At 34.7% G+C, this 288,358-nt stretch overlaps 3 protein-coding genes and 1 long non-coding RNA gene across 8 annotated transcripts; 3 read left to right on the plus strand and 1 right to left on the minus strand.

Annotated features, from left to right (window-relative positions):
• Window positions 1–13,170: 13,170 nt before the first annotated feature.
• Window positions 13,171–56,675, plus strand: LOC136038896 (cystathionine beta-synthase-like). Its single transcript, XM_065722372.1, has 8 exons — window positions 13,171–13,427; window positions 21,561–21,667; window positions 25,805–25,939; window positions 28,773–28,987; window positions 44,994–45,264; window positions 47,619–47,749; window positions 51,593–51,867; window positions 55,912–56,675. Exons 1-8 carry the CDS (start codon window positions 13,306–13,308, stop codon window positions 56,192–56,194), a joined length of 1,539 nt encoding a protein of 512 aa, XP_065578444.1. The 5' UTR covers window positions 13,171–13,305; the 3' UTR covers window positions 56,195–56,675.
• A 5,867-nt stretch (window positions 56,676–62,542) lies between these two features.
• On the plus strand, window positions 62,543–94,077 carry LOC136038899 (selenoprotein K-like). Its single transcript, XM_065722379.1, has 5 exons — window positions 62,543–62,691; window positions 69,354–69,435; window positions 79,514–79,585; window positions 87,840–87,963; window positions 93,859–94,077. Exons 1-4 carry the CDS (start codon window positions 62,670–62,672, stop codon window positions 87,928–87,930), a joined length of 267 nt encoding a protein of 88 aa, XP_065578451.1. The 5' UTR covers window positions 62,543–62,669; the 3' UTR covers window positions 87,931–87,963; window positions 93,859–94,077.
• Window positions 94,078–96,011: 1,934 nt separating this feature from the next.
• LOC136038898 (diacylglycerol lipase-alpha-like) lies at window positions 96,012–223,539 on the plus strand. Of its 5 annotated transcripts, XM_065722376.1 has the most exons (17): window positions 109,513–109,763; window positions 130,100–130,209; window positions 140,726–140,893; window positions 149,752–149,850; window positions 156,086–156,275; window positions 160,682–160,772; window positions 164,718–164,852; window positions 175,952–176,154; window positions 178,967–179,177; window positions 181,873–181,950; window positions 188,073–188,296; window positions 194,895–195,036; window positions 196,096–196,283; window positions 200,278–200,301; window positions 206,194–206,326; window positions 210,943–210,997; window positions 222,687–223,539. In XM_065722376.1, the coding sequence occupies exons 1-16, from the start codon at window positions 109,669–109,671 to the stop codon at window positions 210,994–210,996; spliced, it is 2,145 nt and encodes a 714-aa protein (XP_065578448.1). In that variant the 5' UTR covers window positions 109,513–109,668; the 3' UTR covers window position 210,997; window positions 222,687–223,539. The 5 variants fall into 5 exon arrangements, with proteins under 5 accessions (XP_065578447.1, XP_065578448.1, XP_065578445.1 ...); XM_065722375.1 differs by lacking the exons at window positions 109,513–109,763; window positions 210,943–210,997 and adding an exon at window positions 96,012–96,775; XM_065722373.1 differs by lacking the exon at window positions 210,943–210,997.
• Window positions 223,540–242,386: 18,847 nt separating this feature from the next.
• Window positions 242,387–268,922, minus strand: LOC136038900 (uncharacterized). The gene is made up of 2 exons (XR_010620340.1): window positions 268,844–268,922; window positions 242,387–243,395 (listed from the first exon to the last, which is right to left on the minus strand). It is a non-coding gene; the product is annotated as an uncharacterized LOC136038900 (long non-coding RNA).
• Window positions 268,923–288,358: the final 19,436 nt, after the last annotated feature.

A 288,358-nucleotide genomic window follows, 5' to 3' on the forward strand; every position in this document is an offset into this window, starting at 1 on the left:
TTCAATCATCAAGAAAAGAAATATAAGGTAAGAAAAGAAAAGAAGAAGGAAAAAGAAAAAAAAACGTAAAAAAATAAAACATAACATATAGAACTATCGGTAACAGAAATTAGGATCTAATTCAACATTTTCCAATAAGAAGCTTTTAATCTTACTTTTGAACTCTGGTAGGCTATTAGCATTTCTCAAAGTATTGGGCAAATAATTCCGTATTTTCGGTCCGGTAGATTTGATTGAAAAACCAGATGACGTGAGACGTCTCGTTTCTGTAACTAGTTGTGATACATGTCGAGTATCATGTTGGTGAATTTCATCATTCCTTCGAAAAGCCGACATAAACGACTCAGGTGCGGTATTTGTGCCTACTTTATATAAAGTTTCGGCAATCTTTTTTTCTCGAAGTCGAGAGTCTTAGTTTCAACTATTAAAAAAGGCAATAGACCTTTCAATTTTCAATCGAATGAGTCCTTTAAAAGTTTCTATGACAACTACTCACTATGCGAAGCGCCCTGGTCTAAAACAAAAAAAAATAAATAAATAAATAACACATTGTGCCTATATCACTCTTAACTTAGGCAGGGCTATTGCTTTGCCTATGATTCCATTGACTTTATAGGTTTTTTCTTATATTGTCATCTTGAATTTTGTTTTATTTTTATTTTTTAATTCCTTTAGCTTAGTTTTTCTTTTAAGGTTTGTCTTTTTATATTGTCACGAGGACTTTAATCTGTATCTTTTATATTCTTTTTACATATTTTATCTTAGTACTTGTTTAAAGTTTTATCGTTTTATATTATAACTTTAAACCATAAGTTTTATTTTTTACTCTTAATTCTACGCTGATGACAGTTGTGCAGAGGTTTGGATCAAAGTATTTGCATCATATTCTTTTTTTCACTGACTATGATTAACCTTGTTTATTTTTATTTATTACAATTGATTGTTTATGATAATTAGCTAAGGTGGTCTCAATATTGGCAGTAATCCACAAGCAACTCTTTCTATGTTGAATTTTTTTATTTAAGTACTTGAGCACTTAAGCACTAGTTTACAACACTCATTTGCATATTGTGTTGATTTGTAATATATTTTAAGACTATGATCCTCTTGACATTCTATTATTCCATTTCCTTTTGCAATTTATTGCAATTGCTATTTAGAATAACTTTTATTTTTATGTAAAGACATGGGTAGTGCAGTTAAATCAATTTCCATTATGTTTTTTTCTTTTTTTTCGAGAGCTGCTTCTTTGAAAGAGCCGCATTTCTAGTAAGCCACAATTGGGTCATGTGTGATACATCTGGATGTATACGTTCCCACACAACCAATTCAAACAATCAGATTTCATTTTCATGGTCCTTGGTACTTAAGAGGTATTGACCAAAAATTGATGACTTCTCTTCGCTGAAAGTTTTGCTTATCAACTCCTCCATTAGAGTAAAAAATACTGTGGGAGGATCAGTGCCGTGTTTAAAGTTTGAACGCTTCTAGGCGCAAATGTTTTTGCCACTTTATTTTTTGCGAGATTTTTGGGATTATTCCCTGGGGAATAACCCCATAACCCCAAAAATAAAAAAGGGGGGAGTTATATCTGCAAGGAAATAACCCCCGAAACTTCGAGGATAGTGGAAGCAATGAACAAAACGCAACTGAAGAGCCAAAAGTAATGAAAGAGAGGGATTATATCGAACTTTCGGCTGCCATTCTCGGGAGATATCTGACAGTTTATAAGTTGTTTTTGTTAGGAAAAAAATCACTCAGTAGATCTATTGCGCCCCCCGGAATTGTGCGCCCCTAGGCAAATCTATTGCCTATTGCGCCCCTATTGGAAAATCCAGGCCTCGGAAGAACTAGGACGAATTCTAGTAAGAAAATGTCTCGAATCAACTTTGGAATGTCATGTGATTAAGATTTTTTGAAGTCTGAAGCATTTGATTAAAATCTGAAATTAATATCAGCAATTTTATTATCAATTTTTATATCTATGGTCTTTTAAAATATGTGTCAATGTTTTTAATCCCTTGTTTTCAACAGATTGATCTTCAAACCGTGTACCTAAATGCAAATCAAAATCGTAGAGAATATGAAAGCGATTCGTTTTGTTTTGCAATCCCGTAGAAAATGATACTGACAAATGATATTAGTATTTTTTTTTTAACAGAGTCAAAAAAGAAATTGATCAACGTCAATATTTTCCAAAATCACACGGGCTAAAGGTTTAAAGACCCCACTGGCTTTTCATCCATCCTGTAGCTTCTAAGCTAAATTAATTTAAAAAAAAAAACAAAGTTTTCTGTGGGAAGTAAAGAGTGAAGTTGAAACTTAAAACAGACAAAAATTATTTCTTCAAAGCCTATCTAATACATATCAGTAAAACTAGTACATGTAAACCAACTAATTAAGTTTCCTATGTTTCTAGGATTGAAAACATGTTTCTTTATTGAAAACACAAAAGCCAACTATAAAAAAACAGGAATAGTGATTTGAGAGTCAAAAGTGTGTACGTAACCTGACAACAATAAACTAATCTATAAAGTTTTTCATAGTCTTATACCAGTTGTGACATCAGTAACTTTAATTGTACAATTAAAATTATCTTAAAAACATAAGCGTAAAATTTAATATTTGTTTAATAGCCGCGAAGTCATTGAACAGCATGCAGAAATATTGGATTGATTTATCAGGTAGTATTTTGGTACAGCCTGCTATAGTAGCACAGCTTAGATACCAATATATAGTTATGAAAACTCTTACCTTGCCCATGAGAAGCTTTTGGTACAGAGCTCTGAACTTGGCGCCTCCTCCAAGCCCGCGCTCCGACGCCTAGATCATACTACAACAACATAGGCGGGAACGCAATTTTGTTTTGTTGCATACACAGCTTAGATAACAATATTGGTATCTAAGTTCTGCTACCAGTTTCCTGTGTCCAGCCGCTAGCATCACTACCGCGCTGTGCAGGGTTGCCAACAGCGGTACAATTGTACCATTTTGGTACATTTCACCTCTAAAGGAACATTCTGGTACAATCACAAATTTTTTGGTACATTTTACAAAATGTGGTACAACATGGTACAATAAGACTTGACTGGGCGTCAGGACGCAGAGAGCGGAGGGAATCGTAGTTTTTATTTTATTTTCTCTTCTAGAGTTTTAAGTTTTCCTTTACATATTTATTTAAGTGCCTGTTGTTGGACTTTTGCTGTCATAATGTAGCGTGAAGCAGCACCGCCATCTGTACGTTAAGTACAAAATAGGTAAGCAGCTATTTGGAGGAGTGACACCAAAATGGTCTCTGCAGGGGAAAGGAGGTCTTCCATATATCTTTGAGAGAAGATATGTGATACTTTGTTCTCTTTATTGTGACATAATTTTCCGATCATCCACGTGTTGCGCGTAGCGCCAAAAAATTTTTCGTCTTGCCCATAGCACAACATGCAAAAAAATAGATATGGTACAATTTTTTTATCAGTGGTACAATTTTAGGGCGTTTTACGGTACTTTTTCTTCCGAAGCGTTGACAACACTGGCGCTGTGTCCCAAAAATAAATCGAGTTTTCATAACTGTATTGGTATCTAAGCTGTGTATAGTACCAATAGTGAGTAATATACAATCTTAAATTGTAGGAAGTATGCTTTAGTAGTACTTGAAATGAAGATCAAATCGAAAATAATACAAACTCTGGAAATCCGGTTATTTCTCTCTATACAACATTGAATTTCAAGTTATGATACAACTTCCAAAGCTAATCTATAGTCCTGAAACTATCAAGATGGTTTTGCTTCGAACTTGTCTACAAACTAATCATGACATGTCCTTTTCAGGACCAAAACGCGAGCCAGTCATTGAACTGAGCCATTCTGCAGAAGCGATACCAAATTAAATGAAAAAAAAAATAGATAAAGCGAAAATCCTAAAATGCTTTATTTTATTCTATAAAAAGTGCCCTTAATTGGTTTGCTTTGAATATACCAAAACTACTATATTATATATAACTATATATATATATATATATATATATATATATATATATATAACTATGTATATAACTATATAATAATGCCTAACTATTTTATTTTGTGTTTCAGTAAACCGCTAGTTTTCTTTAATCCTAGAAACACAGGGTAACTTAATTATTTGGTTTATTTGTACTAGCTTTGTTAATATTTTTTTTAGATAGGCTGTGAAGTAATACTTTTTGCCCGTTTTAAACTTCGTTTTTGCCCGTTCAACTTCGCTCTTTACTCGATCAGGAAATCTTGTTTTTTTAAAGTAATCTATACACGTTTTTGATTAATATTTGATTTAGAAATGACGCCGCCTTGTCATTTTAAGTTTTAGTGTCACTCCTTACTTTCAGCGAACAACTTATTTTTTAATATAATGTCTATTCATCACAGATCTAGGGGAGATTAAATAAAAAAGAAAACAAGTTTTTTTTTTACTGAAAGGAGCGACATTAAAACTTAAAACGAACAGAAATTATTCCGTACATGAAAGGGACTGTCCCCTCCTCAATACCCTGCTCTTTACGCTAAAGTTTTTCTTGTTTAAAAAGTAGAGTTGTGAGAAAGAGACAAAGAGAAAGAGAAAGAGTCCTTTGATCTATTAATTGTTATCAAAATTCATTTTTTTTTTAGATTTCCAGTTACTATTGGGCCAAACCGCTTCATACTTAAAGTTTGTAACCAGGAACTGTTTGATCTTGGTTTTTAATTTTTTTTTTTGTTTTCGCTTTTTTGGTATTACAAATAATCACACAGTCCTTAAAACAGTTTTTTTTTTTTTTTTAGTATAGTGGGAATGAAGCTCTGCCTGTAAAAGGCTTAGAGGGCGTTAGCCATTTTTCTTTTCGTGGTAATTTCTCTTCCTTTTAAGTGTGATTTCACTATTCATTATAATTTCTATTCCTCTTGGGTCTCATTTATTTATTGATAATGATTTTTTTTTATTCAAGTTTGAATTATTATTTAACTGCGTATTTTCCTCTTGGTTTAATGTAGCACTTTCCTTTTCTTTGAAAGCTTCTCTGTTTGGCTTTTACTTTATAATTAATTGGCTTATAAGGCTTGAGACATAGATCTTCTAGAGTCTTCTATCTGTTGTCCCCTTAAAATTTATTATGGTTGAGATAAGGCTGTTTAATTTGACTTATCTTTAGTAAAATAGTCTTTTGCTTTTACTACTTTGCTTTTATTTTCCCTGTTTTCTCTTTTCCTATTGTTTCTCTTTTTTCGAATTCTTTTCTAACTGATATATATATATATATATATATATATATATATATATATATATATATATATATATATATATATATATATATATATCTTATTGTTTTTAAAATTGTTTTCAGGAATATTCTTAACTTTTAATGTCCTTATCTATTTATCTCTCTTTTTTTATGTTCTAATGTCAACTTTGTCTTTCTTGTTTCTCTACTGTCTTGGTTTCTACTTATTTCTATCATTATAATTACTATCAGTTTTTTTACTGTATTCTAGTGTTGGCCATACTAGTATGGCCCAGAAGAAGCAAAGCTTCTTGGCCCGAATATCTTTTTTACGTTTGTAATAGTGTTTTAGTATTAATAAAATGATGGATTGATTGATTACTACTATTAGCAACGCATTTCAACACCTAGCCACCTGTGGCCAAAGCCACGCACGCTCATCCTTCGCCCCAATTTATTCAAGCTTAGCACTTAACTACATCTAATGAGGTTCTAATTTCCTTCATATTCATCCTTATGAGTTCTCCTCACTCCATTCGGGGATAAACTACTTTTCGTTTCATCCGAGATGGATGGCCAGAACCTCCTTCCTTTGATAATCTGTCGTCCTTTTCTTGTATATTTAATTTCATTTACGAGAGAAGTTCTATTGTTTACAAATTGCCCAGAGAATGTTTATTTATATGCATTAAGAAATTACTTTCCTTTTATTTCTATGAAAGAAAAAACCACGGATAAAACTGTTTACGTTATACTAAACTAATATTTAAGCCCTATCAACTGGTCTTTACCGATGTTTATCAACACAATAATTAAGTTTTTGGGATATTTTATATTTTTATGATACCAAACGTATTAACTATTAGGATAATTACATTCACGTCTTGGCATTGTGATCTTTTTTCAGTGTTGCCACAACTACGGATAAACTGCAAAATTTATGAAATTCTAAATGACAGGCTTTTTTACTATCTTTGAGATAGGGTGGAAGTTACTTCCAGGAATTGACCCTAAGCCAAGATCCTCTGACCTATTATGTCTCTTCTTCCTAAGAGCAAAAAGAAAAACAAGGATTGTTGTTCACTAAAAGAACTTCACTTTGATTCCATTATTTATTTTTGTGTCCTTTTGTTGCAAGCCATTCACATTTTTTCTAAAGTATTGTTTGAAAGAGAAATCTTGATTGACCTTGTTCATTTATGCAATTTATTAGTGTTGAATTTACCGCATTAAGTTCACATTCAAAGCAGGGACCTAAAAGGGAGGAGTCAGATTCACCCAAGATCCTAAATTTCAACAAATTCCTGGACATTTCTTGTTCCGATTATCAATATTTCTTATTTCTTGTGTTTCTAGTATTTAAAAGTTATTTTATGGCACTCAAAAGTTTAAGGTCACAAGGTCAGCTTGACTTTACCTCCCAAAATTATACTGAATTGATTTATTCCCTTTTTAACATCCACCAGAGTACCTTTTTTAAACTTATCTATTCAACTGTAAATCAGAATTTCTATTCCAGGACGAATCTCAAATCAAGTCTTAAGGCCCATCAGGGGGGATGTGGCTTAACAATTAAGATTACTGACCTTATTAGCCCACTTTGAACCAATCAGGGCTCTAGAACCAAACCAGAAAAATTTGGCAATTTCTAAACTTATCGTTGTTTGGGGGGGGGGCAATGTTGGGGGGCGGTTGCCCCAAATAATGTGTAGAAAAAATATTATATATCCAATGCCCCTTGACTATCTGGATATGGACCCCTCCCCCCTCTCCAATAAAATGCTGGAGATTCACCCCGGTACTTTTGGATAAAGTTTTGCTCTTTGAATTTTTTTTATTGGTTCTTTTTAAAATACCTCGTGGTAATTGGAGCAAAATATATTTTTCAAAATCTGCTGAAGAGGTAATTTTCTTTTTTTCAATTTTTCCAACGAAAACACCGAAAAAGGGTACTTTTTATTGAAACTAAGATGTATAAATAAAATAAGATATAAAATTACATCTCAAAACATTTTGAAGAGTAGATTTTTTGAAGATTAAAAGAATTTTTAGGAATTTTCTGTGAAATTGGGCTTTTATGTCTTTTTTGGACGAAACGGAAGCCTAAAACAATTTTCCAGCTGATAATCTTTCTCAGCAGGTTTAAATACACAGTAAAACGTCCTTTAGACCTCATTCAGAGCCAAGACATTTGTTTTTTACTTTTGGGGTACAATTAAGGCCTTTAAATGATTTTGGGCCATTTCCTGGTTTTGGAATTTAGTTTATTATTTTCAAGATTCCTCTGAACAAAGTAGCGCAAAAAAAGTTTGTGTTGCAATATGACTTACTTGACGTAAGTCCCGTCCGGCTTTTGTGGCTGCATTGGGACTTCTTCTCTTCTGAACAAATAATGAATGTGGCGACGGTAGTTCAATCTATCTGGCACTAGACGAAGTAGCTGGGGGAGGCTATTGGCCGGGAAGTTGTCGGTCCATCTCTTACAAGGTCGGCCTCTAGGGCGCGTGCCTTGAGCCCGTCCTTCGAATATGATTTTTGGGAGCTGGTTGGCCGACATTCGCTGGATATGGCCAAGCCAGCGGAGTTGTTGGCTTCTGACCTGGTCCATGATCGTGCAGGGACAACGAAGTAGTTTTCGGAGGTCTTCATTTGAGACTCGGTCAATGTAGCTGATCCCTGCAATACCTCTAAGGCATTTAGTTTCAAATGCTGAGATTCTTCGCTCATCATCAGCCTTTATTGACCAAGTTTAGCTTGAGTATAAAGCAATTGGGATTATGAGAGAGTTCAAGAGTCGCACCATCAGAGAAGTTGACAGTCTTGTTTGAAGCTGGAGTTTCTTGAGCAGAGTTTCTTGAAGCTGGCGCCTGCCAGGCTAAGTCTTCGTTTGAAGGATTTCGAGCAGTCGTTATCAGAAGTTAGGAGGCTCCCTAGGTAGACGAAGGAGTCAACATTTCTGGCTCTCCTTTTATTATTAGCTGCACGCTTCTTGAAGCAGGGTCTCAAGACACCCGTATAACCTTTGTTTTGGCTGTGTGAACGACCATTCCAAAGGCCTTCCCATCTGTCATGACTGGCACGAGTTCACCATTTTGAAGGAGCCAGGGTCCAGAATGGAAGGATTTCAATTCCACTCAGCCAGTGGCGCAATTTTGTCAAATCCTAGAGGGGGGGCGAAGTTGTTTTCAATTCTCTCAAATCGAGTGAAAATGACAGTGATAGCTAAAAATTAACCATATAGTACCATAAAATTTAAGATATACTAAAAAAATTTACCCATTTTTGTGGATGCTTGAATTATGCAGGCTTTTCTCAATTTTGAAGCAATTTATGAAAAAACTAAATTTTATATGGGGAGGGAAACTGGGTCTTTTGAACAAGGTCTGAGAGGGGCACTTATGGCTAGTTTCAGGTTTTGAACTAAATTTCTAATAGCTCGATAGTCCTCAATAAGCCGGGAGGAGGGAGGAACTCTATGTAACAATATTTGAGGTAAGTATAGGCGAGCCCAACAGAACTTTCTTTCAAAAGTTCGGCTGTGGCTTCGTCGACTTGTCTCACACATTGTTACATTATTAACAAAAGCTTAGATTTCATTTGATTTGGTAGTAGGTTCATATAACTGTCTGAACCGTGACGAAGTTTAAAGCATCGGTTTGACCTTCTATTTCATGAAGGTGATGCCGTCTAGGCGTAGTCTCCGAAGACCAGCCAGCAGAACTCGTTATAACAGCAAGTGGTACAGATTTTAATAGCGCCCGAGACACCGCCATGGATCTTATGTCGTTTGCTTTCCCTTTTTTACGATCTTCTTTGGCTGTATCATATGCTATAGTTCTGACCCCTTCTATCCAGGAAAATATAGTTCCCGCTGCCACTCTTCGTGGTGCTAACTTAGAAAAGGGAATGAAGAATCTCTTTCTCTTGTTTTTGATCGCCACATTAGCCGTTTGTTTTGCATATTTCGATAATATCCTCACTGGACACAGGGTAGGATCTACATTTAGCGCGGTTACAAAGATAGGAGAGTGTATCTTATGAGGCTTTAAGGTCTTGCGTCTAGATGAAGGAAGAAATCTGAGAGTTGTTAAACTATCTGAAAATTATGCTGCACTGAAGGACAAGCCGTGAATTTCACTCCTTCGATGACCAGATGCTATAGCAGTAATGAATACTGTCTTGAGAGTAAGGTCTTTCACACTGATACTCGACAAGTTAAGAAATTGTGGAGATTTTAGCTACTGCAGGACACGGCCCAGATCCGAGGCAGGAACACTGTGTTGAATTTGCGGTGACTCGTGCCAAGAATTCTGTAACATTTTTGTCAAACAAGTATCATTAATGATATATGTTCCAGTAGCTAGAGCTAGACTTTCGCAAAGTGCTGCTTTATAACCTTCTATTGCTTATGGTATAAGGTTTCGACTAGTCTATAGGTGTATCATGAATTTTGTAAATGCCTGAGCATTGGCTTCGAACGGATTAATATTCCTTTTAATACACCGACCCACGAACACTTGCCACTTTCTATTATGCAGTTCGATGGTAGAACGTTGCTGGGGTCGGGCAATTGTACGGCTGATTACTGAGAAGATCATCTATTTTCGAGCTCACGCTCAATAACTTCCAGCCGTGTAAATTTAGATTTCTTAGCGTTAGGTAGCGCCGTCAACCTTACTGGAGGAGATCTGCTTGATCTCCGAGGAGGTATAGGCAAGCCTAGTAGCAGGTTGAGACAATTTGTGTGCCATGCTTGGCGAGGTCATTTTTGAGTAATTAGCGTTATTTGGAAATTCACGGGATTCTAAACCTTCTCTAGAAACTTTGGGATCAGGGTAAATGGAGGATAGGCATAGCTGTGTTTTTTCGACCAATTCTGGACTAAGGCATCTGTGCCAATCGCAAGAGAATCTGGTGAGAAATGGGTGTCAATCATCCAGTTCAATTGAGTAGCGAATTGATCGACTTCTGGCAATGCGTAATCTTTTGACAGTGCTCTGAAGACACTCTTGTCGAGACTCCATTCCGCGCTCGTGACCGTGAGAAGTGGGATATAGTCTTAAAAAATTGCCCGACCATATCGAAAAAACACAAAAATGGTGTCTGTTGGCGATCAGAAATTAGTAGTGGGGTGGTCCCAACGCGTCTATATTACAAGAAACCGTTACAATACGAGATTTCCAGGGTAGTACAGGGGCCCCTGTCCCCAAGCATGCTTCCGCACTTCATAATTAAGCATAACCGAAAAGCAGCGAGTAAACGTTTCTTTTGTATATGATAAGGTGTTAAATGTAAACAGAGCCATGATATGTGATAGAATTAAATAAAAATAACAAGTTTTTTTTAACTGAAAGTAAGGATGACATTAAAACTTAAAACGAACAGAAATTACTCCGTGTATGAAAAGGGCTGTTCCCCCTCAACGCCCCACTCTTCACGCTAAAGTTTGACTCTTTCTCTTAGTTCTACTTTTTAATACAGCGAGAAACTTTAGCGTAAATAACGGGGAATTGAGAAGGGGACAGCCCCTTTCATACACAGGATAATTTCTGTTCGTTTTAAGTTTTAACGTCGCTCCTTACTTTCAGTTGAAAAAAACTTGTTTTTTATTTAATTTCTGAACGTTTTTGAATGAATGCATGTTTGATTTTGGCTCTCCGCACATGAATAATTAAAACGAAATTTGCATATTAATTTTTTTGGCTAAATGGTTTTCTCTTAGTTTTGATTGGACGATTTTGAGAAAAAAGAGTTGGGGGAGGAGGCCTAGTTGCCCTCCAATTTCTTTAAAAAGGCAACTAGAGCTTCTTATTTTTTACGAACGTTTTTATTAGTAAAAAATATATGTAACTTACGAATTAACTTACGCAACGGACTTCTATATTCGAATATTTCTATTTCGTATATGAGTTGGTATGCCCCCTTGTTAATACCTCGCTCTTTGCACTGAAGGTTAAATTTTGTCTCAATTCTTTAGGAATGACCCCCGAATCACAAAGATCGTAGAATAAATGGTTGAAATTATTAAAAATACTTTAGCGTAAAAAGCGAGGTGTTTAGGAGGAGATGAACCCCTCACATGCATAATAATTTCTGTTCGTTTTAAGTTTTAATGCTGCTCTTACCTTCAGTTGAAAAAAAAAACTTTTTTTATATTTATGTTTTCATTGTTTTTTAAAAGTAATGCTAGAAAATCCAGCGCCCCCTTCACGGAATTTTTCTTCCCCCATGAAAAATTCCTCAAAGGAAAGATCCTTCAAAGTAGCCCCCTCCCCTCAGCCCCAACCCCAAAAAAATCCCCTTGAAAACGTCTGTAAAGTTCCCAACAACCATTACTGTATGTTAACACTTGCAAGTGTTAACATACATTGCATTAACACTTAATACTTGTATGTTAACACCTGCGTCAAAGTTTGTGACTTGCAACCCCTGCCCCGGGGACTCTGGGGGAGTAAGTCATTCCCAAAGACATAGTTATTATGGTTTTTAACTATGCTCAACAGGATGGCTATCTCAAAGTTTAGATCCGTTGAATTTGGGGAAAATAATGAGTGTTGCAGGTGCCCTGCAATTCTTTTGGTCACTTAAAAAGTACACTAAAACTTTTAATTTCCGATATAATGAGCCCTCTTTCGACATTCTAGGACCACTGGGTTGATACTATCACCCCTGGAAAAAAACACCAAAAAACAAACAAACTACAAGCACCCTTGATAGGTCTTCTGGCAAAAAATACCAGGTCTTTCTGGCAAAAGTTCCAAAATTTTGTATATAGCAGCTTGAAACTTCTATAGTAGGGTTCTCTGATACGCTGAATGGGATGGTGTGATTTTTCGTTAAGATTCTAGGACTTGTAAGGTGTGTTTCCCTCTATTTTCCAAAATGAGTCAAGACTCAAAATGAGTCTTAACTTTTGATGAGTAAGAATTTGATGAAACTTATATATTTGAAATCAGCATAAAAATCTGATTCTTTTGATGCATCTATAGTAGGCCTACCAAAAATTCTGTTTTTTAGAGTTTCATTTACTATTGAGCCGGGTCGCTCCTTACTAAAGTTCGTCACCATGAACTGCTTGATATAGGGTAACAGTCTAGAAATACCATTCTTCTGAAGGGAACGTTTGAATAAAATATAAGCAGCACAGTTAGATTCTTCATTTCATGCTCTCTTCAAGTATTATCACTACTTTTCTGGCAATGCACCCCCCACCCCCGTATTGGTCCCAGATATAGCCCTAGGACATATAAAAAAACTAAAAGAAAACACTAAAACAATGAAATTCTTACTTATAATATACTGCTTGTTTCTGCTAATCTGATAATACTGTTTCTTTCCATTTTTATCCACTTTTTAAAATCATTTCTCGAATTGTAAGTAATCTTATTATGGTAAAGTATGCATTCAATCATAGAAGAAAATAACTTCTAGAATACAAAAAAAAAATGTTGTTTTTTTTTTTTACAAAGGAGCAATGGCAACCAACGTATAATTACATCATTAGGGCTATTGCGGGACCACCATAGGGGGGTGGGGTGGGGCATTGTCATGGGAACGAGTATCATATTGAAAGGGAGTATAAAATAAGCAGTCTATTGGTACTACCTTAATGTTATTCCTATGTTTCCTTCAGAAGATTGGTATTTCTAGACTGCTATAGACAAGGGCATATCCAGAATTGTTGATCAGGGGGGGTTTTACGAGTCGGGAAAAAATCGGGGGAATCAAAAATGATAACCCCCTGAATACGACGTTTGTTACTGAACACAGTCCTTGTTCGTAATCCAAACACTAAAAAAAAAGAAAAAAAATACTTCCTCATGCTCATTTGAAAGCCTCAATCAGCTGGCCCGCTCATTGGAGGAAGTACAGACGCAGACAAATATTAGCATAATTATCTCTTATCTCTGTCAAAATTGACAAAAGGGTACGGTATTCCCTTACAGCTGTTTGTATGGATTTTGCAAATAGTGTTTAAACATAATTCAGGTATCATTGCGTCGGGAAGTCACGGTTAAACAATCTTCGTGTATAAAGAAAATCGTTAGCTCTGAAGACGGATTTATTTGTCAAAATGGCTTCAAAGAAAGAAGACGTTCTGTTGGATCCGGATTACAAGCCTCCAAGTCTGCCGAGTAAGTGTACTTGGCACTTAGGAGTCAATCCAAATGACTCTCCGCATACGAAGGAGGAATTGTAAGTAATTTTCTTTTCCTTTTTTTTTAGCATAATTCTTTGGTAAATTTTCGGATTAAGGCAATTTCGAGGTAGCCAAGAAATAGACACAACCTTAAAAGTAGAGTTTCGTCCGAATATAAAATTCCTTTGCATCGCAAATAAACATTAACCCCCAACCCCTAATCTATAAATATATACCCTGAATTGAATGTATGTGGAGTGAATTGTCCGTAAGTCGTTTTTTTCAAATTGATTTAACAATTTATCAAAATAATAGCAAATTTGTTGTGTAGCATATATACAATTCAGGGTATAGGCTATATTTGAACATTAGTGGGGAAGGGGGGGTGAAGCTCATTTCCAACTCAGAGAAAAAGCAACTAGTAACTGAAAATTAAGGTAAAATGTTGTTTTGTCAAAATTTCAATAAGTAATAGACATGTCATGTAGGCAAATCTAGAGGGCCCTCTAGAGGGAGAAGGAGTGGGGGTGGGTACTTTGAAATACCTTCCCGGGACATACCTTAGCCTATAGACCCATCCCTGAAGTTTTCATTTTCCTAACCTAAACCCTTTCCGAGATAGCAAGAAGTCAATCAACTAGAATTTTACCCCAACTCAAGCCAGTGTCAAATTTAGAATCAGGATGAAATTCTTTTTTCCAATGATTTGTGTATTTCTTAGTTATCTCGTTAATAGAAGATCAATCTCGATAATGAGATAGTTATCCCGTTAATAGTATTGCGTTAATAGAAAAATTAACCGGCAATTTGAATACAAGACCAAGTTTTAGGAAGCCGAGATTTTGAGGGTGCAAAGGCGTGAAGCTCCTTGCTGGGGACGTACGCGTTTCCAATATAAGAGGATAATATTTCCAATAGTCCCCTAATTGTATTGCCATTCTTGTCCACCACCATCATTATGATCGTCAATAGAAAGCTCTGGTCGTAGAATTGACCATCAACTTGAGGGGTATTTCGGCTTGTTCTGGGGCATTGATTTCACAAGTCAACAGAGTGACCTTGCAAAATCAAAACCCACACTTAACTACATAGTTTATATGCAGATTCCCCATCTTAATTTTGCATGCCAAAATGCCCTGGGCGCACCATGCGAAGCTTTAAGTTAGGCTAGTAGTTGAATTTTAAAAATATAACCTTTCGAAAATAATGACTTGGTTAATAGGTGAAAAATTAAGAGGCTTTGGGGTGCATGTCTGGATCAAATGACTGGGTTGCACCCCCCCCTACTCTCCCCTTACAATATTGTCTTATTGGATTCATTTTACCGTTCTATAAACTCATCGGGCACCCTGAACCTTTTATAACTTAGGTGTTAGTGTAATCATCTTTTTATTGCAAAATTTCTGCAGTTGCAAAATCAACCAGTTTAAGCATTATGCAATCCTCTATGAGTAAACAATATTGAAGATTCACAATAGGCCATTTATAAACAACCTTGGTATGGCTCCTGGCTTCTAAATCTGTCAACATGTATTAGCGTAAGCAAGTTTGTATAATTTCCGAAATACCCCTCCCCAATGAATACTGCACCACCAGTCTAGTACATCCGAGAAACTCAAAAAGGGTAAATAAAACCAATGCAATAGAAACTGAGGAATTAAAGTACATTTATAGGATTTAGATGTAAATTATGTAGAAGTTTTAGCAACAAAACTAAAGAACTTTCAACAAATGCGTAACTGGGGAGCAGAACCAATACCAAAAACCATTGTTGCGGCTAAATAATAATTTTGCTTTTGGTATAGGCCTAAGCAAACTTGTGGTACAAATAATCTGCCTTTGCTCAATTTTTTGTAATTTTTTTTTGGCGCAATTTTCCACGAAAGAAAGATTTTTAAAAAAACGATTCGAACTAACAATATGTTCTTATGTTCCGCTGTGTTTTGAAAATAGTTTTTTTTTTAAGGGTGTTTGAACATAAATCGTAATTGGTGATATTCTTTAATACCCGGGAGTCATTGAAGAGCAAAAATATCTCCTCATACTATTTTTTGCTCCTAAACCAATTCAAATAAAAAATGGGTTAAGCTAATTGTGTACAGTCATGTCTGTCCAGAGAATACACATGGCAGACGATAAATCTTCAGACAATTAATGCTTATCTGGTTAGAAAAAGAAAACTCTGAACAAATATTTATGTAATTATCAAGGTCTTACGCTTTAAAGATTAGAGCGAAGGGAAGAATTAACTGTCATTTAAAAATTCAAGAAAATTGATTTTTGTGTACCTCAGAAGTTCAGAATTTGGGGTTATTTTGAATTCCCTCCCTCCCATTTTATTAAATAACCTAATTCCAACCTTTTTTTTGGTACTTACGTGTTATAGCGACCACACCAAAGAAGTAGAGTTAGGTTGATCCTAATGAAATATACCAAAATATGATGAAAATAAAATACTTTAGTAACAAAATTATGGAGATTAAAACAGAGAATTATGGAGATTAAAACAGAGAATTATGGAAAGCAGGCCGCCCAGAACGCAATATATATTAAATTCCTAGCCTAACCACACCCATATATTAAACATTTTATTAAAATATACCTGCATAGATACCATTCATCTCGCTCAGACTAAGTTGATTATCTACGAACTGAAAGAAAATTTTCGGAAAAAAATTCCAGAATTTTTTTTTATAATTTTGCTGTTTCTCGCTCCATGCCTTTTTAATTAGTTATTAAGAGCAGTTTGCCATCTTGTGTAATTATGCATGCACCATAGATGCTTCCCAAAGTCGTGACCTGTCTAAATCGTTTTTTTTTTTCGGCCAGAAAACCCCAGAGTGCCAATTTTCGAGAAAAAAGAATGTGGACCCATTTTCCAACAACAAAAAAATTATAAATACGTATATCCACAATTATTGTATATATATATATATATATATATATATATATATATATATATATATATATATATATATATATAGGCTATATGTATCCTACATACATATATATATATACCTTCGCCGCCGGGCCCCGGCATGGCATGCGGTAGGCTTCTATACATGGATTCTCATTGTCCCTCGTGTTCTAACCGCAGAGAGTGCTGGGTCCCGGCGGCTTTGCCACTGGGCCCAAGCATGACACGCGGCAGGCTTCTATATATGGATTCTCATTGTCCCTTGTGTTCTAACCACAGACAGTGCTGGGTCCCGGCGGCTTTGCCACCATTCCTCGCGAGCCCCAGCAAGGCACGCGGCAGGCTTCTATATTTGGATTCTCATTGTCCCTTGTTTTCTAACCACAGACAGTACTGGGTTCAACCGGCTTTGCCACCGGTCCTCGTTGATCCCAGCATGGTACGCGGCAGGCTTCTATATATGGATTCTCATTGTCCCTTGTGTTCTGGGTCTCGGCAACGCTATGTCATTTTTGGATCGAATTGATGACGTAATTGGCTTTGGTTTTCTGTTTTAAGGTTTTCGAATTGCTTTAATCCATTGTCAAAATATATTGAAATATTTGTGCAATCGCCAGTTTTTTACATTTTAAGCAATTTAATAAAATTTAAAAAGAGCCTCAATTTTTTAAGCACGTGTAACGGTAATAACGGTCATGTAACAGACGGACACTTCATTTTATATATATATATATATATATATATATATATATATATATATATATATATATATATATATATATATATATATATATATATATATATAATTATTAATTTTTTCTCGAAAACGGCTCGTATTTTTTCGGAAAAATTAGTATTTTGGGATATTCTCAAATAAAATTTTTTTTAGATAGGTCAGAAGTCCGAGAAAATTCGTTAAGAGCATTAATTTTGGAAAAATTAGCTTCAATAATCAAACATCTTTGGACAGATCTGTGTGAAAAGACATTAATTTGCGGAAAAGCAAAAAAAACGGTAATTGCAAAAATAGTTGTATATATATCAATATTAACAAGGGATTACAACAATTCAAAAACCTTAATAAATAAAACCGAAAGTTCGAAGCTTAGTTGAAATCACTGTTAGAAGTTTGACGGTTTAATAATCAAATATCTTGGAAAATGTTATGAAGACATTAAATTGCGTGAAGAGCAAGAAAACTGGTAATTGCAAAAGTAAAGTTATTATATAAACTGCAAAAACATTTTACGGTAAAATTCTAGTTAATTGACTTCTTGTTGTCTCGGAAAGGGTTTAGGTTAGGAAAATGAAACTTTCAGGGGTGGGTCTACAGGCTAAAGTATGTCCCGGGAAGGTATTTTGAAGTACCCATCTCCACTCCTTCTCCCTCTGGAGGGCTCTGAAATTCACCTGCATGACAGGTCTCTATACCTATTGAAATTTTGACAAAACAACATTTTACCTTAATTTTCAGTTACCAGTTGCATTTTCTCTGCCTTTAGTTTTGAAAATGTAATTCCTGTTATTTGAGTAGAATTCTGAGCCATATCAATGTTGTTTTTTTCAAAATTTAGGAAATGTGTTTGCATATCTTTAAAACCTTGTAAAATGGAATTGAGTGAAGTTAAGAAGCTGAAAATAATTTGTTGTACTTCAATTAAGCAGAAGATCTATTTTGAAGGTTTCACTTTTATAACACACATATTTTTAAAGGTCATCAAAGGTCAGGGCCCTCTAGAGGGAGAAGGAGTGAGATAGTTGCTTCCAAATTCCTTATCAGGACATACTTTAGTCTGTAGATTCATCCCTGAAAGTTTCATTTTTCCTAACCTAACCCCTTCCCAAGATAGCAAGAAGTCAATTAACTAGAATTTTACCCATTTTTCGGTGCCTGAGCAATAATTTCGATGTTTTAATTGAAATTAGAAAAATGCCTGAAAATTTTAAAATTAGCTTTATTTTATCTATCTACACCCCCCCCCCCCCACCACAAAAGTGAATGTATCGTTTTATTTCTATGACGCATACAACATTTCAGATCGAAATTATTTAAAAAATGAAAAAAAAGTTGAAACTTTTTTTAAGTTCAGTTCAGAATCGCTAAGTTAATATGTTAATGGAACCCGCCTTATTGCTACTGAATTATGTAACAACATAATTAAGGTGAATATAATTACTGGGGGAAAATCAGGAACAGAAGCTCACATATCCCGATTTACGCTGGACTCTAGTAAAGGACAACTTGGATGTACTGTTCAACGACATCAATTTCCACTTACCCTTATTTGCCATGACTATAAATAAGTCACAAGGGCAAACTTTTGAATTTGTTGGCGTCGACCTTAGTACTCCAGTTTTTATGGCACTTGGTATTAACCAAGTGAAATATAGCGATCGCAAATTCTGTCGGTCTGTCTGTCCCGGTTTTGCTAGTTTAGGCACTTACGGATAAGCTAAGACGATGAAATTTTGCGGGCGTATCAGGGACCAGACCAGATTAAATTAGAAATAGTCTTTTCCCCGATTCGACCATCTGGGGGGGGGGAGTGGAGGGACGGTTAATTCGGGAAAATTAGAAAAAAGAGGTATTTTTAACTTACGAACGGATGATCAGATCTTAATAAAATTTAATATTTAGAGGGATATCGTGTCCCAGAGCTTTTATTTTAAATCCCGACCAAACCTGATGGCATTGGGGGGAGTTGGAGGGGGAAACCGAAAATCTTGGAAAACGCTTAGAATGGAGGGATCGGGATGAAACTTTGTGGGAAAAATAAACACAAGTCCTAGATACGTGATTGACATAACCGGAACGGATCCGCTCTCTTTGGGGGAGTTGAGGAGGGGGGGGGGTTAATTCGGAAAAATTAGAAAAATGAGGTATTTTTAACTTACGAAGCAGTGTTCGGATCTTAATGAAATTTCATATTTAAAAGGACATCGTAACTCACATCTCTTATTTTAAATCTGACCGGATCCAGTGTGATTGGGGGGAGTTGGGGTGGGGGGAACCGGAAATCTTGGAAAATGCTCAGAGTGGAGAGATCAGGATGAAACGTGTTGGGAAGAATAAGTACAAGTCCAAGATACGTGGCTGAAATGACTGGACCAGATCCGCTCTTTGTGGGGGAGTTGGGGAGGGGGTAATTCGAAAAAATTAGACAAATGAGGTATTTGTAACTTACGAACGGGTGATCAGATCTTAATGAAATTTGATGCTTAGAAGGATATTGTGCTTCAGAGCTCTTATTCTAAATCCAGACCAGACCCGGTGACATCGGGGGAGTTGGAGGGGGAAACCGGAAATCTTGGAAAACGTGAAAATTGAGGTATCTTTATCTTACGAATGGGCGATCGGATCTTAATGAAACTTGATACATAGAAAGATTTTATGTCTCAGATGATCCATTTCCAATTTGAATTGGATCCAGGGACACAGGGGTTTGGAGGGGGGAAACAGAAATCTTGGAAAACGGAAATCTTGGAAACTGGAAATCTTGGAAAACGCTTAGAGTGGAGAGATCGGGATTTAACTCGGTGGGAAGAATAAGCACACGTTCTAGATACGTGATTGACATAATTGGAGCGGATCCGATCTCTTTGGGGTAGTTGGGGGGGGGGTTAATTAAAAAAAATTAGAAAAATTGAGGTATTTCTAACTTAAGAACGGGTGATCGGATCTTAGTGAAATTTGATATTTAGAAGTAAATCATGTCTCAGAGCTTTTATTTTAAATCCCGACCAGATCTGGTGACATTGGGGGAAGTTGACGGGAGAAACCGGAAATCTTGGAAAACGCTTAGAGCGGAGAGATCGGGATGAAACTTGGTGGTTAGAATAAGCAAATAACGTAGATACGTCATTGATGTAAACGGAATGGGTCCGCTCTCTTTGGGGGAGTTAGGGGGTTCCAGTGCTTTGACGAGTTTGGTGCTTCTGGACGTTCTGGGACGATGAAAATTGGTAGGTGTTTCAGGGACCTGCACAAATTGACTTGATAAAGTCGTTTTCCTCGATTTGACCACCTGGGGGGCTGAAGGGAGAGGAAAAATTGAAAAAAATGTGGTATTTTTAACTTACGAGTGGGTGATCGGATCTTAATGAATTTTGATGTTTAGAAGGACCTCGTGTCTCAGAGCTTTTACTTTAAATCTCGACCGGCATTAAGCCTCTGATTTTCCTTTTAAATCAATCTATTGATTCTTATAATTTTGCTAGACCTCATGCCATATGAGCTCTTGGCTCTTCCGGCCTCGTCACAAGTGCCAACAAAGCATGGACAATTGCCAACTACGAACTGTAGACAAAAGGAAGCCCTGACAACTACTAACGAAATGTCTTATTGTTAGAGTGATATTTTTTTAAATTAATTAAACGATTAATAATTGTAATATATATTACATCATTGAAATTTCAGGTCATAAGAACGAAAATAGGTCAATGACCTAATAATAATAATAGGTCCTGACCTGAATAGGCCAGAACTTAAAACAAAATTCATATTTTTCCCAGGATTGTCGTAGTGAACCTGTGTTGCCGTCATGACCTATAGAAGAGACTCACGTCTGTGGTTAGAAGACAAGCGACAATGACAGTCCATATATACAAGCCATCCGCTTGCCAAGTGCTGGCGCCAAGTTGATATTTGAATATTTTTAACGATACATTTTTATATTTATGCAAGTATATATATATATATATATATATATATATATATATATATATATATATATATATATATATATATATATATATATATATATTGTATATATATATATATATATATATATATATATATATATATATATATATATACATATATATATATATACGTATACATATATATATATATATATATATATATATATATATATATATATATATATATATATATATATATATATATATATATATACATATATATATATATATATATATATATATATATATATATATATATATATATATATACTTGCATAAATATATAAATCTAAAAATGTATTGTTAAAAATATCTAAATATCTACATTAAAATACTAAAAAGGTAAAAACAATATCAGTCCAAGTCCAAAATGTTATCATTGGTTTAATTTGAGCTACCCGTGATCTGCATCTGTTCCTTCTAGATTTTAGTATAATGTAGAGCTATTTAGTTTACGAAATATATTTTCAGCTCAGCTCCTGGACTTATTTCTTCCTTGTTTTCATGTTTTACATTTACTCTTTAATCTATTTTCATTCTGAAATTAATTGACCTTATCCTTTATGTTTAGAAAACCGAAGCCCAAAATACTACCAGACATTTTACATGGAATAAATGAGACACCTCTAGTACGACTGAATCGTATTCCAAAGTCTTATGGAGTAAAATGTGAAGTTTGTAAGTTATATTCTAGTCAAGTAATTTATTTACAGTAATTTGTTTAACCGCTTTAATACGGAGGCTAAGCTGATAATCAAATTTTTGATTTCGAATTATTGTACCTTATAAATAAAGCCTAGACAGAAAATTTTCCTTTTTTATGACAACCATGCAGTGTCGGTACTGATCCCAAAATGTATAACATAGGTTGTAGTTATGCTTTCGACCTGCAAAAACCTAATAGTATCTATTGAATCTTGCGTGGTAAAAATTCCTTAAAATAACTAAAAACTGGCTAAATTGATACGAAGAATTTTTGCATTAAATGTGTTTGAATGTTTGAACTTGAATATATTGCATTTTACGAGTTGAATATTTTATTGTATTTGTTTCACTGGTTTGCGTACCAGGGTACCAAGTTGATCATTTAATTTTTGAGTTGAAAGTGTTACGCCTCTTTTGGATTTTAATTAAGGCTTAGATAGTAAATTAAATAAAAAAAAAATTAATTTTTTTAGCTGAAAGTAAGGAGCGACATTAAAACTTAAAACGAACAGAGATCACTCCGTATATGAAATGGGTTGTCCTCTCCGCAATCCCTCGCTCTTTACGCTAAAGCTTTTAATTGTTCTAAAAAGTAGAATTGCGGCAAAGAGTCAAACTTTAGCGTAAAGAGCGAGGGATTGCGGAGGGGAAAACCCATTTCATATACGGAGTAATCTCTGTTCGTTTTAAGTATTAATGTCGCTCCTTACTTTCAGCTAAAAAAATTAGTTTTTTTATTTAATTTCTGAACGTTTTTGAATTAATGTATGTTTGGTTTTGGCTCTCCGCACATAAATTATTAAAATGAAATTTGTATATTAATTCTTTTTTTGGCTAAATGGCTTTCTCTTAGTTTTGATCAGACGATTTTGAGAAAGAAGGGGTGGAGAAGGAGGCCTAGTTGCCCTCCAATTTTTCGGTTACTTAAAAAGGCAACTAGAACTTTTAATTTTTAACGAACGTTTTTATTAGTAAAAAATATACGTAACTTAAGAATTAACTTACGTAACAAACTTTCATAATCTTATGTTTTTATTATGTATACGAGGGGGTTTGTACCCTCGTTAATACCTCGCTCTTTACACTAAATCGTAAGTTTTGTCCCAATTCTTTAAGAATGACCCCTGAATCAGAAAGGCCGTAGAATAAATAGTAGATATTACTAAAAATACTTTAGCATAAAGAGCGAGGTATTTATCTCCTCCTAAATACCTCGCTCTTTATGCTAAAATATTTTTAGAACCCCTCATATGCGTAATAATCTCTGTTCGTTTTAAGTTTCAATGCTACTCTTTCCTTTCATTCGAAAAAACATTTTCATGTTTATTTTTCATTGTTTTCTTATAGTAATGCTAGAAAATCCTGCGCCCTTTTCATTGAATTTTTCTTCCCCCATGACAGATTCCTCCAAGGAAACATCCTCCGACATAGCTCCCTCCCCTCAGCCCCACCCCCAAATAAAATAAAATCCCCCTGAAAACGTCTGTACACTTCCCAATAACCATTACTATATGGAATACTGGTCGAAGTTTGTAACTTGCAGCCCCTCCCCCAGGGATTGTGGGGGAGTAAGTCATCCCCAAAGACATAGTTATTATAGTTTTCGACTATGCTGAATAAAATGGCTATCTAAAAATTTTGATCCGTTGACTTTGGAAAAAAATGAGCGTGGGAGGGGGCCTAGATGCCCTCCGATTTTTTGGTCACTTAAAAAGGGCACTAGAACTTTTCATTTCCGTTAGAATGAGCCCTCTTGTGACATTCTAGGGCCACTTGGTCGATACGATGACCCCTGGGAAAAAGAAAAAAAAAAAAAAAAATAAATAAACACGCACCCGTGATTTGTCTTCTGGCAAAAAATACAAAATTCAACATTTTTGTAGATAGGAGCTTGAAACCTCTACAGTAGAGTTCTCTGATACGCTGAATCTGATGGTGTCATTTTCGTTAAGATTCTACGACTTTCAGGGGGTGTTCCCCCCTATTTTCTTAAATAAGGCAAATTTTCTCAGGTTCGTAACTTTTGATGGATAAGACTAAACTTGATGAAACTTATATATTTAAAAATCAGCATTAAAATGCGATTCCCTCGATGTAGCTATTGATATCAAAATTCAATTTTTTAGAGTTTTGGTTACCAATGAGCCGGGTCGCTCCTTACTACAGTTCGTTACCACGAACTGTTTGATTTTGCTCTTTTTTTTTATGACTGCCATGCAGATTTGGCAAAGGTAACTGACCTTAGAATATATTACATAAAAAAACTAATTTTTTTAGCTGAAAGTAAGGAGCGACATTAAAACTTAAAACGAACAGAAATTACTCCGTATATGAAATGGGTTGTCCCCTCCGCAATCCCTCGCTCTTTACGCTAAAGCTTTTAATTGTTTTAAAAAGTAGAATTTTGGCAAAGAGTCAAAGATGCTAAAAGATAAATCAAAAGAATCGTATTTTCACGCTGATTTTAAATATATAAGTTTCATCAAATTTAATCTTTGTCATCAAAAGTTACGAGCCTGAGAAAATTTACCTTATTTTGGAAAATAGGGGGAAACACCCCCTAAAAGTCATAGAATCTTAACGAAAATCACACCATCGCATTCAGCGTATAAGAGAACCCTATAGCAAAAACTCCAAGCTCCTATCTACAAAAATGTGGAATTTCGTATTTTTTGCCAGAAGACATCACGGGTGCGTGTTTTTTTTTTTTTTTTTTTTTTTTTTTCTTTTTCCCAGGGGTCATCGTATCGACCAAATGGTCCTAGCATGTCGCAAGAGGGCTCATTCTAATGGAAATGAAAAGTTCTAGTGCCCTTTATAAGTGACCAAAAAAATTGGAGGGCACCTAGGCCCCCTCCCACGCTCATTTTTTTCCAAAAGTCAACAAATCAAAATTTTGAGATAGCCATTTTTCCACATAGTCGAAAACTATAATAACTATGTCTTTGGTGATGACTTACTCCCCCACAGTCCCTGGGGGAGGGGCTGCAAGTTACAAACTTTGACCGGTGTTTACATATAGTAATGGTTATTGGGAAGTGTACAGACGTTTGCAGGGGGATTCTTATGGTTTGGGGGTTAGGTTGAGGGGAGGGAGCTATGTGGGAGTATTTTTCGGGTCTCTTCGTTCCAGTACTTTAAGGATAGGGATACCTTTCTCCCTCTCCAAAAACACAAAACACATGTAAATTGTGGAATTTGGGGAATTTAAAGCAACATCAATTTGAAAATTTCAAAAAAAGGCGACATCTAGCAGGATTATCGCCGCTTCTCTGGAAGCGTCCCCTCCCATAACAAAATTTCCTGATGGCCTCCATGGAGACAGGCCACGTTTAGGTTCCGGGACACACGAACGGGGGGGGTCTCGGTGTGTTGGACCCCTAAAACTCAAAAATTTCCTTAATTTCTCAGCACTCATTATTAAATTTACACAAGAATTTTTTCTTTATTGCTCCCCCCGAAAAAAAATTTTCGTACGTGCCTGATGTATTTCTATGTCTTATAGTAGATTGAAACCCCATCACTAGGTTAATAACCCCCTATCAAGGTTAATTGGACGGACTAGTGCGTAGACAATTTTTTATTTTAGCCATAAATTTATTTCATGGGCTTGGTAGCATCTTAAAAAAAATATCAGGCGAATCATATAAAAGACATGGGGACTTGTGGGGAAAATAATACAAATGTATAGAATTTTCTCAAGAAGGCAGGGGGGGGGTAAGCCGCTCTGAATAGGTTTTTGCTAGTGACAGACTTTCAACCTAGTCCCGTGCATTTATGCAACCAAGTGGGTGGGAGTTTATTTGGGGCAAAGCCCTCTTTATAGTATTAGATTCCTCCAAGAAATGGTTGAAGGGCCATATTAAAATAGAAAATTCAGCTTGGATGAGCTTCTCTGTGATTTCTCTGTAGCTACACCAATGGTTGGTTGATTTTCTTATAAATTCTTAAGTTGTTTAAGTCGTATAATGTTAAGGTGGTTTTACTGGAAGAAAAGAATTTGTGAAAAAGTTCCGAGCGACTTTTCTTGGTCTTTCATCTTATTTACTACATTGAAGGTGTATTGATTTACTAGTAATGCTACGCAATAATGATATTCATTACCTTCAGTGGCCAAATGTGAGTTCTTAAATCCGGGGGGAAGCCTGAAGGACCGAATATGTCCAAGAATGATCAGTGACATGGAAAAAATGGGACAGATCAAACCTGGTTGCACGATTATTGCTCCGACATCTGGAAACACAGGTGAGTTCACAATGCTATACTGCTCAAACTATTAGCTAAGGATCTGAACCTCTCCATCCTTAAAAACATTTCCCCCTCCCTTGCAAAAAACTGTAATTGTCATGATTCTGTGTCTCAATACTCACTGTTTCATATGTCTGCCTTTGAATATAGGTCCACGTGAGTCTCAAGGTATCGCAACTCAGTTTCAGATCCATGACTTTCTGATGGGGGGGGATTCCTAGAATTTTAATGCTTTTTTACTCAAAAAATTGAAGGCTAGAATGTACATTACCTTTTGGGTTTACAGATTCATGTAAATGTAAGTGAAAGCAGCGTAAAAGCAAACTGAACCCACGTCAGGAAACGTGGCAAATTGCCTTCGGAGTGGTAATTTGATTATTTCTATAAGTGTACTAATAATTAAATTTAAAATTTCTTATGACAAGCCCATGACTTAATACACTTTTTTATTAATAAATAAATGGAAAACCTAAAAAGGTGATGTACTGCAATAAAAACAATTCTAAATAAAATTCACAGTAAAATTTCTCACCAGGGTTGGATTTGTGTGAATGTATGGATGTAAAAATATGCGAAGGGGTCCCTTTCCCTGGAAAAATCAATTTTTTTTGTGTAACTACTCCCATAATTCCTTATATGTTTAAATGATTTACTATTTTTTTTATATTTGATGTAAATTTATATGTTTATTTAAAATATTTACATTTAATTGTATCCTCATACTATTTTCTGCAGCTCTTTTTCTGTTTACCATCCATCCCTTTGTATTGAGCAAAAATAAAATTTTCTTGTAAAAGTTTTGAAAGAAAATCTCACAAGCTTCTAACAAGGTCTAACAGGTCTAAGAATGGTCAAAGGGTAATAAGTATAAGGAAAGATTAATAAATTAAAAGAAAAGGAAAAAAAGATGATAAAAAGGTTAGGAAAAAGATGAAATAAAATTTAAGCTTAAAAAAGTGGCACTTTGTGTACTTATAGGACATTTGTTCCCATTTTCCTTTTGAAATTGACTTCGAAACTCTATATTTTCAGATTTCCTTGTCTATTATTTCCTCTTCTTAAAGCACACGCATATATTTCGTCGAGGAAAAGTTATTTATAATTAAGCCCATTTATTCTAATGAGAAAAGTATACCGATTATTTGCACACAAACCATCGATTATAAGCTTTAGAACTTTGAAGCTCTTCAGTTTTATCCCCCTTGCTTGGGGGAATTCTTGAACCTTATTGCCCCCTTCTTCCTCATGTAAAACTGAGATATATGAGTGGGGTTAACAACTTTTAAGGATGATTACGCAGTACTGCTATCCCAACCTGTCTCTTAAAAGATGAAGGATACATATTAATTGCTAAATGCGTTTGTGTTCAAAGTAATAATTGCGTATTTTTCGTGTAGAATGGTATATCTTTTTCATATCAAAACAATCGTACTGAGAGATCGGTAGAGGGCTCATTTGAATGGAAATTCAGTTATTGCCTTTTTAAGTGACTGAAAAAAGCTGGATGTCATCTGGTCCCCTCCCACGCCCCATTTTTTCTAGAAACATCAGAGCAAAATTCTGAGATAGTTGTTCAGTTCAGCATAGTTGAAAGGTCCAATAAATATGCCTCTGGGGATAACATAATGTCACTGGTCCTGGGCAAAGGGTTCCAAGATATTAAATTTGCCCTTTATTCATATTTACTATTTTTTATTAGGAAATATACAGGATTTCTTCTGGGGTGAGAGTATTTTTGTCACGGATAATTTTCCTTGGGGAGGAAAGTCTCCTGGGAGAATTCTACAGGGAAAATATTACTCGGGGGCGGGGAGGGTTCCTGGCAATATTTGAAAAACAGCCAGAAATTAAATTAAAGTAACAGTTTTTTTTTATTAAAGAGCAGCACTAAAACTTGAAACGAGCAAAAAAAATTTCTGTGTATGAGGGGGCTGCCACTTCCTTATGCCTCACTCTTTACGCTAAAGTTTTACTTTTTATCCCAATTCTCTGTGAACGACTCCTGAAACACAAAGTTGCTTTAATTTGAATGATAAGTATTTTTAAAGAGCTTTAAGACTTTAGCGTAAAGAGTGAGGGATAAGGAAGGGGCAGCCCTCCTCATGTACGGAATAATGTCTATTATTGTTAGTTTTATTGTTGCTCCTTACTTTCAGTTGATAAAAACTTGTTTCGTTAATTTAATCGTTGCAGAAATAGGTAAATCTTATGGAAGGGAAATCATGTAACATGGGCTAGACTTATCCACAGGGGATTTTGTGACTCAATCCCTAGATGATGTGTGGTTGTTTTTTCTTTTACTTTTTCTCTTATTTTTGTTTAGTTCACCATTTACCGTTTGATCTAATAGGAATTTTCAAGTGAAACTGTTATTCAAGCATAAACTATTTTCTTTTTTTTACTATTTTCTTTTATTTTCGTTTGATTTACCATTTGCTGTTTGATCTAAACGGGGGCCTTGCGTCTCAATCTTGATATTCTCCGTGATTTATCTTTTGTCTTTCCTTTCATTTTTGTTTAGTTCGTCATTTATAGTTAGATCTGTTAGTTCTAGCATGATTTTTCAAGTGAAAATGTTATTCACTCACAAATATGTTTGCTTCAGGAATTGGGGTTTGTATTTCAAGGATCGTTTATTGCAGGAATCCGTAATTCTTGTGGAAGTGAAATCAAAATAAATGGGATTATTCACATAGGGCCTTTTGACTCTATCCCACATGTTTGATGTTTGTTTTACTATTTCTCTTCATTGTTGTTTGGCTTGTCCTTATTTTACTGTCTGATTTTCAAGTGAAATTCATGTTCATATTTAAATATATATATATTTCAGGAATTGGCATTTGCATGTTCGCTGCCGTCAGAGGTTACAGATGTATTATTGTGATGCCAGAAAAAATGTCTGCCGAAAAAGAAGATACCATGAGAGCACTCGGAGCTGAAATAATCAGGACTCCTACTGCAGCCTCGTGGGATTCACCACTTTCATCATATTACATTGCTCAAAAGCTACAAAAAGAGATTCCCAATTCTGTTGTAGTTGATCAGGTATTTATCTGTTAATTTAACGTTTTTTAGAGAAGAATAAAATATAGTAAAAGAGGATTAACAATCATTAAAAAATTATACTATTCCACAAAAGAAAGTCTAAGATAAAAGGGCCTATAGTGGAGTCTTTCTTCATGTTATAACCAAGGCTTCTTCTCTTAGATTTTTCTCTCCTTTTCTTCCTGTTTCTCTTTCTTATTTATTGTTTTTCATCTTTTTATTTGTATTGGAAACAACTTCCCCCCCCCAAAAAAAAATACCTTCCTGTAGCTTTTTTACATACAAAGGATGCCAAGATCTCATCAGATTTTGGGGTTCACATTGGGTGTTTGGCCTTGGGACCAGACTTACATATAGTACGGCCCAGGTGTTAGGATTTAGTAACGAACAAAAGAAATAAAAACTGTTTTTACACTTTGCTTATTTCTATTTTCACTTGGGGGATGATGTTAAAACTCTTATTTTTGGTGAATTTTGGATTGTTTGTTCAGTTTTATTTTATGATCATTTTAAATTCTACTCATTTCAAGTTTGACCATTTGTATTCATTGTAATATTTTTGGTAATTTTCGGTCGTTTTAACCTTGAATTCGTATTTGAATTACTTCTGTTTGTTTTAAATTTTAATGTAAATTTTAACATTAAATTATTATATTATTATATAAATTTAAGATAAATTTCGATACAAAAATTTTCGTTAAGAAATTATGAACTCATCTCCTAGTTTTCCCAGCCAAAGAGCCTTGCGGGAAGTATATGATGCTGTATCTGCTTTTTGTTAATTGTGTGAATAAGTATTTATTTTTATGTTTGTCGATTTAATTGCAACCCACAAATTGAGAATAATACGATTTTGCAGTTCGAATTCGTTAATCGGACTATTTTTTCTGATTTTGAAGATAATGTCTTTTTAATTCTACGAAGGGGCTTTGTATTAGTGCTCTTACCTGAAAGGAAACTGAGAGTTTCTGTAATTTCTTATATATTCCGTTTATTTTACCTATTTTTATGGCACTCCGTATTTACCAAGTGACATAGCGATCGCAAATTTTGTCGGTCTGTCTTTCTGTCTGTCGGTGTATCGGTCCTGGTTTTGCTAGTTTAAGCACTTACAGATAAGCTAGGACGATGAAATTTGGCAGGCGTATCAGGGACCAGACCAGATTAAATTAGAAATAGTCGTTTCCCCGATTCGACCACCTAGGGGGAGTGGGAGGACGGTTAATTTGAAAAAATTAGAAAAAATGAGGTATTTTTAACTTACGAACGGCTGATCGGATCTTAATAAAATTTGATATTTAGAGGATATTGTGTCTCAGAGCTCTTATTTCAAATCCCGACCAGATTTGGTGACATTGGGAAGAGTTGGAGGGGGAAACCTAAAATCTCTGAAAACGCTTAGAGTGGAGGGATCGGATGAAATTTGGTGGTAAAAGTGATTGACATAACCGGAACGGATCCGCTCTCTTTGGGGGAGTTCGGGGAGAGGGTTAATTCTGAAAAATTAGAAAAATAAGGTATTTTTAACTTACGAAGGAGTGATCAGATCTTAATGAAGTTTTATATTTAGAAGGACCTCGTAACTCTGATCTCTTATTTCAAATCCCGGATCCAGTGTCATTGGGGAGAGTTGGGGGGACCGGAACTCTTGGAAAATGCTTAGAGTGGAGATATCAGGATGAAACTTGGTGGGAAGAATGAGCACAAGTACAAGGTACATGACTGACATAACCGGACCGGATCTTCTCTCTTTGGGAGAGTTTGGAGGGGGGGGTAATTTGGAAAAATTAGAAAAAATGAAGTATTTCTGGCTTACTAACGGGTGATCAGATCTTAATGAAATTTGAAATTTAGAAAGATCTTATGTCTCACATGCTCCGTTTTCAATTTGAATCGGATGCAGGGACGTAGGGGGCTGGAGGGGAATGGACGGAAATCTTGGAAAAAACTTAGAGTGGAGAGATCGGGATGAAACTTGATGGGAAGAATAAGCACAAGTTTTATATACGCGATTGACATAATTAGAATGGGTCCGCTCTCTTTGGGGGAGTTGGGGGGATTTCTAGTGCTTTGGCGAGTTCGGTCCTTCTGGATGTGCCAGGAAGATGAAAATTGGTAGGCGTGTCAGGGACGTGCACAAAATGACTTGATAACAGTCGTTTCCCCGATTTGACCATCTGGGGGGCTGGAGGGAAAGAAAAAATTGAAAAAATTAGGTATATTTAACTTGCGAATAGGTGATCGGATCTTAATGAAATTTGATATTTAGAAGGATCTCGTGTCTCAGAGCTCTTATTTTAAATCCCGTATTCGGTGATATTGAGGGAGTTGGAGGAGGAAACGGAAAATCTTGGAAAACGCTTTGAGTGGAGATATCAGGATGAAACTTGGAAGAATAAGGACAAGTCACAGATACGTGATTGACATAACCGGAATGAATCCAATCTCTTTGGGGAAGCTGGGGGGGGGGGGGTTAATTCGGTAATTTTTTTAAAATTGAGGCATGTTTAAATTAAAAACAGGTTACCAGATCTTAATGAAATTTGATATGCACAAGGAAGTCATGTCTCAGAGCTCTTATTTTAAGTCCCGACCAGATCTGGAGACATTGGGGGGAGTTGGAGGGGGAAACCAGAAATCTTGCGAAACGCTTAGAGTGGAGAGATCAGGATGAAACTTGGTGGATAGAATAAGCAAATGTCTTAGATACGTGATTGACGTAACCGGACTGGATCTGCTTTCTTTGAGGGAGTTAGGGGGGTCAAGTGCTTTGGCGAGTTCGGTGCTTCTGGGCGTATAAGGACGATGACAATTGGCAGGCGGGTCAGGGACCTGCACAAATTGACTTGATAAAGTCTTTTTCCCGATTCGACCGTCTGGGGAGCTGAAGGGAGAGGAAAAATTAGAAAAAAATGAGGTATTTTTGGCTTACGAATGGGTGATCGGATCTTAATGAATTTTGATGTTTAGAAGGACCTCATGTCTCAGAGCTCTTATTTTTAATCCCGACCGGTATTAAGCCTCTGATTTTTCCTTCTAAATCAGTCTACTGATTCTTAGAATTTTGCTAGAGCTCATACCATATGAGCTCTTGGCTCTTAGCTCTTCTGACCCCGTCACAAGTGCCATATGAGCTCTTAGCTCTTGTTGACACTTTTGGAGCTAACCCCCAAAAGCCCCCCCCCCGCTAATAGAATGCTCCGTATGTATCTGCTCTGATATATCTTGATCGTCAGAAAATATGAAATAAATAAAAGTTTCTTTTGAGGTTGAACGTAGTTTCAAAAATGCGGACATATTGGCTATAGCACTTCATCACTTAGATTCCTTTTTCCTTTGAAATACCAAAAAAACGAAAATCCTATAGCAAAAATTCCCCGTTGAAATCAAACTAAAATGAAGTTAATCCGATCAACTAAGATGTTTTTATGTTTTTTCTTATTTCTTTTGTTCGTTTTGAAATACTAAAAGGGTTTTTGGTGAATAATGTTATTCTTGAATTAAAATTTCTTACTAAGTGTATTAGAATTTGAATTCAAGTGCAAGCCAACTACCTTGTACAATCGGGGGGCTGCCTATTCGCCACCATTTGGTATACATCTCTGAGTACTTCTTGTTTCTCTGTTGGCGACAGATTTCTGCCACGCCGTATCTGTTTGTGCCATGTATGAGATGCGTCTTACCCTGCATGGCATACTTTTACTGCACGCATTGTGCACTCCCTCGCGTATATAACTGTTGAAAGTGGAAAGCTTTTAGCCCCATAAATTCAAGTTTAATCATTTTTTTAGATTGCCTAAATCTAAAACAAAAGATTTAATCTTTCAAATTAGCTCCTTTAATTGAGTTTGAGCTCAACGCAAAATGAGACGATGGTCGGATTACAGTTTATCGTAAATTATTAGAAAGCTGCAAAGCGCCGAAATATCGTCTAGGCTATTGTATAAATGTCTAGATTTATCTGTCTTCGTTCCCGCGTAAAAAATAAAATACCGTTGATGCTATACTGTTTATATTTTTTATGTTTCTTGGTTCTGAAGGAAAAATTAAATTCTTTATTTGATTACTTAATTATGATATCTAAGCCACAGAACAATGTATAAACTAATTTGACTGTCCATAGACCATCAGAACAAGATTTCCCTTATCAAAACAAACTAAAATACTATATTTAAGGAGAATAACGAAATATGAATGATACGGGACTACTTTAATTTGACTTAAAAAAATTGATCAAAACTAATAACTTAACAAAATAACATAAAAAGCTTAACAAAACTTAACAAACCTTATCAAAACAAACTAAAACCATATCTAAGGAGAGTACGAAATATAAATGATACGGTGCTACTTCTTTGACTTAAAAATTTAAGTAATTGAACACGGCTTATTGAATTTACTGGTTTTTTCGGAGGCGAATGCTAGAAAAGTAAAATTCTGTATTTGAATTCTGCTTGATTACATGGTTCTTAATTTTTAAAATCAATGGTACCCACTGGGCAGGATGGGGTTGTTTTAGTTTTCCCTTCCGAAACTAGAACATCAAGAGTAATGAAGTTCAAATTTGAAACATTTGGAGGAGGGTGGCGGTACCCATTGGGGAAGACAGGGTTGTTTCAGTTCTCCCTTCCGAACCTAGAATATCAAGATTAAAGAACAATTTAAAATTCGAAAAATTTGGGAGGCGGGGGAGTGAGGTCTGTAAATAAAGTAATGAGACTTGTGGATCCGAAAAGTTCTGAAAACGATGTTTCCGTTATTCGTAGCAGCTCTGGAGCTCAGATACTCTAGTAAGCCCTATTAAGCTCAATTTTGAGCGCTTGGAATATTTTCTCGTGTTCCGAATGTCATTTTTCAGGCTGAACCTCAACTCCTGGTAGAAGAAAAAAGTTACAGGGTCCAAGAAATTATTTGTCAGGAAAAATAAGGAAGCCGAAGAGTCACGGGAATATATTTCCAAAACTTAATACTTGAAATCGCTGTGCTCTAAGGACTATTGGGGTGATACAACTCCTTTGTATTCTAGAAGTCCTCGATTACTTTTGATTGACTGCTGACCTTAAAGGACACCCTCTCCGTGGACAATTTCTTGGCTTTCAAAGAAGCAAATAAGAATATTTTTATTTTTTTGCTGCCTCAATCTTTTCCTTTGGCCTTGGTGAGGCCAAAGTGTTCCATTTTCGGCTCTGGCGTTTCGGTTCTGGCTTGTAATTGAAAATCCTGGACTCAAAATACTGGTGTCACGTTCCAAGATAAAAACTTGACAAAACTAAACCTTTACAAAATTCAGTGAAAAATAATCTTTTTCAACTAAAAGCAAGGGGAAAAATGAACGCTTAAAGTGAACAGAAATTATTCCGTAAATGGGTATGGGGCTACCCCTTCGTACCCTCGTTTTTTATGCTGTTAGATAAAAAAAACACGTTTTTTTCAACTAAAAGCAAGGAACAAAACTAAAACTTAAAACGAACAGAAATTATTGTGCATATGAGTGTGGTTGCCCCCTCCGCAACACCTCGCTCTTTACGCTATGGTTTGTTATTATCTTTAAAAAGCTTCTTATTGTTCTAAGTAAACGACCCATGTGTACTAGAAATCGTTCTTAGAGAATTGGGACAAAATTCAAACTTTAGTGTGAAGAGCGAGGTGTCGAGAAAAAGCGACCCCCCTTATATACGTAATAGTTTCTATTCGTTTTAAGTTTTAATATTGCTCCTTACTTTCAGTTGAAAAAATTGTTTTTATCTAATTTCTGATCGTTTTTTTATATAATAACACGAAATCTGGCTACACATCCGCGGAAAAATCGCTCCTTCTCATGGATTTATTCTCTAGACAATTCAATCCTGTTGAAAATTTACCCTGGACAAAGAGAAAGCAAGACATAAGACGAATTTGTTACAGAAATTCTGGCAAATTCCCCCATTGTAAAATTTCCCCTGAAAAAGTCACTCCCCGCAAACTTCCCTCCCCGTAGAAAATCCCACCACCAGAAAATCCTCCCCCCACCTGAAGAATGTATGCATACTTCTCGATATTAAATGCTATACGTAAACAAATTTTTTTAACTTAAAGACCTTTCCCCAGGGTCTGTGAGGGGGGGGGGTCATGATATCTCCAAAGGCATAGTTATTCATGTTTTCAAATATGTTGAACAAAATGGCTGTCTCAAAATTTTGACCGGACCATTTATAGGAAATAATGGGCGTGGAAGGGGGCCTAGTCGCTTTCCAATATTTTCGGTCACTTAAAAAGGATACAAAAACTTTTAATTTTCATTTTTATGGGACCTCTCCCGATATTCTAGGTCCACTGGGTCGATACGATCACCCCTGAGGAAAAAACGAAAAGAATAAACAAAGAAACACGAATCCGAGATCTTTTTTGGCAAAAAAAAAATCCAAAATTCTAATTTTTTTAGATAGGATCCTGAAACCTTTACAATAGGTTTCTCTGATACGTTGAATCTGATGGGACTGATTTTATTGAGATTACTACATTTTTGAGGGGTGCTTCCTCCTTCTTGAAAATCAAGTTAATTCTCTCAGGCTCGTAGCTTTTGATGGGTAACATTAAATTCAATTAATTGTATATTCCGAATCAGCATTTTTTAGATGTAATAACCGTTATTGGAATTCCTTTTTTCGAGTTTTGGTTGCTATTGGGCCGAGTTGCTCCTTAATTACAGTTTGTTACCACGAACTGTTCAATTCATTTTTATATAAATCCTCAGTAAAACGCTATTCCTACTAAAAGCTTAAAATCTTAATTTTGCTCTATGTACAGGTGTGATTATGAAAATGAGAGATAAGTCCTTTGGTTTTGGGAACAACTGTTTCTTTTGTGCATTTTATGCACATTTTAATAACATTTTTTGTCCTTCTTCTAAGCATGTTGCTATGGCCCAAATGTACAGGCATAAATAATTTCCACCGGTACATGTGGAAAGGCTACACGTGGCACCTGTTCAGAAATCATAAGACGAGGAATAATATCATTTTTTGACTGTCAAAAATCATGCCTTATTCAAAAAAATCTTACTTAGATCGAAACATTTTTGTTTGTCCATGTTTTTTTTTAAACTTTCGTTCTTTATTTCCAGCTATCGGAATGTTTTGGAATTTACTAAGATTCTTCGAATTTTTTTTTCAATATGATTGAAAAGCCTTTTTACCAAAATTATGGGGAACGTTACACAACAGGAGGTGTTTTCTATATCCCTTTAAAATTTGTAACCCCTCCCCCTGAAACATATCCTTACTTATGTGTCCATACGGGTAATCCACCTGTTGCTAGAAATATTCTTGCGTAATAATTTGTCCTGTGTTGCAAGAAAATTGAAATTCTGCCCTATGATTATGATATTCCCTATCTTATAAGGAGCAAAGTTCTGGCAACAAAATTTGTCGTCGGATCATAAAAAGAAGATAAATTTCAAATACAAACAAGCGTCAGATTTATGTCTGTTTTTATAATTCTTAACACGAATACGGGCCGTGAACATTAATTTATAGACCAATTTATTTGGTTCAATGATAACCAAATACATTTAGAAAGAAAACAAGAAATTCTACCCACTAAAGGTTTTAATAAAATGAAAAATGCCTATGCATATGTCAAGAAAATTTTGTTGTAGATTGACATTTATTTTTTCAGTCCTTTATAATTTATTGAGATTATTGGATTCTTGGAAATTATTAAAAATAATAAAAATTATTTTAATATATTGAAAATTATAAAACAGCTTGGATATAAATATTCGATAATTATTCAATAGCTGAAATAGTCAACAATCATTGGATAATTGGAAATGATTTTTGGAATTAAAAACAATTACAAATTATTGTCAAAAAATTATTGAATAATTTGAAATTATGATCATGCTTGCAGATTAATCAAACTTATGTACAACTACAGTGACAATAATGCATCTCGGGCAAAATTTTTGGCAAGTTGAGCAATGTTAAACTTTCAAGCGTAAAAATTATCACTGGCCAATATATATTTATTTATAACCCACTTACATAAAAATATAAATAATGGAATAAACAGTAAACACAAGCGAAAATTAACGATAATATTATACAAAAAAACAATAACAACAATAATCACCGAAAATAATTAAACGACAATAACATTAAATAAATAATTTTAATGAAAAAAACGAATTAAGCCATGATGAGGCGACAATCGCAGATGCGCTGTTTCCGAAATCTTTTTGTGCAAACCAGTCAGCTTTTCAGTAATATTCGGGAGGTGAAACTTATTTATTGTGTTGCGAGAGCAACACTTTGGTTTTGTCCCGCTTTTTTTTTCCTATGCCGCCGATCTCGGCTTATTCCTGGAAACTGGTAAGGGTCTAACCTGTGCGGTTTTTACGGAAAGTGCGGACCTCAGGCCGGATTGATGAATATGACATTACATTTTGGAAAGCTCCGCATAACTCTTGCCTGGGGCCAAAAAGGATGGTTTTTGCTTGTCCACGAGCCAGAGCCTACGGTGTGCGAAGTGAAGTGGAGTTATATAGCCTATGTCAGAGAGGAGTATTTGAAGTTGTGCAGCCAAGCTTTCGTTTATCAAACCGTGTTTCTGCTTTCGAGTGGAAAGCTCCGTTCTAGCAGGCAAGCAGGCAGGCACCACTTTCAAATTGAAGATGGACTAAAATCTACAAGTGTTAAATATATGCGGCAGTTACCCGGCCCCACAGCCAATATATCTTCTTTGAGTGATAAATAGAAAAAAATTACAGAAGTAAAAAAACTGCATTTTCCCATGGGTCCGAAAGTGCTGCCGTGATTTCTGCTGGGTTTATCATTTGTTTTTTCGGACTTGGAATTGAGGTAGAGAAATGTTATCAGATGTACCTCTTAAACTTAAAAGTTCTGTCATTGCTAAAGAAACTGGAGCTTATCCTTTGCTCCTTTCTAAGTGGTGACGTTAAAAAGTTTGCCTACGGCAAAAAAATCAACTTTTGAACTAAGACAGATAGAATTTTTTTTGACGGCAATAGATAGCTCTTGATAAGCTGATCAAAGTGTATGTCATCCATTTTTTGGTACAAAAATTCCTTCATGAGATATACTAGTTTGAAAGTTTGAAGGGGTTGACAACTTCAATAGTAGGGTACATAGTGAAACCAAAAATAGGACGATACCAATTGTGAGACAAGTAGAGGACTTGTAAGCAACAGTCGGCTGTTAGACCATAATCATCTTCGGCAATAAGGGGTTTGCAACTTTTGCTAGCTGGTGTACCTATTATTTGTTTCCGGTGTATTTGATGGTAAGACCAATTTGGTTCCAGTGGTAAGACATGCAGGGGACTTGTAAGGAGTAATCGTCTGTTAGGCTACAATCAACTTCAGTGAAAAGGGGTTTGTAACTTTTGCTAGTTGGTGTAGCCTACCCATGCTCACTGTAACCTAGAAATAAGCGTTTACGCAACGGGTACAAACGATAACGTGAAACAATGAGCTAGTTTCGTAATAATTAGGTATTTATTTAATAATTAGTAATATTTAGTAATAATTAAGCTATGGTATTTTAATTCTGAAAAGTTACGGATGGCCTTTTAATACCAACTAGATTATATAAGATATTGTTCCAAGTTTTCCTCCGTCACGATGTCTACGATTGAAAAGGATAAAGTTCAACTGGCTGCAAATTCAATTTAGTCCCTTCTTTCGATATTCTTTTGTTATTGTTGTTTTTTGATTGCTGATCGCGTTCTTCTTTGAACATAACGTTTGAAAAGTTTCGATAGGCTGCCAACTTCAGCGTTTAACCGATAGCAAAGAAACAAAACCAAAGTGTTGCACTCGCAACACTTTATTCGGCGAAGCCGGAGAAAGGTTGGCGCAACACTTCACGTTGCTCAGGCAACGTAGGTCTAGTTAATTTTCTATTCCTATACCAAATAGGAAGATAAAGAAGATATTTACAATAACGGAAAAAGGCCACCCGAATATCACTAAAATCCTTATTCCTAAGTATAGGATAGAGCCCAGAAAGGTAAAGAACAGAATGATCTGAAAAAGTAGAATACAGCTTTCCAAGGGCAATGCGATCATATTTGCCTCGATTAGCTACAATTTTAGAGTAACCAACGTGGATCTTCGTTTTAGCATCCCGGACGGCACATTCACGAAAAGTTTTTAAATTCTTGGCAAGTGTAATACCCAACCACTGCATCGAATCTACAAGAGGGATGGAAAAAAGCTTAGAGCTTAGAGGTTTAAGAGGGGATGGAGAATTGAAAGAAAGATACTCACATTTACCAACGTTAAGCGAAAGACCGATTTTAATAAAAGAATAAGAATTCATGTATTCTTCATGTATGAAATATCAGTTAATCCAACAAAACACACAGAAGATATATTATCAAGAATACTAGAAATACAAAATTTAAAAATACTTTGAGATAATACTCCGCCCTGCCGTACACCCCGACGAGCAGGGACAATAAAAGAAGAAAGGGTACCGTTAGTTTTAATTCAAAGATAGGATTTACCGTACCAGAACTTCTGAAAAAAAAATCAGCGAAATGTTAATGCCGTGACTATAAAGAGAATAAAGAGCCTGACAGTGAGAATAAAGAGCAATACAATGCTACCGAAAGCCTTAGAAAGATCAAGGGTACAAATGTAAAGACCCTACCCAATCAGAATATAGATTCAAGATTTAATTTTTGTGATTAGAACATATGGAAGTTCAGAACAGGAGTTTTCTTCTTGAACAGGAGAACAGAAGTATGATAGATCTGGCAGAATATACAAAGATAAGATATTAGTAAATAATACCTGGAAACAAATTAAAGGCTTTTCAAACCAATATGAGTCTCAAGCAAAAACACTTGTGTCTTTTTCATCGTTTGCCAAGTGAATATAAGGGTTTCAGTGACTATGCATGCATCAATAAACAGAAAAGGCTTTAATTTACTATGTCAATACATTGCTAAGTTCTACTAGGTCATTCTTAAGATTTTTCGATATGGTAGAGCTTGAGTAAATACTGGTATAGTGAATGAAAACTTTCTTTCCATTTATTGACAGTTCTTTAGTTACCTAGCAAATCACCTAAAAAGCATTGTGAATTATGATACAGGATTTTGTTAGATTATTCTAAATCTTGGTGTTTTCATATCAACAGGTGTGACAATGATGTTTATCGGGCATAAAAATTGCCACATTCTTTTATTCAGCGTATTTTTATTGCAGTTTGAACATAAATTTTACTACTGATTTTATTCCAACTAATTCCCACATCAATATATACCAGTCGGTCATTATAGTTAGGATTTCTGTAGGACCAATGCTTAAGCATGTCAGGGGTACTTCTTTATTGCCAGTAGAAAACAGCAAAGAATTAAACTAAGGCTTACTTCACCTCATCGTTAACCTCATGGATATAATGAAGATGTTTGCTTTTTTCAATTTTTTTGGGTTTCACTGAGGGGCCGATTTAGTGTATTGCAGTAATGTGAAAACCAAGCACATGCTCAGATGTCTAGGTCAGGTATTTGATCAAATTACTGCATTTGCCATCCTTTTTGCGACATATACACGGCGTAAAATCGGTTAAGTCGATTCGTTAAATCGTCAAAGTGATTTCGTTAAAGCGGGTGACAACCTAAACATCACAACTCTTTAAAAGAGGTCGAGGGGGGGGGGAATCTGAAAGATTTGACTCAAAAAAATGTCCTTTTACGTCTTCTTCTGCCATTTTCTTACCAGAGAACTTAGTTCAAGCTAGGTATTTTTCTTTCATTTTTCATAGTTTCACCTTAATAACTTTAGCCTTGGTAATAGTAGCAGCAGTAGCAGTGGTAGCAGTAAAACTGGGTGTTCTAAACAACCAGAGTAATTAACAATTTTTCGATTCACCAGTTTTCAGTTGTATTTCAAATGAAAGAAAATAAAAAATAAAAAAACAGAAAAGAAAGCAGCTCGACACTATAATTTTGAATAGAGATAATTTGCCTCAAATTGCGATCCTAAAAAAGGTCAAGACTTTTTCCCGAACGGCTTGAAACTTACAATAAAGAAAAAAACAGAAAGCAGTACTGTATAATTTTGAATCGACATAATCTGCCTTAACCTGCTACCCTAAAAAAGGCCAAGTGGGTCCTGATGCCAAAAAAAGGAAAGATGAATAAAGAAATAATGTACGATTGCCGAAAATGGGCCCAAAAGAAGATCCGAAACTTTGTCTTTCACAGATTCAAATTTAAAACCGTGAATGGTTCTGTCATTTGGATCCCAGTGTATGTAAATATCTGTTCCAAAGAATGAGGAACAAAACAGTCAATTCTTGTTTCAATCCGCTTGAAACATTTAGCTCTGATCCTTGGTCAGACAGTCCTTGGGACAAGAGAATCCTAATATGGTAAAAATTAGGCTGTGGAGCATGGCCCAAAAAAGGCCAACAAACTTCTGCTGTTTGATTGAACCAAATTTTGGAAGGTCTTTGAGGCAATTAGAATTTTATTTCCCTGACAAATCGAACAAATGACTGGCTAACCTGAAAATGGTGCCCGAAAAATGGCTAATTGTTTTTTTTTTCAAATTGCTTAATCCGAATATTCGTAATTCCTTGGGAGAAGGGGCTTTGATTTGAAAGCATACTTTAGTCCACAAAAAAGAACCAGGAGAACTTTTCTATCGGGTTGAAACTTTTATAATTCTATAGATTACCCTTTTCATAAACAACAGTTTAGCCCTGCTGCTGAACGTGCAGACTCGCTTGTAGAAATTGTAGATTTTAAATATGTTGATATTAACTGGCTTTTCACCATAGCATAGCCGTTCAAGACCAAAAACAATACCCCCCTCCATCCCGGAAAAATTGATTCTCTGATGGAACCTACTATCTGTGGTCTGTAATCCTGGGTGAAATCAGGAACTAGACATATTTTTGTCCTTGTTTGAAGCACGATACTTGCTATCATTTTCCAGTTATTTTATATTGGTTAAAAGTCGTTAATTTATAGCAGAGAATTCGGTGTTGTTTTTTATTCATCCATGAAAAACACTTTATTGAACAACCAGCTGGTTGGTAACACTTGAAAGCCTGAATCGTATTTCCAGTTTTTCTGCTCTCCTAGAAACTAGAAACACAACGCCTCTTGAATTTTGTAGTCATTGAAAAGCCTTGAAAATCCGTTGAAGAACACTTGAAAATCCTGAATCGTATTTCCAGTTTCTCTGCTCTCCTAGAAACTAGAAACACAACGCCTCTTGAATTTTGTAGTCATTGAAAAGCCTTGAAAATCCGTTGAAGAACACTTGAAAATCCTGAATCGTATTTCCAGTTTCTCTGCTCTCCTAGAAACTAGAAACACAACGCCTCTTGAATTTTGTAGTCATTAAAAAGCCTTGAAAATCCGTTGAAGAATACTTGAAAATCCTAAATCGTATTTCCAGTTTTTTTGCTCTCCTAGAAACTAGAAACACAACGCCTCTTGAATTTTGTAGTCATTAAAAAGCCTTGAAAATCCGTTGAAGAACACTTGAAAATCCTGAATCGTATTTCCAGTTTTTCTGGTCACCTAGAAACTAGAAGCACAACGCCTCTGAATTTTGTTGTAATTGAAAAGCCTGAATCGTATTTCCAGTTTTTTTTGCTCTCCTAGAAACTAGAAACACAACGCCTCTTGAATTTTGTAGTCATTGAAAAGCCTTGAAAATCCGTTGAAGAACACTTGAAAATCCTGAATCGTATTTCCAGTTTCTCTGCTCACCTAGAAACTAGAAGTACAACGCCTCTTGAATTTTGTTGTAACTGAAAAGCCTGAATCGTATTTCCAGTTTTTCTGCTCATCTAGAAACTAGAAACACAACGCCTCTTGAATTTTGTAGTCATTAAAAAGCCTTGAAAATCCGTTGAAGAACACTTGAAAATCCTGAATCGTATTTCCAGTTTCTTTGCTCTCCTAGAAACTAGAAACACAACGCCTCTTGAATTTTGTAGTCATTAAAAAGCCTTGAAAATCCGTTGAAGAACACTTGAAAGTCCTGAATCGTATTTCCAGTTTTTCTGGTCACCGAGAAACTAGAAGCACAACGCCTCTTGAATTTTGTAGTCATTGAAAAGCCTTGAAAATCCGTTGAAGAACACTTGAAAATCCTGAATCGTATTTCCAGTTTTTCTGGTCACCTAGAAACTAGACGCACAACGCCTCTTGAATTTTGTTGGAATTGAAAAGCATGAATCGTATTTCCAGTTTTTTTGCTCATCTAGAAACTAGAAACACAACGCCTCTTGAATTTTGTAGTCATTAAAAAGCCTTGAAAATCCGTTGAAGAACACTTGAAAATCCTGAATCGTATTTCCAGTTTCTCTGGTCACCTAGAAACTAGAAGCACAACGCCTCTTGAATTTTGTTGTAATTGAAAAGCCTGAATCGTATTTCCAGTTTTTCTGTTCTCCTAGAAACTAGAAACACAACGCCTCTTGAATTTTGTAGTCATTAAAAAGCCTTGAAAATCCGTTGAAGAACACTTGAAAATCCTGAATCGTATTTCCAGTTTCTTTGCTCTCCTAGAAACTAGAAACACAACGCCTCATGAATTTTGTAGTCATTAAAAAGCCTTGAAAATCCGTTGAAGAACACTTGAAAATCCTGAATCGTATTTCCAGTTTCTTTGCTCTCCTAGAAACTAGAAACACAACGCCTCTTGAATTTTGTAGTCATTAAAAAGCCTTGAAAATCCGTTGAAGAACACTTGAAAGTCCTGAATCGTATTTCCAGTTTTTCTGGTCACCTAGAAACTAGAAGCACAACGCCTCTTGAATTTTGTTGTAATTGAAAAGCCTGAATCGTATTTCCAGTTTTTTTGCTCATCTAGAAACTAGAAACACAACGCCTCTTGAATTTTGTAGTCATTAAAAAGCCTTGAAAATCCGTTGAAGTACACTTGAAAATCCTGAATCGTATTTCCAGTTTCTTTGCTCTCCTAGAAACTGGAAACACAACGCCTCTTGAATTTTGTAGTCATTAAAAAGCCTTGAAAATCCGTTGAAGAACACTTGAAAGTCCTGAATCGTATTTCCAGTTTTTCTGGTCACCGAGAAACTAGAAGCACAACGCCTCTTGAATTTTGTAGTCATTGAAAAGCCTTGAAAATCCGTTGAAGAACACTTGAAAATCCTGAATCGTATTTCCAGTTTTTCTGGTCACCTAGAAACTAGAAGCACAACGCCTCTTGAATTTTGTTGGAATTGAAAAGCATGAATCGTATTTCCAGTTTTTTTGCTCATCTAGAAACTAGAAACACAACGCCTCTTGAATTTTGTAGTCATTAAAAAGCCTTGAAAATCCGTTGAAGAACACTTGAAAATCCTGAATCGTATTTCCAGTTTCTCTGCTCTCCTAGAACCTAGAAACACAACGCCTCTTGAATTTTGTAGTCATTGAAAAGCCTTGAAAATTCGCTGAAGAACACTTGAAAATCCTGAATCGTATCTCCAGTTTTTCTGCTCATCTAGAAACTAGAAACACAACGCCTCTTGAATTTTGTAGTCATTAAAAAGCCTTGAAAATCCGTTGAAGAACACTTGAAAATCCTGAATCGTATTTCCAGTTTTTCTGCTCATCTAGAAACTAGAAACACAACGCCTCTTAAATCTTGTAGCCAATGTGTCTGAGTAGAACCTTATTCCAACCAGATGGGAAAGGCCCATGCAATCTTGGGGAATTGTCAAAACTACAAACGTTTAAGGGAAGATTTGGGGGCTTGTAGACACTCCATCCCTCTTTCTTCAGCAGACATCTGTTAAGCCACTTCATGGATAAATAAGTTGTAATTGTCTATTCATATTTAAAATGCATTATTTGTGATGGGGGCGGACTCCTAACCCTACCGAACATCCAGACTTGCCATTTTTCAAAATATTTTCTTTCTGCAATTCCCCTGACTAGGGGGTTTTTGATAATGTTGCCCTCCCTCCTTGTCTAACATTAATTCATATTCACTTGTCTTGATTAAAAGTAATAAATGTCTTTTCAGTATAGAAGTGCCAGCAATCCACTTGCCCATTACGACTTGACTGCAGAGGAAATCATTGAACAATGTGATGGAAAACTAGACATGGTGGTCATTGGAGCTGGTACTGGTGGAACCCTTACTGGAATTGGAAGGAAATTAAAGGAAAAAATGCCCAACTGCATTATCGTTGGGGTTGAACCAGAAGGCTCTATTATGAGCGACGAAGATAGATCTAAAAAAAAGTTTTTTGAAGTTGAAGGGATTGGCCATGATTTTACCCCTACAGTGCTTGGTGCGTATATCTAAATGTCATGAATTTTTGTCCTCTTTAAATTCACCTTTCAAATTTCTATTGTTCATTATAAGCTTATATCTCTTTATCCAATTGGAACTTATTTCTTAAGTCTATACTTCCAAAAAAATGTTCTAAAGGGGTAGGGGCATGTTATTTTTACAATTTCTCTTCTTTCAAGTTTTAACTTCGCTCTTTAGTATCATTAAAACATATATGAAGGTGTTGATTTTAAATCTGAGGCAAAAATTTGGAAATAAGGGTTCAAAATTAAAACACGGTAAGCACGCACTTTGTATAATAAGGCGTTTGTGTAATAAGAATTCTGAAAATCTAGGGGACAATACCCCCCCCTATACGCTCACCCCAATTGACAGCCCTGGGGAAGGTTAATATTCCTTCTTTGTGTTTGGTACCTTGATGATTCAAAAGTCTGGTTCCATCATTGTTTATTGTGTTCCGAAAGCAACACTTTGGTTTTGTCGTGTTTTTTTTTTTTGTTCCTAGCACCCCGATTTTAGCTTATTCCTAGAAAGTGGTAAGGGTACAACCTCTGCGTTTTTATGGAAAGTGTGGACCTTAGGCCGGATTGATGAATATGAAATTGCATTTTGGAAACCTTCTTAGAGCTCTTGCCTGTGGCCAAAAAGGATGGTTTTGCTTGTCCTTGAGCCAGAGCCTATAGTGTGTGAAGTGACTTGTAGTTTTATAGCCTATGTGAGAGAGAACTATCTGAAGCTATGCAATGAAGTTTTCGTTTCATCAAACCATGTTTCTGCTTTCGAGTGGAAAGCTCCGTTCTAGCAGGCAAGGAGGCAGGCACCAGTTTCAAATTGAAGGTGGACTAAAATCTATAAGTGTTAAATATATGTGGCAGTTACCCGGCCCCACAGCCAATATATCTTCTTTGAGTGATAAATAGAAAAAATTATAGAAATAAAAAGGTGAGGACCGAAAGTGCCGCCATCTATTGCTTCTGCCCATTTTTGTTCGTTATTTCAGCTGAGTTTATCATACGGTTTTTCGCACTTGGGATTGCGGTAGAGAAATGGTACCTGATGTACCTCTTAAACTTCAAAAGTTTTATCATTCTAAAGAAATTAGAGTTTATCCTTTACTCCTTTCTAAGTGGTGACGTTAGAAACTTGGCCTACGGCAAAAAATTCAACTTTTGAGCTAAAACAGATAGATTTGTTTTTTTCGACGGCAGTCGATAGTTCTTGATGAGTTGACCAAAGTATATGTCATCCATTTTTTGGTAGTAAAATTCCTTCATGAGATGTACAAGTTTGAAAGTTTAAAGGGGCTGAGCGCTTCAGTAGTAAGGTACACATTGAAGCCAAAAATTGGCTGATACCAATTGTGAGACGTTTAAGGGATTTTTAAGCAACAGTCGGCTGTGAGCTCATAATCATCTTCTGCAATGAAGGGTTCACAACTTTTGGTAGTTGGTGTACCTGTTATTTGTTTTTGGTGTATTTGATGGTAAGACCAATTTGGTACCAGCGGTAAGACATGTAGGGAACTTGTAAGTAATAATCAGCTGTTAGGCTACAATCTTTTTTAGCGATGAGGGGCTTGCAACTTTTGCTAGCTGCAATGAGGGGTTTCCAACTTTTGTGAGTTGGTGTAACTAGTATTTATTTTAAGATCCTTACAAATTAACAACTTCAGCTTTTAATCGAAGCGAGGTTAGGTTAGGTTTCGAACAAATTCGAACAAAGGCTGCTGCAACACCTCACGTTGCCCATCCAACGTAGATCTAGTTATAATTTCTGTTCGTCGTAAGTTTCATTTTTCTTCGGTTGGCTATCGCTTCTACTCTTTTTGGTGTGAAATCTTGTCTATATTTATTCATCAGCTAATTTCCAACATCAATGCAATACCATTTAATTAGTAAAGTACAATGTGTATTAATACATAGGGAGCTCTAGGTATGTCAAAAGAGGTGGGCTTATGGGGTGTCAGAACAACCCTTATCTGTAGTGATTAATGTCCGTTTCAAGTTTGAATTTTTTTTATTTTCTTTGTTTTTTTCTTTTATTTCTTTATTCAAAGTCGTTTCTACCCAGGTTTTAGTTTGACATCTCATATAAAAAGATTTTTGTTTCTTTGAAGTTTTAATTTTGCTCTTCACTGTTTTCGGGAAAAAATTCTTTGGTGTATTTGTAATTTTAAAAAAGACAAAAGGAACTGCGGTGATAGATTCCTTAACTGTCTTATTTGAAAGGAAATAGCTAAATCTGAAAGAACCGTACTGATTTTTTCCGAAATTGGAATAAATAATTTTTCAAATTTCATATCACTGTATGACTTTTGAATGTTTTTTTTTTTTTTTTGTTTTTTTTTTGCAGACGGCCAAGTTGCGGATGAATGGTATAAACCAAGTGATCACGAATCTTTTAACATGTGCAGAGAAATAATGAAGGAGGAGGGCCTTTTGGTTGGAGGATCCTGTGGAACAGTCTTAGTGGGAGCGTTAAAGGCAAGTTAGAAGCTGTTGAATTTATATTCATTAATATCCTGTAAAGCAGCACCTTTGCTTACGTAGCCTCTTATAATTAGTTGTTTGAGACTAAAATTTGCTCTGAATTTTTGAATATATCTTATAGCTTTTTCGAAAAAACTAATCTTTTTTCTAGCCATTTCAAATTGCAACACCTTTAACATAACAGAAATGTATCAGCTCCTTTAGAAAATTGTGTTTACAAATTAAACAAATGAGAAAATAGAAAAACTGGCGTGATATTTAAAATAAGGCAACGGAAAAAGACTTCCGGCCCGGAAGCTTTTATAAGAAAAACTAAACCAAATTAAACAAGAAATATAAGAAAAGGCGAAAAACAAGAAATATAAAACACAAACGAAAAATAAAATATATATTTTAATAATTTCCAATTTGTTTGAATATATCCAATATGTTTTTCTGTGTTTCTTCTGTGTTTTTCAGCTTGTGTTCTTTGCCCGGATATGACAAGCCAGTGCACATGCTTGGTGGCATACTTTAGTACTGAGAATGTTACAATGTTACACTACAAAAATAAAAAATAAAAGGAGGTAATAATATAGTTTAGATGTATATATATATATATATATATATATATATATATATATATATATATATATATATATATATATATATATATATATATATATATATATATATATATATATATATATAATATATATATATATATATATATATGAGCAATGATTGTGTATGTACGTTTGTTCTCGAAAACGGCTCTATGTTGAACTGGGAAATGGAAATCTTCCTAAAAATCTTCTTAGTAAGATTAAATTACCGGAAGACCTAATTTACGGAGGCAATTTAATACAGAAAGTTTTAGGAGAATGTTTGTCTAAACAAAGTTTCAATTTGATGAAGGATCGAGTAATTTTAGGATCAGTCATCAAAGAAGCTAATAAAGTAAGAGCGAAAATTGTCGATTGCCTTCCAGGAGATTACAAATCACATAAAAGTTACGATTCTGTAAAAGATAAAGAAAAAGGAGGAATTGAAGTTACTCCAGAATCCCTCACTTCAATTGAAACTGCAGAATTACCACCACATGACTTAGAAATTAAGAAAAATACGATAGTTATGCTTTTGCGTAACTTAGATCAAACAGTTCGTGGTAACGAACTGTAGTAAAGAGCGACCCAGCTCAATAGTAACCAAAACTCTAAAAAATTGAATTTTCGTATTAATAGCTATATCAAAAGAATCGCATTTTAATGGTGATTTTAAATATATAAGTTTCATCAGGTTTAGTTTTACCCATCAAAAGTTACGAGCCTGAGAAAATTTGCCTTATTTAGGAAAATAGGATCTTAACGAAAATGACACCATCAGATTCAGCGTATCAGAGAACCCTACTGTAGAAGTTTCAAGCTCCTATCTACAAAAATGTGGAATTTTGTATTTTTTGCCAGAAGACAAATCACGGGTGCGTGTTTATTTGTTTGTTTGTTGTTTTTTTGTTTTTTTTCCCCAGGGGTCATCGTATCGACCAAGTGGTCCTAGAATGTCGCAAGAGGGCTCATTCTAACGGAAATGAAAAGTTCTAGTGCCCTTTTTAAATTACCAAAGAAATTGGAGGGCATCTAGGCCCCCTCCCACGCTCATTTTTTTCCCAAAGTCAACGAATTAAAATTTTTAGATAGCCATTTTGTTCAGCATAGTCGAAAACCATAAAAAAAAAAAAAAAAAAAAACTACGAAAGCAGTAGTTTTTTTTTTCACCGTGATCAGTGACCTGTAGCTCCGAAGTGGTAAGAGTTAAAAATTTGAGATTTTTCAGAGGGAAGGGAAACGTGAAACAGAGTAAAAAAGTTCCAGAGAAGTTCCTAAAATTTCTAACAGTTTTCCATAAAAAAAAATAAAACCGTTTTTTTTCTTAGAAACTCTGCGTTCGATTTTTGGCGTCAAGTTAAGACGACCCTAGCTTCGGAAATAAACTTGTTAGAAATACAGTTATGCTGAACTCATGTAGAACTTTCATTTGTCTCTTCGAGGACCGGAGCACAAAATTCCGTAGCTCTTACAGATTTCCCGGAAATAATTCCGGAAAAGTCCATCTCGTTCCGGTTTTTTTTGGAATTTTCTCAAATTTTCAATTTTGATGTTTCTTATATTTTTATCGAGTAGTGCTATGAAAAGTATGCAAGAAGAAGTAAAGTGTTCTATATACCAAGTTGCTTCGTTCTCTAAGAAATAATTTCCGAAGTTTGGACGTTCTGGAGGTAACTTCTGTTCAGGACCAGCTAGAATTTTTTTTCCAACGCGGTTCGACAGGTCTCGATCTCCTAACAACTGGAGCTTACAATAGTTTCTCCGAAATAAAATTCCTTCTTTGGGTTTTTCTATTTGGAAGTTTTGTCATGCCCTCGGGGCAATTTAAATTTTTTGGTGAATTTGGTTTGTTTTATATTTTCCTAGCTTAGACCATCAAAACTTAAGCAGAAAACTATAAGACGTTATTTCCGTATCTCTTTCAGATTTCCCGGAAATAATTCCCGAAATGTGCGTCTCGAAACATAATACTTCGAATTGGTGTCACTGTTGCTCCGCAACTGTGTCCCGTAGGGCACAGTTGCACGTGTTGCTCCGCAAATGTGCCCTAAGGAACAGGGCACAGTTGCTGCAACACTTCCCGTTGCACAGGCAACGGAGGTCTAGTTGTTACTGAATTATGTAACAACATAATACTGTTCAACGACATCAGTTTCCACTTCGATCGGCATTTGCCATGACTATACATAAGTCGCAAGGGCAAACTTTTGAATTTGTTGGTGTCGACCTTAGCACTCCAGTTTTTAATCATGGAATGTTATGCGTGGCGTTTTCTCGTGTGAAAAGACAACGTAGCTTAGAAGTTCTGCTACCACCTGAAAATGAACGAAGAACATATAACGAAGTGTGGAAGGAAGCCTTGACAATTACCAACAGAACGTCTTATTGCTGAAGTCATATTTCTTATTTTGAATCAATTAAACGATTATTATGCATAACATCATTGACATTTCTAGTCACAAGAACGACTTAAATAGGTCAGGACTTCAAGGAAGAATTAAAATTTTTCCCTGGGTGGTTGTAACGAACCTGTGGTGCCGTTCTGACATGAAGAAGAGGCTCACGTCTGCGGTTAAAAGACAAGTGACGATGATAATCCGTATAATATATATATATATATATATATATATATATATATATATATATATATATATATATATATATATATATATATATATATATATCCCTGTCTTATACCACCATAAGCGAAAATAATCATGAACAAACTAACTATGCCAAAAGCTGAATAGAAAACAGTTGAAAATGTATTCCGGTCATTCCGTTTTCTTGTTATTTCACACAATAAAAACATTATTGAAGGTATTGAACATGATTAGAATAAAGGAATAAATGTATGCAGGCTTACTAGGAATACACAATTGGTATTGTACTTATCTAATGAATTCTTTGGGGGCCGTTGGTAAATCAACACCTTTCTCTTTGTTTTATGTAAAACACTAACTATGCAAGATTTAAACACTAATAATAATGCAAATACGGAATACAAAAAATATTATTGAAGGTTTTGAATATAATTGGAATGAAGAAATGAGTGTACGGAGGCTTACTAGTATAGGGATAAGAGGTAAACTATAGTTAAAACACAATTAGTATACTGTGTACCTACTGTGTTCTTTGGGGGCTGTGGGTAAGTCAGTTCCTTTCTCTTTGTTTTATGTTAAACACTAACTTATTAAGATTTAAACACTAATATTAATACAAACATCGAATAACCACTAAGCCTTCTTTCCAGGCTGCAGCAAAGCTTAAGGAGAATCAGCGATGTCTAGTAATATTCGCAGACAGCGTTAGAAATTATATGACAAAGTTCTTGTCAGATAATTGGATGATTGAGAGAGGATTCTTAGAAGACACAAAAGTTAACAAACAATGGTTTGCTGGACACCCTCTTTCAAACTTGAATAAGGAGAAAGTGCCAATTCTTCCTGCTGAATCTAATGTTGATAGTGTAGCAGAAGCTATGACTCATAACAAGGTGGAATACTGCCTGTTAGAACGAGATGGAAAGTGAGTTTCATTTTATGGTACTGAATTTTTTGTTGGTTAAATAGAGGAGAACGCAAGTTTCGGATGAAATTTTAAGTCAAAATATCTGTTTTTTAAATCTTAAAGGGGGAAAAGATATGGGCCTGGTTAGCATCCAATAGTGTTTGGTAAATTGTGGTGGGAGAATATTGGTGATGTGAGGCAACATATTCTCTTTTGCGAGTTATCTTTAAATATGAGAGCGTAAGTAGTAAGCGTGAGAAAAGAAGGCTGTGTGCTTACTCATACCGGGAAAGCAATCAGGAAAATATCTTCTTTTGGCTTTGTTAATGTTCTTTCGGGCATTATTTAGCTAGCAGTGAGGTATAATCAAGCTTTTAGCTAAAGTCAGGCCCATTCATAATAAAATTTGCCTGATTAGCTAGTTCACACTATCTAGAAGAGAAAATTTTGACCTTGTGATTGAATCACTTTGAAGTTTTTATTTCTATAAGGGTAAGGACTGATGATAACGCTCTTTCATTGGCTTCCTGAATTTAAATTTCAAAAAAGTACAAATAAACTGGACATCGATGCTTACTCTGAAAACCTTGAAAATTTAATTAAATCCTATTATGAATGGGTCTGGCATTTGCTAAAATTTCCGCACTGGCAAATTTTGGTCTTAGTTAAATCTAATCCTGAATGCTTGAGCCTGCCAGCTCCACTGACCAGTATTAGGAGGGGGTATTATGTGCATCCTGGAAGGATTGAACACCTTAACAGACAAGTTTTATGCCTACAAATAACAAACATTTTAAAATCTTTATTTATGAAAAGTAATTTCAAAATATGTCCTAATCCGTTTATAGTGGCAGGATAATGCTTCAAGACCTAAGACCCCTGAGGCTCTAAAGATTGAACAATCCAATTTGGATCATTGACCTACTTATATATGTCTTATTTGGATACCCAGGAATACATCACAGGTATATCTTATTATACAAATGCACAGAGTCATACACCAATCGCACTCGTTTTTGTTGTTGTGTGTTTGGGGGTCCCAATCTTTGTGTTTGTGTTGCTCGCTTCCACGTCCCTGTCTTTGTGTGTCTGAATCTGTGTGTTTGTATGTGTTTTTCTCTCTTCTCTCTCTCTCTCTTCTCTCTCTCTCTCTCTCTCTCTCTCTCTCTCTCTCTCTCTCTCTCTCTCTCTCTCTCTCTCTCTCTCTCTCTCTCTCTCTCTCTCTCTCTCTCTCTCTCTCTCTCTCTCTCTCTCTCTCTCTCTCTCTCTCTCTCTCTCTCTCTCTCTCTCTCTCTCTCTCTCTCCTCTCTCCTTTCTCTCTCTTGTGTCATATTTATTAATCATGTGCTTACAGTAATATGTAGATTAATCACCCAAATGGTTACATTGATAATAACCGGCTATGCAAATGATGTATTCCTGTGATGTAATCCTGGGTGTCTGAATAAAAATATGTAAGAAAGTCAATGACCCAATTTGGATTGTCCAATTTTTAGAGCTTCAGAGGTCTTAGGTCTGGACGTATTATCCCACCACTGCTTCCGTTTGGGCATTTTTTCTTCAATTGAAATAGAATTAAAATCTAATTAAAATAAATTATACTTAAATAATGGTTCCTTGATAAAAATGATAGGAAATAGTTGTACAATTATTTCTTTTAAATTGATAAGTTTAATTTCTAACATGGTCAGTTGCTACAAGTCTTACGCATATATCAGGTATGGAGAATTGGAAGCTAAATTATTGTATGGACTTGGTCAGATTGGCCTCTTAAAGTCATTTAATTCGTATCTAGTGACATTTTTGTCATTCTTAAGCATCAATTATTATTTTTATGGACGTCTAAAATGCAGTCAATTAAAGATTTTGGAATATTAGTTTTAAAATTATAGTGATAAATCATTTGATATATAGTGGCTTTTTTTCCTTTTCAAGCATCAATTTTTATTTTTAGGGAATAGGCATTTTAATGGAATTACAAAATTTAGTCAGTCAAAAGTTCTGAAAATTCATTGAGGAACATCAGATAATTGAAAAAACCAAAACCTCTCTTTCACCCCGTTGGAAAAATGAAACACTTTTTGCTTAATTTAGTTTAGATATAGCATAGTATTTAATGGTGGATTGAAGTAGTTTACTCCAATTGTCTATTGGCAGGATTATTAATTATCTATTAGCAGATTTACTAATTTTATTTATAATATTAATTGTATATTCATATTCATTTAGCAACTATTAAATCCTTGATAAAAATGCTAGAAAGGATATCTTTTCTCAGGGTCCTTAAAAGATAGGTTTATTAAAGCCGTGACGGTCGAAGCTTAAGACGCTGTTTGAGAAACCAAAAATGAAAACTAGTGAAAATTATTTTACACTTATTCAGCAAGATATGGTTTTTAGGTAGCCTTGTTGGAGAATTATCCTGCCAAACTAGCAACAGTAACAGAAAAATCCTTGCTTCATTCTTGTCAGTATAACTTTACTTAATACTTTTTTATAGCTACATTGTACTACATTTTATTTCGTCCAAAATTCAGTGTTCTTATATTCTAAGTGTTCTGACCTTATATATTTTTACATCCCTTTTTGAATTGATTTTTTGAAAAGGCAATTCTTTTTAAAAAGATGACAGATTTTTTTTTGATTTTTTTTTTTGCACAAGCTTTTAAAAGTTTGCCCTGGATAATATTATTGAAATATTTTTTTTTAAATCAAATTAAACGAAATCCAGTTTCAAAAATATTCCATAGTGACGTTAAAAAGAGTTGTCTCATTAATACAAAGTAATAATTTTTGCTGTTACTGCAGCTTGTTTGAAAGGGGAATGCTCAAACAAAATTAACATTTATACAATAATGAGAATCTTTAACCAAAAATTGAGCTTGCCCTTGCGTTACTAAAAGGTTTTAGTGACTTTGTTGAACACATTTTGAAAGATTGTGTACCACGGACTTAAATTACATGCTTCTTTAGACTCCTCGGCAATTTCCCCCTCTTCTGAAATTTTCAGATGTTTCAAATATAATGTGTTAGCCAAAATATAAATATACCATTCGATGCGTCTTTAATGTAAACGTCCCTTCCCATGTATACTAATAGCTACGATCGAAAATTCCATTTTATGCCCTTAAAGGGCAGGGGCGTAATTTCCTATGGGTAAGGGGGAGGGGAGGGGGGGTTGACTTACTCTACACACCTAATTTTGTCCCCTAGACATCAATTTGACATCAAAAAAATCTTGTCAAAACTGAGATAAACTTGCATAATTCAAGTATCCTGAGAAACAGGTCAGTTTTCCTTAGTATATCTTTGTAGATAATTTTTCAGTTTTCATTGTCATTTTCTCTTAAATTTGGAAAATTGGCTCCAACTCCCCTCCCAGTATTTTGACGAAATTATGCCAGTGTTAAAGGGGTCCTCATAGTAAAACCTTGTTCCTTACATTTAATCTCATAGAACTAAGATAAAAATATACAATTCAGCTCAAAATTCATTACTGATTTTATATAATATTATTTCTTTCTTATAAGTATTTCTTTTTAATTTTATTCATCTCGTCTATATTTTGAACAAAAATAAATTTTTAATTTATATCATTTGCGGTGAAAGAAAAAAAAACCCATCCGTGATCTACTGGAAGCGTTGGAAATTGTGGAATTAAGAGGTTTATATAAGTTTACTTGATTTGACCTTATTAATTTTCTTGTATTTCATTTCATATATTTGGAATAGACGACTGTGAAGCACCAAAGTAGTATTGAATTTTGAATCAAATAGCAACTTTTAGCCGTTGTTCTACAGGCGAAAAACAAGGAATAATGGGCGACTTTAAAGGCCTATTTAAGGGCTCAAAAGAAGAATTTGCAATGTTAGTGATTAGTATATTTGGAGAAGCGTATAAAGGCGCGTCAAAAGTTATATTCATCGTTTAGCTATCAAATTAATCTGAAAATTTATTAATTCAACGCTGAAAATTTGCCGAAACTTAAAACTGAAAATTCTCAAGGTTCATTTGAAAATTTACCCCATCTATTCCACCTACGAATTCTTTTCTTCTTTCAGGGTTGTTGGAGCTTTCAATCAAGACCTTTTATTGAGCAAAATATTAGACTGCAAAGTTGAGAAGAATCATGCAGCTAACAGAATCATGATTACCAACATGAAAGTCACAGATGAAAGCGCCTCAATTGGCTCAGTAGCTCGATTCTTTGAGCGTGATGGATTTGTCGTTTTAGGCAGAGAAATTATAACAAAAACTGAGTTTTTCCGATATATTTCTTCTAATAAACCTTTCCCTAACGGACAAACTGTCCTTAATGGTGAGGCCACCCTTAACGGACATTAAATACTTGATTGCGTCTCATTGCTGCTAATTCTGATACCAAAATGTTCATTATATTTGTTCAGTCTATCTCTTCTAATAAAATAGCCTTATATTTTGTTTTTCATAGGCTGGATTATGTTCTTACAACAGTATTTGCCAAAATCTAGATTAGAATCCAAACAAATTAGCTACTTAATTGATTACAAATTAAATACTCTCTCAGTATCCAATCTTTTATTGTATTCCTTTAAGAAAATTCAAAGTTCACAATGAAAAAGAGGAATATAGCCTGGAAAAAAAAGTAAAGTTAAAACAAAATATAAATTTCAAAATTCCAAATACCTGATATATTTGGATCCTATTTGATCACATAATCTTTTAACAAACTTCCTATAGAGGTTAGAATTGAAATTGAGACAAAGCAATAAAAACCTGAAAATCTGTCTTGTTTTCTAATTCTTCATTGTACTTCAATATGCAAATAAAAACTTGTTGTGATTTATATTTTCATGTTTTGTTTCACAAATACCCAAGAAGAAAGGGAAACAATATATTATTATTTCCAACCTTTCAGATTTTTGAATTAAAGGTCATTGAGTCATAAAGGTCAATCCAGGAGGTAATAAATACTTATTCTGATGTATGTTTTTTTTTATTTTTTTTTTTTTTATAAAAACCCAAGAGGGGAGGAAATAAATACATTATTATTTCCAGCCTTTGAGAGCTTTGAATTAAAGGTCAATGTGTCGTAAAGGTCAGCCCAGGAGAAAATAAATACTTATTCTGATGTATGTATTTATGTTTTTTTTTTTTCACAAAAACACAAGAGGGGAGGAAATAAATACATTATTACTTCCAGCCTTTCAGAACTTTGAATTAAAGGTCAACGTATCAAAAAAGTCAACCCAGGAGGAAATAAATACTTATTCTGATGTATATTTTAGTTTTTTTTTCACAAAAACCCAGTATATTCGTGAAATTTTTGAAGATTTGACTTTTACTCAGTACTATGTAAGACACTTCTTAGGAGTTAGTTACTCCTTTTGTCACCTAAGTCTCGTTCTCAGGATTGATGTCTTCCAGTGTGGTTTTGACACGTGTAGTGCGTGAACACGGTTTTCACAAGTTTTCGAGCCAAAACAAATGACATTTTTAAAAGTCAACTCTGAATTGTGGCTAATTTTTGAATCTTAACGTCAGAAATAGTTTAGCTCAGAGTTTGAACTCTATATTTCATCTTCTTCTGGATTCAGCAAATCTGGTTTGAACACAAGTGAGAACACAGTGGCTGAAAACTTCTTGTATAATCGATCCAGGGCCCTGAAAAAGCAGGATGCAGACCTGGGTTTAATCACGTATTGGAATCCGTTGGTTAAGAACGAGACTCTGTTTTCATTCAAAAAAAGGTTCGTCAAAGCTGTCTGCAGGCATTAATTTGAAAAGTGTCATGTGCTTATTTGTGGAACGAGTATATAGCATTGTTCATAAGCATGCTTCCAAAGCAGATATTTCTGTTTTTTTTTTTAAATGGTCTTATTTTGAGACTACAATCAACTATCCGAAAATAACATCTTCCTATATGTTTAATATCATGCCATTTTTTCATAAGGCATCCCTTTTACGCTGACATCCTACTTGCAAATGTTTTAACAAAAATACATTTTTTTTGCTCCAAAATTTCTCACTTTGTTTTCTTCCTCCTAATCTCCTAACCAGTACCACCAACTTACCCAAATAAAAAAATCTTGTCTGTGCATCATCTTCCACAACAATTTACTCAAATATTACTCAAGGTTTTTCATTCCCAATTCAAATCACCTATACGAAACCACAATCCATCTTTTTAACTTATTATTTTTTACAAATTCAAAACACCGCTGTATTATTTCTTCTATACTTTTTATTTAATTTCAACTTACCAACAATGTGTCATTTAAGACACGGCAGCCTAATTTCCTTTCTTTTTTTCGTTTTCCAACCATCTTCTCTTTCCCGACTCCCGTTTTATATTACAATTGTTTCATGTTTTTCTTATACATTGTGAATTTACTTTTTCATCATTCTTTTTTTACTAAATTCTGTTTTGTGATTTCTTTTTAGTCACAACACTGAATTGTCTTTCTAATTTTACTTAGTTCAATCCCTTAGCAAGTTGCTTTTTCTTGTTTTCTAACTATTCAACCGACACGGTGTCAGCTGTGTAATACCCGTTTACTCCACAGAAGTTTTTCAAACGAAAAAAAAAAAATTGTTAGTCTATCCTGTCTCGTTTAAGTCTGGATACCGGGACCTTAGACCTTTTTAGCTAAAGTTAGCTAGGTTCATAATGTCTCATCAAATCACTGCTGACCATGCACTGGGTCTTCTTTAATTCCCCCCCCCCCCCAGTCTTATCAGTGCTCCTCTTGTTGTATTTGAAATTTTTATGTCTATACTTTCGCTGTTTTGTAATTGTGTATTAGTCTAATTATAACATATGCAGTATTTTTTCATGAAATAGCCCATAAGTTAACATGGTATTCATATGATGGTAGGACAGCTAACCTTGTTGATTACGTTATTGTAAACTGAAGACTGACAAGATCAATACAAGATACTAGGATAAATAGGAATACTGTTATTGATGTTAACAGTTAAGATCACTATCTAGTACCGTCTAGGATTAACCTACAGCTGAAATATAGGAAGGGTAACTGCCTTCTGAGAAGCTGTGACGTCAGTTGCTATCAATATTTGAATATTAAACTAGGGAGTCCGAAGTTTGACAATGTAGAAAACAGATGGAATAATTTGAGAAAAATAATTTTTAAAGTTGCTGATAGTGTCTTAAGGAAGAAAGTTAATATATAGCGTCTTAAGATAGTGTCTTAAGGACGCAAATGGGAAAATTAGTAAAGTGCTTTATACTTAAAAGAAAATTGGGATGGGCTTGTACAAAACTTATTTAAGCAATAAATTGTATGAAAATAAGAGAAATGTAAAGAAAGTGGAGAAACTACCAAAATATGAATTAAGGAGGTGTGAAGTGGAAGCCATGGATGAAATTGCCGAATATCTCAAGGATGCAACCAGAAAGCACAAAATATTGTACCGCCAGGCTAATAAATTGAGATGGAATAGTCAGTCTGGACTTGCATAAAGCTAAAGATAGGAACGAGGCAAAAAATAGTGATAAGAAAAGAGTTGAAGAGGGATGGGCAGAACATTTTGAATGTGCTAAACTGTGATAGATCTACAAGAAAAAACGGTTTATTATGCGCGGAAGACTAAGGGACAGTACTAAAAGGATTAAAAGATAATAATGCACCAGGTGCTGATAGTGTGATAAATGAATTTTCAATATGGTGGTTAAAAAGTTAAAAGTACTGACGATTATGAATATGATTTTAAAAAGGGGGAAGTTTATTAGCGATTTTAGAAAAGCTCTAATTAATCCCCTCTTTAAGAAACGTGATATTAGTGAGTGCTGTAATTATAGAGGCATTGCCTTGTTTTTTAGGAATCAAATAACTAGTATGCTGATACTTTTAAACTTAGAAATGCTGTAGATACTTGGAGATACTTTTAAGTCACGAGTAGTGTAGTTTTAGGAAAGGGAGAGGATGCATCGACCGCATTTTTGCTCTTAAGTTAATAATTCAAAAAGTGCCTGAGTCGTCAAATCCATCTAGTCCTCAGTTTCATAGATTATCAGCAAGCGAGTGATTCAACAGATAGCAGCAAAGGTCCTATCCTTGTGTGGTACGCCAGATAAATTTTATATTAAAGTTTGTTAGGGCTATTTATGAGAAAAGCATTGCTGCGGATAATGATCAATTTGATGGATTTTGACATAAGCAGCACAGCAAAGGCATTGGGAGAACACGGAAACAGTTGAGGAAGTAAAACTCTCCTAGACTTAGATTATGCTGACGAGCTAAGCATCTTAGATGAAAATGTGAGCAAAATGATGAATTTTCAAAGTTTTTGAGAATTTAAGGTGGAAGAATAGGTTGAAAATTCATGTTAAGAAGACTATGCCGCTATGAATAAGTGAAGCTGAATTGGTGATGTTGGTTAACGAAAAGATCAATCATGTCGACAGTTTCACTTACGCTGTTAGTGTTATTAGTAAAGATGGCGGGTGTTTTCACAACCTCTTAACTGTTAAAAAGTTTGAAAAAATAGGAAAATAAGTTTTTAACCCAAGATAGGAATGCTGGAAGCCTCAGTGATGACAGCGGTCAAGTATGGTTCTGAAGTGCTAGCACTCCAAAACAGAAAAAGATTTAATGAATCTTTTCCAGACAAATTGTCTACAAATGGTTTTGGGTGCCTAACTGACCGTGTTTCAGAAGGTAAGGAGAAAAAAAGCATGGTTCAATCCCACGGGGGCTATAGTGAGAGAAAGATTGTGATGGCTAGGACACGCTCTGTGGATACAAAAGGACGGGTTGTCAAAGATTGTACTTTTTGGCCAACCACCAAGGGCCAAAGGAAAAGCAGGTCGTCCTGGAATATGAAGAAGATGTTGTAAGGAAAGATTTAAGGAAAGTAGAAACTTATTGGGAGGGTGTATACAGGGAGGCCTTAAATAGATTGGGATGAAGGAGGAGCATCGATAGCTGCATTGGCTTCAGGCGGGTTGGTGCTACAGTAGTAGTAGCAATAGCAGTAGTATGTTTACAGCGGAATAAATGTGATTAATACCGTTCTAGTTTTCCATACTGTTTTAGCTAAAAAAAATTATTGGAAAAGTACTTGTTGTCATATTTTACACCGGGGAAAGTTGGTGTTAAGTTGATAAGTTTGATTACGAATACCCGAACGCTCAATGGGATGCCCTGACGGCAATATGCTGGGTATAGAAGGTCGCAGCTGTTTCTATGCTATGAGATGGTTTGGAGTCTCCACTCTGTAACCTTTCATGATTTTTCCTAACGAAAACCATGACTACTAACAATGCTGCACGGTCATCTTGAGGAATGGCGTCCCTCGACAAAACTGTAGCATAGTAAACGACACGGCACTTGCACTCTATTCTGATAAACAAATAATTTTTATGGGTTTGGTGTTTGACGTTGATGGTTTTTTGATGGTTTGATGTTTTTTGGGGGGCTAAGAAACCTCTTCCTAGCTAATTTATCTATTATGAGTTGGCTCCCTTTAGTAGCAAATGTTTTTGCCATGTATTTGTAACAAATCAGAGGTGAACCAGATGAATCAGGACAAATCAGATTGTCTTGGCAGGATTTTACTGCGGTAAAAATAGGAAATGAGGCTAGTAGCTTGTTTTGTAGTGAATCGGGAGCTAAGCAGGGTTGCTTCCTATTCCCATTATCATATGGATCATTTCGGTAAAAGTCGTCCTAAACAGTACAATAAAAGCAATGGGAGAATACGAAATCAATTGGGAAAGCCAAACTCTCCTGGATTTAGATTATGCTGATGATTTAAACAAAATGACTGAATTATTTCAGCTTTTGAGAATTCAAGGCTCAAGAATTGTTGTCAAAATTAATATTAAGAAGGTTATGTTTAAGACTAGCAACAAGTAAAGAGGAGGTGATTTTGGGTAACGATAACGTTGATGAAGTGGATAGGTTCGCATACCTAGGTAAAATTATTAGTAAAGACGATGGGTAGAGTGAAAAAGTTATAGTAGAATATCAGAGGCTCAAAGTGTTTTTTCAGGGTTGATAAAAGTTTGGAAGAATATGAAGACAAGTCTACTAACTAATATTAGAATTAAGCATGTTAAAGTAATGATAGTCAAGCGTGGGGCTCCGAAAGACAGAGGAGGAATATTTAAATTTCTTCCAGAAATAATTTTATAACGATATTTTTGGTTACCTGACTGTAACTCAGAGTAAGCTTTTCAAAAAAATCTTTTCTAATCCCAATTTCTTGGGCTATATTGAGAGAAAGGTTGTGTTGGCTAGTAATGATAGTCAAGCGTAGGGCTCCGAAAGACAGAGGAGGAATATTTAGATTTCTTCCAGAAATAATTTTATAGGGATTTTTTTGGTTTCCTTACAGTAATTCAGAGTAAGCTTTTCAAGAAAATGTTTTCTAATCCCAATTTCTTGGGCTATATTGAGAGAAAGGTTGTGTTGGCTAGGACAAGTTCTTTGGATGAAAGATGATAGATTACCAGTGAGAGTTCTTTTCGGCAAACCGTTTAGGGCGAAACGAATAGTAGCTCATCCCTGAATGGGCTGTGAGGATGTGGTAAGGAACGCATTGAGGGAAATGGAAGCCTTTTGGGAGGATTTAAAGAGGGGGGCTTTGAAAAAACTGGAATGGAGGAGTAGTGCACGTGGCTGTGTTGGCCTCAGGTGGTTGGGTGCTGCAGTGATTTTTTATATGGGATACTGTGCCAGCCAAAGATGGCAGCGACATCTAGGTTCGCATTTAAATCATTCTTAGTTTCTAGCTCAATAGACTATTTTGATTTTCATTCTTCTATATTACTGATGTGGCAAAAGATTTCCTAGGGTAGGCTATTCTTGCAAGAATGTCTTACATTAATTCTTCTGGTGAGTAGATTTACTTTGCCTCTTGTAGGTATTTATGTCAATGAATATGGAGGCTTGAGTTTAATGTTGAAAAGGGTAATGCTCTCCACTTTAGAAGAAAAACCCACAATGTCATCAAATGCTGGGGTGAGATAAACAATTTCCAAGAGTAGGCTACCTAATAAAGAGATTTGGAGTCATTGTAGATAAAGGCCTTAAATTTAACTGTCAAACCCAAGCTGCAGTAATTGGGACTGGTAAAATTTTACTTCGGCTACTTTTGGCTATCTTGGAAAGAGCTTAGGTTAGGAAAATGAAAGTTTCAGGAATATGTCTACAGGCAAGGCCTGGCACAGGCAAGGAATATGTCCTGGGAAGGTACTTTGAAGTACCTATTTTCACTCTTTCTCCCTTTAGAGGGTCCTGAACTTTGATGAATTTAAAAAATCTGTGTGCTATGAAAGTGAAACAGGTAAAATTCTAGTTAATTGACTTCTTGCTATCTCAGAAAGGGTTTAGGTTAGGAAAATGAAACTTTCAGGGATGAATCTACAGACTAAAGTATGTCCTGGGAAGGTATTTTGAAGCAACTACATCTTCTCCTTCTCCCTCTAGAGGGCCCTGACCTTTAATGACCATTAAAAATATGTGTGTTATAGAAGTGAAACCTTGCAAAATAGATCTTCTGCTTAATTGAAGTACAACAAAATTGTTTTCAGCTTCATAGCTTTGATCAATTCAGTTTTATGAAGTTTTAAAGATATGTAAATGCATTTCCTAAATTTTGAAAAAATGGCTCAAAATTCTACTCAAATAACAGGAATTGCATTTTCAGAACTAAAGGCAGAGAAAAAGCAATTAGGCTAGTAACTGAAAATTAAGGTAAAATGTTGTTTTGTCAAAATTTCAATAGGTATAGACCTGTCTTGTAGGCAAATTTTGGGACCCTGAAATTTCATTGGAAATAGTTACAACTATCATGATCCAGTCTTTCAAAAGTAGTTTTTACGGTAAAATTCTAGTTAATTGACTTCTTGCTATCTTGGAAAGGGTTTAGGTTAGGAAAATGAAACTTTCAGGGATGGGTCTACAGGATAAGTATGTCCTGGGAAGATATTTTAAAGTACCCACCTCCACTCCTTCTCCCTCTAGAAGGCCCTGAATCTTGCCTGCATGACAGGTCTATTACCTATTGAAATTTTGACAAAACAACATTTTACCTTAATTTTCAGTTACTAGTTGCTTTTTCTCTGCCTTTAGTTCTGAGGATGCAATTCCTGTTATTTGAGTAGAATTTTGAGCCATATCAATGTTTATTTTTGCAAAATTTTGGAAATGTATTTGCATATCTTTAAAATCTTATAAAATAGAATTTAGCAAAGTTATGAATATGAAAACAATTTTGTTGTACTTCAATTAAGCAGAAGATCTATTTTACAAGGTTTCAATTTTATAACACGCATATTTTTAAAGGTCATCAAAGATCAGGGCCCTCTAGAGGGAGAAGGAGTGGAGGTAGTTGCTTTAAAATACCTTCCCAGGACATACTTTAGTCTGTAGATTCATCCTTAAAAGTTTCATTGTCCTAACCTAAACCCTTTCTGAGATAGCAAGAAGTCAATTAACTAAAATTTTACCATAGTTTTTACCTCTATATATTTCTGGACTAGGTCTTATCACCATCTGTTTTGATTATTATTTTAATCTGTTTTGTATTTTTTTGATTATTATTTTCATATTATTTTGTGTTTGTTGTTTTTTTTTACCTTTATGTCAGCATGGTGTGTTATTTTCATAGATCTGTATGTGTGTATTATGTTTTCAGCATTTTTAGAAAAAATGTATTTTGTGACAAGCTTGATAAAACTTACTGCTTTTGGATTTATTAAATAAATAGATAAGACTTGTCATATAGACAAATTTTAGGATCCTCTAGAGGGAGAAGGGATGGAAGTAGGTGCTTCAAAATACCTTCTTAGGGCATATTTTAGCCTTGAGACCCATCCCTGAAAGTTTCATTTTCCTAACCTAACCCTTTCCAAGATAGCCAAAAGTAACTAAAGTAGGATATTATTGCTAAGCCTTACTAAATTATTGGTATCAGCAAATGCACAATCACAAGTAGGCTAGATTCTCAGCAATAGTTACTGAACTCTATAAGAGCTTGGTGAGGCTAAGATTGGAGCTTAGCTTGGGTTTCAACACAGCAATAAATAAAACATATGCAGATGGCTCTCAAACCTATCCAAAGACAATGCACCCTCCAATGCTGCTTGTGCCCCAAAATCATATATTTTTTTAGATTGTCATTTTGTTCAGCATAGTTCAGAGACCAAAAAACTATAGTTCATAGTTCAGAGACCATAGACCATAGTTCAGAGACCAAAAGGCATAAACTATGCCTTTGGAGATAACATGACCCCCACAGCCCCTAGGGAAAGGTCTTTAAGTTATAAAATTTGCCCATTGCTTATGTATAGCATTTGTTATTGAGAAGAATGCATACATTTTTTTTAGTGTGAGGGGACATATTTTCTGCTGGGGGATTTTCCATGGTGATGGAAATTATCAGGGAGAATTTGCCAGAATTCTTATACAAAATTCTTTTTATATGTCTTGCTTTCTCTTTGCTGATTCAATTTTATGCATGGAGCTTTTAAGGGTAATTGTCTGGAGGTAAATTTCCACCAGGATTGGATCATCTAGAGGATATATCCATGGGGAGGGGGATTTTTCCATGGATGTTGAGCCAGATTTCCTGGGACTGTTTAAAATAAAGATAAGAAAAAAAATCATCTTATAATGAGAAGCAACATTAACACTTAAAAAGAACATACATTCTTATGTATATGAGGGGAGTTGTCCACTCCTCAATACCTTGATCTTTATGCTAAAGTTTGAATTCTGTTCTAATACTTTAAAAAGAACTCCTGAAATACAAGGGCCATCTAATTAGAATAATAAGCTTAATAAGAATAATAAGAATAATTAGTATTCATAATTAAAAAATTAATAATTAATATTAATAAGAATAATAAGAAGGGAAGGGTAACCCTCTCATATATGTAATGATTTCTGTTGGTTTTAAGTTTAAAAGTTGCTCCTTATTTTCAGTTGAAAAAATTTGTTTTTTTTTATTTAATTTTTTAGACAGTTGAAGAAGAGGTGTCTTATATTTAATCAAATATATAAATTTTAAATATATTATTTTATACTTATATTTAATCAATTGTCTTTAATATGTAATCAAATTCTAATTTAATCAAACTTGTATCACAAGTCAAAAGAAAAGAATAACCCACCCTTAGTACTACAGCCTCTTTTATTCATTAAATGATCTCATATACCACACTGCCTTTCTATCTGTAATTGTGATGAAATGACAAAAGATACTAGCAGGTAAAACTTTAGCCAAGATATTAAATTAGTTTGAATATTTTAGATTGATATCCAGAAGCCACTATCACTGAAAAAGAAACCAAAAACTAGACTCAACATTAACACATATAAGAACATTACATAAAGCAATGAAAAAATGCTGTAAAACCAAAGGAAATAAAATAAATAGAAGAAACTCACATCTGATAAACTATGTTGTTTAGTAAGACCTAGAAATAAAATTCAATATCATGTCAAAAATATTACACTGATCAAGATAAGCTATAGCATAAAATTATGCAAGTCCTTAAAATTGATTTTTATCTTCTCATGACATTCTAACAAAAGCTTTTCATTAAAAAAAAAAAAAAAAGAAATATTTGCAATCTAGGTTGATACATTTAAAATTAATGGAAATAAGAATAAATAAAAGAGTTTACAGCCATAATATATGGCTAAGCTCTGATAAGTGCATGGCTGAATAAAGGGTGATTGGGCCTAATCAGACCCTGCATTTGAAGGGACCTCGCGTTACCATAAAACTGAACAAAAAAGGTTCAAATTTAAAGTAAATTGTTTTTGATGACAAGGGATAAATTTTGAGTTATTCAAATCATTAAAATGTGTTTGTTTTGAATTTGCATTGCTGCATGAGGTTTATTAATATGCTTATTATAAGGCTATATAAAATTTATCTTATAATATAAAAAACTGATACCTGTAAAAGTTAATGTTCATTTTGTTGAATCTAATCAGGATAGTCCTATATTCGCATGACGTAAGTGAACTACTTTATGTTCATAAATTACTATGTATACATACTTTATTTAAATATGGAATACATAGAGAGGGTCCCCCCAAAAAAATCAATCAGGCCATGCACCTTTTCAATCCAGTCCTGGATAAGAGTCAACTTGCTCTTTTGCATTCTGTTCAAATTGTTTTGCAAAGTGTAAATTGTTTTTGTAATTGTAATTTGCAAATTGTTTTGTAAATGTTTTTTGTGCAACTTCCTCTTTTGCATTTTGTGTAAATTGTGTAATTCTCTGAAGTTTACCAAATGCAAGGCAAATTGCTATTTCGAAAATAATCCTGAAAGCCAAATTACACTGTTAAGTTCATTGTTGGATATAAGTTGGTAAGAGCCAAAGGGAGATCATTTAATGCAAAATTGCTCTACTCTGTATATCTTAACTTGTGTGTAAAGAAAAAATAAGAAAGAAGCACAAAACAGAATGTTATTTCCTAGCGTTGGAGACTCTTCTGCAAAATTACCTCCTCATCTTTTTACTCAAAGCATAAAATGTATGTTTAGTAATTCTTAAACTTGTAGGGCACTCAACTTTTCATTTTATGTCAATGAAGTAAATGTCTTCATATGTGTGTATATTTTGCTTGCTTAAGTTTTGAGTACAAGTTGAAAAATTTGTTTCACAGTTAGCCAAATTGTAATTAAAATAATTAAAGGTACCTGTATGTACCTTAAAAGATTCCTGTAAATTATAATTGAAATAATTAAAGGTTCGTGTGTACTGGTATTTTTTTATATACTGGTTATCTGTTAGGTATTATCAGTATTCTTTTTGTACAGGTATTCAAAGAATAGGGTTTTTTCTAAAAAAGATTATTGTAAGATACTTCAGAAAAATGTCACTTTATTCGGACATTAAAGCCAAATTTACATAGGCATTGATTTGTTGTTTTTGTTTCCCTATTCTTTCCATTTTCTTTATGCAGGGATAAGCTCCTTTACATCAAGCAGAGTTTGGATTCAGTTAAAAGTCAGATTTGACTCCAACTCTAAGCTGTTATGCTCCCCTATTTGTAAGGACCCCTTATTTTCTCTTTTCATAAAAAGTTCCTAGCTTTATCAAATTCTTCTCTAAATATAATTTTGGAAGCTAATATTTATTTTATAATTTTATATTCTGCATTTCCAGAATTGTTCTAGAGTGTAAAAGAGGTATTTCTTTAAACCTCTTGAGCACTTTTCTACCTTTTTGTATTATATATGTAATGTATTGGGGAATATTATATGTATATCTTTCAATACTGGTACAACTAATTGAATTAAGCGTTTCTTTAGTATTACTTAGGTGCAAAAATTCTATTTATTATAATAAGTCTACAATATTAATTTGGGGTATTATTGCCATTTTTGAGTAGTATCTAAGAGTATTTGGCTGGACTCCAGCCTTTATGTATTTCCATAACTCTGACTCTAACTCCGCCTCCAAAGGTGGAGTTATTCTACATTATCTCTGTTACTCCAACTCCATTCAGCAAAAATCTACTAAAGCATTCAACTCCAAAGTCCTGGTCTCGAGAGGTCTCAACAAGTTGGGATCAAGTAAGACACAAGTATTCTGAGAAAAGGACACAAAAAGAAGCTTGTATTTATAAGGAAAAGATTTTTTTTTACTATGTACATTTGAAACCTGTACTTTTAAGCAATAATCCTTATTAATCGCATTTGGAATTTGGATACTTATCAAAGCAGTACATATGCATGTTGATAGCATCTTCATAAAGTTTGACCACCTGAGGCATTTTATGGCATGGAGGTTGGCCCTCCCATTTCATAATACATATTTTTTATCTTTTTTTTGCAGTTTTGAGTCAACAAGAAGCACAGTTTAATCCTGATTTCTAGGGTTATAATAAGAGAAAGGTTGAGATGGCTAAGGCATGCTCTGTGGATAAAAAATCACAGATTGGCAAAGATTGTCCTTTGTGGCCAATCATCTTGGTCTAATTTGAAAGCAGGTCGTCTGGGGTTGGGAGGATGCTGTAAAGAAAGATTTGAGGGAGATGAGAACTTCCTGGGAATGTGTAAAGAGGGAGGCTTTGGATAGATTGGAATGCAGGAGAAGCGTGCATAGCTGTGTTGGCCTCAGGCGGTTTGGTGCTGTGGTGAGTTGTTAGCAGTAATAGTATACAATGTATGAGTATTTATCTGATCCTGCTGGAACAATTAGTAAAGACCATCAAACAATTTGGTATCCCTTTTTGCATTCATCCTTGTTCAAAACCTGGTAGATGTCATCAATTACCATGCTACCTTAAAATTTTAAACTTCATTTGTTATTTACTTGTTTATTACAGAGAACGGATTATGAAATTGGAGAGCTGGGTGCATAAGTGCCCCCCCATCATTCAGCATAAACTCAGCTATGGTATCAATATAATATAAATTTAGCAAAACTGGGATTGATCCATATTTTTTTGGACCAAAAGAAGCTATTTTATTCTCTTCAACCATATTTGTTTTGGTTAATATTCATCACCTATGTTTTGAATTTCAGGTCAAATCCAGAATAGGAGACCTTGGTCTTTAGCTCGAGTTACAGACACATTTTGGGGTTTTGTGGACGCAGTACTCCTGTTGTAAGTAACTCCAAATTTCAATATATATATATATATATATATATATATATATATATATATATATATATATATATATATATATATATATATATATATATATATATATATATATATATATATATATATATATATATATATATATATATATATATATATATATATATATATATATATATATATATATATATATATATATATATATATATATATATATAATATATAATGATGAAAAAAGAAATCACCAATGCAACACCACAAACAATGAAATAAACATACACCATAAAAACAAAAGAAAAAAAGACAGAAGGAGAAAGGAAGACTGTTTTTCTCCTTTAGTAATTAATATAGATCAGTACTTGAATGAGGCCTTGACCCTACTCATCCATATAATTACATAGGTCAAACAGCATAGCCATACACAATCAACCATAAAGAATAATCCATGGACAGGCAGTCGTGTCGTAAGTAAGCATAAGTTGTCATTTACCAAATATTAAAAACAATGAAAAAGACAAATAATTCAGTGGCGACAACCCAATACAAGGGGGTTCTCTCAGGAGAATACACACTTCCCTATAGGGTTTGGCACTTTATATTCCCTACCCAGGCAAGTGTAATCCCTACCATAAATTTCCTATGGTATCCCCGTGCTAGGTATCACCCCCCCCCCAAATATATGCCTGTGAAAAAAAGTGAAGGAGCTAACCTGCCAAGGAAGTCTATAAAAAAGCAGATTTGAAAAGCTTTAGCCCAGTATTATTGTAATGGAATAAGTGAATTCTTTAAAGCACAACCGAAGGAGTGGTAAAATACAGTCAAGAAAATCAGTGGCAAAACAATCAAAAATGTTTAGTCTTGATGTTCCCCCTGAAACTACAGCTAATATACTAAATAAACACCTTGCCGCTATTGTATAGGCCCTCCCTTCTCTCTCATGCAATATTCCCTGCCCCCCAGCACCAGAATAGGATATCCCTGTAGTACAACCTGTTGATGCTGAGGCGAAATTACGTAAACTAAAGAGAACTTCAATATACCCCCTTGATAATCCAATTTATTTAGTAAAAGAATTTCCTGATAATTTATCCAAGCCTTTCTCAAATATTTTTAATACAACATATAGAAGTGGTTCATTCCCTAAGTGCTGGAAAAAGGATACATTACCGCAACACAGAAGAAAGGTGTTAGTTTGGATTTTTATGGAGTGCGACCAATTACCTTAACACCAATATTTTCTAAACTGTACGAGAGTTTCGCGGCAGATTGGCTGAAAAAGACGATCCTTGAACTTTTTGATGAACAACAACTCTGTTGTTTTTTTCAAGTTGGTTTTTCATGGTGAGAATGATATTGACTTATGCAGTTTTTTTCGCTCTATTTTTGAGTACCAGAATCACTCCTGTTGAAGCCGTCGCTGTGCCAAAAAATGACTTAATAAAGTTGCGTTTCCATTCTACCTTTTTGGCGCCATCTATCTTGACTAGGCTAACTGCATTGCACTTACTGCGAGAAGTCACAGGTGGCGCATCGTCCACCAATGGAAACAATCCGACAGGAAAGAAACGTGGATGTCGGGCAGGGAAAAATGAAAGGAGAAGGCGTACGGGGTGTGCTATTTCGGTACTAGTGACAAGCCGTGACTATTGTTCTTCGCCAAAACAAGTGTTTGAGCGAAACCTGGTGAAAATCAAGATATCCAGAGCACCTAAAATACCGAGTCTGAAGAGATTTGACGAAACTCCCGTGTGCCCCTTCCAGGATAGCCCGCCGGTTCTTAAGCCTGAACGTCCTTTAGCTAAAAGTAAGTTGTCAAATATACTTGTGTGTAACGCTAGATCTTTGAACAACAAAACTGATGCACTTGAAGTTATTGCCAGGCAGAACAACGCCTCAATAATAATAATAAGCGAATGTTGGGACACTTCTGACGAATCGGCGCGCATCAAAGGTTACGCAAGCTACTTTAATACGCGTCACGATCGTGGCTTGAATCGTCAAGGAGGAGGCGTTGGACTTTATGTTCGTAATGACCTATCCTCAAGGCTGTTAAGTGAGCCTTTTGACTCCGACCACGAAATATTATGGACCGAATGCAAACCTGCACGTTTATCAAAAAGATTTTCATGTTTAATTGTTGCTTCGGTCTATTATCCTGAAAGTGCTAAAAACAGGAAAGACTTGATTGAACACATTCAGTTTTTCGTAGACAAAATGCGCCGCAAGCATGTCTCTCCTGGCTTTGTTATTGCCGGAGACTTCAATCAAACTAATAGGCAATGGGTTTCAAATATTTTAGATTTGCGACAAGCCGTTACAATACCTACCCATCAAAGTGGCAGCATACTGGACTTGATTTTTACCAACTTGACAGACTTTTATTACGCACCGAGATCCCTAGGACCCCTTCTGAATTCTGATCACTTTATCATCTTCTGGGAAGCCAGTTCGGCAATTCCGAAGCCAAAACGAGTCAAGTATACGGTGCGACCATTTACTGAGGACTCGATATCTACATTTGGTCGCTGGATCGGTAATTATCAGTTTGAGGACATTTGCTCTGAACAGGATATTAATATTAAAGTCAATAAGCTGAATACTCTGCTTCAGGAGCAATTTAAGACTTGTTTTCCCGTAAAAGTCATTACTGTGAGTGACACTGATAAACCGTGGATAACCAATGATCTAAAGAATTTAATAAAAACCCGTTGTCGCCTTCATATCGCTGGTGATACCGTAGCTTCAGCCAAGTTGCGTAATCATATTGTTAAACTAAACAAGCGTGCCAAGAGGCAGTATGTGAGGGATAAAATTACTCCCTTACTCACAATAGACCCCCACAAATGGCATTCCTCAGTAAAAAGACTTACCGGTAAGACAACACTAAGAGATCTAAGGCTCCTCAAAGAGGACGGTACCTTAACCTCAGCTAATGAAGTCAATTCTTTTTTTGCTGACATTTGTACCTCATTTCCATCAATCACCAAATCAGAAATTGATACTATCATTGCTGGTGCAGAGATTGAGGACGTATGTGAGGTCTCTGAATTCACTGTTTATAAGGAACTCCTAAGACTGAAAGCGAACTGTGCGTCCTACCCAGGTGAGCTTCCAGTAAAGCTGTTACGTGAATTCGCCATTTTTCTTGCTAAGCCACTCTCTTCTATAATCAACCAATGTTTCCTTCAGCAAGTATTCCCTAGTGCTTGGAAAAGAGCATATGTCCGCGTTATTCCAAAAGTAAGGTGTCCAAAATCTTGTGATCAACTCCGGCCTATATCAATAACTCCGAACCTTTCTAAAGTTGCAGAAACGTTTATTTACCGCAAACTTATGTCACAGGTCTCTGCACATCTAGACCCGTATCAGTATGGATGCTTAAGAGGCAGCAGCACAACTGTTTATTTAGTACGGATGTTCCATCTCATTGTCGACTGGCTCGACCGAGGAAGTGCCATAGTCGACCTTCTCCTCGTAGACTACCGAAAGGCTTTTGATCTTATTCGCCATTCCGTTGCTATCACAAATCTACGCACCATGGGTGCGCAAAAACATATTCTCCTTTTAGTGATCAATTTTTTACAAGCCCGCTATCAGTGCGTTTACAGTCTTTTCCCAGGAGATACCGACTCCGAATGGGTCGAGCTTACATGCGGAGCCCCACAAGGTACTAAGCTCGCTAGTCTACTGTTTTTGGCAGTGATAAATTTCATCCTTTCCGGCTATGAAGAAAGATTTAAGTATGTAGACGACTTGTCAGTTCTACTGAAGTACAATGTTGAGAAGTCTGAGGCTGTCCCCCAATTCTGTAACGAAATAATCAAAAACTTCAAAGATGAATGTACTGCGAACAGCCTCCAAATCAACGAAGGAAAGACTAAAATCCTTCGCTTTAATCCCCTGAAGAGAGACTTTGTGTGCCCTCCTCCTCCTTATCCTAGTGAATCTTCGGCAGTAGTGCTTGCTGTCAAGTTTAGCATCGACTGCTCTTTCAGCCTCCATGTCGATACAATTATCAAAAAGGCAAATAGTGCGATGCGGACACTTATACTAATGCGTCGATTTGGTTTTTCAGTGACACAACTAAGGATAGCCTATCTTACTTACATTCGACCGATTTTAGAGTATGCATGTCCCGTATGGGGCCCACAAGTCAATAACACTATTTACCTAAGTGACCAGCTTGAATCAATACAAAAAAGAGCAGTCAAAGTAATATTGTGCGATGCTTTTACCGAATATAAGTTAGCATTATCCACTTTACAAATTCCCTCTCTTCAAGAGCGTCGTCTCAGTTTGATCCTTGAATTTGGCCAATATCTTCTCAGAAGTGATAAATACAGATCGATACTACCACCAGTTTTAGTGAAACATCGAAGTACTAGGTTGAAGAAATTTGACAGATTAGCAGCACCTCCTTCACGCACAAATCGTTTTTCCAACTCATTCATCCCTTTCTTTGTATCAAAGTATAACAATTGTTGATTTTAAACTATTTGCCTTCTGATTTTTTTTTGTCGTTTGATTTAATCCTTTTTTCTTTTTTGTAAGCACAACCGCCATTTAGTTTTATGACTACGAAAGATTGTGCAAATAAAACCTATTCTATTCTATTCTAATTACCTCCAAAAGGCTTTTGTTCTCGTTAGTCATAATGTTTTAGTTGGAAAATTGCTGAATGACCCCATTTACGTCATTTTATAGTCAATATTATTGCATCTTTTCTGTCAAATAGGAGTCAAGTTGTTAAGTACAAATATGTTTATTTTGATTCACTCCTTATTTCTTGCGGAGTTCCGCTGGGTACGCTTTTAGGTCCTTTACTATTTTTGGTAATGATTAACAAGCTTACTAATGAATCAGCCGATCGATGGAAGTTTGTGGATGATATGTCATTGCTCGAAAAGTGCAGAAGAAATATTAAGAGCAGTGCAATGGAAATTCTTGAAGACGTTGCAAGTGAGGCAGTCAGTCAAAAATGAAAGTGAATTCCCATAAATTTAATATTATGACCTTTAGTTTTCCTAAATCAAAGACATCATTTGCAACCCCAATACCTAATGAAATAATTACAACAAAAACTAAACTCTTAAGGGTCACATTGACTAGCTATTTGAAATGGGAGGAACACATTTATTCTGTTGTTAACCAGGCTAGTGCATCTCTGTCTCTCCTTAAGCTATTTGCTAAATTTTCGTGTCCAAAAGCACATATTCTCCTCTTTTATATATCTTTTATCCGTCTACAGCTTGAATATGCTTGCCTAGTGTGGAATTTTGGCCTTACGGTGGATTTGTCCGATTGGCTAGAAATTATCCAGAAGAGAGCCCTGAGAATTATTTACGGTCAGGGAAAAGTAATTTACATTCTCCTACTCAAGGAATTCTGCCTACCTACATTGGCAAACCAACGTGTTACTCTTTGTACTAATTTTGGAAATAATTTGCGTCGTAACCAACGCTTTCAATGTATTCTCCCAGCCCGTCATTGCCCTCCAAAGCCCCGTTTACCCCGATTAAAAGCACAAAGAATCCCGATTCGAAATCCTATTAGTGCAAGCACTGAGCGTTACAGAAAGAGCTTTGTGCCAGCGTTCGTTGAAACCATAAAAAAAATAAAAATTGCAATCAATCATGCTAATGTGTCATGTGTATTGTTAATTTGTTAGTTTATTTGTTTCATTTTTATTTTATAGGCCAGTTGGGTTCATCGCTGTATGTTTTTATAATGTACTTATGTACTCATTTTTATTCATTTTGCTTATGTTACTTACTTTTGATTTATGCTTATGTTACATTTTACTTATGCACTTCTCTTTTGATTAGGAAGCTAAGTCTAGCTTGATTAGGTTTTGTGATTAGGAAACTAAGTCTTTGATCCAAGATTATAAGCTACAGTGATTACAGTTGTCAAATATGGTTCTGAAGCATGGGCGCTCCAAAAAACGAAGGAGGATTTGATAGATTTTTTTCCAGAGAAATTGCCTCAGATTTTGTTGAGTTGAGTACCCGACTAGATGACCGTGTTTTCAAACAGTAAGCAGTAAGAAGAACGTTGTTCAGCCCCGCTTTCTAGAACAATAGTGAGAGAAAGATTGAGATGGCTAGGATGCATTTTGCGGATGAAGGATGAAAGATTGTCCTTGTCGGCCAAACGTCAACAGGTCTTCCCCGGATGAGGTGGGAGGGTATCGTAAGGAAAGTTTTAAGTGAAATGGGAACTTCTTGACAGAGTGTAAAGAGGGAGGCTTTAAATAGATTAGGATGCAGGAGGTGCTTGCGTAGCTGTGCTGGCCTGAGGTGGCTCGGTGCTCGACTAAATTGTTGAATTGTTTGAATTGCTCTTCGTTTTTTTTCCTACTGGCCTAAGCAGTATTTTTATTAACGATAGTAGATGCAGTGGAGATGTAAAAAGGAGAATAGCCAAGGTTCAGGATTTTTTTTTCACAGTTGAAATTGTTTGGAGGAATAGGAAGGCGAGTCTGCAGACTAAGATTATCTTGTTGGAAGCCAAAATAATGATGGTGGTCTAATATGGTTTTGAAGCATAGACGTTTGAAAGGGCTATTTGCTAGATGCTTTTCGGAGAATTTTTCTAAGAATAATCTTAGGCAATCCTTTGACTTGCCATATATCAAACAAGAAGCGATATGGAGAATTGTGGCTTGATCCTACTTACCAGGACTAAAATAAAATAAAGGACTTGATGGCCTGGCCACTTTTTAGGGACTAAGTATGACAGAATTGCCAAAAATTGGGCTTTTCTGGCATTCCGTCTGGGACCAAACGGAAATTAATTTGTCCTTGAATGGGATGGGAGAAGGTCAAAAGGAAGGATCTAAAGCAAATATGAATGTAACAGGGGAGTAGTAAATAAAGCTTTGAATATATTAGGGCAAAGGAGGAGCTTGTGTGGCTGTATTGGCTATTGGTGGTTTGATGCAAAATTTTTAGCTTTGTTTAAAAAACGCTTTCTTATCTCTTTTTTTTTCGTTTTGTTGAAGAGTCTTCCCTGGTGGTGTTGAGATGATGACCATTGTTTTCCCCGTCCAAGAAATCTAACCATCCACTTCAGACCAAATTTAACAGGGAACATTCGTCACTCAAAAAATAGGGGGAAGTCACCCATTACTCTCCCGCCATCATTGGCAAGCGGCACTTCATCCTCAAAACCGGTTCTATCAAGAGAACATTTTTCTTCCTTCTCGGATTGCCGTCAAAGAACCTTTTTTTGTGTCGCAGTCGATGCTTTATATATTCAGAGGGTTGACCCCCTCCCGGGCATCATTTTCTGTTAAAGACTAAAATCAGCAAAGTGAATGCAGAATGCGACAAAAAGCTATATAAATTTTGTGGCGACTCAAATATAAAAAAAAATAATAAAAATAGAAGATGAAATATATGAAATTCCCTATTGCATCAATTAATTATCATATAAAAAGCTATAGCGACAAAAAGCCGAGATATGACATAAATATATGCGGTATAATTCTTAAATAGTTGTTTTTTTTTAAACAGAAATTCAGAAGAAAATTTCTTAAATTTTAAGCACTGTGAATTTTCAAGCTGTGGAGATTAAGGAGAAGGGGAGCCTCAGCAAAGGCATTTTGACTATTTTTAATACCTTACAGGCCTAAAAGCTGGGAGCTTTTTAAAGAGAATTGTTTACAGCATAAGAGTTTTGTTCTTTTTATGGTCCAACGACTATATACTTTAAAATTTTATTTTTGACAACTATGGATCGTGGGTTGCTTCACACAAGGTTTTAGCCATCAATCAATAGTGATGAATGTCATTCATACCCTGGTCAAAATAGCCTTCATCCATGTGATGCTGAGTTGTTTTTTTTTTACCAGATTACTCATTTGTCATGTATGATTTACAGCAATCTACCTTATTACGATAATTTACCGTTGTCTTTGGAATGAAAATTTAAATAAAAAAAACTAAGTTTTTTAGCTGAAAGTAAGGAGCGACATTAAAACTTAAAACGAACAGAAATTACTCCGTATATGAAATGAGTTGTCCTCTCCGCAATCCCTCGCTCTTTACGCTAAATCTTTTAATTGTTTTAAAAAGTAGAATTGTGGCAAAGAGTCAAACTTTAGCGTAAAGAGCGAGAGATTGTGGAGGGGACAACCCATTTTATATACGGAGTAATTTCTGTTCGTTTTAAGTTTTAATGTCGCTCCTTACTTTCAGCTAAAAAACTTAGTTTTTTTATTTAAATTTCTGAACGTTTTTGAATTAATGCATGTTTGGTTTTGGCTCTCCGCACATAAATTGTTAAAATAAAATTTGTATGTTAATTCTTTTTTTGGCTAAATGGCTGTCTCTTAGTTTTGATCAGACGATTTTGAGAAATAAGGGGTGGAGAAGAAGGCCTAGTTGCCCTCCAATTTTTTGGTCACTTAAAAAGGCAACTAGAACTTTTAATTTTTAATGAACATTTTTATTAGTAAAAAATATACGTAACTTAAGAATTAACTTACTTAACAAACTTTCATAACCTTATATTTTTATTATGTGTACGAGGGTGTTTGTACCCTCGTTAATACCTCGCTCTTTACTCTAAATCGTAAGTTTTGTCCCAATTCTTTAAGAATGACCCCTGAATCAGAAAGGCCGTAGAATAAATAGTTGAAATTAATAAAAATACTTTAGCATAAAGAGCAAGATATTTATCTCCTCCTAAATACCTCGCTCTTTATGCTAAAGTATTTTTAGAACCCCTCATATGCGTAATAATCTCTGTTCGTTTTAAGTTCCAATGCTACTTCTTCCTTTCATTTGAAAAAACGTTTTCATGTTTATTTTTCATTGTTTTCTTATAGTAATGCTAGAGAATCCTGCGCCCTTGTCATTGAATTTTTCTTCCCCCATGACAGATTCCTCCAATGAAAGATCCTCCAACATATCCCCCCCCCAGCCCCACCCCCAAACAAAATAAAATCCCCCTGAAAACGTCTGTACACTTCTCAATAACCATTACTATATGTAAACACTGGTCAAAGTTTGTAACTTGCAGCCCCTTTCCCAGGGATTGTGGGGGAGTAAGTCATCCCCAAAGACATAGTTAATATGGTTTTCGACTATGCTGAACAAAATGGCTATCTCAAAATTTTGATCCGTTGACTTTGGGAAAAAAATGAGCGTGGGAGGGGGCCTAGATGCCCTCCAATTTTTTTGGTCACTTAAAAAGGGCACTAGAACTTTTCATTTCCGTTAGAATGAGCCCTCTTGCGACACTCTAGGACCACTTGGTCGATACGATGACCCCTGGGGAAAAGAAAAAAAAAAAAAAAAAAAAAACAAACCAATAGACACGCACCCGTGGTTTGTCTTCTGGCAAAAAATACAAAATTCCACATTTTTGTAGATAGGAGCTTGAAACTTCTACAGTAGTGTTCTCTGATACGCTGAATCTGATGGTGTCATTTTCGTTAAGATCCTACGACTTTTAGGGGGTGTTTCCCTCTATTTTCCTAAATAAGGCAAATTTTCTCAGGCTCGTAACTTTTGATGGGTAAGACTAAACTTGATGAAACTTATATATTTAAAATCAGCATTAAAATGCGATTCTTTTGATGTAGCTATTGATATCAAAGTTCAATTTTTTAGAGTTTTGGTTACTATTGAGCCGGGTCGCTCCTTACTACAGTTCGTTACCACGAACTGTTTGAAAAGATAGAGAGAAAAAAAAATACAAGGGAATGCACAATGTCTCTGTCGGTTCCTGCCTAATGTATTGTTGTTATCTCTGGAGCATTTCTGCATTTTATCTATTAACTACGAGACACGTGGTTTTTATTTTTGTAGTATATCCATGTTGCTTATGTTCACTCAGTCTTTAACCCTCCATACTTTTGTTATTAATTTTGTTCATTGTTTGTTGTTTTTTTCCAGTTTCCAGATGTAAAAATCATTAATAGACCCGAAATCCTTAAGACTATATTAGTCAACGATTAATTTTCTTACGACTCCCCTTTGTTTATATAGTAAGTTTTGTAGTATGTTTATAGAGTAATTATATAGTAATTAATATATTAATCAATTTTGTTCATTGTTGTTGTTTTTTCTAGTTTCCAGACGTTATTTAATCCTGGGTTATCCAAGCGAGGAAGTCAATATGCAAGTGATTACCGAAGACCAGGGTAAGGATTATTGTCTTTTCTTGCTACTTTTATTGTAATTAATCTGGCCTTGTGGCAAGTAATCAAGAAAAGTAGCGAGTAATCTTGATAATTGTCTTGTAAATAATCTGGCCATGAATAACTTTGGGCCTATATTTCCCACTTGGCGTTTGAGACTTTTTAGCTGCAAGGATCGGGAATGCTGACTATGTATGATAATATAACATGCCAAGAGAAGAAAGTAAAGATGTTTTTCAGGCACCATTGAAAAAGTGAAAACAAATATTTAAACAGGGATCTTGTGCCTCTACTAAACTGTCTTTAGTGAAAGAAAAACAAAGCAAAAAACGACAAGACAAAGGGCCACAATGGATTCATTTGTGGATATTCTTTTATTATATATTTGTCTAAATTTTCTAAAATAAGGCAATATTTTGCAAAATAATCTAGTTCAAACCATTTCATAAGCAAGAGAAACAGTTGAAAAACTTAACGGATTATCTACTTCAAGAATTTCCAGCCTGTATTCAAAGAGACTTGTTCTTAAATCAAACTCAAATTTTAATAAACATATTTTAAAACAAGTCAAGCTTTTGAACTTTTCCAGTTCCACTGAGTAATGCTGTAGTATCAATGGCGCTACTACTTTTTATTTACTTCTGTCATTACACTCATATCTCGAAAAAATCAACACCCATATCAATCCGAAACAAGGTAAGGAGATGGACAAAGCACTGTTTGAAAAGCAAAAATCGTAAACAAAAATGGAAAGTAAAACGATGCGATCAAACCTGAATAAAAATTGAAGAAACGCATAAATGTTGAAAAACAAAACAAGCTACAATAAATAAAAAAGAATATTGCACTGGAAATAGAGGGAACGTCCCTTTTAAATAATAAATAAAAAGTCGGCTGAATCGGAGTAAAATGGAACTTTCGATTATTACGAAAAGTGCGTAGCTTTTTTCTGGGAAGGGGAGTGGGTCATCTTTTTATTTCACTTCTTTTTAGTTTTGTTTTAAAGTGAATTGATGGTTTTAAGCTTTAGTTTTCAAGCTTATTACTTTCTCGGATTTCTGCCTTAATTTTTATCTTTTGCACTGAAAAACGACCTTGGTTTTTGCTGAGACATCTATTCTTGTTTCATTAGCTAAGAAATGGTCTCATTTCCGTATACTGTCTTGTTGCATCGTTTTGCTGTCATTGCGAATCTTTGGTTTTCGTTCGATGAGAAACTTAAAATTTATCCTGCTTTATTTTCATTAATGTTTCGTTTGGCAAAATTCCAAATTGAAAGGATCAAAACAAAACAAATTTCAAGAATATAAACAATTAACATTATTCCTACCATTATTTTGTAGATATTCCTACCAATATTATATTGTATTTTATTATATTATACATATTATATTATATATTATAAACACAATATACCAGATTAAAAACACAATTATATTATCTTCTGTCGATTCTGCAAAAAAAACTCAATTGCTGCTATGACACAAGGTACAGCTTAAATGACTTAGAGCAAGTGTGGTGAAGTTCGGTGAAACTTGGGAATTCGATGTCTTTTTCTTTTGATATTTTGTTTGATATAAATCAAGCGGCATAATGGTTATTCGTATTATAGCGACATAATGAGTAGGCTATGAAGCCTAAAAGCGATTTGTAATTTTTCGCTGACTAAAAATGTGCACTGAAATACCCAGTATTTCTAACGCTTCATTTGTCACATCAGCATTTCTAATCATATTAGCTAAGTCCCTTGCAGGGGCGTAATTCGCTATGGGGCAGGGGGTCAACTGCCCCTCCCAGACATGGGTTCACATCCCCCAACACTCAGATCCATGTTTGCTCCCCCAGCTAAAATTTAGTTTCTTCCAAAATCTTGTCAAAACTAAGATAAACATGCGTAATTCAAGCATCAACAGAAGTAGATCGGTTTTTTAGTACATACGCCTTTATAGTATTATAAAGTACCTTCGTAGTACTTTTATAGTACCAAAAATTACCTTTATGGTACCAAATGGCTTTCCTGCTGGTCCTTCAGTGACGAAATTGACCCCCTGAAAACACAGAAAATCACCAACAATTGACGCCGACCTATCAATAACTGATGATAAAAACACCAATTAGGTACTACTAGCAGAGAGGTAGCCTGCTAGTAATAGCTAAATTACTTCATGGTACTGCAGAGTTGAGTTAAAAAGTAAAGGGCAGCTGCAGTAATGCCAGTGGAAATTGGAAATTAGTGGCCTAATTTCTAACTCCTCTCCCCTACGTCCCCAGGAAACTTGATTTGTTTAGACTGTATATAAATAATGACAAAGACCACACTGCCTTTCAAAAGGACAAAAAAGAGAGAAAATAATGAGAGATTTGTGAAGCAAGTGTATAATGAAGCTGCACATATATTCTAATATTTCGGCTATATATTCAACAGCCGTTATCAGCGAAATACAGTATGAAACAAATCAAAAGAAAGCAAATTTATTCGAAAAGTCACATCGATAGAACAAATTTTTAAACTACAATTATAAAAAAAAATCCTGTAAAAGAGTCCTGGCTTCTCACCTTACGTAATATATGCTGCATTTAAAATATGTACACGTCATTACACGTAACATATGTACGTTTAATGACTCGAATATTCATAGAATGTATACCAACAAAAGCTATCAGTAGATGCTTGTTGTCCCATATAACAATTTAGTAACTACTTAGTTGTCACGGATAAAGATAAAACTTAGTAAGGGAATTTCCGCAAAAAAGCTAATAAAATAGAAAAGGTAAATAACTAAAAATAAAGCTAATGTCCATTTAAGGTGTGCATCGTTGGAAGGCTAGACAGCCCTAGGGGATCTAGGGGATCTATGTCTAGGAAATAATATCAGCATTGCTTGTTTAAAAAAAAAAATTCGAAAAGTGACTAATATAAATGAGGAGCGGCTGTATAAGGACTGAGTAGAAAATAACTTGTGCTTCCAAGAAGTCAAGGAAACTTTTTTTTTGTATTCAATTAAAGTATTAATTAATTACATTTAAAGCTACTTTCTCACACTGTATTTCAACATAGTTGCTGTTGAGGTTTTGACGCTTATCGTAAAACACAATAAGCTTATTGATACCCTTTCGGTGAACACAGGCGTGACTCTTTGGGGGAGGGGGAGGTTTACAGCTAATATATTATAGGATCTGAATGGAGGAGGGGGCACGGTAAAGTACATTTTAAACTCAAACTAATGTTATAGGTAAGGTATTAGTAACCTACCAGTATAGTGCTCAGTCTCTATATGAACTATGTTAGAAGGTAGTTTAGGTGTACAGTTTCCACTAATTATACTAAAAATGTTTCGTATTTCAGTTCCAAAAGGCAAGCTACTTTCTGGATCACCATCATATATCATAGCAGTATTTAACTGTTGAAGTACCAAGGATACGTAAAATAAAATTTGACCAGTCAAATTGGTTCAGTGAACACCTACACAACCAGAGCTGTCCATGGGATTGGTTGTACCCGGGGAATACATAAGTATATCCCCCCCTCCCGACTCAAATATAAACAAAAAAAAAGCCGGGTTAAAGTGAAAAATTGATCAAAGTGGACAGTTCCCTAGCCACTAATAATAATAATAATAATTTATTTCTTACCCACAATAACACTATAAAAGTATTAAAATATGGAGTACAAACAATTAAATACACACAAAAAAAGCAAAACATACAAAAAATGAAAAGTAATGACAATAGAAATTTTTTACGTTAATACAAAAAATTAAATAAACACACAAAATAACGAACTATGAAAAAAAAATGAACATTAGATACACACAAAAAATGAAATTCAAAAAACACAAAGAGAAAAACAAATACATACACAAAGTCAACGAAAAAAACGGATAAGACGGTGGTGAGGGGATAGGCGCGCAGAAGCTGTACTGGAGAGTTGTCTGTGAAGAATCTCCAACTTTAAAGTTATGTCAGGAACTGAGAATTTTTTAACAAGAGTCCGGTTTTTTGTCCAAGGTGGAAGATACAGAAGAAATTTGCAAAATTTGAAATAATTTATCCGAATTCTTTTTAAATTACCATTATTAAGAAGGGGGAAAAGACCTGAAGCATAAAGGACAGAATGATCACAGAAAGTAGAATAAAGTTTAGCCAGCGCACGTCTATTATACATCCCTCTATTTGCAACAATTTTTGCATAACCAATCTGAATCTTTTTACTTATATCACAAACAGTACGCTGACGTAAGCTCGAAAGATTGTTAGTAATAGAGATACCAAGCCAACGAATACAATCAACAAGCGGGATAGTGAAGTTATTGCAGTGAAGGGGAGTAGCAGTAATACAGTTATAGGGAAGAAACTCACATTTATCTATATTAATTGAAAGGCCAATATCAGAGAAAGCATCAGAAACTATAGAGACCATATTGGAAAGACCCTTTTTGGAACGGCTAATCAGAAGCAAGTCGTCAGCATACGCAAGATAAGAAACATCCGCAAGACCAGAAAGGTATGTCGATCCAGCTACGTTGAACAAAATGACTATCTCTAAGTTTTAATCGGATGTCTGTGAGGAAACGATGGGCGTGGGAGGGGGGTTAGTTGCCCTCCAATCCTTTTTGACTATTAGAAAGAGCACTAGCCCTTTCAAGTCGTCAGCATACGCAAGATAAGAAACATCCGCAAGACCAGAAAGGTATGTACCTGAAATCTTAGCCAGCACACTAGAAATACAAATCTTAAAAAGCGTAGGGGACAGAACACCACCCTGCCTAACACCTCTTCGCATTCTTATAATAGTGTCTGGTGCAGATCCTAATTGAAGAAACGAATTTGAATACCAAAACCTAAGAAGCATTATAATAGAGAGATTGACCCCGGAATTATACAAGGAAAAAATGAGCTGACTATGGACCACACTCAAACGCTTTCGAAAGATCCAAAACACAAATATAAAGACCATTTCCCTTGGGTGAATTATCAGCCAATAGAGAAGACAGAATCTTATGCGCATGCTGACAACCCACCCCACTCCGAAAACCAAATTAGTTCTCATCCTCAATAATATTTTTAGTCAAAAATGGTAGAAGGATATACTCAAAAACCTTACTAATATTACAAGATACAGTAATAGGTCGATAGCAAGAACAATCAATCGGTGACTTTCCCCTTTTTAAAATTGACGAAACAGTGCTTCACAGAAAACTCTCAGTTACGTATGAAGTACATAGACACATTTGAAAAAGAAGCTGAAAGTGAGATATAAGGGGGGTGCATTCAATCGGCATATGTATCTTAGAAATACCATCCTTATCTATTGAATTAGATTTTAAACTTTTAACAGCATTAATTACGGAAGAAAAAGATATGGGCATTATATGGCGTTGCGAAAACGTTGTACTAAAGAGGGGGGTAAGAAGGCGAGTATACACAGAATGCACTGAATAATTAATCACTGAAAAAATCGAAGAATAATGTTTATACCAAGCTGAAGTTGGAAGGCAATTACTTGTCATAGTTTCATCATTTATCTTGTCAGAATTAATCACTTTTCGCCAATCCTCCCTACTTACAGGGAAATCCATACCGCGGTAGCGTGCCGACCTAAGATAACGTTTATAATTGGTTTTAGTTTTACGTTTGATATCAGCGACACACCCAGAACTTGGCCGACCACATTCATTCCATATCTGGAGCCATAATTTTGCTTTATTTTTTATCGACTTTAAACAAGGGTCCATTGACCATATAGGTTTTTGTGTTCTTTTACGAATATGTTGTCGAGGTACGGCAGCTTCTTCTGCCCTTTTCATACACATCACAAGTTGGTTATTATAACAGTCAATATCGGCTTTACCATTCGTAGGTACCTGGCGCTGAAGAAGATGATATGAAACACGTATGGTAGAAAGAAGGGTTGTCAAGGTAGAGATGTAGTGCGGTATATTGGCTTTGCTCCAATTACTTTTTTCAAACCACTTCGATTTTTCTCGCGAGCAATTGGTTTCCGATAGATCAATATCCATCGTAAATGTCGCTGAAATTGGCATGTGGTCAGCATCTTGCTCGTTAACATGAACAGAAGCAGAAGAAGAGATAATACCAGGCGAGCAAATAATATGGTCAATATCACTTGTGCTTCCAGAATGATGAACATATGAAAAATTGTGGGATTTGGGCACAACGCGGTATGAAGGAAGACAGTCAAAAAGTAGTTCCCTTCTCACAGAAGATAGATTAATATCAGTATTTAGGTCCCCAATTATTATATACTGTAGAGAGTTTAACAGTACCTGATTCACAAGATTCTTAAGCAGACCACACGCCTTTCCGAATTTAGTTAAGGATCTGATCGAGTATCCTTCATTTGGGAGATAAGAGTTTATAAATACAATACTGCCGACACGCACAGCCAAAAAAAATTCGTCGGAGTAGAAGAGTACTGGGGAGGGTAGATGAATGTCCCGTTTAAAGACACAGGCTAGTCCACCGGAAGGGCGACCGCCAGTAGCTTTTGCTGGACTCAGGAACGCAGTATGATGCTGACTTCGACGCAAAAAATTCAAACTTGAAGCAGTGAGAAGATGCTCCTGGAAACATACCAAATCGTAGGAACCGTAAAACTCATCAATAACAAAATCCTTATCTTTGGTGCCATTTATATTGAACGAAATAACTGAGATTGATACACTCATGGTTGAAAGGTGGATTTGCACTTTATTCGATTCTTAATAACGGGGCAGGAAAAGCTATAGGAAGGGTGTTTTTGGCCGCAATTTGCGCAATTGGGATCAGCAGTGCATGGCTCATCTTTTGTTGATATGTGTGGCCCTCCACAACGAGCACATTTCGGGAGAACGCTGGGACAGGAGTACTGTAGATGGTCTAGTGATCGGCATTTAAAACAGCATTTGGGTAGGTCCTTAAACTCGTAAACAGGAAAAATTTCATAGCCCACTCTGAGGCCATGCTGGAAAAACGTAGATTGCGCAAAAGAATCCAAAAACTCGATTTTCACAGACTTAGATAGGCCCAATCTCTTAGCATCTATGATACCGTGTTGGCTTCCGAGTACCGTAATGTCAACGTCGGTAGGAATATTACGTGATATACCAAAAAACCGCTTGGAAACCACTTTTGTTGTAGTACCGGAGATTATGTTCTGGATTGACGAGCAGAAGTCCTCCGTAGCAGACTTGTCCATATTAATATACCACTTGTCATTGATGGGCTTTACGCTACGTACTAATTCATGTCCAGTAATTTGGTCTATAGCAGCTTTTCGCTTAAGAGGGTTAGATAAGGTGTCCGGAACCTTTGAGACGATAACTGTTGCATGCGAATCTAGCACTGAGATACAATGTAACAAAAATGAATATAAGCAAATTTTTGATGCATTTTTAAAGTTTGTTATGTAACCCCTTTCGAAAAACATCTTTTTGTATCCCCCCTAAAAAGCAAAATCCTAGATTCGACCCTGTTTATGGGTCACTGGATTAGGATTACTGAACTTTTAGGTTCCTTTCAAATTAAGAATAAAAGGAATAAGCCAAAGAGCAGTATGTAAAAAATGATGAAATAATAAATGTATTTTAGTCTAAAAAAGGATTTTTGATTTGAATACAAATGCCACCCAGGTGGGTTAAGTAAAGACTTATAAGGTTCGAGATTTTTTTTTCTATCGTGAAAAAGCAGAATGGTGTAATTGCGTTGTCCAACTGCAAAAAGGATTTTTGTGCAATTTTATTCTAAAATTTGATTTAGAGGAACACCCTCCAGTCCAGGACCCAATAGAAGAATGGCGTGGAGTAATCATAATTAAGGTCCTCGTTGTCCTCCAATGGAGGAGGATGAAGTCAGTTAACCTTGTCTGTATTGCCTGAACGAGTATCTTTCTTTCATATCGCAATCAGTCCATGATATACATTTTTATTTTTTGCTTTATGGATTTCCAAACTTTTACCATCCACTAGGAAATGAAAGGGTGGTTTTAAGCCAAAAGGGCAATGCATGAAAAAATGAATATCTTGTAATATATAAAAAAGGAAAAAAATATTGTTTTGATTTAAAGACCAATGTCATCCTGAAAAGGTTAAATAAAGACGTCAAAATAATTTTTTAAATTGGGTTTATATTGATTAATATAAATATTTTTTGAATTATATACCAGTATAGTGCGGCAAATATTTGCTGCTTAATTTGCAATTTGGATTCTTTGTGTTATAATTTTGATTTTGTCAAATTATTCTAAAATTTTTTTTAGAGGAAGACCACCTGGTCCAGGACCCAATAGAAGAATGGGCGGAGTAAATCATAATCAAGGCCCTCCTTGTCCACCAATGGGAGGAGGATGAGGCTAATGAAGCTTGGCTTTATTGACTGAACGGGTAAATATATATTAATTTTAAGATATAATTTTTGAGTCACGTGGTGAAATTTTTGCAAAACTGCTTTGGTCATTCCAAAGGTGTTTTGTCACGGTAACTGTGATGACATTTTAACATTCTATAATCTATTTTTTATCGAGGACTTATATTGAGTTCTGGAAACTCGATACAAAGATAGGCAAAAAAGTGACAGCGTCGTAAAATATGTGCTTGCGGTGCATATTAATCTTCGGCCGACGACAAGAACTCTATACCGTGGAGATCCATTTAAGTTGAGGCCATTTGCTAATTTCTAAAGTGGTGAGAAAAATGTAGTTATTTTGGTCATGTCCTTCAGGTGAACAATGCATTTCGAATCAAGTGCAGCAATAGCAGCCATATGGGCGTCAATGCAGAGGGAGGCTGAGAAAGACACATTAAAATACTGTAAAAATGGCGAGTTTGCCATGGGCCTGGTCAAACATAATGGCGCGGGTGTGTTGGATAAACTCAATTTGTTTCATTCCTTCTTTGGTTTTGGTATGCTTATTCGTATATTTGGCTACAGTCAGGAGATGCCTTTTTGGTAATATCCCATTTCGGTCTGGCGTTCTTCAAGGGTGGGGTAGGGCAGAGGTGGTTTTGGGGGGACAGAGGTGGCCCTTGCCCAGAGTGCAGACATTTTACGGGCGCAAAATTTCAAATAAATAATCTAACGGTTCTAACCATGTTGTAATTTGTGGAATTTTATTATTTTAAACAAAGAATTTATTCTATTATTTTTAAAAAAATTGTCATTATTTTTAATTATTTTTATTATTTTAAACAAAAACATTGTGGAATTTTATTATTTTAAACAATTATTATTTTAAAATTTTATTATTTTCAGACAAAGTAAAGGACGCAGCTGGCACTAAGTATAAGCATATTGAATCTAAAATTTTAATTTTTCTCATATCTTCATCACCATTCTTTGAAAATAAACAAATCCTCAGTACTGTAAATTCAATTTATAAGCGCTGGGATTTGAATTTCAGATCAATTCTGAACACTAGTTGTTAACGTTAAAACTGAAATTCGGTTATGAAAGGAAAACCTTATCTCCTAATTAAGATTCTGAGAATGTCGATCTTTAACTGAGCACACACGGAAACGAGAGTTTTGCTTTCAGCCTGAACCTCAGTTGTAAAAAAAAGATAAAGAATACGGCATTTGATTTTTCAGTCCCTACCGGCAGTACTGATTCCCGTTTCTCGGCCCTTCAGCCAAGAAGTGTAATGGTGGGCAGGGGGCCAACCATCCTGTGCTTTCGCACACCGTTCCTGTTTACCTTCCCCAGATTTCTCCAGGTACCCATTTTGAGGTGGGTCAACTCTGACTGAGCTTACAGAGCCACGCCACTGACCTCCTTACCAAACCGAATAATTGGGTACACTAGGATTCAAACCCTCGCCCTCTCAGATAAAGGATCCTAAATCTAGTGTACCAATCCGCTCGGCTAGGACGGCCCTCTCACTTGTGAAAGGAAAAATTTTGTCTCCTAATTAACATTCTTAGAATGTCGATTTTTAACTGACCACACACGGAAATAAGAGTTTTACTGTGAAGCTCAGTTTTGCTTTGAACCTGAGCCTTCGTTTTGAACCTCAAATTCAGTCTCAGTTGCGAAAGAGAAAACCTTGTCTCCTAATTAGTATTCTTAGAATGTTGATTTTTAACTGAGCACACACGGAAATAAGAGTTTTACTGTGAAGCTCAGTTTTGCTTTGAACCTGAGCCTCCGTTTTGAACCTCAAATTCAGTCTCAGTTGCGAAAGAGAAAACCTTGTCTCCTAATTAGTATTCTTAGAATGTTGATTTTTAACTGAGTACACACGGAAATAAGAGTTTTACTGTGAAGCTCAGTTTTGCTTTGAACCTGAGCCTCCGTTTTGAACCTCAAATTCAGTCTCAGTTGCGAAAGAGAAAACCTTGTCTCCTAATTAGTATTCTTAGAATGTTGATTTTTAACTGAGCACACACGGAAATAAGAGTTTTACTGTGAAGCTCAGTTTTGCTTTGAACCTGAGCTTCCGTTTTGAACCTCAGAATTCAGTCTCAGTTGCGAAAGAGAAAACCTTGCCTCCTAATTAGTATTCTTAGAATGTTGATTTTTAACTGAGTACACACGAAAATGAGAGATGTGATTTTTATCATTTTTTATCTTAGTCATGATGTGGACGCACTGTTGCAATCAATGAGATTCAAAAATAACCAAGAAAATCCCTTGATGCATTAAAAATAACTAAATGCAGATTGAAGAATTTGTTACCTTAATGATAATTTTATGACAATTTTACTTGCTATTCAACTTTGCATAACAAAGCTGATTCTGAGTCTTTTTTTTATCTTTTTTTACGTTTTTTTTTTAATTCTATTAGAACCTATAGCTGGATCTTGACCGGGTTTCTGAATAAAAGGCTGCTTCTTAGTTTCAGCAGGTTTGTTGCTTTCCTGACAGAGGGCTTCTTAGCTATTGGCTCAGCAGGTTTTCACCTTCTCAAACCTTGTAAAATTAGAAGACTCTGTTACACCATTTCCTTTATTTTATACTACTACCGCTACTGCTAACAGTTAATTAATTTGTTGTTTGTTATGTAAATTTCCTATGGCTCACGGGCTTTTTATGGAATAAATTATTATTAATTTTTATTATTATTATAGCAAAGTGAGACCAACACAGATATGGACATTTCTCCTCTATCAATGTATTCAGAACTTCTCTCGTTCCCCCTCGCAAAAAGTACCAATTTTATTTAAATCCTTTCTGGTGACCTTTTCCCAGAGCTTTCGGGAAGGACCTGTTCTTCGTTTAGCCATAAGACTGATAGACCTATGGTCTGATTTTTACCATCACGTTCTTTCTCCTTACCGACAGCGTGGCAACTATATAAAATGCTTGACTAACTAGGAAGAATGCTAGCAGACTTCCGCTTCATCTTCTATCTTTGACTTAATGTCTGTGGACTTTATTTCAGGAAGCTTATACCAGTAGTCTTACTGCAAGAAAATTTCACTTCGGCAGTAGGAAGATATCGTAGTTTGTAATTTTAAATATTGATCTTATAGCTTGGCTTTTTTATATTGCGTTCTTATTACGTTGACCTTGACCTAGAACATATCATTTTTTTCGGAGGGAGTGGGGGGGGCTCTGTAAAAAACAAAAATTTGCTTATATTCATTTTTGTAATGTTTTTACGAGTCGGACAAACATTTCAGGGGGAGGGGGTTAAAACACCTCGGGTACGGCCTTAGCCTTGACATAACACTGCTTTGAATCTTCGATTTTTCATTTTTTTTTTAGCTCTTTGTATTATTTCACTCATTGTTTTACTGACACGCTCAAGTTATTCTAAAGCAATTGAAGTTAATAAACGTTTTCTGTTCCGTGATGAAACACTGGGCAACAAGGCAAAGCTAATAGCTGAGTTTTTATTTTCGTCTGTTTTTCTCGTTTTCTTTCATAGATAACTTACACATAATCTTTTTTTTTTATTTGCTTAGTCAGAAACAAACCAGCTTTCTAATCCAAAAATAATATACGGTAACATTAATGTAATATTATATTTATCATACTTTTTGGTTAAGAGTGTTTCTTTTCTTCTTAGACGTGGAATTGCACTTGCCACCAACCCCAAGAAGAAATCAACAGAAAATCCGCTAATACAGTAATAATAGTAATAGTACCAAACTTTTTTAAATTTAGTTTTATTCGCTTTCCTTAATTCTGATTAATCAAAGTCAAACCTCCAATGATTCTTTTCTGTTCAATTTCCCTGTTGTTGTTTTTTTACAAAATCATTGACACAACACTATGGCACTAGGGTAAGACATTTCTGTAGCATAGCGCTCTGGCACTAGGGAAACCTCAGTTCTGGTTTATAAAGTTTTTATGTTTAATGTACCAACCCCAACCCCAAGAAGAAATCAACAGAAAATCTGCTAATACAGTAATAATAGCAATAGTACCACCCGTTTTTTAATTTAGTTTTATTCGCTTTCCTTAATTCTTATTAATCAAAGTCAAACTTAATGACTCATTTCTGTTCAATTTCCCTATTTTCTTTGACAAAATCATTAACACAGCACTGTGGCACTAGGGTAAGACACCTCTGTAGCACAGCGCTGTGGCACTAGGGCAAAACGTTTATCTGCGTCAGCACAAATTATCAGTTAGCCCGCAATACACAGAACGAGAAATGTTGGCGCGAACCCAACTAAAAATTGAGATGGATAAAATGAAAAATGATGGTCAATCAGACGTGAAGCTACGCGGTTTGAAATTGATTGCAAGAAATAAATGCTGTCATTATAATTTTGAAACAAGCAGAACTGAAGAACTAAAGAACCGTGAGATTGTGGGAGAAAAAAGAAGTAATGGGCAACAGCAAGAAGGTAATTTAGAATGTGGAGTGGCAAATAATGCAGCTAGATAGAGAAGGGCTTTCAAGTGTCTCTGGAATGCGCTAATTCGCAAATCTCGCTTAGTAGTGCACATAACATTTTCGACGGTAGAAATGAGTCCACCGTTTTTTTCAGTCCGGGTTCTTTAAGTGTTTGTGTTTAATGCGATTATGTCAAAGAGTTAGTTAAGCCAAGCTGTGCATTTTGATCTCTTGTGATATCTCTTTCTTCAAGAAAGGGCTAAAAAGACGCTGTTTTTTTTCTTGTGTTTTTAAAGCCCTCGTGCTTAGGCTAGATAGTTATTTCACAGGAAAGGCAGTGTATTCTTTGCGAATATTTGAAAGTTTTAAAACATGGACACTCAGCTAAACTAATTGTTCGGACTAGACATTAAATAGCATATTAAGGGACATTTGATTAGCTTAAACCTCTCTTTTCAAAGTAACTCCACCCAATTGGAAGATGTTCATGCTTATTGAGACTAACTGTCTACATTGACCAAATGAGCGTAAAAACGCCAGCTAGGAAACGCTGCGTCTTTAGAGTCTCGAATGGGCAAAATTATTAAAGGGCAATGATTATTTAAAAGGCAAGTCTTTAGAGTAGACATAGCGCTTTCTTTCAGTTGTGAATTTTGTTTCAAGGACTAGGTTTGCCAGATGAAAGGTCTGTAGTTCAATAGCCACATCCTTTCTTAGACAACGCTGCCTTTCCAATAAAAACCAATGCAAAGAAAAAAATAACAAAAAAAACGGTAAAACTTTCAATAAGCATAAAAAAGAAATAAGTAAAATAAAACTTTATAAAACAAAACAGTAAAAAGAAACAACAATGATTGTTTAAAGGGTGAATCGTCTTTCTCTCAAATTAGGATTTTTTTTTTCAAGGACCAGGTTTGCCAGATGAAAGACCTCTAGTTTATTAGCCACATCCTTTCCTAGACAAAATTGCCTTTCCAATAAAAACAAATGCAAAGGAAAAAATGTCAAAAACGGGTAAAACTTTCAATAAGCTTAAAAAAGAAATAAGTAAAATAAACTTTATAAAACACAATAGTAAAAAGAAACAAGAATGACAATTTAAAGGGCAAATCATTTAAAGTAGACGTAGCGCTTTCTTTCAATTGTGAATGTTGTTTCAAGGACGAGGTTTGCCAGATGAAAGGCCTCTAGTTCAATAGCCACATCCTTTTCTAGACAAAGTTGCCTTTCGAATAAAAAAAAACAAATACAAACGAAAAAATATCAAAAACAGGAAAAAATTTCAATAAGCTTGAAAAAGAAATCAGTGAAATAAAACTTTATAAAACACAATAGTAAATAGGAAACAACTAGTGCCAAAATTAGTAAGTTAAAATAAGTTGAGCAAGTTCAGTCTGCAACACGGACACATACAGCATGATTTTTGACGCACTAGTATACAACGCTAGTTGTGACTTCTCAAATAATTTTTCAATTATTTATTCTTTTTTAGAATTCATTTTCTGAAAAAGTCATGAAGCCAAGCTGTGTGTTTTGAGATATTGTGGTTTCACGTTCTTGATGAAGTGATTGTGTTGAAGCCGAATAGGAAGCATAATCGCTGATGTGTATGTGAAATCCAAGTTCTCCTCGTTTTTTCTCAGTTTTGTTTTAGCATTTTAGTTATGGAGCTAAATTTCTTAAGTTGATATTAAAAATTTAATCTATCAGACCATCTTTGTAGAAAATTTTATGCTGTACGAATGGATTAAATGTACAGAATATGCAAAGAACAGAAAGACCGTTTCTGTTTCTGTTCTTATGAACAGAAATCAAAGATTGGCGTTAGCAATCGCAATGATAAAAAATATCTAGCAATTGAGGGGGCTGCTCCCCAGGTTTCCCGCTATTTGCATCAAAGTTTTAGCATATTTAGATACTAATTATGGCCTCAACAAAGTGTCAATATCACGATTTAGCATAAAGAGTGAGAGGCTTAGGGTAATTCTAGTGCCCATCATGCTTAGGATAATTACCGTTCGTTTTAAGTTTTTACATCGCTTTTATTTTTCGTTAGAATTTGAACTTCGTTTTTTATGTAATTTTTAGCTATCTTTAATAGCAGATTCAGGATTATTCTAAATTTGACGCAGAGGGAAATATGCTCCTCATTCCATGGTAGTTCATGTATTGGTTTAAGTTTTCAGTTTAAGTTGGTTTAAGTTTTCTTTACGCTAACGTTTGACTCTTTGCCACAATTCTACTTTTTAAAAGAATTAAAAACTTTAGCATAAAGAGCGAGACGTTGAGGACGGGACAACCCATTTCATATGCGGAGTGATTTCTGTTCGTTTTAAGTTTTAATGTCGCTCCTTACTTTCAGTTAAAAAAAAACTGTTTTTTTATTTAATTTCTGAACGTTTTTGAATTAATGCATGTTTGATTTTGGCTCTCCGCACATAAATTATTAAAATGAAATTTGCATATTAATTCTTTTTTTTTGGCTAAATGGCTTTCTCTTAGTTTTGATTAGACGATTTTGAGAAATAAGGGGTGGGGAAGGAGGCCTAGTTGCCCTCCAATTTTTCGGTTACTTAAAAGGCAACTAGAACTTTTAATTTTTTACGAACGTTTTTATTAGAAAAATATACGTAACTTAAGAATTAACTTACTTAACAAACTTTAATATTCTTATATTTTTATTATATATATATAAGGGGGGTTTGTTCCCTCGTTAATACCTCGCTCTTTACACTCAATCTTAAGTTTTTCCCAATTCTTTAAGAACGACCCCTGAATCAGAAAGGCCGTAGAATAAATAGTTGAAGTTACTAAAAAAACTTTAGCATAAAGAGCAAGGTATTTATCTCCTCCGAAATACCTCGCTTTTATGCTAAAGTATTTTTAGAACCCCGTCATATCCGTCTTCTGGCAAAAAATACGAAATTCCACATTTCTGCAGATAGGAGCTTGGAATTTTCGCTAAAGGGTTCTCTGATACGTTGAATGCGATTGTGTGATTTTCGTTAAAATTATATGACTTTTAGGGGGTGTTTCCCCCTATTTTCCAAAATAAGGCAAATTTGCTCAGGCTAATAACTTTTGATGACAAAGACTAAATTTGATGAAACTTATATATTTAAAATCAGCATGAAAATTTGATTCTTTTGATGTATATTTTAGCATCAAAATTCTGTTTTTTAGAGTTTCGTTTACTATTGAGCCGGGTCGCTCCTTACTACAGTTCCATTACCACGAACTGTTTGATAATTTCGTACAAGGAAATGGTAGTATATTTCCAAAAGGTTCTAGCAGACGAGCGGAACAAATTGAAAGTTTCAACGTAGATAACAATAGAAAGCTGGAGCTATCAAAAGTCGAAAATGAATGGAATGCAGTGTTGCACAATGTATCCGTGTTTCAGAAAAATTTCGTATATGGAAATGATGGGGAATTTCCCAAAATATCCTATTAGGTGAGCAAAATAAATTTAATGCTTCGCCCTAGATGACAAATGAAAAATCGAAGAATAAAGACCTGACGAATGAAATGTGTTGTTGTACAAAATGTGTGTGCTTTAGAATAATGTTTGATCACACCCTTGGAAGATGCTGGCAGACGAGCACATTAAATTGAATATTTGTGCACTTTACTAAATCTTAGTTTGTGAAAAATAAATTTTGACAACACCAGATAGCTGGAGAAATAACGCGCTGGAAAGTGAATGAATTTTGTCATTGTACGACTTGTCTGTCTTTTAGAATAGAATCATACAAGGGTTTCTTCTCCCAAATTATTGTAAAAACGAGGAAAGGGCATTTTAAATTTCCGCCCCTTTTGTGCTCTTTACTAAATCTTAATTTGTAAAAAATAAATTTTGACAATACCAGATAGCTGGACAAATGACGCGCTGGAAAGTGAATGAATTTTGTCATTGTAGGACTCGTCTGTCTTTTAGAATAGAATCATACAAGGGTTTCTTCTCCCAAATTATTGTAAAAACGAGGAAAGGGCATTTTAAATTTCCGCCCCGGTAACATGGTAACAAAAAGTAGCATGTGAAGGCCAGGCCCACCACTGAACAACAGTACCTTTTTCGGGCCAAAAAAATGTTCGTTCAATGTGTATCCACATAATCATCAGCTATTGCTCGTATGTTTCTGATTTTATAAAAAAAAAAAAAAAAAAAAAAATTGTAAAGCAGCAACAAAACAAAAGTACTTACAGGCTTTTTTTGTGACTTGGGTTGGTGCTTAAATAGATGTTGGTGCCACCAATCGTTTACATTGCTAATCAACGTTTCTTTGAGATTCATGTTTGTGATGATTTTTTCAGTACAAAGGAGAAATTAGAATTAGTACAAAGGATGGCAAATGCCATACCAACAACCTTTTGCTCTGGAATAATTGATTTCAAGTAATAAGATAGAGGTAAGAATTTTTGGTTTAAGTTTTTTTCTATTTGGGTATACGAAATACGTTTTTGGCCTCCACCACCCGCTAATAAGTTTCTCCCCTTTTTACATATGTTTCAATCTCTTTTTAAATTTTCAAGCGACTATAGCGTATAACTGTAGAGTTTGTACCAATCATCTAATCTTGTATAGATTTTAGTCTTGTATAGTGGCTGAAGAATTGAAAACCCACACTCTTTTTATTTACACATTAGGGGTTGGGGATAAGGTAGAGCGAGTCTGCATGCCTAATGTGTTAAGTACAATTATTCTGCATATTATGAAGCAAGAACTATTTTATAACTTCAAACTGTTCAAATACTTTACCCTTTCCCCCTAATGTGCAAATATATAGCCCAAATTATATATTTCCCATCTGTTCTGTCACTTCTCTTTGTCTTGTCTCACGGGAGCAGAAATTTTGATTTGAGCAAATAACCACATAGAAGGCACAACTTTACACTGGCTACAGATACATTTTAGTCGATGGCACAATTTATTTGAAAATGGGGATCCAATTATACTAATTTTGGCGCAAGATATCCGTTTTAAACGAACTCGATAACTAAATAATTCTTACTTCATTCTTATAAGGGAAAATGACCCCCTTTAAGTTCAGATTGTTTCCACTTTTAATTTAAGTCTTTTTTAAATTATCGACTGACTTTTGACTTTTGCTTTGCGACTGTTGCTTTGATGTTATCATTGAAGTAACTCTAATATCTTCTTTTCCCTACGTGGATCAGTAGCGACAATTGTATTTATTATTATTGGTGGTGGTTTTATTTGTTCTTAGTTTAGTGTTTTTCTTTTTTTCTTGTGCTGAGGATGCCTAGTTTAGATACAGGCGAAATATCCGCGTTATTTTAGTTTTTCATCTCTTTTCTCTCTACTGGCCGCAGTCTCATTTGAGGTTTTTTGATGTTGTCGAGTTTTGTCTCTCTTTGTTGTTTTTTTACTTTAGATATATAGATAGATATTTAATATTTTAAATATTGGCCACAGGTGCCATGGCTAAAAAAAGGAACAAAAAAAAACCTATTCAAATACATTCAATATTACTTCTATTACTCGTATCCTCACTTTCAAAATCTCTCTATGTGGCATTTTCAACTTAATATACTTTCCTACCTTTTTTTATTGCTCCATAAATGAAATAAATCATTCGTTTGACATCTCGTTACTAGAAAGCTATTCTCTCCTATTCTTTTCCAAATGCTAGAAAACTACCCTCCCTTACATATACCCCTTAATGTATCGACCGAATGCCAAAACTATATTTATTTAGCCAAATAATTGGAAAATTCTTGCTCGCCTGTAGCAAGATCCTACCGAGGAACTTTTTTCGAGAACGGGGCCAATAAAAACAAATAACTTGATAATTAGATGTTCAGGAAAACTTAGCATTTCCCCTCCCCTCTTCACGCGGGCCTCTGGTCTGTACCGAGGATTCAAACCTAATTCCTGTATTTTATAAAAGAAGATTGATAAAAAGAAAGTTCTCATTTAGTGTTTTAATTAGGAGATGATATTTTTTTCTAAATAACTTATACAGAAATGTAAAATTAATACAGGAATCATATAATGTCAAAAGAGTGGACATTGCCAAACAATTGCCAATAAGAAATTCAACTTCATGTAGCACCTTCACGTAAGATAAAGTAACAAAAATATATAAGATCTTTAAAAAAAACTACAAGAAAATCAATGCAAAGACTATGAAGCTGATAAGATATAATTGGAATAGGGATATAAAAAGAAACTTCATAAGATATAATTGGAATATAAAAAGAAACTTCAGAAACAAATTAGTTCTATGATTTTTAATAGATATAATTGGAACGGGGATATAAAAAGAAACTTCATAAGATATAATTGGGATATAAAAAGAAACTTCAGAAACAAATTATTTCTATGATTTTTAATAGATATAATTGGAATAGGGATATAAAAGGAAACTTCATAAGATATAATTGGAATATAAAAAGAAACTTCAGAAACAAATTAGTTCTATGATTTTTAATAGATATAATTAGAATAGGGATATAAAAAGAAACTTCGTAAGATATAATTGGAATATAAAAAGAAACTTCAGAAGCAAATTAGTTCTATGATTTTTAATTGATACAATTGGAATAGGGATATAAAAAGAAACTTCATATGATACAATGGGAATATAAAAAAAACTTCAGAAACAAATTAGTTCTATGATTCTTAACAGATATAATTGGAATAGGGATATAAAAAGAAACTTCATAAGATATAATTGGAGTATAAAAAGAAACTTCAGTAACAAATTTGTTCTATGATTTTTATCTTGTCGTTAGTCACTTTTCTCATTTTGATCAGTGTCGTTACAAACATAATGTAAATATTGACGAGCAAGTTACGGCAGAAATGTAGCTCAGCTGTTCACTGTCAAAAACAAACATCTGTATTTTTCCAGTTAATTGGATATCGTCAACTTTTAGAAAACCAAATCATCTGATAGGATAGCTTTTGGGGTTTACAAAAATAATAAAGTGAGAAATCTGCGTAAGTATCAATAATTTGTGACTGAAACCTTAAACAAAGGTTCAAATTTCTAACATTAATAATAGCATAGACAATTTTCATGAATACAATAAATGCCAAGAGGCCTTGGCATGCTACAAAGAAAAGAAATTTTTTATTTTATTTAAATGAATATTGATATTGAAAGTCAGCTGTCCTCTTGCAAAACCCAGTAGACCTGTATACAGAAAAATTTGATAAGAGAAGATTAAAAAAGCTAGATCTACGTAGACTGGCCGATGATCTCTCTAAGTAGCATGGTCGATGGTAATTCCATTTTTTAGTATGTTTGCTTAGATTTTGTTCTGTTTTTCTTCTCTGTCTGCATTAAAAAAAAAAAAAAAAAAAAAAAAAAAAAAAAAAAAAAAAAAAAAAAAAAAAAAAAAAAAATCATAGTAGGATATTTGACCCCCTCCATCCCATATTTTACATACAGTTCGAAAACAAGAGGCTTTTACTGTATTTTTAATTCATTACTCACTATTTGCTTTGTTATTTATTTAAAAAGTAATTTTGCTTTGTGGAGAACTGAATATTTTCGACACTAATTCGAAACAGGTGCGAACCAAACAATTTGTTAGATTAAGACACTTTCACCAGGAGCGACTTTGAAAATTACTATACTGTATGGATTTTGTCCAGCAAATGCAATCTCTTAAGTATCCTTCTCCTTCAACAAACTCCCTGTCCACGGCCTTCTTTTTTGCTTCCTCTTGCCAGATAGGGTCACATACACTATAAATTCTTTTAACAAAGTGCAACATATTACTACCTCCTCTCAAAACCCATCCAGTTAGGATAGTTCCAGAAAGTTAGGGGTTCTATAACCTCACATTTCTGTTTAAAGAATGTTCACTTGCGTGGGTGAAAGATCAAATGTTCAATCGGATAAAACCGTGACATCCAGTCAGGGGCGTAGCTAAGGGAGAACAGGTGTCATAAAGGGGGAGAGGGTGAGATTCAAGGTGTCGCCGCCGCGTGTCAACACCTTTGAAAATATCGGTTCATTCATGTCCTCAAATATCCGTTCACTCCTGTTTTCAGTCAAAGATGAAAAATTTTCAATTCTTCTTAAAAAAAAGGAATAAGATCACGGCTGCGTCTATTTTGATTGTTTTCTTTTTATCTTAAGTTAAATCTTACACCATCTAATGGAAAAAGGAAAAGTAGATTCATTTGTTCGAACATTTAGTTTTCTTTTGAGTTTTTTACTGTTTTAAAAATTAGAGTTGAGAGAAAGAGTCAAACTTCAGACTAAAGAGCGGGGCGTTGATGAGGGAGCAACCCCTTTCATATACGAAATAATTTCTGTTCGTTTTAAGTTTTAATCTCGCTCCTTACTTTCACTTAAAAAAAACTTGGTTTTTATTTAATTTCTGATCAAATAAAAGTAATGGCTCATGTTAAAACGTATAACGAGTAGAAATAAAGTCTTACAATAATTCAAGCTTAAAACAAACAGACATTACTATGAACGAATTAATGAAACTAAAAACACACTCAAATTAAAATGAATAGTGACACCAAACAGAAAGATAAAGGCTGCGAAAGATAAAAGAAAGTTACAAAGATAACTGTTAGATGAATCCTAAAACGAAAGAAATTAAAATGAATAAATCACTTCAATTATATCTTTTTTTCTTTGCTGTCTTCTTTTATTCGTCCTAATATGACCAGTTATGTAATATGTAAGGCTAATCAAAGTTAAACCTAGACTGATTAAACTTTAAAACAAGACTTTTAAACTTTCTAAACAGCTTGAGTGTGATTTGCACTTTACTCATAACCACATGTTTTTGAACAGCGTTGTTTCTACTTGTCAAAACAAGAACAACAACAAAAATTACGATCACGATCAAGATTGTTAGAAAGATACTTTTAAATATTTACATTTTTGACTTCTTGCTCAATTTTGCTATTTTAAAAGGACACTATCTATCAAAACTTTGCCTTTCGATCCTATTTTATTTAACCATATAGAAATTTGATGCCTGAATGAAACTCTTAAATTAAACATTGGTAATAATAAAGGACAAATAATGGTAATACACATTGGTACATAATGGTAATACACAAAGAATTGGTAATAATAAAGGACGAACAATAAAGGGCAAATCAAAACTTTGCCTTTTGATCCTATTTTATTAAACATATAAAAATTTGATGCCTAAATAAAACTCTCAAATTAGATATTGGTAATAATAAAGGACGAATAATGGTAATACATGGTAATACACATTGGTAAACAATGGTAAAACACAAAATATTGGTAATAATAAGGGACGAATAATGAAGGACAAATCAAACTTTGCCTTTCGATCCTATTTCACTCAAACATGTAGAAATTTGTGAAATAAAACATAAATTAAACTTTCGTAATTTTGGAAGCAGTATGTTTATCAACAATTTTTTGAATTATTGAATCGATAAATGATTGAACATTTAATTTTCTCTGTAAAGAAATGTGTTTCAAAAGGCTAAAAGGCTTTCGTAATTTTGGAAGCAGTATGTTTATCAACAATTTTTTGAATTATTGAATCGATAAATGATTGAACATTTAATTTTCTCTGTAAAGAAACGTGTTTCAAAAGGCTAAAAGGCTTTCGTAATTTTGGAAGCAGTATGTTTATCAACAATTTTTTGAATTATTGAATCGATAAATGATTGAACATTTAATTTTCTCTGTAAAGAAATGTGTTTCAAAAGGCTAAAAGGCTTTCGTAATTTTGAAGCAGTATGTTTATCAACAATTTTTTGAATTATTGAATCGATAAATGATTGAACATTTAATTTCTCTGTAAAGAAATGTGTTTCAAAAGGCTAAAAGGCTTTCGTAATTTTGTAAGCAGTATGTTTATCAACAATTTTTTGAATTATTGAATCGATAAATGATTGAACATTAATTTTCTCTGTAAAGAAATGTGTTTCAAAAGGCTAAAAGGCTTTCGTAATTTTGGAAGCAGTATGTTTATCAACAATTTTTTGAATTATTGAATCGATAAATGATTGAACATTTAATTTTCTCTGTAAAGAAATGTGTTTCAAAAGGCTAAAAGGCTTTCGTAATTTTGGAAGCAGTATGTTTATCAACAATTTTTTGAATTATTGAATCGATAAATGATTGAACATTAATTTTCTCTGTAAAGAAATGTGTTTCAAAAGGCTAAAAGGCTTTCGTAATTTTGGAAGCAGTATGTTTATCAACAATTTTTTGAATTATTGAATCGATAAATGATTGAACATTTAATTTTCTCTGTAAAGAAATGTGTTTCAAAAGGCTAAAAGGCTTTCGTAATTTTGGAAGCAGTATGTTTATCAACAATTTTTTGAATTATTGAATCGATAAATGATTGAACATTTAATTTTCTCTGTAAAGAAATGTGTTTCAAAAGGCTAAAAGGCTTTCGTAATTTTGGAAGCAGTATGTTTATCAACAATTTTTTGAATTATTGAATCGATAAATGATTGAACATTTAATTTTCTCTGTAAAGAAATGTGTTTCAAAAGGCTAAAAGGCTTTCGTAATTTTGGAAGCAGTATGTTTATCAACAATTTTTTGAATTATTGAATCGATAAATGATTGAACATTTAATTTTCTCTGTAAAGAAATGTGTTTCAAAAGGCTAAAAGGCTTTCGTAATTTTGGAAGCAGTATGTTTATCAACAATTTTTTGAATTATTGAATCGATAAATGATTGAACATTAATTTTCTCTGTAAAGAAATGTGTTTCAAAAGGCTAAAAGGCTTTCGTAATTTTGGAAGCAGTATGTTTATCAACAATTTTTTGAATTATTGAATCGATAAATGATTGAACATTTAATTTTCTCTGTAAAGAAATGTGTTTCAAAAGGCTAAAAGGCTTTCGTAATTTTGGAAGCAGTATGTTTATCAACAATTTTTTGAATTATTGAATCGATAAATGATTGAACATTAATTTTCTCTGTAAAGAATTGTGTTTCAAAAGGCTAAAAGTATGAATACAAATTTACTGTATATCATGCTGCTAAAACTAGATTGATTGCTTAAAGTAATTAAATAAAAAAAAAATTAACTGAAAGTAAGGAGTGACATTAAAACTTAAAAAGAACAGAAATTACTCCGTTTTGTCTGTTGGGCCTCCCTGGCCCAGGGACTTATGGTCCTAATGTTCAAGGTCTTCAAAAAAAAAAAATTGTGCCTCTCTTAGGTCCTTCGTCAGGCCCGTTTTTCGGTTGAGCCGTTTTTTTTTCTTATATTCCTTCTGTAGTTGGATTTTCTGTACTTGTATAATGTAGCCCCGACCAAATACTCTTCATCAAACAGTTCGTGGTAACGAACTGTATTAAGGAGCGACCCGGCTCAATAGTAACCGGAACTCTAAAAAATGGAATTTTGATACCAATAGCTACATCTAAAGAATTGTATTTTCATGCTGATTTTGAATATATAAGTTTCATCAAGTTTAGTCTTACCCATCAAAAGTTATGAGCCTGAAAAAATTTGCCTTATTTTAGAAAACAGGGGGACGCCCCCTAAAAGTCATAGAACTTTAACAAAATTCACACCATCGAATTCAGCGTATCAGAGAACCCCACTGTAGAAGTTTCAAGCTCCTGTCTGCAAAAATACGGATATTGGTATTTTTTGCCAGAAGACCGATCACGGGTGCGTGTTTATTTGTTTGTTTGTTTTGTTTTCTTTTCTTTTTCCCAGGGGTGATCTTATCGACCCAGTGGTCCTAGTATGTTGCAAGAGGGCTCATTCTAACGGTAATTAAAAGTTCTAGTGTCCTTTTTAAGTGACAAATAAATTGGAGGGCATCTAGGCCCCTTTCCTCGCTCATTTTTTTCCAAATATCACCGGATCAAAATTCTGAGATAGCCATTGTATTCACCTTAGTCGAAATACCTAATAACTATGTCTTTGGGGACGACTTACCCCTCCCCACAGTCTCCATGGGAGAGGCTACAAGTTACAAAACTTTGACCAGTGTTTGCATATAGTAATGGTTATTGGGAAGTGTATAGACGTTTTCAGGGGGATTTTTTTTGGTGTGGGGGGGAAGAAGTTGAGGGGGGGTACGTGGGAGGATCTTTCCATGGATGAATTTGCCATGGGGGAAGAGAATTTCAATGAAGGGAGCGCAGGATTTTCTAGGATTATCTAAAATAAGCAATGAAAAAAAAATATGAAATCTTTTTTCAACTGAAAATAAGAAGTAGCATTTAAACTTAAAACGAATAGACACTATTACGCATACGAGGGGTTCACCTCCTCGTAATACCTCGCTCTTTACGCTAAGGTGTTTTTAGTAATTTCAACTATCTATTCTACGGCCTTTGTAATTCAGGGGTCATTCTTAAGGAATTGGGACAAAATTTAAGCTTTAGTGTAAAGAGCGAGGTATTGACGAGGGGGTGAACCCCCTCATATACGTAATAAAAAGATACGAGTACAGAAGTTCGTTACGTAAATTAAGTCGTAAGTTACGTATATTTTTTACTAATGAAAATGTTCGTAAAAAATATAAAGTTTTAGTTACCGTTTTAAGTAATCAAAAAAATTGGAGGCTAACTAGGCCTCCTCCCCCGCTCCTTTTTTCTCAAAATCTTCCTATTAAAGCTATGAGAAAGCCATTTAGCCAAAAAAAAATTAATATAAAAATTTCGTTTTAATTATTTATGTGCGGAGAGCCAAAATCAAAATATGCATTAATTCAAAAACGTTCAGAAATTAAATAAAAAAACAAGTTTTGTTTTAACTGAAAGTAAGGAGCGACATTAAAACTTAAAACGAACAGAACTTTCAGCAAAAAAAAGAACTTGTTTTTTTTTTATTTAATCTAGATAGAAGCTGTGTCTCTGACCTTCAGCTCTAATGAAATATACCTAAGTATGATAGAAATATACTACTTTAGAAACAGATTTAGGCTATTTATTTACACATTAAGGGTGGGTGTAAATAGGTACATTTATTCTGTATATTATGAAGTATGAACTGTTTTCTATCTTCACACTATCCAAATACTTTACCCCCCCTCCCCTAATTTTCAAATATATAGCCCAAATTATATATTTCCCATCTATTCTGTCACTTTTCTTTGTCTTGTCTCGTGCTAAGCTGAAAGAAACTAACGAAAAAAAAGAACGGTTCTAAAATGCGTCAATGGATGAACAACATAGGTGATTGGGGCTATACCATACAAGTATCAGCTTTGTTTAGCCAGAGGACTTAGCGCAAAGACTTCAGGTTCGGGCCGATCGAAACAAAGACTTTGATCCTTTAAGGGGAACTTTCTCTTAAGCAATCTTTTGTACATTAGGTTTTTCTTGGTCCAAGCTGTAAGTTTAAAACTCATCAGACATGAAAAATTTAGCCCATTTCCAGGCCCTCCAATACCCTTCCGCTCCCCCGACTTGGTGCCACCCTCTTAGCGCAGAGAATTTCCAAAGCCATTTTCAGAGGCAACGCTATAGCGTTGCCTATAGTAAAGGCCATTCGGCTCCAGTGTTTTATTATTATTGTTTATTTTTTTATTTCCTGTAACAAAGAATTTCATATAATAAAATATCCGGTGTCGACATAACCCCCCGGGGCGGGGGGGGCAGGCGTTGTAAGTTATTTCCATGGAGCACACATTGTTCCTATGAAAGGGATGCTCGTATAAACTTCAGAGTGGGCTCATTTGATTGGAAACTGAAAGTTCTAGTTCACTTTTTAAGCGTAAAATAAGGTCCGAGTGCAGATAGCCCCCCCCCCCTCCTAGCTTTTTTCCTAAATCCATCTGACACAAACTTTGAGCTAGCCATTTTTTTTAATATTTCAACAAACTCCGGGGTCAACAGAACCCCCCAGAGACCAGGGGAAGTGTTTTAAATTATGCCGTGGAGCAGTATAAGCCTAAGGCTTTTTATGTAAGGAGTGGTCGTATAAACTTCCTACCTGTTGTATGTTTTTTTTTTGCTATGATTGTTTAGTTAATTTCTGTTCGTTTTGGGTTTCATTTTTTCTTTATTAGTACATTCTGGTTGTTTTGTGTTACAGTTATTATAGGTTTCTATTTCTTGAAATCTTAAATTTAATATGGCCTTTACTTTTCTTTAGAAAACTTCTTTTTGGGAAAATTTTTTTTAATTAATTTTCAAATAAAACCATACAACTTCGTTTTTCTGTTAAATTCCAAATATATAGCAATTCATGGAGTTTGCGGGTACACTCCGTAATATATGACGAAAACTTCGAAGTAACTCCTGAAAGTGTATGAAAACCCTTGGAGGCATGCTAGTATCTTTCTCGTAACGGTAGATAAATATTAGCAAGGTGCTTAAAAAATAATTTCTTTAATCGAATAGTTTATATTTTAGATCAAAGCTTTTCAAGGTATTTTTATATATAGTGACCGCCTATGTAGCCGATGGCTTAAATTATTTTGAGAAACTGATAAAAAAAAAAAAAAAAACACGCTCATTTAGAAAAGAAACAGAAGGTAAAATTATGAGGGATCAGGGGAAGTATGTTTTTTGTTTAAATAAACGAAGATACAAAAAGTGTTTTCCAAAATCGAGGGGGGTGGGACGATTGCATTTTTGCCCATCTTTTAAAGGAAACGCAAAAAGCAAAGATTTTTCAAAACCTAGGGGTGGCCCTTAATTGATATTCTTAGTAAAATCCTAATGAAAATAAAAAGGCATTACAAAAAACAATAATAAAATGGATAAAGCCCCAAGAATACAAAAGAAAACCAATTATAAAAGTTCAAATATACAGTTACGAGTTACTTTTCTATGAATAATAATATATTAGATATAACTGTTTTCTTATTTTTTAAGTCTGCAATGTATTCGTTCATCGTTGCTTGAATACAACGATAAACAGTTTATTGTATGTTTTTTTTTCAGCTTTTTTTTCCTTGCTGGCGCCTTGTTAGCGAAATATTTGCGGTGTTTTTTATTGACCAAAAGCCTCGTTTTATAGATGTTTTTCACAATCTATTGTTTTGTTTTCATAATTAGCGACAAAGATCACATAATCTTTCCATTGTACGAAAAACAAAGAGTCATTTGGAATGACTACCTTTTCCGAAGTTGGTCATTAAAATAGAATGTGGGCGAATATTTCCGCCCCATGACTTATAGTAATCCTCAGCGAAATGGATGAAAAAACTAAAACAAAGAATCCAATAAAAAAATCTTATTTACGGTCAAAAGCTCCTCGATAAAATTAAGACGGACTAAAAAGCAATTATTTTTTTTAGTTATTAAAGCAATACTAATTTTGTAATTTTATAATAAATAGATTTTTCGGCTGTCCTTTGCCAAAATCAAGAATCTCTGCAAAACGCTGATCTTGAATTAAGGATGATTCATTCCTAATTTTAATACGACAAGTTTAATTGCGCTATCAGAATTTTTGATCTTCTGTAAGCCTGTTTTTGCAGGTTGCACCAGCTGCATACAGGAGTAAAACAAGTTTTACCAGTTTTCCGTATCTTAATATCAGACACGGTACTTGTTTCGTTTGATAAACGCCCTATCGCTCAAGTTGTTCATTCATTGACGCATTATAGAACCGGTATTTTCGTTAGTTTCTTTTAGCTTTGCTTGAGACAAGACAGAGAAGTGACAGAATAGGTGGAAAATATATAATTGGGGCATATATTTGCACATTAGGGGGGGGGATAAAGTATTTGGGCGATGTGAAGTTAGAAAACAAGTCTTACTACATAATATGCAGAATAATTTTGAACTTACCAGATTAGGTATGCAGACCCGCTTTATTTTACTCCCCTCCTCTTAACGTCAAAATATATAGCCCAAACTTGTTTCTAAAATATGATATTTTTATCTTACTTTGGTATATTTCATTATAATTGATTGTCAGAGAAACATATTAGAAGAATATTAGGTAGGGCATATATCAGCACATACACAATATTTCTTTTTCTTTTTTTTGGGGGGGGGAGGGGGAGGAGAGATATAATGCAAAAAAATTTGATAATTTGATTAAGAAGTGCCAAAATATTTGGAATAATTTACGATAGGAGGGTGTTGTGTTGTTAGACCCTTTGTCTCTATATGTGCCTACTAGAAACTAGTACGGAGATACTGGGAATATAAACCCAGTCAAAAAGAGTACGGAAGATGGAAAGAAAATGGAACTTGAGGAACTTATTAATGAAACAGTATTTTCGTTTACTTCTCTGTTCCAAAAATGAAAATGAAGTGATTACTTTAAGACTTCCTCGGAATTTGAAAAATACAGACACTCCGTCTTGGCAAAGGACAACTGTTTAATCCTGAGTTTGAATATTTTTTTTTCTATTAATTCTTTCTTCTATTTCAACGAGGAAGGCTGTTTGGTCAGGTATAATTTATTCATAAAGAATTAAACACGCAATGAATATACAGTATTAATCCCAGCGTTGCCTTTAAAGGAGGGGGATACATACAAGTCAACTTAACATTAATCTGAAGGAGAAAAAGAATAGAAAAAAAGGATTATAAAATAACTAAAAGGATTGATAGAATAAAAACAAACAGTAATAACAATTAAATAAAAAAAAATAGACTCCAATCAATCCATTACAAAAACACATTCAACTCAAGTTTTATTTTAGTGTTCGGAAAAAGTCCACATTCCACATTAGTTCTCGTTTTTCTTCTTCTGATAATGATTTATAAATAAAAATTAAAATTGACAACATATATATATATATATATATATATATATATATATATATATATATATATATATATATATATATATATATATATATATATATATAAACACGTAATGAATATACAGTATTAATCCTAGCGTTGCCTTTAAACGAGGGGGATACACACGAGTCTACTTAACATTAATTTGAAGAAGAAAAAGAATAGAAAAAAAAGATTATAACATAACTAAAAGAATTGGTAGAATATAAACAAATAGCAATAACAATTAAATAATAAAAAATAATAAGACTCCAATCAATCCTTTACAAAACATATTTAAATAGATATAACCAGAAATTTGCTCAAGTCGTTATGTCCGGAAAAAGTCCGCATTCCACATTAGTTCTTGTTTTTCTTCTTCTGATAATGATTTATAAATAAATATTAAAATTGACAAGAATATCAAGAGATAAGAGGTATCTTCTTAGAGAAGTTAAATTTATATCGTTTTCTGTCTCCGAGGAAATAACGAGATTGCGCGCAAAGAACTTAAAAAATTTGTAGATGCCTCAAGTATTGAGCGGTTTTGTAGAGCTTGTGAGACCGCATGCTTTTTGGCAGGTTTTTTCGAAATCTCAGTGTAATCTGTGGTCTCACAAAAAGTGAAAGTGAACAGCTATGCCAGGGTTAGTGATTTTTGGAACAAGATGGAATATTGGAAGCGATGATTTAATTGTCCCTGGATTGACTTTATTCCTGCTAAACACAGTATCGTAAGAGACTTAATGAATTGATTAATTAGTTTGTTTATTTAAAACCCACCTACATGGTCATAATTAGGTGAGATAACAATAAAAAAATAATATAAGGGAATTTTACTAAAGACTTTATAAAAACTTATGGTTATATAAACACTATATATATATATATATATATATATATATATATATATATATATATATATATATATATATATATATATATATATATATATATATATATATATATATATATATATATATATATATATATTACTCAGAACACACTCAATAAGTGAAGTTAGGTTCTTTCGTGAAACAAACTACGATGCAGGTACATTTTAATTGTATATTTTGTTTTTGTTCATTATTCAATTGATTCAATTCGATTCAGAACACACTCAAGAATTTTGCTGAGAAAATCCGGTTTCATAGCCATAAAGACAAAACTCAATTTAGTTTGCTGCGCGTAGTGATAGAAGATAGTGTCTGAACATGGATTTGAAATGGAGAATGGGATTGAATAAAGACTGAATAAGACTAAAAGTTTGACAATTTTCCTAATAAAGTATTATATTTTCATTATATTTTGTTTATTTCATTAGCTTTACACGAAAGAACCGAACTTCATTTATTGAGTGTGTTCTGAATAATGCACAAGTACCATATATTCCCGAAATGCCGGTACTCACGGGTTGGCCTTGGACATTTTTCCTGTCCATGCGGCACCTCCCACTTTGTGCACGCGAGAAACGTTTTGCGAGGGTATAATTTGTGATTCACATCTGTTTTTCCTTCTAAAACTCCAGGGGGATCTTTGACTCACTGAATTACCATTAGTGTCGTCGTATCTTACGAATACGAGTTTCGAAAGAAATATATGATATATATGCGAATCCATGTACGCATGTGTGAATTAATTTTGTGTTGATCCTAGGCAAGTTAACGATCATCTATCACGTGTAGTCTGAGAAGGCATAGATACTAATTACGCCGTAATAAAGTTTCACTTTTTTCTCGGTACAATGTCGTTTCGAATTCTATTTGTTGCTTATTTTCAAAGACCTTGGGTCTTATTTTGAGGAACATAGTAATATTCACACCGCTGAATCTCTGGCCGTGTTTGTGAGGAGCTTATAAAGATCCCACGTATCTGAACTTCAGGTGCCAGGTGAGGGGAAAACGCGTGGTCCTGCTCCAAGCAGGGAACTGAATATTTTACCCCTAGAAGCCAGCTAGCTATTCAATTACAGTCAAAAGTTTCTTTTCTTCAAAAGTCTGGGGGGTTTTCCCACTTTCAAAGAATGTGTACAAAAGGTGCCATTTGTGTCTGAATTGATTCCCGGGAAGTGACTGTGCCTTACGTGGCACGAAGAAGCGTGGTGTAGCGGACATGTGAAATCCTCAGCGTAACAAGTGGCATTTCAAGATATACACTTGGGAGGGGGGTTGTGTTTGTCTGAGGACAGACACTTGTCTTCACCTCTCCATGGCGAAAATGGTCTGGAAGATTATTGAATGCTATTCTGCTCGGTCTTCAGTTTGTAGGGTAGTGCTAGGACAACAGTTTAAAGGGAGGGGTTGAGTCCAATTTCTTCTCTAGATTCTCCCTCCCTTCTTAGATTTTGAAAGCACCCTTTTCTCGTATCTTCATTGAAAAACTGAAAAACAACAACAGTTACTTATGTCTTATAGCCACCACACTCAAGATCTTGAATCGTGAACATGAGACAATAACCGGTTTTCATGGTCTTTGCACCAGACAATATTAGCTTCGGCTCGGTGATAAACTGCATTTTAGCTATATTATAGTTAAATATTTAGTTGGTATTTTGGTTAGGTTAGTTTAGGTTACGTATTTAATATAACACTGTCTGGGTGCCCCCCCCCATCCATAATTCTTTGTTTTAGTTTTTATAATTTTTTTATAAAGTATTATATTTTCATCTTATTTTGTATTTCTTTAGCATTAACCAAACTTCACTTCGCGACAGAACTTGAGTGTGGTGGTTATAAGACACAAGTAACCAACAATATTACCAACCTAAATTAAAAAAATACGTTTGTTTATATACGTTTGTTCATTAGAAAAAAAAATAAAAAAAAGGTCTCTTCCCTCTTTTCTACAGTTTTGTCTATTGGGGCCCCTGATGTAGTGGTTTCCAACCATTGTTTACGTGGAGCTTTGTTTTTACCAAGACTTAAATAGGAATGATTCTAAACTTGCCATTTTTATGTACTTTTTAATTTGTTTTCTGTTTCCCTCGGAGGCTGTTGTTCCCCTCTTTCCGAAATCCATGACCTCCTCTCGCTCCATTTGCGGACGTCCTGCCTTCTCTTTCACACTGGCTTGATTACAGTCCGAAGCATCGAAATATTCTTTTTTGCTTGATTGATTCATCGCTTTAAAACCGAATAGTTCCACTTTTCTTTTGTGTTTAAATATACAAAACATATTTAAATGGATCATTTATATCGATGTTGTCAATAATGTTTTGTGTTTTCATATTATCGTAATCTTTTTAAGATTTAAGACCACAAGAATGAATAAAAATGTGATACAAAATGTTAAAAAATGTGAACACACAAAATGTTAAAAAATGTGAACACACAAAATGTTAAAAAAACATTAAATTCTCAAAAAAGCATAACTACTGTTCCTTCTGAACCCAGTGTGTCCATCTTTTCCTTGTTTGACATTAACATGAAACTATTGTTAATAGATGCATTTTGACTTTCTGAACATATTTTCTTTCTTGCAAAACTACCGCAAACTCACCGTTATGGAGTTATTCTGGCCCAAATATCCTGTATTTACACATAGAATTGCAATCATTTCCGTTTTCGTTGATCGGATATTTGAAATCGCGAATCTGTAATAGTTTAGAAACAAATTTGGGCTATATATTTGCACATCAGGGGGGGGGGGGGTAAAGTATAGCATATATTAAATACGAAAACTAACCATTGCTGTATTTAATAAATGCTATGCTTCCTCTCCCCTAATGTGCAAATATATAATAACTCCATAACGGTGAGTTTGCGGTAATTTTGCAAGAGAGAAAAGATGTTCAAAAAGTCAAAATGGATCTATTAAGAATAGTTTCATGACCCAAAACAATTGTTCAGGTAATATGAACATAGACATTTTTTTATTTATTATTATTTATTCTTTATAAGACCGAGTCTTTGTTAGGTTCTAAACTTCTGAACAGAAAATGTTTCTACTTCAAGACGGTGATAGGATATAACCTTGGTGTGCAAATGGTCTTTTCACATAAACAAGTAAATCCGATGATGGATTTAGAATAGTTTCAGCTAAACAGCTAGAATGCTGAAGCAGTATTTTTATAACCTTTAAATGTAATGTTGGTAGATTTAGTAGTATTGATAGCATACAAATTTTGACTTTTTTATCATCTCCCTTATCATTCCTGAATTTTCCAAAATAATATACTCAGTTATTCCTGTGTTGCACCCTTATTACAATCCGCATAGACATACCGTTTTTTGCTTTAATTCAGTACTTCCCCCAACATTCTCTGAAAGGCTTACCTGAACACCCTTCGTCTTTTTGGAAAGTAAAGTTCAAAAATGCATACCTTTCTCAATAACATATACTATGTGTAAACAATGAACAAATTACCTAATTACAGCGTTTGTCCTGAGGGCTGTTGGGAGGTTGACATCCCCAATACTGGAACTTTCGACAATGCTTAACAAAATGGCCCTCTTAAAATTTCAATCGGATATGTTTTGGGGAAGGATCGGCTTGTGGGGGGGGGCTGACGTCCCTCCATTCATTTTTGACTCTTAAAAATTGACGTTTTTTAAAAATTTTTAGCTTTTTAACTTTAATAAGTAAAAAAAAAATCATTAAAACTTTAAGGAATAAATATCAGTATATAAAGTACAAATTATTTTCTGGTCTCGAGAAGGTATGGGGACTGTCAAAGACATAATTTTCAGACCTTTCAACTACGCTGAACAAAATGGCAATCTCAAAATCTTGATTTGTTGTGTTTTGGGAATTGATGGGCGGGGGAGGGCTTGTTGCCCTCCAATCACTTTTGATCAATAAAAAGGGCACTATGTCTTTCATTTTCCAATCGAATGTCCCTTTCTTGAAGTTTCTACGACAACATATGACCATCTCAAATTTTCAATCAGATACATTTCGGGAAAATTTGAGGTTGTAGGGGGGGTATCCACCCTTCAATCACTTTCTATCTTAAAAAGAACGCTAGAACTTCTGATTACCAGTCCAATGAGCCCCCTCCGAAGTTTATGCGATCATGCTTTCCATATAAACCTTATATGTCCCAAGGGAATAACTTACAACCATTGCCCTGAGGGCTTTAAATGGTGGGTGTGGGAGGGGGTTAGTTGCCCTCCAATCACTTTTGACTATTAAAAGGGCACTAGCCTTTTCAATTTTTAGTCGAATGAGGCCTTTTTGAAGTTTCTACAACAACTCCTTTGATACGAAGTACCAAAAATAAGTTGTGCCCACATCGCTCTTTACTTAGGCAGTGCTATTGCGCTGCCTATGATCGTAAGTCTACCTCTTTCTTAGAACATCAGATGTATTCTTGGAAATGCAGTCGACGAGATCAACTTCAGGAGTCTTCAGCTGCTATCCAAGAATCAAATTCGGTGTTGTATCGAAGCCAGCTAACCACTAACTGATTCTCACCTCCCTGCTTTCGAGTTTTCAACACATTTTTAATTTGATTAAAGCCAATGTCTTCAGCTTTTTGCCATTAATTGCCATAGAACCCCCCCCCCCCCAAAAAAAAAAAAAACCTCATCGTTTTTTGTGTCTCGCAGTCGACAGGTCATCAGTGCAGTCTCCTCCAGAATTTTTGATACAGTAAAAAGTTCAATGGACCACATATTTCGTGGACCATCCTTTTCAAAATTATTTCTAGTACAATTGATTGAACCTGTATCTCCCACAGTAGTATTTTAGCGCCATTTCCTAATTACTAGAGCATTGGTTGGGAAAATGTCAAGTGAATATTTTCCATTATGATTAACTTCCATGGACGACCACTCCAACACGGATCGATGAGGACGTTTATTTTATATTTTCAAAATATTATCCAAGTCAAGAAAAAAGTAGCAGATGTTTTTGAGGGTACAATATCTGGAAATGAGAAGGCGAATGTTTCTGACCAATTGCTCCAGCCTTGATTGGGCTATGATTATGATACATTTCTGCACCATATTCTAGCAGAATTATCTTTGCAGGTGGATTCATAAGTTCACTTTCTCTATTTGTCTGAATTTTAATGTAGGAATCTTGGTCAAAGATTGTTTCTAAAGCAATTCATCACGCTTAGATTTTAATGGAATGTCAGAGGAATAGCAACTAAAGACACATTACAGATAAATGTATTTATAGGGCTTATTGTGTTGTCGTGTCATCTCATACGAAATCATATGATCAACTTGCATAATATTGAGGCAGTAGAAGGCCTTAGTTTTTTTATATAGACTACCGCGAAGTCTGAATGAAAGAACAGTAATCAATGAACAGTGTAACTAGGTTCATTTTCTAGGTTGTCTCTTGCTGTACTTTGTGGGACAATTGAGTCAATCATTCTGTGTGTACTTAGACTCCCACTTTAAAGTTTCAAGCCAATCGAAAAAAAAATTTTTAACCATTTTCTGGCCCTATATTTCGGGTGTCCATGCTCTGACCACAAAGGATTTTGAGGCCTTAAGTTTTACTTTTGATTCGTTTTGTGTGTTGGGGTTCTCATGACCAAAAGACTTAAGAATATAAGGTACAAGCCGATCAGGGAAAAAATTTGGATTGTTTTAGGGCCCCAATTTTAGAGGGCTAAGGTCTCCAAAAACTTTTTGAGCATTTTCGTTGTTTGGTTCAGGGACTTGAACTTTCATGCTTTAATCCGTTCAGAAAAAAAAATTAATGTCCCATTTTGGCCCTATTTTCCGGGAGCCAATTTTTATCCCAAGATCACTTTCCATTATCCTAAGGAGATAAATATTAGCTTTGATTCTATGGGACAAAACAGTTTTTGGTCCTTTTTTATCCCAATTTCTGGGCCCGTCCCCTAATATTTTTTTCGTATATTAGAATCCTTCTGGCCCAAAAACTTGAGGCTGCAAATTTCAAACTGATCGGAACCAGAAATTTTTGGTCCATTTCAGGGCCCCCTAAAACCCACTCTCCTTGCCACAAAATATGCTTCTTTTGGTAGAGGGAAGGATCCTTGAAAGTTCTGAGCCAAATTTCCGAAATCAAACATACACCCCTTTCCCCATAATAAAACCTATTTGTAAACAACTGAAAATTTGGACAATTTACAATCATCAAACCGTTCGTGGTAACGAGCTGTAAGTAAGGAGCGATGCGGCTCAATAGTAACTGGAACACTAAGAAACAGAGTCTAGATAACAATAGATACATCCGAAGAATCAAATTTCGATGTAAAATTCATCAAATTTAATGTTACTCGTCAAAAGTTACGAACCTGAAAAAATCGCCTAATTTTTGAAAAAAGGGGGAAACACTTCCAAAGGGTTAAGCGCTCTTAATGAAAATGACACCATCAGATTCAACATACCAGAGCACCCTACTGTAGAGGTTTCAAGCTGTTATGTATAAAAATGTGGAATTTTTTTTTCTTTGCCAGAAGAAAGATCACGGATGCCTGTTTATTTGTTTGTTTTTTGTTTTTTTGGTTTGTTTGTTTTCCTCAGGGGCGATCGTATCAAACCAGCAATCGTAGGGAATCTATAGAGGGCTCATTTGATCGGAAATCAAAAGTTCTAGTACCCTTTTTAAGTGACCAAAAATATTGGAGGGCAGCTAGCCCCCCTCCCATACTCAAATTTTCCCAAAGTCACCTGATCAAAATTTTGAGATGCCATTTTTCAAGCACAGTCGAAAAATCTCATAGCTATGTCTTTGAGAATGACTTGACCCCCCACAGTCCCTGAGCGAAAGGCTACAAGCTATAAACTTTCAGGGGAATGTTTTTCAGGGGGTATGTGGGAGGATCTTTTCATGGTGGAACTTTTCGTGGGGGAAGGGAATTTTCCATGGAGGGGGAGCCGGATTTCTTACCATTATTTTAAAAAGGATCAGAAATTAAGTAAAAAACGAGTTTTTCAACTGAAATTAAGGAGCAACATTAAAACTTAAAACGAACAGAAACTATTACGTTTATGAGGGAGTAGGGTCTCCTTCTCCTCAATACCCTACTCTTTTCGCTTAATTTCTTTTATAACTTTTAAAAGAGCTTATTATTCTAATTAAACGGCCTTTGTGATTCAGGAGTCATTCTTAAATAACTGGAACAAAAATCAAACTAAAGCGTAAAGAGCTAGGTACTGAGAAGAGGGTGGCCCCCTCATATACGGAATAATTTCTGTTCGTTATTAAGTTTTACTGTTGCTCCTTACTCTCAGTTGAAAAAACTAGTTTTTTTTTATTTAATTGCTCCAGAAGCTGAGGTATTCTTGTCGTCCCAGAAGCAATAATTACTGAATCTTTTCAAAATTTTAAGCAAAGTTACTTTTACACAAATATGATCTGATATCAAGAGGGTTATGGGACGAAATGATGGGTACCATTAAAATGGGCTATAGGGATTTCAGTTTCCAAACGAATGAGCGCCTTCTGAATTCTCCGTGACCACAATTCCCACGCGAATTGATCCGGAATGAAAAACAAAATACATTAGGCCGGGACGCGTGTGATAAACGGGCCTAAAACAGGGCTACCACTTTCTTATCCCTATCCCCCCCCTCATAGTCGTAGAAAAGTCAGAGGATACTCATGCGATTGGAAAGTGAGAGTTCTAGTCCCATTTTTATAAGTCAAAAGTGATTGGAGACTAACCAGCCCCTGTCCTAAAACTAGTTTTGATAGCTGGTCCTTTTAATACTCTTTAGGACATCTGATCGATATTTTGAAGTGTCAATTTTTTAATTTCTCTGTGGCTGCTCAATTTCACGTGTGGGGAAATTTCCCAGTGGGGAATTGGGGTTAATTTTCCACGGAGGGGGGTTATGCGGGGAGAATTTTCTGGAGGAAACGTGGGTACTCCCATGTAGTCTAGGAAGGGGACGGTTTTGCCCGGAACAAATTGCAAGATAAATGCTTCTTTGACTATCCGACTCAGAAAAATACGCTGATTCCAAATATGCAAAGTTTGCGCATCTAGCTGTATCACAAATATGTTTTTTTTTGGTTGTCTTGAGGATGTAAATTCGTGTTTCCTTATAAAGGTGCACAACAACAAAATTGATGTCTAGAACAGGGTAATTGATCAAGGTGATTATGAAAATCACTTTTATTTGGACGTAAAATTTAAACTTAAATTTTATTAATGTTGAAGTTGATTTTAAGGAGATGAAATTCATGTTTCCATATGAAGGCGTACAGCAACAAAACTGATGTCTACAATGGGGTACTAGTTGGCACTAGTAGAAATGGGGTACTAGTAGGAACAAAAGGGAAAATTTTCAAGACAGTGGAATTCAATTCAGGGAACATTTCGGCCCTATGTCTAAGGGCCATCTTCAGCACAACCAATATATATATATATATATATATATATATATATATATATATATATATATATCGACATTTTAACTGACGAATTCAGACGGTTTGAACTGGATTTATTAGGAGTTTCAGAAACTCATATCCCAGGGGTAGGAAGCATGAAATTAGGTGACATAGAATTTATTTACTCAGGCAGGAAGGATGGGGTACATAGACAGCGAGTGCGGCTCATGATGAATAAGGAAGCTGCTAAGTCTTGTTTAGGCGGGGAAGGTATTAATAATAGAATACTAATTGCTCATTTTATGACTAAAAAGTTTAGGGTATCAGTTATAGTAGTATATGCCCCCATTGAACCAACTGATGGAGATACTAGTGACTCAGATGAATTTTACTTACAGTTACAGGAGCAAATAGACAGGGTACCAGGTAGAAATATGGTGTTTTTGCTAGGAGATTTTAATGCCCAGGTTGGTAGAAATAGGGATAGATGGTATCCTAGCCTAGGTAAATTTGGTGTAGGAAAAGAAGACAGTAATGGCTATTGGCTTTTGTAATTTTGTAGGTATAACAACCTAGTTATAACCAATACGGTGTTTGGTCACAAAATGGTCCATGAGTTGACATGGTATTCACGTGATGGTAAGACAGTAAACCTTATTGATTATGTTATTGTAAACAGAAGACTAGCAGGATCAATACAAGATACTAGGGTGTATAGGAGTGCCGTTATTGATGTTAAAAGTAAAGATCACCATCTTGTAGTGTCTAAGGTTAATTTAAAGCTGAAATTTCGGAAGGGTAACTACCTCCCGGAAAGTTATGATGTTGGTAGACTTCAGGATGAAAATTTGAGAAAAAAATTCCAGGAACAGTTGAGTACTAAACTTGAGGGTTTAAAATTTGACAACGTGGACGATGGATGGAATAATTTCAGAAAAACAATTTGTGAAGTTGCTGATGGTGTCCTAGGGAAGAGTGCTAAGACTGCAACTAGGAATATTAGTGAAAAAGCTTTAGGTTTAATAGAGAGTAGAAGGGGTTTGTATAAGAATTATCTGAGTGATATGTCGTATGAAAACAAAAGGAATGTAAAGAAAGTGGAGAAAGCATTAAAATATGAACTAAGGAGATGTGAAGTGGAGGCGATGGATAAAATTGCTGAGGATCTGGAAGATGTGGCTAGACGGCATAATAGTAAAATATTATGCTGGCATGTTAATAAATTGAAAGGGAGTAGCCAATCCGGACTAGTCCCAGTTAAAGATAGAAATGGGGCCACAATTAGTGATAAGGAAAAAGTTAAAGAAAGATGGGTGGAACATTTTGAGAATGTTCTAAACCGAGATACAGTTGCAGGAAAAGATATAGATGAAAATGAAAATGTTTGTGATACCTTGGATGTGAAGGAAGATTTGTTTAGTGAGGAAGAATTAGCGACAGTACTAGAAGGATTAAAAAATAATAAGTCCCCAGGTGCTTATAGTATGATTAATGAGTTCCTTAAATATGGTGGCTCTGAGGTTAGGAATAAGCTACTGAAGATTATGAACATGATTTTTGAAAAAGGGGAAGTACCCAATGATTTTAGGAAAACCTTAATTAAACCACTGTATAAGAAAGGTGACAAGAGTGAGTGTCGTAATTATCGAGGCATTAGTCTGGTCTCTGTAGGTAGCAAATTACTGAGTAATATGATACTTTTTAGACTGAGACATGCTGTAGACAAAGTTTTAAGAGAAGAACAATGCGGTTTTAGAAAAGGTAGAGGATGTGTCTACCATGTTTTCACTCTTAGGTTAATAATTGAGAAGTCCCTTTCGTTGTCAAACACCTTTGGTCCTTAGTTTCATCGATTATGAGCAAGCTTTCGATTCTGTTGATAGGACAGCGTTAACAAAGGTCTTATCGTTATATGGTATACCAGAAAAATACATTAAAGTGATTTGCGCTATGTACGAGAATAATACTGCTGCGGTTAAGGTAGGAAATGAGGTTAGCTACTGGTTTTGTATTAAATCAGGAGTTAAGCAGGGTTGTGTTCTATCCCCCTTTATATGGATCATTTTGATGGACTTCGTCTTAAGGAGCACAGGAAAGGCAATTGGAGACCATGGAATCAAATGGGGAGGAAGAACGCTCCTGGACTTAGATTATGCTGATGATTTAAGCATATTAAATGAAAGTGTGAGCAAAATGAATGAATTTTTAGAGGTTTTACGAGTTCAGGGTGCTAAAATAGGCTTGAAAATTAATGTTAAGAAGACTAAGTCACTAAGGCCAGGAATAAGTGAAGATGAACAGGTGACATTAGGTAACGAAAAGATTGATCAGGTTGGGAGCTTCAGTTACCTTGGTAGTATTATTAGTAAAGATGGTGGGAGCAGTGAAGATGTTAAAAGTAGAATAGCTAAAGCTCAGGGTGTTTTTTCACAGCTAAAAAAAAGTTTGGAAGAATAGAAAGATAAGTCTACAAACCAAGATTAGAATATTGGAAGCTACAGTGATGACAGTGGTCAAATATGGCTCTGAAGCATGGGCACTCCGAAAAGCAGATGAAAATTTACTAGATGTTTTCCAGAGAAATTGCCTACGGATTGTTCTGGGTACCCGGCTGACTGACCGTAATTCAAACAGTAGGTTGTACGAAAAGTGTGGTTCAATCCCGCTTTCTGGGGCTATAATGAAAGAAAGGTTGAGATGGCTAGGCCACGTTCTACGGATGAAGGATGACAGATTACCGAAGATTGTCCTTTTTGGCCAACCATCTGGGGCTACACGGAAAGCAGGTCGTCCTTGTCTTGGTTGGGAGGATGTCATAAATAAAGATTTAAAGGAAATGGGAACTTCCTGGGAGGGTGTAAAGAGGGAGGCTTTAAATAGATTAGGTTGGAGGAGGAGCGTGCGTAGCTGTGTTGGCCTCAGGTGGCTTGGTGCTGCAGTGAGTTATTATTATTAGTAGTAGTAGTAGTATATATATATATATATATATATATATATATATATATATATATATATATATATATATATATATATAACATATGTTTTTTTAAAAACTTTTTAAAACAGCCCTAGCATTGTTGAGCTTTGTTGAAGTAAGGATGATAGGGCTGTTTCAAAAAGTTTTTAAAAGCATTTTCAGTTTTAATTTTCACTATTCAATGTAAGGTTTTATATAAATATAGTTTTCTGGTGTTGTGCTGAAGACGGTCCTTGCACATAGGGCCGAAATATTCACTGAATTGAATTCCACTGCCTTGAAAATAAAGTTTCCCTATTGTTTCTAAGTTGTGTTCTTTTGATATGGAAAGGTAGTGTGGTCTTCGTCGCTATTTACATCACGGTGATTATAAAAATCACCTTTATTTGAACGTGAAATTAAAACTTTCAATTTTCTTTCTATGTTGAACGATGAATATATAGCAAACCATTATTAAACTTTGAATTGCCGATATGAACTATGTCATTTGCACAGAAGAAATGCTGGAAGAGTCCGGAGAAGTTTTGGGAGAGAAAGGTGTATGCCCTCTATTCTCCATTAATTAGAAAAACTTTCTCCACAGAAAAAGTTATTCAAAGAAAAATAAAGAACTCCATTAAACCAAAAATGGGTTTCTGCGGAAGAGGATTTCCTGTTTGGGTGAATTTTCTCGGGGAAATTTTCAGGGGAAAATTTTTCGCAGGTAAGAATTTTTCTCAGGGAAAAATTTTCCTCAGGGGGGAGATTTTCCGTAGGGGGAATTTTCCGCGGAGGAATTTTCCTGGGGAGTTTCCAGGGGGAATTTTGTGGGAGGGGAGTAACCCCTGGCACAATCTTTACCACAGTTAGCGTTAGAGCGTTGCCTCTGATGTGTCTAACTGGGTGAAAGGGGAAAAAAGCTACACAGACTTGTAAGGATTCAGCGACTCGAAAATGTTCCTTCTTTTATTGATCTAATATTTATCACAAAAAAATAGAGCAGATTTTAAAAGGTGGAGTTATTTGTCCTCTTAGAAATCTTGCTTCTTTGTCCATCTATATGTGTCGCCCTCCATTAGTTCACCTGAAGAATTAATTAAAGTGGTTTATATTCAGATTCATTTATTCAAAAATTCTTATTAATCAAAATCTTCAACTTGCCCAAATGGAAAGACAAGCTCGACTACTGGGCAAGACATATAAACAAAATTTAACAATCCTCATTGATACAGAACAAACAAAAAATGAACCACTATTTCATCAATAAAAAAAACAACAGCATCTTTAATGAGGGTATTTCAGGTGGAGTAAGTGGAGTGAGGCCAAAATAAAATATAAAATAAATTTTTTTTACCAACTTTAGGAATTGACTTTTATAGGGGAGAGATTATCTTTCTCTCCAGAAATAATGGGTCTGGCCTGCAAAAATGCGTCACAAGAATTAAATAAATGAAATAAAAGCATGCATTTTTTTTTTTAAGAATTGCAGGTCAGTAATTTCTTCTTTACAGCCCATGTAGCCTTTGTGTTGCATATTTGTTGCATATCTGCGCAAGGCTGAACCGTTTAGGATGGTATGGGAGACAACTCACCCCCAGTGTTTACAGCTGGGGGGGGTGTAGATAACTTCGAAGACCACACTGCCTTTCCATGACGAAAGTAAAACAGTTCAAAATAGGGATGATACCTTTTTATTGACAGTGAAATATAAAATTATTTAGCTGGATATTTCGAACACATATACAGTGTTCATCATCAGCAGTAAAACTTTTACTGCTTTACTGCTGATGATGAACACTGTATATGTGTTCGAAATATCCAGTTAAATAATTTTATATTTCACTGTCAATAAAAAGGTATCATCCCTATTTTGAACTGTTTTACTTTCGCTGGGGGGGTGGTTGAAATACAAATGTGTGTAAAGTTGTGACGCCGCGAAGCATCGCTGTTTTAGTGGCTATTTTTTGGGAAAAAAGACTGATGGAAATAAATAATGTAAAATCAATCAATGAAGATTTGTCTCGGTTAATAAAAAGGAAGTAATTTTAACAGCAATATCCCCCATAACAGTCAGCAAAAATGGCTAGCACCTTTCCAAAATCTATTAGCCCCTCTCAAACGTTTTGACTAGTGACGCCCCTGCATCAACGTCGTTATTTTGCTGTACGCTTTCGTTTTTTCGATTATGTCTCTATTTTTGTTTGGTAGAACCTCTGGATTCACGTAAGAACTCTTGCGACAAATTTGACAGGAACCCAAAACGTACAGTTCTGTCTTTAGTTTTTCATCTCATTCTAAATTACCTCTCTCTCCCAGTCGTAAAAAAGGTTTATTTCTATATCTTGAAGTGGTTCAACTGACGGGAAAGAACAGTTTTCCCAATCATAAATTTGTAGTCGGACCGCCTCTTGTTTAAGTTCCCTGAGGAACAAATAGTAAGTGATAGGAAATGGAAAAATGCCAACAAATGCAAGGAAGCATAACAAAGATTAACTATTATCGATTTTAAGGTCCTGTCAACCTATTAAAAGGAAATTATCAGAAGTAAAAGATCATGAAAAAAACATAAACAAAAGGAACGAAGCCTATTTGAAACACTGTTATTATATAAATTTTATTGTTATATGTTATTGTTATTGTTATGTTATTGCAATATAAATATAAAATGTTATTGTGAGATCACAAAAAAGCGACTATTTAGTAATGGTCACTTTCCTGGACTTTTTCCAGGATTTGCAGGATTATGCAGATGATTTCAGCATCCTAGATGGGAGTGTGAGCAAAATGAGTGAAGTTTTAGAGGTTTTGCGAGTTCATGGTGCTTAGAATAGGTTTGAAATTAGTGTTAAGAAGACCAAGTCTCTATGGCTAGGCATAAGTGAAGATTAAAAGGTGACTTTTGGTAGCGAAAATATCAATCAGGTGGACAGCTTCACTTGTCTAGGTAGTAATCAAACGGTTCGTGGTAACGAACTGTAGGAAGGAGCGACCCGACTCAATAGTAACCGAAACTCTAAAAAAACAGAATTTTACTACCAATAGTTGCATCAAAAGAATTGTATTTTAATGCTGATTTTAAATATATAAGTTTCATCAAGCTTAGTTTTACCCATCAAAAGTTATGAGCCTGAGAGAATTTGCCTTATTTTAGAAAATAGGGGGAAACACCCCCTAAAAGTCACAGAATCTTAAAGAATCACACCATTAGATTCAGCGCATCAGAGAACCCTACTGTAGAAGTTTCAAGCTCCTATTTACAGAAATGTGGAATTTGTATTTTTTGCCAGAAGACATCACGGATTTTTGTTTGTTTTTATGTTTTTTTTGTTTTTTTCCCAGGGTTGACCGTATCGACCCTATGATCCTAGAATGTCGCAAGAGGGTTCATCCTAACGAAAATTAAAATTTTTAGTGCCCTTTTTAAGTGACCAAAAAACTGGAAGGCATCTAGGCCCCCTGCCACGCACATTTTTTCTCCAAAGTCACCAGATAAAAATTTTGAGATAGCCATTCTGTTCAGCTTAGTCGAAAACCTAATAACTTTGTCTTTGGGGACGACTTCATCCCCCAAAGTCGCCGGGGGAGGGGCTGCAAGTTAGAAACTTTGACCATTGTTTATATACAGTAATGGTTATTATGAAGTGTACAGACGTTTTCAGGGGGACTTCTTTGCGTTTGAGGTGGAGGGGGTTACATGGGAGGATCTTGCCATGGAGGAATTTATCATGAGGGAAGAGAATTTCCATGGAGGGGGCGCAGGATTTTTTATCATTATTTTAAAAAAACAATGGGAAACTAAATAATTTTTTTTTCAACTGGAAGTAATGAGCAGCATTAAAACTTAAAACGAATAGAAAATATAACGTATATAAGGGGGCTCGTCTTCTCCACAATGCATTGCTGTTTACGCTAAAGTATTTTTACTAATTTCAACTATTTATTCTACGGCCTTTGTGATTCAGGGCTCATTCTTAAAGCATTGGGACAAAATTCAAGCTCTAGTGTAAAGAAAGATATATTGATGAGGGGGCGGGCCCCCTCATATACGTAATAAAAATACAAAAATATAGAAGTTCATTACGTAAGTTAATTTGTAAGTTACGGATATTTATTACTAACAAAAACGTTCGTTAAAAATTAAAAATTCTAGTTGCATTTTTAAGTAACCGAAAATTGGAGGGCTACCAGGCCTCCTCCCTCACCCCTTCGTTTTATCAAAATCGTCCCATCAAAACTATGAGAAAGCTGTTTGGCAAAAAAAAATTAACGTGCAAATTTCGTTTTGATTATTCATGTCCGCTGAGCCAAAATCGAAACAAGCATTAATTCAAAAACGTTCAGAAATCAAATAAAAAACAAGTTTCTTAACATCAAGTAAGGAGCGACATCAAGTAAGGAGCGATATATGTAATAAAAACATGAGAATAAAAAGTTCTTTACGTAAGCTAATTTATAAGTACGTATATCTTTTACTAATAAAAAGATTCGTAAAAAATTAAAAGTTCTAGTTGCCTTTTTAATAAACCAAAAATTGGAGGGCAACTAGGCTTCCTCCCCCGCTCTTTTTTTCTCAAAATCATTCGATCAAAATTATGAGAAAGCCATTTAGCCAAAAAACAATAAATATGCAAATTTTGTTTTAATTATTCCTCTGCGGAGAGCCAAAATCAAAACATGCATTGATTCAAAAACGTTCAGAAATTAAATAAAAAAACAAGTTTTTTCAACTGAAAGTACGGAGCGACATTAAAACTTAAAACGAACAGAAATTAATTCTTTTCTGAAAGGGGCTGCTTCCTCATCAACACCCCGCTCTTTACGCTAAAGTTTTTAAAGGAACAGCTTTTACTGTTTTAAAAGGAAGAGTTTATAGAAAGAATCAAACTTTAGCGTAAAGAGCGGGGCGTTGATGAGGAAGCAGCCCCTTTCATATACGAAGTAATTTCTGTTCATTTTAAGTTTGAATGTCGCTCCTTACTTTAAGTTGAAAAAAAACTTGTTTTTTTATTTAATTACATACAGAGGTGAGATGGCTATCAAAGGGGAATTGTCTTAAGCGTTTCATTGCACTTTGGGATTCTATTGTTTCCTTTCTTGCTGATACACGACTTGTAGCAAAACTGCTTGCAAATAAATGTGATGTGTTTTACTTATCAGATATATTTGAAAAATCTAATTCACTTAATAAACAGCTCTAAGAAAACAATTCTTATCTGATATCTAGTAAAAGTGCTATTGCTGCTTTTCCTAAGAAAACTACAGCTGTATAAGAATAATATGAGGCGTTGTGCATTTGAACAGTTTCCTTGTTTGGCCTGTGTTAACAGCGATTGGCAAGATGAAGATCTTGCATTATATGTTGAATATTTGTAAAATATACATGAAGATATGCAAACTCGGGTTTGCGACCTACTTCGGATGGATATACATTTGGGTTTCAATTCCTTTCGAAGTTAATGTTGTCGAAATAGACATATCTTTGTAAGAGCCCCTCAACGAAATACAAAGTGATGAAATAATGCATGCAAAATTCAAAGATCGCCAAGTACAATATATGGAACATAAATGATGCTGCTACAAAGTACCCTTTGCTCTGGGATAAAGCACAGTTCTACGTTATTGCTTTTCCTACATCTTATCTTGTTGAAGCTGGATTTAGTTGTGTTTCTCAAATTTTATCAAAAAATCGCAATAGACTTGACATTGTGAAAAGGGGTGATCTTCGACTATCATTAACATCGATAGAACCAAATACAAATAAGCTCGCCGAGAAGAATTAACCACAGGTATCTCATTGAATAAACATGCCTATTCCTTTTTTTAATCACACACTTAATTTCAACTCCTTTTTTTATCCAGTTTACATAATGTTGGAGTGAATTAAACTACCTGTGTTGCTTGCCCATGGAAGAAACATTTTAATATCGTAGTTATTATCACAATAATAGTAATAATAATAATAATAATAATAATAATAATAATAATAATAATAATAATAATAATAATAATAATAATAATTATTATTATTATTATTATAGTAAAATATTTATTTGAATTAAATTAGTTTTCATTTAAAAATAAAGCTTTATTGTATACTATTTCTTTGATAACTAAAACTAAAGTTTTACTTTGATAACTAAAGTTTTTTATTGTTTTAAAAAGTAGAGTTGCGAGAAAGAATCAAACTTTAGCGCAAGGAGCGGGGTGTCGAGGAGGAAAAGCCCCTTTCATATGCGGAGTAATTTCTGTTCGTTTTAAATTTTAATGTCGCTCCTTACTTTCATTTAAAAAAACTTGTTTTTTTTTATTTAATTTCTGAAAGTTTTTGAATTAATGCTTGTCTGATTTTGGCTCTCCGTACATAAATTACTAAAATGAAATTTGCATATTAATTCTTTTTTTGGCTAAATGGCTTTCTCTTAGTTTTGATCAGACGATTTTGAGAAATAAGGGGTGGGGAAGGAGGTCTAGTTGCCCTCCAATTTTTCCGTTACTCAAAAAGGCAACTAGATCTTTTAATTTTTAACGAACGTTTTTATTAGTAAAAAAAACAACGTAACTTAAGAATTAACTTACGTAACAAACGTACATAACTTACGTAACTTACGTTACGTTTTATCCCAATTCTTTAAGAATGACCCCTGAATCAGAAAGGCCGTAGAATAAATAGTTGAAATTATTTAAAAAAATTTTAGCATAAAGAGCGAAGTATTTATCTTCTCCTAAATACCTCGCTCTTTATGCTAAAGTATTTTTAGAACCCTTCATATGCGTAATAATCTCTGTTCGTTTTAAGTTTTAATGCTTCTCCTTACTTTCAATTGAAAAAACTTTTTCATGTTTATATTTTCATTGTTTTTTTTATAGCAATGCTAGAAAGTCCTGCGCCCTTTTCATTGAATTTCTCTTCCCCCATGAAATACTCCTCCAAGGAAAGATCCTCCCATAAAGCCCCCTCCCCTGAACCCCACACCCAAACCAAAAAAATCCCCCTGATAACGTCGGTACACTTCCCAGTAACCATTACTGTATGTAAACATTGGTCAAAGTTTGTAACTTGCAGCCCCTCCTCCAGGGACTGTGGGGGGTAAGTCATCCCCAGAACATAGTTATTATGGTTTTCGACTATGCGGAACAAAATGGCTATCTCAAAATTTTGATCCGTTGACTTTGGGAAAAAAATGAGCGTGGGAGGGGGGCTAGGTGCCCTCCAATTTTTTTGGTCACTTAAAAAGGGCACTAGAACTTTTCATTTCCGTTAGAATGAGCCCTCTTGCAACACTCTAGGACCACTTGGTCGATACGATGACCCCTGGGAAAAAAAAATTAAATAAACACGCACCCGTGATTTGTCTTCTGGCAAAAAATACGAAATTCCACATTTTTGTAGATTGGACCTTGGAATTTTTTCTATAGGGTTTTCTGATACGCTGAATGCGATGGTGTAATTTTCGTTCCTATGACTTTTAGGGGGTGTTACCCCCTATTTTCCAAAATAAGGCAAATTTTCTCAGGCTCGTAACTTTTGGTGACAAAGACTAAATTTGATAAAATTTATATATTTGAAATCAGCATAAAAATCTGATTCTTTTGATATATCTTTTAGTATCGAAATTCCGTTTTTTAGAGTTTCGTTTACTATTGAGCCGGGTCGCTCCTTACTACAGTTCGTTATCACGAACTGTTTGATTTACCCTGGACCATTACCATTAACAACTCCAAGTGTGAAATTAAGACGGAAAAGAGAAAGCAAGACATATAAAAAGAATCTTGTATAGGAATTCAGGCGAATACCCTTAGTGTAAAACTTCCCCTGACAAGTTCACGCCATGGAAACCAACCTCTCAATGGATAATTCCCCTGTGGAAACAATTCCAGCGAAAAATTCGTTCCCTAGCCCACCCGAAAATGTACGCATACTTCCCAATAACAAATACTATGTGTAAATAATGGGCAAATTTTATAACTTAAAACCTTTCCTCTGGGTCTGTGGGGGTTCATGTTATATCCAAAGGTGTAGTTATTAGGCTTTTCAATTATGATGAACAAATTGCTATCTCAAAATTTCTATCGGACCTTTTTGGGGAAAAGAGTGGGAAGGGGGCCTAGTTGCCCTCCAATGTTTTTGGTCGCTTAATAAGAGCACTAGAACGTTCGATTTCTGCTCGATTGAGTCCTGGGTCGATATGATCGCCTCTGGGGAGAAAAAAACAAGCAAATAAACACGCATCTATGAGATTTCTTCCAGCAAAACTAGAAAATTCCACATTTTTGCAGATAGGAGGCTGAAACCTCTGAAATAAGGTTCTTTGGTACGCTGAATCTGATGATTTGAATTTTATTGAAGCTTCTCAACTCTTAGGGGTGTCTCCCCCCTTTTTCGAAAATCAGGCAAATTTTGTTCAGGCAGATTCATAGCCTTTGATTCCGTTTTTTAGAGTTTCGGTTACTATTGAGCCGCACCGCTCCTTACTTACAGCTCGTTACCGCGAACTATATGATTTATTCTTGTTTTTTCAAAGACACTTTGTATGGAAGGGGTGGCAGTAGACACTTTGAAATATCTCTTGCTTACACAAATGTATACACTTATATAATGTAAAAAAAATCAAATTTTTAAGCGTAAGAATTTGATGGTCCAATAAATGTTACTGATACACTGCTATGCAACGATTTACATGTGGCACCTTTCAAAGTCCTTAGTTTAAAAGACCGTAGATCTCCTCTTCCATTGCCAGTATCCCCTCTGGGGATGATAATTTAATCCCTTCTGGGGATGATAATTTAATTGAAATTATATCTATTGAAAGGCTAACCAGTAATAAATGGCCATTATTTTTGTTTCAGCATCATTGTATGTTCTGCTACATATCCATGGGACCTGGAATATGCTGATATCCGTAATGTTTCCAAAAACTCAACACCTGGCATCAGACTACGGAATTCCAGTGACTTGGGTCTGTCTTTTTGTTGTACTTATTACCAAAACATAAAATAATCTGCCACGAAATAGAAGTTGTAAAAAAAGATAAATAAAAATCTGGTTTTATGCTGCCTCTAGGATGGGCTTTTCATGTCCATGAAGAGGGCTTTTTTTCATTTTACCTTCTTATAAATAATTACATGACATCCAAAATGTCATTTAAAAAATTTAGGATTCTTCCTCTAATAATTTATTTAAATGTCAATCGATAAGCAAGAACAACATTTTACTCCTACAAAAAAAAGAAAAAAAATCTGGCCATCTGTTGTAGAATATTGGATTCTTTGATTATTTTTCCGCCTAAAGAAAAAAAATTTTTAATTAACTGGATCTACTGTCTAATTTGTCATGGCATGGGGGATCTCCAAAAAAAAAATTGACTTTAAAATGGACTTAAAATAGCATCTTAGAAATGAGGCTTTGGTGAGTGTTCTTAGAAAAACTCAATTCAGAGACCAACTGAATTTAAAAACAGGTAAACCACAGTAGGGAAAGCTTTAGGTTATTGTAAATAAAATAAGCTTTCTATAAACTTCCTCAAATACAATAGCCTTAAAACAGGCTTTAAAATAGCATGCTATAAATCAGGTTTTAGTAAGCGTTTCAGTCAAACTCAATTCTGAGATCAACCGAATTTCAAAGCATGTTACCATTGAAAAGCTTTATTTCAGGATATATAGAATAAGCTTTCTTTATAACTTCCCAGTGGTGTCGTTGAGGAGGGAAGGGGGGCAGTTGTACTCCTCCCAATAATTTGGAAAAACCTGTAATTTAATAAGTAGATTTAAAACTGTTTTAAGTAGCTTTAAAATTTTACAGGTTGTTTTGAGTGTCAAATTTGCTCTTTAGTTTGAGCAGATAATTTTTTTTTAATCAATCCATGCTTTTTTTTAACATAAGGAAAATGAGAAAAGTAGGGGTCCATTAAACTTTGTAATATGTTCCACATTAATATTTTTTCAAATATACTGCCTTTGAAACAAGTGAAAATGTAAGCCTAGTTAATGGCAAAATTGAAAAATGTTCCATGCTTCCTGATTTGCCGCATTTACTTAGGTCAATTTTTTCTAAGATACTTAATGTGCTTTTACTTCCTAAAATCTATCAGTTTAAGATTAGATTCTCTTATTTTAAAACTTTCAAAAGTTGAAATGAATACACCCTTTACATCTACAAATAGGACAGAAATGGAATCATTGAAGAACAAGAAGATAGATCTACAGTGAATATAATTTCGTGAATGAAAATGAAATCATTGAAAAAGAAAATAAGACTTGGTGCTTTTTATAATGATATTCGTGCTATAGCCAGATAGGTCAAATTGGTTGTAGTTTGGTCATGGAATTTGGTAGAGCAACTTCCGCTCCAAGTATCTTTTAATTGTTTTTATTTTTATTTTCAGTGTTTAATTGAAACTCCGATGCTATTGTTTGTCATTGAAATGCCTAATAAGCGCTGATAACGATCTATTCCTTACGTTTCGAATCACATAAACCCATAAATGTAGAACTGTCTCCATCTATAGTAACACTGAGTTCTTACTTTTTTGTTTTTCTAAATATTTCTTTTAATCAGTGCAAAAAAGAAAATTGACATAAGTGTTCTAAGAATTATGCCAAGAATTAGTTGCATTCCACACAACACCAGTGCTACTTGTGGAACAACACAACACAACAACAGCGCTATCTGTGCATCAACACCCTGTACGAAATGTCTGCAGAGAATACAATAAAGTGAATTTAAACAAAATATGTATATTTTTCTCATAATGTGAAACTTTGTGTGCACGTATAAGCGGTACCGACCCACTCTCTTTTTCTATTGTTATCAGTTTTATCATGCAGCATTAAGAGACCAAGCTTTGCTTGTGATGGGAATTATAAACATAAAAACGATATTCAATGTACCCCCTCTGGAAATGCATGCTCCCATGCCCTGATTTACACGATACAACTTTTGTGTTTTTTTTGATTCTGTTTTTTAAGAAATATGCAAAGACGAAGGTAATTTTCAAACTCTAGGAGTAATTTTTCCCTTTCAATTGGTTTCCCTTGCAATTTTTAATTTATTTAGGTTTTCTGCCGCAATGATGGCAAGAATTGTTTAGATTTTCTGAATATTCTCGACCAAACAATACCCAACAGATAAGTTGATATTTCAACTTTACTTTTCGAATAATTTCAAATTTGATATGCGGTCACTATTTAAATGTGGGAAATATGTCAAAATATAATGTTGCACAATCTGTGGTAATACTTTAATTTATCATATATCTTTGCTTAGATAGTGCTATTGTTCTTCCTATGATTTTTCTTTTGGCTCTATATGGCCTGCTGATATCAATGTTATTTATTAATATAAATCGGCAAACCCACAACAAATCAATTTAGTACAATATCATAAATAATATTTCAATATTTCACATATACTAAAAGTTGAGCAGAACAACTTAAATTTTACAGAGTGAAATTCCACTCAAAATTACAAGCAAATGAACAGCGCAATACCCTGGATATTAGGCTAGAGCTTGTTTCAATTATGAGGTTGAGCATCCTGTGCTGGGCGTATGGATTAAGGCAAGTGGAGGAGGGGTATGTACTGCAGCATTAGTGGTGAATCTGCCTGAATAAAGCTGAGTGTATATGACGTACCCGAGAACTTTGCCCACCCGTTGCCCACCCGAGAACTTTTTTTATGCTATACTACTGATGTCTGCAGCAGTCATTGCTAACAATTTTAGTAAAAGCCAAGCACCAGCACTTATATTTGTGATTGTTTAATGTGCTTTTATTGTTTATAATGTATTGTGTAATGTTTTTAAATTCACCAAGTAGCGTGTTTGTTAAATAGTTACCTTTTTTCACTACTGCTTGAATAGCACCTATTTCAATTGCACCACCTCTTGCCCGCCCAATAGAAATAATCTAGTTACACCCCTGTACCTTACAAAATATTGTGGCCCTAAAATAGACTTTGAAATAGCATCTTAGAAGTGAAGTTTCTACTATCGTTTGGTCAAACTTAATTCTGAGACCAACTGAATTTTAAAACAAAAGCTTTATTTCAAGATTAAACGAAAAAAGTAAGTTTTTTCGACCGAAAGTAAGGCTTAACACTAAAACTCAAAACAAACATAAATTTTCACGTATATGAGGTGTTTTCCCCTCTTCAATACCTGGCTCTTTACACTAAAGATTTTCCGAGAACTTTTAAAAAAGCTTATTATTCTAAGTAAACAGCCCCTGTGTTTCAGGAGTCGTTCTGAATAAATTGCCGTCCTAGCCAAGTAATTACCGCTCCAGACTTGAAATGCTGATGTCAGGGGGTTGGAGTACTAGCGAGGCTGGTTATTTGATATGGAACGGGGGTCAATGGTGTGACTATGTAAGCTCAGCCAGAGTTGGTCCATTTTTAAATGGGTACCAGAAGAAATTTGGGGAAAAAACGGGAAGCCTCGAATGACTTGTCCCCAACCAGACATTTCACTCCCAGCGAAAGGCATTGAATCAGGAGATGGTACTTGCACAATGCAGACCATGGTCAGCATCTGAAAAAGTTTTTTCAAATTTCATTAAAGAATTATGACAAAAAGTCAAACTTTAGCGTAAAGACCGAGGCTTTGAAGAGGGGGCAAACCTTTTCATACATGTAATAATTTGTGTTCGTTTTGAGGGTACTTGTTAATTAAATGAAAGACACCTAAGCAGTTAAGTTAGGTTAATCCTAATGAAATATAACATCCATAGTATAACCTTAAGTTGGTACAATAATATAATACAGGATATATATTTGCAAATTAAGAGGGTAGGAGTAAATTATTTGGACAGCATCCCTAATCTAACCTTCAATTTCCCTTCAATCGGAAAATTATCCCCATGGAAACCCACCCGAAGGAACCCCCCCCCGTAAAATATGTGTATACTTTCCAGTAACAAATACTACACGTAAACAATGGGCAAATTTTATTACTTAAAGACCTATCACCAAGGGTGGGGGGAGTAGAGTCATGTTATCTCCAAAGGCATAGTTTTGGAACTTTTCAACCATACTGAAAAAATAGATATCTCAAAATTTTTATCGGACGACTTTGAGGAGGAAAGGGTTCATGAGGGGGGCTACTTGCCATCCAAACTTTTTGGTCACTTACAAAGCGCGCTAGAACTTCTAGTTTGTGAAAACGAGTTCTTTCCCGATGTTCTAGAAACATTTGTTTGATATCATCACCCTTGGGGAAAAACAAACAAACAAAAAACAATAACACGCATCCATGATCTTTCTTCTGGCAAAGAAAAAAAAACCCACATTTTGCAGATTGGAGCTTGAAACCTCTTCAGTATAATTCTCTGATACACTGGATCTGACGGTGCGATTTTCATTTAGATTATTTGATTTTTAGGGAGGGTTCCCTCCCTTTTTCAAAATTCAGGCAAATTTCTCAGGCTCTTAGCGTTTTATGGGCAACTCAAAGCCTAATAAATGTTATATATTTGCAATAAGCATAATAAGTCGATTCTTTTGATATATTTATTGGTATCAAAATACTAAATTTCAGAGTTTCTTTTACTATTGAGCCGTGTCACTCCTTGCTTACAGTTCGTTACGACGAACCGTATGATAAATAAAAGAAGCTTTCTTTAAGCTTCATTAAATATTGTGTTCCTAAAACTTTACAACCTGAGGGTATTTTCTTCTACCCCTTCCCATTCTAAACGGCACCCACGATACTGTCTCAATATTCCGACAAAGCAAACATGCTTTATTGCTGACGGAAATATACGAACTTGGCTCTGTACTATAACGTAAAATTTAAACATTTTATTCTCCCTGCGTAACGAATTTTCTTATCCATAACGAAATAAATTATGCCGCATCGTAGGTGACTATAGCAAAAACTTTTACATTTTTTTAGGAGTGGTTTTCGATAATTAAAAGCTACAGATTTGCTACATTAAAATTGTTCGGTCCTGTAAATTTACGGCCTTTTTTATTTGTAGAAAAGCAAAACAAGGACAAGTGACACCCCCTCCCTCAATATATATTCTGATTACAAAATACTTTTCAGAGCGAATTTGTGAGTGAAATCGTGGCAGCATTAAACCATTTATTTGTTGTAACAATAATATGCTTTTATTTGGATTGCCATACCGTCATTTGTTTTTCTGTTTTTGTTTCTCCAATTTTCAAACGGTTCGTGGTAACGAACTGTAGTAAGGAGCGACCCGGCTCAATAGTAACCAAAACTCTAAAAAATTGAATTTTGTTATCAATAGCTACATCAAAAGAATCGCATTTTAATGCTGATTTTAAATATATAAATTTCATCAAGTTTAGTCTTACCCATCAAAAGTTACGAACCTGAGAAAATTTGCCTTATTTAAGAAAATAGGGGGAAACACCCCCTAAAAGTCATAGAATCTTAACGAAAATCACACCATCAGATTCAGCGTATCAGAGAACCCTACTGTAGAAGTTTCAAGCTCCTATCTCTTGCAAAGATGTTCTATGTCTACATAACTATAATAATAATAAAAAAAAAAAATTAAAGTAAACTGAAGACAAATCGCTGCAATAATTTTGCAGGGCCAAATAAAGCAGTGCAAAATATAATGCGAAATAATGCAATACAAAAATATATAAAGCATTATTTCTGCCACCAAATTTGCTCCAAATGATTTATTCAAATTTAAATACGGTGATCTATATTCAGATGATTTTGTTACCTTGGAATAATTATGCAGTGTCAAATAATGCAGCGCAAAATAATGCGAAATAACACACCAAATATCAAATAAACTATTGTTTTGCCATCAGTAAGCATCATTTGTAAGCTAAAAAGAATCTTTTACCTGTTTTTATGAGGTGCCCCTTTGCTTATTTTCAATAAATACAACATCCTATTGTCTGGGCGTAGCAAATTTTTGATTTTTTCTTAGTTTGACATTATCAGTTACGATTTGAGCCTACCGTCAACTACTACCCTCGTCAAAATTGCTTGCCTTATTATTGAAATTAAAAAAAAACTAGTTTTTTTTTAACTGAAAGTAAGGAGCGACATTAAAACTTAAAACGAACAGAAATTACTTCGCATATGAAATGGGTTGTCATCTCCGCAATCTCTCGCTCTTTACGCTAAAGTTTTTAATTGTTTTAAAAAGTAGAATTGTGGCAAAGAGTCAAACTTTAGCGTGAAGAGAGAGGGATTGCAGAGGTGACAACCCATTTCATAAACGGAGTAATTTCTGTTCGTTTTAAGTTTTAATGTCGCTCCTTACTTTCAGTTAAAAAAGACTAGTTTTTTATTTAATTTCTGGACGTTTTTAGATTAATGCATGTTTGATTTTGGCTCTACGCACACAAGTTATTAATTATAAATTAAGTGCGAGGTATTTATCTCCTCCTAAATACCTCGCTCTTTATGCTAAAGTATTTCTAGAATCCCTCATATGTGTAATAATCTCTGTTCGTTTTAAGTTTTAATGCTACTCCTTACTTTCAATTGAAAAAAACTTTTCATGTTTATATTTTCATTGTTTTTTTTTCATAGTAATGCTAGAAAATCCCGCGCCCTTTTCATTGAATTTCTCTTCCCCCATGGCATATTACTCCAAGGAGAAGGGCTAGGTGCCCTCCAATTTTTTCGGTCACTTAAAAAGGGCACTAGAACTTTTCATTTCCGTTAGAATGAGCCCTTTTGCGTTATTCTAGGACCACTTGTTCGATACGATTACCCCTGGAAAAAAAACAACAAATAAACACGCACCCGTGATTTGTCTTCTGGCAAAAAATACGAAATTCCACATTTTTGTAGATAGGAGCTTGAAATTTTTGCTGTAGGGTTCTCTGATATGCTGAATGCGATGGTGTGATTTTTGTTAAGATGCTATGACTTTTAAGGGGAGTTTCCCCCTATTTTCCAAAATAAGGCAAATTTTCTCAGGCTCGCAACTTTTGATGACAAAGACTAAATTTGATGAAACTTGTATATTTAAAATCAGCATAAGAATTCGATTCTTTTGATGTATCTTTTAGCATCAAAATTCTGTGTTTTAGAGTTTCGTTTACTTTTGACCGGCTCGCTCCTTACTACAGTTCGTTACCACGAACTGTTTGATACTCTTTGTAACTGATAGATCTGTGCTGTTAGATGTTATTTTGTCTTACAGTTTATGTCAGTCAATATTAATTCCATCTAATGGTGGGTTAACTTTCTTGTTGTTGTTGTTGTTGTTTTTTTTTACTTTTTTCTACAGTGACAATTACTAAACTCTTTTTAATTTGTCTTTTGATTTCAAGAGTGTCTAACACTCTTTCCGTTCATCATTTTTTTTCCGATTATATTACAAAATGGATATTCTGTATTGCCCATGTGCCTAATATGGGCAATATATACCATATGCCTAAGGTTGCCTAATGGTTATGCTTAAATTACAGACTGAGATACGCTTATTTATAATTGTATTATTATATTAATTATACTAATTATATTATTGAAGTAACAAAGCGCACTACTCCCCACATTTTAGTATTAAAATTTTATTCTAAGCTTTTTTAAAATTTATTTTCTTAATTTCCTGTAAAGTAGCCTACTTTTGGAAAATAGCTGAACCGGTGGTTTTGAGATCTCCACTGACTTTTGACCAGCATTCCTGGATATTTGCAACATCCACACAGCTAAGCCCAGTGACTTCAAGGTCAATCTGACGTTTCAAGAGTTCAGCGTCAAGAAAATTTTTAATGTTGTCCCAACCCCTTCTTCAAGCCACAAGGTCAGCAGATTCAACCCCTCTTTGCTTTATTTCGTCAATGAAGGCCTAAGAAAACGCCTAGAAAAAGAATTGGCATTAGAGGAATTAAGAAATAAGAGGAGTAATGTGACTCTTTGCGGTACTGGGAGAAAATTATAAGCTTAGTCAATGTCAGGCTTAATCTATAAACAGTGAAAGAGTGGGTTGGTCAGAGGGAAGTTTTGCATCAGAATTATCTTACAGATCATTACTCCTTATCATTACACGTATGCCATTGGACTGTAACGGTGTTGTCAATTAGCCAAAATTAGAGAACAGTTTAAGATAAAGTTGTAGCTGAAGTGTTTGACTGTAAATAATATAAATAATATAATATAATAATCTAATGTAATGTAAATAATAATAGTCATGAAATTCGTCGTTTTAGATTCAGTCGTAATTTTCAAAACAGTATTTTCTTGTTGAAAAACTCTTGGTAAAAAAAAACACGATTCCCTGATTTTCTCCGAAAGACGATTCCACACCTTCACGCCAAACTTTCAAACGGAGCGAAACTTTTAAGGAGCGACCCGGCTCAATAGTAACCAAAACTCTAAAAAATTGAATTTCGATATCAATAGCTACAGCAAAAGAATCGCATTTTAATGCTGATTTTAAATATATAAGTTTCATCAAGTTTAGTCTTACCCATCAAAAGTTACGAGCCTGAGAAAATTTGCCTTATTTAGAAAAATAGGGGCAAACACCCCCTAAAAGTCGTAGGATCTTAACGTAAATGACACCATCAGATTCAGCGTATCAGAGAACCATACTGTAGAAGTTTCAAGCTCCTATCTACAAAAATGTGGAATTTTGTATTTTTTGCCAGAAGACAAATCACGGGTGCGTGTTTATTTGTTTGTTTGTTTGTTTTTTTGTTTTTTTTTCCCCAGGGGTCATCGTATAGACCAAGTGGTCCTAGAATGTCGCAAGATGGCTCATTCTAACCGAAATGAAAAGTTCTAGTGCTCTTTTTAAGTGACCAAAAAAATTGGAGGGCATCTAGGCCCCCTCCCACGCTCATTTTTTCCCCAAAGTCAACGGATCAAAATTTTGAGATAGCCATTATGTTCAGCATAGTCGAAAACCATAATAACTATGTCTTTGGGGATGATTTACTCCCCCGCAATCCCTGGGGGAGGGGCTGCAAGTTACAAACTTTGACCATTGTATTTTTTGCCAGTAGACAAATCACGGGTGCGTGTTTATTTGTTTGTTTGTTTGTTTTTGTTTTTTTTTTTTTCTTTTTCCCAGGGGTCATCGTATCAACCAAGTGGTCCTAGAATGTCGCAAGAGGGCTCATTCTAACGGAAATGAAAAGTTCTAGTGCCCTTTTTGAGTGACCAAAAAAATTGGAGGGCATCTAGGCCCCCTCCCACGCTCATTTTTTATACCAAAGTCGACGGATACAAATTTTGAGATAGCCATTTTGTTCAGCATAGTCGAAAACCATAATACCCATGTATTTGGGGATGATTTAATCCCCCACAATCCCTGGGGGAGGGGCTGCAAGTTACAAACTTTGACCAGTGTTTACATATAGTAATGGTTATTGGGAAGTGTACAGACGTTTTCAGGGGGATTTTATTTTGTTTGGGGGGTGGGGCTGAGGTGAGGGGGCTATGTTGGAGGATCTTTCCTTGAGGAATCTGTCATTGGGGAAGAAAAATTCAAGGAAAAGGGCGCATGATTTTTTAGCATTACTATAAGAAAACAATGAAAAATAAATATGAAAACGTTTTTTCAAATGAAAGGAAGGAGTAGCATTGAAACTTAAAACGAACAGAAATTATTACGCATATGAGGGGTTCTAAAAATACTTTAGCATAAAGAACGAGGTATTTAGGAGGAGATAAATACCTCGCTCTTTATGCTAAAGTATTTTTAGTAATTTCAGCTATCTATTCTACGGCCTTTCAGATTCAGGGGTCATTCTTAAAGAATTGGGACAAAACTTAAGATTTAGTGTAAAGAGCGAGGTATTAACGAGGATACAAACCTCCTTGTATACATAATAAAAATATAAGATTATGATAGTTTGTTACGTAAGTTGCTAGTTTCTAAGTTACGTACTTTTTTTTACTAATAAAAACGTTCTTCAAAAATTAAAAGTTCTAGTTGCCTTTTTAAGCAACCGAAAAATTGGAGGGCAACTAGGCCTCCTTCTCCACCCCTTATTTCTCAAAATCGTCTGATCAAAACTAAGAGAAAGCCATTTAGCAAAAAAAAAAAGAATTAATATACAAATTTCATTTTAACAATTTATATGCGGAGAGCCAAAACCAAACATGCATTAATTCAAAAACGTTCAGAAATTAAATAAAAAAACTCATTTTTGTAGCTGAAACTAAGGAGCGACATTAAAACTTAAAACGAACAGAAATTACTCCGTATATAAAATGGGTTGTCCCCTCCGCAATCCCTCGCTCTTTACGCTAAAGTTTGACTCTTTGCCACAATTCTACTTTTTAAAACAATTAAAAGCTTTAGCGTAAAGAGCGAGGGATTGCGGAGGGGACAACTCATTTTATATACAGAGTAATTTCTGTTCGTTTTAAGTTTTAATGTCGCTCCTTACTTTCAGCTAAAAAAATGGTTTTTTTTTTTATTTAATTTATCTAGAAATTCGACTTATACATCCTGTTAAATTACGCATAATCTTACTTTTGCTGTATCATGTCTTGTTTATAATTTTTATATTTCTAGGTCAAAGAGCCTGTATCGAACTGGGGATGGAATTGATAATTGGTCATATAGTCATTTTCTCTGCAGCTTGCCTTTTAGAGCTTTTTATTGCCTTAATGTCGCTTCGTGGGACTATTATGGAAAGCCAACTTAGAAAACCAGCTATTCCACTGCTATATATTCGCTTTAGTAGGTATTAAAAAAATATTTAATATGTGAACAGGGGTTACCAGAAACTTTTCAGTGATAAGGGTCCGTCTTAGGCCTTTGCTAGGTAGCATAGACTATTTTTAGAGCTAGTGTACTAAATTTAAGAGCTTACAGGTGTTTTTGCCTGAGGTTAAACTATATAAAGAGTAAAAGGAAGAAACAAAAAATACTGTTTTTACTCATAGATGATTTTGTGTTTAAATCTTGCAGGACCTGAAGGGTGTCTAGGACTTTGTAAATTCAACCTGAATAGGGAAGTGACGATCAATTGCATTTCGTGACAAACTGGCTCAAAAATGCCTCAAAGTTTTTTGGTTCAATAATTTTTAAAGGAAAAGCAAAAAGAAAACACTTTGGAACTACACTAAATATTTAGGATTGATGATTTAACCAAAAGGAAAAAGAAATTACTTTCTGTAATTACATGTTAAAATATCTTCTTTGATTTCATTGCTAGTAATATCCCCTCTATTCGTTTTATGATAGCCCTATTCCTACTTTTAATGGATTCAAGCGGTGCCCGTCATTCCATGACAGGCAGCAGGTGCGCGTCATAGGGAACTAAGAGACGCAGGTGAATGTTACCTAATATGGGATATTTTCAGATGTTTGTTACATAATAGGTAATGTTCACTTTTGCATGTTACATGAAAAATATCGTTTATCATTTCTTAAAGTGTTACAAAATAGGGTTTGGGGAGTTACGTAATAGGGTTTGTTACAGTCTACTAGTCAAGCAGGGAAGTCTTTTTTTGAACAAATGTTTCTTCAAGGGGTTTTTTCAAGACGTTTCAAGATACTTCAAGATGTTTTATTAAGACATTTGTCTTTAAAACGTTTTTCGAGACATGTCAAGACCTTTCAAGACATTTTTAAGGCATTTTTTCTTCAAGATATTTTTCAAGACGTTTAAGGCATTTCAAGACGTTTTTTAAGATATTTTTCTTCACCACGCTCTTCAAAATATTTCAAGACGTTTTTAAAGACATTTTTCTCAAGACTTTTTTTAAGACGTTTCAAGATACTTCAAGACATTTTTAAAGACACACGCATTCACACTTAACACGCAAGACTTGGTGCCCATGAGGGAATCCCCGCTTAAAACTGAGGAAGGCACACACGTGAAATGGTACGTAATGATAATGCACATGCGGGTGTTACGTATTGGTGGCATTCACGTAGGATCTTACTTAATTGTAATGCATACGTTGGATAGGATGCAATCTTACACGCATAGGGTGTTACATAACGACGAGGGGCACACGTGGCTGTTATGTAATGACAGTTCACACGTGGTAGATACGTAATGGCGCGTGCACACTTAAAATATCACGTAACAGCAGTGCACATGTTGGATGTTGCATAATGCTTAGACATTTCAAGTTATTTATTTTTCAAGGTGGTTTTTTCTTCAAGATTTCATTTTCTTTCAAGATGTTTTTTCTCAGGGTAACTTTATATTCTAAAGATTTTCGTCCCCATTAGGATTCGAATGGGACGGTGCCCTAAAGAGTTGGACTGACAATCTATTTCTAATGATATGATTCAGGTAATAGATTCTGCGAAATAACCTATTGCATGCAAGGAGAATCCCGTCTTCGCGAGTACTAGAATTATTAAGCTATTCATTACGTTTTTCCTATGACTACAGCAACTGACACACAGGGTGGAAAATTGATTACTGAAATTTGCTTATTGTGTTGTATCAGATTAACGACGCTTCTTGACTACTCAGGTCCCTGCGTCGGCCCTGCAGTGCATTCCTGCAGCATGATTCGATCTCTGGGTCCCGTATTACCAAGCTAAGGTCAAACCCACTGCGCCACCACAGGACTGAAATTTGCTTAAGTTTCAATCACCTGATTTTTTTTAAATAATTCTTAGTTTTATAAAACAATATTGCTATCAGGGGTTAAATGAAGGTGAGAGGAGCTACAATATTCTTAAATTGCGTAAACGATTACCTATCGAAGTTTTACCCTAAAACAATAAATCTAAAAGATATAGACTTATGTGTATACACCTTTTGCTAATAAAAAAAAAATACAAAGCATTATTAAAACATAGAAAGGGCACTTGAAACTCAACAAAAGAAAAACAAAATGTGATAAAAACCTGACATAGGATAGAATGTTTACAAAAAGAATAATGAATTAAAGAAAGGCAGGGTCCTAGCAACCAATTCCAGAGGGGAGGGGTAATATTAGAGGTAAATTTAAGCCCTATTAAGAGCTATTTCTGAAAGCTTTTAATGAAAATTCCGTGTTTCATTCAGTCAAGACTCTGCATATTCACGCCACCAAGACAATATGTGGCTAACCCACCCTATTAAGCAATTCCAGAGGGGGGGAGTTACTATTGAACATAAATTTAAGCAATATTAAGAGGTATTTCTGACAGATCCTAATGCAAATCTCTGTGAATTGAAAATATCTGGTGGCGTGAATTGGCGCATGGAAACATCACATTTAGGGGGGGGGGGGCAGATGGTACCGTGTGACATCAATATTGTGACACAGGCTGGGAATGGTCAGAAAAAATAGCTACCGAAAATAAAAATTATATCTATTGGGGACTTTAAAGCGTCAGAAAAAGCTTAAAGGATGACGAATTTTTATAATCCTATTGAAAATAAGGAGAAGGCTTGTCCAAGAAATGTTTTAAATTCTATGTGATGTCAATTGCCTTGGACTATCACATTCTAACAATGAAATGCGAAGTCCCGCTGTTCAAATAAAAACCATGTTCAGTTTCAGATTTTTAAGCTTATTTTTGTGTGGAAAAGGCTGAAAATGTCTTAGAGATGATGACGGATACCACGAGAAGAAGTCGCGTAATGCCAAGGTGGCGTGAATTGTTCTGGGGGCATCACAAAAGAGTTTAGTTACAAAAATACAAATCAATGGACTCTAAGCATAATTTTATTAAGAAAATATATCGAAAATGTCTCAGGAATGATGATTTCTATCTTAGGGTTGTCAAAGGGCAGCCGTATATTGCCACGGTGGCGTGAATTGCTTGGACTAACATGTTCTACAACTTAAAGTTAAATTGGAGGTGTTAAATGAATTTTTCTGGTGTGGTGGGGGGCTTAAATCTAACACTTAGTTAAAAGAAATGAGGGAGTTTCATCAGAGCCTCTCAGAAATACCTCTTAATATTGCTTGAATTTACCTCTAATATCAAATTTTCCCTCTGGAATTTGTTGCTAGGACCCCCACCTTTCTTTAATTCATTGTTTTTTTCATATATTTTGTCCTATGTCAGGGTTTTTCACATTTGTTTTTTCATTTGTTGAGTTTTAAGTACTATTCTGTGTTTTAATAATGCTTTTTTATTTTTTTTTATCAATATTAGTTTTATATACAAAAGTCTGCATCCTTTGGATTATTTTTTTAGGATGAAATTTCGATTGGTAATCGTTTACATAATTTAAGTATCTTGTAGCCCCTCTTGTCTTTATTTCACCCCTGATAGTGATATTATCTGATAATACTCTCTGAAAGCATTACTTGACAAGCAGGTGTACTTCAAATTTAAGCTAATCTTAGGAATCGAGTTTCCACACTGCAAGTCAGTTATTGCAGTCATTGGAAAAACGTAATGAATAGCTTAATGGTTCTAGAATGCACGAACATGGAATTTTCCTTACATGCAATAGATTATTTCGTAGAATCTATTACCTGAATCATATCATTAGAAGTAGATTGTTTGTCCAACTGTCTATGGTACCATTCCATTGGATAGAAATGGCCCTTTCGAATCCTAGTGAGGACAAAAATCATTAGTATATAAAGGTTATCTGAGAAAAAACCCCTTCCAAGAAAAAACTTTGAAAAAAGGGAATTTGTCATTTTCAACATAACTAATAATTCTCCTATTATATAAGAACTTAAGGAATCATGCAGAGTAAAGGCCTTGAAATCTCGCCTTGAAAAACATCTTTTAGAAAAATGTCCTAAAAACTTCGTGAAATGTCTTGAAAAATGTATTAAAGAAAAATGTTTTATAAAAACATCATGAAATGTCTTAAAACGTCTTGAAAAAGGTTTTGAAGACAAATGTCTTAAAAAAACGTCTTGAAATATCTTAAAAATGTCGTGAAGAAAAATGTCTTAGAAACATCTTGAAATGTCTTGAAACGTCTTGAAAAACATCTTGAAGGAAAAATGTCTTAAAAAACGTCTTGAAATGTCTTGAGGAAGCCTCTTTAAGAAACATATCCTTAAAAAAACTTCCTTGCTTGACTAATGGAATCTAACAAGCCCTATTACGTAAGACCCAAAACCCTATTATGAAACATTCGAAGAAATCCTAAACCTTCTCTATTATGTAACATGCAAAAGTAAACATTCCCTATTACGTAAAAAACACATGAAAACATCTTCTGTTACGTAACATGCACCTGCGTCTCTTAGTTCCCCATGACACGCACGTGCTGGTTGTCATGGAATGACAGGCACCCCTTGGATACAGGGATAGGGCTCTCCTTAAAAGCAGGGATAGGGCTCTCATAAAATGTATAGAGGGGATACTACCGTTGATTTTGCCTGTGACGTATTTTTGCAAATCGATCATATTATTTCCTAAGCGTAGGCCAGAAGGAGAAACAATAACACTGCCTTTTAAAAGCTCGATTGGATCTGGTGTGCAATTTTAAGCCCATAAAAAATGAAGAGTTTTTGATGTCGTAAGATTTTTTGAAAGTAAACTCTCTGTTTCTGTGTAATCGAATATTTTGTAAAATAAAATTTTGTAAATAAAATTTAAGGAAGATAAAAATTAATCTATATTGCTACGTAAAGAAATGCTGCCCTATTTGCCACACAGATTGACCTATTTACTACGAGCAGTTACAATACTTGCCAAACAAACATTTTGTCTAACCTGAATTGAATAACCTTAGTTTATTAGCATGTGTTCCTGTTTAGGGGTTTTATTCGTAGGAATGTATATAATTTAGGTACACTTTAAGAGATAACACTGAAGTGAGTTTTTATCGAGCAAAGAACACAGATTGAACATTAAATTTTAGTCAAAGGTATACAGAGACAGATAAACAGAAACAGCAACAGCAACAGCATAGGTGGACTGAGAAACAGAAGTCGGTGCAAACAATGAAATGATTTCTTAGACCACACACTTTCCATTTATGATCAAAGTGAAATGAGAATAATGAAAACAGGCGAAACCTTTAGCAACACAATGCACTTTGACAGAAAAAACCCTTTTTATATAAATAATAATAAAGTCAAAACATTTTGGCATCATATTATTCGCTTATTCACTTATTTGACTTCATTGAGTAACTGATTTATCAATTATTTTTCTTATTTATAAACAGTTGAAATTTTTCTGATTTGAGTAAATTTAATTGTAAAAATTTAGATTTAAATTCATTAAATCTAAATAAACCCCTAAAAACAAAGATTATGTTTTCTATTTAGCAAGTATTGATTTTATTGAATTTGAAGATAAGACCATTTCTTTCAACATTTTATACTACTCTTTAGTAAATTTTGCAATATACTTTTGTCGTTCATAATCACAAAATTTGATTTTGATCATAAACACCATTTATTATCATAAAAATATTTGAATGTCACTTTTATTAATTTTTAATTTCAATTCAACAATTTTTTTTCGGTTCCAATATTTTGTGTTCAGATTATGTTAGTGTTTATAATTTTCATTACTGTATGTTTGCACATATTCCTTTTCTGTAATTTCAGTTCTTTGCGACGAACTATAGGCCCCTGAAAATGTAAAATTTTCGGTTGTTTTAAAATTTTAAGATTGGGTTGAAACCCAATGTTTCTTTTTTTCCCTTTTAATCATAGAAACACTACTTTTCCTGTGTAGCAAGAAAAAAATTATTATATATTGTGTAGTACATTTGGAGGAAAAACCGTTTCTTTAATACTAATATTTTACTCTTGGTATTTCCTGTTGTAAATTCTTGCTTGCAAAAAGTTTCAAAACTTAGTTTGTTACTATTTAAAAATCGTTCAGGACCTTTAATCAAATTTTCGTTTTCAGTTTTATTAAAGTTTTCAATTCCAATTTAAGTGCATTTCAATTTAAAACTGCATTTGGATTGTGTTAGTGTTTAAAATTTCATTACTCTCTGTGTCTGTACAATTGTATTCCTGTTCTATAATTTAAGATCTCTGTTACGAACTCTACTTTTTTGCCTTTTTTGACTTTTATTTATATAATAAACAAAATATAAACTATTACAGATATAAATCACTACACTAGGGAAAAAATTAAAATTTGCTAACGCGTAGTGATTAACTACGTAAACATTCCTAAAGGCATCCTAAACTAACAATAATAACAAAAAAAAATCTACACAAACATTTCTAGGAACATCCTAAACTTAAAAAAATACTTAAAAAAAGTTTTCGGGACTAGATTATGCATATAATTAAACACAAACATCGCTGCTTGATAGTCTCTTATCCGTCCAACATTGAGTAGCCTTAGAGACTCAAAGCATGCACTGGTGTCTTTAACATTTAATAGCTTGTTTTTACCAAGTGATTTTACCAAGTGATTTGCCTTGCAGAAATTGTTACCGTTCTAAAACCTTTTCAGACTTTAATTGTATTTTTAAATTTAGATTTAATTATTTCTTCAGATTAGCGTTTAGTATTAGTATTACTTTAGTAACAGTAACCTAACCTGAACGCTTTGTGATGAAGACATACGACGTAAAACAAGACTGCGACGACGTGAGTGAATTTAGGAAAGAAACATTTCTCCGACAACAGACCAAGAACATGCAGAGACTTCCTCCATCTAGTGCTTCGCTTTTACAACATATCCTTAGAGCTGCACTACAGTCAGGTCATGTGTTGAGTCGCAGCCTGGAATCAACACCCACCCTTCCCAGTTTTTCTGACTTTGGCTGGGTCAGAGGCACCGATGGAAAGTGGTTTCCCAGTTGGTTAGGTTCCCTTCCGCCAGCGTCAAAAGTCTGTCGCGAGACAGTGCGTTGTGGTTGCCCTAAAGGGTGTGAAAGAAGGTGCCGCTGCAGGAAATTTGACCTTAACTGTAGTCCACTATGCTGGTGCTAATCAAAGTGCTTTAATTGTTGAACATGTGATTATTCTTTTTACCTGAAGATTCGATTGATCTCTTTGTGTTCCTGCTAAAATTATAATTCTTAAATGCTTTAATCCGTCCGTTTAGCCTATGTTGATGTCTTCATCACAAAGTGTTCAAGGTCGTGTACTTGCAGTTCTGTCACTTGGGAAGGCTGGTTTGTCAGTTGAAGGAAAGTCTCCGTCAGTCCTGGCATATTTCGCCAAGTCGCAAAGAACTGCCTCTTTGAGTGGTGGATAAAAGAAGAAACCGTATCACATCCTGTAAACGCTTGGAAGACCGAAAGTGCCTGTGATTTCGTCGGCCCGAGCGATCGAACTATTTCGTGAACGGGAACGTACTTTAGGTGTGTACCGACACCAAAAGCAATAAATAATTCGGATACTCCAATGCGATCAAAGCATGAGGTCCCAATCACAATCACGTCTGTGTCCACTGTTCGTATGAGAATCGACACATGTCCTTGTAAGACTGCGTCACAAGCGCGAAGCAAAAGGTGGGTGTCAGGATCTTCCTGTGAACATAACTGGATTAGGTTCTGCTCTTCGAATGCCTGGTTAGCTATGCCACGTGTTTCCAGTAGTGCAATATACTAATTTTGACGTTGGAGACCTTTTCACGACAGCATGGGATAGCAGGTTAAACAAGTCTGTTTTGTTTTCATCTACTTGCAGGAATTCTTTCCACTTCAGTGGGATTTGTGTGTTCGGAACAACTTTTAGCCGTGAACCCTTGCCTCTCTGACTTCTGACTGACGACTTTAGACTATCCAATCTGTAAACATCGAATACGAGGTCAATTCTCTCTACATGTCTGAGCTGATACTCTATCATGGGAAAAACACGTTGTTTGCATACTCTCCGAAGGTCTTTGAATTCCCTGGGTTCAACATTTGCACCAGAGCAGTTCCGTCTATCAGTTTCACTGTAACATTTGGAACGTTAACCTCAGCAGCTGGGGTTAAGCTGATTAAGACATCAGCAAGCTCAGCCTTGTTGCCGACACGAATCTGGCCATCAGACGTCAAAGCCGGTGGATACTGACTGTTTTCGTGTTTGAAGAAGGCGTCCTTGTCGCCTCCTCGAGTTACGCAGCCCACGTAAAGTGCTCCAAACAGTGATACATCATTTCTAGTGGCGCTGAGCTGAGTTTTCACTGCGGTTGGTCTTTTCTTCTTAGACCCCCCAAATATGGCAATGCAATTCTTGATTAGTAGTAGTAGTAGTAGCAATAGTAGTAGTAGTAGTAGTAGTAGTAGTAGTAGTAGTAGTAGTAGTAGTAGTAGTAGTAGTAGTAGTAGTAGTAGTAGTAGTAGTAGTAGTAGTAGTAGTAGTAGTAGTAGTAGTAGTAGTAGTAGTAGTAGTAGTAGTAGTAGTAGTAGTAGTAGTAGTAGTAGTAGTAGTAGTAGTAGTAGTAGTAGTAGTAGTAGTAGTAGTAATGGCAGTTGTCACATAATACCTTCTTGGTTGGTTCAGCATCTCCTCAACATGCCCTAATAGTTTCACCTTAATACTCCAAGCTGTTTCTGAGATGTTACTGATACACCCTTTTGATAACCTGTAGGCACATTGTGGAACGAAAGAAATAAATAATGGATAGAGCCTACTCCGGCAGCGCTATTTTGCTGCCTATATTAGTGCTTAGAATCTTTGTTACTGTTTGTCTACATATCTGTATCCCTGTTTTGTAATATCGAATCTCTACTGTATCATTATTATATTTTTTAGGCCTCTACTTGGTGGAACTTCTCTGGAGCGTGTTAAGTGGCCTTTGGCTCTTCAGATATTACTCTCTCTGTGAGACCAAACAGTCTGAAATTATTGTTTGTAAGTATTAGATCCATTTTAAAGCTTACTAAAAGCCAAAATCAGTTCTTTGGAGCTCGCGAGTTCCCTTTGGATCAAAGTTCGGGCTAGCAGCTAGCTAATTTTATACTCGAGAAGTTTGAACATTTGCAAAATCGTGACTATCAATCTTTAAAGCGGGTCTTGGGTAATCAATACAGCAATGTGGATTTTAAGTACCCTCATGTATTTGACGGTACTAATGGAACCATCACTTACTATAAAAGGTAAGCTAGGAAAATGTGAGTCGTTTATATACTTTTTTACTTACTTTGACATAAAGCTCTTGCTCAATTCGCCAGCGTAGAGGGAACCAGTCTTCAGTGCCGTTAGTCGTCTCCAGAGTGGCCTGTTTTGGGGATGGATAGGTGCTTCTCTGCGGTCAATGTCCAACGCTGTAAGTCTATCGCGGATTATATCCGCCAATCTCATACGTGGTCTACCTCTGGCGTCTGCCTCGACCCCAGGGGTCGAGCGGGACTCGGGCTGTTCGTACAGGGGTGGTAATTTAAAGGACCAGAGGATATCCATTTTCCGTACCCTGTCGAGCCACCTAGCGTGTTCGATTTTTCAGAAGTATTTTGCCTGGACAGCATCTACCCTCATCATCTGCAACTATGTCAAAGGCCAAGTCTCTGACGAGCACAGCACAACTCTTGCTATCGAGGCAGAGTAGATACAAGCTTTCTTGAGATGGCTGATTTGGGGTTTGTGGAATATTGTTCTCAGAAGACGGCCAAAAATGGCACTCGTCTTTGCTGCCATTACTGATATCCCTGCATCTGGATTCCATTTGAGCAGACAATTGAACCAAGGTAGGTAAACTGCTTGACAATCTCAACATCTTGGCCACATACTTCTATAGTTGTCAGGGGGTGCGTGTTGTCTTGTCGACAGGCAATATTTTGGTCTTGGTCCAGTTTACACTTAAACCAAGTTATTCTACAACAAATGCTAGCGTTTTCATGGCAGTTTTGATGTCCGCGAGATTGTAGCATACCAATGTAAGATCGTCAGTGAAGTCGACATCTGACAGAACTTTTCCAGGAAAATCAATGCCAAACAGATGCGCCAACAGTGTTTTATTGAGAACATGGTCCGTGACACTATTCAAGAGTTCGGGAGTAGCAGCACAGCCTTGCCGAGCAGCGTTTCTAATTTGAAATGTGATAAGAGCTGGTCATTTACAATGACACCGCTATCGGTCTTATTGTATACTTCCTTCAAGAGATTGGCAATTTTCTTAAGTACTCCAGCAGATTGAAAGATCTGCTACAGTGGCTGTCTGTCGACATTGTCGAAAGTGGATCAAAAATCGAAGAAGGCAATGTATGCCTTCCTTTTATATTCTAGAGTTTTCTCTTTCAGCTGGCTGAGTGTATGGATTTGCTCAGTAGTGGAACTACCTGGCTTAAACCCAGTCTGCTGTAGGCGACAAAGGGTATGGAGGTACTTTGTTGCCTACTTGAGGAGCAGCACGGCGAAGAGTTTGCCGGGTATCGAGAGCAGAGTTATGCCACAATAGTTATTACCTTCTGCTTTACTTCCTTTCCTCAAATAGACTGGCACAAGTAAGCCTGTTTTCCAGTCTGATGGGATCATTTCAGAGCGACACACAGTATTAAACAGCAATTAGAGCCAGAGGGTCATGGATTGATCACCATTTTTAAGAAGTTCTGATGTCGGGCCACATACTCCTTTCGGTAATACAGATAAGAAATAAATTGAAACAAATCTTTTCTGATTTACTACTTTCACATTCCCCTTCCCATTCAAGAGTCACAAAGTGAAGTTAAAAGGGGTAACAAATATATTTACTATAAAGTTTGCATGATTACTTTAACCAAGTTAAAGAGCAGGAGAATAGCTTTCCCAAAGACCTCGCGATTTGGAACCAAATTAAATATTTATCAGAACTGTAAAATGACAGTTCATACCGTTCCAAAGTAACCAAGGAGTTTACTATGCTCAAGCAAATATTATAATGCCACTGCGTCTTATTATCTACTAAATTTCATAGAATAGCTGAATTACTTGCTACTACTGCTAGTAGGCTACTACTACTACTTTTATCAACTCATTGCAGAACCAAACTGCCTGAGCCCAACATAGCTGCACAAGCTCCTCCTCCATCCCATTCTGTTTACAGCGTCCATTTTAGACCCTCCCAAGAAGTTCCTATTTCTCTTAATTTTTCATTGCTATATCCTCCTACCAGATTTGGGGACGACCTGTTTTTCGTTTGGCCCTAGACATTAGACCGACAAGGACTATCCTTGGCAATTTGCCATCATCCATCCGCAAAACGTGTAAGCAAGCTGCTTTCATTAACAACTGGCTATCCCGACTTTAGATGTCTTTGGCTCCCGAAATTAGTAAGCTCTCAACCTAAATTTAAATTATAAGGACCGGATTTAATGTAACTCGTTTTTAAAAATAATTGTTGCTCAACAATGTCGTCATTACTGAAAAAGTTCAATTTTTGTTTATTTAGAATATTTCTGTTTTTGTTTATTTAAAAACATTTTTGGCACGTGTTTTGCTTCACAAGATAAAATATCAATAGCAAAGTGGCAAACAGACAAACAAAAGAAAATTTACGTTAATACTGTCGTACAGAGTGTAAAAGACGCCATTTGTTTTAATTGAATTGTTAATCAAATTTATTGTTCAAAGATATAAGTTTTTTGTATTGAAACTTTTTTTACTGCATGTTTTGAGTACTAAAAACCTAATATGCATAATATATATTAGTACACTGAGAGACTGACAAAAGAATAAATTGTATTATGATTCTGCTGTCCCAAGTGTAAAAGACGCAATTTATTTTCAAATTAAATTGTTACTCAACATTGGTTTCAATCTTGTTATTCTAAGATCTCATTTTTTCAGTTACGTGTTTTTGTACTTCAAGCTTCGCTTCTACAATATGGACATAGAAAAAAAAACTGAGTTTTCAAATGAAATTGCTACGTTTTTAAAGTCTCCTATCTATTTATTTTTGAATCCGCTACAAAATAAGAAGCGGAGCTGCAAAAAAAAAAACACAACAAAAAACAAAATTCTTCAAAAAAAAATCAAGCGAGTAAAACCCCTATGGGTGGGGATATACTTAATTGTCGGCTGGAGTAGTTTATTAGCAAGCTCCTTAGGTGTTAAACATGTATCTGGGAATCCTTAAACAGATGAAATTTCTTGATTACTGTGTCATGGACGCGTATGTAGCAAATAATGGGAAAATTACAAATAATGTAAACAGACTTTTTTGTTTTAACCTCAGCATGGTTAAACAATCAAATAAAACAATAGTTTGTCATTATTAGATCATTAAAAGCACTCTTTTTTTTAGTATGGTTCCTAACAAAATGTAAAATACGATATTTGTTTTAAAAGATAATTTGCCTGTTACTGACATGCTACCAAATAGAAAACGAGCAAATATCCTTATATAATAATGGTAAAATGTTTTGCTTGATTTCATTAATGTTTTATTTAATTTTTTTAATTTGGTTTAAGTTGGTAACGTATTCTCCTGGGCAAAGCTAGTAATTGTTTATTATCGGAGACACGAATAACCCCGCCTTTTTAGAACCTGGTTGGTTTTGGGAACCTTTCTTGGAGAAACTTTAATCCAGTAAAAACAACAAAAAATCTGAATTCCACTCAATTGGTTCTTCTGTATGAAATTGTCAGCCAGTAAAACAGATTGAATGTTTGTGTTTTTTGTTGCTGTGCTTTTCAGGGAAGTTACCCTTTCACCAACACTATCTTTTTTGCGTACCACCTCCTGCCAGAACATCAAAATATTTAAGACTATGCTTATATAATTTGAAAATCAGTTTTTTAGGTGTAATATTTTTATATATAGTATATATATATATATATATATATATATATATATATATATATATATATATATATATATATATATATATATATATATATATATATATATATATATATTCATATATTTTATATAGTTCTTTATATAAATTGTTTATATAAAAGACCTTTTTAGTGACTAGAAAAGCCATAATTCATAAAATTATGGTTAAAATATGAACTTAATGAATGGAAGTTAAACAGTGTCAACACCGAATAATGTGGTTGTGACCATTAAATAAACTTTTTAGCAAGCCGAAGCGAATGGTTGCGCTTGAGCTAATTGAGAAAGCTACAAGGCCTACTGATTGGATATGGCAAGGGTTAAAAAAAAAGTTCATGGTTGTGTGTCGTTCTAAACAAAATATCAAACGACTATTTTATTCCAAACCAACAGTTGAAGAGGCAGCATAGTACTTCATGCAGCCAAGTATTTTCACCATGCTAGAGGTCAGGCAACTGGACATTCATTCTTGATAGGGAATCCTCTGGACTGACCACCTTCAACATGACATATGCTCTACATCGTTTCAAGTTTTATACGCTTTGTGATCATGTCGTTTTAGTAAGATTTTCAACAGAAAAACACTGAAGGTTTTGTAGTAGCGGGAGGCTTTATCGTCCTAATTAGGGTATACTGATAGACGGATCGATATAAGAAGAACATGACTACTAGCTGTTCCGCAGAGAGTTGCAGAAAATAATGATGCTTGTACATCATCTAAAGTTAAATCTTTTAAATTTATTTCCCTTCCTTTCTTTACTTCTGAATCCCTAACCTTACAACAAAACTTACCAAACTGCATTCCATGTTTAACTTACCATCTAGGTACATACAAATTTTTCATTAAGAAACAAAGACCAGTAAAAAAGAAAAAGCAAACTAAAAACCGAAAATAAAAACGAAATCTACCAGATGCTTAGGCTCGTCACTTCCTGTTAATTTGGTTTAAGCGGGACGAGCCGGCTGCGGCTGTTTGAAAGGATAACTCTGGTTATCGAAAACTAATAGAAAAATTAGTCGAAATTGATAAAAATGGAAATTATATTCATTGGAATGAAAATAAAACAAACATTATAAATTCTCTTAAACTATTTATATCTAACTTTACCATCATAATGTGTAGAGGCAAAAAAAAAATGGAGTTGCAGGCAAACATTTTCTCAAATAAAAAGAAAACACTATCTGGAGTTAAAATGTGATGAATAGACTAATGGTTGTGTGTTTTTACTGATATAATGGAGCATCCACAATCCCTCAACCTAGATGAGGAATCATATGGACTGACCACCTTCAAAATGACATGCTTTTGCATCGTTTCAAGTTTTCTGCACTTTGGAATCATTAGGTACGGGTGCATATATTAGGTGCAGAAAATTGGACAAGCCCTAGGGCTTGTCCAATTTTGTCCAATTTGTCCTTCTTGGGACAAAGGAGATAGTTCCTTTTCTTTTTGGAAGTGCGTATTATTCATACATATGTACATACACGTATTATCCATATATTATTCATAATAATATAAAAATATTATTCATACATACATATGATAATACAGTTAATGGTTCATATTCATATAATGTGGGGTGATACATTAATCCTTATGGTTTTCCGACAGTCTGACAGAGACTATTATTTTTTGAATAAAATATCAGTTTGGGGAAATAGGAGAAACTCCAGATCATCTGATCTTTATTCTTAACTAATATGCAAATTTTGTATGCAAGTAACTATATAAAATAAAAAAAAAGTCATACGATTTTGCATTTTAAAGGAGATTTGTGGCAAAACATGAATTTTTGCTACAAAATTTCATGACGTTTCAAGACAGTTTATTGATACAAAGACTCCAAAAGTGGGATGAAGGATGGTCTATTTTTTTGCTTCATTTAGACAACTCCTCAAAATGTCCCAACTTCAACTGTCTTCCAATTTCAATAGAGAAGGAGGGGTGGGGGCAATAAATTTTAAAGTCTTGCTGGTCACTTTTCAAGCTGGTTTGGGCTATAATTGCTATCAAAACATTTTCATTTTTTTCGACTGAGTCCAATCTTCTTTTATTGATTCTCTATCATTTGTTTCAGTCAACCGGTTTGCCTAATTTAAAAACGAAATTAGCTGTACTTTGCGCTGATGTTTACCAACTCAATTTGTTTACCCAGTGGCTGAAAACATAGGGAGAGGGGGTGTTCTTCTCCACCCCATACATAACGCCCCTGAGTGCTGCTCCTGAAAAAAAGAATAGAGTATAGGTAGAATCCGCGTTTCTAAAAATATAATGTGATTGTCTCACAAAGGACTTATTTTTTATGTATTCTAGCTTAAATCATTTTCTAGTTACAATGATTATTCATGGCGTAGAAATTACTGGCTTACTAGTATCTATGTATGCACTCTATGATCCAGCTGGTAGAAAATGGTTGAAAATGAAAAAACATCAAATGAATCTAGAAGAAATGTCAAATAGCAAAAACATAACTCACCCCAAACGATGTAGAAGTGGCAGTACCCGTAATTGGAGACAAAGGTAAGTTCACTCTTTTGAAAATCATGGTGTTGTTTCAAGATTATGGCTAAACCGCTAAACCGAAATGGCTAATTTGGCTAAGCCCAAAACGAGGTAGAAGTGGCAACACCTGTAACTACAGTTAAAGGTAACTTCTCACTTTTAGTAATGACGGTATTGCTTAAAAAGTGTTGCGAATTTATCAAAATGACAACAAAGGTCTACCCAAAGAGTAGACCCAAAGAGTCTACCCAAAGAGTAGACCCAAAGAGTCTACCCAAAGAGTGGGACTTAACCAAATGTATCTTGAATACAGAGTGGATTATATTGAATTTATTCTTGTGTATTCGGATTCTGGATATGTGAATTCATATTGTGTATTCTTATTCTTATGCTCTTATATTTATATTTACATTATCTTATTCTTACATTTGTGTATTCTTATATTCTTGTGTATTCATATTCGGATTATGTGTATTCGGGATGAAGCCACAGGATTTATTTGCTTCTTTGGATTTAAATCTGTGGTAAAAAATTGCTAATTCTGGTAATTTTTGAAAACCAATAAATAAAATAAACATAACTGGCATTATAGTAATTTTTATACTATAATAATATTATACTATATACTGTTAATAATAATAATGATACTATAATAATATAATAATAATGCTATTTATTATTATTATAATAATAATATTACAAAATATTATTATATTATATATTATAAAATATAATAATACTATATATACTATTAATATAATTTTTATACATGACACTAACTTCGTCTCGGGTTACTTCGGTTTAACTCCCCTTTCCACAATATCAAGAACCTTTGAGCTTCCCAATAGTCTTCCTCTATTTTACATTTTGTTTTTTCGAATTTTTACCTTAGAACGAAGAACAGGACGTTGTAAGCCAGTAGGCCTATTCTAATAATTCTCTTCTGCAAATAATTGGAGGAAAAAATTAATTTGGAGGAAAATAGATGCGTACGAATGTAAGAAGGTACCATTTTGGAGAGTCAAACGGCTCCTTTTTAATTTTTTTTTTAACACCATTAGAAAGATATGGAGAGTATGAACCAAAGAAACTAAAGTTAGTTGGTTAGTTAGTGCTACTACTACTACTACTAACAATTCACCACCGCACCAAGCTGCCTGAGAACAACACACCTGTGCATGCTCCTCCTCCATCCCAATCTATTTAAAGCCTCCCTCTTTACATCCTCCCAGGAAGTTCCCGTTTCCTTTAAATCCTTCTTTATGACATCCTCCCACCCAAACCACGTATGACCCGCTTTCCGTTTAGCCCTAGAAGGATTTTAACTCAATACATTAGAAATGAAAGAACACATCAATTCTCTATATTAACAACTAAAGTTTAGAATACAGTAGAAAAAATATCGAAGAATGAAACACAAAGTTCAACGAAAAAGAAAAAAAAAACAACAAAATAATATTAATGATAATTTTGTGGTAAAAATTGTGCTTAGATTCCCTTCGTTTGCACCTGTGACGTGTTTTCGGAAGCCAATAACGACATTCCTCACATCATTATGATTAAGATAGTTTTCACTATTTCTTTTTTAATATCAATTCTTACAACTTTATAATTTACCTAAAGTTTTTGCCGAATTTCGGGCAAACATTTCAGGTGAATTTCAGGCATTGTTTACCTGAAATTTAGAAAACCTGAAAATATTTTGCCGTCTCTTTAACACTTCCCTTATCACTATTTGAGGGCCCGTTTCCATCTTCAACTTTGGGAAGTCTAGACTGACAATATCTTCTCGGTTTTTTGACATAATACGATTGATTACTAAATGCTGTCTGGCTCGATACTCCAGACCCTTGGTAGTTTTATCCATGCCTTCTCTTTCACTGCTTCTGAGTTTACACTTTGACGCTTTCTTTGATTTTATTACTTCCCTCTCATTCTCGTAAGTTCTATCATTTAGAAACTTCTCCTATAGACACCTTCTCCCTTGTACCAAGCTCAAAGCAGTTTTCTTTGTACTTCTAGTTGCTATTTTGACTTTTCCTACTAGGTATTTTCTACTACTTCGCATACTTTTTTCTTAAAATTGCTTAGCTATTCTCTATATATATAAAATTATAACATATCCACTTCCATATACAATTGCTGTTGGAAAATACCTTTCAAGCTCTCACTCTGAACTCTACCAACGTCTTCGCTACCCGGAAGGTAGCTACTATTCCTAAATTTCTGCTTTAAATTGACTCTAGATACCACTAGATGGTTCTCTTTACTTTTAACATTGAAAACCAGACTTCAGTATACCTTAGCATCTTGTATCGATTATTTCACTCTTCTATTTACAATAAAACAATCTATTAACTTTTAACATTGATAACCGAACTTTCCTATAGCCTAGTATTTTGTATCGATTCTTTTATTCTTCGATTTACAATTAAACAATCTATTAATTTTTAACATTGATAACCGACCTTTCCTATAGCCTAGTATCTTGTATCGATTCTTTTATTCTTCGATTTACAACTAAACAATCTATTAATTTTTGACATTGATAACCGAACTTTCCTATAGCCTAGTATCTTGTATCGATTCTTTTATTCTTCAATTTACGATAGAACAATCTATTAACTTTAACATTGATAACCGAATTTCGTATACCTTAGTATCTTGTATCGATTCTTTTACTCTTCGATTTACAATTAAACAATCTATTAACTTTTAACATTGATAACCGAACTTTCCTATAGCCTAGCATCTTGTATCGATTCTTTTATTCTTCGATTTACAATAAAAAATCTTTTAACTTTTAACATTGATAACCGAACTTTCCTATAGCCTAGTATCTTGTATCGATTTTTTTATTCTTCGATTTACTAACTTTTAACATTGATAACCGAACTTTCTTATAGCCTAGTATCTTGTATCGATTCTTTTATTCTTCGATTTACAATAAAACAATCTATTAACTTTTAACATTGGTAACCGAACTTTCTTATAGCTTGGTATCTTGTATCGATTCTTTTATTCTTCGGTTTACATTAAACAATCTGTTAACTTCTAACATTGATAACCGCTGACTTGTAAAGGACTGCCTGGTCTCGAATCTTGGTCAAAATAATATTGTTGATTTCGTGGACGTCTTTATTCTTGGCTGCCAGAATCGCTCGTTCACTTAGCCATTATGATTTTTATAATTGGTTAGAATATTCGGAAATACTTTTTCAACCAATTCATTTTTGGACGTCACTAAATTACAGAATTCAGCAGGCAGTTGTATACGTCCTGAAATTGAGTCTACTGGGAGCTTTCCGTTTCCAATTGCCAGCAATTGATTTGAAAATGTTTGACCAGAGTCATCGTTTTGCAATAGAGGCAATTTCAAAGCGGAATGAGCAGTTCTTCCACCAGGCAGCAACGTTGCGGCTATTCTGGACGACGCAATTGCCAACGCTATGTCATTTTTTGATCGAATTGATGCCAGAATCAATTTTATCACAAATGTTTTACCAGTACCTCCTGGCGCATCCAAAAAGAAGATTTCTCCAACGTTGTTATCGACACAATACATTATCTGTTGAAACAGCAGCGTTACGATTAGGTGAAGGCATTCCAAATCCTGAAGAGGTTTGTTTGCCATACATGCCTTGCATGGTGATTTTTCATTCAGTGCACCGCAAAGTCCATGTATCGTATGTTTTTACAACAATATCATATAAGCTCTTATCGACATTTTCATCTGGAATTTCAGCGAAAATCACATCGTCAATTTCATTAGAAGAAATTTTATCAAACAACCATATTAGCATATGTGCATGTGGCAATCCTCACTTTTGCCATTCCACTGAGTACAACCAGCATCGCACTGACCCAAACACTTTAAGTTTTACTATGTAGTTTATCAGTGATTTTAACTTTTGCCGGAAGACACGGGCCGTAATGTCATGTCTATGAACCGCCGATTGTCCTTGAATTAAAAGCTGCTGTATCTCGTCCCAAGATTGATTACATGTAAATGTAATAAATAAATCTGGACGACCATAATGGATCGATGGATCGATAAGATCGATCGATCCATAATGGATCGACAAGACGATCGATGTATTTTCCTGTTTTAGAACAGTCCCATAGATTATTTTCAGCTACCTGAAATTTTCACAAGTCGGCTGCCAGAAAGAATCGTTTCAGATCGTCGATAACACCCCTAGAGACCAGATTGACAAGCTGGTATAATTAACCTGATGTTTCCGCCAAAAGAAGGGCTATTTGAAGGTTTTTTGACAATCCACGGTCTCTAGAGAATTTAAAGACAGAAGGCTACCCTAACTTCAATTTTGAACCTCGATGTTTTCAAGTTCACTTAATCACGGCCTTAAAGTAGCAAATTGAAAGAATCTTTTTGATATAATGAGTTTATTTTTATTTTCCAGAAAAGTTGCAATGGCTTACCAAAAACGATGGCGTCATCGATGTTCTTTACTTTGCTTATGTTGTTGCATATCAAAGTCAGAACGGAACAAGGTATTATTTTCAACTAGAATTTAAATAGAAACTTGCAGGCTGTACATAGAGCATGATACAGGCACATGGGCAAGATAGGGTCAAACTACCCCCAGATAGCAGCATTTTTAGGAGTTGTGATTTAATCTCTTATATGTCCCACTGAGTTGGCCTATTTTTGTTCTTTTTAAGCGGCCCCCCTTGAAATTTTTCCTGTGTACGCGCCTTATAGGCTAGAAGCAACAAAAGGTAAAACAATAGGTAATTAAGTTAAGACAGTCACATTTTAGACTTTTCTGAAAACATCGGTTTTAAATCTAAGGACCGTCGTCAGCCAAAATAAAATAAAACTTTCGAAATAACAGGATCATTAAAACTAAAATTAAAATTAAAACAGTCCCATTACTTCAAGGAAGTTCAGCCAGTACTCTTACCTGTTTTACCTTTTGCAGTTTTGTATGATGGAAAGGTAGCATGGTCTTCGTCGTTATTTGTTAGTGGGCTAGATAATACGGGCCTTAGTCAGGATATAACATATAGATAGATAGCAGAGGGGTAGTAAGATTTCTCCTTGTGCAAGCAGCCTAGGTAAAGTAAAACCTTCCCATTCTGGTCAAAGCTCAATAACCAGGAAAAAGGTTGATAGTTCGGTAAAGCAAGAATTTCTTGCAAACAAATGAAAACGACTTAAAATCATCTCCAAAGGATAGTTATATATGTTTGTTAGATTATTAACGATTTGCATTCAATCGCAGTCTGAGCTGCAATTTTTCTCACTGAATCCTAAGTCATATTATTCAAAAGACGATCGATCGTTAGTCCCTTATTTATTTGCAGCCTTGGTATATCGTCTGTGTTTGACTCGGTGATTCAAGCTCGGGTTTTTGTGAAATTCCTATAGGGTGATGTAAGTGCACACATGGTGAAGCACCCTTCGTATTGATATTATTCATTACCAAAATTGACCTAACACTTGACTCTCATCAGCGTGTCACCCCCAGTGACGCACTCAGGTGGGTGAGTGATCGGGATTCAGGTTTTCTTAAAACTGTTAGAGAACGATACAAAATTTACATGTAGTTCTCATATTGATGCCAATATTCATTACTCAAATTAATTGAATGTTCGGCTTGTACGTAATGTCATGCACGTAAGTAAATTTTAAAGAAACTTTAATGCACGGTGATGTAAAATATTTGGTATAGGTATAGTATTAGCTAGAAAACAGAAAGCCATCCAGAAAAATCTAGCATTAAATTTTCTATTAGATGTTAATTTTTATAATATAATAATATTTGCCTTTGCATCTGCGTTCTAGCCCCTCCTCCCTTATGGGGCCAGGTTTAACTCTTGACTGTATATAAAATGTTGATTATTCTGTCGATTTACAATTTTATCTTGTGCCTGTTTCTCAACAACAATTGGATAATAATGCTAAGTAAAGATAAATAAATGTAAAAAAAAGAAAAAAGAAGAAACGAACATCTTAACGAAACGTTTTGTATTATAATAGGTTGACCTAAATTTGCATCATTTCGACATGTTTTGCTGTTTTTACAACAACAAAAAAATTTTCGACTCAACAACGACTCAACGATTAAACAATAAATCAAAAATAAGAATGACAGAAGAAAATAAAACGGAGAAATTTGATCCTTCTCTGATGCGTTAAAAAAAGTCCTTCTCATTCAATTGAGACAAGTTTCTTCATCACATTTTTCTCTCCAAATGTAGCTTTTGAACATTTACTGAAAGAGAAATAGAAACAGACCATATACCATACAGACATTAGAGCTGTGGAAGCATCAGAGAAGTTGGAAGTAAATTTAAGTTCTGGTAGATGACGGTAAATTTTGTCAAGCGATTGAGCGATGTTGCGAATGCTTGCTGACTGGGTTAAGTTTTGAATAATTTTTGAAAGGTCGCTTGATGTAAGTTTTATTTTTTAAAATTCTCATCTGCTTGCTCTTGTTTTACACAGTGTATTCTATTTTTTTTTTTCATATCGTGTTTTTGCTTTTATTTCTTGAGTATTTCCTTTTCTTTTTTCTTTTACACTGAAGATGACTTAGCTCCATTTTTTAAATAGGATTGGGAAAGTTGACTCTCCATTGTGCTTGTGCAGTATAATGGAAACATGTAGTCATCTTCTATTTGATTGTCCTGTTTATTGTAGAGCACGTTTAGCAATGGAGTTCGAATTAAGTGAATATGAAATAAGTGTGCCGTTTCCTTTATCGCTGATAATTAGAAATAATAGCGTTCGGACTATTGTAAACAGGGTTGTATCCCGCACGAAGAAACTTGACTTTTAGTTAGTGTTTATGTTTTGTTTTAGATAGTGTGTATTCTTTTCTATCTCTTTTTTTCTTTTAGTTTTTGCGTGTTTTTTTTGTTTTTTTTTTCTTTGAAATACCCGTTTTTGGTTAATCACGAAATAAAGTGTCTATCTAATATTACTTAGCAGAAATACTTACCATTACATCTACTTTATTTCATCTTTCTTATTCACAGGGTGAAATTATCATTGCTGTTGTTTGTCTTTTTGTTCTTCAACGTTTGTTCTTTCTAGTTTTTAAATATTTTTTCTTCTTAATTTTCAATATTCTTATCTCCTTTATTTCTTATTCATTAAAATAAATATTAGTATCAGATATATTCTCTTGGTATTTAGTAATGCATATTCTGAATAGAACCCTTTTATTTATTTTTATTTATCTTTTGTTTTATATTTATTTATTTAAATTTAATATTGTGTTTTCTTGTATTTATATGTTATATATATTTATAGCAATAAGATTATTTATATTTGTGTTAGCAATATTTTTTAATTTTTTTGTTTTACGTTTATCCTAAAAGAAATATTTGCCAGCCAAAATCAAACTAATTTTTAACTTTGATCATATTGATTAAAACTGCACTCAAGTTGTTTTTTTCTGAAATAAATTCCACGTACTCCCTTCCCTCCCTAATTTTTTATTATTACCAGGAAGGCATATACCTAAGGAGGGGCCCCTAGGCCCAGAGCTCAATCAAAATATAATGGTTTTGTCATTCATCATTTGTTACAAAACATTTGTAATACCTTTGTTTTTATCAATTCAAATAATAAAACAAATAACTTAAAGAAATAATCTTTTCTAGAAGGCCAACTGAGCCATGTGTAAAAGTTCAACTAATTTAATTATACATATATATTATATACATTTATTACATTAGAGTCCATTACTCTCAATGTCATTCAGAAGACTTTTTATTAATGCGCAAGATTTCGTAATTTTAGTTAAACTTCGAAGGGATTTTTGGTCGCAGGGGGGATAAACATTAATGAGGACAAGGTTGGCAAAACGAATAGCAATATAACAATCACTCTCGTGATAACATAAAGGGGGTGGTGAAAACAACGTCTTTTTCATTAAACATGATAGGCCACCTGATGGTCCCGTCGTCCCGGTCGTCAATTATCAGTCGGGCCTGATGATCGGGTAATTTAATAGCGACGAAGACCGCACTGCCTTTCCATCATGAACAACGTGTAGAACAATAGACAGTGGAATGCAATTTAAATTAATATTTCGACCCTATATTCAAGAACCGTCCTTGGCAAAGCAAATGAAAAAGAATATAAACAAACTCACATTCAAATACTATCTTTATAACTAAAATCTTTTCAAAACAGTCATAGCATCAATACTTCAGGGAAGTTCAACCAGGACTTTTATATTTAGTTCTTTTATATTTTTTTTTCATTTGTTTTGCTCAGGACGGCCCTTGGTATAGGGTCGAAATGTTCATTTAAAGTTGTATTTCACTGTCTTCCTCTACTTCCTGTTTATTCAACTAATTAATTCGCACCAATCAAATCAATTATATAAACATAAAAAAGAAACAAACTAGAGAAAGAAGTCCGAAGAATAAGAAAATAAAAACGATGACAAACGAACTATTAAATTTTTAACTTTACAGGATTCATTGACAGCAATAGCAAAACTGTTGTCCGAATTCTTTGGAGACTTGGACGTTGTTGTGACCGATATTCTGGCTGGTCTGATTTTACTAAGAAGAAAACAGAAGAAGAAAAGACTCTCTATCATAAATAAGGTAAGATTCTCCACCCTAATTAAAGACTCTATATCCTAACAGTGGTGTAACTTCGCCAAAATCCTTTGGGGGAGGGGGGGCAAAGTTGGAGCCAATTCTCCTAAATTTAGTAAATATGACAGTGAAAAATGATTAATATGTTACCATAAAGGCAAATATTTACTAAAGAAAATTGACCTGTTTCTTTGGATACCTGGATTATGCAGGCTTATCTTAATTTTGACAAGATTTTTTTGGCAGAAATTAAATTTCAGCTGGGGAGCAAACTGAGATCAGGGGGGACAAACTTGGGTCTTGAGAGGGCAATTTGCCCAACTACCCCATAGCAGCTTACGCCCCCTATATCCCAATAAGACTCCATAGACTGATGAGACTCATATCCTAAATAATATTTTCTAAATAAAGACTCTATTCTACGTTTTATTGCTTTTGTCCCTCATTTGTCTTTCATTTTTAGTGCTCAAAACATGGCACCTTTAATTTATGAAGACAAAATACTGGTCAAAATGTATCAAAGAGGTCTCTTTGATATTAAAATATGTTATAAAATAACGACATTTTCTTCTATGAGTCTCGTCTCAGGAAGACGTCCTGACTCACTGTCTTCCAATACCCGCAACTAAAATCATAACTACGCCTTTAGATGTCTCTGACTTAGATGTGCCTTTAGATGTCTCTGACATAGTCTCATCCTATATTCACACAGAGAGTGGATCTGCGAAAAACCGCTACGGATTGCATTTTGCGGAGGAACGCATGTGTTTCTTGTCGCTCATCCTTGCGGTTTCCCGCAAGACTCATGCGTTGAAAAAAATCCAATGCGTGCGGTCAAAAAGATTGCGGAGGAAAAGAACATGAAGGCAATTAAAATTTGATTTTAGCCGTTAAATTTTATCGAATAATATATGACTAAAGCATTGGCAGATCCAGGGGTGCGAGGGGACCCCTGGTCTTCCAGGATTTTTTTTGGTGTCCTCTTTCCCCGTTTTTTCTCTTTTTCACTAATTTCTTCTAGAATTAATATGTCAATTTGGTCAATTATTGGCACGTTTGTCAAAAAGAGTGACTCCAATCCCAGACTACTCTGGAGAAACTTGATGAAGCCAAGAGAATCATCCTCTAAAGCTCCATTCATAATCAAAGAGGCCTGGAGTACTTACTTTGCAGATCAGTTTAAATGCCCCGATCCAGTGCTACAGAATTGTTATCGAAATGAACTTGATGAAATACTTAAACTACCGAAGGATAGAGTGGTTGTGAGTAGAAGCATTATCAGTGAATGCCTGAAAAAGCTGAAGAAAAAGTTCTTGCGAAGCTTTGATGTAATATGTGGCCAGCATTTACTCTATGCCAGGGAACGACTTCTTGAAAGCGTATCAGTGTTATTTCAAATGATCTTTGTAAGAGGTATAGTCCTGAATAGTTTCTGTATTGCTGTAATATCACCATTCTGAAACCAAGGAAGCTTCCCACGCAATGTTCCTCATACAGGCCTATTACTGTGTTGACTACACTATTATTATTATTATTATTATTATTAATTTATTACCCGTTAAAAATGGAAAAGACGGAGTATATAAAAGAAAAAGAAAGAAAAGCAAAAAAATTTAAATACACTTCCACTACAAATATTATAACATAACACTAGTTCAGGGGTGGTTAGCTCTTAAAACATTGGTACTGAATTTGGAGATTCTTCTCTCTATGGCCATGGAAGGATTGGTGACCTTATATTTCCTGGAGATGTCACCATTGCTGTGCCACAAAGGGAGACGCAGGAGAAACTTAGCATATCTATAAAATGCGCTGCAAATGGCTTTCTTTTCGGTAGCTGTGAATATTTTCCAGAAGGGAACCAGAGCAAGCAGATGGGGGGTAGTAAAAGCATTGTATAGCCGGGCAAGGAGAGGATGGTTGAAACGATACTTATTGGCAACAAGTAATCCGTAAGACGCTCGTAGACGGGAACAGAGGTGGTTTGTCAGTGCTGAGCGTGTGTCCTTCAATGTAGAAGAAATAGGAAGGCCAAGATACGTAAGGGACTCACAAGGCTTAATCAGAGTGTCGCCAATTTTAACGGAGAGGTTAATTGAAAGCTCATTTTTTGAACCATTGAAGAAAAGATGTTCTGTTTTAGATTCGTTGAAGGAAAGTCCGACCTGCTTGTATGCTGCTGCAAGTGAGTCGTAATTTTGTTGAAATAAAGATATCGAACGAGAAACATGAAGAATGTCATCAGCGAAGTTCAGCAGCGAAAGATTAATCCCACGTAAAAAGCACGACGGCTTTATTACTTGCTGTGCTTCGATGATAGCGTTATTAAACAGTGATGCTGAAGTTTTGCAACCTTGACGTACGCCTTTCTTGACACTCAGCATTTCTTTAGAAGGAAAAGTGCCGGACTGAGAGGGGATCAGGATGACAGCCGAGAGCTTGTTGTACATACTATAAACAGGGGAAAGGATGCAAGAGGAAACACTTCGCTGAAGGGCTTTGAGTAGGATATGGCCATGGATGCCAGAATCGAAGGCTCTACTAACATCAAGTGCTCCAAAGACGAGAAGATCACCATTTTTATCTGCATCAATAAGAAGATTTGCAAGAACGCTGTGAACGTGTTCCCATCCTGAGTGCTTTTTGGACCCGAACTGGTCGTCCAGAGTAGTGCATAGAAGTGCACTACTCCACAAACATTCTCCAGATAGGCTTTACGGGAGTCAGGCTTTTTAAGGTCTAAGGGGGGCTTCTTGAGAATACCTGTATAGGAAGGCTTGGCCCGTAGAGTGACTAATTGATTCATGGATGTAGCAAGTTTCTCAGCTGCACGGGCTTTTTTCTCACTATCAATAAAGCCCTTCAAATTATTGGAGATTTCTGTCACTTTTTGAGTAACAATAGCACTCAATTCACCAGGCGTAGTTGGGACCTCCGTAGGATAAAAAATTACGAATTTCGGCAATTTGATCCGGTTAGTCTCACATAACTGGATCAGTTTCAGCATATCTAACACATTATCGGCAATCTTTTGGCGAGCAACGTTGCGACTCGAAGTATTCGAATAGTGCCAAAGTGTATCCTTAGCTTTTATAATCGTATGCTTGTCATAAAATCCCACTGCCTTTTCTCGCTCTATTCATTAGTTTCTATATTGGTGGACACAGAAAGCAATTAAATAAAAAAGCAGGTTTTTTTAAATGAAAGTAAGGAGTGACATTAAAACTTAAAACGAACAGAAATTACTCCGTATATGAAAGGGGCTTTTCCTCTTCAACGCCCCGCTCTTTATGCTAAAGTTTGACTCTTTCTCTTAACTCTACTTCTTAAAACAGTAAAAAACTTTAACTTAAAGAGTGGGGCGTTGAAGAGGAAAAGCCCCTTTCATATACGGAGTAATTTCTGTTCGTTTTAAGTTTTAATGTCGCTCCTTACTTTCATTTAAAAAAAAGTTGTTTTTTTATTTAATTTCTGGACATTTTTTAATTAATGCATGTTCTGATCTTGGCTCTCTGCACATAAATAATTAAAACAAAATTTGCATATTAATTTTTTTTGCTAAATGGCTTCCTCATAGTTTTAATCGGAAGATTTTGAGAAAAAAGGATCGAGGGAGGAAGCCTAATTGCCCTCCAATCTTTTGATTACTTAAAAAGGCAACTAGAACTTTTAATTTTTTACGAACATTTTCATTAGTAAAAATGAAAGTTCTTAAGCCGAGCTGGCCAGACATGACAATAAACAACCAAGAGAGATAAAACTCTACAAAAAGAAAACTTCAGACGAAACGACGGCCAGTAGAATTGAACTAAAACGACGCGGACGTTTCGCCTGTATCCAAACAAGGCGTCTTCAGCACAAGATAGAAAATTAAAAGAAAACTAAACTAAAAACAATTATAACAATAAAAAACTACTTATCCACGTAGGGAAAAGCAGCTATTTGAGTTACTTCAATGAGAATCAAAGAGCAACTTTGATTCTCAAATAGAAAGTAACTCAAATAAATTGAAGTAACTCAAATAGCTGCTTTTCCCTACGTGGATAAGTAGCGACAATTGTATTTATTATTATTGGTGGTGGTTTTTATTTGTTTTTAGTTTAGTTTTCTTCTAATTTTCTATCTTGTACTGAAGACACCTTGTTTGGATACAGGCAAAATATCCGCGTTGTTTTAGTCTTTCAATTCTACTGGCCGTCGTCTCGTTTGAAGTTTTCTTTTTGTAGTTTTATCTCTCTTGGTTGTTTATTATTAGTAAAAAATATACGTAAGTTACGAATTAACTTACGTAACGAACATCTATATTCGTTTGTTTTTACTGCGTATATGAGGGGTTTCACCCCTCGTCGATATCTCGCTCTTTACACTAAAGCTTAAATTTTGTCTCAATTCCATAAGAATGACCCTTGTATCACAAAGGCCGTAGAACAAATAGTTGAAATTACTAAAAATACTTTAGTGTAAAGAGCGAGGTATTACGAGGAGGTAAACCCCTCATATGTGTAATAATTTCTGCTCGTTTTAAGTTTTTAATGCTGCTCCTTACTTTCAGTAGAAAAAAACTTTTCATATTTATTTTTTCATTGTTTTTTTAAATAATGCTAGAAAATCCTGCACCCCCTTCATTGAAAGTCTTTTCCCCCATGAGAAGTTTTTCCATGGAAAGATCCTCCCACGTAGCCCCCCTCCACCTCAACTCTCCCTCAACCTCAACTCTCCCTCAAACCAAAAAAGTCCCTCTGAAAACGTCCGTACACTTCCCAGTAACCATTACTATATGTAAACACAGGTCAAAGTTTGTAACTTGCAACCCCTCCCACGGGGACTGCGGGGGAGTAAGTCGTCAACAAAGACATCGTTATGAAATTTTTCGACTTGGTGAATAAAATGGCTATCTCAGAATTTTGATCCGGTGACTTTAGGAAAAAATGAGCGTGGGATGGGACCTAGGTGCCCTCCAATTTTTTGGTCACTTAAAAAGGACACTAGAACTTTTAATTTCCGTTAGAATGAGCCCTCTCGCGACATTCTAGGACCACCGGGTTGATACGATCACCCCTGGGAAAAAAAACAACAAAAAAACAAACAAACAAACAAAAAACAAAAAAACAAAAAAACATGCATCCGTGCATTTGTCTTCTGGCAAAAAATGCGAAATTCCATATTTTTGTAGATAGGAGCTTGAAACCTATACGATTAGGTTCTCTGAAACGCTGAATCTGATGGTGTGATTTTCGTTGAGATTGTATGACTTTTAGGGGGTGTTTTCCCCTATTTTCTAAAATGAGGCAAATTTTCTCAGGCTCGTAACTTTTGATAGGTAAGACTAATCTTGATAAAAGTTATATATTTGAAATCAGCATTAAAATGCGATTTTTTTATGTAACTATTGGTGTCAAAATTCCATTTTTTATAGTTTTGGTTACTATTGAGCCGGGTCACTCCTTACTACACTTCGTTACCACGAACTGTTTGATCATGATTCTCTTGTCCTAGCAGGACACGGTCTCGCTCGTGCTTTCGATTCATCCATTCATGAGCAGATTCTGCTTTCGGCAGCACAAAGAGGAGTCAAAGCGTGTGTTATAAAGCCCTTTGACTCAATGTATAGTTCACTTTGAGTTAGAATAAAGTGCCCAAATGTAAATTGCGTTGTACTAGTTGAGTCTGATACGCCAGTAAAGAGGGGTATAAGGCAAGGGGCTTTGAACTCGCCAGATTTGTTTCAATAACTATGTTATTGAAGCAGAATATAGAGCCCCGACAACATGCATTCTTTATGGGATTGATGTATCGCTCATTAGCTATGCAGATGATATTTTAAATATTAGTAGGAGTCTAAAAGGAATAAAAAGCTGTTTCAGTGCTTTAGCGGATGAATATTCTCGTATCGGCCATTCGTTTAATCCAACGAAAACGAAACTGCTGTTTTTTAACTAAAATGTGCAAACCGATGATGCATCTGTCATTCTGAAAGATACTGAGGTCAAACCAGTTCAAGCTATTACTTACCTTGGAGTCCGAATTGGTACATCGCGCAAGGCTACGCGTGAACTTGCTATTGATGACACCCTCAGGAAAGCTCGTAGTGCAAATTGAAGGCTTGTCCCAAATAAGACAAGATTTAATCGTCATATTCTAGTCTGGTTGTATAATGTATTTGTTCTGCCATATTTTGTATACAAGTCTCCGCTTTGAAAATGTTTCACTCAGACAGATAAGAAAAAGCTGCGTATTATTTATTTTAAGTATGCTAAGTATTTTCTTGGGCTACCACCTTGGACCAGTAACCAGTATTTGATTAAAAGGTTTGGTCTGATAGATCCAGATGTTGCTGTCCCTATGAGAGTAATTAATTTTCAAAATAATTTCCAGACTCTAGATCACCCTTAGGTGACTTTTCAGAGTATGTTTTAAATTAGAATTTATTTTTAATAGTTGGATGTTATGTGTATTAAATCTGTTGTATATATTTGAGTTAAACTGTATTTTTCCTGCCTTTTTCTTTTTTTCTTTTCTTATTTAATAGTTGAATTTTGAGTCATTTAATCTGTTGTATATTTTTGTGTTAAACTGTAATTTGCTACCTTTTTCTTTTTTTTATTTGTACTCTGCCCCCTATTGTATTTGTACAGTTTTGGCAGGCAATAAATCTATATCATATCATATCATCATCATGTCATTGCACCACTCCCCAAGATTTTGCTCATTTGCATCCTTGTCACATTGGGTCTTTCCTAAGATTTTGCTCTTGATCTGTCCCTGGACTATAATCATAAAGAGTATAAAAGATGCAATTTAATTCAGAAGGCTTGGGAGGAGACCCCGAGAGAGACGAATTTGCCAGGAAAGGATGTATTGAACAGTGCACTGGACTGTTTTAACAGCAAGCTATCCACCAAATCTTACAATCCACTGAAAGGAAACTTTGTCTTTTAGCCTAGAGTTGTTTTTAGATAAGTTAATATCTGATTTTTTTAACTTAGTCTCTTTTTTCTTCTTCGTAACATCAAAAGAATACCCAGTGTATGGCTGAATGGAATCACTAGCATTTCACGAATTAAATTTTTTTGTCTTTATAAATTCTATAATGGGAACAGATCCTGCGGTTTCACCTCTGCGACGGTACGGTGTGGAATACGTCCTACATTGCGTTTTCCCCAACTCACCTGTCTGTAAAATTCAGGTCGCTGAAAACATTAAACTTTTTTGCCTTTATAAATTTTATGATGGGAACAGATTCTGCGGTTTCACCTCTGCGACGGTACGGTGCGGAATACGTCGTATATTGCGTTTTCCCCAACTCACCTGTCCGTAAAATTCAGGTCGCTGAAAAAATTAAACTTTTTTGCCTTTATAAATTTTTGAATGGGAACAGATCCTGCGGTTTCACCGCTGCGACGGTACGGTGTGGAATATGTCCTGAATTGCGTTTTCCCCAACTCACCTGTCTGTGTAAACTTTAGGTCGCTGAAAGAATTAAAATTTTTTGCCTTTATAAATTTTATGATGGGAACAGATTCTGCGGTTTCACCGCTGCGACGGTACGGTGTGGAATACGTCATACATTGAGTTTTCCCCAACTCAACTGTCTGTGTAAACTTTAGGTCGCTGAAAAAATCAAAACTTTTTGCCTTTATAAATTTTATGATGGGAACATATCCTGCGGTTTCACCTCTGCGACGGTACTGTGTGGAATACGTCCTGCATTGCGTTATCCCCAACTCACTTGTCTGTGTAAACTTTAGGTCACTGTCTTTTCATCCCGGCCATGGAAATCATAACTACGCCTTTAGATGTCTCTGACATAGATGTACTTCTAAATGTCTCTGATATAGTACGACATAGTGGCGGGAATGTCCCGATCCTACCACTATAATCATAACTGTACCCTTAGATAGTCAATCTGGAAAAGAACTATCTACCTCAAAATTGTACGTTTTTAAATTTATTCCTCGCAGCTTTTTGTCCTTCCGACATAGTTCGATTATTCCTACTCTTTAGGGGAATTTATCCTTCTTCATTTTTACTTTTACAAAATGAGATATGCTTATGACTGATTCTAAAAATATTCTTCCTTGACGTGAAACACAACAAATCAATGGGCTCTTAATTCTCATCCACAATGCATTTTGGCAGTTTTCAAGAAATGTTTCTCCAAGACGCCAAGCAGGCAAGTAATTATTGATCTAGCCCCTATAAGATTTTTTCTAAGAATATATCCAACGCATCTTTAAATGATCAATTGAAGATGATAGAGCTGTCATAAGATACACGAAGCATAAGATTGTTTCCATGGAAATATCATTGATACTAGCAGAAAATTTTCTGATGGAATGTTAGAATTACGATGGATGTTTTCATAACTAAAGACAGTGTGTTTAAATGTAAAAAATTATTTCCATCTCCATTGATATCTAGGCTGCTAAAGAAATTATCTGAGAGAAGGGAGCCAAAGACTTTTCTTATTCTACTAATAAATGGTTCCTTGAAAGGACCGTTTGAACAACATATGGGACGATTTTTGGTCATAGCATATGAATCTCTCTCTGGCCCATTGGGTTAAAACCAGTTTCAGGACTAACATTTTCCCCTTATTATTCATTTGCAACGTGCTTTAATTTTAAAACTTTGGGTGTGTATATTAGATGAAAAATGGGAAAAATCTTTTTATTATGATTTTGAATAAATTTAGGATTTAGACTAAATTTCTTTCAAATTATAACCTTACTTTTTTTAAAAATAAATAGGATTAAACAATAGTTAAATAATAAGATGATAAATTAAGAATAAACATAATAGTTAAATAGTACTAATTTTTATAAAGACCCTCAAAAGTTAAAAGTTGAAGTTAAGGTTAGGATTTTATAAGAAAGTAATCGAAGCTATGTAGCATTAATGCTGCTACAGATTAGTCGCACCATTAAGCCACTAGAGCCGAAAACGCAAAGACAAAAAAAATGTTTGTCCCACGTTCGTCGGTGCTGGTTTGGTCGCAATTGTTGCTTCAAAAATGATACATTTGCTGCATTTCTACGCTACGCTGTCTATGCATCGGGTAGAACTGATATACAGTATGTATCTCTCTGTAGTAAATGTCCAAGGCATTTAAAGCGCATGTTCGGGGTGCATATAGAAGTGAGGTCGAACTAATTCGTTCATAGAGAGTCATGTTTGGGATTTCATCACACATCTTCATTCCTACAATTTTCATTCAGTTCAGTTCAGTTCAGTTCAGTTCATTCGGGTTTATTAAAAAAAAATTTATAACAGTCATAACATACTTAATCTCTCATCTCTATGCAAAAACTGCATGCTGAGTCCCATATCACCTCAAAAATAAATACGCACTATGGCTCTCCCTCCACTTCTCGATACAACCATGGCCCCTACCAAAAAAATATCCTTACAAGTCCCCACCTCTTCATCCAGGAGCAAACCACTCCAACCCCCACAAAAAAACTCAATAATAGCTAAAATCACTTTTCTAATTAGATTCTTTATTCAAATTAAACTAATTCAAAACAAGATAATTTTTATTCTCTTTTTGAAAGAACCAAGGGAGCTCCTATCTCTCAGTTCAAGCGGTAGGGTATTGTAAGCCTTAGCACAGACGATGTCAGGCGAAAAATCCGACCTCACTGTTGGCGTATTTCGAATATGGATCTGTGCAGATAGTCTTGTAATTGGAAGACGCTGTTCGGATACCAAACTGAATAGATTCCTAAAAGGCGGTGGAAGCAAGCCGGAGAGGAATCTGAAAGCAAAAACCAAGGAGGAAAGCTCAAACAGCGATTTCAGCGAGAGATAATCTTCTGTGTGTTTGATGATCTTCAAGGCATTCTTGTGGATGGAATCCAGTTTTTTCAGATGGGATTTGAATGTTGATTGCCATACCATTGCGCAATATTGTAAGTGGGAAGGAAAGAAAGGTTTTCATCTACTATTACTCCTAAATATTTTGCACATCTATTTACTGGTCGTTGAACCTTTCCACGAGACGTCACAATTCCTGTTATTTCTGGGTGAAGGGTAATTTATTTTCTTAGTGCGCATGTTTCAGCATCGTCTCCAGCTACATTTTTTTTTTACATTTCATTTTTATGACTTCACGACAATATATTAAATAGTCTACAACCGCTACGTTTCTTCTGACGAACTCTAATGGCATCTAGAAATCAGAAACTATTGTTCGTTTATTTACTTATTTTTCTAATCTGAAGGCTTTTCACAAAAGCTATTGGTTACATTTTATTAAGTACCCAAAGTACCCCTTTTCTCTGCAATTCTTTTTAACACTAAAACACCTAAGCTTAAGTGGTTTTATAGACGTTTTCCAAAGTTGCACAGTAGCCAGAAAAATGGCTTTTCTGGCTCATGTCTGCCAAAACGACCGCTTTGTGGGCTAGGGCTTCTCACTGTGATTGACAGCTCCCGATTCCCCCCCCCCCTATATTGTCGTTGGGGTTCTCGGGTAAGATCTGTTCTTTAATCATTGCAACCAGGTAATAAATATTCTCCCAGGCAACTGCTTCTCTCAAGCTGGGCTTGTTCTCTCATCCCTTGGAAACAGAGCCATTGATTCACTTGAAGCGTTTTTAAATTCCTGTTATTTGAACTCCCTCTGCCATAAGGAAACTTATAAAATTGGTAATTTTTGAAATTACCGGAGTCCAACTTAAGGCTATTTTAATTTTCGAAGTCCAATATAGCCTAAGACACAGATGCAACATGCTTTATTCTTCCGATTCAGTGTCCTTCTGTCCGTAGGTACAGGAAAAAATAGTACAACCAAGGACGTATCCGAGGGTGGCGGGGGGTCATGGGGCTTGACCTCTCCCCCTCTCGAAATTTTTTCCGACTCATAACAACGTAACAGAAATGAATATAAAAAAAAAATTGCGAGGTGTTTTGAAAAGTTTTTGTCCCCCCCCCCTTGAAAAATAATCCCAAATATAAATCGGAGCCCAACTATTCAAGCTTAAAATACGATATTTTGGGCCCCCTTTTTTGTGGGAGAGGCGCTTAAGGCCAATATTAGGTGGACCTCCTCCACTGCCCTGTCTACAGGTTTTTATTATGGCTGAGAAAGTGTCTCTTTTTAGCATAAAGACGCCACATACGATTTCTTGTCAGGTGTGCGAGTAACTCCAGACACAGAATTTGTTTCGTTATCTGATGCAAGAGATCAAGCCTGGTTCAAAGTCATCATTAGATACATGAGGTATGCATCTGCTGCTTATGGCTGGCCGTTGTATATGGTGATGCACCCTAAATGTGGATGCTGCCAGATTGTTAGTCATTCAAGGTAACTGATTTAGTCTATTGTCCACACTTTTGGAATATCAACTATGTTTTTGGATTATGAACTATGTTTTGACTATCTTTTAACTATGTATGAAAGAAGGTAGATATGAATCAAGGGTTTTCAATCTCGCAAACAAACCTTAGATTTTTATGATTTCCAGATTTCCATAAAAGATTTCCATAATTTCCAATGGCATGCCATAGTTAGCCTGTTAAAATTTTGTGTGTGTTTTTTTCTTGTTTTTTTTTTTTAGTGTGGGCCGGTTCTCTTTTCCTTCTTCATCTTCTAGAAATAAACTGTGCGATGTGGAAAAAACTAATGTAAATGTTAGATAGCAGTTTGAAAGGAAACTGAAAATTGAAAATTAAGTTGAAAATTGAAAACTGAAAATAATTGAAAATACCAACCAGAACTTTGGAATTTCAAGAAGTGCACATTGCAACAAAAAAAGTTGCTGAATCCTGTATTGAGGAGCAGAATAAACAACACATTAACCCATATACATGCGTTAGGCATTTACTCATGGAGATCAAGCTACGTTTTAAATTCACCATTTTAAAGACACATTAACATTTCAACCCCTAACCCGCCCTATGTGCGTGGATGCTTGAAGTTATTCTTCTTTTGAAATATCTTTTAGTCAAAAGCCTTTGAGCTTTTTTTTTATTGTGTTATTGATATAAACTTTCATTAATCGAATTATGAAGTACTGAGCATTGAGTTTTTTTTTGTCGAAGAGGGGATGCCATAAGTAGGTATGTGCACACTATTTCTTAGGTAGGAGGTGGTGGTATAAATCTGCTAATTCATATTTAGTTTCTAAATTATCTAAGTTTTTTGTACCTTTTACAATTTGGAACATATGAAATTACATTCATTGGAGGAGTTCAACCGTAATTTTTAAATTAAATTCTTGTCGCTAAGATACAATCATCTATGGTTTTAGATTAAAAAAATTACACCCTCTAATTTGCACCAAAAATAACTGAAAACTGAAGATTAAAAATTTCCGAATGTATGTTTGGGGGTAATTTAGCTAGACTTGTTATCTTTTTTTTATCTTTATTCCACAATCAGATTGATTTAAAATTTTCTCACAATATCAAATCCAAGGAAAAATCTTTAATAAAGAAAAAACGTAGCAGAATCCATGCAAATCTCCTAAATTAAAATTAATTCCTAAAACTTTTTAGTACTTTCTAAAATGATCAAAATGATTCCAAATTCCTTGAACTCCAACAACGATTTGAAATTTCCTAATAAAAGTATTTAATATACAGGACCCCAGATCTTGAAAATTTTCAAATCGCCAAGAGTACAAATTTAAAAATTGAAAATTTTGAAGGTAAACTAACAAGTTTCAAAAGGCCAAAAACCTAACTTCAAAATATAAAAAATTAGTTTTGAAAAATAATTCTTTCAACATATTTGGCTACCTGCTTCACATTTGGATAAAGATACGTCCATAGAAGTTACCGTGTTTCATAAGAGACCGTGATTTCCAGATTGTCAAGAGCTATATTTAAAAAAAAAAAAAAAAAAAAAAAAAAAAAAAAAAAAAAAAAAAAAAAAAAAAAAAAAAAAAAAAAAAAAAAAAAGACAAAAAATAAAAAATAAATACACAATCTTAAATGCCAAATTCAGAGGTTTCAGAAGGCCAAAAATCAAACATCAAAGCTTTTTACTTAACTCGAAAAATATTCGTTTTGAAATAATTCTGTTAACGTATTTCGCTACTTGTTTAATATTTTGATAATAAAAACAAAAACTCTTCCGCATGCGCACAATTATCTGCATAGCACAGGTACTGATATCCTGATTTTCTATTTTTGGCCGGGATTTCTGTGCATAGTTGGGACAAATCCTCCAACACTTCCTGGGTCTTCTCCCAAATTTCTCAAGATATACGGGTCGACTTTGGCCAGGCCTACAGTGTCATATCGCTGAGCCCTTTTCCAAACCAGATGATCCGACTCAAAGACTGGAGCTTTTGCCTTTATAGACACAGGATTAATTAATTTGGACGAGAAACAATTCAGAAATTGAGAAATTCAAAATTTCTGAAAGCGACTGTAAGCTATTTATCAAAATCTAATTCTGATTTCGATCCCAAAATTTGATTTACCTGAAATTTTTCTCACAATCCGAAATTTTGAGAAAAATATTTAATAAAAGCAGAAATATAAAACAGATTCCATACAGAGATCTTAAATGAAAGTTAATTTTTAAAACTTTTTGTGCTTCATGGAGTCACTAAATTGAATTGCAAATTCATCCAACTTCAACTCATCCAACCAAATTTCACGATTTCTAAATTTATAATAATCAAAATTTCAAAAATCTAAGTTCTAAATCTGAATTATTAAGTGTCAGAAGGCCAAAACACCAACATCAAAATTGCTGATTCAGAATACACAAATATTATTTTGAATTTTTTTCCACATTCGGCAACCTGTTTAATGTTTCGATAAAGAAATATCTATAAAAATCACTGTATTTTCAAAGAGACCATGCTTTCTCAATTGTCAAGATCCTACGTTTAAAAAAATCTGAAATATTAGAATCTAAATTCAGAGTGGTAGTTAGCTTATAAAAATATTAGTTTTCAAATAACACTTTTGATATCTGTTACCACCTGTTTAAATTTTTATAAAGATACTATTGCTATTACTACTACTACTACTACGACTACTATCATTGCTAGCAATTCACTACACTACCAAGCCGCTTGAGTCGGCTTGGAAGAATCGCCCATAAGAAATTAGTGTATAGGACACCTTGATTTTCAGGATATATAATAAACTTTTTTTAGGTGTTGCAAACAAGGGGAACTGCAACCACAAGGTGATAACTGCTGTGCGTGCCATTTAGCTGCAGCCCAACATGTCATCGAAATGGATAACGATACAGAGATTTTGTATGCAAGTTTTGATTCAGATGTGGAAAAAACTGCCTTTTTTGTAGCACTAGATTATTTGACTAAATCAATAGTAATCACTATTCGAGGAACATTGTCTACCCAGGTAAGTTGGATCTTTATAACGGAAAAAAACTGGGAGTAAGCTGGGTAAGTTTTATGGCTCTTTTACTAGTGTTTTACAAGATAATGTTTTACGTTGTTGGCTAAAGGCACTGAAATATTTGCCCCACTTGTGGCTTGTCTATCACACTTCCTAAGGATTACAACTTAGGAGGGTCTGTAATTCTGTACGCAACTGATGTGCTTTGTAACTAAGCCGCTATAAGTGTGACTGCTCAGTGGAAATCCATTAGAGAATTTTTTCCTCCTCTTAATTCTTAGCATATGAGCTTGAGAGTAATCGCTGATGAATTTCAATAATAATAGCTCAGGGAATGAGGTTATAAAACCACTTCTCAAAAAATACTTTCTTTTATTTATTTGTTAATACTGTGATACTCCTTTCTTGTTTTGCTTGTACTTTGTGTATATGTGCTGTTATGCATGTGTAAACCTAACCGTGACCGTATTGAAAATCTTGAATATTACTTCTGCGGTGGAGAGTATTCACAGAATCACAAGTACAATGCAAAAAAGAAGATATGCAGTAACTGCAGAAAACCCAAGCATTTTCCACGTGTCTGTCGCGGTAGCAAAAAGACTGTGAACATCATCAGTTCTGTAGCTAAGAAAACTCACCTTGAGCTTGCTCTCCTTGAGTACCGCAACAGACCGGTCGATGGTCTAGCTTCCCTAGCCCACCTGCTAATGAGCAGAAACTTGAGATCCCTAGTACCCTGCACCATTGAGTAGGTGTCTTCAAAAGTGGTACCTATGCCGGAACTCATGTCCGCAAGGAACACTATAATCAATGTACCAAAAGCCTTAGTCCGCTGCAGAAAGCCAAACAAGTTCGAGTAAGGTCCAACGATCAAACCTGGCAATCTGCAACAGCCCTCCGAGAAGTAGATACGCCACGATCATACGTAGTAAAGACAAAAGCAAACAGACAATACCACCGGAATAGAAAGCACTTGAAAGTCGTGTCTACAAATGAAAAGAGATCTGATTCTGATTCAAACGCTAGCAGCTCGTCAGTACACGATTCATGGCATCACTGTTAGGACTCACCCCAAATAGCGGACGTGCAGTTTGTCCAAGCCAGCATGCCAGAATCGCCGATCGCGCTGGTCTATGAAAACAGTGTGGTCTCTCTGCCTTTCAAGGACGCACTCAACAGCAGTCTCAGAAGTTCTGTTACTACAAGGAGTGGCCGACAAGTCAAGCCACCGTCAAGAATATGATTGATTAGCTCTTCTGAAAAAAAGGAAGATTTAATATTCCCTACTTGTTTTGCTTGCATTTTGTGCATGCATACTGTCATATATTGCTTGTGCTTTTGCTTATGCTTGCTGTTATGTATTGCTTGTGCTTTGCTTATGGTTGAATTATTTCAGGTTTTTTGACCTGGGTTTTTGAAGTATATGCTTGAAGAGGCAAATCATTAGAATACCAAATGCAATATGCTTTATGTTTAATCCAACTGATTTAATAAGTGAAAGGAACGGAATAGGAATGAATTCACCTTACCCTTCAAAAGTATAGCCTCTAATATCCACTTTAATGGCACAATTGTCACCCAGCTTATTTGATGAATGAAACAGGTTTAATTTACCGACGCTGCACAGATAACTTAACAGCCAAACAAGACTTAGTGTTTCTTGATGCTCGATAAGATTTCACATATATTGGCACCCTGAGGTGTTGGTGATTTGTTATTCTTGAAACGTATCGATTCTTTTGATATGAAAATTATACCCATCGTTGGAAAATCGAAATCGCTGGAATATCATCTTCATTTGTTTCTATCATTTGTAATCTATCATGGTCGTGTATTGTATCAGACAAATTTTAGCCAAAATGTGAAGTGGTTGCGTCAAAAAATCAAGTATTTACGTTGCTTTCTCCTTATTAGTTGGAAAGCAGTTATTACGATTTCAAATCAAACGTAACAAGTTATGTTAGAATCATACAGTTTATCACAGAAACATAAGAAGCATAAGGTTTCTTTAGTCTTAATACGTCTATGACAAATCGTAAACGATCGCTCCAAACGATAAAACAGGTTCAGTTAAGCCAGAAATGGTAAGTGGCTGACCAACAAAAATCTCCAGAGGATTCAGAGACACCTCAAAATTTCAAATTTTTTTGTGACGTATTTTTGTATAAACTAGTTAAACAATCAGATTATTTCGATATACGCTCTTTACCCATTATTCTGTTAATATAGTGTGAACTTGGTTCTTTACCAAGTTGCAGTGATCGCTGCAACCATCATTTTTACAAACTTTTTACTATCATCATTTACATAAGTCAAATTTTGACTTATTGAAAAGAGCCCAACACCTAATTTGCTCTTGTATGACGTTTTAAGCTAATAAGCTCATATATTTAATGTCCTTACTTTTTTGTAACGAAAACGTGATGATTATGTACTTGATTAAGGAATCAATATTGGAGAAAATAAATTCTGCCTGTTTCACAGATAATATTTGCAAATATTTTCTATTATTAATTTAAAAAGAAAAAATTAAAACTTTAAATTTAATTTTAATTTTAAATAACTTGAATTTAAATTCAACTTCAGTAGCATTAAATTTAAAAAAAAATCATGGTAAAATCATTTCCATAAAATTATTTATTTATTTGCTATTAATAAAGTATATATAGATACCTTAACTAAAAATACTTTATTTTAGGATATAATTACAGACTTGAAGGCCGAAGAGGATTTTATACCAATCTCTCCATTAAAAGAAGATTGGATCGGTCATGGGGTAAGTTATTTGTATAGTTCGCACATTCTTTGTTGAACTACCCGGCTGCACATGCAGCTAGGAGCAGAAATAACTTATTTGAAGATAATTATCATAGAATGGCGTTAAAAAAAGAAATGAAAAAAAAGCCGGCAACATGTTGTCTGATACTTTGAAGTCAACTTTCGTTCATCGCGGATTTTATCACCGAAAATGGCAATTGCTTGTTTGTGGTAGTGCCTCCACTATCCCTGGATTTCTCAGGGCTTCTCGGAAATTTCTCTGAAAGAGAATTCGGTAATCCGGAATCTCTCCTATCTGTCTTAAATACGCAAGCAAGTCCAGTGGATTCTTACCGATTCCGTTGATTTTTAATTAAGATCAAGTAGTTGCGGGCATCAAGTCATGGCTAATTGTAGTAAAACCCAAGACAGATAGTCCGAGTGAGAGGCAAATCTGGCATAAGCCTTTTTTAGGATTGTATAAGAATGATGTTATTTTCACTTGTTGATAGATAAGTCTATCATCCATCCGTACATACATCATTCCTAGGGCAGAACTAAGGTAGATAATCGCAGAACTAAGGGATGAAAGATCGGATAGATTTTGGGTTGACGTGTGACGGACAATGTCTGCTAAACTTGTATGCAAAATGGAGGACTGAATTGTGTTGCGAGAGCAACACTTTGGTTTTGTCGTGTTTTTTTTTGTTCCTTGCATCGCGATTTCAGCGTATTCCTAAAACGTGATAAGGGTCTAACGTCTGCGATTTTTACGGAAAGTGTAGACCTTAGGCTGGATTGATGAATATGACTTTGCATTTTGGAAAGCTTCGTAGAACTCTTGCCTGGGGCCAAGAAGGATGATTTCTGCTTGTCCTTGAGCCAGAGCCTATAGTGTGTGAAGTGAAGTGGAGTTTTATAGCCTATGTCAGAAAGAACTATCTGAAGTTATGCAGTCAAGCTACCCGGCCCCATAGCCAATATATAGAAAAATTTACAGAAACAAAAAAGTGGTATTTTCCCACGGGTCCGAAAGTGCTGCCATCTATTGTTTCTGCCCATTTCTGTTCGTGATTTCAGCTGAGTTTATCATTCAGTTTTTCGCACTTGGGATTGCGGTAGGGAAATGGTATCAGATGTGCCTCTTAAACTTTAGAAGTTCTTTGATTGCTAAAGAAATTAGAGTTTATCCTTTTCTTCTTTCTAAGTGATGACGTTAGAAACTTGGCCTATGGCAAAAAAGTTAACTTTTGAACTAGAGAGAGAGAGAGAGAGAGAGAGAGAGAGAGAGAGAGAGAGAGAGAGAGAGAGAGATCGGTATATTTAAAAACTATCGTAGCATTGCTAAATTCAGTTTTTCCACAAAAACCATACATTTAAACAAAAATCACACACTACAACTCAGCATTAAAAATTGATGTGAAGAAAGGCACAAATGAGTTGGCGTATCGATTAGTTCGTACTTTAGGAGGTACAAGTTTATTTTGTAACCGAGTTCGGCTATTGGGAGGGGCTGGTTCGGGTAGTAGTGATCGGTGGCTCTTATTGGCTAGGACGAATTTTCCAAATTGGTGAATAAGGTGTTCAAGCCGGACTTTAAGTGGAGATAAATTTAATTTAGCGAGGGCTTGATCATAGGGTATGCCACGGTTTCGGAGTATAATCCTTGTTGCTCTTTTCTGGACGCACTCTATGTCGCGTAATAGGTACGCTGTGCGGATAGCAGATGGACCCCACACCGGGCACGCGTACTCGAGCAACGGGCGAACATAACACATGTAGGCATGGAGAAGACTTTCAATATCACAATCAAAACGCCTCATTTTGGTAAGTTTCTGAAGGCTTGCATTAGCCTTGTGGACGGTTAAATTAATATGGGCACTGAAACTACAGTCACTAGTGAAAGTTACTCCTAAGATTTTTATTTCGTTCACAATCGGGAAAGGGACTAGAGGCATATCTATATTCTGCTTTAGAGGGTTGAAACGAATTATCTTCGACTTGGCTACGTTAATGGTAAGATCATGACTTGAGCATTCGGTCTTTAGCTGATCAAATAACTGGTCGGAAAACTGCTTTGTTATGATAGTGTTTTCGACCAGGTAAGCGAGAACTATGGACAGATCATCTACAAACTTGTAACGGTCGTCGTGATGGTTAAGCAGGGAATTAATTATAGCCAGGAAAATTATTCCAGCTAATTTCGTGCCTTGTGGGGCCCCGCAAGAAGTATCTGACCATGATGAATCCGAATCGTTTTCGTGGAGTGCAAAGACTTTTTGTTTTCGGCCAGTTAAGAAGTCAAGTACAAGGCCAAGGGTGCGTCGTTTGGCCCCCATTTCCTGGAGATTCATGCCTGCAGTCAGGTTGCGGATTAGTTCAAAGGCCTTTCGGAAATCCACCGCGCAGATGTCGACGAAACAGCTACCTTTTTCAAGCCATTGGAGGACGCAGTCAAACATCCGTACTAGGTAGATTGTAGTACTACACTTGGGGAGTCCACCGTACTGGAATTTATCAATACGCCCATGAATTTGTTTCAGAAGACACTTGAGTAAAAATGCCTCAGTTACTTTCGCCAAACAAGGTGTAAGTGAGATCGGGCGGAGATCTTCGCTTGCACCTGGGGCGTGCTTTTTTGGAATAATTCTAAGACAGATATATTCTTTTTTCGACGGCAGTCGATAGCTCTTGGTGAGCTGATCAAAGTATATGTCATCCATTTTTTGGTAGAAAAACTTCATCATGAGATATACCAGTTTGAAAGTTTAAAGGGGTTGACAACTTCAGTAGTGCGGTACACACTGAAACCAAAAATAGGCCGGTACCAATTGTGAGACATATATGGGAGTTCTAAGCAACAGTCGGCTGTTCATAATCATCTTTGGCAATGAGGGGTTCGCAACTTTTTCTACTTATTGTACCTATTATTTGGTTCTGGTGTATTTGATGGCAAGACCATCAAATACACCTACATATATCTGTAAATATTTCTCTAAATGTTTATTCAATTTGCTTTAATTACCCATGTTTTCTCTTTTCTTTTTTCTCTCTTCTTCATTTTCAATTTTTTGTTGTTGTTTTGGTCCTTAACAAGTTCGCTTCTAGGATCTTTATTATTATTGGTGTTTTTTTTTTTTGAATAATTAATTGAATTGAATTGAATAAGACCAATTTGGTCCAGTGGTATGATATTTAGGGGACTTTCAAGCAATCACCGGCTGTTAGGCTACAATCATCTTCAGCAATGAGGAGTTTGCAACTTTTGCTAGTTGCAATGAGGGGCTTGCAACTTTTGCGAGTTGGTATACCTAGTATTTATTTCAGATTCCTTACAGAGTAATAACTTTAGCGTTTAATCGAAGCGAGGAAACAAAACCAAATTGTTATTCTCGTAACAGTTTACTCAGCGAAGCCGAACAAAGGTTGCCGCAACACCTCACGTTGCCCATGCAACGTAGATTTAGTTTTGCTTGGACTCACAGGCGAATAAGTAACCTAAGCCTAATAGGCCTGGCCACTTGTAATCTCAGGCGGAATACCATATTTTCTGAATACTGGTGGAATTAGTAACCAAACTCTAATTGTTAATTTTCGTTGAAGTTTATTTTTAGGAAATCTTGGAGAGCATCAGTTTCCTTTGGGGAATTTAAGAAGGCCTTTAAAATTCGGAGATAATGAAAGAACTGGTTTTAAATTCGCAATTATATACTTGCCTTTAAATTTCATACATTGCGTGAAATTCTACACATAGTAGAAGAGAAAATTAGCTGTAAGACATTCATTTTTGCAAAGAAGATCCAAGAAAGATCAAAAGAAAACATGGAGTATCGATCATTGGTACCAGCAATCGGTAATCGGTAATATATATATATACACCCCAACACCTAGTTGGGGGGGGGGCGCTTCGTGCCCCCCAAGCGCGTAAGTCGTTACGCGCCATATTAGTTACGCGCCATTGTAGTTGTGTCCCTGTGTCCCACCTGTGAATATATATATATATATATATATATATATATATATATATATATATATATATATATATATATATATATATATATATATATATATATATATATATATATATATATATATATATTATATATATATATATATATATATATATATATATATATATATATATATATATATATATATATATATATATATATATATATATATATATATATATATATATATATATATATATATATATATATATATATATATATATATATATATATATATATATATATATATATATATATGTTTTTAACTACGTAAAACTTGCGAATATACAGCATTCTTCGCTGTCCCATTGTCTGTACATATAAATAGATTGTTAGTTTACCGACTCTTGAACTCGCAACATATAATTGTCCATGGGAAAAACAATCCGTATTCAGATCTATACCTCATTATTCTAATGATTGCCCTTGAGCTTTGTTGATGGTGATTGCTAATCAAACATTCCCTGTGTCCCCATCGTCATTTATATATCCCCATGTGCCCCCGGCGTCCCCGTTGTAGTTGTATCCCTGTGTCCCAGTCGTCATTTATATTCCCCGTGTCCCGGTCGTTATTTGTGTCTCGGTGTCCCAGTCTATAATATCTCTTTGAGTGTCCCGGTCGTCATTTATATTCCCTGTGTCCCGATCGTCATTTGTGTCCCAGTCTGTAATTTCGTCAGTCATATTCCCGGTGTCCCGGTCGTCATTTGTATCCCGGTGTCCCGGTCTGTATATACATTCGTTTTCGAATTGGTATATGATGAAATGAATTTTTTGTTTTTTTTCCTTTTTTTCTTTCAAATTTTTTTTTTTTGGTTATTACCCTTTTTTTTAGCTTTTTTAGTTTATTTTTTCTTTTTTTTGTAGTTTTTACCTTTTTTATTTTTTTTATTTTTATTTTTATTTTTTTTTAGTTTTTTTCTCCTTTATTTTTCAGTTTTTGTTCCTTTTTTTAGTTTTTTTTTCTTTTTCAGTTTTTAGTGTTTTTAGTTTTTTATTAATTTTTAGTTTTTTTTTTCTTTTTAGTTTTTTTTTGTAGTTTTTACCTTTTTTTTAGTTTTTTCTTTTTTAGTTCTTTGTTTTTTACCTTTTTTAAGTTTTTTTTAGTTTTTTAGCTTTTTTAGTTTTTTCAGTATTTTCTTTTTAGTTTTTTTTGTAGTTTTCACCTTTTTTGTTTTTTTTTTCTTCTTTTGTATTAATGTAAAGCCAAGGTTCGAACCTGGAACCTCTCGGACCTAGAACTTGGAACATAACGCTTTACCAACTCAGCTACTTCGGCTTGAATACATTCGTTTTTGAATTGGTATATGATGAAATAATTCAGACCTCATATGCGGACAGACTGACAGACACACAAACAAACAACTTATTTTATATATATATATATATATATATATATATATATATATATATATATATATATATATATATATATATATATATATATATATGTATATATATATATATATATATATATATATATATATATATATATATATATATATATATATATATATATATATATATATATATATACATATATATTTATATATATATATATACATTATTTAGGTTGTTTTAGTTCTGTATTTCTTTGTTTTCATATTTTAAGTTTTAATTTCTCTCCTTACTTTCAGTTAAAAAAACTTGTTTTTTTTTAATTTAATTTCTGAACGTTTGAACGTTTGAACGTTAGTCTTAGATTTAGATGGGGGAAAACACATTGAAGCGTCGGATGATTTGCTCCCAACCGCGCATTGCACTCCCAGCCAAGAGCATTGAATCAGGAGAACGGTACTTGTGCAACGCAGACCATTGTGTCATCATGCAATTTTTTTTTTAGGCTCTAGTTGTTTTTCTTTCTTTTTTTCTCTCTCTTTTTTTTCTTAGTTCTGAAGACACCTTGTTGTAATGGGGCAAAATTTTCGTTTGCCTGTTTTCTCTTCGTTTTATTTATGCTGGCCATAGTCTCGTTTATCCTTTCCAGTTTTATTTCTATGTTTCGACATGACTGGTTAGTCCAACTTCGGATCTTTTATTTACACTCTCTGTAATTTCCAAAATACCTTCATCGAGCCTTTTATTTAGACTTTTTAGTATTTGGTTTTCTTAGGTACAACAATATTTTTAGGGTATAATTCAGGCGGCAACCTATGTAAAAAAGAAACTTGAAGATGAAGATTTGATTGCCAAAGCTCAAGCTGCAGATCCTGATCAAGGAACTAAGGATTTCAAACTGGTAGTTGTTGGCCACTCACTTGGTGCCGGGACGGCAGCCATTCTAAGTGTACTTCTTCGAGAAACATACCCTAATTTAGAGTGTTATTCATTTGCTCCGCCAGGAGGATTGCTCAGGTATGTTTTTTCAAGTTTAACACACCGTGTTTAGACATGCGTATAACGGAATATTTTGACCCATTTGCCTTCCCAAGAGTCTCTGTGTGCTTCAGTTTTTCTTACATTATCTGGTAATTTCTATGTGATATGTTCATTATTATGTTTTTTTTCGAAGATTTGCAGCTCCCTTCATACAAATTTCAGCGTTAAAACATAAAATTGCGAAGAAAGGAAGAAAACGAGGACAATAAAGAGCCAGTAAATTATGCAAATATTTCGGTCAGGATCTCCGCTTCGCCGTCCTTTCATGTTTATGTGTTTTCTAAGGTTTCTTAAAGTTATATTTTTTTTGGTTTTGTTATGTTATATCTTTGTTATGTTTGTTTTGTTGTGTTTTTTGTTATGTTTTTTTTTAAGGATCTAAGCTTGTGTTTTTAAAGGATTCTTCTCAGTTTGTCACTCAATTTTGGAATGTACGGTAGAACAGTGAAAAGTTTCTTATCATCCACCAATCGGATTTTCTTATTATCCACCAATGGAACTTAATGTCACCTTTGATAATTCAAATACGATACAGAGCTTTTTCACGAGCCCCGTTCTGGGTAGTGGTGTTTATAGAATTCCCTATTCTTCTGGCTGTTCTTATGTTGGTAGAACCCAACAGCAATTAGGGGAGAGGTTGTCGGAACATAGGGTCTCAATCGACAAGGCCACGGGGCTACGCCAAAGGTCTTAGATTTTGATTCCGCCTTGGCTCAACATGTACACGAAAATCTACACCATTTTATTTATTTGACAATACCTCCAATATTGCCCCCGTTCAAGGTCTCATGCAAGTTTTCAGGGAAGCAGTTAATAGAGACAATGGAGAAAGCTTTTTAAGTCCCATTTATGATGAAACTATTAGTTCTGATCGTTTTTACGTACATCCACAAAATTATGCTTTGCATTCAAATAGAATCTCTGAGAATGATTTACCTGGAAAGTGATTGGCCTGTCAGAGTGCTTCACTACTACTACTACTAATAACCTTGCCTTGCGTAAGAGGAAATTGTGAAATACTATTTAGACTCGTGTTTTTTATTCAGATACCCTTTCACCGTTACTCAGCAAGGGTTATCGTATTTTAGTTTTGTGTTTTGTTTTAAGGTTTGGTTCTTTATATTATTATCAGTTTTATTCTGCACTGAGGATGGTCAAAAGGACGTCTTGACCGAAATATTTGCATAATTTTTCAACTGTTTCACTGGCTGTCTATTGTTTTTATTTTCTTCCTTTCTTCGTCATTTTATGTATTATGATTAGCCAGTATGGTGGTCTCGGAAATTATTTAAGATCCCAGGGTATATGCCTGACCGCGTGAATCCATTGTTACTTGTATTCAATTTCCCCAATTAAACAAATATTAACAAGAATCATCAATGTTCATGTCGTTATCATTGTGAGTTTCTTTACCCTGTCTAGAAGAAAACAGTATAAACTTCAGGATATTACTGTAGAAATTGAAATTCTTACTTATATCATTCCTAAAAATACCTTGCCTTAATGTACCCCCTCCCCCAATGTGTAAATAGATACCCAAAATATATTTACTAGACACATTTTCTATGCGCTGACTCTTATCTTCCCGGTATCTGTTGCCTGTGGCTTTGCACCTTTGCCAGATGTGTCGTCTGGGGGGGGGAGGGGCTATGTCAAGAAAAGGAATTATTATATATTCCATGCTCCATGACTATCTAGACATGGACACCTTTTGCCCCCCAATAAAAATGCTGGAGATTCGCCCTGTCCCTTGCAAACAATTTAATTTGAAAAAAAGTGTTTTACGATTTTTCTAGAGTCCCCAACGAGTGACAGCTTTTAGCTGAGTCAGAGATTATTCTAAGTGGCATGAGAGGCAGTGAGGGAACTTAAGTCCAAGATGGTTATGGTGGGAATGAGATTTGAATGTTACCAGAATTACGAATATTATAAATTGGAATGATCAGAAAAAAAAATGGAATAGATCGTAGGAGCTCAAGAATATAAAGAGACTTCAAATCAAATAGAGGCTTAGGACTAGAATTATTTGTTCCGGTCTGAGGAACTCAAGACATCACTGTGTAGCTGAAGGAAAAAGAAAAGAAAGACGCAAGAGAATATAAAAAGACTTCCAAATCAAGTAAAGTCTTATGGCTAGAATTATGTGTTCTGGTTTGAGGAGCTCAAGATCATCACTGTGTAGTTGAAGGAAAAATAAAAGAAAGACGCAAGAGAATATAAAGAGACTTCAAATCAAATAAATGCCTATGACTAGAATTATTTGTTATGGTCTGAGGAGCTCAAGAAAACCACTGTATAGTTGAAGAAAAAAGAAAAAAAAAGACGTGAGAGAATGCAAAGAGACTCCAAATCAAGTAAAGGCTTATGACTATAATTTTTTGTTCTAATCTAAGGAGCTCAAGAACATCACTGTGTAGTTGAAGGAAAGAAAAGGGACGTGAGAGAATATAAGGAGACATCAAATCAAGTAAAGGCTTAAGACTAGAATTGTTTGTTCTGATCTGAGGAGAATATAAAGAGACTTCATATCAAGTAAAGGCTTATGACTATAATTTTTTGTTCTTATCTGAGGAGCTCAATAACATCACTGTGCAGTTGAAGAAAAGAAAAGGGACGTGAGAGAATATACGGAGACTTCAAATCAAGTAAAGGCTTATGACTAGAATTGTTTGTTCTGATCTGAGGAGCTAAAGAAAATCTCTGTGCAGTTTAATGAAAGAGAAAAGAAAGACGTGAAAGAATATAAAGAGACTTCAAATCAAGTAAGGGCTTATGGCTAGAATTACTTATTTCAAAGATAAGGTTCTTGGCCTTTTTGTATACCTTTTACAGTTGTATCAGAGGGAAAGAAGAAGAAAGATAATCTTAGAATCGACTTGTAAAAAATATCTAGTCTACCTGAGAGTTCCAAGATACTTTTGATATCCTCATTTTAATTAGATTAGTATGATGCATAAAGGAGAGTTTTTCATCAAGAAGAATATCTAGGAACCAGACGTATCGATTGCTAGGTATGCTGAGAGAACCCCTTGGAACACGAATTTCAGATACTTGTTGGCAAGTCTAAGAAATTGACGCGGAAATAAAAAAGATCTACTATGTAACAATTAGAGCCAAGAAACTAGTATCGAGCCATTGAGTTATTCTAGAAACTTTGAAACTTTTTGATACTAACTGTAGTGATGAGGATACTGTCGTTACTTAAAGCAACTAGAATGTCCCCCTCTTTTGGTGATGATATAAATTGTTGAGCTAAGATGGATTTGAGGTGATAGGGACGACATCGAAATTTTTGTTTTTAGTTTCAAACTGTTACAGTAATGATATTATTATAAATTCAATTGGTACCGTCTCTTGAGCTGAGCCTTGCAGGATACCAAATTTAAATTGAGATGGTGAGCAGAAGAGAAATGCCTATGTAGGACAAATAGAAGCCAAACTTAGCTCTCAAGTTTCTTATTGTATCGTACAAAGATAATTTAGAGAAGAGAATTTGAAGTTTTTGGGCATCCAAAAATTTAGCACCTGCAATCCAGACACAAGAGCTGAATATAGAAAATTCAAAAGAGTAGCACATTTGCATTTCGTTCAGTGCTTTCCTAAGAAGCGAAACTTGAATTCACGAAAAAATTCTTTTACTTCTAAAAAGGCGAGTGGAGGGGAAGTATTAAAAAACTTGGCTGAGTAGAGACAGTAAAGGCATTGACCTATAATTAGCTAGATTACTTCGTTACCCACTTTTATAGAAAGCAATCAATCGAGCTTGTTTAAGTGAATTGGGAAAGATTCTATTATTGAAAGATAGATTTTATGATTCATTTTATTTACGATAGCAAATAACTTCCCATTCGGGATAACAGCTATTAATCTCTATGGATCTTTCTCTCAACATTCTTTAGCTTTTTAATTCAAACTAATAATATGCTACCCGTGTAAAGATTCTACAAAGCAAAAACTGACATCTAATTGAACGATCAAATCTTTTGAATCGAATTCCGAACACGAAAATTAAACATTCAAAATGAAGTTATAAAAATTTCACTAGTATACAGATAGACTAATTTATGAAGCCTTATATCTAATATCGGCTCTTCAGTACTCGTGTCAGACCCGTCTTTGATGTAAAGTCAAGTCTACTAACTTAAGTACACCAAGATATTTTTCATGAAAAATCCTGGATCCTGATTTTTAGTTCTGGTTATTGTGGCAGAACTATTAGTTCTGGTACCTAGAAATATCAGTAGAATATTATAGATGGCGTGATTTTTGCGGTAAAGAATATGCATGGTATCAATAGAATCAATATTGTTGTTGTTGTTTAGTTGACGTTTGAGCAAATAAATCACTCATATGCGTGTAACCCTCTTTCAAAACTTGGGCTTTACGGAGCCACGTCACTTTGAGAAACACACAAATAAAATTTTGGCTCAGGCCACGTCAACACTTATGATATCTTGGGAGAGTATTAGGACGTTGTACAGTGTTCGTGCTTAAATCACTGGCACTATTATGTATATCACACCTCTATTCTGCTATTATTCTTAAATTTCTGTGAAAAGAAACATACTCAGATTTAAATAAAACTAAAATACCAGAAAAAAATAAATAAATAAAAATGTCAATACAGTAAAAATTAAAGTTGATACAGTTACTAAAATTAAAACATCTATAAAGGAAATGTAAAGACGAAATAAAAAGGTCAATACAATAAATATAAAAGTCAATACATTATAACGTAAAAAAAAAAAAATATACCTAGTCAACAACAACATAGTCTTTCTATATACCCGCTTAGGGGACTTAGCCTGACCTAGGATTGCTCTCATTGTAAATGCACCAAAATAATTTGGTTTCGAAGCACATTTCTTTGAATCAATACTTTCTGACTTCGGTGCGCAAGAAAAATCAAAAATTTTATAGGTGAAAGTAAAAATCAGTAGAATATTATAGATGGCATGATTTATGCGGTAAAGAATAAGCACGGTATCAATAGAATCAATACTTACTGACTGTGATGCGCAGGCCAAATCAAAAAAGTCATATAGTTAGGACTATAGTATTTCCATATATACAGGGTGTCAGCGGATCGTTATCCTTCTAAAACTGCTACGCTAGGAGATAGTCTAGATGGAAGACATTGGGAACTCATCTTCGTTGGTGTTCGTTGATGCTGTGTTCATTGAAACACAGGTTTGGTGATACATCTTCGTTGAAACTAACCCACAACCTTTGAAAACAAGCAATTTAAAGCCATAAGCATTGAACATTCAGTTTTGCTAAAAGACACCCATTCTTTGTGTCGGGAGATGATTTTTTGCCCATTTGTTTTTAGTGAGAATTTCTACTAAATTCAACGACCCTTCTAAAAGTTAAGGAATAAAAGAGCAACTGTTATCCAAAACGATATTAAAATATTGAAGTATGAAAGCCGGTCAAATGATATCATCAACATCATAAACACAAATTAAGGGCATATTACCACGAATATTACGTTTTTATATTAAATTCCAATGGGCCCTTATTGCTACTTAAGAAATTATGTTACAGGGCTTAAGTATATAACATGGTAAGTTTATCTAGAATAATCCACGAATCAGGACCACGTTTACATGCTTACGAACCTTATGTAGACCAATATTATTTTCAGACTTAGTCAGTGTGAAACCACTCTAATATTCGAAGTAGTTAAGTTGTTTATTTTTCATTAATTTTGATGTAATTTCGTATAAATTTCACAAGCTATGTTCAATTTTCGTTATTCGTTTTTTGATCATTATTCATTGAGTCGAAACTTTACACTAAATATCACATTAAATGTCAACTCTATTTGTGAATAAACAAACATAGATTTAGTTGTGCATCGTGCGTGTAATTTTGATAGACTTTTTAGCCAAATTTCACTATTTTATTATTTAGTTTAGACTCAGAGACTTTCAATGCTATGGATACAACTCGTTCAACCTCCAAAGTTACTTTGTACTTCATTGACCAGCGCTCAGTTTCCATACAAATGTGTTATATCAGTAATACCAGTTATGCTTCATTATTCCTATAGAATAATTGATATAAATAAAAGAATGTTTAATATTTTGTATCTTTATCTTTAAAATAGAGTATTTAACATCAGTGGCAGCTAGGCTGCCATTTAAAATTTTACACAATCTTCAGATTCACTTCCAGAAAATCTCAAGGTTTAAAAATAATTTAAAAGATTAAATATTAATAATATTTGTATTTATTATTATTTATTAAAGGTAGTGTTTAAAATGTAAATTTTTTCCAAGGTCCAGCTCAGAGCTGAAATTTCTAGATCTTGGAAAAATTCCAAGAACTGGCAGTGGCACTTGTGATGCTGCCACTATTTAAAGTTAGGACGAGCAAAATTTTTTGTAATTAGTCTTTTTCTGGAAAGATTTTTTTTCAAGGTTTCCCACTTACTTGTTTTATCCCAGAACAAGTCTAATATCCCCTTTATCTCTCTTGAATCACCGTCCTAAGCAGAGAAAGAGTTCTCCTGGAACCTAATTAAAGTACTTTAAGATATAATAATGTTATCCCTACTTTCTTATTTCAGTTCCTCCCTGGCAGACTACACTAAAGAGTTTGTGACGTCCTTTGTCCTAGGAAAAGATTTAGTCCCAAGGATAGGACTGTCCCAGCTGGAAATGCTGAGGAAAGATATCATGGAAGTTCTTACTGAAAGTAAGGAGCCAAAGGTAAAACTCTTTCTTTTGATGAGATTAAATAGAAAAATAAGCATTCAAAGGGAAAATAACGAGCAAATTTTAACAAAAACAAGATTTGCTTAAATGAGGTGTCAAACGTAAACGAGCAGAAATTACTATGAATGAAAGAACGAAAGCCAAAGGGAACAGAAATTACAATAAACACTAAAGCCGTCGAATCCCCCTAACAGATAGATTGGTATTTGTGCTTTACAGAAAACTTAAAGGATTGAAACTCAAACACGCAGAATTTTTTTTATATTCTAATGTTGAGTACGTCGTCTCTGTTATTGTTTGGTTTTTCAATGTTTTCTTTTTTTATAGCACATTTCTTTTTTATTTTGTGAATTTCTTTATATTATTGTGTATTGTTTAATTTAGATTTCATGTCATTGTATTGCTAGGCCCCCAAAAAACACAATTTCTTGAGCCAAATAACATTTTGTAGCGCTTTTAAATGCTGTTTTAGTATAAATAATGTGATTGATTAACAGCTTTAATTGAATGTTTTGTTTAACCAAATAACTTCCCGATAACTATAAATGGCCTAATTAGATCTAATTTACTGGATTCTAGGCTACTGTTTTTGAATTTATCCTGGTGGTTCAATTCACCAATATACCTTCGTATTTAAAAACCAAAAATATACAATTTGTTTTAATCTTTAAAAATACAGAAGATTTTCTTATATATGGAAAATAATTAGAAATGACTTATTTATCATGTTTGGTGCCAAGTCTCCTCTGATCTTACTGCATTTTGGTCAAGCGTGTTTTACTAATCGCAGCTGTGCTTAGTTTAAAACTTAAGTTGTAGAAATAGTGTAACCATTAGCGTAAAAAAAGTGAACATATCCAATGAAATAAACCGTGTTTTTCTTTTTTTTTGTACATTCCATACGCTACGTCTGAGGAATTGGCTTAATAATATATTAATAGTAGTAGCCACTTACCACCACAACCTCTCCCTTCTCTTAATTTTTATGGCAATTAAAACTGGACTTCAAAATAAGCATCAATAACATGTATGTTTGTTTTTAATTAACAATAGTGGAAGATACTTGCCTCGAGTTTACTATGTTGCCAAGGTGCCCCAAAAACCGTAATTGAGCCAAGAGACAATATAAAGGATATAGAAGCAGAAGAGCAGGTGAAAGGTGGCCCATCAGTTACACATACTCTGCTTTATCCTCCTGGGAAGATCATACATCTTGTTCGACGGCATATCACTGACGAAAGGTAAATTTGCTGTTAGTGCTTTTTTTCTAGTTTTAATCCTAAGAACTTCCTGGAACGTGAGCCAAGTAAGTTTTCCTAACATGCCCAAACAAGAATAAAAGTGGAGACAAATGGACAAAATTTATTTGGCAGTATAATGACAGATAAAAAATTTAAATTTTAAGAGAAAGGTAATAAAAACGAAAATATAGAATAACTAAACAATAAATATATAGATCTGATGTTTATTATTTAAGTCGAACAACTTGCTATTTTATAGTTTGTTAAAATCTAGAAAAAATAATCAATATTTAATTGACTTCTAATTTAATTAGTAATTAGTTTGCACCATTTTAACATTAAATTTTTGATAGGTGTTGCGTAAAAGGTAAGAACAAATAGTTATCCGGCAACTTGTCAACTGATACGCAATAGGCAACTAGACGAATAACAACATTAGTCGCGTGTACTCAATTGTAAACGTAGCTTATATAGACCCATCCCCCCCCAAAGAAAAAAATGTGTGTCACATTTCACAATTTGGAGAGATCAATTTTTTTTTATTTAAGTTAATTTATCCTCAGTTATTCTGAATTTTCCATGGTTAGCAAGTGTAGCTAATCTAACATCTAATGCATAATGTTTGAAGTAACAATCCTACTGACGTCTAACGTCATTGACGTGTCGTGAAACGCTAAGTATAAGATATCGGGTATATAAGGGTATAAGTATAAGATAGTATAAGATATCGGTAGGTATCGGGTATAAGTATATAAGATTGTGGGATAAGTGATCTTGGAATGCTTGAACGCACTATTAGTTTCGACGATTAAAATTTAAGTCTCTAGATAAAAGATGTTTTACTCTAGTTGGCTTTGATGAGTTGTAAGCAATAACAGCAACATTAGAAATTAAAAAAAATGAACTCACTTTTAGAACATTCTGTTCGATTAGTGAAGTTTTAAAGTTGGTTAATTCTGTAATTCGTTTAAAGCTTGGTTAGTGATCCAAGGTTTCGCTATCCTCCTACTCGTCTTGGTTTATATTGTGTAGCATTCAGTTATTCACTTGGATCTCATTTTTCCTTATTTCCTTCTCACAATGTTCTTACTCTACACGTCTTTTGGCTTATTGGATCATTCGGTTAAGTATTTTTGTTTTATTTTAAATGCTATTCGGTTTTTAAGGTAGTATTGATATTATGGTAAAAGCTTTGTGTTGTTCTGAAACAATTACATACTACTGTTACTACTAACAACTCACCGCAACAACAAGTCACCTGAGGCCAATGCAGCTACGCACGCTCCAACTCCATCCCAATTTATTCAAAGTTTCCCTCTTTACATCCTCCCAGGAAGATTCCATTTCCTGTAAATCTTTTTTTATGACATCGTCCCACCCTAACCGCGGACAACCTGCTTTCCGTTTTAGCCCTTGACGGTTAGCCAAAAAGTCCTCAGCAATCTGTCATCCTTTATCCGCGGAACGTTCCAAAGCCAGCTAAACCTTTTTCTCATTATCACCCTAGAAAGCGGGATTGAACCGCACTTTTCAGTTCTAAGTTATAGTTCTATGTGTATTTAAGTTAGATCTGATTCAAAACAAGTCGTTGTTTTTTAGTGAGATAGAAAGTAGCCATCTTTTGTCAATTATATCTCTCCTAATATTCTAAGATTGTATTAGAAACTCTTCTCCGGTAATCGGCATTTTGGTGCAGTTTTGTTTTATTTATCAAAGCAACATAACTTTTTAAATGCAATTTCTTGGCAATTTATTGATTTAAAGCTAAAAAGTAAGACTACCTAAATCTCCCCTCCACCCAACAAAAAGCGAATTTATAGAAGTGACAGCATTTTGTAATTTTTATATAGACAAAGCCATGAAATGCTTATTTGGTCAGTTGGGGATAGCTTCTAAGATGTATATTTTTTACGTAGCTTAGAAGGTATATTTAATATTTTTTGATCAAACAGTTCGTGGTAACGAACTGTAGTAAGGAGCGACCCGGCTCAATAGTAAACGAAACTCTAAAAAATGGAACTTCGATGCTAAAAGATATACCAAAAGAATCGAATTTTTATGCTGATTTCAAATATATAACTTTCATCAAATTTAGTCTTTGTCATCAAAATTTACGAGCCTGAGAAAAATTTGCCTTATTTTGGAAAATAGGGGGAAACACCCCCTAAAAGTCATAGGATCTTAACGAAAATCACACCATCGCATTCAGCGTATCAGAGAACCCTACAGAAAAAATTTCAAGGTCCAATCTACAAAATTGTGGAAGTTCGTATTTTTTGCCAGAAGACAGGTCACGGGTGTGTGTTTATTTGTTTGTATGTTTTTTTTCAGGGGTCATCGTATCGACCAAGTGATCCTAGAATGTTTCAAGAGGGCTCATTCTAACGGAAATGAAAAGTTCTAGTGCCCTTTTTAAGTGACCAAAAAATTGGAGGGCACCTAGGCCCCCTCCCACGCTCATGTTTTCCCCAAAGTCAACGGATCAAAATTTTGAGATAGCCATTTTGTTCCGCATAGTCGAAAACCATAATAACTATGTCTTTGGGGATGACTTACTCCCTCACAGTCCCTGGGGGAGGGGCTGCAAGTTACAAACTTTGACCAATGCTTTGTAAGTTAATTTTGTTACGTAAGTTAATTCTTAAGTTACGTATATTTTTTACTAATAAAAACGTTCGTTAAAAATTAAAAGTTCTAGTTGCCTTTTTAAGTAACCGAAAAATTGGAGGGCAACTAGGCCTCCTTCCCCACCCTATATTTCTCAAAATCGTCTGATCAAAACTAAGAGCAAGCCATTTAGCCAAAAAAAGAATTAATATGCAAATTTCATTTTAATAACTTATGTACGGAGAGCCAAAATCAAACATGTATTAATTCAAAAATGTTCAGAAATTAAATAAAAAAAACTAGTTTTTTTAACTGAAAGTAAGGGGCAACATTAAAACTTAAAACGAACAGAAATTACACCGTATATGAAATGGGTTGTCCCCTCCGCAACCCCTCGCTCTTTACGCTAAAGTTTGACTCTTTGCCACAATTCTACTTTTTAAGACAATTAAAAACTTTAGCGTAAAGAGCGAGGGATTGCGGAGGGGACAGCCCATTTCATATACGGTGTAATTTCTGTTCGTTTTTGATTTTAATGTCGCTCCTTACTTTCAGTTAAAGAAACTAGTTATTTTATTTAATTTATAAATAGGGTCAATTAAAGTGGGTCAATTTATAAATTATAATTTACAATTAAATAGGGTCAATTTATAAATAGGGTCAATTAAAGTGGGTCAATTTATAAATTACAATTTACAATTAAATAGGGTCAATTTATAAATAGGATCAATTAAAGTGGGTCAATTACAATTTACAATTAAATAGGGTCAATTTATAAATAGGGTCATGATGTTTTAATACAAAACACCGAAAAAATTGTGACGAGTTTTTTGCGCTAAGCACAGTGCAGAATGTATATTGGTAATGTATATTACCCATTCAAAATCATAACGCATTCTCTGCATTAAACAAGCTTTGAACAGCTATGGTGTGAAGTTCTTAAAAAACATGCAAAGTACTGATGTTTCATTGTGTATGACAATGAACATATTACAATAAACATATTGTGGCGGGACATATTATGTGTCGTGCTGCCATAAATCAAAAGCAGAGTTTCAATGAACAGCTTTGAACAGCTATGGTGTGAAGTTCTTAAAAAACGTGCAAAGTGCTGATATTTAACTGTGTATGACAATGAACATATTGTGGCGGGACTCATCATTTGTCGTGCTGCCATAAATTAAAAGCGTGATTTTTTTTTTTAGTGATTTTATGTTTAGTGAGATTTTAGTGATTTTGCAAGTAAATGCAGCTGGATGGATCATCCTAAACAGCAAAAATGACTGAAACCGGGTTTAGAATGATTTCGTTTTGAATTTAAACTGCCAGTGCAGTTTTGCGTTTAAAATAATTGTTCTATATATGAATAATTTTTTTTTACATGCAGTCAAAAATATGAGACAAAATGGCGGTAAGTTTCATTTTGTCCTCTGTTTTCAAAATTTCAATTTCTTGTAAATAATCTCTTGTAAAAAATTAACATATATTTTTTGCATTAATATTTTTCTTAATTTATATAGTTTTTTGAACTAATTTTATTTACTTTTTTCGTAAAATAATAAAAGATTTTTTAAAAATATTGGCGTGATTTTGCCATTCTCAATTAGATTTTTATTCCTACTTTTCTGTTCTATCATATTTAAAAATAATGTGTTAAATAAGTTGTTTCATACCTTTGAAGGTGTATATTTATATGTATATGTTCCTTTGAAGCTATCCTTTTTGTTCCCTTTGAAATTTCAATTTTGATAGAAACTTCGTCATTTGTTTTCGTCATTATAGATGGTGAATAAAACTAAAGCCGTTTATAGTAATAAAAGGATTCTGAACCAGGACAAACACTATGGCTTTGCGTTTAAAACTAATGTTCTATAAATGCAATATGTTTCTTATTAGGCTACTTGCAGACGTGTGTGTTTTGTGATTGTTTGCATTTGCCTACAAAACGGATGCTTTTGTACTTCTATGGTATTCCCCCGACCACTCAAGTTGTTCATTCATTGACGCAGTGTTGAACCGTTTTTTTCTCATTAGTTTCTTTCAGCTTCACGTAAGACAAGACAAAGAGAAATGACAGAATATATGAAAATAAATAATCTGGGCTATGTATTAGCATATTAGGGAGTTGTGGGGGTACAGTAATCGGATAGTGTGAAGTTAGAAAACAATTCTTACTACATAAAATACAGAATAATTGTACCTAACACAATAGGCATGCAGACCCGCTATACTTTACCCCCAGCCCCCCTAATGTGCATATATATATCAAATATTTTATTTTATAATACTTAGGCGTATTTATTAGGATTGAGCGTCAGAGAAACGGTTCTATTTAGATGAAGAGTATTAGGTCGGGGGTATATTATGCAAATACCGAGACCTTATGTGCAAACTAAATTTTTATTCTGCTAATCACAATCTTATTCGGTTAATTACTGACTTGTAACAGTTCTAACTTGAAACACGAGGTTAGCAATTAAAATTATTGGCAAGTTCAGTGCTTTCTGAATTACCACAATCGGTGCCATTGCATTATCTGTATTCATTTGTAGAGTAATGTCTGATTTAGTTCTTGTAATTTTTTTCCCAACTGCAGTGCTTGGATTCGAAACCAAACTTGCAGGCGTAAACCCAGCCGAGAGTGGAGTTTGAATCAGCCCAACATTGTTGGGCTGATTCAACACTGTAAAACATTTGCCCAGCATATATTGGCCTAACATTGTAAAATTGGCGCAACGTTGTACAAAATTGTTGTTATATTTTCAAATTGCAGGATTTTTTTCAAAAATATTCTTTCTAGTTCTATTCTATCCTATTCTTTCGAAAGTGTGCCACTAGGCATATGAGCTGTCTTTTAAGCTTGTAAGTGTATGTTTGTGTTTATATAAAAAAAATAGTTTATTCTCTTATATTCATTCTGAATTCTTCGAATTCAGCGACTTCCCAAGACTTGCTTTGCAATTTACTTATGCTGATGAGGTTCTGACGCTCAATTCTTCATGGTTGGTAGAAGAATTATTAGTATTGATAGTGATGAGAAATAAGCAAGACTAGCTGATAATTTTCTTTTCCAAAATGGCAGATAAAAACAACTTGCCACTACGCTTTTGTTAATTGAAATTTTTGAAACACATGCATCACCTAAAGAAGGCACTCCATAGCAATCTTGTGATCATCCATATATATATATATATATATATATATATATATATATATATATATATATATATATATATATATATATATATATATATATATATATGTATATATATATTATATATATATATATATATAAGTTAAACACTAATGGTACAAGATAGGTTTACATATTCGGCATTAGCTACAGATGCTAGTTGTTGAAAAATCAAAGTCTCGTCAATCTCAACTGGCTTTCTGTCAAGCCCTGGGGCAGAATTTATGGCCGTGGTTACGAATGTAACCTTTTGAGCACTAAATGGCCTTCCTTTTATGGCCTTCCTTTTGAGCACTAAAGCCTTTGGACGTTTTCACTCCATCTTTTTCTGTATCTGCAGCCTGATATCTTTGGGATCATTCACCTTGCCCTCCGATTTAGCATTCTCTCTAATGATAATACTCATAAGCTATCAGCCTCTGCTGAAGGACTGCAGTGTAGAGTTTCTTCAACCTTGATCAACGTCTTTAAATCTTGGTTGGCTATGTTTCTTTTTGAGCTTGTACCAACTTGTTGGTTGCTCGTGAAGTAAATAACAATGTTAAGATCCAGTAGGATTTCATTCATACATCGCACAGGTAAATGTTTGTTTTGGTTGCTGCGCTTTATTCATGTCCTTCCCTTTTGTGAGACCAGTACAATTTATTAAGCTTTGCATCAAAATTTTTTCAATAACTGTGCCCATGACCTGTTATAACCATGAATTTTCAATCTTTGCCTAGAAAACTATTTGATTTCTCTTCTGCAGTTGATTAGCATAAAGTTTTGGCACTGTACCACTTCAGCCGACTGAATAACCAAGAACTATAAATTTATTGTGGATATCTGGCAACAAACAGTGTTCACGAAGTAAACAAATACCTACTTTAATTGAGGCAGAGACCTAACATCCACCATCTGTCCATTACGGTGACAATTACCTCTTAGTGTGTTATATTTACAAAAATATGGTACCGTTCCAAAAAGAGACATAACGTAACGTGCTTCTTTTTATAAGCAAAATGGTTATAATGTATACTATACAGTATTTAATATTATATATTATGTAATGCATAATATATGATACATAATTATGTATGTATAGTCGATATTTTGTGTATATCGATACATTATATTATGCGTATATCTATATATTATATATGATATAATACATAATGTATAAATAGCAACAAAGACCACACTACCTTTCCTTCACAAGCATCAAAAACAAGAAGAACAATAAGAAATTATTTTCGTAAGATAGTGGAATTCTGATTTGAATATATATTCCGACCCTTTGTCCAAGGGCCATCCTCAGCAAAACATAAATATGTAAAAAACCCGTGTTCAGATCACCTTAGTACATATGATAGAAATTTACAGTTTATCTTAGAAATTGAGATTGCCACTAAACTCTCATTCTTAGATGTAGTAATTATTCGTAGCATAGATAAACTCAATTATACTATTTACAGAAAACAGACCCAAAACAACAGTTATTTGCATTTTAAATCAAACTATCCCCCACAAGTTCAGAGAGCTTTCGTAATCTCTCTCGTTGATTGTGCCCTAAACATTTGTTCTGATTCCCACATCACAGCAGAACTAAACTTTATCTGGGACATATTTTTTGGAAATGGGTGTGTTTTATCTTATTTATTAATAATACAATTAACCGTAGACTCAAAGGACACTCTCGTAAAATCAATGGTAGTTTACCTTGTGAGAATCCCGATAAGCCCTTGAATAAATTACAACCAATCTTAAAAAAGATTGCACGCAAAATAATCTGTATGTAGCATTTGCCAATAAATTTAAAATCATAAATTCCGTAAAGTCTGGTAAAGATAAAACCCCAGTTACTCGCCAAAGGGGGGCCACCAAATATAATGCGATTGTGGCATATACTATGTAGGTAGGACTCACCAGAATTTAGACATACACCTACAACGGCATAAAGATGATATCACCAAAGCTCTAAATTCCAATATTGCTATTGTTTCTTTTGATTCTGCTTTAAGCAGCCATATTTATGAAAATCCTAGCCACAAAATACTTTTTGAAGAATCTGCACTAGATAGGGACTTGGGGGAATATTAACTAAATGGTCTGTGCACAAATTTAATTTTAAAAAAATCTTACAAAATATCTTAAGAAACTAGTAGACATTAAGACAGAACCAATTACAAAAATACCTTTGAGGTTAGCTGCCAAAAAGGCAGGATTAGCAATAAAAATGTGTTTTTAATTATTCTTCTTTCATTTCAATGTATTGCCTTGTTTCACCTCACTTTATTTGTCATCCCTGGTTGAACTTCCCTGAAGTAAGGTGCTAGGAATATTAAAAAAAATTTCATTTTAGTTTTATTGCTCGTATATTGTTTTAAGTTTTTTTCTTTTATATATTTATTTTTTGCGGAGGACGGCTTTGGACATAGGGCCGAAATATTCATTCAAATTAGATTTTCAATGTCTTACGAAAAGAATTCCCTATTGTTCTTCTTGTTTTTGATGTTTGACATAATATATAATACACAATTATGTATATGTAATTGATATTATGCTTATATTGATATATAATGTATGTATGATCGATGATGTTATCCATATATAATGCATAATATCAATGGTTTCTATAAGCCAAAAAGCAGAATCACAGTATGGCTTTTAGCCCCCCTCCCCAGAACCACAAGAAAGAATGTTCAGAATGGGATAAATTTTTTTTCACGATGCCTTAAGAATGGAAGGGCCCATTGACGTGCATTTGTATTAAACAATAAAATCTACAGTCCAAGTGGGGTGAAAAGCAATCGATAAATAAAAAACTTTCAATAACCCACTAAGTATTTTTGTTGCACTCAGAACCGCTTTCATTAAAGCACCAGCAAAGCTTTACTGTTAAATGCGGGAGGTTGAGAGGGGAGGGGGGCTAACCCCCCTCTTATAAAGGGGGTTACCCCCCCCCCTCTTATAAAGGGGGGCTAACCCCCCTCTAGAAAATATTCTTATAAAGAATATTTTTTAATCATTTGATTCAAGTTTGACTGTCGCTATTCACATGAAAAAAAAAACTTTTTTGATTTTATTTACTTTTTCAAGTATAGCCTTATCTCCTACCAGAATAGTTGGTGTTCAGTTTTTTTGGCAATAACTATCGTTTTCCTTGAAGAAGAATTATGTTTTAAATACGGCTGTGTAAGCAGAGGTTTTCATTAAAATAAAACCTATAATAACTATTATATTTGCGAAAAAATAGTGCACGTGAACAAAGCTTAATAAATGTATGTAGATGTTTTTTAATACCCCTAGCAAATGCCCATTTTGGATTTTAATATTTCTTAGATTGCTTTCAGTACTCTTTTTAGTTTTAAAGGGGTAGTCATTAAATAATTTGCTTATAGAAATTCATGTTTTTACTCCTGAACATTCTCAGAAGTCATCGAAACTCGTCTGACAGCTTCCACTTGAAGTTTTCTGACAGCTTTTATGTTATGGTTGTATTTTTGCTTGTTTGTGTTAGCTTGGTTGTTGAATTTTTCGAATTCTTCTTAGAAAACTACAGCTTAGTTTTCCTGTAATTGTTCCACAACAGTCTAAAATACTTTAAAAATTTTCAATCCCTTCTGGAACTTTAAAAACATCGAGTTCTTTAAAACTGAGTCTTGGACAAGGACATTATGCGAAAGTGCGCCCATAAGAAAGGGCTTAAACTATCTCCCTAGAAGACAAAGATGAAAATTGCAGAAAGTACGCAATTTTGTAAGATTTATATGAAATATTGATGGGTTTTCTGGCAAAAAACATTTCTTTTTCAAACGTTAGCTCCCCCTCCTAATCACTCATGGGAAAATTTTGTAAACTTACTCCTCCTACTTCTCATGGAAATGTGCCTGCGTGTACCCAGCCAAATATGGAAAACGTTTTATGTGTTTTTTTTATTATTTTATTGTTATTGAATTACTTTTATTTCAAATTTGATTTAGTAAGTTCTTACATGGTATTATTTTAGTTTGTGTTATTGTAATTATCGATTTGTAGGAAAATTCGTGGTGATTCCAAAGCCCGTGTATCAGGCTTTGTGCTATTTGTGCTATTGTAATTATTTGTGCTATTGTAATTATCGATTTGTAGGAAAATTCGTGGTGCTCCAAAGCCCGTGTATCAGGCAATATGGGCTGACAAAGCTGATTTTGATGAAGTCCTTATCTCACCTGTGATGGTTCAAGACCACATGCCACAGAAAATTCTCTATGCATTAGAAATGGTAAGAATCGGCTTTTTTTTTACTTTAGGTTAAATAATAAATTTTATTTGTTTAAATTTCTACTATGCTCAAAAGTGGTTGTCAAAGAATTTTGTTCCGAGATTTGTTGAGTTGCATAATAACTAGAAAAACTAGTCATTGATTTTATTGTTATTGAATTTTTTTTTTGGCATTTTAACTAAGTGTTGAATCTTTTTTCCTTTTTTTTCTTATGTATTTTTTACAATGAATTATGTTGGACGTAAGGGTTAAGTCCTTTCAATATGGTATATATATATATATATATATATATATATATATATATATATATATATATATATATATATATATATATATATATATATATATATATATATATATATATATATATATATATATACATATATATATATATATATATATATATATATATATATATATATATATATATATATATATATATATATATACATATATATATATGATTCAAATTCGACGACCATACTGTAATAGAAATTTTAAAATAAAATTCTGCTCTAAATAGTAAACTTTTCTCATTCAACGACATAAGGGAAAAACTGTCCTACTGCTTGAAAAACCATTCAGAGAAAAGGCTTGCTCATTTAGGGTTTTCTGTAGTTCTTACATGCTAACATACTCTCATCCATTGGGTAGTTTCCTTCGTTCCCTATCTCTGACAGGCCACACAAGTCTAGTATTTTCTTGACCATATTTGGCAACGAATCCCGTCTATCGTACTTAAAGCTCTTCATATAAGCTGATTTAAGAAGCCGAAATCCAGTTAATCTAGTTATTTTCTCCCTAAATATCACCATTCTAATTAATTTAGAGCCCCATAACGTACGAAGTTCCAAATTCCCTTTCAGTAAATTGAACTAAATAAATCCTTTAGAATGTTTGAATTTTATCAATATTTTAGATGAAACTTGAATATTTAGTTGAAGTTTTCAATAAACAGTGGTTTTGTTGAATAAGTTCATAATAAAATTTTTACTACAAAGTTTTGGGTGGATACAAAGGGGTATTACAGTTCTGCGTTACTTTTGATGTTCCACGTGGCTGAAGACATTGCAACATCTACGTTAATCGTATTAAAACATAGTGCATAATTAGGAAAAGAGAAATGTTACCATTTAAAATCGCTGAATTTTTTTACGTAGTACTGGCCCCCCCCCCCTCAAGAAATTTCCTGCTGAGGCTTATGATGCCCCTTTCTCCTTTTCCTTTTCTGTCCTGGTAAGCAGGTAAATCAAGTATTTCACGTTACGGAGATACAGGTTGTTCCAATGAAAGGGACACTATTACCCTTCCCCCTAGCACCAAAAATAAAAGTGTCGATTAAAACTATTCTATGGAATAAAGAAGGGTTAGATGGGAACTTTTTCCAACTCCCCTCCCCCAAAATTCATTCTATATTTATCTAATGACTCTAGGAGAATTAGGACATTTGGGCATTAAAGTGCACTCTTTGAGGCATCTGCCCCAACTCTACCTACAAAATGGCCCACTGCCCATCCTCAAGCAGCTGATGCGCACTTACATATCACTGTGTATAATTTTATAAAATGTGAATAAAAATCAGTTTAGCTAAATGAATCTTTAAAATAAATATCTGAAACATTTATCTGAAACAAGAAGCAAGGTTCAAGCAACACCCTTATTCAGGCTTAATCTAAATGAAGGGAAGTGAGAAAATTAATTCCTGCCACCTCCCTCTCATATCTTTCTCCGTATTTATCTGAAGCATCATGGAAAGTTAGACAATTTGGACACTGAAATTTACTCTTTTCCGTATTTGCCTCCCACCCACACAACCGCCCCTCCTTCGTAACAATTGATGCGCAGATATTCATTACTAGCCATAGTTTCGTGAAAAATTTCAGTGAGTTAACTTAGTCAAATCAAGCATTAAGATAAATATCCATATTTACCATTATCTTGTATAGGCCCGGTAGGCTGATAAATGTAATATTTTTTTTCAGCATGAATAAAGACTTTCGTATTGAAAGGTTGACTATTAACCCTCCCCCTCCCCCCAGTAGAAATATTTAAAGCATACATCAAAAATGTTTCCATAAATGAAGATGGATTGTCATATCAGTTTTTACCACCTCTCCTCCGCCAAACTGATTCCATATTCATCTTAAGGTTTCGATGAGAGTTAAGATGTTTAGACATTAAAGTAAGGCTCAGAGGCATCTGCTACCCCATCTACAAAATGGCCTACTGCCCCTTCATAACAATATTGATGCGTATTTACAAACCACTGTGAATAGTTTTATAAAATAAAAACATTTTTCTGCAACTAGGAGGGATGTATTATTCCGCAGCGCCCTTATTAAAGCTTAGCCTAATTAAAGGAGGATGATAGACTAACTCCTATCCTCCCCCATTCCTATTTCTATATTTATATGAAGGACCATGGACAATCGGACAATTTGGGCATTGAATTGCACTCTTTTAGGCATCGGCCCGCCCACCCTCACATTGATCCACTCTCCCTCTTTTACAACAGCTGATGTGCAATTACACATCACTAAACACAGTTTCATGGATCAAATGAATCAATGACTTAATCAAATGAATTAAATGAATCAAATCAGCTAAATCAAGCATGAAGATGAATGTCCATACGAATCATTTATCTTGTGCAGACCACGTGACTTTCAGGGACGAATGTGCCATTACTTCTTCTGCAGTAATACCATGAGGTATTACTTCTTGTGTAGCTAAGAAGGTCAATTTAAGGTTTTTAATACTTCGAATTGAGTGGCGATCTCATAATTTTCAGTCAATAGCAAATTTATCCTCTTCAGGGTAAAACTGTTGCTTGATGCCACAAAATGGCAGAACTCATTACTTTGCCGAGGCGCGATATGTTTTATCACTCGAAAAAGGCTCTGGAACTTTTAATTTCCGTTCGAATGAACCATCTTTCTATTTTATTCGGCTATTGATTCGACGCGATCATCCCATTTGAAAAAAAAAATAAAAAAATAAACACGCGTCTATGATGTTTCCTCTTGAAAGGAAATGCAAATTTCTGTTGATAGGGACTTGAAACATCTACCGTCGAGTTCTCTGATATGGTGAATGGTGTGATTTTTCTTGAAATCACTTGATTTTGGGGGGTGGGGGGGTCCTTCTTTTTTGAAAAACCAGGAGACTTTCTCAGCCTCGTACCTTTCGATAGGGTAACATAAAACATCATTATTTTTATATGTTTCGAATCAAAGTAAAAGGCGGATTCTTTTTATTTTTTAACTATTATCCCTTCTTTTAGAAGGTTAACTATTATCGACCTGAGTCACTCTTTACCTAGAGTTTGGTACCAGGTATTATTTGATAAGCCTGTTGCATCTTGCATAAAATTATATACAGGGATGTTTAAGAACGCATCTGCCAATATAAAGGCTTATCAGACATTCTGTAGGCGGGGAAGGCTAGATGCTTTAAAGATCGTGGTTTAATGCCCAATAATCCTCAAAATGCTTATCAAATTAAAAATATTTTTCTAAAATTTTAGCTGTTGTCCAGGGTTTTAATTCTTAAACAGAAAAACTGAAAAAATAGGGCACTACAAATCGATTTACAATTCTTGATGCATATAATTAAATAGCAAAAAAAAGTTGTTTTTTGGGGCTGTTCAGCCTGGGCGGGATTTAAAAAAAGATCAAAGATTAAATGCAAGAAAAAGTCTTTCAAATGTAAGAAAGCAGCAAAATTAAAAGCAAAATTAAATTAAAAGAAAGCAGCAAAATTACAGAAAAAATACCGAGCACTAAAACACAAGGCATGGAAACATACTTAAATTTGTAGAAAATTTTGTATTTATTTTCTGATCGTCATTGATGTAAGGGGGGAAGTGGTAAGGGAAATTATACTTTTATTCCCTGGGGAATGGGACAAAATTTTTTTTCCTAAAATCCTAACAAAAGAGTATATTCTATGTTTTTTGTGCCTTTCCTCCTTGGCAATTTCCTCTTCTTGTAGACTCCTTGGCAATTTCTTCTATTTAAGGTGAATGAAACCTGTGTTTCCCATTTTACAGTTTTTATACTATTTTGTGGTTCAATAATTTGACAAGTAAACCAAAACAGAAGATTAAGTAGCTATTTTTAGTTGAATGACAAATGGCTCTTAATTATACTTCTCCAATTTGATTTTGGTAGTATCTGGTGCTTGAATTGCGCAATAAAACTCCTAATGCTCTTTTATAGTTGGAACTCGTGGAGCTCACTATTGAGCCACTCGGAATACAAATTAATTAAGTCTACGGTTTGTTAAACTGGGTTTTAAAATCCATTTAGCCTTTAGTTATGCACTTCAATAGGAATATTACCAAAAACACATACCAATATTGAAGTCAACCAAAAATAGTTATTTTGTAATTTTTTGTAACCTTCCCCCTTCAAAAAATAATCCCCTTCCCGAATAAAATTTCTAGGTACAGCCTTGCCTCAAGTATAATAAAACAGTTTAATACATCAAACGGTAGAAATGTTGAAAAGCTCTGTTGTTTCGTGCTTTTTTCGTGTTAAAAGTTTATTTTTCTTTTTGCATGTTTTCGTTTTTCGCTTTTCATTTTATTTTATTTTCTTTTCTGTTCACCATAGGTTGCTTTGTTACACGAGAAGCATGTGGATGTAAATAGCATGCATCAGAAATAAGGTATGATTTAATTTTATTTTACGACTTTTGATTTATACACGAATTAGAATAGGATTTATGAATGTACTTTGCTTTTTTTGTCTTACAATTTTTAAATGTACTCAGAATTCCTTTCAAGTGTCATATTTTTATTTCAAATCGCGGAGGAAATGAGACATTTACAAATTTTATGCACTGTATAGGTGTGATTGCATTAAATAAGCCACTTTTTTTTTTTACCAAATGGAAGAAAAATCTGGAAAATAGCGGATCAAAATGTGAAACACTATCGAGGAAATAACAGCAAAGAGTAATTTCAGTTACAAACAAACTTGTGGTACTTAAAAGTAATATTTTCTTAAGCAGCTCTATGACAAAAATCATGAACACAGCAAAGACTTTTTCTGTTTCTACATGACCTATTTAAGAATTAAATTAAAAAAAAACTAGTTTTTTTTAACTGAAAGTAAGGAGTGACATTAAAACTTAAAACGAACAGAAATTACTCCGTGTATGAAAGGGGCTGTTCCCTCCTCAACGCCCCGCTCTTTACGCTAAAGTTTGACTCTTTCTCTTAACTCTACTTTTTAAAACAGTAGAAACTTTAGCGTAAAGAGCAGGGCGTTGAGAAGGGAACAGCCCCTTTCATACACGGAGTAATTTCTGTCCGTTTTAAGTTTTAATGTCGCTCCTTAGTTTCAGTTAAAAAAAAACTAGTTTTTTTATTTAATTTCTGAACGTTTTTGAATTAATGCATGTTGGATTTTGGCTCTCCGCACATAAATTATTAAAATGAAATTTGTATATTAATTTTTTTTTTTTTTAGCTAAACGGCTTTCTCTTAGTTTTGATCAGGCGATTTTGAGAAATAAGGGGTGGGGAAGGAGGCCTAGTTGCCCTCCAATTTTTCGGTTACTTAAAAAGGCAACTAGAACTTCCAATTTTTAACGAACGTTTTTATTAGTAAAAAATATACGTAACTTAAGAATTAACTTACGTAATAAACCTCCATAATCTTATATTTTTATTAAGTATATGAGGGGGTTTGTCCCCTCGTTAATACCTCGCTCTTTACGCTAAACCTTAAGTTTTGTCCCAATTCTTTAAGAATGACCCCTGAATCAGAAAGGCCGTAGAATAAATAGTTGAAATTACTAAAGATACTTAAGCGTAAAGAGCGAGGTATTTAGGAGGAGAAGAACCCCTCATATGCGTAATAACCTCTTTTCGTTTTAGGCTTTAATGCTACTCCTTACTTTCAATTGAAAAAACTGTTTCATGTTTATTTTTTCATTGTTTTTTTTATAGTAATGCTAGAAAATCCTGCCCCCTTTTTATTGAATTTCTCTTCTCTTACGACATATTCCTCCAAGGAAAGATCATACCACATAGCCCTGTTCCCCTCAACCCCCCCCCCCCCCCAAACCAAAAATTAATCCCCCTGAAAATGTCTGTACACTTCCCAATAACCATTACTGTATGTAAACACTGGTCAAAGTTTGTAACTTGCAGCCCTTCCCCCGGGGACTGTGGGGGAGTAAGTCATCCCCAAAGACACAGTTACCATGGTTTTTGACTATGTTGAACAAAACGGCTATATCAAAATTTTGATCCGTTGACTTTGGGTAAAAATTGAGCGTGGGAGGGGGCCTAGGTGCCGTCCAATTTTTTGGTCACTTAAAAAGGGCACTAGAACTGTTCATTTCAGTTAGAATGAGCCCTCTTGTGACATTCTAAGACCACTTGGTCGATACGATGACCCCTGGAAAAACAAAACAAAAAAAAAACAAACAAATAAACTGTCCCGTGATCAGTCTTCTGGCAAAAAATACGAAATTCCACATTTTTGTAATTTTTTGCAATAGGGTTCTCTGATACGCTGAATAAAACGGTGTAATTTTTGCTAAGATTCTATGACTTTTAGTGGGTGTTTCCCCCTATTTTCCAAAATAAGGCAAATTTTCTCAGGCTCGTAACTTTTGATAAAAAAGAGTAAATTTGATGAAACTAATATATTTAAAATCAGCATGAAAATCCGATTCTTTTGATGTATCTTTTAGTATCAAAATTCCGTTTTTTAGAGTTTCGTTTACTATTGAGCCGGTCGCTCTTTACTACAGTTCGTTACCACGAACTGTTTGAAAGGGATATAAACTCAAAAATCAACACTTCATAGTTGAAAACTACTGTGAAAATTTAGAAATTGATTCGGTTTCCTAAGATTTTTTTTCTATTCCATTATTTAAAGGTATCCCGCTTATTAGAGCTGTTGTTTCCTTTATCTTCTCTATATTGTCACTTCTTTCATGATTACTTTGACACAGGATCTCTTACGCCTAGATATGCAAAGGGCAGCACGAGTGGGTCGTCAGCTTAGCCTGTCCTGCGCTTGTAGCCAAATCTCCCTGTATGAAGATCTCGCTAACTTTGTCTCCTTCTCAAGGACTCGTCCCAGGGTCAAATATTTTCCATTATTAGTTATTATTTACTTCAAATGGAATGTTGTTGCACCGCAGGAGAAGAAAGAAACTGTTTTTAAAAGATACTGTGTCATTTTTTTTTTTAGCAGCTTGAAATTTCATTAAGCTGAACCAATCAAGTAGAATTTAACTTCCGTTCATTCTACTAGCTTAAAATCCTTTAGGTTTAATACAGGTGAACCTCTTAGGTTTTAAAATGTGAGATTATTTGTCCCTGGTTAGGTTCAATCCTGCTTTCTAGGGCTATAATGTGAGAAAGGTTGAGATGGCTGGGGCAGGTTCTGCGGATGAAGGATGACAGATTTCTGATCCTTTTTGACCAGCCGTCCTGGGCTAAACGGAAAGGAAGTCTTCCACGGTTGGAGTGGGAGAAAGTCGTAAAGAAAGATTTAAAGGAAATAGGGACTTCCTGGGAAAAGTCCCATTGCATAGAAGTTCCATTGCATAGATTAGGACGGAGGAGGAGCGTGCGTAGCTGTGTTAGCCACAGATAGCCTGGTGCTTCGGTGAGTTGTTAGTGTAGTAAAAGTGGTAGTTTCTCTCTAAGATGAGTCCTCCTTTCTGATATACGCTCAAATTATGTGATTGGCTTATAAAAATACGTCACGCATGTAAACCAATAAAATTGAAGCCCACTTTTTTTACAGAATAATAAGAAACTACTGTCCTAAAAAGTAGAGTTGAGAGAAAGAGTCAAACTTTAGCGTAAAGAGCGGGGCGTTGAGGAGGGAACAGCCCCTTTCATATACGTATTAATGTCTGTTCGTTTTAAGTTTTAATATCGCTCCTTACTTTCAGTTACAAAAAACTTGTTTTTTTTATTTAGTCAAACAGTTTGTGGTAACAAACTGTAGTAAGGAGCAACCCGGCTCAATAGTAACCAAAACTCTAAAAAATGGAATTTTAAAAAAAAAGCCAATAGTTACATCAAAAGAATCGCATTTTAATGCTGATTTTAAATATATAAGTTTCATCAAGATTAGTCTTACCCGTCAAAAGTTACGAGCCTGAGAAGATTTGCCTCATTTTAGAAAATAGGGGGAAATACCCCCTAAAAGTCATACGATCTTAACAAAAATCACACCATCAGATTCAATGTATCAGAGAACCTTACTGTAGAAGTTTCAAGCCCCTATCTACAAAAATTTAGCATTTAGCATTTTTTGCCAGAAGACAAATCACGGATGCGTGTTTATTTGTTTTTTATTTGTTTTTTTTTTTGTTTTTTTTTTTTACCCAGGGGTGATCGTATGGACTCAGTGGTCCTAGAATGCCGCAAAAGGGCTCATTCTAATGGAAAATAAAAGTTCTAGTGCCCTTTTTAAGTGACCAAAAAATTGGAGGGCATCTAGGCCCCCTCCCACGCTTATTTTTTCCCCAAAGTTACCGGATAAAAATTCTGAGATAGCCATTTTATTCACCATAGTCGAATAAACTAATGACTATGTCTTTGGGGACGACTTAGTCTCCCGCAGTCGCCGTGGGAGGGGCTGCAAGTTACAAACTTTGACCTGTGTTTACATATAGTAATGGTTACTGGGAAGTGTACAGACGTTTTAAGGGGGATTTTTTTGGTTTGGGGGAGAGTTGAAAGGGGGTTACGTGGGAGGATCTTTCAATGGAGGAACGTTTTATTGGGGAAGAGACTTTCAATGGAGGGGGCATAGGATTTTCTAGCATTATTTAAAAAAAAAACAATGAAAAAATAAATATGAAAAGTTTTTTCTACTGAAAGTGAGGATCAGCATTAAAACTTAAAACGAACAGAAATTATTACGCATGTGAGGGGTTTACCTCCTCGTAATACCTCGCTCTTTACGCTAAAGTATTTTTAGTAATTTCAACTATTTGTTCTACGGCCTTTGTGATTCAGGGGTCATTCTTAAGGAATTGGGACAAAATTTAAGCTTTAGTGTAAAGAGCGAGGTATCGACGAGAGGTGAGCCCCCTCATATACGCAATAAAAACATACGAATATATAAGTTCGCTACGTAAGTTAATTCGTAAGTTAGGTATATTTTTTACTTATGAAAACGTTCGTAAAAAATCAAAAGTTATAGTTGCCTTTTTAAGTAATCAAAAACTTGGAGGGAAACTAGGCCTCCTCTCTCGCTCCTTTTTTTTTCAAAATCTTCCGATTAAAACTATGAAAAAGCCATTCAGCCCCCCAAAAAAATTAATATGCAAATTTCGTTTTAATTATTTATGCGTGTAAAGCCAAGATAAAAAAAAATGCATTAATTAAAAACGTCCAGAAATTAAACAAAAAAACAAATTTTTTTAAATGAAAGTAAGGAGCGACATTAAAACTTAAAACGAACAAAAATTTCTTCGTATATGAAAGGGGCTGCTTCCTCATAAACGTCCCGCTCTTTACACTAAAGTTTTTTACTGTTTTAAAAAGTAGAGTTGAGAGAAAGAGCCAAACTTTAGCGTAAAGAGCGGGAGGTTGATTATTATGCTGCTCATTATGCTGCTCATTATGCATTATGCTGATATGCACCAAACATACCAACGATAAAGTGTGACTTTTTGCTTTATTATTTAACAATGACTCTTGAAAAACAAGAGACCTTTAGTTAGTTTATAAACTTTTTGGTAAATGTTTACTTTCGTTCCAAGTGCTCTAAAGTGCGCATTACTGCATATAGCAAGATTCTGATGATCGCATATTGTTTCTTTGTCATTATTAAAGAAGCGCATTCATTTCTGGTTGACCTTCCTCCTCCATGGGGCAAACTAAAAATGTGTAAAGTGGGCTTGCTTACAGGTAACATTACCTATACAGCGGATCGCATTAGTCCATGAGCCCCGCGGGCAGCGGGGCGATGTCTGTATTCTATATTTATTTAATAAACCTCCTTTGAGGTTTTTTTTAGTAGTTCATGGACTAATACGCTTCGATCTTTAGGTAATGTTATCTGTAAGCAAGCCCACTTAACGCACTTTTATACTCGTTGGAGGGGGATTTTAGAAAGCTTAAAAATCCAGTCCAGTTCAAATCCAAAAAGTCCAGTTCAAATATCTGGGAAGTATCATTGAAAGCACCGGATCAGCAGTGAAAGTAGTACTCACTAGAATAAGACAGGGAAATTGCGCTTTAAATAAATTAAATAAAAAAGAAACAAGTTTTTTAACGGGAAATAAGGAGCGACATTAAAACTTAAAACGAACAGAAATTAATTCGTATATGAAAGGCCTGCTTCCTCATCAACACCCCGCTCTTTACGCTAAAGTTTGACTCTTCCTCTTAATTCTAATTTTTAGAACAGTAAAAACTTGTTCCCCCAGTTCCCCCCATTATATCCCCCTCTTCTCAACCCCCCCCCAACCAAAAATCCTCCTGAAAACGCCTGTTTCCCAATAACCATTACTATATGTAAGCACTAGTCAAAGTTTGTAACTTGTTGCCCCTCCCACGGGGACTGTGGGGGAGTAAGTCGTCCCCAAAGACGTAGTTATAAGGTTTTTCGACTACGCTGATAAAATGGCCATCTCAGAATTTTGATCCGTTGACTTTGGGAAAATAATTAGCGCGGGAGGGGGCATAGGTGCCCTCCAATTTTTCGGTCACTTAAAAAGGGCACTAGAACTTTTCATTTCCGTTAGAATGAGCCCTCTCGCAACATTCTAGGACAACTGGGTCGATACGATCACCCCTGAAAAAAAAAACAACAAATAAACAGGCATCCGTGATCTGCCTTCTGGCGAAAAATATATAATTCCACATTTTTGTAGATAGGAGCTTGAAACTTCTAGAGTAGAGTTCTCTGATACGCTGGATCTGATGGTGTGATTTTCGTTAAGATTCTATGACTTTTAGGGGGTATTTTCCCCTATTTTCTAAAATAATGCAAATTTTCTCAGGCTCGTTACTTTTGATGTGTAAGACTAAACTTGATGAAACTTATATATCTAAAATCAGCATTAAAATGTGATTATTTTGATGTAGTTATTGGTTTCAAAATTCCATTTTTTAGAGTTTTGATTACTATTGAGCCGGGTCGCTCCTTACTACAGTTCGTTACCACGAACTGTTTGACTATGCCAAATACGGAAATCTCAGAAATTTCTCTGCGCCTGAAGCAACACCTTTTTAACAGCAATGCTATGCCTGTACTACTCTACGCAGAAGAAACATGGCACCTGAATCAAGAACAAGAGAGAAGAGTCCTGACTTTTAGAAACTCGTGTCTTTATAGAATATTCAACATCTACTGTTTAAATAAGATGACAAACCAGTCCATCTGTGAAATGACACAACAACCTCTAATAACCGACATCATTAGAGTCGGAAAATGGAGATATTTAGGCCGCATCCTACGTATGGGTGACCATAGATTCCCAAAAGCCACTTGACACTGGCAACCACTAGGAACTCATAGCCAGGGAAGACCCAGAAACACACTGTACCGGACCTACCAAAGGGATCTACAAAACCTACACATCTCCATTCTACCACAATGGGAGGACATCGCTGCTTCATCAAACATAAGGGAAGTTTGCTCCTCCTTGATACCCTGGGTGCCTTAGAAGACGCAGGTGGAACTAAAGCAAGGTATACCTAAATACGGGATTGCATAGCATCTCAATGTGATAATATCCGAACCCCAGTGCTTTAAGGACTTCAGTTTTGCAACTGCACCTTAAATCAGGATTATATTATTCCATTTTACATTTTTTATATTTTGATTTTTAATATCCGAAACCCCAGTGCTTTAAGGACTTCAGTTTTGCAACTGCACCTTAAATCAGGTTTATATTATTCCATTTTACTTTTTTATATTTTGATTTTTAATATCCGAAACCCAGTGCTTTAAGAACTTCAGTTTTGCAACTGCACCTTAAATCAGGGTTATATTATTCTATTTTACATTTTTTATATTTTGATTTTTAATATCCGAAACCCCAGTGCTTTAAGGACTTCAGTTTTGCAGCTGCACCTTAAATCAGGATTATTTTATTCCATTTCATATTTTTTATATTTTGATTTTCTTACTTTACCTTAAAAAAAATTAATGAGTTTTTTGCTCGTTCTTTAAGCTTTGTAAATCTAGGAACTATTCACCTATAAATGAATTCCCTGGAAACGCCTCTTCAGGCCAAAGTTCTCGATTTACGATACAAAATGGTGGAAATCAGAATTTTTCTGCGGCGTGGTTACCTTTGTTACTTTGAAATTGTACTGGAACTTTTAATTGACATTGGAATGAATGAAAAAAAAACAACGACAACACAACAAATAAACGCGAATCTGTTACAATTTTTTTAAGAAAAAAACTGATCAATTTCATATTTAGTATGGCCTTATAGGAACTTGAAACCTTCGCAATCGGGTTCCTGGATATACCAAGAGTGATGGTGCAATTTTCATCAAGAGTGCATTCCAATTCGAGGTATTTTCCTCCTTTTTCAAAAATTCTGGAAATTTTCTTAGGCTCCTAACTTTTTCGGGTAATTTGAAATTTTACATATTTAGAATGAATTTTCTGGATTTATTAATGTTGTCGAAATTTCTATTCATAAAGTTTTGAATACTGGTATCAAAGCTTGATCTTGATTTTTTCCAAGCATTCAAAATGAACTAAGTTTATACTCATGAAACCTGTTATACCCAGTTCATAGCCATTAAACTCATTATACCCATTAAAAGCTATTATATTTGCTTTTTTTAGGTTAACAGAATTAAAAGCAGGGTGGACATACCAAAAAAGAATGGGGATCTTAATGAAAATCACACCACCGAATTCAGTATACTAGAAAACCCTTTTATGCTATCTTGACGATTTATTATATCTAACCAATGGCCGTAGAATATCAGAACAAGGCTTATTCTAGTGGACATTGCTGCTCTTAGCGTCATTTATCGATAGCAAAAGAGTTCGCTCTGAAGCACAGCGGTGTTTTTTGTGCTATTTTGTGGTGCAAAACAAACAATTGGGCCTGAAGAGTGGGCAAATATTGTTGAACGGTAAATGTGAGATTTAGGCCTATTCATGCATACATGGAAAATGAATGGTTAACACACTCAATCATTCTTAAGATTTATCTGACTGACTTGATTCATTAGAGACTAAACAAGATTACCAAAAAAACAATGTGTAAAAAAACATTTTTAGACCCAGATTTTCAAACTCTTGGAGAGAAGTCTTTTGACTAAAATGAAAAGAGTAGAGAATAGAATTACATCCCACTTACTTTAATTCTGGTGAATATTTTCGGACTAAGCGGATTTACGGCACCCAACTTATCGCAGGAATATTAAAGTGTAAAATTAAAAATTATATTCATGTGCTCACCTGCACAAAAGAGGGAGGGATAGTTGTCTTCCTTAAACCACCTTTTGTTCGAAGAAATCCATTTGAAGAAATATTTTTTCTCAAAATGGATTCGTTTATGTTTCAGACAAGAAATAATTTCGTTCTATAACAAGACAAATAATAAATAGTATAATAAATAGTATAAATAGTATAAATAATAAATCTATAACAAGACAATAACAAATAATTTCGTTCTATAATAATGACTCTAAGCAGGTAAAGTTGTTTAATTTTTAGCGAAAATTAAAAGTTTTAATTTAGTTTTAAAGCATACAAAACCTTGCATATTTTCAAGAAAAGGGGAAAGACAAACCCCAAAAAAGATGTGCAATCCTCATTAAATCTTTATAATATAATTCAGCACGTCCAAGAACTCAAAATATACTATCTAAAATTTGACCTTAGCTTGGCAATTCGGGATCCAGAGATCGAATCATGCTGCAGCAATGCACTGCAGGGCCGACGCAGGGACCTTAGTAGTCAAGAAGTGTCGTTAATCTGATACAATACAATACTATCTAAAAAAAATATGAAATTTCAATTTCTCCTACTTTTTTTAGATTAATTTTTCATTTCAGGGATAATCTTGTCAAGCTAGTGGTTGTAGATTATAGATCCACTGTACAATCTGTAACCATTTCTATAATCTGTATTCAACTCTATGTAATTTACTCTACAAATCTATAATCTACACTATAATCTATAACCTACTCTATGATCTCTAATTTGTTCTATAATCTATAACTTTCTTTATAATCTACTGGTGTTACATTCAAGGACATCATTCAAATAATATTTAGTAATTTGAGCCTTTTCTAAAAAGCGAAAGAGACCATGCCACAGCAAAGTGCCGATTTGAAAGTGCCATCTGTAAATTTTGGTGTAACATTGTTTCCAAGAAAAGATTCATTTTGGTGCATATGCTTTTCGAAATAGAATATATCTTTCTTAAATACAAGGGAGGCAGTAGCCTCTATCAACCCTGTTTCTTGTGTTGTATTTCAAACCAATTTATCACAGAACTTTGAAATTTTAAAACTAACAAGGATAAACAATTCCATAATAATACGGAGCTGTCACAGCCTTGCCACTTATATTGAACTCCTATGTCTCATATAGCTCTCCAAATGAAATAAGATAAAAGGTCAAATCCCCCCTTTGAATTTATCTGAAGAGTCTTTAATGAAAAATTTGAAACCTAAGCCGACAATGTACATTTAGATGATGTAAGTACCCGTCCCCTCTACTGGATAAACATACCACAATAATAATCTAATTTTTATTGACTGAATATATATTCAGAGACGAATGTGCCACCGTTGTAATTAAATCTGGAAGGCTATTTAAATACCCTATTGGTAGCTCTAAACAATCAGCTATCCCAAAAGTTTCGCTAGATAACGTTTGAAACTATTTGGGCCAATATGGTTGTCCTGTAGTACAAAATTTGCCGGCTTTTTCACTGCTTTAAAAGGTCTCTAGAACCTGTATTTTGTTCCGCATGACCTCTCTCCCCCCTTTAATAGTCTACGATCCCTACTGAGTTTATTTTCGAAAAAACAAATAAACACATGTGTGACCAGTCATTTCTTGAAAGAAATTTTACACTTTTGTAGATTGCAGTTTGAAACTGTTACAGTGTTGTGATATATTTTGATAATAACTTTTTTCTAGATAACGCTAGAATTTTGCTAGATAATGTTTTGGCCCCATTTGGGCCATCATTGTTGTCTTGTGGCATATAATTGGCTGATATTTTCACGGTTTAATAAGATCTCTAAAACTTGTATTTTGTTTCGCATGAGCCCCCCCCCCCTAGTCTATGATCCATACCAAGTGTTTTTTTAAAAATAAAAAATAAAAGTAACAAACAATAATAATAATTAAATGCATGTGTGACCACCTATCCCTGGAAAGAAATTTTATGCTTCTGTGGATAGCAGTTTGAAACCCCCTTTTCCAGTGTTGTTAGACATTTTGATATTTAAGGTGTAATTTTTCATCGAGATTGCATTTCAAATGGGTCATATCCTTTTTTTTGACCATTTTTTGCTAATAACGTCTGATTAATTCAGATAAATATAATTAAAATAAGTTAATGATACTGTGGTATTCGGAATCATCGTAAAGAATTTTACTTGGGTGTTCATGCAAATTTATGATCTATAGTTTTGCAAACCTCTAATTTATATTTTGCATTACTATAATTATAATTGCTATAAATTAAATAGCTATAATTTATCATTTTGAAACTATAGTTTATGCAAACTTCTGCTTTCTTTGATATTCATTTCTATTGATAGGGGTCACTCGTAGTTTATAGTTTGTTACCCTAGTTCTTGTACTATGTCTTTCATGCTACTACCATGTGTGTGTATTTATCCAGTGCTCTTCCATTACTATCAAACAATTTGCGATATGGGAAGACGAAAAAAATTCTTATTTGCAAGTCGATGAAGAATAATCCACCCCTGAAGCCTGATTAAAATCTCTACACCCAGTCTTGGTGCCTTCTTAGGAATTGAAAAAGTTAGACGCCGATAAACCTCAACCATCGCCCAAAAGCCATAGTAATGACAGTCCACATACTTAACGCTTTTCTCCAAACAAATGTGTAAAGAAAATATGAAAACAGAGACATGATGTGATATGAATAATCAGTAATAAGATAAACTATGAAAATGTAATTGTAAACTTGAAACAGATACTACAAGAAATTGTTATTTACTAGAAGATAAAATAGAGTTATCAATTTTAGTGGTATAGTGAATATCCCACTTTTGAGTCAGCTTAACTAAAAGCGGTCACAAAACCCAGTTTCTGTATTTACTATTCTTTCACGCATAATCATCGTCTAGTATATACTTTTCTCTTGCGGTGATTTATATGATGATTTTCCATATTTTGCAGGTTTTAAAAGACATGGGACCAGCTAAGCCTCACAGAACCTTGAGTCATATTAGCCCGATGATCCGTGACCTTGAAACTAAGCATCTTCTAAGCTCTCCACTGATCATGACTCCACCCAGATTGGTCTACAGAGAAACTAGTTTTACATCCCTTGATCCATATGTCTATGCAGCCACTTTGTCAAGCGCCAGCTCAAAAAGCAGCCACTCAAGAACATTGACTGCAAATAACTTACCATATGGGATTGGGATTGAATATTTAAGCTGTCTCGAAGAGGAGATTGTTGAAGAAATGAAAAAGCGGCAAGCCAACACCGAAGCCTGTTCCATTTTCCCACCAAAAGCATTCATGTTTAAAGAGTGGTCGTTTGCTCCTTGTGCCTCTCCTGAATCAGCTTCAGAGGTGTCCAGCCTCCGCTCGTACAAACACAAACGATCATATTCTGATCAGTCAAAAGCAATCCGAAATCCGTGTAGTCAGAAGCTCCTCACAATGAATGAACTTAGTGACAGTGAGTTTGAAGAGCCTTTTGAAGCTGATGGGCCAATAAAGTATATAGATACCTCAAACGGAGGGAGTGGTGCTGCCTATGACTCGCCTTTAATACCGGTGCTGAAAAATTTACCTGTGAAAAAAATTCCCAGTTTATCTCCTCACTTAAGTGCAATACGCAAAGAGGTTTTAGATTTGTATTCGAAAGCTGCCAAAAGTGTTCGTTCTTCTAGTCAGTCAAGCTCTTCCAGCTCGAGGAGTGAAAAGTCCCCGGTGTACTTGTGATTTTGTATTTTTGTTTTTATTGTAATTTTATGTTCATGACCAGTTTCAATTTTGATATAAAAATATTTAAAACTTATTTTGATGCCTCTAACATCCCTGTTACGATTCATTCATGTTTTTTGTCTATTTTATTTCAACATACTTTTTAAGACTCTTAAATAGATTAACTTTATAAAAATTTATAATTGGGGCCTTAGGAAGACCTAATTTAGAGAAGGGACAAGCTTTTTTCGGATGAAAGAGGAATGCATTTTCAGTCTTCTTTTGGTTTTGCCCAATTTTCTGTGCTTTAGCTAATTTATTTACTTTTCTAATAATTTGCACAGAAAAAAAAACCAAAATTCAATTAAAGCCAGAGTCATTTTAGAAAAACAAGTTTGTCCCTCTCCTGACTCAGAATATCAAATTTTTTTCTATATCTGGAATTTCCCATGCTAGTTTGCAATTTCAAGTAATCTATGATGCATCTTCATTTACTCTTTTTGAAGAATATGGGCCTTATAAAATATCCCTCAATCCAGAAAAAAAAGTCAAATGAAAACAACAGAAAAATGAGCAACAATTACTGTTCAAAGCTGATTCAGCAATAGCAACTGTTATTTTTACCGGCTTTATTAGTAAAAGTTTATTACAAAAATAAATTTATGGGAATTTCGAATAAAATAGCCTGAAACCTCTCAAAAACGGTGTCGAATCGAAATGAAAAAACCTGTCTAATGAGCAAGAATTACTGTTCAAATCTGATTCAGCAATAGCAACTGTTATTTTGGCCGACTTTATTAGTAAAAGCTTATTACAAAAATAAATTTATGGGAATTTCGAATAAAATAGCCTGCAACCTCTCAAAAACAGCGTCGAATCGAAATGAAAAAACCTGTCTAATGAGCGTCTGTCTAAATGAGCCTGTCTAAAAAACCTGTCTAATGAGCGTACCCGAAATGGACAGGCTAGCAGCACCTTCAAGAGGCTCAAGAAAGTTTGGAGGTCGATTACTTTCTTTCTCCTGCTTAAGCTCCCCCTGTTCAACAGCAATGTCCTGCCTGTCCTCCTCTATGAATCTAAAACATGGCATCTCAACCAAGAACACGACAGAAGAATTCAGTCTTTTGAAAACATGTGCCTACGTAGACTTCTCGGTATCCACTGGACCCAGAAGGTAAAGAACGACAACATTAGAAATATCACAGATCAACCGCCCCTCATCGAGACCATACAAAGGCGTAGATGGAGCTACCTTGGGCACGTGTTGCACATGGATGATTCCAGAATCCCCAAATCTACATTTTTTTGGTTATTTGAAGGCATCCACCGCAGAGGAAGACCCAAAAATACACTCCGTCGTACCTACAACAACGACCTGTAGCACCTTCACGCCTCAATACAGTCGGTATGGGAAGATATAGTCTCAGCCGCAAGCTTCAGTGACGACTGAAGACTCTTCTTGGACGCCTTGGGCGCCTCTGGAGGCACAGGAGGATCTAAGGTCCAAGGTAAGGTAATATTAAAATAAAATATTATTTTTGCGAAAAAGTTTTTATCAAAAATTCTATCTTATCTTTGAAAAGATACTACACGTGATTCTTGAAAGTTTTAAGATAAAGATCAAAATGAATAGGGCTTGAACCTTGGTTGCTCAGTATTTTTTTATTAATATACAATTAGAAGAGGCTCAAGCGTTCTTGTATAGTCCTATAATGTGATGTATTCAGGTTCTAAGACAGAAGTTTTGTTTTCATTTTGCGTTTCTCTCAACATTTATCTTTACTTTTTATTTGTTTTTGAGGAATAGTTGCTCTTTTCTTCCCATGTGAATTATTATTTTAAAACTACAATGCCAAACAACCTCTTAGATCTGATCTAGGTCTAGACCTGGTCAGGTTCTGGTCTAGGGTAAGTAGCAAATCTTGCACAAAAGTACCACATATTTTTCTTTTCTTTTGATTACTATAATTTCACTATGTCATGGTTGCATTGATAGGGGCAACCAAGTAAAAGATGAACAAGAGACCATAACAACCAAAAAAAAAACTTAAAAAAAATGGCATGTTAAAAAAATTGTCATTTTCAGCTGATTCGGGCATAGTAACTATTATCTTGATTAGTCTTTAAAGCATAAGACTATTTTGAAAAAAAAAACATTTATGGGAATTTCGAAAATAGCCAGAAACCCACAAAAGATGACGTAAGATCGAAATAAAAATGCGCTATTGGACTCATGGCCGAAAACCATATTCAGGAAACTAAAAGCCCCTGGCTTAAACAACAAAGAATCGTTTTTTTTTTTTTTTTTTTTTTTTGGACCAGTGACCCTAATTTGTCCTCTGTTTTCTCCTTCGCCACTGCTAGTGGGGCACTGGCATATCATGGAGAGATGTTTAAGCGCTCATTTGAAACGAAATTCCATATCTACTTTCTCTTGTTAGTACCAAAACATAATATTATTTCTAAAATCCATTTTTCATAATAGGAATATAAGTCTGCAAACCAAGATTAGCATGGGCGCTCCGAAATCAGATGAACACTTAGTAACTGTTTTTCAGAGATATTGCCTACAGACTGTTTTGGGTACCCGGTTGACTGACCATATTTCAAGCAGTAGGCTGTGCGAAAAATGTGGCTCAATCCCACTTTTTAGGGCTATACTGAAAGAAAGTTTGAGATGGCTAGGGCATGTTCTGTGGATGAAGGATGACAGATTTCCGAAGATTGTAAACGTAACGAAGGTCGTAATCGTCTGGGATGGAAAGATGTCTTGCAGAAGGATCTAAAGGAAATGAGAACTTCTTGGGAGGGTGTAAAAATGGAGACTTTGAATAGATTGGGACGCAGAAGTAGTGTGTGTAGCTCCGTTGGTCTCAGGCAGCCTGGTGTTTCGGTGAGTTGTTAGTAGTAGTAGTAGTATTAGAAGCAGTAGCAGTAGTATTAGCAGTAGTAGTAGTAGTAGTAGTAGTAGTAGTAGTAAAAGTAGTTGTAAAGTCCTCGTCCCAGGGGCTTTGGGAGTGTTTTCATCCCCAGAGGTACAGCTATTGGTCTTTTTGACTATTTTAAACGAAATATCAATCTCAAATTTTGACCAGAGCCTTTTGGAGGAGATTAGAAAAAATTGGACGCATGAGAGAGATGCCGCCGGCGCCCTTACATCCCTCCGAAATTTGTATGACAACTCCTTCCTTAAAAAGTGACTTAGGAAAAAAGAGTAATTCATTACCTTAAATCGCATTTACAGTGAGATAAGGTGGACTGCATCCTCCTGTAGAACATCTCGCTGTTGAATTGATGAGGTGACACAATTAGTGGGTGTGATGGGGTGTGGCATCCCACTGGTACTTCCATTCCGCGTTACTCCACTCCAAATCTACTGCATTTTTGAAAGAATTAATCGATTCACCAGTGACATTCTCATGGCTTCTCATTGAAGCCATGTTGCTGTTTTCTTTAGCAATAGTATTGCGCTGTTTGTGATATATATGTCATTAGTCGGTTGTCTAAAAAGAATCTTAGTAGATCTCAAGAACTCGAAGCTGCTGGGTATTTTTTTAAAGCTCTTTATTGCTCGTCAATGGCATAGTCATTTGCTTAAGATCTGAGCAAAAAATTAAAACCATCTTGTAAGATGCACAAGAAATAATAATACTCGTTAGTAGAATGAGTAATACTCATTCTTTCTGGTCATGTGTATCCACTTCATTTTAGCCCTACATAAGAAATTGTCAAGCAGTGAAAAACTTTACAAGGAATAGTTTGAGGGTTCCATATCTATTTTTGCTTTAAGATATTGCTACTTTTTTTTTACTTTTCTTGAAACCTCCCCAAATTACTTACTTTTCCACCTCCCTTACTGTTTTTGGACCACGTCGAGTGGAGATATCTCTTAAGACAATTGAAGTACCAAACTAGCAGTCTGATATTTCTAATATGACACTATATTCAGTGTCAGCGACCAGTCAATTCAAAATGAGCATTTCTAAATAATGAAGTTCCCTTCCTTTCGTTTCCCTGCCACTCTCTTAAAAAATGACCTTTTGAGTTTGATTTTTTTTTCTTTCTTTTGTTGTAAATTAAAATAGAGCATGGACTTAGCATTACTTTAATCACAGCCCAAAAATCATTGACTCTCCTACCTTGTTTTAATCTCACCGTTTTCAGTGTAATCTTATTTACCAGATACAGAGGTTTCAGCCAGGAAAAAGGACTCATCAACCAGTTCTTGATAACAAAGTCAATTAAGGGGAGACAGGGATCATTAGTAATTGGAAGTATAAAAAATGGTATTTAATGAGAATAGATACATCAAATTAATTTGGTTTTTATGCTAATTTCAAATACGTAAAAGTAATTAGATTTGATGTCAAGTATCAAAGCTACAAGGCGGACAATATTTTCCTTTTTTTCATAGAAGATGAAGTGGGGATAACACCCCAAAAGGAAGTGATCTTAAGAAAAACGACACTATCAGTTTCAGTATATCAGAGAATCCTACTGTAGAGGTTTCAACATCCTACCTATAAAAATGTGGTATTTTGTATGTTTGCCACAAGAAAGATTGTTAAGTTTTATTTTGTTTTTTTTTTAGTCCATCATTTAGATTGGTATTGTACAGTTTTGAAAACTGATTCTTTTCTTTGATTTCAAATATGCAAAAGTAATTAGATTTAATGTCAAGCATCAAAGCTAGGAGTCAGAGAATATTTTCCTGCTTTTCGAAGAAGGTGGAGGGGGAGAACACCCCCCAAAATCAAACAATTTTAAGAAAAATGACACTATCAGTTTCAGTATATAAGAAAACCCTATTGTAGAGGTTTCAACATCCTACCAACAAAAATGTAGTATTTTGTATCTTTGCCACAAGAAAAAACATTTTTTTTAGTCCCTCATTTAGTTTTGTATTGTAAAGTTTTTGAAACTGATTCTTTTCTTTAATTTCAAATATGTAAAAGCAGAGGCGCCATTTGGAGGGGGGCAGGGGTGGTCAAATACACATCCCAGATTTTCCAGGGGGCCCAAGCTTCCACCAAAAAGGGTTCTTTGTCGGCCATAATAATAACACTATTTGCTATTAACCTTTGTAAACTTTGAAAGCAGGTTAGATACATAATCTAATTTTCAAGTTCTATCAAATGCCCGTTTCCTAGATGATTATATTAATATTATAAACTTTGAATATTTGCAGTAATTACTCTAAGTTGATAGACTAAAATAGGTCAGTTCCTGGCCTATCATTTCTTGATGGAATCGTTCCTTGTTATCTCCCAATTGCACTACATAGAAGCAATTACGCGAACGACGAAATCGCTGTCTCAGCAATTCCATGCTGTCGCCGTCGACTTGGTTATTTCTCGATCGCGAACCCTGATTCAGGCCACAAGAAGCAAACTCACCGACCTGCGTTCAGATACTTCATTTGTATCGCTTTTCAAGAAGGCTTAAGAGTCTGCAACAGAACTCGAAATTGAAGTACCTGCTGTGAATGGATCCGCGACTAGACCCTCCTCTGTTGGTCGGAAAGGACGACCTTGAAGAATTCAAAAGATCACAAAGCATCGGAAACAATTTGTGAAAACTTTGACGCTAGGAATGAGTTTCATCGAATCTGGAAATTGGACTACTACTTTGGCGGATGAAATGAAGCAAGAATACTTCAATACTTTTGACCGTCTACTAGCCGAATTTGACACGGCGAGCTGGATATCAACAGTATTCTTCTCGAATCTCATGCTGGTATTGCCAAGCGTTTCTTGCTCAATGAGGAGAAAAAGCCGGAAAACTTCCTAGACATTGTTGACCATCTTCAGGCATTACCAGTGGCTTACTCAGAAGTAATTAAAGTACCTCGTATTACTGCCACACTTTCTGAGACAACAGCGAGCAATGAGCGTTTGTTTTCTTGCCTAGAAATAGTGAAAAACTACCTGCGGTCTACAACAGGAGATGATCGTCTCAGTTACTTCCTTTTGATATTTGCAGGGAAGGATTTAGTAAAAATTTGGACTACAACCAGCTTGTTGACGATTTTGCAAAGATGAAAGCTCGGCGGTTCCCCTTGTTACCTTGAATATTGTTATATTTGTTTTTCTTGTTATGTTTTTCCTTTTTGTAAATATATTTGATCACGAAGATTTCTGCTGAAGGGACACTGAAATTTTGGTTACAACCCTCAGCATAAAAATGAAGGTTACTTTCACCGACGTATTGTCTACTTAAATAAGAAAGTTTCTCGCTGAGGAATGCCAGCCGGTAGTCTGGTTGAATTTTCCACTTTCAGTTTAATCACTTAACCTCGTTGATTGTATTCATCGTTGGTATAATTACTCTTAGAGGTCAGTGTGGCTGAGTTCCACATTTGGTTACAGTACATTTCCATGCAACACACGGGTGCTGAAAATGCAGAGACACGATTTTGGGGGGGGGCTCAGGGGGTTGGGGGGCAAATACCCAGCCCAGATTTTTCAGGGGGAGCCAGGCTTCCACCACAAAGGCCCTTTGCCGGCCATAATAATCCATTATGTCCAACATAATCCATTTTGTCCAATTGATTTGAAATTACTGCACGCCTATTACTTTCACCAACGTATTGTTCACTTAACTAAGAAAGTTTCTCGCTGAGGAGGGCCAGCCTTTAGTCTGGTTGAAATTTATACTTTCAGTTTAATCACTTAACCTCGTTGATTGTGATTTTTGATGTTATAATTAATCTTAGAGGTCAGGGTGGCTGAGTTCCACATTTGGTTACAGTACATTTCCATGCAACACACGGGTGCTGAAAATGCATTTTTACTTAGAATATTCGATCAATGTGCTGCCAAAACCCGGATTTTTCTTACGCGACACAAAGTGAATCGGGGGGGGGGGGCAGATGGAGTTCATGCCAACCCCAAGATATGGCCCAAATGGCGCCTCTGTGTAAAAGTAATTAGATTTAATTTCAAGTATCAAAGCTTTTAAAGAAGGGGGGAGAACACCCCCCAAAAATTACGTCATTTTAAGGGAAATGGCACTATCAGTTCCAATATATCAGTGAACCCTACTGTAGAGGTTTTAACATCCTACCTACAAAAATGTGGTATTTTGTATTTTTGCCACAAAAAAGATTCTGAAGTTTTTTAGTCCCTCATTTAGATCTGTATTGTACAGTTTTGAAAACTGATTCTTTTATTTGGAAGATTTTCGAAACCATTTAATTTCTGTTTTATAAATACGAGGTAATGATTGGCAGTCTTAAAGTATTTACAAAGGGTTGTATACCGACTGTCTTTTACTTAGAAATATAAACAATTTGACGAATCCGATCATGGTTTTGGCTAACCTCCGCGTCTTTACCTGTGCTGTATATAAAGTTGCAAAAGGCAAAAAAAAAATCGAAAAAACGTATTTCTAATACGAAAAAATGTATTTTTAATACAAAAAAATGTAAAAAATGTTTCTTCAGACCCTATAACCGTATTATATTTCAAAAAATAAAAACCTGCTAAGTACGGTTATAAATGGATAAATCATGGTACAAATTTAGCATATTGAATTGTCGTTCATTGTTGGATTTTTTATTCAGTTACCTTTTCACCGGTGCAGAAAGAAGGTCTTCTTTTACTTTGTTGTTAATCTTTACAATTTATTTTTATTTATTTTATTGATCGGTTTTTATTTTTACACTGGGAATGGTTGATGGGAGGGCTCAGTCAAAAGATATGAAGTTTTTTTCCACTGGCTGGAAATATCCTTACTTTTTCTTCTTTACAAATATATTTTCTCTTCCTGTTAGAAATGGAAATCATACAAAATTCAGGTCCAAATCAATTCAACTGGGCCCCGCATTTTGTTAAGTGAGTGAAATTTGAGCACTTTGCTGTGATGCTTGAAGCAAAGGGTTGTATACTGACTGGCGGTCAGTTGTAAATTTACGTGACTTCATGGCTCCAATTGTGCTTTTGGCAGACTTCGACCTCTATGTCTGTGCTGTATATAAAGTGGCTGAGGCTGACACAGGCAAAAAAAAAGCTTTCAGAAAAAAGTTCTTACTCCAAGCGTTTTAAAATTTTTCTTTTCCGTACCATATGCTAAAAAAAAACCGTTAAAACACAATAAGTCATAAAAGCTTTTTTTGACTACGAAGACTTATACTGAATTTTCTAAATACTAAATTTGAAAAACGATTCGGAACTAAATAAAAAATAAATGAAAGTAACGAATACCATTAAAACTTAAAACAGAGAGAGATTAGTGCTTCCCCTTTTTCAACGCCTTGCTCCTTACACTAAAAATTTATTTTTTGATCCTATCCGTTAAGAACAACTCCTTCACAATAGTCCAGACTGAGTTAATCTGAGACTGAAATTTTTTTTCATTGTCGTTTTTGGGACAAATTCGCCTACGTAAACAGATATTTTTGGGGTTGGGGAGACTTTTTAAAACTACTTTTTAGCTAATTAAATAAAAAAAATAGTTTTTCTTAACTGAAAGTAAGGAGCGACATTAAAACTTAAAACGAACGGAAATTACTCCGTATATGAAATGGGTTGTCCCCTCCGCAATCCCTCGCTCTTTATGCTAAAGTTTTTAATGGTTTTAAAAAGTAGAACTGTGGCATAGAGTCAGTTAGTATTGTATTTATATGTATTTAGGAGAAGATAAATACCTCGCTCTTTATGCTAAAGTATTTTTAGTAATTTAAACTATTTATTCTACGGCCTTTCTGATTCAGGGGTTAATCTTAAAGAATTGGGAAAAAACTTAAGATTTAGTGTAAAGAGCGAGGTATTAACGAGGGGACAAACCCCCTCATATACATAATAAAAATATAAGAATATAAAAGTTTGTTACATAAGTTAATTCTTAAGTTACGTATATTTTTGACTAATAAAAACGTTCGTTAAAAATTAGAAGTTCTAATTGCCTTTTTATGTGACCCTTCACCCTTCACCACCCCTTATTTCTCAAAACCGTCTGATCGAAACTAAGAGAAAGCCATTTAGCCAAAAAAAGAATTAACATCCAAATTTCATTTAAATAATTTATGTGCGGAGAGCCAAAATCAAACATGCATTAATTCAAAAACGTTCAGAAATTAAATAAAAAAAACTAGTTTTTTTAACTGAAAGTAAGGAGCGACATTAAACTTAAAACGAACAGAAATTACTCCGTATATGAAATGGGTTGTCCCCTCCGCAATCCCTCGCTCTTTACGCTAAAGCTTTTAATTGTTTTAAAAAGTAAATTTGAGACAAAGAGTCAAACTTGAGCGCAAAGAGTGGGACGTTGAGGATAGAACAGCCCCTTTCATATACGGAGTAATTTCTGTTCGTTTTAAGTTTTAATGTCGCTCCTTACTTTCAGTTAAAAAAAAACTTGTTTTCTTTATTTAATTTTTGAATGTTTTCGAATTAATGCATGTTTTTCTTAATTTAATTTCTGAACGTTTTTGAATTAATGCATTTTTTATTTTGGCTCTTCGAACATGAATACTTAGAACAGAATATGCATATTGGTTTTTTTTGGCTAAATAGCTTTCTGATAGTTTCAATCGGAAGATTTTGTGAAAAAAGATCGAAGGAGGAGGCTTAGTTGCCCTTCAATCTTTTGGCTACTTAAAAAGGCAACTAAAACTTTTAATTTCTTACGAACGTTTTCATTAGTAAAAATATATGTAACTTACCAATTAACTTACGTAACAAACTTCTATATTCGTATGTTTTTATTGCATATATGAGGGGGGTTCACCCCCTCGTCAATACCTCGCTCTTTTCCCTAAAGATAAAATTATGTCCCAATTCTTTAAGAATGACCTCAGAGTCACAAAGACCGTAGAATAAATAGTTGAAATTACTAAAAATACTTTAGCTCAAGGAACTAGGATTAACTCAGTACTTTAGCTCAGTACTGAACTAGCTTTCATGGTGCCAACATCTAAACTAATCGGATTATTTTTCATTTTCACATACCTGATAGTCTGAGGTATGAATTTTAATCCCACTTGCTAGATCTCGCAGTATTTGGCAAAATACCAAGTTTTTAAATAAAACTTGTGTGGCGGTTTATCAAGGTGTCAACATCTATTCATTTCATATATTTGATATTCTTTGGACTTAAAGTGAATGTAAGGAGAGAGGGAATAGAAGGAGAGGAAAGAAAAAGAAAAAAGAGGGAAGGTGGGTAAAGGAGTGAGGCAGGTTAAGTTTAGAAAGCATTTGGTCAGTGTAAGATGGAAGACAAATTAATTTTGAATCCTGTTTTGAACTTTTTAAGCCGATCTCTAACTGATGGAGCTAAGCAAGAGTTGATCCAAAAGGGAGCTGTCGCTTATTTTGATCGCGATACCATCATCCAAGCAAAAAAAAGAAATAAGAAAGTTCTTTATACCGAACTAAGTGTTACAGCCCGAATAGTGACTCACTCTAAAGATGAAGATAATATTCTTAACATTAGTGTAAAACCTTAGTTGCTGCTGCCAAGCAAAACCTAAAAATCCCAAAATTTTTTATTCTTAGTCCATGTGAAGTCCCAACTATATGAGAGGCCGTAAATGCCACAGTTGTATCCAAGGTCAATGAGTTGTCGCATAAATTGGACAGCGTTCTGGCAAACATATCTCACCCTTCAAGTAGCCTCTCTGACCAGTAACTGGTCTTGCCCCAAAGCCTTGAGTCAATGCCTAAGCCCTCGTATGCTGTAATACTAAAAAACCCTCCAAAAGAGCTAAAAGGCCCAACGGAGCACCAAGCATTTATAGACAGTCTTTGTCCTAGCCCTGGCAGCGATGTATCTGAGCTATGCCGTGGCAAGAATGAATGGAAACTTGTCGTCTCGCTTAAAGATTAAATAAAAAGAAACTAGTTTTTTAACTGAAAGTAAGGAGCGACATTGAAAGTTAAAACGAACAGAAATTATTCGGTATACGAAATGGGTAGTCCCCTCCGCAATTCCTCGCTCTTTAATCTAAAGTGTGACTCTTTGCTACTACTCTGTAGTTTTGACTACTCTGATACATATTATTCAAATATGTCCAGAGTATATAGGAACCCTATGATATATAGGGTTCCAATATATCAGAGTAGGGTTCTCTGATATACTGGAACTGATAGTGCCATTTTGTTTAAAATGACGTAATTTTGGGGGATGTTCTCCCCCCCCTTCTTTGAAAAGCAGGAAAAATTTTCTCTGACTCGTGGCTTTGATACTTGACATTAAATATAATTACTTTTAGATATTTGAAATCAAAGAAAAGAATCAGTTTTCAAAACTTTACAATACAAAACTAAATGAGGGACTAAAAAAAAAAAAAATCTTTCTTGTGGCTAAGATAAAAAATACTACATTTTTGTCGGTAGGATTTTGAAACCTCTACAGCAGGGTTTTCTGATATACTGGAACTGATAGTGTCATTTTTCTTAAAAATCTTTGATTTTTTTTTGGGGGGTCTCTCCCTCCACCTTCTTCGAAAAGTAGGAAAATATTCCCCGGCTACTAGCTGTGATACTTGACATTAAATATAATTACTTTTGCATATTTCAAATCAAAGAAAAAAAAAATCAGTTTTCAAAACTGTACAATACAAATGTAAATGATGGATTAAAAAAAAAAAAAAAAAAAAAAAAAAAAAAAAAAAAAAAAAAAAAAAAAAAACTTAACCATCTTTCTTGTGGCAAAGATACAAAATACCACCTTTTTAATAGGTAGGACGTTGAAACCTCTACAGTAGGATTCTCTGATATACTGAAACTGATAGTGTCGTTTTTCTTAAGATCACTTCCTTTTGGGGTGTTATCCCCACTTCATCTTCTATGAAAAAAAGGAAAATATTGTCCGCCTTGTAGCTTTGATACTTGACATCAAATCTAACTACTTTTACATATTTGAAATTAGCATAAAAATCAAATTAATTTGATGTATCTGTTCTCATAAAATGCCATTTTTTATACTTCCAATTACTAATGGTCCCCGTCTCCCCTTACCTGACTTTGTTATCAAGAACTGGTTGATGAGTCCTTTCTCCTGGCTAAAGCTTCTGTATCTGGTAAATCAGGTTACATTGAAAACGGTGAGATTAAAGCAAGGTAAGAGAGTCAATGATTTTTGGGCTGTGATTAAAGTAACGCTATGTCCATTGTCTATTTTTATTTACAACAAAAGAAAGAAAAAAAATCAAACTCAAAAGGTCATTTTTAAGAGAGTGGCAGGGAAACAAGAGGAAGGGAACTTCAATATTTATAAATGCTCATTTTGAATTGACTGGTCACTGACACTGAATGTAGTGACATATTAGAAATATCAGACCGCCAGGTTGGTACTTCAATTGTCTTCAGAGAAATCTCCACTCGACATGGTCCAAAATAAGTAAGGGAGGTGGAAAGTAAGTAATTTGGGGAGGTTTTAAGAAAATTAGAAAATAAGTAGCAATATCTTAAAGCAAAAATAGATATGGAAAGTTTTTCACTGCTTGACAATTTCTTATATAGGGCTAAACTGAAGTGGATATACATGACCAGAACGAATCTCTACTAACGAGTATTATTATTTCTTGTGCATCTTACAAGATGGTTTTAGTTTTTTTCTCAGATTATAAGCAAATGACTATGCCGTTGACGAGCAATAAGAAACCTTAAAAAATACCCAGTAGCTTCGAGTTCTTGAGATCTACTAAGATTATTTTTAGATAACCTACTAATGACATATATATCACAAACAGCGGAATACCATTGCTAAAGAAAACAGCAATATGGCTTCTTTGAAAACTTAGACACACATTTCCTGGATCTATTCTGAAACTTCTTTTTTTCTGTCTTGTCCAGTCATATGTTTCTTATTGCACCATATTATGGATGCCTACTTTTCCGTCTACGTTGCGGTCACTTTCTGTCATGTATAATAAAGCACGACGTCTGGTTATGGACACCAATCGTTCATCACCAACACCGCTCTTAAGTCTACGGTCTTTACATTATTTCTTATGCTTCTTTTGTCTTTCATCAACTTCACGGTAATCTTCCAAAATCTCTTGAAAACTCCTATGTTTATTTCTGATTCAGCTCCATATAGCCTTCGCTCTTCAAATAATATCTACAATCCGCTTACCCCTACTATTCGATCAGATTGCAATCCCCTCTTTGCTTATCAACAGGTCTGGATTTCACTACCTTCTTCAGTACAGAGAGGCCACTCGTTTGGGACTTTTAAAAGGTTCTTAAGGATCATTTATTAAAGAATCAAATAGAATAACTTTTTTTCTCTGAGGAGTTGTTGTCCCCTGAGTTTTGTTCATGGTGTATGGTTGTCTACTCTGCACTTTGACTCCCAGCCCTCAGATACATTCTCTGTGTTCAGATTTATTCTATTGTTCTTTCTTTTTTTGTAGTTGTTGCTTATATTGTATACGACTTACATATATTGTTTATATTGTAGTTGTTATTTGTATTTTTTGTACCTTCTTGTATCCCTGGCCATGGAGCCTTTTGAGGGGGAATAAGTGTAATGTAATTCCATTTTGAATTGTATTTTGTATTGTATTGAATAATAATAATAAACTTCTTCTTCTTCTTCTTCTTCTTATTCTACTTCTTCTTCTTCAAAGAGTGATGTATTACGAGGAGCTAAGCCCCTCATATGCGGAGTAATTTCTGTTCGTTCTAAGTTTTAATGCTGCTCCTTGCTTTCAGTTAAATAAAACTTTTCATATTTGTTTTTCCTTTTTTTTTAATAATACTAGAAAGTCCTGCGCCCCTTCATTAAAATTCTCCTCCCCCGTGACATATTCCTCTATGGAAAGATACTTCCATGTAACCCCCCTAACTTCTCTCCCCCCAAACAAAAATCCCCCTGAAAACGTCGGTACACTTCCCAATAATCATTGCTATATGTAGACACAGGTCAAAGTTTGTAACTTGCAGCTATTCCCACGGGGACTGTAGGGGAGTAAGTCGTTCCTAAATACATATTTATTAGGTTTTTCGTCTTTGGTGAATAAAATGGCTATTTAAGAATTTTGATCCAGTGACTTTGGGGGAAAAATGAGCGTTGGATGGGGCCTAGGTGCCCTTCAATTTTTTTGGTCACTTAAAAAGGGGAATAGAACTGTTCATTTCCGTTACAATGAGCCCTCTCGTCACATTCTAAGACAACTGGATCGATACGATCACTCCTGGGATAAAAACAAAAAAACAAAAAAAAAACAAATAAACACACATTCGTAATTTGCCTTATGGCCAAAAATACAAAATGCCACGTTTTTGAAGATAGGAGCTTGAAACTTCTACAATAGGATTCTCTGATACGCTGAATCTGATGGTGTGCTTTTCGTTGAGATTCTATGACTTTTAGGGGGTTTTCTCCCTATTTTCTAAAATAACTCCCACGGGGACTGTGGGGGAGTAAGTCGTTCCTAAAGACAAAGTTATTAGGTTTTTCGACTTTGGTGAATAAAATGGCTATCTCAGAATTTTGATCCGGTGACTTTGGGGGAAAATGAGTGTGGGATGGGCCTAGGTGCCCTTCAATTTTTTTTTCGTTTAAAAAGATCAATAGAACTTTTAATTTCCATTAGATTGAGCCCTCGCCCTGCATTCTAGGACCACAGAGTCAATACGATCATCCCTGGAAAAAAAACAAAAAAAAAAACAGAAAAACAAAAAACAAATAAACACGCATCCGTCATCCAATCTGTCTTCTGGCAAAAAAAAGCAAAACTCCACATTTTTGTAGATAGGAGCTTGAAACTTCTACAATAGTGTTCTCTGATGCGCTGAATCCGATGATGTGATTTTTGTTAAGATTCTTAGATGTTTAGAGAGTGTTTCCCTCTATTTTCGATTATGAGGAAAATTTTCTCAGGCTCGTAAATTTTGATGGGTAAGACTAATCTTGATGAAACTTATATATTTAAAATCAGCATTAAAATGTAATTCTTGTGTGTAACTATTGGTATCGAAATTCCATTTTTTAGAGTTTCGGTTACTATTGAGTCGGGTCGCTCCTTACAACAATTCCTTACCACGAACTGTTTGACAACACAGGGGTCCGATCGATGACACTAATCTCTTCTAAAAACTTTTGAAAATTTTCTTTTTTCATTAACCTTGTTTTTCTTTTATTTTATTTGGTCTGTGCAACTGATGCTTGATAACACTCACCAATGGAAGATAGTTAGAGCCAGGAAAAGTCACAACATCAGCTTAACGAAGCTTCAAATTGGCAGAACAAACGAAAACATTATCAATTAGGGTTGCACCCTGTCTAGTAATCTAATGGGTACACTCACAAGCGGGTATAGATCATTCGACATAATAAAATTAAAAATATAAACATTATGATTAGACAAATCAAGCAGTTTAAAATTAAAATCACCCATAAAAATATGACTAGCCCCAAACAATACCTTCGAAATCAGCTAACTCATACCTCCCGCAAAATTATCAAGGTGAGCAGTCTGGATTTGAAATTACTCGGGCTCATGATAAAGAAAGATAACCTACTTGCTACTTTTGGCTAAACAAACTCAGTAATATGTCAGTAATTTCCTTGAGAAATGATGCTACCTTTCAATGATTAAATAAGAATAAACAGGTTAACACTAAGACTTAAAACGAACAGAAAACATTCCGTATTTGAGAGAGGTAGCTCTCATATAAGTTTCTTCTAAAAAAAAAAATTCCTTGGTCTAAATAACGGACCCTTGTGTTCCAAGAGTTTTTTTTCGAAGAATTGGGACAAAAAATTATACACTTTAGTGTACAGAGTGAGTTTGAGGAGGGGGTAACTCTCCTCATATATGGTATGATTTCTTCTTGTTTTAAGTTTCAATATTCCTCTCTATTTTCAGTTGGAAAAAAACTTTTTTATTTTATTTGTTTCCTTGTCTAGTAATGTCGGAAAACCCACACGACAAATCCGTTCTTGCTAAGAATTCCACCCAGGTATTTTCTTCCGAACATTTTCGCCTAGAAAATTCGCTTCCTCTTACTTTTATTTGAAAAAAAAGACTTATTTTTCGTTTAATTTTTAATCTTTTTGAAATCATACCGAAAAAAAAACCTTTGATAGGAAATATTTCTTTGAAATTCCATCCTCTGAATTAAAAGTTTCTTACATGGAAAATTCTTTCATGAAGAATTTCTCCCAGCAAAATTTCCGCATAGAGAATTTCTTTCGCCACAAAGAATTTTAACTTTTTCGAATTAACTTCCCGTGTATAATTCGAATGTACGATTTTTCGCATCATATCATACTAATTTTTGAGAATACTATCGCCAAGAGTAACTTTATACCTTCCATCGAATTTGATGGTGGGGAAGAGTTTTGTCCAAAAATTGCTTGTGTTACTCAAATCATCTTAGAGAGGATCAGATGCATTGGACAAGAATGTCCAATGTCTGGGCACCGGACAATATGAACGCCTTTGGCGGCAATCCAAGAAACAAAATGAGTGTTATAATCAACCTCATTGAAAACATAATAGATAGAGAATTAAAAAAGGCAATAGAGGAAAATAGTGAGACCATCCCCCTTGATTCAGTTACACGGGCAATTGAGAACAAAGCTTTCACTACATTACCATGCGTCTCGAAACTCAGTGGCAAACTTGGAAAAAAAAATATAATCTCTGTTTTTTTTTCATAACTCAACAGGAAGTTGAACGTTTTTTTCAATTCGGGAAAAAAATCAAACTGACCCTTTACTAGGTAAAGGTGTCTATAGAGTCCCGTGTTCATGTGGAAAATTTTACATTGGTAGGACCCATCAACAACTAAGGGAACAATTGCATGAACACAAAATTTCAATAGATAAGTCCCTGAGATTTGAAAATAAGAATGACAGCTTTGATTCAGATCTGGTTCAGCATATATACGAAAATCCTGACCATTTAGTTCTTTTTGAAGAGGCAACTTTTATATGTAACGTAAATGGCCTGAGGCAATCTTTAAAGAGATAATTGAGATAAAAAAAAACATGAACAGAAATTTGGCTACAAATAGAGACACAGGAGATATTTCCTTAATCCCGATTTATAAAAAATTAAAATTAAAAGACTCTATCAATATTTTCACCCAGTCTAATTTAAGACAGCCTGTCCGCATATCTACTGAAAACCGAAATTGTAGACAGACGAAATCTATCACAGGGCAAAGGATACATATTCAATCTAATTGGTAAATTCTCTTTCATTGATCTAATTTTTTTTTTTATTCAGTGTCTTTTCTCCTCTTACAGAGTTTATTTCAGAATGTTAGATTTTGTTGTTGTTTTTTTGTTGTTTTTTTTTCTTCTTTTTTTGAGCACTTAGGACGACTTGTTGGAGGTCCTTGTCAAAATATTTGCTTGATTTTCGTCTTCATATTTTGCTACTGGCTGAAAAAATCCTCATTTTTTCACCTATTCGATTTTTTTTTATTATTATTTCCTTTGTTGGTTTCATACGCTCTGAGAACGTCTGTACACTTCCCAATAACCATTACTATGCGTACACAATGGTAAAAGTTTGTACCCTGCAGCCCCTCCCCAGGGAATTGTGGGGGATTAAGTCGTCCCCAAAGACATAGTTATTAGGTTTTTCGACTAGGTTGAGCAATATGGCTATTTAAAAATTTTGATCCGGTGGCTTTTGGAAAAACTGAGCGTGGGAGGGCGCGTAGGTGCCCTTCAATTTTTTTGTCACTTAAAAAAGGCACTAGAACATAATAATGATAGATGGTAATAAGCTTGCCTAAGCTATGGATGTCAGGTGATTGGTTTTTCTAACGATAATTTCGACAGGACCTGTGCCTGTCATCATCAGGTTAAATTCAAATTTCTTGCCAGAAAGTAAAATCACTCAAGAAATTTGAATTTAACCTGATGATGACAGGCACAGGTCCTGTCGAAATTATCGTTAGAAAAATCAATCACCTGACACCATAGCTTAGGTAAGCTTATTACTATCTATCATTATTATGAATAAAAGTCAGGTTGGCCTCAGAGAATATATAGGGCACTAGAACTTTTAATTTCCGTGAGCCCTATCGCAACATTCTAGGACCACTGGGTGGATACGATCAATCCTGAAAAAAGAATAAAAAACAAATAAACACGCATCCGTGATCTGTCTTCTGACAAAAATACAAATTTCACATTTTTGTGGATAAGAGCTTGAAACTTCTACAGTAGGATTATCTGAAACACTGAATCCAATGGCGCGATTTTTGTTAAGATTTTATGACTTTTAGGGGGTGGTTTCCCCCATTTTCTAATAAGGTAAATTTTCTCAGGCTCTTACCTTTTCATGGGTATGACTAAACTTGATGAAACTTATATATATATTTTAAATCAGCATAAAAGTAAAATTCTTTTGATGTAACTACTGGTATAAAAATCCCGTTTTTTAGATTTTTTATTACTATTTAGCCGGGTGGCCCCTTACTATAGTTTCTTATCAGGAACTGTTTGATTAAGCCACCAGTAAAAAGAACGAAAATTTAAGTTCCGCCTCACTGGTTTAGCTGAGTGAAATATAAAACCAATGAAAGAAACGAAACATTTTTGAGTCATACATTTTTTACTTCTTAGTCTACCTGTTTTTTCTCTGTGGTGAAAGGCTTTAATCTGAAAAAGTTGACCCTATAGAATGAACTTTCTGTGTATTTGCCATTAGCTAAAAAAAAGTTGCATAGAAAAAATTGGTGCCTGATTGGTGCATAAAAAAGGGCTTTTCACTGCAAAGCATTTTAAGAAAAAGGAAGGCTTTAAACAATTCATAAAAGGACTACGACTATCCAGTTTTAGGTCTAACAAAGCAGTTTGTTACCATCTATCATCATTATGAATAAAAGTCAGGTTGGCCTCAGAGAATATATAGGGCACTAGAACTTTTAATTTCCGTGAACCCTATCGCAAAAAGGAAGGCTTTAAACAATTCATAAAAGGACTACGACTATCCAGTTTTAGGTCTAACAAATCAAAACACAGAATTGGTTTAATTTATATAATTCAATCACAGCGTATATAATAATTGATCTGTGAGGTGGCCATCACACATATGCTAAAAACAGCTATTAAGAAGAAAACAAAGCTGCCCATCTGTTTGTTCTATGTAAAATAACCTATCCTCGCTTGTGCTACTGACAGGGCTATTGATACAGGTCTAAATAATGGGGGCTTGATCAATGGCCTGAGTTCTCAAATTTATTTGGGGTGGGGTGAAGGATTTTCCTTCTTCTTTTTATAGTAAATATACAACAAAATGATTTCTCAACATCTAAGAGGAATCGTTTTTTTTTAATATTTCTTCAATGAGAGCACTAAGTGAAATATATTTTGAAAACTGTGGTGGGGGTACAATTGCTTCTCCACTGGGTTCTGCTCCCAATTGGAACCCTAGGATTAGATGAAGTTTGGGAATGCCAGGGATCTAAAAGTGTTATCAAAATTTTCCACCTTAGCATACTTAATAACCACTGAGGTGAAGAGGTAGCATTAGCAGTACAGTGTGGGGAGTTGGTGTGGGGTGTCCTTGAATTATCTATAGCAAAGCATTAGTGTATATAAGCAAAATATCAAGACTGGTAGTAAGCAGTAGATAGATCAACACAATAACTTAGAAAAAGAACTCCGATATAAGATAAAAGTTGATTTTTCAGTCATCACGTTGCCACAACTTCCTGGCCACCACTTAAAAAATTTATTTCAAGCAGCTGATTCAGGGAAAACAACAGAATCACGATAGGCTGGGTAGAAATCCTTTGGAAATTTCATATATTCGTTGGAGCTCGTATAAAATTGACTTTCGAAGCGTCTGTCTTTTTTGGTAAACGGGTATAGGTACAATCGATAGGATGGTATGGGTGCTGTAATTGGTCTCAGTCCACGATTATCGTTATACCCTCTAAAGTAGTTTATGCAATTTGGTGACTTGAAGCAATTTGAGAACTGATAGCCAAACGACGATTCCAGGGAGCAAATAAGTATTATTGTAAGGATCTGCAAATAAATACTATGATTATTAATATTATTGAGATTAATGTTATCATTATTGTCATTAATATAATATATCCTGTTGTAGCAAAGTGTGTCGATGTTCTTCCTTGGGAATATGGGGCCCAGGGTTCGATCCCCGCTGCAATAAGGTTGGGCGACAAGCTTGCTACTTGTCCCTGTATGAAACACCCAGCAACTGAAACGTCGATTCGACGCCCTATGCACCAGCAATGGCTCTGGAGGATCTTTATCCTTTTTTTTAATATAATATAAATATTATTATATATCATTATTAATGATATATATATATATATATATATATATATATATATATATATATATATATATATATATATATATATATATATATATATATATATATATATATATATATATATATATATATACAATGATATAAATTAATGTAAAATTAATATTTCTATCATATTGTAGTCCAAACTTAGAATTTCCGACAAATTCTTAAGGACAAAAAGTTAAGAATCGCTGCTCTATGCAAACAAATACAGCCTTATAATGCAGCTTTATAGATGAGATCCAAATTTCTTGAGTATAACGGTTTAGTAAATACAGTAGAATACCCAGGACGAAAAATTTAGTTTTGAAAAGCGCAAATAATTCTGGGGTTTAGGATATACATTCTCAGGTGCCGCTTGCGTCTGTTTATGCATTCCTGAAATTGCAGAACACAGATTATACTTCATATGTCTTATTCATCTTAAAACACCATCACCATCCAACAATTTATATCTATTAGCCAGTGTTCAAGAAATTTCCTTATTCTTTAAAAGACAAGGGCTCCAGTTTATCAGATTTTTCCTTGAGAGTAGTTGTGGACAAGGATAAAAACCGTAAATATTTTAAGAAGAAGAGGAATCCTTCGAACTAAGGTAGATTGAATTTATCTCTTCTTCCCAATATTTTCATATGACCATCGTCATCCTAATGTTATTAAAAAATAATTATAATAGTAGATCCGATATAATAAAATTGTATCCTGTTAAAACATCTTGTCTATAAGGTTAACTCAACTGTTATAAACACTGAAATACAGATGCACAATTATAATGTCAATCTGGATAACAATAATGTTGTAAGTAATTTGTAATTATTACGTTTAAGTAGTAAATTGAATATATTTGTTTTTGTTAAGTAAGTTATTGATGTAAGTTATGAATGAATGCTATCTACCACTCTTTTCGTATTTTATATTGGTCTAATTTCTTCCTTTAGTTTTCTTCATTAAAGTGATTTTCCATTAAAAAAATGGCAAACCCAGGATTCCCCCTAACCATAGAAAATATGTCAAAAATTCTTAGTATGTTATAGTAAACCATAGTTACTAGTTTAATGTATTTACTATGATTTGCAACATAAAAATTTTAAAGGAGATTTTACAGGAAATTTTGAAATGCAGGAAGGGGGCGAGTGAAGGTCACAGGAGCTTGAAATAGTTTACATGTGTGTGATTTGTTTCTTTCTATTTTACTTCGTAAATGATGTTCAATGTTCTTACATGTATTTAGGGTATTAGTTTGTTTGTTGCATTGGTCTTGCGGCTTTTTTTTACAATAAATACATATCGATTTACAGTATTTATATTTGATATAAAAATTGTTACTACTATGGTCTCTTGTCCTTATGTATTCAAGGTCTTTCCTCATTATTATAAGAATGGATTATCGGGACAAGCACACATGTTTGGAAGATGATTAGAAAAACAATTGGGTCTACGTTGCATGGGCAACGCAAGGTGTTGCGGCAACCTTTGTTCAGCTTCACCGAGTGAAGTATTGCGAGAGTAACACTTTGGTTTTGTTTCCTCGCTTTGATTAAACGCTAAAGTAGTTAATCTGTAAGGATCTTAAAATACAAGGTACACCAACTCGCCAAAGTTGCAAACCGTCATTGCAACCAGCAAAAGTTGCGAACCCTTCATCACTGAAGATGATTGTAGCCTAACAGCCAATTATTACTAACAAGTCCCCTACATGTCTTACCACAGGAGCCAAATTGCTCTTACCATCAAATATACCGGAAACAAATAATAGGTACACCAACTTGCAAAGGTTGCGAACCCCTCATTGTCGAAGATGACTATAAGCTTATAGCTGATTGTTTCTTAAAAATCCCTTATATGTCTCCCAATTGGTATCGGCCTATTCTTGGTTTCAGTGTGTACCTTATTATTGAAGTTGTCAACCCCTTTAAACTTTCAAACAGTTACATCTCCTGAAGGAATTTTTCTACTGAAAAATGAATGGCATATACTTTGATCAGCTCATCAAGAGCTATCTCCTTGTCTAAAAAAAAAAAAATCTATTTGTCTTAGTTCAAAAGTTGAATTTTTTGCCGTAGGCCAAGTTTCTAACGTCATCACTTAGAAAGGAGCAATGGATAAAGTCTAATTTCTTTACCAATGAGTGAACTTTTAAAGTTTAAGAGCCACAGCTGATACCATTTCTGTATCGCCCTGTTTACGGTTTCAGTGTGAACCTTACTACTGAAGTTGTCATCCCGTTTAAACTTTCAAACTGGTATATCTCATTAAGGAACTTTTCTATAAAAAAAACACATGATGTATACTTTGATCAGCTCATCAAGAGCTATTGACTGCCTCCAAAAAAAAATGTCCGACTTAGTTCAAAAGTTGACCTTTTTATTGTTTTAAAAAGCAGAATTGTGAGAAAGAGTCAAACTTTAGCGTAAAGAGCAGGGTGTTGAGGAGGGGACAGCCCTTTCATATATAGAATAATTTATACTCGTTTTAAGTTTTTATGTCGCTCCTTACTCCACTTAAAAAGACTTTTTTTTTATTTAGTTAAAGACAAAATTGATTCCTAGTTAGAGAATCTGGCGGGTTACAAACTTACCACAACCTGGTTTACATCATAGAGTGGCACTTTCCTCTTCACGAATAACCGCGTGGAGGAGCATCCCTTTGATGGAAGGGGTCAAAGTCCACCACTTTCTTTACACTACGCTTTGTCGCACCATGCATTGCAGACTTTGCGCCACGTCGGGCAAAGTCCTGCCACAATGACCAGGTGTAGACACCTTTTAAAAATTGAATATCCATGAATTTATTCCTAAGAAAGGTATTAACAATCGACAAGTAGGCCTGGCTAGTATAATTCATCTTTGCTATGGTCGTCTTTTTTTTCCTTTTTTTTTATTTAAGATGGCAGCGATAAACCAGATACAAAACGTGTTGATTGTTGTCACGATTATGATGTCAGAGTTACAAACTTAATTAGACTTATTAACTCAAGTATGATGAACAGATGAGCACTTCCTGGATTTGTATTACAGGCACTGAACAAGTTTTCATGCCTTTATAGTACATGTCTTCGATTCACACCTTCGATCAAATTAGTTTCATCTCACGGGTTATAATCCCAGAAAGGGTATCGTCCCCTGACTTGTGTATTATCCAGAACGCACTCAAGACGTTTGCTCTGTTTATCTGAGAAAAATCTGTTTGATTGTCTTTAATCGTGTTGTAATTAGCTTTGTCTCAATGAGAAAAACTAAGATGCTAGTATATTTTGATTAGCTATTTAATATATAGAGTTGGTCAAGGTAGGTTAGGCTAAGTATTTAATATAATACGTTCTGGGAGGCCTGCTTTCAATAATTCTTTGTTGTAGGTTTCCATAATTTTGTTACTAAAGTCTTATATTTTCATAATGTTTTGGTATAAATCATTATGGTTAACCTAACTTCACCTTTTGAGTGTCTTTTGGATAATACACAAGTACCCAATAAAGTACTGAATCTGTCACTGCCTAAAATAGTTAGATGTCACTCCTATTAGTAGTCCCTGCCTATTATCCTCTCGTCTTGAAGGATATCGTCCCCTTGCCTTGGAAGTAATCTTTGTTTAAATCAATACAAACTTATTAAGTCAAGAAAAATGGAAAAAACATAGTTTAAAAATCTGCTAAAAAAAAAAGTAAAGAAATAAGACAAGTAAATTAGTCAATAAAGTACTAGATCCGCCACTGCCTGAAATAAGATACAAAAACAGAACAAAAAACAAAATAAAGTGGCGATAAAAACAAAACAACAGAAGACACAAACAGCAAAACTCAGTGAAGTACTGGACCCGTAACTGCCAAAAATAGAAAAGTAATGAAGTTTACTCCTTTCTTGCCTATTTTCCTCTCGCCTTGAAGGATATTGTCCCCTTGCCTTGGAGTTAATCTTTGTTTAAATAAATACAAACTTATTAATTCAAGGAAAATGGAAAAAAACACAGCTTAAAAATCTGCTAAAAAAAAGTAAAAAAAGACAAGTAAATTAGTCAAAAAAGTACTAGATCTGCCACCGCCTCAAATAAGATACAAAAACAGAACAACAAACAAAACAAAGCAGGGACAAAACAAAACAACAGAAGACAAAAACAGCAAAATTCAATGAAGTACTGGACCCACAACTGCCTAAAATAGAAAAGTAGTGAAGTTTACTCAGAGAAGTTAATTTTTGGCTGACATTTACAGCGTACATTATTTCTTCTTGTTCTGAATGATAAATCAATTAGTAAAAATAAAAACAGAGCTTTATTAATTTATTCCGAAAGAACAATACATACAAGTCCTAGGACTATTTACGGCTCCTGGCTAGTTTGGCTTTATATAAGTTAATTAAGGTTGACCTAACATTTACAAAGTATGTTTCTTTTTCCTTTTTCTGAGGGACAAATAGATAAGCAAAAGTAAATAAATCAATCATGTATTATTTTATTCAAAATATATAAGGATCATTAGATATTGAGCTATCAGGGGGCATATCCTTCTCTGGCAATGGAGAAAAAATAACAATTAAAATAAAACAAAACAACCAAACTTATAAAAAGCTTTTTTTTTGCAAACTGAGAAATTGAATGTGATAGTGCCTTCCTTTGCCATCTTACAAGAACACCACGACATTTTTATATACTAAAATGCAGAAACACCATTTAGGGGGGGGGTTCAGGGGGTTTGGGGGCAAATGCCCAGCCCAGATTTTTCAGGGGGAGCCAGGCTTCCACCACAAGGGCCCTTTGCCGGCCATAATAATCCATTATGTCCAACATAATCCATTATGTCCAATTGATTTGAAATTACTGCACGCCTATTACTTTCACCGACGTATTGTTCGCTTAAATAAGAAAGTTTCTCACTGAGGAGGGCCAGCCTTTAGTCTGGTTGAAATTTACACTTTCAGTTTAATCACTTAACCTCGTTGATTATGATTTTTGATGTTATAATTAATCTTAGAGGTCAGGGTGGCTGAGTTCCACATTGGGTTACAGTACATTTCCATGCAACGGGTGCTGAAAATGAGTTTTTACTTAGAATATTCGATCGATGTACCGCAAAAACTCGCATTTTTTACGTGAAAGTTGGGGGGCCCAAAATGGAGGCCATGCCCACCCCAAGATTTGGCCCAAATGGCACCTCTGCTAAATAGTTAATAGCTTAGGTGTTGCCTTGACCAAGGAAAAAAAAAGGTAAAGGATACGGCATTAAGACTATACAGTCCGTACTGGCGGTGCTGATCTCCGTTTCTTGGCCCTTCAGCCAGGAAGTGCAATGGGGGGTTGGGGACCAGCCATCCTGTGCTTTCGCACACCCTTCCTGTTTACCTTCCCCAGATTTCTCCAGGTACCCATTTAGAGCTGGGTCGACTCTGGCTAAGCTTACAGAGTCACACCACTGACCTCCATCCCAAACTGAAGAATTGGGTACATCGGGATTCGAACCCGCGTCCTCTCAGACGAAGGATCCCGAATCCAGCGCACCAACCCACTCGGCCAGGACGGCCATTCAGCAAGGAAGGCAATTCAGCAGTAATAGCTTATGCCTATCATTCTTATGTGCGAAATAAAAATAACTACTTTTTTCAAAGGAAAGTAAGGAGCAATATTAAAACGTAAAACAAGCAGAAATTACATTTATAAGAGGGGTGGACCCTTCTTCAACACCTTGTTTTTAGCGCTTAAGTTTTTTAGTACTTTTTTATTAGAAAAAAACTCCTTATTGTTCTAATTAAATGAACCATGCGTTTCAGCAGTCCTTCTTATCAAAATGGGACAAAATTCAACCGGAAAATTACCCTAAACATCCCCACGCGTAAAATTTAGTCGGCAAAGAGACAGCAAGCCATAAGAAGAATTTCGTATAAGAGTTCTGATAGATTCCCTGGTGTAAAATTTCCCAGGAAAAATTGACCCCTCGAACCTGTCCTTCCTAAGGAAAAGTCTCCCCGTGGAAAACACCCCTGCGAAAAATTCACCCCTCCCCCTACCGGAAAATGTGTGCATACTTCCCAATAACAAGTATTACAACGAACTGTTTGAAAATTACTTGCCTGTCATGAAAAATCTTCAAAATAAGTTTTTTTTTGGAATTTGGAGATTGATTAATTAGAATGCAGATATAATGAATTTCTGCTGAGATAATTTTATTTGTTGATGTTTATAATTTAGTCTCACTCGCAGAACCAGTATGATTCAACTCTGATATGCAAGGGTGGCCAGTTGTGAATCCTAACGCATTGCAACTTCTTTTTGTTCAGTACATCAGCGATCTTCATGATCCGCTAATCAGTGGAAAGACAAAATCTATTACTTCACAGTAAACAATTTTAAGAACTTAAAAATATGACTGGGAGAAGCAATGTTCTTTACCGTACCACTCCATTTCCTGGCCAATTTCAAATTAAACTTCATTTCAGAATATTCCTAATTGTTTTTTTGCGTTATTGATAAAACTTCCAGGATATGTTAAGGGGGATACTCAATAAAACTAAAACATCTTACGTCCATGTTGGTTTTCTATAAGGCTTGTCAACCATTTCTTAGGAACGGCTAAGGGTTTTAAGTTAAAAATTTCAGGGCATGTTGAGGGGATTTATAGGCAGCTAACCAGTCCCCTCCACCGCACTTTCAGCTATCCTCCACTAAATACATCCATTCAATAATTATAAACAGCAATTCTGTTCAAATTGTCTAAAAATTAAATCGCGTTCTTCCAAGGATGACATGACACACCAGAGCCCCTAAAGCAAGAGCTGTAAAGAGTACAAGTTGCCCCTTGTTTACACAGGGGCAGGATTATTTATCAGGAAAGGAGGACACGCATGTTCCAGGGTCTCTTAAAAGGGTTATGGCACCAAAATAAAACTTTTCAGAATTGTTGAGGAAAATACTGAAGAAAATCAAAACATACTACGGCATAGAGGTTGTGATAAGGGCTTATCTGCAATATCTCAGGAACGGATGACAGGTATCAGGTCGAAACTTCATGATTCAAATAGTCTAAGGGTCAAATAGCTGTACCTTCAGGGATAATATAGCCCCTAGACCCCCAACATAAGGGTTATAACTTAATTAAGTTGCCTGCTGTTTACACATATAATTTTTATTGGGAAAGGACATTTCTGTTCCCAGGTCTCCAAAAGCGCTTACTGTATTAAAGTAAAACTTTCCAGAATTTTTTAGAGGGATGTCCACCAAAACAATCTGTGCATACTGGTTGTTAAAACAATGTATCTGCGATACCTCACAAACTCCCGAGGCTATTAATTTGAGAGTGTTAACCAGCTCATACCAGTAATCAGGGGGTTTATGGATTTAAACGGACAGTACCCCCTCGATTTCCGGTAACACATTTTATAAGACTTCTTCAAGACGCAGTAGCTTGTTACGTAAAAGATTTTATTTGCTCATGCAAATTATTTCTTTGGTTGCGATATAATAAGTTTTGCTTATTTATGCAAGTGATTTTCCTAGGATGTTACGTAATAAGAATTGTTAGAGTTCAGGGGATCTATAGTCAAGATGAAGGTGCTAGTTACGCAATCATGATTGTTTATTTTTGGTTCTTGTGTAATAAGACTTGTTAGAGTCCGCTGGTCAAGATGTATATGTAGACGTTACGTAATAATTTCTTTGATTATTTAAAGACTTGGAAAAGTAGGGGGAAAACCTTCATGATTCTCTAGTCAAGATGCAAACGTACGTTTTACGTAATAGTTCCTTTGATTGTTTAAAAACCTAGAGATTTAGGAGATAAACATGTAGGATCCGCTAGTGAAGTGGGGAAGCCTATATAATGGGTTTGTTTACCTATTTTGAGGATGGTATAATTGTGCGTGACTTGGTAGATCTATTGGGATTGACGTAATCTCCTGTGACATGTTTCTTCAAGACCGGTTTGGAAACTCCGCTTGTAACTGACAAGGGCACACACATGGGTGTTACATAATGACCGTGCACACGTGAGTGTTAGATAATGACGGCAGGCAAATGGGTCTTACGCAATGGCGGCGTACACGTGAGTGTTGCGTATTGAGAGTGCGAACGTGGTATGTCAAGTAATGGTAGGGCAGACCCGGGGTGTTGCATAATACCTTAAGAGATTTTGTTTCGAGATTTCATTTTTTTTGAGGCATTTTTTTCAAAACTTTTTTATCGATATTTCCTGTTTTTCGAGACGTTTTTGATATTATTTTCGAGATTTCATTTTCTTTCAACGCGTTTTTCAGGGAAACTTTATGTTCCAAGGATTTTTGTCCCCTATTGAAATAGAACAAGATTTCCCTCAACAGAATGGATCACTAGACAGCTGGACCAAGAAATCATTTTAATAGTTGGATTTGGGGAATACTTTATAATAGAAACGTTTAGAAATATATGGATCACGTGCTTCTTATGTCTGCAATAATTGACATGTAGGGGAAAAAAATCAATTGTTAGAAATTGGTTACAGTTGATGTGCAACTGCTTGTTACAGTTTTACTAAATTTCTAACGTGACCTAAAAGGGTTAAGTTAGATATTAAATCAGTAAGATTTTACATAGCATTGGATTTAGATGTTAAATTGTGTTAATGATTATTTATTATGATTCATCCTGAAACAAGAAATATAAGACACGAAGTTTTTTTGGACATACAAATTTTATTGATAAAAAGAAAAACATTATAAATTCACAATCACAGAAAAAGCGATTAACACCCAACAAACGAAAAAACATACGTGAAAAAAGCGGATATGGGATAAAAAAGCAAAAACAAGCGTGAATCAAAGAAAGGTGGGGACACTTTTAAGAAGTTAAAAATATAAATGGGATAATGTCCATTACCCTACCACACCACTTCCTGACCGATTTCAAATTAAAGTTTATTCCAAAATATTTAAAATTGTTTTTTGTTATCGATAAGACTTCTAAGATATGTTGAGGGGTATGTCCAATAAAACTGAAACATTTGATGTGCACGCTAGTTCTCTATAGCGCTTGCCAGCAATTTTTTAAGGACGGCTGAGGTTTTTAAGTGAAAAACTATAGGGTAGATTTATAGGGGGGAGGGGTACCGAAGGGTAACCAGTCCCATCCACGGCCTTTTAGCTGTCCTCCACTAAATATATCCATTCAAAAATTATAATCAGCCATTTTGTTCAAATAGTCTAAAAAATAAATAGTAATCTTCCAGGGATGAAATAAACACCAGAGCCCCTGGAGTAAGAGCTGTAAGGCATACAAGATGCTACTCGTTTACACAAAGAATTATTTATTGGAAAAGGGACATGCATGTTCCAGAGTTTCCTAAAAGGCTTATGGCATAAAAATAAAACTTTTCAGCATTGTCTAGGGAATTATTGAACAAAAACAAAACATACTACGGCACACAAGGTGTGAAAAGGGCATATTTGTGATATCTCAGGAACACGAATGTCTTGTTTTTGGTGTCTGATTTGGTTTCTGTCTTTGTGATTTTGACTTTGTGATTTTGTGCTTGCTTTTCTCTCTCTCCCACGGAGCCTGTTGGACTGAGTGTCTGTTTGCATGTCACTGTCCCTGTATTTGTGTGTTTATGTGTCTGAATTTCTGTTTATGTGTATGTTTTTTGTGTCTCTCCCACTGTGTGTGTAAGACCGGTTCCAATGCCATTGAATTAGGACAAAGTGGTCCTAGATAAGACCTAAAATCTGGTAGAGAAGAAGAAGGATTTCCAGAAGAGGCTGTAGTTTTGCCGATATTAGCAAAATAGGAAGTAAACGCATCTTGAACTTTTAGCTCACCCTCTACATTTTTGCCGTCAATCACAGCAATTGAAGGGACAGAAGAAGGCAGAAAAGATTACCGCAACTCTTCTATAAGTTTTGAGAAATTTCTAAAGCATAGGCATAAGCCTTAAAGATGATTTTTCTTCCTCCAACTTTTAAGGAGTCTAGGAGTCATCCAGGGATTCAAAGGGGTTGTTCTTTTTGATGCTGGGTTCGACTGGGGTGCATCACATGTATCAAAGATAACATCTTTCAAAGAATCCTAAGCCAGTTGAACAAAGAATCTATGTCAGGTTCATTTTCAGAAATATTCCATCTACGATGATACCAACCCCTTAAAAATAAATTGAAATCATGTTTAGTTTTTTTTCAATCATGCTTGGGTCAGTATTTTCCCATTGACTAACTTATCATAGTGACAATCTGAGACTAGGTATCTTTTAGAGTGAGAGTCACAAGTCTCTTTCAGACAGGAATTGCAATCCTTAATTTGTACAGCAGATCCTCTGTACAATTTCAATGGATTGGATAATCTACATTTTACGTTATAGTCATAAACTGTAGTGCAGTTCTTACATGACGACCAGCTACCCAGTGTATATAAACAAAGAATACATGTGTGTTACCTTTTTTCACTGTGTTGACTCTCATACCACTAAATACATACTTACTTGCGAGCAATAGGAATGTTCTGTTTACTTCTAGAGAGAGAGAGAGAAGTAATCGAGTGAAGTTAAAATCGATTACATCTGTTTTGGACCGGATTTTTTGAAAAATTTCGACAGTTTTAATGGAAAAAAGATACTGAAAAATCATCTTAGAAACTTGCATGCTTTGAGGTAGTGTTAAAAAACATATAAATAATATTATTTTGTCTTGTTTCGATTAGCACGTCAATAAACTGAGTAAGTTCATTTGGCCCACAACGTAAAAGCCTCATACAATAATCTACAGTTGGAGCACCATTTTCTATGATGATGTGAAGCATTTTTCCAGATAATATTTTGTTTTGTATTGTTTACATCTGAAATTGATCATTTAGATGAAAACAATTTTTCAATGTTACAAGATTCTGTAAGATTTTGTTTTTCTTAAATAAATCCATTTTCGTTCTTGACAATTTAATTGCCGATCATAGACTAAACTAACATTAGCAAGTTTCTACTTTATGTACATTCTCAACACCTATTGGTAACCTAGGGAGAGAGAGGTAAAAACGATTATATAAAATATCCAACCAAAAAAATATAAAAAATATATATGTTCAGAAATGAAAGAAAAGAATAATATAAATAATCACTCTTTTTCCATGAGTTGATTCAATCCATTGTCCTCAATGTGCATCATGATTGCATTCAATCATGTTGTAGTCTGGCTATATGTATTATATTCACTTTTTTGCGAAACGTAATTGTTCTTTTTATTTAAATTTACTCAACGATGTAACTTATCTACCAAATATGTCATCGCACTCAAATATTAGTGAACAACCCTTAACGATTTCAACTACTACATTGGGAGCTCTTGTCTTCACATCGTCACTGTCAACTCTCTCAAGTTTCAACAGTGTAAAACGACACATTTTTATTTAGGGTATTACAACGTTTTTTTCCAACTGGAAAAACGTAAATTATTCAAGTGTATACGTGGAACTGTGATACTAAGTTGCTGACTGTCTAACTTTTATATCAATGATCAAGTAATGGGTACGCTTCGCCTGAACCACTTTTATTCAAAGGCCTGTTCCACCGAGAAATAAAAGCTCGCTAGCATTTCCAAGAATTGCCTGATCACCCTGAAATTGGGTCATAGGAACGTTGGGGTACTGTGCGCAAGTATTCCTGGCATTGTTTCATCGAGAAACAAGCGTTTCCAAGACTTTCTCTTATCAACTGGAAAATGCGATAACACCATGTTGTGTCGTAGGAATGATGGGATACTATGCGGTTGTATTCGCGGCAATGTTTCCAAAAGAATATCTGGCATGCATTTCCAAGAATTTCTCTTATCAGCAAGAAATCACAATAACACCGTGTATGTTGTAGTAATGATAGGATATGTGTAACGTCAGACAAATAGATAGGGTACTACTACTTCTACTACTACTGCTTTGGTTTTGACTTAGACTGTGACAGCTACTACTACTACTACTACAACTGATGCTGCTACAACATCTACTACTACTATTGAACCGAATCAGAAGACTATAAATGCCTCCAGGTTGTCAAAAGAGCCTATCTGCAACACCTCTGTAATCTAAAGTGATTAATCTGGAAAATACAAAGAATATTGAAGGGAACGTTAAACTAAATTAAAACAGACTAAGTGCCTCCAAATCGTCAAAAAAGGGTGTCTAGGCGTGTCTATATTGATCTCAGGAACGGCTACGGCTATTGAGTTGAAACTTTCTGGGACTGCTAAGAGTGATATTAAACTAAATCAAATTACACCGATATACTTCGAGATTACAAAAACAATATATATGCAATATTTCTAAAGTAAAATCTTATTAGACTGAAAATTTAGGAAAATGTTAAGCGGGATGTTGAAATTGAGGACATTTATGTGGGTCTAGTCGTCAAAAGAGGGTATATGCAGAATCTCGGGAACGGCTAGGATCACTAAATAGAAAATTTTAAGATATTTTAAAGGACAACCTTTGTATATAGGTTGTCAAAATTGAATTTCTGTATCTGAGGAGCAAAAGATATTAAGTTGAAACTTTCAGAGAAGAAATGTTGATGAGGATATTGACATAAATCTACAGACACCAATTGAATCTCAATAGTAAAAAAAGGTATGTGACATATTTCTAAAACAGATAGAGCATTAAGTTCGAACTTTCGGAAAACTTTGAAAGGGATATTGAATTCACAAAGCTTATATGCTTTATGATTCCAAGGCTCTAAAATATTTTGATACCAATAGCTACATCAAAAGAATCGCATTTTAATGCTGATTGTAAATATATAAGTTTCATCAAGTTCAGTCTTACCCATCAAAAGTTACGAGCCTGAGAAAATTTGCCTTATTTCAGAAAATAGGGGGAAACATCCCCTAAAAGTCTTAGAATCTTAACGAAAATTACACCATCAGATTCAGCATACCACAGAACCCTATTGAATTTTGTATTTTTCGCCAGAAGGCAGATCACGGATGCGAGCTTATTTGTTTCTTTGTTTTGTTTTTTCCCAGGGGTGATTGTATCGACCCAGTGGTCCTAGAATGTTGCAAGAGGGTTCATTCTAACAGAAATGAAAATTTATAGTGCCCTTTTTAAGTGACCAAAGAAATTGGAGGGCATCTAGGCCCCCTCCCATGCTAATTATTTTCCAAAGTCAAAGAATCAAAATTCTGAGATAGCCATTTTTTTTCAACGCAGTCGAAAAACCTTATAACTATGTCTTTGAGGACGAGTGACTCCCCCCTAGTCCCCTTGGGAGGGGCTACAAGTTACAAACTTTTACCAGTGCATACACATAGTAATGGGTATTGGGAAGTGTACAGACGTTTTCAAGGGGAAATTTTGGGTGGGAGTTGGGTTGAGAAGAGGGGGATATGTTGGGGGAACTTTACATCGAGTAATTTGATATGGGGGTAGAAAATTTCCATGAAGGGAGTGCAAGATTTCCTAGCACTATTTAAAAAGAAAAAAAAATGAAAAATAAATTTGAAAAAGAAGTTTCAACTGTAGGTAAGTAGCTGCATTAAAACTTAAAACAAACAGAAATTATTATGCTTTTGAGGGGCTCACCTCCTCCTAATACCTCACTCTTGATGCTAAAGTATTTTTAGTTATTTCAACTATTTATTCTACAGCTTTTGTGATTCAGGGGTCATTTTTAATGAATTGGGACAAAATTTAAGCTTTAGTGTAAAGAGCGAGGTACTGACGAGGGGGTGAACCCCCTCAAATATGTAAGAAAAACATGAGAATACAAAAGTTCGTTACGTAAGCTAATTTATAAGTTGCGTATACCTTTTACTAATAAAAACATTCGTAAAAAATTAAAAGTTCTAGTTGCCTTTCTAAGTAACCGAAAAATCAGAGGGCAACCAGGCTTCCCCCCCTTCCGCTCCTTTTTTTCTCAAAATCATTAGATCAAAGCTATGAGAAAGCCATTTAGCCAAAAGAATAAATATGCAAATTTCGTTTTAGTTATTCCTCTGCGGAGAGCCAAAATCAAAACATGCATTGATTCAAAAACGCCTCGCTCTTTACGCTATTAAAAAAGCAAGTTTTTTTAACTAAAAGAAGGAGCGACATTAAAACTTAAAATGGACAGAAATTAAAGATTAACAGAATATAAAGGGGCTGCTTCCTCATCAACGCCCCGCTCTTTACGCTAATGTGTTTTTACTGTTTTAAAAAGTATAGCTAAGAGAAATTGTCAAACTTTAGTGTAAAGAGCGGGGCGTTGATGAGGAAGCAGTCCCTTTCATATACGAAGTAATTTCTGTTCGTTTTATGTTTTAATGTCGCTCCTTACTTTCAGTTAAAAAAAAGTTTTAAGTTTTTTTTTATTTAATAGCGCAAAGAGCGAGGCGTTGAGGAGAGACAAACCCCTCTAATAAAGAATAATTTCTGTTTGTTATTAGTTTTAACGTCATTACTTGCTTTCAGTTAAAAAAAAATCTTGTTTTTTATTTAATCTGAGTTCAAGAACCACTCCAAGCCTTGACTTCAAATTGAACAAAATTAATATAATAGTTATTTTCAGTGAAGGCAGAAAAAAGTTCAGATTATCCTATGCAACTTAAGACTTCGTATCAGAATCAAAAATTTCAATTCTTAATTCAGAGAATAAAATTGGAGGTATGTGCATCATATAGCTAATAGTAAAACTTTGCATTTAAAAATGAACAAAAATTCATTTTCAAAAAGAATTATTCGAGTTAAAAGTAAAGAACAGATTAAAACTTAAGAAGAATGCAAATAAACTCCTATATTAATATAAACTTAAATTGAATAAAAAACCTACTTACTGTGAAATAATAAATTAAACTCAAAATCTTCACCATTTTCGATGTAATTCGGGCTATTTTTCAATGTTCATAAATTTATTCTCAAAATCAAACTTTGCTATTAAGACTAATCGAAATCATAGTTGTAATTCCTAAATAAACTACAAATGGCTATTTTTCTAACTAGATGGTTTTTGTTACTATTGGCCGTGGCTCATCCTCTATGACTGCAACCATAAATACCATATACATGGCCCATTTGAAATTTGCCAGAAGTACTCTGCTGTTTCTAAGCCCAAAAAAAATCCCAAAAAATTTTTTTTTTGATTTTTTTTCCCTAAAAAAAACAGCTTTTTCCCAAAAACAATAAAGTCAAACAAGTTATATGAAAAAAAATCCAAAAAACTTTATCCTAGCTCCAAGATGCACACCAGGCGGCAGGAAATGAGTAACAACTCATTCAAAGTAGAAACAAGATATCTCTTTTTTAAGTTTGCTACCCCAATGGAGAAGCAGCTATAAGGCATGACTATTTATGCTGTATTTTAAAACCTTGTATAGACCTAATACTAGTTTTTTTTTCAAACAAAATAAACTCTGATACATAGCCGCGGTCAGAGTTACATCCTGGGGATCTCATTTGGTCCCAAGGTCACTAGTATCTCAACCCTAAAACTTGACATAAATAATGCTGACGATTGTCACGCATATGCTACTAGAGATAAAACCTAATACTCATCACAATGACTCTTTATTTTGATTCATCACGATATTTTTTTTTATTAAAAAGAAAAAAAAGCTAAAATTTGGCATGCTAGTTTGGTGTAGTTTTTGTTTTGATAATACCCCGTTTTATTGCTAATTTTCTCCCAGTGTTCAGTTTTCAATTTGGTTTGTTATTGCGAGAATTGCAGCTGTGTCACTTTTACTGGGTGGCATAATTTTACTTTGTGGCATAAAAGCCACAAAGCGTCTCATTTGTTCTTAAAATGGAATTGATCCGAGTATGTCACATTTTATACTTGTGGCCCCGGACCATAAATAAATGAATGCGATTTGTCACCTGAAAGGGGGGTCATGAATCTTGAGGAGGTCTATTTTCTATCACATAATTTGATTGAGTTACTTCACTGAAGTTTGACATATCTCATATAGCGATAAAAACTAGATAATAATACATTTTCTTTATCTTTATCTTTTATGTAAATAAAAGCATGAGAAGAATGTGTTAACATTTGTATTCAGAGCTATGCTCTTGATCCTTCATTTCCAACGTCGAACAGCAACTGCATACGGAAGCTTGGTAGCAAACAAACTTCAACTCAACCGCAAAGTCCTAGCGAAACTTTACAATACTTCTGCACTCCCGAATTTCCTATACCTTGCACCTTTTTGGCGTACGTTGACGATAACCGAGACGAAGGAGCTTCGGAGAATCTATTTCCGGTATGCCAAATACCTGCTTGCCCTTCCACCATGGTCAAGCAACTCCTGGGTCAATAAAAGATACGGCATCATAGACCCGAATGCTTCTATCAGAGAAAGCATAGAAGCTTATAATGGTAGAATTGGTCAGCACCCATGGAGCTCTATTTTGGTTCAATGAATGTTTTGCTTTTGTATGTTTTAATTGTTTTTAAGTAAGGTAAAGTGTTGCAAAGTTTTTTGTGTAGTTTTTTAGGTCATTTTCTTTTTCCTCATTTCTTTTATTCACATTATACTCCGTTATTCATGTTTATTGTAACGGGTTATAAATAAATTCAATTCAATTCAATTTGTTTATTTTATATATATATATATATATATATATATATATATATATATATATATATATATATATATATATATATATATATATATATATATATATACATATATATATATATATATATATATATATATATATATATATATATATATAATTATATATATATATATATATAATTGTATATATATATATATATATATATATATATATATATATATATATATATATATATATATATATATATATATATATATATATAACAATTCATTGTTTTATTTATAATTTTTTACAAATGTGCGCTAAAAGAATATAGTGTGTGTGTAGTTTCCACGTAGGCTATATCTAAAAGTTTAAAATCAGCGCTCAGACTTAGAACCAACAATAATATAGACACTTAATTTGGGTGATTTAGTCCAAAAGTTCGTGGTAACGAACTGTTGGTAAGGAGCGATGCGGCTCGATAGTAACCAAGACTAAAAATGGAATTTCGATACCATTAGAAATATAAAAAGAATTGGATTACTATACTGATTTCACATATGTAAGATTAGTAAAGGGTAGCGCTACCCAACAAAAGTTACAAATTAGCCTGATTTCAAAAAAAGGGTGGCTCTCGAAAGTCAAGTGATCTAAATTAATATCACGCATTCAGATTCAACATATCCAAGAACCCTATTGCCGAATTTTCGAACTCCCATCTGCAGAAATGTGGAATTTTATATTTTTTCCCGAAGAAAGATCGCGGATGCGTCTTAATTATTTTTTTCCCAAGCCTGATCGTATCGAACTTACTTATGGACCCCTTATCGAACTTACGTACTGACCCACTTAGTCTATTTTTATAGATACTAATTCATAATGAGAATCATCGCATCAACGACTTTATTAATTCAAGCGTGATGAAAAACTGTGTACTTCCTGGATAATTAGGTTTTTGCAAATTGGATTTCCCAACTGTTAATAGTTCATTAAGCTCTTAATGGGATGAAAATGGAATTTAAGATTGTCTTAACTGTTATCTGGTGTGTTCACCTTATCTCATGTTTAATTTGTTTTTCACTTCAGCAGGAACACTGCAATGGTCATCCTTGGGCTTGTTTAGTTTTTCAAAACAGAATAATTTCGACAAGTCGGACGATGATAGTTGACAGCTTTATGCGTAGATAAAGAATTCCCCAAATACTTTACATTTCTTGCTCTTTGCACGAACTGATCTAGGGGCAAGTAGGCATCCTTACCCAGGTGCTGATTTGTGTGGTAGTACGTCGAAGTCCCTAGAACGGAGCAAGGTTTGCCTTGAAGATGTATTTAACTATGCCTGTATCAGCTCCTTATAATGAAAGAAGCTTCAGCTAATTAAAAAATATCTTAGAAACTGGAAAGCCAAGCAGCAGTTAACAAACTTGAGCAAAATCCAAATAGAGCATGATATGGCTTCGAAGCTTTCGTTTAGAGACATTAGAAAGACATTTGCTTCAAGAACAGCACGTAAGCATCAGTTCTAATCTGCAGGATAAGATTAGTTGCATATAATTTAAATTGTATGCATACTGTGTCACCAGTAGAATACTGTTACGTGAATCTTAGATTTTTTCTTGTACCTTCCTGAGTACATAGGATTTAAATAAAAAATACATCAGTGATAGTCAAAAAATTGAATAAATACACAATAAATAAATATATCCTTTAAAGAAGTAAAAAAATCATAATCTGACATCTATAATGGGTTTTGACCAGAAAGGGGCATCAAATTTAATTTTTGTCCCTGGTATTGGCAGGTCAAGATCTTTTGCCACCTTTTTTAAGGATTTTGAATTCAGTAATCCTAAGAATTACTCTCCAAAATATGGATCCACTAAAAAAATGAAGACGTCTTAATTTCCACTGGCAAAGCCAATATGCCCTAAAATAGCCGCAGAGTTGCACCTTCTTCTTTGGTAATGATAACGAATGAAGCATAGTTTGAAAAATATATGAAGTACTCAGAAACATTTTATTATATCCGTAAAACTAGAAAATTAAGAAATTCATGCTGAATTCAGTTCAATCTTACCTTACTTCCTTTGGCGCAATTAGTGTCACATATGAAGTCGGCGAAGCCTCTCCACCAGTCCAAATGTGATGTTGCAGCGGTAGCATACGGTTCAGGCACTAACGACGTGGTAGCCATCCTTAGATCTCGGTCAAAAGTTCCCCGTAAAGTGTTCTTTGAATGACCCCGCCTTTTTCTGTCGCCCGGTTTCCAGTCGGAGACTATCCGAGGAAGGTGGCCTTCTTTCATGCGAAGTCATGTTCTAAATCTGTCCACTTCTTCTTTCTTAGAACAGCAGTAGCGAGAGACTGGCCAGTCCTACCACAAACTTCAGAGTTACTAACTCTCTATTGCCAGCTTATATTTAAAATTCTCCTTAGGCACACATTTTTGAATACAATAATTCTTTTTTCAAGTTGTTTATTCATTTTCCAGCGCTCACCAGCGTAGAGAAGCACGGAGAGTAAACTGTTATTGAAGAGATCTAACTTCAATCGTAAAGAATACTTGCTGCTACTCCGAATGGGATATAGTCTGTAAGAAGATCTGGTTGACTGGCCAATTCTGCGTTTAATCTCAGACATTATTTCGCCATCACAATCGATCCAGCTACCCAGGAATTTGAAATCTTTTACCTGTCCTATATTGGTGTTCTTGTGATGCAGAACAAGCGGTGAGTTTGTGATGGACATACTCTTTGATTTATCAACTTTACTGGTTAGCCCAACTTTTTCTGATTTTACTATAATTGTTTCAAGTAGCTGCTATAACCTTTGTTTAGAATTTTCTAGCAAGATCGCGTCATCCAAAAAAACAAATCAGGCAGTTGCTTACTGCTTATCTTTCCACGATATGCAGATTTTTGTCTTAATATGTAGCCCGTTATAATTACAAAAAGAAAAGGGAAAAGTACACATCCCTGACGCACACCAGACATGATCTTGAAAAACCTGGTTGCGCCATTATCGGTCTTGAAGCAGCACTCTTCGTATAGGGAGATAATCATGCTAGCTAATCATGATAATCAGACTAGTTTTTCTGGCACCCCAAAATGCTTGACGACAATTCTCCACCATTTGGTGCAAATAGCAGAGAGCTACTTACTCCGACACGCGCAGTAAACTTCTGTCACGTTGCATTTATTTGTATAACGGGCACCTTACACGAAGCATGGCATGTGCAACCCGTTTTTTACGTTTTTTTCGTTTTTCGCGTTTTTTTACATTTTTGTTTGTTTTACATTTTTTTTTTATATTCGTGTTTTTTTTTGTTTTTTTTTTAAACAGGACATTCTTCAGTTGCTCCAAATTTTTCTTTTCGTCGATACAGTTTGATACAGCTTGCCAAATTTCAAACGGTTAACCCCATAGTAGATGGACTACTAAATAACTAATCATTCCACATCTGGAGTATGGTATAAAGTATAAAACGCGTTTCTTTGGCAGATAGTAATGCAGCCAAAGTTGTATTTTGGAAGGGTTTCAACATACCAACAATCAAGCATCCTTTAATAAGTTGCAACAAGAAACTTGAATTTTGTCTAAAACTGATACCAATATTTATGCTTCTCAAAAATCTTGAAATAATTCAGAACTAAAAGACTTTCCCCTTCAGTGTAGCCCTTGCAGGAGTAAACTCATTTTTTACGGGTCTCTTTAAAAAAGGGAACTACTTTAAAAATACAAATGATTCCTTCCTATTTCAATTATAAAATTTATTTATTTATATATTTCACTCTTTTACTTTGTGTTTGTTCGATTTTGGCTTAGCTCCAATGTAAATGTAAGTAAACCCAAATTGTTGGTAGGGTCAGGCGTTGACACAAAATTTATATATTTTCGACCTACCCCATCTCCAGAGGATGGAATGGCATATATCGTTAGTAACCATAGACAGAGGAGACACAGAAGGAGAGGGAGATGAGTCATTAAAAAGGTAGGATCAGTTGTTAAAAAGAGCACGTGAAATTGCGGCACAACTCCGTAATTTTCCATAGTTTGTTTCTTCACTTGACCTTGTCCGGGTTTCCCTGACTTTTAGACCCAAGACTTCCAGGTCCCCCTCTACTCCTTCCATCATTTTGTCAACGTAACTACAAGGGAATTGGTACGTAGTCCTCTTGGTTTGGATCCACCGCGTGCGCAGGAAATTCCCAGAAGTAAAAAATTTGCTAGAAAATATCAATACATGTCTACCAAGGAGAAAAAGAGAGATTGTTGTCATATACTTCCTTGCTTTAATTCCATTGGTTTTTAAAAATATATTTTTCTAGTCCATTACATTATTCCTTAAACGTAAGTTCGAAAAGGAAAGTAAATAAAAACATTAAACCTGTTATCTCTTCTATTACCTGCAGCTGCTATTCCAGATATTGAGCCATTAAAATGAACACTAAACGTAATAGAACCTTCCAAGCGATATTTCAATCCAGTAAAAAGAACGAATTGCTTTTGATTCAAAAGTCTTATTTAGCAGTATTTTCTCTGGTTCTCTGTCCCTTCACGCTTAACACTTGTTATTCATGGTGACCTTCGTTTACTCCCCGATAAATACCCCCACACAGCGTTTATCCCCCAATAGAAAATACCCCAAGAGGAAAATAGCCCCCCCCCCCCGCCGAAAAAACCCTGACGCTTATCTCCCTGTGGTCAAATACTCCCCCGCGGAAAATACCCCCCGTGGAAAATAAGGCCTTCCAAATTTGAGAATTTAATTGATTTTCTATATATTTTCTGTAGGGGGGATGGAAATTTGGTACTTGTGTATTGTACGCCACTTTATCAAGTTTACGTTGTCGAGAACAAATCGGTTTCTTTGTCAGTTTCTTTCAGCTTAGCGCGAGACAAGACAAAGACAAGTGACAGAGTAGATGGGAAATATATAACTTGGCCTATATATTTGCACATACGGGAGGAAGGGTAAACTATTTGGACAGTTTGAAGTCAGAAAACAGCTCCTACTTCATAATATGGAGAATAATTTTACCTAACACATTTCGTATGCAGACCCTACATACTTTACCCCCCCCCCCCTAGTGTACCAATAAATATAGCCCAAATTTATTAATATAGCCCAAGTTTCAGAAGTAACGAAGAAAATAACAATGTAACCGGTTTGTTTTCAAGTTTTATACATCGTAAACTTGAGTGAGTGAAGTATAATACACAAGCATCGTAATTTTTCATGGAGAAAGAGCCGATTTACCGGTACTATTTAAAACGACCAGAAATTAAACAAGTTTTATTATGAAAATAAAACAAGTTTTTCAACCGAAAGTAAGGAGTAACATCTTAAAGCGGACAGAAATTATTACGTATATGAAAGGGGTTGCGTCTTCCTCAGGACCTCGCTCTTTCCGCTAAAGTATTTTTTCCTTTAAAACAAACTTCATTATTATAAGCTAATAGTCATTGTGTTTCAGGAATCGTTCTTAAAGAATTAAGACAAAAATTTTCCATCATTCTAGTATGAACAGGTGGAGGGACCCGTTTAATTAATATGGGTGGGTCCTCTTATGTGCTCTTAGTGCATATTATCTGGGTGAGATTTACTTGTGGTTTCTTCCATATACATCCCCTCAATTGTCGAGTCCGAAGTCCATTTTTTTGTATTCTTCTCCTAGAAAGCTGATTTTCCGTCAAACTGTATAGGCTCGTGGTGCAACTTTTTCATTTATTTTGGATGCTATTGATTCCCTACATGCTTAGAACGGCTAGGGATTTATAATATTTTAATGGAAGTTAATTAAAATGCACAGGAGTATATAGCCTATATATATATATATATATATATATATATATATATATATATATATATATATATATATATATATATATATATATATATATATATATATATATATATATATATATATATATATATATATATAGGCCAAATTATATATTTCCCATCTAATCCGTCACTTGTCTTATCTCACACTATGCTAAAGAAACTAACGAAGAAACCGTCCCTCGACTGACAACTAATTTAGGACATCAATCTGAATTTTCACCCCTTACCGGACCTTTCAACTATGATTAACAAAATGGCTATCTCAAAATTTTGATTGGCCAACTTTTGGGGGAAATGGGCGTGGGAAGGGGGCTAGTTGCCTTCTGATCTTGGTCACTTAAAAAGAACACTAGAACGTTTAATTTACTTTTGAATGAGCCCTCTCCCAATCTTCTAGGACCATTGGTTTGCGACGGTTATCCTTGGGAAGAACAAAAAAACCGCAGGGATAATAATAATAATAAAAAAAAAACACATCCGTGATCTTTCTTATTGCAATAATAAAAAAAAATTCCACATTTTTGCAGATGGGAGCACAGGAGTCACAAAGGACAACAATGTATATGACTCCTTAAGTAAGCTCAGCCAGAGTCGACCCAGTACTAAATGGGTACCTGGAGAAATCAGAGGAAAAACACGGTAAGCGTCAGATGATTTGTCTCAAACCATGCATTGCACTCCGGGGCGAAGGCATTGAATCAGGAGATCGGTACCTGAAGAAAGGTCACGGATGTATGTCTATTAATTTATTCTTGTTTTAAATTCTTTTCCCAAGGGTAACCGTATTGAACAAATGGTCCAAAAAGAGGATTGGAAGAGGGCTCACTGGAACGGAAATTAAAAGTTCTAGACCCCTTTTTAAGTGAAAAAACATGGAGGGCAACCAGCCCTTTTCCCGTTCCCCTCTCTTTCGCAATGATATCAGATCAAAATTTTTAGATAGCCAACTATTCAGCATAGCTGAATGGTCTAGCAACTATACCTATGGAGATAAGTCGACCCCTCGCGCCCCTGGGGGATGGGATACAAGTTGTGCAATTTTCCCATGTTGTATTTCTTATTGGGAAACCTACGAAAAATTTTTCGGGGAATTTTCAGCGGGGGAAATTTTCACAGAAATATTTTCTATAGGAAGCAAAATTTCGGGGGTGAGTTTCCCAGGGAAAATTTTACACGGTGGGAGATGGGCTGTAAGTTATGCAATTTATTCATTGTTTCCATATATTATCTGTTATTAGGAAACATACAGATATTGTCGGGATGGGACTTTCTATGGGAGGGGGGACTCACTGGAAAAAATTTTCAAAGGAGAGGGATTCCCGGCACGATTTGAAAAAAGATCATAGATTAGAAAAAAAAAATCAAATGAAAGTAAGGAGAATTTCCCAAGTGGAATTGTCCTTTGGAGTTTTGAGCAGGAAGGGAATTGTCCGAGAAGAATTTTTCGGGGGAGGGGAAATTTAAGCGGGTACATTTTTTTTGGCAAATTTTCCGCGGGAAGAACTTCCATAGTTTGACTTTTTGGTCCAATTCCTTACGAACGAATTTCGTTAACAATAAGCTTTTTGAAAGTGCTAAATTTTTTAGCGTAATGAACGAAAGTTGAGGAAGAGAAAGCCCTTTCGTATTCAGAATAATTTCTGTTCGTTTTGTTGCTCCTTAACTCCAGGTGAAAAAACTTGCTTTTTAAATCCATTTATCTGAATGTGATTAAGTAAAAATTTCGTTATCATAGCGTTTAGTTCAGAAAATAGACATAGGTACGTACTCAAGAAGGGGTCTCGGGGCTCTCCCCCTCCGAAGTTCTAGAATTCTGGCTTATTCACCCGTTATATGTAACCAACTTGACTGTTACAGAGGAGTCCTATGAACAGGGTTGCCACTCGGTGAAAAAATTACTAGAGTTCAGTGATTTCTTGAAGGATTTAGTAATTTTCTTCAATAATATGGTAATTTGTGTGCTGATTTAGTGATTTTAGGCAGTATAAACAACCACTAGATATAGGGATTAATCACTAGGTGTAGAAACCGTGCCCATGACTACCTTTCGAAGTTTTGTGTTTGAATAGTAACGTGAAAATCCTCCGTACCTCAAGATGTGTAGATGCATAAGCATAAAGCTTATGCATCTAAGGCATAGGCATTATAAAAATCACTAAAAATACGGATAATTCACTAGGGAGGAAAATCCTGCTCATCACTACCCTTCCAAATTTTGTGTTTGAAGAGTAACGTGAAAAGGACTCCGCACCTCAAGATGTGTAGATGCATAAGCTTATGCATCTAAAGCATAGGCATTATAAAAAATCTCTAGAAATCAGGATAATCCACTAGGGATGGAACCCGCTTATGACTACCCTTTAAAGTTTTGCGCTTGAAAAGTAACCTGAAAAGGCTTTCGTACCTTAAAAACCTTAACTTAACTCGGATAGCATAAAATTATTCCTTACTTGTTTGAACGCTCTATTAGTAGTATTCTAACATTTTGAATGTGGTTAGTAATTAGGTTAATTTTTCATTGTTCATATTATAACGGCGTTTTCGATAAATATCGAAAATATGAAAGCCGACGGAAGAATGTGTAGAATGGCTAGGTTAAGTTATGCTATTTTAAGCCTTTTTTAGACCCAAAAGCTAAAAATATTTTGGTTATTTTCAAGAGCTCAAAAAGGGCTTACATTTAAATTTGTAATTGGAGCAATTATTATATTCGTAAAGAGCTTAAAAAAAGGTATCGAGTGGTAAGTTCACTTTATTCGTAAGTCGATAATATGAACAACGAAAAATTTACCAGTAATTATGCAACAATTATAAAATACTTACTATTTTTCTTATTAACATTCTTCAACACTCCTATTTGCTTCAGATGTTACAAAACAAAAAGTACAAATCTTGTTTGTTGAAGAGCTTGTTTTAAATCTACGGTATCAAAACCCGCTTATTACGTCACTAATAGGCCTAAAAACACCCATCTATACTTTATCTGGGCTCGCTATTATAAAGTTTTAGCTTATTATCTCGCAACTATCGATTTTTATGAGTTCTCTGATGTTAAAAAAAGAAAATGATAAAAAAAGAATATGTAAATTGGCTATAACCCTACTTGTGAAAACTTGCTTAAAAATTTTAGCTAAAAAATTTTGAAACAAATATTTCAGAGTTTTTCCATTCCGAGAAAAGCAGCCTTTTTGAAGTTAAATAACACAAGCTGTGGTTTTAAAAACGTTTTTATTATTTTTTTTTTATTTTGAGCTACGTTGAGTGCACAACTCAGTACACCCAATAAAAATTATCTAGCCTGAAGAAAGTATTTCAAGGCACTGTCTGCCCGGGGGGCAACTTTTTTTTGAAGGGAGTTCTGATTTGGAAATCACCAAATAAGCTATTGATATGAATATATTATACAGGGCTGTTGGCAAGGGCTGGTTGACAATTTTACAACATTGAAACATTTTAGTCTGACTAAATCTAATTTTGGGGAGCGAGTTTACTTTAAACTTAAATTTAATCTCAAATATAATTGATGGGTGCAACCAGTGGCAAATTGTCATCCAATCTAATGCAGGTACAAGCTATTTGATAGAAATATTATGATTTTTTAAAGGAAAATGCTCGTCCCCGCTTTAAGAAGATTACGAAGGTAAGGGCCATTTCTGCAGATGCACTCAACAGTGGCGTAGCGACAGGGGTTACTCTTAAGAAGTAAGCGATCACATAGGGCGCCAAGTGACAGGGAGTGCCTTGAGCAAAGGGCTCCCTCTACGGCAAAGGTGAAATGCAAACAAATATGGTGAGTAATTTGCTGCAAAAGGTCGCAAATGATTTGAAAAGTTCGATGGATCTAATAAGAAGTGTTTAATTATTTCTCATCAAGATAAAATCTAATTAAGGAGTAAACAACGTGATTACCGATGCTAATGAACTTGTAGAAAAAATCGGTCTTGTTCCTGAGTTTCAAAAAGAAACCAGAAAAAGAGTCCACCGAAGGAAAATAAAAAAACAATTTTCTTGCGAGGGGTTAAAAAAGCAATATTCTTTGTCGTGCAAGACATTGCAATATCTTCATTAAAGGAGAGATTTGAGCTAATGGAAAACCATAGTGAAAGTTTTAAACTTCTCTACGCCATTCATAGCTTGCCGAATTTCGCGGATAAAGAAGAAATTAAGAGAGCCTGTAAACATCTTCAAATCGTTTTGTTTGAAGAAGAAGACTGCGATATGAACGACGACGAGTTGTTTGAGAAGTTACAAATTTTCGAAGAAATGCTGCCCTCTAAGATTCCCTCAGCTCAAGTTTTGTCGTGTAAAACAAAACATGGTTGTATGGACAAATTATTTAGTTATTTAGACCAGTTATTTAACATAAAACGGGGGTCAGTGGCGTGACTCTGTAAGCTCAGCCAGAGTCGACCCAGCTCTAAATGGGTACCTGGAGAAATCTGAGGAAGGTAAGCAGGAAGGGTGTTTGAAAGCACAGGATGGTTGGCCGCCAACCCCCCATTGCATTTCCTGGCTGAAGCGCCACGAAACGGAGATCAGCACCACCGGTTGGACCTTAAGGGTCTTGTGCCGTCTTACTTACTTACTTTTTTTATGGACTCATTCACAAACGATCAGCACCAACGGTTTGGACCTTAAGGGTCTAGTGCCGTCTTACTTACTTACTTTTTTTATGGACTAATTCACAAACGATCAGCACCAACGGTTTGGACCTTAAGGGTCTAGTGCCGTCTTACTTACTTACTTTTTTTATGGACTCATTCACAAACGTTTATATATATATATACTAGCTGTTGGGGTGGCGCTTCGCGCCACCCCAACACCTAGTTGGTGGGGGTGCTTCGCGCCCCCCCAAGCCCCCCCGCGCGCGTAAGTCGTTACGCGCCATATTAGTTACGCGCTATTGTAGTTGTGTCCCTATGTCCCACCTGTGAATATAGATATATATATATATATATATATATATATATATATATATATATATATATATATATATATATATATATATGTTTTTAACTACGTAAAACTTGCGAATATACAACATTCTTTGCTGTCCCATTGTCTGTGCATATAAATAGATTGTCAGGTTTACCGACTCTTGAACATGCAACATATAATGGTCCATGGAAAAACAATCCGTATTCAGATCTATACCTCATGATTCTAATGATTGCCCTTGAGCTTTGTTGATGGTGATTGCTAATCGACCATTCCCTGAGTCGCCATCGTCATTTATATATCCCCCTGTGCACCCCGGCGTCCCCTTTGTAGTTATGTCCCTGTGTCCCGGTCGTCATTTATATTCCCTGTGTCCCGGTCGTCATTTGTGTCCCGGTGTTCCAGTCTGTGATTTCTCTTTGAGGGTCCCGGGCGTCATTTATATTCCTTGTGTCCCGGTGTCCCGGTCGTCATTTATATCCCCCTGTGCCCCCCGGCGTCCCCATTGTAGTTGTGTCCCTGTGTCCCGGTCGTCATTTACCTTTTTTAGTTTTTTTTTTCTTCTTTTGTATTAGTGTGAAATAATTCAGACGTCATATGCGGACAAACACGCAACGACATATGCGGACAGACAGACATAACCCACAAACAACTTATTTTTATATATATTTATTCATATTTTTTTAGTTTTCTTTTTCTCTTTTATTTTTCAGTTTTTTCCTTTTTTTTAGTTTTTTTCTTTTTTAGTTTTTAGTTTTTTTTTAGTTTTTTACCTTTTTTTAGTTTTTTTAGTTTTTTAGCTTTTTTAGTTTTTTTATTAGTTTTTATTTTTTTTGTAGTTTTTGCCTTTTTTTATTTTTTTCAGTTTTTTTTAGTTATTAGATTTTTACCTTTTTTTAGTTTTTTTTAGTTTTTTAGCTTTTTTAGTTTTTTTTTCTTTTTAGTTTTTTTGTAGTTTTTACCTTTTTTAGTTTTTTTCTTCTTTATTAATATTTTTTTAGTTTTCTTTTTCTCTTATTTTTCAGTTTTTTCCTTTTTTTTAGTTTTTTCTTTTTTAGTTTTTAGTTTTTTTTTGTTTTTTACCTTTTTTTAGTTTTTTTAGTTTTTTTAGTTTTTTAGCTTTTTTAGTTTTTTTATTAGTTTTTAGTTTTTTTTTTAGTTTTTGCCTTTTTTTAGTTTTTTCAGTTTTTTTTTAGTTTTTAGTTTTTTACCTTTTTTTAGTTTTTTTTAGTTTTTTAATTTTTTAGTTTTTTTTCTTTTTAGTTTTTTTTGTAGTTTTTACCTTTTTTAGTTTTTTTTCTTCTTTTGTATTAGTTTGAAATAATTCAGACGTCATATGCGGACAAACACGACGTCACTCGACAGACAGACAGACAGACATAACCCACAAACAACTTATTTTTATATATATTTATTCATATTTTTTTAGTTTTCTTTTTCTCTTTTATTTTTCAGTTTTTTCCTTTTTATAGTTTTTTTCTTTTTTAGTTTTTAGTTTTTTTTAGTTTTTTACCTTTTTTTAGTTTTTTTAGTTTTTTTAGTTTTTTAGCTTTTTTAGTTTTTTTATTAGTTTTTATTTTTTTTGTAGTTTTTGCCTTTTTTTATTTTTTTCAGTTTTTTTTAGTTATTAGATTTTTACCTTTTTTTAGTTTTTTTTAGTTTTTTAGCTTTTTTAGTTTTTTTTTTCTTTTTAGTTTTTTTTGTAGTTTTTACCTTTTTTAGTTTTTTTCTTCTTTTGTATTAGGGTGAAATAATTCAGACGTCATATGCGGACAAACATGACGTCACCTGATCCACAGATCCACAGATCCACACACAGACAACTTATTTTTATATATATAGATATATATATATATATATATATATATATATATATATATATATATATATATATATATATATATATATATATATATATATATATATGTGTGTGTGTGTGTGTGTGTGTGTCATATTTCATTTCAATGTTCTCAGTACTTTAAGTCTCAACAATATTCTTCAAAGGGCAAGATTATCGAGATAAAAGGGCTGCTTTGAAAAAATAATAATCTCCCCAAAATTTGAGATAACAGTTCCTGTGTGTCCATAAGTGAGAGGTCAACTTTTTATGGAGGGTGCAGTCACACTTGCTGCAGACTCTTGAATGACTTGTAGAATATACAGTGTCAGGAATAACAAAGTCAAGTCTGTGGTAGGTCTTTCCATTTTCTCAGAATTCCTTTTTCATTGAACTTCTACGAAAACATCTTAGGGTCTAAGAAATCACCCAGGAGAGTTCAAAATTGAACATTCAATATAAAAATTAATTTAGAATAATGTATTGAATAATAAAGAAATTGAATATTGAATAAGGAAATATAGTTAAAAGATAAACATTTTACAGCTTGAAAATTACAAAAGCAATAAAAGTAAAACATACCAATCAATTAGGGTTTTCTGCATTAGTTTCCAAAATTTAAATTCAAAATGTAGGCAGGGCTGGCAGTGCTTTTCATTTTCTCAAAATTCCCTTTTCATTGAAGTTCTTCGCAAGTAGGGTTTATGAAATCACCCAGGAGAGTCCAAATTTGCAATTTGTCAAAAGAAAATCAAAAATTTTCCGTGTTAAATCTTGGGATAAGATTAATAAGAATATCTTCCAAGGGGAGTGTTACATCGTGCTAGATAAAATCCGAGTTCCGTTTCAACTGCTCCAACAGCAACCTGGGATGGACGAGTCTGACATTCGTATTAAACTGAATTTTTATTGTGCGCAGATTACCCACGCTCTAAAAAAGGCCGAGAAATTCGCTGTCCAAGTGAGAACATGTAGATCTGGAACCGAAAAATTTGGATGGTCCAGTAACGAGAGCCTCAAATCCGCTTGTCAGTCTTCGAAATTTTGGTTACGTCTGTGGAATGATTGTGATAAACCTAGAAACGGAGTTGTAAACACTTTACGGTTACTTACAAAGTGGGACTGTCAGAAGGAGCTCAAAGCTCATCGGGTTGGCCAAAGTGTTGTAATTGCGGAATCGATCACGAATGACCCTAATAAGTTATGGAAAACTCGTTCAGCAAATAACAAAACTCGGGAAAGCAAAATTGCCATTAGCGAGAACCAGTGGCATTCATTTTTAAAAGTCAGTTCACTGAACCCGACGTTAACACACTCAAGAAATTTGAAACGGAATTAAATAATCGCTTACGTACTCCTGGACCGGGTACCTTTGTAGTAAGTTCTAGTGAATTACGTGATGTTATACGAAAGCTTAACAAAAGACAGTCTATGGGTTATAATGGCATATGCGCCCTTCATTTACAAAATGGGTCTGATAAACTTATGTGCCATCTTTCTTTGTTGCAACAAATGGTATTTTGCTGTGGTATAGTTACAGATTCTTTTTGTGTTGGTCTTATTTTACCAATTCGCAAAAAAAGGAATGATCCGTCTGAATGCTCATCGTATCGATCTATAACTGTTTCAAGCGTTTTTGCTAAGGTATTTGAATTACTTATGATGAATAACCTACATTCTCTCTGTTACATGCCTCCTCACCAGTTTGGCTTCCAGACTAAGCATGGTTGCTTCCATGCTCTAAAATGTCTGTGCAATTTGTTGATCGATGCATATAAATCCGGTGGTACTCTAGCGCTTGAAACATACGACGTTAGTAAAGCATTTGATTCGTTGTTGCATCCCCAAGCAATGAATGAGCTTTTGAACCGTGGTTTATCGCTAGACTTAGTTAGAACTCTTTTGTACATGTACCGCCATATGACAGCAAAAATACGTATACATGGAAGCAATTTGCTAACTGATGGGTATATACCAATTCATATCGGGGTTAAGCAGGGTGCGGTTACTTCTCCCACGGTTTATAATAATGCAACGCTTCCAGCTCAGTGCCAAATTCCTTCGTGCTGTATATATAAAGGTATTGATCTGTCGATATTATGTTATGCAGATGACATTTTTAATATTAGTAGGACTACCAGTGGGCTAGAAAAATGTTTTTTAAATATGTAAAAACTACAGTGATATTGGACTTCCCCTAAATGCTGGAAAATGTGATGTTTTAATTTTTAATGAATTAGATGTGACTAGATCTGATGATATATCTGTAGATCTGAATGGTACAGAAGTAAAGCCTTGTGTTAAGTTGAATTATCTTGGCCTTCCTATTGGAAGAAATTTGAAGAAAACTAGGGTATTGATGCTGGGATATATATATATATATATATATATATATATATATATATATATATATATATATATATATATATATATATATATATATATATATATATATATATATAAACGTTTGTAAATAAGTCCATAATAAAAAGTAAGTAAGTAAGACGGCACTAGACTCTTAAGGTCCAAACCGTTGGTGCTAATCGTTTGTGAATGAGTCCATAAAAAAAGTAAGTAAGTAAGACGGCACTAGACCCTTAAGGTCCAAACCGTTGGTAAGTAAGTAAGACGGCACTAGACCCTTAAGGTCCAAACCGTTGGTGCTAATCGTTTGTGAATGAGTCCATAAAAAAGTAAGTAAGTAAGACGGCACTGGACCCTTAAGGTCCAAACCGTTGGTGCTAATCGTTTGTGAATGAGTCCATAAAAAAATTAAGTAAGTAAGACGGCACTGGACCCTTAAGGTCCAAACGGTGGTGCTGATTTCCGTTTCGTGGCGCTTCAGCCAGGAAATGCAATGGGGGGTTGGCGGCCAACCATACTGTGCTTTCAAACACCCTTCTTGCTTACCTTCCTCAGATTTCTCCAGGTACCCATTTAGAGCTGGGTCGACTCTGGCTGAGCTTACAGAGTCACGCCACTGACCCCCGTCCTATGTTAAATAACTGGTCTAAATAACTAAATAGTTTGTCCATACAACCATGTTTTTTCTTTTACACGACAAAACTTGAGCTGAGGGAATCTTAGAGGGCAGCATTTCTTCGAAAATTTGTAACTTCTCAAACAACTCGTCGTCGTTCATATTGCAGTCTTCTTCTTCAAACAAAACGATTTGAACATGTTTACAGGCTCTCTTAATTTCTTATTTATCCGCGAAATTCGGCAAGCTCAAAATGTGTAATAAATGTTTACAATGATCAAATAGCTGAAAAACAATTAATTGGTAAATTTGGCTAAATTTCACAAGGAGCCTTGTTTTTGGCCCTAAAATTTGAACCGCCAGTAAAACTTATACTTGTGCATGTTTTTGTGTAGGACGTTAATACTAATACCTTAAATATTTTTAATTGTCAACAAAAATCAATTAAGACCTTTTGCTAAATAATCCTTGACCAGCTATGAGTAGTAAGAGCTAAAACATGTCTGCCTGTGTAAAGGTGGTGACTGGGAGCTCTTGCAAACCTTAACCATACCAATATTATCGTCATTGCACCGATCAGCTTTCTGTACTTATCTGATATACCGTACAGGGATAGAACCATAGCTAAAGCTCTTGTATTGGTTGAATCATTCACTTAATCATAATCTATAAAACTGAGGGCTAAAGGGATCTGATAACTCAAGAAATTCTCAATTGTTATTCTAAGAGTAAAAAATTTGGTCGAAGTATCCTCTTCTATTCTTAAAACCATATTACCCTTCCTTAAAACTTTATTCACAGTATCTATAAGTCTGAAAATTATCATCATGCTAGATTTATTGGTATGCTAGATTTGCAAGAGCTCTAGCTGCAGCTATAGAGATTAACAATTCTTGCACTGTTGTCTTCCATGTCTGCCATCTATGTATTAGTCTCACATCTAAATCAACAAGCTCAGGAATTCCTTTAACAGTCTTTTTCATAAACAATATCATTAGGGGAATAAACAATTATTGGGTTTTGAATTATTGGTCGAAATCTAATAATCATTAATAAAACTTTCCTAAATATTTTCGAAGTGGTCATGCGTTGTAAAACCTACAACATGCACTTGCATGTGATATTTTGGGTGCTAGAGCGGGAGGTTTCAGAGGGGCAGAGGCCAAAGGACCCTACTTAGGGCTATACAATCTTGCATATTAAATACGCTTGCATTACGCTGACCAACCAAAATTGACAGGTCCATTATTTCTGGGATCTACTTTTACTTCTTAATCTATTTTATTCTTAATTCTTAATCTATTCTTAATCTTAATTCTTAATCTCTTCTTAATCTTAATCTATTCTTAATTCTTAATTAATTCTTATTCTTAATTCTTATTTTTATTCTTTATTATCCATTATTCTATTATCTATTATCTTTATTCTTATTCTTAATTCTCTATTCTTATTCCTAATTCTTAATTCTTAATCTATTTTATTGAATTCTTGTGTTTACACTGCACAATGAGTTCCATATTTGTAATTAGTGTAAATACTGTCTATTAAATGGGGACAGAGACAGAGCGTACCCAATGTTAGCTGGTGCTGTTAAATGGGGGGTTATAATTTAATCCAGGTTTGACAACCCCCTTCCGACCCCCGAGCAAGGGCTGTAAGGTTTGCAAGTTTCCCATTGTTAAGACATAAGCCTCCATTTTTCGAAAATCGGGAAATTTTTTCAGACTCAAAACTTTCGATGGGTGGTATTACAATTAATGAAATTTATGTATTTAGAATCAACATTAAAATTATATTCTTTCGACATATCAATTGATATAAAAATTCCACGTTTTAGAGTTTTGGTTACTATTCGGCCGAGTTGGTCTTTATTTACTGTATGTCTCGGTAAACAGTTTTATCAAATAGTTCATTATAACGTACCATAAGGAAGGAACAACTAGTGCTAATACTATCAGAAACTTAAAAACAAAAGTAGTTTTGACAACAATTTATGCATCAATTTTATACATCTGACGAAAAGCTAACCACCAAATGCAAAAAAAAAAAAAATGCGAACGTTTAGGCAATTTTTAGAAACGGAAGAAAACACCCTCAAGAGGGCAAGTGACGTTGATAAAAACTACGCAAACACATTCAACATATTGGAGAGCTTTATTTGAGAGATTTTAAGACCATGTCTATATAAATGTGATATTTTGTATTTTTTCTGAGAAAGATGATCACTAATGCGTGTGAATGTGTTTCCACCAGAGGTGATTGTATCGAACCAGTGGTCCTAAAATATTGGGAGAATACAAATTAGAAAGGAAATTGAAAGTTTTATTTACCTTGATAAGTAGAAAAAAGATTAAGCCGCAGAAAAAGGGTATTTTTTGCAACATTGTTTTACAAAACAAAGTTTACTACCCAACCAGTACCATAAAGCTGTCTACTAAAAATCCTAATATATCCAATCAATTTAAAACTATCAAAAAAATATCAATTAGTTCTCAAAAAGACCTGCACCAGTGATATATCTGTCTATGTGTGCGTATTCATATAGTAAAATATAAGTAAAATATTTATTTAAGCCAGACGCACATACCATTAATAGACTGGTCTTAAAATCATACAAATGGAATGGGTGTGAAATCCTACATACTTTAGTATGGAAATCCCGAGAAGACTCACCGACCGAGAGAATCGAGCAGAACTCGTCTTGTAATTATGTCTTTGATATTCCCCCTCCCAGACAGATGCCAATGCTACCTCTTTGAAAGTGTCAGTATAGCGCACTCGTTCAATTTCGAAGTATCAATTTTTACCCATCTTAGTATTTTCCCATTGCTGTAGAACTTTATCATAAGTTACGCACATGCTTTTGTAATTATGCGGCCACAGGATGTTACAGTCATGGCAAAATTTTAGGTCACAGTTTAAAGGTTTTTTGTATGGAACAATCAGTAGCAAAGAGGAAGTACATATGACATCAATTTTGCTCATTTTTAATGTTTCACATGAAACAAGAAACTGATTCCAAAACATCCTTTTGAAATACATTTTGCGTTTTATTTTTAAATTAAAGCTTAAATTTTTCATTGATTATAAGTTTTTGGGTACATAAATTAAATATAATTCTTCTCAATTAGTACATAAGACAGACAACTATCAATTTAATTTCCGATATATTTGTATAAATAATCTAATTATGTAAAAGGCTTATGCAAACCCTTTCAACAGTTTTCAGCTGACTCACTAATGACACATTTTTCAAATATACTTGACAGCAACGTAATTCCTGGAGAAATTTGGATATTGCGATAAGATTTGGTTTACATGATAGTGATCATAGGGGCGGATTTAGAGCAAAATCTTTGATGGGGAGCCAGAGTGACAAGGGTGCCAATAAGTAAAGTCTTAGGAGGGGATAATTTGACAAGGGTGCCAGTTATTAACCAAATTGACAGATCTATTAAAAAAAGGAAAAAAAACAAGGAATGAGGATGCCAGAAAATTTTTTTGGAGACAGACAAACTGTAGAGTAAAGAGCAAAGTATTGAGGGGGGCCCTTCTTATATGGAATAATTTCTGTCCATTTTCGGTTTTAATGTTACTCTTTACTTTCAGTAAAACAAGTTGTTTTTTTCTGATCTTTAATCAAATAATGCCGGTAAATCTGGCTCCTCCTCCATGAAAAATTCCCTCCTCTTATGGGAAACTCCCATGTGGAAATTTCCTCCGATGTAATATGGTCCCTCCAAACAATTCCATCCCCCCCGTGGAATTTCTTGTGGAAAATTCGGCCTGAAAATTCTCCTTAGTATATTTTCATCTGCAAAAGACTTTGATTTAAAAACGTTTTCCCATTCACTCGAGAAATCCACCCTTCCGTGGACATTTTTTTTTCACAGAAATCTAATCACGCTGAAAATAGCCCCCGGACAATTCCCCTGGAACAAATCCACATGCAAAATTGAGTTAGTAAGGAGAAAGCAAGACAAATAAAAAAAAATTTCGTATAGGAATTCTGTCAAGTCCACCCAGTGTAAGATTTCCCCTGGAATGTTTACCTTCAAACCCACCCCAAGCAGAAAATTTCTCCTTAAAAAAGGTGTCTTTACATTTCCCTATAACAAATACTATATATAATAATGGGCAAATTCCAAAGCTTACAGTCGTCTCCCCACGGGCTGCGGGAGGTTCATTTTGCCCCTAATGGCTTTGGTGTTGGATCTTTCAACTATGCTGAAAAAATGATTCTCTCAAAATATTGGTCAGACGATCTTCGGGAGAAAAGGGGTGTGAGGTGGGGGGGGGGGGTTATTGCCCTCTAATCTTTTCCTTCACTTCGAAGTAAAAGACAAGTTTTAGCGTAAAGAGCAGGGGAAGATCATGAGGTAGCCGCCTTCTTATTTAGAGTAATTTTGTTTGTTTTAAGTTTTATTGGCGCTCTTTACGCTCACTAAAATTTTATTTTCATCTGTTTTTCAAATCATACCAGGATATCCCCGTTCCCGTGTGAAATTTCCCCTGGAAAATTCCCTCTCCACAGAAAATCCTCCCCATGAAAAATGAGCCCCCAATAGAAAATGTCTCCTCCCAAAATTTTTTTATAGCCTATTTCCAAATAAGATATACTATTAGAATGATGGGCAAACTGTGTAGCTTAGAGCCCTTTTCCCAGCGACTATGGGGGTCATGCCATGTTCAAAGGCTCAGTCATTTGACTTTCCAGTCATGCTGAATCAAATAGTCTTCTGAAAATTTTGATCGGATGTTTTTGTGGGAAATATAGCGTGGGGGGACTAGTCTTCCAATCTTTTTCATTACTTAAAATGGGCAATTGAACCTTTCGTTTCCGTTCAAATGAACCCCTAGGATCACTTGCTCGATACACTTACTCCTGGTAAGACGAAAAAACTAAACAAAACAAATATAGACGTATTGGTGATTTTTCTTCTGGCAAACACAGGTATTTTGTATATCTGATGGTTAGATCCTTATTAATGTTACATTTTGTGGGTGTGACTTTTGGGGGTTTGATGGGTAACGTTGTATTTAATAAATTTTACATATTTTGAAACCGCATAAAAAGCAAATTCGTTAGATGCATTGAAAAAATAAGTTTTCTTAAATGAAAGTAAGGAGCGACGTTAAAACTTAAAACGAACAAAAGTTGTTCCGTATATATAAGGGACTGTCCCCTCCTTAACGCCCCGCTCTTTATGATAAATTTTATATTCCTTTAAAAATTAGAGTTGCGACAAAGAGTATAGTTTTAGCATAAAGAGCGAGGCGTTGAGGAGGCGACAGTCCCTTTCATATATGGAATAATTTCTGTTCGTTTTAAGTTTTAACGTCACTCCTTACTTTCAGTTAAAAAAAACTTCTTTAATTTTTCAATTTCTGAACGTTTTTCAGGTAATAGAGGAAACCCCGCCTAATTTGAAAGTATGTCCTGAACCCCCACCTCTTCCAAATGGAATGTTTCTCCCGCACAAAATTTCCCCAAAGAGATTATCTCTTTGTGATAATTCCACGATTGAAAATTTTTCCCGCTTCTATTAAGGAGAAATTCTCTCGTGACTAATCCCCCCTCAGTGAAAAATCCGCAGAGAAATTTTAACCCCACTGAAAATTTCCCCCGGACAAGTCTACCAGAACATCTCCAAGCATGAAAAGGAGTCGCCAAAGATTAAGTAAGACCATAAAAACGAACTTCTTTTACGAATTCCGGTCAATTTCCCCCGAGTAAAATTTCCCCTTGAAAATTCACCTCCAGTAACGTACTTCCAATGGAAAGTTCTCTCGCAAGAAATACCCTTCCCCAACGGAAAATTATTTCCCTCAAAAAATTCTGCATGCTTCCCAATTACCAGCGCTATATGTAAACAATGGGCAAAGCTGATTGCTTATGGCATTTCCCTCTTCGGGGGTGGAGGACAAGTCATTTTCAAATACATAGTTGTTAGATTTGTTGACCATGCTGAACAAAATGTCAATATCAAAATTTTTATCGGAAGATTCTGGGAGAAGGGGGATGGGGGCTAGCTACCCCTCCCTTAAAAAAACACTAAAACTTTTGATTTCCAATCGAATGAGCCCTCTCCTGATCTTCTAGGGTAACTGGTTTAATACCATACCCCTGAATAAAAAAACATATAAACACGCATCCATTATTTTTCTTTTGGAAAAAAAGCAAATTCCACCTTTTTGTAGATGGGAGCTCAAAACTTCAAGCTCCTATCTACATCAAGGGTTTTAGGGTACGCTGAATCTGATGAAGATTCCTCGTCTTTTAGGTGGTTTTTGCCCACCTTTTTTTTGAAAATCGGAAAAATTTTATCAGACTCTTAGATTTTGGTGGGTAACACTAAACTTAATGAATCTTAAATATTTGGAATTTACACAATAAGCCGATTCTTTCGTATATCTATTGATACCAAAATTCCGTTTTTTGATTTTCGGCTAATATTGAGCCGCATTTACATTTCGTTACAACGAACTGTTGGATCAATTGCTACCAAAGTTCCGTTTATTAGAAATTCGGATTACTGCTGGGCCAAGTCGCTCCTTATTCATGGTTTACGAACTGTTTTGTAAGACTCTTTACTTTTCTTTGAAAAACCTCTGTTTTAGAATTTTTTTATAACTAATGAGGACACCAAGTTCATGACCAAATAATATGCTAGACTTAGTGTTTACGGAGTTTCCGGTCATGTATACCAGTGCAAATATTTGAAGGAGGGGGGTGGGGGCAGGGAGACTTTGGCATCTGGCTAGTGATTCTCTAATGGGGGTAAATATAGGAAAAGAGGTGATTTATTTTCATAATTAATTATATCAAGCGATATCATGTGTCTATGAAACATTTTTTGGTTAACTGATGATTATTTTTTTGCGTTAAACTAAGTTTAATCTAATAGACTATAAACAAAATTTATTGTTTTTTAATACTTTTGATTAAATACCCTATTTAGTCAAGTCTTAAATTTTAGTCTCCTAAATTACCAGGCCTTGATTTTTTGCTTATTCTATGCGAAAGAAAGGGAATGTAAGAAGGAAATGTCCACGGTTCTAATTGGCTTATATGATAAAAGAGAAAAATGGAGAAGGGTGAATGATTGGATGGCTTAAGAATGGAATAATCTATAGAAAATGTTTGAGCAGAAAGAATTGTGGATATTCGTTTGAACTCTATTCCTTTTTTTTCTGTTGTCATTTACACAGGAATATACGAAAGAAAACCCAGGTTTTTAGTCAATTTATACTGTATTAGAGATGGCGCAAGAACCGTAAAGTTAAAAATATTTGTGATATACGTATATTCTCTGCAGGATATGCTATACGGTAGTGCATATTGTTTAGTATCACCATAAGTTATTCTTACTACATTTACAGTTTATAGAAGCTTTACTTAGCTAGGCTTTACTTTACTTTAATTTATTTTTGTAATGCATATAGCCCTTAAAGGCTTCAACAAACTAATATTATAATGGTGTGATCACAAGCATATCTCACAATCACGGTCCTGCTATTATCACTGTTACGAGAATTAACTCAAGGGAATGTGATCTGGAAGAAAAGAGGGAGGTGAAATTCAATAGAGGAGGGGGGCAAGAGAGAGATCGAAAGAAAGTAACAGAGGAAAGAAAGAAAGAGTGAGAGAGTGGCGACTGAAAATTCGAAAATGTGACTTCGAAAATGTGACTTCGAAAATGTAAATTTAGTGGAGGTATTTTGTTTTCTCTTCCATCGTTTATATTCCACCATCAATACTATGTCCACGTGTATCCATCAATACTATGTCCACCATCAATACATCAATACTATGTATACTATGTAATACTGGACTTCAGCCTGGTACCACCGGGTTCATATAAATAATTAATCATATCGGCACAGATTTGAGGGTTCTTTTCCGCAAGCATTTTGCAGAAGCTGCGATACAGCCTCTTTTTTCTCATTCGTCTTTTTAGGATATTTTTGTGTTCTATTTTTGCCTATGATCCAGGTATTATTAGTTTTAAGATTGTATACCCCTCTGTTCTTCTCCAAAATCCTATTCTGGCTCCCATTCTTCTTTAAAGCAGACCACATAATTGATAGGAATTGTGTTTATTGACTATATAATTTACTACTTTAAATCGTGTATATCTTTTATATATAAAAAATTAATTAATGATATTAATTAATTAGTGATAAATAATTAGTTAATAATTGATAAGAATCGTGTTTGAAGACCATATAATTTACTGCTTTAAATCATATCTATCTTTTATATATCAGAAAGTAATTAATTAATGATACTAATTAATTAAGGATAAATAATTAATTAGTAATCGATAAGAATCGTGTTTAAAGACCATATAATTTACTGCTTTAAAATCAAATATGTCTTTTATATATTAGAAATTAAATAATTAATTGTATTAATTAATTAATGATAATTAATTATTTAATAATACGAATTAATTAATGATCAATAATTAATTAATAATCGATAAGAATCGTGTTTAAAGACCATGTAATTTACTGCTTTAAATTAAATCTATCTTTTATTTATTATAAAACAGTTAATTAATGATCAATAATTCAATAATATAATGATCAATAATACATCAGAAACTAATTATTTAATAATACTAATTAATTAATGATAAATATCTGATTAATCTATTAATCTAAATATTTGATATATATATATATATATATATATATATATATATATATATGAAAATAATTAATTGATAATCAATAATTAATTAATCATCGATAAGAATCGCATTTAAAGAGCATATAATTTACTGCTTTAAATCATATTTATCCTTTATATCAGAAAATAATTAATGAATGATACTAATTAATTAATGATAAATCATTAATAAATAATCGATAAGAATCGTGTTTAAAGATCATATTAGTTAGTGATTTTACTAAGTTTTCGTTATAAATTCTTATGTTTGTGTAGCATTGATTTCCCTTCCCCACTCTAGTGTCTCAACTGAGAGCAGATTTTCACTTTTAAAGCACATTAAGACCCCTCTAGGTTGGTCTTGTGCACCATTTCTTCTCTTATGTATTTGTGTATATTTGTGAAGGATATACCATGGGACATACCTGATGCCCTTGTCTCGAGGGTGAGAAAATGGAGGTTCCAGAAACTGAAGGAGATTTACGATTTATACTCGTATAACCCAAGCACTTGTTTTTATATTCACATCAAGTCATCATGTTTTATTGTCAGTTCAAAAATCTTAGTTTGCCGTTTTTCTTTCAGTTCAAAAGTTAGTATAACTTTTTTCCTTTAATGCAAAAAGAACTTGAAAAATGATGTTTTACTATTAAGCTCTCAGTTCAAGAAAAAGAAGAAGAGCTAAAGACATAATTCACATCTTATTATACGTCCCCATCAAATCTTTGCCTTTTTCTTCCATGAAAAAGAAATAACATCTGTGCGATGATCAATGAATTTTTCTTTAGCTCTTCATTCGTTATTTTTTTTATATACAAAAGGACAGGATTTAAAGGAATTTTGAGTAGAAAATCACTATCTTATAATATTTACTTGTTATGACATTTCTGTATTTTTAAGCCGAAACATACTGTCATGGCCAAAGAGAAATCATAGAAAGTTGGAAGTATCTCTCCAAAGTTTTCACCTGAATCTTTACTAAATCATTTCTTATACTACACTGCTTCTCCAGTTACAAAAAATTTGAGAGAGAATAACAGATTTATAAAAAAATAAAGCAGTGGAACAAGTCTTAGACTTTCTATTTTCCTAGTTGAATACTATTTAATATCACAAAAGGAGTAAAATATTTGGAACAAAGCAGAGGACAAAACAAAAAAATAGCAACAAACTCTAAGTAATCAAGAAATCTGAATATTTTGAATTGACGTCCGAAAGCCTTGTTGCTTTTGGACGTGAAGTCCAATAATTTCCATGACTGAAAACTAATTGGAATCTTAGTTGATTAAGTCTGTAAAAAAAAAACACAATAGAAGAACGCCAATAATTTGTGAATTATGTAGAATACCCAAGAAAATATAGTAGAGATCCTAAACATGTCGATTTTTTTGTAGAAAGAATGGTCCTGAATAACATTTGTGACCATATATTTTGCAGCTATAAATAGAAAACTTAAGTAAGTTTTCTTCTTTTGTTTTATTCTAGTTTACACTGGCTCTTTACTAGTTTGCAGCTCCTGCTGCAGCTATACTTCTTAACCATGAACAGTTTCCAAATCTTTACTGCGCAGATAATTTTTTTCTTGTTTTTAATCGAAACTAATTTATTTCTAATGAAGTCCACCGAGAAAGTTACATTATCTTTTTTCAGCGTGTCTTGTCAAGCCTATATTTTAGAAAATAGGTAGAATATTCCAAAATTCCTTATTCTCTTCATTTTATTAAGGGAATACAAGAAATTATCAAAGCAATCAAAGCTGGGGAGATTCAACGTACCACTAGTAACCGTCTCCAATTTGGTCTTAGGAAACCAATTAGTACTAAATTTCTGCATACTGAGAGTGGATTATCAACAATAAGTGAAAGACAATGATTTCTTTTGATAAATTATCGGACAAAAATTGAAGCCAATAGCTCGAATATCCTGTATAATTGGTTGAAAAATCCATCCATGTATAGAGGCACTGCAAATGAATATTTCAATAGCCAGAAGAAATTCCCAGTGCCAACAAAGTCAATTGCACCGACAATCCGCCCCCATGGGGTTGGTTAGTGCCCATAATAAAAACTAATTTCTCAAAATGGACTATAGAACTTACCCCCATTGCTTTCACCCAGAAAAAAATTCCTGAACTTAATGCAATTACATATAAAAACCATTTCCAAATTTTAGTTGATGGGTCCAATTTAAATGAAAATATGGCTTTTCCCACTCATTAATATAGCAATGGGTGAAAGAATGTATGATGATGTGTGTATAATGTCTGCAGAGCTAAATGCCATAATCATGACATTAGAGCACCTCATGAATAATCAATCTTTAATTGCAAATTTACAAAATATTATAGTTTATTCTGACTCTTTGCCTAGAGCTAACCTAGAGCTGCTATCTTCAGCTTATCAGTATAAGATGGATATAGACACTTTTCATTGCCTTAGCATTATAGTTAGTCTTGCTTCAAGAGGCATAAGACATTATATTCAGTATGTTCTAAGCCACTCAGGCATAACTTGTAACCATCAGGCGGGTGAAATTGCAAAAATACTTTAAATAATGACCAGCCAAGTAAGAGACCAATCCCCATTAGCGACATATACCGCTTGAGATTATCAGAGTTATTGTTAAATAAGAAAAATCCAACTTTACCTCCCTTACCCAATAGGCACTTCACGAAGTTTTAGAAAGTTTTCATATCAGGAACTTTCAGGAAGTTCAATATCAAACTTTCAGGAAGTTTTCATATCAGCTCCCTAATTAAAATGAATCAGTTCCCTCTTCCCCTCTTTGCAGGTACCGCAATTTAAAACATAAACAATGGACCATTGCCTATTTGAATGTTATATGCTGAGGTCTGTATAGTAAACCCTGCAATGTAAACTGTTAAAGTACTTCAAACGTCACAAAATCGTACTATCAGCTAAGAGTCTATCTGACTATACAGTAGCTCTGTTCATCTCACACAGTGAATCAACAGGAAAAGGGCTGAATAGTCTCGACTGAAAATTCCTCGTTTGTTGAATGAGAAGAAGAAGAATCTTGATGCGTTGACCTATATTCAATGCTTTTCAAATGTGAAAAAAGACCCTGGGCTTTGGCTGCTCTACTTCTAACATCTTCACTGCGTCCATCATCTTTATTAACAATACTATTTAGATTAGTAATTTACTTATGTAATAGCATAAAATGCCAAAAAAGAACAATATTTGATTTATGAATCAAGTCCTCAGGGTAACATTATTGGATATATATGGGCATTGTCATGACAGTAACGAGTTAAATTTCTTTGGAGTACCGAGACAATTCAAGTGTTTCACTTCTAAATCTTTTAGTTGATGACGAAGGCGAACTTCTTGCAACTGCATTTGGTAACACATTACTATTTGATAAATCTTACCCCTTCCTCCTATTATTACCATTCACCGAAAGGTAAAAAAAAGAAAGGTGTACCCCCAGAACATCATGCAACATATCCTGTCGAGGTGCCGAAACTGCTACCTCAAAATAATGTGGTAATTGACAGAGAAATTGCTCTTAAAATAAAAACGACACTAGCGGAGATTATCCTTAAGGAAACTACAGATTAATTGATGAAAAAAGAACTCTACACAAACTTTATAGATATTGTAGGTTGTTATCGCTACTATCTCTAAGGTCCCAATAGTGACCAGCTTGATCGGGTACCCAGACAGTAGGATGGTGACGAGAAGATGAAGGAATCTTCATTCATTCTTAGGCTATTATCGGTAATGAGAGTGTTAGGATTAAAAATGAATAAAGCAGAGAGATAGGAAATCATAGGAAACCTTGTTACTTTGGAAAAACTGTTACTGTTACTTGGATTATTTTCTGAGACATATATATAGTGGTCCCAAGGCACTTAGTCAATTTATTGACATACTAATCGAA

The sequence above is a fragment of the Artemia franciscana genome, chromosome 18 (assembly GCF_032884065.1).
Source record: "Artemia franciscana chromosome 18, ASM3288406v1, whole genome shotgun sequence".
NCBI lineage: Eukaryota > Metazoa > Arthropoda > Branchiopoda > Anostraca > Artemiidae > Artemia > Artemia franciscana.

What these genes read in the sequence shown, in the direction of transcription:
- LOC136038896 (XM_065722372.1), top strand. Translation starts at nt 13,306, where the DNA reads ATGGCTTCAAAGAAAGAAGACGTTCTGTTGGATCCGGATTACAAGCCT. An exon ending in TCCGACATCTGGAAACACAG is followed by an intron (nt 25,940 to 28,772) that starts GTGAGTTCACAA and finishes TATATATTTCAG; the next exon opens with GAATTGGCATTTGCATGTTC. An exon ending in TCTTAGTGGGAGCGTTAAAG is followed by an intron (nt 47,750 to 51,592) that starts GCAAGTTAGAAG and finishes CCTTCTTTCCAG; the next exon opens with GCTGCAGCAAAGCTTAAGGA.
- LOC136038899 (XM_065722379.1), top strand. Translation starts at nt 62,670, where the DNA reads ATGTCTTACATTAATTCTTCTG. An exon ending in GTCTTACATTAATTCTTCTG is followed by an intron (nt 62,692 to 69,353) that starts GTGAGTAGATTT and finishes TTTGAATTTCAG; the next exon opens with GTCAAATCCAGAATAGGAGA. An exon ending in AGTGATTACCGAAGACCAGG is followed by an intron (nt 79,586 to 87,839) that starts GTAAGGATTATT and finishes AATTTTTTTTAG; the next exon opens with AGGAAGACCACCTGGTCCAG.
- LOC136038898 (XM_065722373.1), top strand. Translation starts at nt 109,669, where the DNA reads ATGCCAGGGTTAGTGATTTTTGGAACAAGATGGAATATTGGAAGCGAT. An exon ending in ACAGTCTGAAATTATTGTTT is followed by an intron (nt 149,851 to 156,085) that starts GTAAGTATTAGA and finishes ATCATTTTCTAG; the next exon opens with TTACAATGATTATTCATGGC. An exon ending in CTGAAAGTAAGGAGCCAAAG is followed by an intron (nt 195,037 to 196,095) that starts GTAAAACTCTTT and finishes AATTAACAATAG; the next exon opens with TGGAAGATACTTGCCTCGAG.